We start from the raw sequence: 262580 nt of genomic DNA, 5'->3' as shown, positions 1-262580 counted from the left end.
TAGCAACATTTCAGAACTGAAGGGTTAAGTACACTGTGTTCCTGTGACTGCAGTTCTTCCTGCTGATACCCACGCCACAATTAAGGAGTAACATTTCGTGGGGGTCCCTAACTTTAATACTTTCCTAGGTTTGTTTGGAAAGTGCTTTTAACTGCACCAGAAATAATGTAAATGTGTCTAAGTTCAAAACAAAAGAAGTAAACCTTTTGGTTAATTCGATGTTGCGCATCAGAGATTTTCATTTATGAAACAGTGGGGTGGTGAGCCACAGATGTGGAACAAAATCATTCCTTACCCAACAGCTTTTTTTTTTTTTTTTTAACTTGAGACTGAGTCTCGCTCTGTCTCCAGGCTGGAGTGCAGTGTGGGACGATCTCGGCTCACTGCAATCTCCGCCTACCGGGTTCAAGCAATTCTTCTGCCTCAGCCTCCCAAGTAGCTGGGACTACAGGTGCGCACCACCATGCCCAGCTAATTGTTGTGTTTTTAGTAGAGACGGGATTTCACCATGTTGGCCAGGATAGTCTCCATCTCTTGACTTCGTGAGCAGCCTGCCTCGGCCTCCCAAAGTGCTGGGATTACAGGCGTGAGCCACCGCACCCAGCCCAACAGCTCTTTTTATTAGCTTCTAAGAATCTCAGCTGGCCACCTTTGGCTAACAAGGATATCTTGTTGCCTAATGTAACAGGCTGTAACAACAAACAAAAAGGCAGAGGGTGGGTGGGGGGCGGTATTTTGTGTTCTCTCCAATATACTCCCTGACTGCTTCCTGCCAAAACCCCAAAGAGCCCAAGCCTTACTAAATCTAGTTCAAACCTCTAGTGGTCCTGGCCCAAATCATCAAAAAGGAACTACGGTAGCAAGTCCAGTAACTGTTTATTTACTATGTCACCTCTCCTTCCTGTCTCTTAGGATCAGTGTTAACAGACAAAGCAACTCTGTCACAAAAGGAAGCCTTCATCTTTTTAAAGTGGGGGTGAAAGCAGCAGGAGTGCATAAAATGGCATATTTCCTTTCTGAAGACAAAGGAGACAAAAAGGTATGCCCCAGCTATAGAGTCAGACCACATAGCTGTAGCTCAGAGACTGCAAAATGTTTTCAAATGAACAAGCAAGTAGATGGCTGCTGTAGTCAGAAGGATTTTGGGGTCAGTTGACTGCCACGAAGCCTAACAGCTCAAAGGAGCAGATTTTGTTTTATATGTGGGCAGCTGGCCTGGAAAAAATAAATCACTCATACATTTAAAATACTCTATAATAACCACAAAACACTCAAACCCATGCTCTTTACATTTAGCAGGCACAGGAAGAAACCAGAGCATCCGATGATCAAATGATTTGCCTGAAGGTAGCAGAGCAAATTCAATAGCTGACCTTTCCGTAGAACTTGGTATCCCAGCTCGTGGTCTTTCGATCCATCTAAGAAGCTTTGCTGTCTCTTCTCAGAGAGCCTCCTGAATTACAAATGATGAGGAAGGAAAACAGCAAGAGTAAATATACGAAGCAGAAGTTCAGATTGCCCATTGGGGACTGCCCCCTTCCTTCATCTGCTAGAATGTCACTACCATATATTAAAACCTCAATTATCCATAATAGAGACGGGAAGAGGCAAGATAACACAAAAAACCAAATAGGAGCCAATACTTGTTCTAACATGATCTTGAGATGCAGTCAGTGATATTCAAAAGACACACAAATGACCCTCTGCACCAGACTCTGCTGATTGACCCTAGGTGTCTAGCTTGGGTCACAGCCCTGCACACAGGCTCAAAATTTTGGCAGGATCACTTTCCTATCTAGATCTCTAGGCAAAGGCTTTTTGTTATTGTTCTTTGAAGCTACAAAGTTTGGCATTTTCATATTCTCTTTTCAATTACAAAGTATCATGTTAAGAGAATCCATAAGCAGAGGATTTGGATCTATACAAAACCTATTGATGATTGTTATCTCCCTGAAGAGATAATGATTTAAAAAGAAATCATATAGACCAGGCGGGGTGGCTCATGCCTGTAATCCCAGCACTTTGGGAAGCCAAGGCAGGTGGATGACTTGAGCCCAGGAGTTCAAGGCCAACCTGGGCAACATAGAGAAACCCCATGTCTACAAAAAATACAAAAATTAGACAGGCGTGGTGACGTGTACCTATAGACCCATCTACTCAGGAGGCTGAGGTGGGAGGATCACCTGAGCCTGGGAGGCTGAGGTTGCAGTGAACTGAGATTGTGCCACTGCACGCCAGCTTGGGTGACCCTGTATAAAAATAAAAATAGGGCTGGGCGCGGTGGCTCAAGCCTGTAATCCCAGCACTTTGGGAGGCCGAGACGGGTGGATCACGAGGTCAGGAGATCGAGACCATCCTGGCTAATACGGCGAAACCCTGACTCTACTAAAAATACAAAAACTAGCCGGGTGAGTTGGCAGGCGCCTGTAATCCCAGCTACTCGGGAGGCTGAGGCAGGAGAATGGCGTAAACCTGGGAGGCGGAGCTTGCAGTGAGCTGAGATCCGGCCACTGCACTCCAGCCTGGGCGACAGAGCGAGACTCCGTCTCAAAAAAAAAAAATAATAATAATAACTCATATAATCACTCTTTTTTTTCCCCAGAGATGGAGTCTTGCTGTGTTGCCCTGGCTGGAGTGCAGTGCCATGATCTCGGCTCACTACAACCTCTGCCTCCCAGGTTCAAGCAATTCTCATGCCTCAGCCTCCCGAGTAGCTGGAATTACAGGTGCCTGCCACCATGCTCGGCTATTTTTTGTATTTTTAGTAGAGACGGGGTTTCACCATGTTGGCCAGGCTGGTCTCGAACTCCTGACCTTGTGATCCGCCTGCCGTGGCCTCCCAAAATGCTAGGATTACATGCGTGAGCCACTGCACCTGGCCATAATCATGTTTTTATGGACAGATATTTTTTATGCTTCTTAATATTCTTTTGTATATCTTCAGAGAAAGATACAGGTTTTTCCCAGTATATTCAATAGAATGTGTCCTGTAGTTATTAAGCAATGAGCACCTCTAACAAAATTAGCAAATGTACTCAACAATTTCTTTAATTAATTAATGTAGGAGATTTTTATCTGAATTTAGTTGATATAACTTCAGTCCTATGCAATGATATCACTGTGGGCCCCAGCTGATGAATTCTAAGTCAAGGCAAAACTGCAGACAGGGTAAACCAAAAAAAAAAAAAATGAGCAGCCTAGGGCGGGCACTGTGGCTCATGCCTGTAATCCCAGCTACTCAGGAGGCTGATGCAGGAGAATCACTTGAACCCAGCAGGTGGAGGCCACAGTGAGCCGAGATCATGCCACTGTACTCCAGCCTGGGCAACACAGTGAGACTCCATCTCAAAAAAAAAAAAAAAAAAAAAAGGAGCCTCAAGTAGCAGAATTGAACCAGGATGTTAGTAGTTGGCCAGGCGCAGTGGTTCACGCCTGTAATCCCAGCACTTTGAGAGGTTGAGGTGGGTGGATCACGAGGTCAGGAGTTTGAGACCAGCCTGGTCAACATGGTGAAACGCCGTCTCTACTAAAAATACAAAAAAATTAGCCAGGGGTAATGGCATACACCTGCAATCCCAGCTACCCATGAGGCTGAGTAAGAAGAATTGCTTGAACCCGGGAGGCGGAGGTTGCAGTGAGCCGAGATCGTGCCACTGCACTCCAGCCTGGGTGACAGAGTGAGACTCCATCTCAAAAAAAAAAAAAAAAAAAAGACATTAGTAGCAAATACAAGTAACACCATGTGCTTCATTGGAGAACTCCCAATGCTACTCATTAGCATAGTAGTTTATCATCTGCACTTTGAGCCAGACTATCTGGGTTTTAAGCTGGGCTCTATGCTTCTTGATTATGCAATTTGAGGCAAATTACTTGACCTTTGCATATCTGTTTCCTCATCTGTAAAATGGAAATAATAATAATGGTTACCTATTTCATAAGGATGCAGTGAATATCATGTTATATACTCTAAATATAAAGGGCTTATCAAGTGCCTCAACATTTAGTGAACACTCAAAAAATGTTAATTTGTTTTCACTTTAACTTGGGTAAATCAGCCTCATCTGAGCCTCTCTTTCTTCATCTGTAAACTAAGAGCCATGGTTCTGAGCTATCTGCTTCACAAGACATTTGTGAGAATTAGATGATCTGAGAGTTTTTTTAACTGTAAAACATCAACCAAAGTTATCATAATAAAGATGCTCAGTGCTAATGTAAAATGCCCATGTGAGGGATCCAGGTTGCCAACCTATGAGAATCTAATGCCTGATGATCTGTCAGAGACTTTAGTCTTTGCAAAGCTACTCTCCATAAAACATTTTCTTAGAACCCATGATGATAACATCTCGTAATAATGTGTCTATCTTCACACATGTGTCTATCCTCATGACATTTTAAACTAACTGAGTGGGGAAAAGAATATAAAACACAAAACTAGGCTGAGGTGGGAGGATCATTTGAGGCCAGGAATCCAAGACCAGCCTGGACAACATGTTGAAACCCTGTCTCTACTAAAAATACAAAAATTGGCTGGGTGAGGTTGTGCAGGTACTTGGGAGGCTAAAGCATGAGAATCACTTGCACCCAGGAGGCAGAGGTTGCAACGAGCTGAGATCGCACCACTGCACTCCAGCTTGGGCAACAGAGCAAAAGTCTGGCTCCAAAATCAAAGTAAAACAAATAAACACAGAACTATAAAAAAAAATTCAAACCTAAAAACAAAATCGGCTGGGCACAGTGGCTCACGTGTATAATCCCAGCACTTTGGGAGGCCGAGGCAGACAGATGGCTTGAGCCACCAGCCTGGGCAACATGACAAAACCGTGTGTCTACCCAAAAAAGAAAAAAAAAAACCTACAAAAATTAGTCAGGTGAGGTGGTATGTGCCTGTACACCCAGCTACTCAGGAGGCTAAGGCAGGAGCATCAACTGAGCCTGGGAGGTTGAGGCTGCAGTGAGCCATGACCACAGCGCTGCACTCCAGCCTGGGTAACAGTACAAGACCATGTCTCAAAAAATAAAATAAAAATCAAACAGTAAACTCAAATTACCTACTTGTCAAAGATGCCTGTCTTTTTAGTAGGAAAGTCTTTTCCCCTCTGATATATAAAATTATTTGCAGCTGGCTCACCTATTGACCCAGTCTATACCGGCCAGGGCATTTCACCTGCTTACAGAACCTTGTGAACTCCCACAATTTCCTCCCTCATCAGTCTCACATTTGTTTGAGTTTATGTCAGGAATATCAACAGAAAGACAAAGAAATGCCACTTTCACATATGCAATAAATATTTATTGTGTATACGGAATATAGCAGGCCCTGGATTTACTGGAATATAAAGCAAAATAAACACAATGTCTCACCTTCATAGAGCTTACTGTCTAGTAAGGAGGCAGACCCGAATACATAATTATGAACTGCTGAGAGCAGAGAAAGGATTTGTATACTGTTACGAGAACTTAGAGAGATCTGACTTAATTGGGGGTGGAGGGCATGAGGGAAGGAGAGTGTGTAGGGAAAGCTGCCCTGAGGAAATGTGCTTTGTGTTCATTTTGATATCCCATTGCTAAACTTGAAAGCTTCCAGATTTCCCAAGTTGCTCCTGGACTACAGGTATCCCCAATAATTGTGACAACAGAAATGGAGATAATGCCAGACAGGCAAGCCCCCAAGTGGCGCTTAGCCCTCTGGGTTCTTGGCTTTGTCAGGAAGGAATTCAAAGGCAAGCCAGAGGTAGAAGAAAACAGTTATACTGAAGAGGCTATGTTACAGCTCCATGACTGCTCCTGCAGAGCAGGGCTACCCCATAGGGAGAGAGTAGCACCTCAGGGTAGTTTTGCAGCCATATTCATATCCTGCCCCCCTCCCTTTTTTTTTTTTTTTTTTTGAGACGGGATCTCTCTCTGTTGCCAGGCTGGAGTGCAGTGGCGCAATCTCAGCTCACTGCAACCTTTGCCTCCTGGGTTCAAGCAACTCTCGTGCCTCAACCTCCCCAGTAGCTGGGACTACAGGCATGCGCCACTATGCCCAACTAATTTTTCTATTTTGAGTAGAGACGGGGTTTCACCATGTTGGCCAGGCTGGTCTCAAATTCGTGACCTCATGATCTGCTCGCCAGGCATGGTGGCTGGCACCTGTAATCCCAGCTACTCGGGAGGCTGAGGCAGGAGAATGGCTTGAACCCAGGAGGCAGAGGTTGCAGTGAGGTGAGATCGCGTGTCACTGCACTCCAGCCTGGGCAATAGAGCAAGACTCTGTCTCAAAAAATAAATAAATAAATAAATAATTGCATGTAGATTAAGGAGCTGTTTATGCAGAAATTTCTAGGGAAGGGGCAGTAACTCTTGGGTCATTGGATCACTGCCACGGAAAGGGACAGTAACTGTCGAGTGTTGCCATGGCAGTGGTAAATCGACATGGCACACTGGTGAGCATGTCTGATTAAAGCTACTTTTGCCCAAGCCCTGTTTTGGCTAGTTCTTAATCTGGTCCAGTGTCCACTCCAGTGTCCGAGCTCCACATCTGGAGTAGAGTCCTACTTCCTACCTCAGACTGCTCATCAGAGCCTTCTAGAATGTGAAGAATCCCAGTGTCCCTCACATACACTCACAGAGTTCTAGAGAAAATGAAATGAGTTGTCTGGACCGCTGACAACACAATCCCCTATACATATAGTCAGCTCTCAAATAGTAGCTCTGGTGGTTATTATGGAATCATAAGGCAGATGTGAACCTAGCTCTCCTTGCACAAGTTACTTAAGCAGTCCAAGAGATGAACAGCCATCTACTTCAAACTTAATCTACTATGAGACACATTCATTAGAGAGAGTCCTTCAACCTAAATCCTGGGCTCCACCAAACAAATCAGTTTCTCAAACAGAATTGTGTGAATTAGGCATTTTATTTTATTTTATTTTATTATTATTTTTTGAGACATGGTCTCTGTTGCCCAGGCTGGAGTGCAGTTGTGCAATCTCAGTTCACTGCAACCTCCACCTCCTAGTTCAAGCGATCCTCCCACCTCAGCCTCCCAAGTAGCTGGGGCTACAGGCACACACCACCATGCCCGGCAAGTGTTTTGTGTTATCTTATAGAGACATGGTTCGCCATGTTGCCCAGGCTGGTCTTGAACTCCTGAACTCAAGTGATCTGCCTGCCTCGACCTCCCAAAGTGCCAGGAATACAGGCATGAGCCTCCATGCCTGGCCTCTAAATTAGGCATTTTAATACACATGTTTTGTACCACCTACGTTGTGCTTTTTTTTTTCCAAGATGGACTTTCACTCTTGTCACCCAGGCTGGAGTGCAATGGTGCCATCTTGGCTCACTGCGACCTCCACTTCCTGGGTCCAAGCAATTCTCCTGCCTCAGCCTCCTGAGTAGCTGGGATTACAGGCGTGTGCCACCACGCCTGGCTAATTTTTTTTTTTTTTGTATTTTTAGTAGAGACGAGGTTTCTCCATGTACGTCAGGCTGGTCTCAAACTCCCGACCTCAGGTGATCCGCCCCCTCGGCCCCCCACAGTGCTGGGATTACAGGCGTGAGCCACTGTGCCCAGCCCACTTCTGTATTTATACAGATCCTTCTGCCTGTGCTTCTGAATCCTTAAAAGACATCTTCACATACAGTATAAGCTACTTAAAGGAACGTAAGTATTTTTAAATATATATTTCAACTAAATAATGTCCTTCCAATAACAGGTCTATGAGTCAGTGCTCTGATAAGAGACAGAAGGCTGTTGCTTTCATTCGGTTTCTAGGGCATTTTTGAAGGTCCAAATATCTTTCATCTAGTTTTAAATACCCTTTCAAAACAACCCTGTCCTTGGCCTCTTAATTGCTGTCTTTTGTATGTATGTGGACTTGGTCTTCTGAATGACTGCTTCCGCTCTACCAAATTCACCATGGGTATTTATTTTGAAACTAAGTGATCTTAAAGAGTTTGTAAAACATACCACAAAATAACCACATCTCTCCTGGCATGAAATAAAACCACTGTTTTCTTTTTGCACAACCAAAACTGATCAGAAAATGAGGAAGAATACATTTATGAAAGAGGATACTTGAGCAATCAACCAATCTGAAAATCAGACAGAACTATCTCCCTTCTCTGGTGAAAACTATGATTGATTTTTTAATAGCCACAGCTAATCTGAGCTTGTTTTACAAGTTAGCCCAGGATCTTCCTCAAATTTATTGTGTGCGCAACTCATTCAATCAGAGGAGAGGCATTTGGCTATCAGATCACCAAAACTGTGGCATTGGAAGACTCCCACTACAGTTTTCATCTCCCTTTATGGTCTCCTCTTACCAAGAATTCTTTGTGCTATAGTTTCCTGAAATTGACAGTCATTACTGATCACAGCTATTAAGTTTTTCTACAATAGAAACTTTATTTCTAAGTTCATTAGCTTTTCTTTTCTTTTTAGACCAGCGTAATGTTCTGCCTCCCAGGCTGGAGTGCAGTGGCAGGATCATAGCTCACTGCAGCCCCCTGGGCTGAATCTATCCTCCTGGTTCAGCCTCCTGAGTAGCTGGGACTACAGGTACACGCCACCACACTTAGCTAATTTTTGTATTTCTTTGAGAGAGAGGGTATCGTCATGTTGCCCAGGCTGGTCTCAAACTCCTGAGCTCAAGTGATCTGCCCACCTCAGCCTCCCAAAGTGCTGGGATTATAGGTATGAGCCACTATGCTCGGCCTAAGTTCATTAGCTTTCTATGCTTAAGTCTTCTGGAGAAGTTTGAGATGTGGCAGCAGCAGGCATCAGAGACTAGCAGCTTTCCCCCACCATGAAGAATTTTTCCCATTCAGATTCCACCTTCCCCCTCTCACACCACCCCAGAGGGCATGGAGAAGCTGACTTTGCTCAGGAACCACAATAAAATGTCATTTGTTATATGTGAATATAGAACATGCTGTTCTCCCTCCAACGTAAATCCATTTTTATAACCAAAACTATAAATGACAGTGGAGCCAAATTGGCTACTTTTTGGACAGGCATCTTACAAGTTAAACAAATTGCTTTAGGTTCATTATATCCAGTTTTTGCTTTTATAAGAAGACATATTTACAGATAATTTTTACCACATCTACAATGCTCACTATAATTATTCAATGAAAGAAGCCTTCAGGAAAAAAAAAAAATCTAAGTTATCCTTGTACAGTTTTGACAGTACATTGGATTCATGTTTAGAATCTGCAACATCCTGTTTGATTCATGTGCTGGAATTTCTCCATTATTATACTTTTCTTTTTTTTTTTCTCACAGAGATGGGATCTTGCTGTGTGGACTAGTGCTTCCTCTTCAACTTCCTCTCCTTCAATTCCCTCCAAGCCTACCTTTTCAGGACAGCGTTAACTCCTGTCCTCAAGTGATACTCCTACCACAGCCTCCCAAAGTGCTGGGATTACAGGCATGAGCCACCATTCCCAGCCCATTATGATACTTTATTTATTTTTCCTTTTTGAGATGGAGTCTTGCTCTGTCACCCAGACTGCAGTGCAGTGCACAATCTTGGCTCACTACAACCTCCGCTTCCTGGTTCAAGCAATTCTCCTGCCTCAGCCTCCCGAGTAGCTGGGATTACAGGCGCCCACCACCACATCAGGCTAATTTTTGTATTTTTAGTAGAGACAGAGTTTCACCATGTTGGCCAGGCTGGTCTCCAACTCCTGACCTCAAGTGATCCACCCACCACGGCCTCCCAAAGTGCTGGGAGGCACTCCCCCCTCCCCTCCCCTTTCCCCCTCCCCTCCCCTCCCCTCCCTTCCCCTCCCTTCCCCTTCCCTTCCCTTCCCTTCCTTTCTTGCTCTGTCTCCCAGGCCGGATTGCAGTGGTGCAATCTCAGCTCACTGCAACCTCTGCCTCCTGGGTTAAAGCAATTCTCCTGCCTCTGCCTCCTGGGTTAAAGCAATTCTCCTGCCTCAGCCTCCTGAGTAGCTGGGATTACAGGCATGGGCCACCACACCCAGCTAATTTTTGTATTTTTAGTGGAGATAGGGTTTTGCCATGTTTGCCAGGCTGGTCTCAAACTCCTGACCTCAAGTGATCCACCCGCCTCAGCCTTCCAAAGTACTGGGATTACAGGTGTGAGCCACCGCACCCAGCCTATGATACTTTAAATAGCGGCATATACATGGGTGTATTTTCATCTTGACAGATGGCAAATCATAGCACATTTGAGGACATCAAGCATTCGTTAGATCCTTTGCCCTATTTAGAACTTATATCTGCTTGGACACAAGGATCAGGAATATATCATATTTTTGACATACGTTAAAGGCTGTTTCAAGAAAAAAATTTAAGTCAGGTCTTTTTGACATATTAAGCTGTACATGGAGTTAATCATAAAATCGCCCTGAAAAATCTCTGGAAATAGAGAAATAAAATTGCTGTCTGAGAACCACACTTTAAAACATACATTTAGGCTGGGCATGGTGGCTCATGCCTGTAATCCTAGCACTTTGGGAGGCCGACATAGGTGGATTGTTTAGGCCCAGGAGTTTGAGACCAGCCTGAGCAATATGGTAAAATCCTGTCTCTACAAAAAATTACAAAAATTATGTTTTTATGACTGACCAAACTCCTCCTCACCCTCCAACCACAATGAGCTGTTATTTCTATACATATACTTCAGTCAATTTGAAGTCAAGTCTTGGCTTGAGGCCTGCCTTTTTTTTTTTTTTTTCCTTTTTTCCTTAGGAGGTCTCAGATTGAAAACTTGAGATCATGCACTGTCACGCCATGACAGCCACTCCTCAATCTCCTGTGTAACTGGTTCTGTTGGATGCTTGTCAGCTGTGAACTATTCACTCTCAGAAACACACACAAAATCCCAAATTATCACCTGCTTCATGATCCCATACACATAACTTAAATGTGATAGGAGGAAAAAAAAAATGGGCTGCTGGGGGACCTGCCTTTTTTAAAGGTGACTTTGTATGTCTTTTCTCAAATCTTTTTTTTTTCTTTTTTTCGTTTTTGAGATGGTGTGTTGCTCTTGTTGCCCAGGCTGGAGTGCAATGGTGCGATCTCGGCTCACCGCAACCTCTGCCTCCCAGGTTCAAGCGATTCTCTTGCCTCAGCCTCCCAAGTAGCTGGGATTACAGGCATGCGCCACCACGCCCAGCTAATTTTGTATTTTTAGTAGAGATGGAGTTTCTCCACGTTGGTCAGGCTGGTCTCAAACTCCCGACCTCAGGTGATCCCCCCACTTCGGCCTCCCAAAGTGCTGGGATTACAGGCGTGAGCCACTGCGCCCAGCCCTTCAAATCTGTTATACACACACATATGTGTATGCATACATATATGGCTCCATAATATATATATGTGGCGTGTGTATATATATATGTATGGGGATATATATATATATATATATAGTGTTTTGTTTTTTTTTTTTGAGACTGGGTCTCACTCTGTCACCCAAGTTGGAGTGCAATAGTGTAATCTTGGCCCACTGCAGCCTCTACCTCCCCAGGCTCAGGTGATCCTCCCACCTCAGCCTCCCAAGTAATTGGGACCACAGGCACATGACACCATGCCTGGGTAATTTTTGTATTTTTTCATAGAGATGGAGTCTTGCCATGTTGCCCAGGCTGGTCTCACACTCCTGATTTCAAGCAATTGGCCTGCTTTGGCTTCCCAGTGCTGAGATTACAGGTGTGAGCCACTGTGCCTGGCCGCCAGCTCTATCTTTACCATCAAAATTGGAGTAAACGTATACATCAGGGGTCAGGGATATCCAATCTTTTGGTTTCCCTGGGCCACATTGGAAGAAGAAGAATTGTCTTGGGCCACACAGAATACACTAACACTTGCTGGGCATGGTGGCTCATGCCTGTAATTCCATGCTTGATTGACATCCTTTACACTTTCCATGTGATTTTCATAACCCCAACTACCTTGTCTTTAAAAATGGTAATCAGTTGGCTGGAAGTGGTGGCTCATACCTATAATCCCAGCACTTTGGGAGGCCGAGGTGGGTGGATCACTTGAGGTCAGGAGTTGGAGACCAGCCTGGCCAACATGGCGAAACCCTGTCTCTACTTAAAATACAAATATTAGCCGGATGTGGTGGTGCGCACCTGTAGTCCCAGCTACTCGGGAGGCCGAGGCAGGAGAATCGCTTGAACCTGGGAGGCAGAGTTTGCAGTGAGCTGAGGTCGCGCCACTGCACTCCACTCTGGGTGAGACAGCAAAACTCTGTCTCAAAAAATAAAATAAGAAATAAATAAATACTAATCAATCAAGACCACCCATGCATAAAGGTATGGACCATCACCTGCTTACGTCCTTTGGTGAATTATGAATTATGTGAATTTTTTCCAAATTCTAATATAAATACATCTGTACTTACACAGTAATGCAAGAGAAGTGGTATAATTTTCTTTGTTTTCTTTAAAAAACCAAGTCTCATAAATTCAGAGTTCCATAATGCTCCATAAAACAATAATTTACTATAAACAGTACCATACCTGTGACAATGTTTATAAATGGAGATGATCTTTTCTTTTGAGAACTATGTGCTTGACAAATTATCACCTTCTTATGACCTGAAATCAAAATCCTTGCCTTTCTTACTCCTGTATGTTCATACACACACACACACACACACACACACACACACACACACACACCCCACCTGCTCTGTTTCATAGTGTGAGGCTTGCCCAGTCTACTGTGAAGTACCTGGGAGGGGAAAAAAAAAACTCTAGAAATGAAATGGAAATAGATATATTTTTACTGCATGACATTCTAGATCTGGGCCACAGCCTACTCTCCATGAAAGAAAGCCTCCTACAACAGCACTGCAAGGGTACCGCATGTCACTTAGAACAGTGACAGCACCACTAAGTGCCAGACGTTGTGCTAGTGCTTTCCATATGCCATCTACTTTTTTTTTTTTTTTTTTTTGAGACAGAGTCTCACTCTGTTGCCCAGGCTGCAGTGCAGTGGCTCAATCTCAGCTCATTGCAACCTCCAAGTGATTCTCCTGCCTCAGCCTCCAGGGTAGCTGGGATTACAGGCGTGCACCACCACGCTTGGCTAATTTATGCATTTTTAGCAGAGACGGGGGTTCACCATGTTGGCCAGGCTGGTCTCAAACTCCTGACCTCAAGTGATCCACCTGCCTTGGCCTCACAAAGTGCTTGGATTACAGGCATGAGTCACCATGCCCGGCCTGCCATCTCTTTTAATTCTAACAATCAAATTAGGTGGATACTATTATTACCACCTTTTTATAGAAAAGAATCCAAGGCAGAGAAAGCTTCCATTGCTTTTACAGTGAATAAATAAATAAGTCGTTGAGGCAAGAATTTTTTTTTTTTTTTTTTTTTTTTTTTTTTTTTTTTTTGTTTGAGACAGGGTCTTTCTGTCACCCAGGCTGGAGTGCAGTGGCATGATCTCTGCTCCCTGCAACCACCACCTCCTGGGCTCAAGTGATCTTCCCACCTCAGCCTCCTGAGCAGCTGGGACATTAGGCATGCACCCATACCCAGGCATGCCCAGTTAATTTTTGTATTTTTTGTAGAGACGGGGTTTTGCTATGTTGCATAGACTGGTCTCGAACTCCTGGGCTCAAGTGATCTTTCCACCTCAGACTCCCAAAGAGCTGGGATTACAGCACCGAGCCTGGACGAGGCAGGATTTTAAACTAGGCAGTCGGGTTGCAGAACCCACATTCTTCACCACAATGCTCTACCGCCTCCTAGTGTTTATTTACTTTTGTAAAAGATTTTTTGCAGGCGGGGCACAGTGGCTCAACCCTGTAATCCTAGCAGTTTGGGAGACCACCTGCCTCAGCCCATAACCTGAGGTCAGGAGTTTGAGACTGGCCAACATGGTGAAACCCCGTCTCTACTAAAAATATAAAAAATTAGGCATAGTGGCGCGTGCCTGTAATCCCAGCTACTCAGGAGGCTGAGGCAGGAGAATTGTTTGAACCCAGGAGGTGGAGGTTGCAGTGAGTTGAGATTGGTTGCCATTGCACTCCACCCTGAGCAACAAGAGTGAAACTCCCTCTCAAAAAAAAAAAAAAAAAACATTTTTTTGCAGAGATGGTCTTGCCTTGTTGCCCAGGCTGGTCTCAAACTCCTGGCCTCAAGGGATCCTCTTGCCTCAGCCTCCCAAAGTATCGGGATTACAGGCATGAGCCATTGCACCTGGCCTTAGAGGTTTTTGTTTTGTTTTGTTTGGAGATGGAGTTTCGCTCTTGTTGCCCAGGCTGGAGTGCAATGGCACAATCTCAGTTCACCACAACCTCCGCCTCCTGGGTTCAAGCAATTCTTCTGCCTCAGCCTCCTGAGTAGCTGGGACTACAGGGATGCTCCACCATGCCTGGCTAATTTTGTATTTTTAGTACAGACGGGGTTTCTCCATGTTGGTCAGGCTGGTCTCGAACTCCTGACCTTGGGTGATCTGCCCACCTCAGCCTCCCAAAGTGCTGGGATTACAGGCGTGAGCCACCATGCCTGCAAGTGTTAGTGTATTCTTTGTATGACCCAAGACAGTTATTGCACCCGGCGGCCTTAGTGGTTTTTGTTTGCTTTTTTTAGGGTTTTTTGGTTTGGTTTGGTTTGAAACGGAGTTTAGCTCTTTTCACCCAGGTTGGAGTATAGTGGCACAATCTTGGCTCACTGCAACCTCTGCCTCCTGGGTTCAAGTGATTCTCCTGCCTCAGCCTCCCGAGTAGCTGGGACTACAGGGATGCGCCACCACGCCTGGCTAATTGGGTATTTTTAGTACAGACGGAGTTTCTCTGTGTTGGTCAGGCTGGTCTCGAACTCCCGACCTCGGGTGATCCGCCCACCTCGGCCTCCCAAAGTGCTGGGATTACAGGCGTGAGCCACCATGCCCAGCAAGTGTTAGTGTATTCTATGTGTGGCCTGTGGGGAAAAGAAAGATCAGCCTGTTACTGTGTCTATATAGAAAGAAGTAGACATAAGAGACTCCATTTTGTTCTGTATTTGAGATGCTGTTAATCTGTGACCCTACCCCCAACCTTGTCCTTGCAAGAGACATGTGCTGTGGTGACTCAAGGTTTAATGGATTTTGGGCTGTGCAGGATGTGTCTTTGTTAAACAAGTGCCCGAAGGCAGCTTGTTCGTTAAAAGTCATCACCATTCTCTTAATTTCAACTACCCAGGGACACGTACATGGCCAAAGGTCGCAGGGACCTCTGCCTAGGAAAGCTAGGTATTGTCCAAGGTTTCTGCCCATGTGATAGGCTGAAACAATGCTGCTAAAAGGTTTGTGGAGATGTTTGCATATGCATCTCAAGGCACAGCATTTTCCTTTAAACTTATTCATGTCACAGAGGTTTTTGTTCATATGTCTTACTGCCGATTTCCTCCCTACAATGATCCTATTGTCCTGCCACTCCCTTATCTTTAAGATGGTAAAGATAATTATCAATAAATACTAAGGGAACTCAGAGACCGGCCGGCGTGGGTCCTCTGTAAGCTAAGCGCCGGTACCCTGGGCCCACTTTTTCTTTCTCTATACTTTGTCTCTGTGTCTCATTTCTTTTCTCTAGTCTCTGGTTCCACCTAACGAAAAACACCCACAGGTGTGGAGGGGCAGGCCACCCCTGCAGTGGCCCAAGACAGTTCTTGCACCTGGTCGCCTTAGTGGGGTTTTTTTTTTTTGGTTTGGTTTCGTTTGGTTTGAAATGGAGTTTAGCTCTTTTCACCCAGGCTGGAATACAGTAGCACAATCTTGGCTCACTGCAACCTCTGCCTCCTGTGTTCAAGTGATTCTCCTGCCTCAGCCTCCCAAGTAGCTGGGATTACAGGCACTCGTGACCACGCCCAGCTAATTTTTGTATTTTTAGTAGAGACGGGGTTTCACCATGTTGGCCAGCCTCTTAGTGTTTTGTTTTGTTTTGTTTTTTTTGAGACGGAGTCTCGCTCTGTCTCCCAGGCTGGAGTACAGTGGCGCCATCTCGGCTCACTGCAAGCTCCACCTCCTGGGTTCACGCCATTCTCCTGCCTCAGCCTCCTGAGTAGCTGGGACTACAGGTGCCCGCCATAACACCCGGCTAATTTTTTGTATTTTTAGTAGAGACGCGGTTTCACTGTGTTAACCAGGATGGTCTCAATCTCCTGACTTCGTGATCCACCTGCCTCGGCCTCCCAAAGTGCTGGGATTACAGGCGTGAGCCACCGTGCCCGGCCATTAGTGTTTTTTAAAACAGGCCTCAGATCACTAGTGTCAGGATCACCTGTGGTGCTGGTTAAAACGCAGCTTCCTTGGCTATCCCAGGAAGCCAATTCAGAAACTGATTCAGAATCTTGCTGTAAATAAGTAGTTTTCAACATGGCTCACAAGGGAGAAGACAGAGAAAATGTCTTCAGCAAAAGTAATATGTACTTCATATAATGAAAAAGTACTTAAACGTCTTTTTTTTTTTTTTTTTTTTTTTTGAGATAGAGTCTCGCTGTGTCGCCCAGGCTGGAGTGCAGTGGCGCGATCTCAGCTCACTGCAAGCTCCCACTCCTGGGTTCACGACATTCTCCTGCCTCAGCCTCCCGAGTAGCTGGGACTACAGGCGCCCGCCACCTCGCCCGGCTAATTTTTTTGTATTTTTAGTAGAGATAGGGTTTCACCGTGTTAGCCAGGATGGTCTTGATCTCCTGACTTCGTGATCCGCCCACCTTGGCCTCCCAAAGTGCTGGGATTACAGGTATGAGCCACTGTGCCCGGCCTTAAACGTCTTAAAATTATTTTTAATGAGGTATGTATGTATGTATGTATGTATGCATGCATGTGTGTATGTATTTTGAGATAGAGTCTCGCTCTGTTGCCAGGCTGGAATGCAGTGGCGCAATCTCAGCTCGCTGCAACCTCCACCTCCCGGGTTCAAGCGATTCTCCTGTGTCAGCCTCCAGAGTAGCTGGGTGTGCGCCACCACACCCAGCTAATTTTTGTATTTTTTAGTAAAGACAGGGTTTCACCATGTTGGCCAGGATGATCTTGATCTCTTGACCTCGTGGTCTGCCCACCTCAGCCTCCCAAAGGTAATTATTTTTAAATAGTATGTTGAGATAACCTAAAAGAAAGTGACATTTCATATTAATTTTTTATATATGTCTGGACTCTCTATTCTGCTCCATTTGTTTTTATTTGTTTGTTTGTTTTTGAGATGGAGTCTTGTTCTGTCGCTCAGGCTGGTGTGCAGTGGCACGACCTCAGCTTACTGCAACCTCTGCCTTGCAGGTTCAAGCTGTTCGCCTGCCTCAGCCTCCCTAGTAGCTGGGACTACAGGCATGCACCACCAGGCCTGGCGAATTTTTGTATTTTGAGTAGAGATGGGGTTTCACTGTGGTGGCCAGGCTGGTCTCGAACTCCTGACCACAAGTGATCTGCCCACCTCGGCCTCCCAACGTGCTGGGATTACAGGCATGAGCCACTGCGCCCGGCCTGCTCCATTTCTTAAATGGAATTTGTGAATTATTTGAGGACAACCTTCTAAAAATGAAACAGTATTTACAATCTGTAAATTTTTTGTTGTTGAGACAGGGTCTCACTCTGTCAGCCAGGCTGGAGTGCAGTGGCGTGATCATGGTTCACCGCAGCCTTGACCTCCCCAAGCTCGGGTAATCTTCTCACTTCAGTTTTTGTATTTTTAGTATAGATGGGTTTTTGCCATGTTGCCCAGGCTGGTCTCGAACTCCTGGGCTCAAGCGATTCGCCCGCCTCAGCCTCCCAAAGTGATAGGATTACAGGTCTGGGCCACCACGCCTGGCCAATGATCTATAAATTTTTTTAAGTCAAGTAACTCACCCTCTGTAGTGTACAATTTATGAGTTTTGACAAATATATATAACTGTGTAATCACCACTGAAATCAAGATACAGAATATTCCCATTACCTAAAAAAATTCCCTTTGCCCCTTTGTAATCAATCCGTCCCCCACTTCTAGGCTGTGGCAACCACTGGTATGTTTTCTACACTGATAGTTTTTCCTTTTTCAGAACATCATATAAATGGAATCATACAGTAGATAGTCTTTTGAGTCTAACTTCTTTTACTTAGCACAATGCCCTTGACATTTATCCATACTGTTGTATCAGTAAAGAGTCTTTTTATTGCTATGTAGTATTCTATGGTTTAGATTTACCACAATTTGTTTACCCATTAACCAGTTGAAAGACATTTGGATTGTTTCTCATTTTTTGGTGATTATGAATAAAGCTGCCATAAACATTTGTGCACATGTTTTGTGTGAACCTAAGTTTTTCTTTCTCTTTTTTTTTTTTTTTTTTTGAGATGGAGTCTTGCTCCAGGCCCAGGCTGGAGTGCAGTGGCGCGATCTCAGCTCACTGCAACCTCCGCCTCCCGAGTTCAAGCAGTTTTCTGCCTCAGCCTCCCAAGTAGCTGGGATTACAGGCACCTGCCACCACGCCCAGCTAATTTTTGTATTTTTAGTAGAAGTGAGCCTTCACCATATTGGCCAGGCTGGTCTCAAATGGGATTACAGGCGTGAGCCACCAGGCCCGATCATAAGTTTTTGTTTCTCTTAGGAAAAAAGCTAGCAGTGGGATTTCTGGATCATATGTCAGCTATACATTTAACTTTATAAGAAACTGCCAAACTGTTTTTCAAAGTAAATGTATCATTTTAATTCTTACCAGGAATGTATGAGAGTTCTGGATGCTCCACATCCTTGTCAGCACTTGGTATTCAGTTTTTATTTTAGCTATTCTAATTGTTATGTAGGGATGTCTCATTATGGCTTTAATTTGCATTTTCCTAGTGACCAATAATGTTGAGCATCTTTTCATGGACTTACCTTCCATTTGTATATCTTCTTTGGTGAAGTGTCTGTTCAAATCTTTGCCCATTTTTATTTTGTTTTTTCAAGCAATACATGGAATACAAACTGTATTAGTCAGGTCTCACACTGCTATGAAGAAATACCCAAGACTGGGTCACTTATAAAGGAAAAAGTTTAATTGACTCACAGTTCCTCATTGCTGGAGGAGCCTCAGGAAACTTACAATCATGGCAGAAGGCAAAGGAGAAGTAGGCACCTTCTTCACAGGGCAGCAGGACAGAGTGAGTGCAAGCACGGGGAATGCCAGATGCTTATAAAACCAGCAGATCTCCTGAGACTCATTCACTATCATGAGAACAGTACAGGAGAAACTGTCCTTATGATCCAAACACTTCCACCTGGTCTGCCCTTGACACATGGGGATTACAGGGATTACAATTCAAGATGCGATTTGGGTAGGGAAACAAAGCCTAACCACCATATTACAAACTTTGCTTTTATTATTATTATTTATTTTTCTTTTTTTTTGACTGGGTCTTCCTCTGTCACCCAGGCTGGAGTGCTGTGACATGATCATCATAGCTCACTGCAACCTTGAACTCCTGAGCTCAGGTGATCCTCCCACCTCAGCGTCCTGAGTCATTGGGATTACAGGTGTATGCCACAATACCTAGCTAATTTTTAATTTTGTGTAGAGATGATGTCTCCCTACATTGCCCAGGCTGGTCTTGAACTCTGAGCCTCAAATGATCCTCCCACCTCAGCCTCCCAAAGTACTGGGACTACAGGCAAGAGCCACTGTGCCCAGCCCACCATTTTTGTTTGTTTGTTTGCTTTTTTTTTGAGATGGAGTCTAGCTCTTTCGTCCAAGCTGGAGTGCAGTGGCATTATCTCGGCTCACTGCGAGCTCTGCCTCCCAGGTTCACACCATTCTCCTGCCTCAGCCTCCCAAGTAGCTGGGACTACCGTAGGCGCCCACCACCGCGCTTGGCTAATTTTTTGTATTTTTAGTAGAGATGGGGTTTCACCATGTTAGCCAGGATGGTCTCGATCTCCCAACCTTGTGATCCACCTGCCTCAGCCTCCCAAAGTGCTGGGATTACAGGTGTGAGCCACCACGCCTGGCCCAGCCCACCATTTTTAAAGTTAGGTTGATTGTTATTTTATAATTGAATTGTGACAGTTCTTCACATATTCTACATAGAAGTTTTTATCAAATAGGCATTTTGTTTTTAAAATATTTTCTTCCAGTCTGTTGTTCACATTTTTCATTTTCTTAACCATGTCTTTCAAAGATGAGAAGTTTTAAATTTTGAAATCAAACTTACTAATTTTTTTCAAATATGGTTTGCAATTGGATATCATATTTAAGAAAATTTTCTCATTCCAGAGTCACAAAGATTTTTTCTTATGTTTTATTCTAAAAGATGTATGGTTTTAAGTAATTACATTTACGTCTAAAATCCATTGGTGCAAGGTATTGGTTGAGATTCATTTTTGTTCTTTTCTTGGGGGAGCGGGGACTCAGTCTCTCTCTGTCGCCCAGGCTGGACTGCAGTGGTGTGATCTCGGCTCACTGCAACCTCTGTCTCCCAGGTTCAAGCAATTCTCCTGCCTCATCCTCCTGAGTAGCTGGGACTACAGGCATGCACCACCACGCCCTGCTAATTTTTTTGTATTTGTAATAGAGACAGGGTTTCACCATGTTGGCCAGGCTGGCCTTGAACTCCTGATCTCAGGTGATCCGCCCGCCTCAGCCACCCAAAGTGCTGGGATTACGGGTATGAGTCACAGCACCTGGCCAGAGGCCAGAAGGTTGAGACCAGCCTGGGCAACATAGTGAGACTTCATTTCTACCAAAAAAAAAAAAAAAAAAATTTAATTAGCTGAGCATGGTGGCATGCACCTGTAATCCCAGCTACTCACGAGGCTGAGGTGGGACGATTACTTGAGCCCAGGAGATTAAGGCTGCAGTGAGCTATGATTGCACCACTGCATTCCAGCCTGAGTGGCAGAGCAAGATACTGTCTCTTTAAAAATAATAATAATATTTGGGAGACCAAGGCAGGCAGATCACCTAAGGTCGGGAGTTCGAGACCAGCCTGATCAATATAGAGAAACCCCATCTCTACTAAAAATACAAATTTAGCCGGGTGTGGTGGCACATGCCTATAATCCCAGCTACTTGGGAGGCTGAGGCAGGAGAATCGCTCGAACCCGGGAGGCAGAGGTTGCGGAGGCAGAGATTGCACCATTGCACAACAATTGCCCAGACATTGCCTGGGCAACAAGAGCAAAGCTCCGTCTCAAATAAATAAATAAATAAAAATTTTCCAGTTGTTCATTCCCAGTATATAGACCTTTTTTTAATTTTTTTATATTGACCTTTTTTTTAAAAAAATATATTGACCTTGTATCTTGTGACTTTGCTAAACATTTCCTAATAGAGTTTTATTTCTTCCTTTCGATTTGTATGCCTTTACTCTATTTTTCTTGCCTTATTTTACTGGCTAGGATCTCCAGTATAATTTGGAATAGAAGTAGAAAAAACAAACATCCTTGCCTTGTTCCCAATCTTAGAGCAAAAGGATTCAGTAATATCACCTTTGCAGGGTATCAGCCACACATTTTTTTCGTAGAGGACTTTGTCAGGTTGAGGAATTTCACTCCTACTCCTAGTCGACTGACAGTTTTTAGCGTGAGTGGATATTGCATTTCATTAAATGCTTTTCCTACATCACGTAAGATGGTCATGGGGCTTTTATTCTTTTTCTGTTGATATGGTAAATTACACTGATTGATTTCAACATTGAGTGTTGAATCAACACTGCATTCCACAATTAGCCCCATTTAGTTGTATTTATTTTCCTTTTCGTATTAGCTAGATTAGATTTGCTGATACTCTGTTGAAGACTTTTGTATCTATATTCATGAAGAATACTGGTCTATGGTTTTCTTATGTCTTTGATTGAAGTATCAGGGTAATACTGGTAAGATGAACTAGGAAGTGTTCTCTTCAATCTTCTGAAAGAGTTTGTGTTACATTGGTATTATTTCTTTCTTAAATATTGGTAGAATTTGCCAGTAAAACCATCTGGGTCTGGAGTTTTCTTGGAAAAGATCTAAGTTGTCAGATTTATTGATATAAAGATTTCATAATATTTTCTGATTATCCTTTATGTATCTGCAGAATCTGGACTTATGCCTCTTTTTTCATTTCTGATACTGGAAATTCATGTCTCCTTTTTTTCTTGACTAGTCTAGCAAGATGTTTATCGCTTTTATTGGTGTTTTCAAAGAAACAGTTTTGGCATAATTGATTTTGTTTTTTGAATTTTTTGGTTTCTGATCTTTATTATATCCTCCTTCTGTTTAAATTGGGTTTAATTTGCTCTTCTTTTTCTAGTTTTTCTAACTTCTTAATAAAAGCATAGATCATCATCATAGATTTGAGCCCCTTCCTTCCTTCCTTCCCTCCCTCCCTCCCTCCCTCTCTCTCTCTCTCTCTCTCTCTCTCTCTCTCTCTCTCTCTCTCTCTTTCTTTCTCAGGGTCTTGTCTGTGTTCGGCTGCAATGCAGTGGCGTGATCACAGCTCACTGCAGCCTTGACCTTCCCGGACTCAGGTGGTCCTCCCACATCAGTCTCCCAAGTACCTGAGTCTACCGGCACACACCACTATGTCCGGCTAATTTTTGTGTTTTTTGTAGAGATGTGGTTTCGCCGTGTTTCCCAAGCTGGTGTCAAACTCCTGCGCTCAAGTGATCCTCCTGCCTCAGCCTCACAAAGTGCTAGGATTACAGGCATGAGTCACTTCACCTGACTGAGACCCTTTTCTAATATAAGCATTTTATGCCAAACATTTCCCTCTGTGCACTGTTTTTGTTACATTAGAAAAACATTTTCTAATTTCCTTTGTGAGTTTCTCTTGGATTTATGAGTTATTTCTAAGTGTATTTTAAAACTTCTAGATATTTGGGGATTTCCCAAGTATATTTCTTATTGGTTTCTAATTCAATTCCATCGTGATCAAAGGAGATACTTTATATGGTTACAATTCTTTTACATTGGTTGTGGTTTGCTTTATTTCCCAGAAGATGGTCTATCTTGGTAAATATTCCATTTGCACTGAAAAATAATACGTATTCTCTTGTGGTTGGGCAGCATGTTCTATAAATGTCAATTGGGTCAAGTTTCGTTAGAGTATTGCTTACATCTTCTATATACTTGTTGGTTTTCTGTCTACTTGTTCCATTGATTTTTTTGTTTGTTTGATTTTGGTGTTTTCTGTGGGTTTTTTTTTTGTTTTGTTTTGTTTTGTTTTTGAGACAGAGTCTCGCTCTGTTGCCCAGGCTGGAGTGCAGTGATGTGATCACTGCTTACTGCAGCGAGGTGATCACTGCTTACTGCAGCCTCAACCTCCTGGGCTCAAATGATCCTCTTGCCTCAGCCTCCCAAGTAGCTGGGATTATAGACACATACCACCATATCTGACTAATTTGTTGTTGCTGTTGTTGTTTTTAGTAGAGACAGTATCTCACTATGTTGCCCTAGCTGGTCTCTTAACTCTTGAGCTCACACTATCATCCCACCTCAGCCTCCCAAAGTGCTGGGATTACAGATGTGCGCCACCCTGCCCAGTGTTTTCTGTTAATTTCTAAAAGAGAGGTATTGAAGTCTCCACCTGTAATTGTGGATTTGTCTATTTCTCCATTCTCTTCTATCAGTTTTTGCTTCATGCATTTTGAAGCTCTGTTGTTATGCACATACATGTTTAGGATTATTTTATCTTCTTGATTAATTGACCCATTTATCATAATATGATCTTCCTCTTTATCATTGATAACATTCCTTCTTCTGAAGTCCACTTTGTCTACTGTGAATACAGTCACTGCAACTTTGCTTAGTGTGTTTGCCTGTTTTTTGTTTTTGTTTTAGAGGGAGTCTCGTTCTGTCGCTAGGCTGGAGTGCAATGGCGTGATCTTGGCTCACTGCAATCTCCGCCTCCTGGGTCCAAGCGATTCTCCCGCCTCAGCCTCCCGAGGAGCTGGGACTATAGGCGCCTGCCACCATGGCCAGCTAATTTTTGTATTTTTATTAGAGATGGGGTTTCACCAATTGTCCAGGCTGGTCTTGAACTCCTGACCTTGTGACAGACCCACCTTAGCCTCCCAAAGTGCTGGGATTACAGGCGTGAGCCACCGCGCTCGGCCTTGCCTGTTATTTTTTTAAAGTCTTTTCACCTTTTTTTTTTTTTTTTAAACTGAGTCTCACTCTATCGCCCAGGCTGGAGTGCAGTGGCACGATCTCGGCTCACTGCAACCTCTGCCTCCCGGGTTCAAGCAGTTCTTCTGCCTCAGTCTCTCGAATAACTGGGATTACAGGGGACTGCCGTCATACCTGGCTAGTTTTTGTATTTTTAGTAGAGATGGGGTTTTACCATGTTGGCCAGGCTGGTCTCAAACTCCTGACCTCAAGTGATCTGCCCACCTCAGCCTCCCAAAGTGTTGGGATTACATGCATGAGCCACTGGGCCCGACCTAAGTCTTTTTACTTTTAACATGTCTGTATCTTTATTTCTTTTTTGCTTTTGGGAGAACAGGGTCCTGCTATGTTGCTCAGGCAGGTCTCCAACCTCTGGGCTCAAGTAATCATCTCACCTCCGCCTCCCTAAGTGCTGGGATTACAGGTGTGAGCCACTGTGCCTGATAACATGTCTATATCTTTCTTTCTTTTTCTTTTCTTTCTTTTTTTTTTTTTTTGTTTGAGACGGAGTCTTGCTCTGTCACCCAGGCTAGAGTGCAGTGGCATGCTCTTGGCTCACTGCAACCTCTGCCTCCTGGGTTGAAGCAACTCTCCTGCCTCAGCCTCCCGAGTAGCTGGGACTACAGGTGCCCACCACCACGCCCAGCTAATTTTTGTATTTTTAGTAGAGATAGGGGTTTCACTATGTTGGCCAGGCTGGTCTGGAACTCCTGACTTCAGGTGACCTGCCCATCTCGGCCTCCCAAAGTGCCGGGATTACAGGCGTGAGCCACCACGCCCGGCCAACATGTCTATATCTTTTTTTTTTTTTGAGACGGAGTTTTGCTCTGTCGCCCCAGCTGGAGTGCAGTGGCATGATCTCAGCTTACTGCAAGCTCCACCTCCTGGGTTCATGCCATTCTCATGCCTCAGCCTCCTAAGTAACTGGGACTACAGGTGCCCACCACTACACCCGGCTAATTTTTTGTATTTTTAGTAGAGACGGGGTTTCACCGTGTTAGCCAGGATGGTCTTGATCTCCTGACCTCGTGATCTACCCACCTCGGCCTCCCAAAGTGTTGGGATGACAGACACGAGCCACTGCACCCTGCCCATGTCTATATCTTTAAAGTGGGTTTTTGTATATAGCATGTAGTTTGATTTTAATTTTCTTATCCAATATAACAATTTTTAATTGGTATGTTTAGATCATTTGTATTTAATGACATATCACTATGGTTGAATTTAAATTTACCACCTGTCTTGCACAAATCTAAACTTCTTCACACTCTTATGCTTCCCTCTTAGGATTAAGTGTGAATTTCTGATGAGACCTCTCTGGAAGGTAATGCAATCACTCTCTCCATGCCTAGCTTGCTCAAACTCTAGGCCCTGACAGGAGAATTTTGCTGATTTCAGGGAAAGCAAAACGCAGACAAATTTAGGAAATATACCATTCTGTACTCTGTGTGTGTGTGTGTGTGTGTGTGTGTGTGTGTTGGATGGGGGAAGGGGCCAGGTACAGTGGCTCACACCCATAATCCCAACACTTTGGGAGGCTGAGGTGGGTGAATCATTCGAGGTCAGGAGTTCAAGACCAGCCTGGCCAGCATGATGAAACCTCATCTCTACTAAAGATACAAAAGAATTAGCTGGGTGTGGTGAATTGCACACATGTATCCCAGCTACTTGGGAGGCTAAGGTGGGAGAATGGCTCGAACCCAGGAGGCAGAGGTTGCAGCAAGCCTAGATTATGCCACTGCATCCAGCCTAGGCAATATAGTGAGACACTATCTAAAAAAAAAAAAAAAAAAAGGGAGAGAGAGAAAAATGAAGCAGAGATGTCAGAAGCAGCAAAAGTCACCTCAGTCCCTGCCTTTCCCACTCCAGGCTTTGTATAGCTTAACTGTGATTTCCTGTTCCTGGATGTCTATGAGTTTGCCTACTGTATACTTTCAAAAAACCTCTCTTTAAAATCAATGAAATTGAATTCCCTTTTCTTGACCTTAAGAGTGTGCCATATAAATCTGGGTTATTCTGTAATTCTGGTCTTGAATTTCCCAAATCTGATCTTTTGCTTTTTTTTCTTTCTTTCTTTTGAGACAAAGTTTCACTTGCCCAGGCTGGGGTGCAGTGGCGTGATCCCCACTCACTGCAACCTCGGTCTCCTGGGTTCAAGCAATCTTCCTGCCTCAGCCTCCAGAGTATCTGGGACTACAGGTGCGCACTACCATGCCTGGCTAATTTTTTTGTTTTGTTTTGTTTTTGAGATGGAGTTTCACCCTTGTTGCCCAGGCTGGAGTGCAATGGCGCGATCTTGGCTCACCACAACCTCCGCCTCCCAGGTTCAAGCGATTCTCCTGCCTCAGCCTCCTGAGTAGCTGGGATTACAGGTGCCCACCACCATGCCCAGCTAATTTTTTGTATTTTTAGTAGAGATGGGGTTTCACTCTGTTGCCCAGGCTGGTTTTGAACTCCTGAGCTCAGGCAATCCACCTACCTTGGCCTCCCAAAGTGCTAGGATTGCAGGCGTGAGCCACCGTGCCCAGCCAATTTTTGTATTTTTTGTATAGATGGAGTTTCACCATGTTGCCCAGGCTGAGATCTTGAACTCGTGAGTTCAAGTGATCCTCCCACCTTGGCCTCCGAAAATGCTGGGACTACAGGTGTGAGCCACCGAGCCTGGCCTGCACTATTTTTAAAAATTAATTTCTTTTTTTTTTTTTTTTTTTGAGACGGAGTCTTCCTTTGTCACCAAGGCTGGAGTGCATTGGTGTGATCTCAGCTCACTGCAACTTTCTTTTTTTCTTTTTTGAGGTGGAGTCTCACTCTTGTTACCCAGGCTGGAGTGCAATGGCATGTTCTCGGCTCACTGCAACTTCCGCTTCCTGGGTTCGAGTGATTCTTCTGCCTCAGCCTCCTGAGTAGCTGGGATTACAGGCGCCCACCACCACATCCAGCTGTTTTTTTATTTTTAGTATAGACAGCATTTCACCATGTTGGCCAGGCTGGTCTTGAACTCCCAACCTCAGGTGATCCACCTTCCTTGGCCTCCCAAAGTGCTGGGATTACAGGTGTGAGCCACAGAGCCTGGCCAATCTCTTTAATTGACAATAATTATATGTATTTATTGGGTACGATGTGATGTTTTGATATATATACACACACACACATTGTAGAAAGATTAAATCAAGCTGATTAACATATCTATCACCTCACCTCCTTCTCATTTTTTCTGGTGAGGATGTTTAAAATCTATTCTTTTAGCAATTTTGAAATACACATTGTTATTAACTATGGTGGCCATGCTGTGCAATGGATCACTCAAAGTTTTTCCTGCTATCTAACTGAAACTTTGTACCCTTTAACCAATAACTCCCCTTTCTCCATCTTTCCTGCTCCCCCAGCCTCGTAACTGCCTGCTTCTGTGGCCTCTCTGCTTCTATGAGATTGACTTTTTAAGATTACACATATGGGCTGGGTGCAGTGGCTCACGCCTGTAATTCTAACACTTTGGGAGCCCAAGGCGAGTGAATCACTTGAGGTCAGGAGTTCGAGACCAGCCTGGCCAACATGGTGAGACCCCTGTCTCTACTAAAAATACAAAAAATTAGCCGGGCATGGTGGTGTGCGCCTGTCATCCCAGCTACTCAGGAGGCTGAGGCAGAGGACTGCTTGAACCCAGGAGGCAGAGATTGCAGTGAGTTGAGATAGTGCCACTACACTCCAGCCTGGGTGACGGAATGAGACTCTATCTAAAAAAAAAAATTACAAAACAAAAAAAGATTCCACATATGAGTGAGATCATGTGATATTTGCCTTTCTGTGCCTGGCTTATTTCACTTAACATAATGTCCTCCAAGTTCATCCATACTGTGCTAAATGACAGAATTTTCTTTTTTAAAGCTGTATAATATTTTACTGTGTATATGTACCACATTTTCTTTACCCATTTACCTACTGATGGACACTTAGGTCACTTCCATGTCTTGGCGACTGTGAATAGTGTTGCAGTGAACATGGGAGTGCAGATAGCTCTTCACATACTGACTTCAGATAATTTGGGTAAATACCCAGAAGTGGAATTGCTAGATCGTACGGTAATTCTATTTTTAATTTCTTGAGGAACTTCTGTACTATTTTCCAAAACAATGGCTGTACTAGTTTACATTCCCACCAAAAATGTAGCGGAGTTTCCATTTCATCACATCCTCACCATCCTTTGTTATCTTTTGTCTTTTTCTTTCTTTTCTTTTTCTTTTTTTTTTTTTTTTTTTTTTTTTTTTGAGACGGAGTCTCACTCTGTCGCCTAGGCTGGAATGCAGGGGCACAATCTCAGTTCACTGAAACCTCCGCCTCCTGGGTTCAAGTGATTCTCCAGCCTCAACTTCCCAAGTAGCTGGGATTACAGGCACATGCCACCACGCCTGGCTAATTTTTTGTATTTTAGTAGAGATGGGGTTTCACCATGTTGGCAAGGCTGGTCTTGAACTCCTGACCTCAAGTGATCTGCCCACGTCGGCCTCCCAAAACGCTAGGATTATAGACGCAGGCCACCACACCCGCCCTGTCATTTTTTTTTTTTTTTTTTTTTTTTTTTTAAGACGGAGTCTCGCTCTGTTGCCCAGGCTGGAGTGCAGTGGCGCGATCTCGGCTCACTGAAAGCTCTGCCTCCCGGTTTCACGCCATTCTCCTGCCTCGGCCTCCCCAGTAGCTGGGACTACAGGTGCCCGCCACCGTGCCTGGCTAATTTTTTTTTGTATTTTTAGTAGAGACGGGGTTTCACCGTGGTCTCGATCTCCTGACCTCATGATCCGCCTGCCTCGGCCTCCCAAAGTGCTGGGATTACAGGTGTGAGCCACTGATCCTGGCCTTTTGTTTTTCTTTTGAGACAGCCTGGTGGAAATACTTTATAATGGTATGTGACTACTCATCAATTTCCAAATTTGGGTTCAGTGATATCACATTGATATCTTGAAACTGCCCATGGTAGAAGTCTCACTCTGTAACCCAGGCTAGAGTGCAGTGGCTTGATCACAGCTCACTGCAGCCTCGAACTCGTGGGTTCAGGTGATCCTCCCACCTCACCCTCCTGAATAGCTGGGACTACAGGCATGGACCCCCATGCCTGGCCAATTTTTTGTATTATTATTTCTTTTTGTAAAGATTGGGTTCCGTAATTTTGCCCAGGCGGGTCTTAAACTCCTGGACTCAAGCGGATTTGCCCGCCTCAGCCTCCTAGTGCTGGGCACTACGCTGACCTCTTATTTTTTTGATAATAGCTTTTCTTTTTTTTTAAGATGGAGTCTTGCTCTGTCGCCTAGGCTGGAGTGCAGTGGCATGAGCTCGGCTCACTGCAATCTCTGCCTCCCGGGTTCAAGCTATTCCTCTGCCCCAGCTTCCCGAGTAGCTGGGATCACAGGCGCATGCCACCATGCCCAGTTAATTTTTTGTATTTTAGTAGAGACAGGGTTTCACCATGTTGGCCAGGATGGTCTCGATCCGCTGAACTCATGATCTGCCCACCTCGGCCTCCCAGAGTGCTGGGATTACAGGCATGAGCCACTGTGCCCAGCTGAAATAGCCATTCTAATAGGTGTGAGGTGATACCTCATTGTAGACTTATTTATTTATTTATTTTTGAGATGGAGTCTTGCTCTGTCACCCAGGCTGGAGTACCGTGGTGCAATCTTGGCTCAATGCAACCTCTACCTCCTGGGTTCAAGTGATTCTTCTCCTGCCTCAGCCTCCTGAGTAGCTGGGATTACAGGTGCCCACCACCATGCCTGGCTAAAATTTTTGTATTTTTAGTAGACATGGGGGTTTCTCCACATTGGCCAGACTGGTCTCGAACTCCTGACCTCAGTTGATCCGCCTGCCCTTGGCCTCCCAAAGTGCTGGGATTATAGGCATGAGCCACCACACCTGGCCTTCATTGTGGTTTTAATTTGCATTTCCTTGATAATTAGAGATGTGGAACATTTTTTTCATATATCTGTTGGCCATTCACATGTCTTCTGTTGAGAAATAGAAAATCTGTTCACATCCTTTGCTCATTTTTTAGTCACATCTTCTCGCTATTGAGTTGTTTTGAGTTCCATATATATTGTTGGTATTAGCCCCTTGTCAGATAGTTTGCAAATATTTTCTCCTACTCTGTGCACTATCTCTTCACTTTGTTAATTATTTCCTTTGCTGTGCAGAAGCTTTTTAGTTTGATCTAATCCCTTTTGTCTATTTTTGCTTTAGCTGCTTATGCTTTTGGAGTCCTACCCAAGAAATCATTGACCAGACCAATGTCCTGCAGCTTTCTCCTTTGTTTTTTCTAGTAGTTTTACAGTTTCAGGTCTTATGTTTAAGTTGTTACTTCATTTTGAGTTGATTTTTATATACGGTGAGAGGTACGGGTCTAATTTCTCGTTTTTGTTTTGTTTTGTTTTGTTTTTTGTTTTTTGTTTTTTGTTTTTGAGATGGAGTCTCCCTCTGTCACCAGGCTGGAGTGCAGTAGCATGATCTTGGCTCACTGCAACCTCTGTCTCCTGGCTTCAATTTTATTTTATTAGTGAGACAACAGTTTTGTTTTGTTTTTTCATTAATACTGCATCATCATCATCTATAGATTCACCTGTGATTTTGTAGCAGAGAAGGTCACTACATAAGGTGGTTTCAAAATAATTATAAACTATTATAATCAAAACAGCATGGTGCTGACATAAAAACAGACCAGTGGGCTGGGCGCTGTGGTTCACACCCATAATCTCAACACTTTGGGAGGCTGAGGCAGGTGGATCACCTGAGGTCAGCAGTTTGAGACTAGCCTGGCCAACGTGGTGAAACCTCGTCTCTACTAAAAATACAAAAAATTAGCCAGGCGTGGTGGCTGATGCCTATAATCCCAGCTACTCGGGAGGCTGAGACAGGAGAATTGCTTGAACCTGCGAGGCGGAGGTTGAAGTGAGATGATATCATGCCACTGTACTCCAGCCAGGGCTACAAGAGTGAAACTCCGTCTCAAAATAAATAAATAATAAAAAAAATAAAATAAAAGGAAGTGGCATGCACAGCCCATGTAGTTGGTTTTCCCAGTGGGCTCTGGGAAACCCAAACCAATCCACATATGAAAATTCATTGATGAAGAGTTACAGCTGTGTCCAAGCTGCAAGACCGCTTGGAAACAGCCAACAGACAGGCCTTACAAAGATCTTAAAATTCGCTAATTAGAGAGTCAAAAAGCCCTAAAACTTGTTGAATTTCTTTTTTGTTCTATTTGCTTTGCTTTCCAAACAAATTAGAGATGAAAAGGAAGAGTTTTGCCTTCTGGCACGATGTAAACGCTATAAGAACAAACACTTGAAGTTTTGTTTGAATCCCGTAACAGCCGGCGTTGGCCTTAAAGAGTCCCCATGTAGTCTGTCTTGTTTCTGACTGAAAATGGGCTCCATGCCAGAATCTGAATTATTGCAGTGCCCAGTGGGACCAGGCAAATCAAAGTAAACATAGCATCATGAAGATCTAAAAGTGTACTGGGGGGAAGAAAGAGAACATAGTTTCTCCAGTGGCTTCTTATTAATTCAAATTTGTTTAACAAAAGGATTTGGAAAAATTTCATCTATGAAACCATTTAAAAAGTAAGAGATTTTGGCCAGGCACAGTGGCTCAGGCCTGTAATTCCAGCACTTTGGGAGACCAAGGCAGATGGATCACTTGAGGTCAGGAGTTCGAGACCAGCCTGGCCAACATGGTGAAACCCTGTCTCTACTGAAAATACAAAAATTAGCTGGGTGTGGTGGCAGCCACCTATAATCCTGGCTACTCTGGAGGCTGACGCAGGAGAATTGCTTGAACCCAGGAGGTGGAGGTTGCAGTGAGCCGAGATTGTGCCACTGCACTCTAGCCTGGGCGACAGAGTAAGACTCAGTCTCAAAAAAAAAAAAAAAAAAAAAAGAGATTTTATCAAACAATTTTGATTCTTTCAAATTATGGATAGCTGAGTCATCCCTACCTTCCAGTTGCTCATACCGGAGGAAGCTGACATGTCAATCTGTGATCACAAAGCCTGGTGAAAAGTGCAACAGCTACAACAGAGGACCAAGGATGGGGACAAGGGCACAAAGGACAGGCACATACATGTGTGTACTTGTAATACTTTAGTCTTGAAATTACCATCCAACAGATTTTTATTTATTTATTTTTTAGAGTCTGAGTCTTTCTCTGTCATCCAGGCTGGAATGCAGTGGCACAATCCTGGCTTACTGCAGCCTTGAACTCCTGGGCTCCAGTGATCCTCCCACCTCAGCCTCCGAAATAGCTAGGACTACAGGCATATGCCACCACACACAGCTAATTTTTTATTTTTTGTAGAGACAGGGTCTCACTATGTTGCCCAGGCTGGTCTCAAACTCGTGGCCTCAAGCAATTCCCCCACCTTGGCCTCTCAAAGTGCTGGGATGACAGGAGTGAGTAACTGCACCTGGCCCATCCAACAGGTTTTAAACAAAGTGGTAGGATTTGTGCATTCCTTTCTAGTACTAAACTTCCATTCAACACACTTAGAGGTTACAAGAGGAAACCAGGGTTTTTTTTTTTTTAAGACGGAGTCTCGCTCTGTCGCCCAGGTTGGAGTGCAGTGGCGCAATCTCGGCTCACTGCAAGCTCCGCCTCCCGGGTTCACGCCATTCTCCTGCCTCAGCCTCCCGAGGAGCTGGGACTACAGGCGCCCGCCACTGCGCCCGGCTAATTTTTTTCTATTTTTAGTAGAGACGGGGTTTCACCATGGTCTCGATCTCCTAAACTTGTGATCCGCCCGCCTCGGCCTCCCAAAGTGCTGGGATTACAGGCGTGAGCCACCGCGCCCGGCCCGGAAACCAGGGTTAATGATATTATTCAGAAGTGACATGGCCTGATTTTCTGCTGAGAAGTTTCATGAAGTCCAAAGATTCCTATGGTTTTCAGTTACATTCCAGATAGATTGTATTTTTCATTTAAACCATGCACAGTAAAAGGGGGCCCTGGATTACTTAGAGGCTGATTATCCAGTCTGCATCTTGTTTTTGGTGACATGGGCTATCTACAATAGCACCTTATTAATTCTACCAATTGAGGAAAGATGTGAAAAAGTCAAACTATATGATAGAAGAATAGGAGACCGTTTGTTACATTTTCATACTTCAACCAATGGCTATTACCAGAACCTCTGTATATAACTCATTCGTCTAAAACAAAAAGTAGGTCCCATGCGATGATTAATGTGCTAGGCACTGGACTAAATACTGGGTATTCAATGGTAGGTGAAACTGCTAAAGTCTCTGTCTTCATGGAGCCTACCTCCTAGTGTGGGAGGTACATCTCATTTAAATAGTCATAAGTAAGTTCGATTTACACATGATTATATAAGATGACTGAAGAAAGTGCTATGATAGAAAATCAAGGTATTAAATGAGAGCTCGTTGTTAGAGGGTCTGGCTCATGCTAGGCAAGTGGAGGCCAGAGAACGCTTCCCAGAGGAAGTATTTGAGCTGAGTTCTAAAGGACAAGTAGGCATTAACTAGGAGGGTTCTCCCTAGAATCATGTGCAAAACCTCCAGCCACCACTACCTCCTCCTCTAAAAGCCATAGCTGGAACCAGGCACGGTGGTTCATGCCACATAATCCCAACATTGTGGGAGGCCAAGGCAGGCAGATTGCTTGAGCCTAGGACTTCAAGACCAGCATGATCAACATGGTGAAACCCCATCTCTACAAAATATAGACAAATTAGCTGGGTGTAGTGGTGCTCAGCTGCAGTCCCAGCTACTCGGGGGGCCGAGGTGGGAGTATTGCTTGAACCTGGGAGGCAGAGGTTGCAGCGAGCTGAGATCATGCCACTACATTCCAGCCTGGGCGACAGAGCAAAACCAGTCTCTGCTTTTTTTTTGGAAAAAAAAAAAGAGAAGGAGGAGGAGGAGGAGGAGATAAAAGCCATAGCTGGGAATGTCCTTGGTGCTCTGAACTGGATGACATTTGTTAGGCATGGCCATCCCTCCCACCCCCTGCTCCTCAAGATCAGCCTTCACTTATCCAAGAACTCATGGTTACCTACCCACGCTCTGCTCTTCTGCTGCTACTTTCTGGGCTCTGAGATGACCACAGAGTCCAGAGTCAAATGCTGGGCCACTCCCAACATTACTGATGATGCTGTCAAAATGTGGTTACACTTCTGCTGCACCTCAATTATCTATGGAAAACCTAATTTAAGAGGTATATGGTGTTTTGTCTGCCTGCATTTCTTCCTGTAAGAAACACCCTTTCCCCTCTTCGCTAGTAAACCTGTCTCAGTCCTTATGAGTTGGTGGAGCTGGACTGCCTCACTTCCATCCCCAAGGTCAGGTACATACCCAGATCTGGTCAGAGGACTCCATGTGTCAAGGTACAACTACTGCCTCAGCAATGAGCACTTACTCATACAGTGCCCATTAGCGTCCACCTGGGGACTTTTCCTGTGCTACTGGAACAAAAGTGCATGTTTCCTCACCATCTTGGGCTGTTAGCCCCATGTGAACATGGATGTATCTTGCTGCCATGCGATGAAAAGCTTATACCCAACACAGAGGGTAAGTCAGAGAAACCAGTTCATGACATATTTTGAGATCCAAATCTGCCTGACTTTTCAGCTACAGGAGCCAATAAATTCCCTTTTTTTTTTTTTTTTTTTTTTTGAGAGAGATTCTCACTCTGTCGCTCAGGCTGGAGTACAGTGGCGTGATCTTGGCTCACTGCAACCTCCATCTTCCGGGTTCAAGTGATTCTCCTGCCTCAGCCTCCCGAGTAGCTGGGACTACAAGTGCGCACCGCCATGCCCAGGTAATTTTTTGTATTTATAGTAGAAGCAGGGTTTCACCATGTTGGCCAGGCTGGTTTAGAACTCCAGACCTTAGGTGATCCACCCGCCTCGGCCTCCCAAAATGCTAGGATTACAGGCATAAGCCACTGTCCCTGACCCAAATTCCTTTTTTATTTAAGCTAACCCGCATTGAATTTCTGTCACTTGTAGCCAAAGTAGTTGAATAATGCACCTTTCCAATTGGCACTTGTGCCCAAATTACCATAAACTGGCTGCCTCTGACCGCTCTAGGGAAAGGATTCAGTGATTTCTAATTGACCACTACGAGTGAAGACACAGGAGTTCTGAAACAGCTGAGCCCAGATTCCGAGAACGACAGGACACGATCACGACTGTACTTTTGAACTTGATTTTGGAGGTGTTCACAAGCATGACGCCTCTCCTGGACTTTGTTTACTGATTGGAACCGCAAGACAGACGAGACAGCAGAACTAGGCCAACAATGGGTGCAAGGTGCCAGAAAGGTAATAGAAACCCAAGTTCCACTTTGAAGCAGCATAAATCAGACATGTCTCAAACATTAAAAAAGGAAGTGGCCTGATCAAGACCTTTAAACGGGGTAAAAAGTCACGAAGTCATGGCCATGAGCGGCTAATCACAGAATGACTACAATATGTGCTCAGAGACACAGGGTTTCATGAAAAGCCCCATCTCTGCCTGGCTGAAGCACTTCTGTGCTTTTTGTCCCAGCATTTGGTTAGCAGCAGGACCCCATTATCCTTCAGTGTTCTGTAGTTATAACAGATTCCAGCTTCAGGAAAAAAAAAAAAAAAAATGGATTCCAGCTGCCAGGGGTTCTCTCTGGGAGATTTTCTATCTCTGAGACGGAATTGTCTTTTTCTCCCTTTTTTCATGGTGAGAGGGGCATGGAGTACACCTCTGATAATCTGCAGAGGCAAAGCCTTGCATGAGCATGCTGACAACCCTGCAGAGAGAAAGCCTTAGGCTGGAAGTTCAAGGGCAACGAGGGGAATGAACATTTTGATGAATAAAGCAATTTGATAACTACCATGTTGTGGTCTAAGACCCAACACTTACAGGCTTACATGGTGATTACTGAAGGTGCAACTATTTTAATGGCTTCATCTACTTTAAAGTACTGGTGATTTTTCTACTACTTCATTGAATCACTTGATGCTTCCTGGAAGAGTTCTTTGGTCTTTCTGCTAAAATGTTATTCTAAGCTAGGAGAGATGCCATGATTTCAGAGAATTTCTTTTCCTTTATAATATTATATATTTTCCTCTGGGGTATCAATTACCCTACTGACTACTTTGAATATTATGCCTTTGGGGTGTCTTCACCTCTCATTTCCTTAACATTTTTTAATGAATCTCTGATAGAAAAATGAATCTGAAGCCTTGCTTATGCTTTGATTCATTCAACAAATATTTATTGCACACTTACTGTTTTAGATGCCTGGGATGCAGAGTAGATAAATCAATAATGATCCTTGCCTTCAACAAAGCTTACGTTCTGGTGGAGGCAAAGAGATAATAAATAAATATATTTAATATCATCTTTTGTAATAATAACAATTATACCTCTGCTTATGAAAAAAATTGCATTCAATTTTTGCTCACAGTCTTCTTTTTTTTTTTTTGAGACAGGGTCTCACTCTGTCACCTCGGCTGGAGTGCAGTGGCACAATCATACTTCACTGCAACGTCTGCCTCCTGGGCTCAAGTGACCCTCCTGCATCAACCCCACAAGTAGCTCTGACTACAGGTGCATGCCACAACGCCCAGCTAATCTTTGTATTTTTTGTAGAGATGGAATTTTGCCATGTTGCCCAGGCTGGTCTTGAACTCCTAGACTCAAGTAATCTGCCTACCTCGGCCTCCCAAAGTGCTGGAATTACAGGCATGAGCCACTATGCCCAACTAATCTTCTATTTATTTATTTCCTTCCTTCCTCCCTTCCTTCCTTCGTTCCATCCTTCCTTCCTTTTCCCTCCCTCCCTCCCTTCCTTCCTTTTTCCTCCCTCCTTCCCTCCCTTCTTTCCTTCCTTCCTTCCTTCCTTCCTTCCTTCCTTCCTTCCTTCCTTTCTTTCCTTCCCTTCCCTTCTTCTCTTCCTTTCTCTCTCTTTTCTTTCTTTTTTCTGACAGAGTCTTGCTCTGTTACCCAGGCTGGAGTGCAGTGGCACGATCTTGGCTCACTATAACCTCCACCCCCTAGGTTCAAGTGATTCTCTTACCTCAGCCTCCTGAGTAGTTGGTATTATAGGCACACACCACCACAACCAGCTACTTTTTTTTTTTTTTTGTAGTTTTAGTAGAGACAGGGTCTTGCTATGTTGTCCAGGCTGGTCTCAAACTCCTAGACTCAAGTGATCTGCCTGCCTCAGCCTTCCAAGGTGCTGGGATTACAGGCATGAGCCACTGCACCCAGCCTAATCTTCTATTCTCAAAAGAAAAACAAAATCCACCCGCAGGTAACAGAATTCTAAAATATTACTGTCTGGAGCCCTCTACTTCATTTTCCTAGTTTATACCTGCCAAATTATTGGTAAATTCAGCTCTGTGAGGTGAATGGGACCATATAAATGATCATACTCTCACCTTGAATCCTATCTTTAGGATCTTCTACATCACGAGACTAAAGCAAAATCTGGCTCCTTTCCACTATTCTACTATCAACATCAGCTCAAAAATACATAAAATTACTAAGGTTGCTTCCTGATGGTATCAGTAAAATAATTTTACGGTCATTCATACAAAAACAGACAGCCCTGGCCCAGCACAGTGGCTCATACCTATAATCTCAGCACTTTGGGAGGCTGAGGCGGGAGGATCACTTGAGGCCAAGAGTTTCAGACCAGCCTGGTAAACATGGCAAGACCGACCCTATCTCTATTAAAAAAAAAAAAAAGAGAGAGAGAGAGAGAGAGAATCCTTTCAAAGGCACCAAATCAGTATCAATGAGCACCTCTGCAGAAAAAAACAGGAGCTCAGAATGGAGAAGGCCAGAGAAACCTCAGTAAGGTGAATGTGTCCGTATAGTTTCTTTTGAATTTGTGTCAAGAAAACTTGAGTTCCCTATACACTGTTGCTACTTCAAGAATAGAGAGGGAATTTCTCTTTTCTGGGGTCAGCCTGACACGTCCGTTTTAACAATAATGCTGTGAGATGCATTGAAGGCTTACTACTTGCCTGGCCCTGTCTTAGCTTGGGTTGCCACAACAAAATATCATAGCGCAGGTTGGGTAGCTATTTATTTATTTATTTATTTATTTATTTATTAAGAGGGCCTTGCTCTGTCACCCAGGCTGGAGTGCAGTAGAGCCATCATAGCTTACTGTAGCCTCAATCTCCCAGGCTCAAGTGATCCTTCCATCTCAGCCTCCCAAACAGCTGGGACTACAAGCACACATCACCAAGCCCAGCTAATTTTTTGAAACAGTTTTTGCAGAAACAAGGTCTCACCATTGCCCAGGCTGGTCTTGAACTCTGGGCTTCAGCCTTCTCCCACCTTGGCCTTCCAAACTGCCAGGATTGGAGTGTGAGCCCCAAGACCCAGCCTAGGTGGCTTAAACAACAGACATTTATTTCTCACAGTTGTGAAGGCCAGGAAGTCTGAGATCTGGGTGCCAGCATGGTTGGGTTCTAGTGAGGGCTGTCTTCCTGGCTTATAGACAGGAAACTATGTTCCTGTATGAGAGAGAGAAAAGGAGGGAAGAGGATGGGGGAGAAAGAGGGAGAAGGAGGGAGAGGGAGAAGGGAGAAGGAGGGAGAGGGAGAAGGAGGGGCAATGGGGAGAGAGAGAGAGAATGAGAGCTCTCTCACGTCTCTTTTTTTTTTTTTTTGAGATGGAGTCTCACTCTGTCACCCGGGCTGGAGTGCAGTGGCACTATCTCAGCTCACTGCAACCTCCACCTCCCAGGTTCAAGCTATTCTGCCTCAGCCTGCTGAGTAGCTGAGACACCATGGCCAGCTAATTTTTGTACTTTTAGTAGAGACAGGGTTTCGCCATGTTGGCCAGGATGGTCTCCATCTCCTGACCTTTGACCCACCCGCCTCAGCATTCCAAAGCCCTGGGATTACAGGCATGAGCCACTGCACCTGGCCTCATGTCTCTTCTTATCAGGACACTAATCCTATCATGCAGGCCCACCCTCATCACCTCAACTAAACCTAATCACCTCCAAAGGCCTCATCTCAAAATAGCATCTCTTTAGGGTTTAGGGCTTCAAAATATGAATTTTAGGGAGACAAAATTTAATCCATAGCACCCTACTGGAACGTTTCCCTCATTGCTACTAATTCCACAATACCCCCGAAGAAGACACTGAGGCTTAGACAGGTTAATTAAATTGTCCAAAGTTACACAGCTAGTGAGTTTGGAGCTGAGGTTTTTTACTTAGATATGAACTAAAAACCTCTTCAAGATAAAATGATAGCAGGGCACAGTGGCTGATGCCTGTAATCCTAGCACTTTGGGAGGCCAAGGTAGGCATATCACTTGAGGTCAGAAGTTTGAGACCAGCCTGGCCAACATGGTAAAACCCTGTCTCTACTAAAAGTACAAAAAAAAAAAAAAAAAATTAGCTGGGCATTGAGGCTCACTCATGCAGTTCCAGCTACTTGGGAGGCTGAGGCAGGAGAATCACTTGAACCCAGAAGGCAGAGGCTGCAGTGAGCTGAGATCACACCACTGCACTCCAGCCTGGGTGAAACAGCGAGACTCTGTTTCAAAAATAAAATAAAACAAAATAAAAATAAATAAAATGGTGCCTCTAATACAAACTTATCAGAAGGAAAAAACCCAGTTTCTAAGAAGATGGTCATATGCTTTTAGTGGAAATGAGTTAAGACACTCTCAACTGGAAGGGATCGCCTTTGACAAATCCCATCAAGTACCTAATAGTTCAAGACCTACGCCTGGGCAACTGTGAGACCTTGTTTCTACAAAAAATGTTTCGACTGGTCTTGAACCCCTGGGCTCAAGCGACCCTCCTGCGTCAGCCTCCCAAAGTGCTGGGATTACAGGCATGAGCCATAATCTTTTGGGCCAAATATTCTTAATAATTTAGAATGCCACAAGTACTCATGTTCATTACAGTTAGCAACTGGACTTAATTTAAAGAACCTTGTCAAAGACACAGTGATTATCCCAATGTTCATTTCAGGAACCCCAACAAATGTATATGATTATATGTACACAATTTTTTGGAGTTGTAATTTGTGCATATTTTTTAATACTGTCTTCTCATACTTCTCATGCCTTTAATACTGTCTTAGTAGGTCGAGTGGCAGGAATAGCCCTTTTCCTTTCATATCCTAGAACTTCATCAAGCCCCAAGTATAATAATGACTTCGCCAGCCCCAAGTATAATACATAAGATTAACTCATTTCTTCCTAAGTAACCTAATCTTTAACATTACATAAAACCACCAATTTAGTCCTAATACGAACAGAGGTCATTAAACAAGCAGGAGCCAGTTCTTGCCTGAGAATTTCCAGGTTGTTTCTTTAGTAAATATGGAAAGTACTTGTTTTCAAAAAGCAGTTTTAAAATTAGTTTTAAGAGCTGGGCGTGGTGGCTCATGCCTGTAATCCCAGCACTTTGGGAGGCTGAGGCTGGTGGATGACTTGAGCCCAGGAGTTCAAGACCAGTCTGGGCAACATGGTGAGACCCTGTCTCTACAAAAAATACAAAAATTAGCTGGGTGTCGTGGCACACACCTGTAATCCCAGCTACTCAGGAGGCTGAGGCAGAAGAATTGCTTGAACCCGGGAGATGGAGGTTGCAGTGAGCCAAGGTCATGCCACTGCACTCCAGCCTGAATGACAGAGTGAGACTCCGTCTCAAAAAAAAAAAAAAAAAAAAAAAAAAAATTAGCCAGGCGTGGTGTTATGCACCTGTGTCCCAGCTACTCGGGAGACTGAAGTGGGAGGATCGCTTGAGCCCAAGAGTTCAAGACCGCAGTGAGGTATGATCATGCCACTGCATTCCAGCCTGGGTGATACAGCAAATCTCTTTAAAAAAAAAAAAGTATTAGAACTCTGTACCCCAGTTCCCAGCTCAGTGCTAATACTAGCAGGCATTCAAAAGTGTTCGCTGAAAAAAGAATGCAAGCATGCTTAGTAGGTCGAGTAGAAGGAATAGCCCTTTTCCTTTCATATACTAGAACTTCATTGTCATTGTTTCTTCTTTGTGCAAAACGTGGATTTGTGTTGCAAGTTTGTTGTTGTTGTTGTTGTTGTTGTTTTTGAGACAGGGTCTCACTGTCACCCAGGCTGGGGTGCAGTGGCATGATCTTGACTCACTGCAACCTCTGCTTCCTGGGTTTAAGTGATTTTCCAGCCTCAGCCTCCTGAGTAGCTGGGTCTATAGGTGTGCACCACTGCACCTGGCTAATTTTTGTATTTTTGTAGAGATGGGGTCTCACCATGATGCCCAGGCTGGTCTCGAACTCCTGGGCTCAAGTCATTCGCCGGCTTAGGCCTCCCAAAGTGCTGGAATTACAGGCATGAGCCACCGCACCCAGCCATAAATTTTTTTTGTTTGTTTTTGAGACAGAGTCTCGCTCTGTCACCCAGGCTGGAGTGCAGTGGTGCGATCTCTGCTCACTGCAAGCTCTGCCTCCCGGGTTTACGCCATTCTCCTGCCTCAGCCTCCCGAGTAGTTGGGACTACAGGCGCCCGCCACCTCACCTGGCTAGGTTTTTTTTTTTTTGTATTTTTTAGTAGAGACAGGGTTTCACCGTGTTAGCAAGGATGGTCTCGATCTCCTGACCTCATGATCCACCTGTCTCGGCCTCCCAAAGTGCTGGGATTACAGGCTTGAGCCACCGCGCCCAGCCCCAGCCACAAATTTTTAATAGGAGTTGGATGTATAAAACAATTAAGACAACCCATTCCTAACTTTACTATATGAAATACCTTATCCCAGATAATTAGAAGAGATTATATGTTGGTTTTCTTGCCCAATTAATTACCCCAGTTATAGATCTCCATTAACAACAAACTTAACCATTACATTCACTGGCTGCTGGATAGTATATCTTTGGGTCACTATTAAGTAAATAGATCTACAAAATGTAGGAAAATAATCTTCCCTGCAGAACCAACATTTCTGTAATTGTATCAAGGAATCATAGACCACATTTTGAAAATGTCAGTGGGAAGAATCATACCCCTGGGCTATACAGTTCTGAGTATGTTAAGAGTAAAATAATAATTGGATATCAGAAAACTTATAGGTATGACATTTATTTCAAATATATATTTTTGCTGAATACTTTTTTTTTTTTTTTTAGAGACAAGATTTCACTGTGTCACCCAGGCTGGAGTGCAATGGTGCGGTCACAGCTCACTGCAGCATTGACCTCCCAGGCTCAAGCAATTCTCTGGCCTCAGCCTCCTGAGTAGCTGGGGCAACAGGTATGTACCACCACATGTGGCTAATTTGTGTATTTTTTGTAGAGACAGGGTCTTACCATGTTGCCCCGTCTGGCCTTGAACTCTTGGACTCAAGGGATCCAATGACAGGCGAGAGCCACCATGCCCAGCCACATTTTTGCTAAATTCTTTACACTGGCGAATCTCAAAGAATTCTCTCATCATCACATCATATCCTGCTAAGTGTGCAATTAACTTGTGGACTTCAGTCGGACATTTTCAGATTAGCATTAGCTATGTGAGGCCACCAAATGCCAACTGTTAAATTATCACTCAAAGATAAATGACACTTGAGTGTGCTGTTTGAGTTCATACCTCTAAAAATGCTTATAGTACCATGAGATTAGTGTGCCAACGTGTCTGGCTGCCAACGTGTCTATAGCTGAGCCAACAAGAATTAGTCTCTAGAGCCTCTGTTTCCAAGGAAGTCAATCTCTAGATTCCCACATTGGGTGCATGATGGAATAAGCCAGGGGCTATGAAAAATTCTGATGCCTGTTGAAGCTTGGAGGAGCTAGGGGTGGGGTGTAGGGCAGTGATGATCAGAATTGAATAGAACTGGGAGTCCTTAGTGTTGCTGGTGGCAATGTTGAAATGCATGAGGGTTGTTTATTGTATAATGAAGTATTTTTCATATGAAGTCATATGAAGTATTCCATTCCACTGTATTTGTTCTTATTTTAACCATACAACTAGGTAATAAAGGAAATCAAGTATTGTTTTATATTTAAAAAAAAATACTTATGCCTAGATCTCACCCCCCAGACATTCTGATTTAACTGGTCTAGGGTATGGTCTGGGCATCACGACTTTCTTGAGCTCCAAATGATTCTAATGTGCAACAAGGTTGAGAACTATTGCTATAGGGCCTTTGTGTTCTTTGAGAATACAAAGAAAATTCAGAAAGATAGGTTAAAAACATACTCTCCATTCCTCCAGCGCTGTCACATCTATCAGCAAATAAGCTATCACAGGAAATACAGGGCTTTGGCTCTTTTCCATTCCAGATTCTGTTCTTCTGTTCCTGTCCTCTTTTAGCCACCAGGGTTTTACTTTTATTTATTTATTTATTTATTTATTTATTTATTTATTTGAGACAGAGTCTCACTCTATTGCCCAGGCTTGAGTGCAGTGGCGTGATCTTGGCTCACTGCAACTTCTGCCTCCTGGGTTCAAGTGATTCTCTTGCCTCAGCTTGCTGAGTAGCTGGGATTATAGGCACACACCACCTCGCCCGGCTAATTTTTGTATTTTTAGTAGAGACGGGGTTCCACCATGTTGGCCAGGGTGGTCTCAAACTCCTGACCTCAGGTGATCCGCCTGCTTCAGCCTCCCAAAGTTCTGGGATTACAGACGTGAGCCACGGAGCCCAGCCTAATGATTGATTGACTGATTGTGAGACAGGGTCTCACTCTGTTGCCCAGGCTGGAGTACAGTAGTGAGATCATAGCTCACTGCATTCTCGAACACCTGGGCTCAAGTGATACTCCTATCTCAGCCTCCTGAGTAGCTGGGATTACAGGCATGTGCCACCACTCCTGGCTAATTTTTTTTTCTTTTTTTTTGAGACGGAGTCTCGCTCTGTCGCTCAGGTTGGAGTGCAGTGGCACAATCTCGGCTCACTGCAACCTCCGCCTCCTGGGTTCAAGCTATTCTGCCTCAGCCTGCTGAGTAGCTGGGACTACAGGCACACGCCACCATGCCCAGCTAATTTTTATACTTTTAGTAGAGACAGGATTTCACTGTGTTAGCAAGGATGGTCTCGATCTCCTGACCTCGTGATCTGCCCACCTTGGCCTCCCAAAGTGCTGGGATTACAGGCGTGAGCCGCCATGCCCAGTCACTCCTGGCTAATTTTTAAAAACATTTTTTGTAGGGATGGGGTCTTGCTATGTTGCCCAGGCTGGTCTCAAACTCCTGACCTCAAGTGATCCTCCTGCTCTGGCCTTCCAAGGTGCTGGAAGATGAGAGCTACAGATGAGAGCCACCACACTTGACCGTCACCAGAGTTTTCTACTACAATATTGCTTGAGGCTTTTTTTTTTTTTTTTTCTGAGGCGGAGTCTAGCTCTGTCGCCCAGCCTGGAGTGCAGTGGCGCGATCTCAGCTTACTGCAAGCTCTGCCTCCTGGGTTCATGCCATTCTCCTGCCTCAGCCTCCCAGTAGCTGGGAATACATGTGCTTGCCACCACGCCCGGCTAATTTTTTGTATTTTTAGTAGAGACAGGGTTTCACCATGTTAGCCAGGATGGTCTCGATCTCCTAACCTCGTGATCCCTCTGCCTCAGCCTCCCAAAGTGCTGGGATTACAGGCATGAACCACCGCACCTGGCCTGCTTGAGGCTTTTACTGTTACTTGGATTTCAAGCAATGTCCCCAGTTCAGGTGGAAAACAGTCACCTCGAAGATGGAGAAACTGAGTCTGAGGAAGAATTCTTCACATTCTACAGAAGAAATGTGGTCCAAGACAGTCCACATTCACTTCCTTCATTCAGATACTCATTTCTTAGCCACAATTAACCAATTTTGAGCCATGCCTCTATAATGAAATATCACTGAGTTCTACGGTTCTAACTCCTTAATCTCTCATTTCAGTCTCCTCTTGCCTTCTGTCTTCCACTGCTTTAGGGCTGGAATTACATGCATGAGCCACCACACTGGCCCCATGCATAATATTAACCAGTGGAACTAGCATTCCTCATATAAAATCACTTTGTTAGCCTTCCAGCTGTTCTTTGCAATCCAGCTAACATCCCTTCAAAACACACTTCAGGGTAATCTTTTATTTTTACTTATTTATTTTTTGAGACAGGGTCTGACTCTGTCATCCCAGCTGGAGTGCAGTGGCATGATCTCGGCTCACTACAACCTCCACCTCCCGGGTTCAAGCAATTATCCTGCCTCAGCCTCCCAAGTGGCTGGGACTTCAGGTGTGTGCCACCATGCCTGGCTAGTGTTTGCATTTTTTGTGGAGATAGGTTTTTGCCATGTTGCCCAGGCTAGTCTCGAACTCCTGAGCTCAAGAGATCTACCCACCTTGGCCTCCCAAAGTGCTGAGATTATAGGCATGAACCATCATGCCCAGTCTGGGGTTATCTTTTAAAAGGCAAATCTGATATTATTACCTCTTGGTTTAATAATTACAATGCTCCATTCCTTTTAGGATCAAGTCTACACTTCTCAAGCTCTACTACTAAACCATCAGCCATTCCTCCAAGCACGTCCTACAACCTCATGCCTCTCTGTGCTTCCACAGACTCCCTGCTACTATGAATTTTCAAAATTTATTAGAGAGATCATTTATTTCCTCCTCAGTCTGAATTGTACTCTAAGCCAGTGGGTACTCTCTCAACAGCCCACACTTACATCTGTAATAGCACCTAGCACCCAGGATTAGGATTCTCACTATAATTGACTGAGTTTATTCAGAGTGGGGGGCTGCATCTTTTGCCTCTTTTTCCTTTGGGTTTAGCACAGGACCTGGTACACAGTAGGTGTTAATATTTGTTGAATGAATGCTGTATCATTTTACACGTCTATGCGTTGTACATATATCTATGCTGTTTCTCTTCACTGGGTACGTGCAATCTCCATGCACATTATTATTATTATTATTATTTTTGAGACAGGATCCTGCTCTGTCACACAGGCTGGAGTGCAGTGGTATAATCATAGCTCACTACAGCCTCCAACTCCTGGGCCCAAACAATCCTCCCACCTCAGCCTGCCAAGTAGCTAGGATTACAGCTAGGTACCACCACACTTGGCAAATTTTTCAATTTTTTGTAGAGGTGGGATCTTGCTGTGTTCCCCAGGCTGGTCTCAAACTCCTGGCCTCAAGGGACCCCTGCCTCAGCCTCCCAAAGCACTGGGATTACAGGCATCAGCAATGGCACCCGGCCCCATGCACAGTATTTATGCCTCCACTGAAACCTGGCTGAAGCATTTTTTTCTCTGTGAAGCCTTCCTGGACTTGGTTCCAGAGATAGTGATGATCATGCCCACCGTTTAGCCACCATTATATCTTATATATACTTCTAATCATAGTATCTACCTTTTTGTCCTGCAAAAATCTCTCCTCATGTCTGTCTCCTTTACCAGATTGTAGACAGCTAGTGGAAACAACCTATTTTATTTATTTTCATATTCTGAGCACTTATAATACGCAACGAGTATTTAAGCCTTCATTTTTCCATTTAGTAATTAAGCCTTCAGTGCTTCTTTTACACCAAAACAGATTGTTCTAAAGCAAAATTCAGATCATGTTTTTCTTTTCTTTTTTTTTCTTTTTTGATTTTTGAGACAGAGTCTTGCTTTGTTGTCCAGGCTGGATTGCAGTGGCACCATCTCAGCTCACTGCAACCTCTGCCTCTCTGGTTCAATTGATTCTTGTGCCTCAGCCTCCCGAGTACCTGGGATTACAGGTGCGTGCCACCACGCCCAACTAATTTTTGTATTTTTAGTAGAGATGGAGTTTTGCCATGTTGGCTAGGCTGGTCTTAAACTCCTGGCCTCAAGCAATCCACCTGCCTCAGCCTCTCAAAGTACTGGGTTACAGGTGTGAGCCACTATACCTGACCCAGATGATATGTGTCTCATGCATTAAAATCTTCAGTGATTTCCCTTTACCTAGAGTGGTCTTTCCCAAAATACAGCATCTGGACCCCTGCTGGCATGCATGATAATTTTTACACGTTACATAATAGTTCTTTTTATTTATTTATTTATTTTTTGATGGAGTTTCCTTCTTCTCACCTAGGCTGGAGTGCAGTGGCGTGATCTTGGCTCACTGCAACCTCCACCTCCCAGGTTCAAGCAATTCTCGTGCCTCAGCCTCCCGAGTAGCTGGGACTACAGGTGCCCGCCACCACACCCAGCTAACTTTTGTGTTTTTAGTAGAGATGGGGGTTCACCATGTTGGTGAGGCTGGTCTCGAACTCCTGACCTCAGGTGATCATGCCTTGGCCTCCCAAAGTGCTAGAATTAAAGGAGTGAGCCACCGGCCAGTTCTTTTTATTTTAATGGCATTAGAAAAATTGAAATCTACCAAATGAATGATTTTATGGATGCTTTTTCTTATGGCGGCTGAGATTTGTTTTAAGTTAGTGATTTAAAATAAATTTAAAGAAAAATATTGAATAACTATTAGTACATAGAGTACTCATATAACAAATGTCAAAAATCCATATTCGTGAAACCGTAATGTATAGGATTAAAATCCTATACATCTTCTAAATCCAGTGTACAGATCCTACACATCATCAGCCCTGATTGCCTTTTCAACCTCACCCCCTCTAGCTGCCATCAATTGTGCTGTACCTCATGCCACTAATCAACAGTTTCCATGTGACTTCTCCTGACTCCTTTCAGTCTATTCGCTACACAGCACCCGGAGGGATACTGTTAAAAAGTAAGTCAAGGCTGGGCACAGTGGCTCACGCCTTAATCTCAGCACTTTGGGAGGCCAAGGCAGGCGATCACATGAGGTCAGGAGTTCGAGACCAGCCTTGCCAACATGGCGAACCCTCATCTCTACTAAAAATACAAAAATTAGCTGGGTGTGGTGGCACACACCTGTAATCCCAGCTTCTTGGGAGGCTGAGGCAGGAGAATCACTTGAAGCCAGGAGGCAGAGGTTGTAGTTAACCGAGATTGCGCCACTGTACTCCAGCCTGGGTGACAGAATGAGACTCTGTCTCAAAAAAAAAAAAAAAGAAAGAAAAAGTAAGTCAAATCAGGTCACTACCCTGCTCAAAACTGTCCAATCACCGTTTTTTTTTTGGTTTTGTTTGTTTGTTTGTTTTGGGTTTTTTTCTTCTTCTTCTAGAAGATGCATGGTTAACTATCGGGGCGACATGCCACTAGATCTGCAATTTAACTTAAAATGGTTCAGAGAAGGCTGGGTGCAGTGGTTCACACCCGTAATCCCAGCACTTTGGGAGGCTAAGAAGGAAGGATCACTTGAGCCCAGGAGTTTCAAACTAGCCTGGGCAATCTAGTGAGACCGTCTCTACAAAAAAATTAAAAAATTAGCCAGTGCACCTGCAGTCCCAGTTACTAGGGAGGCTGAGTCAGAAGGATCCCTTGAGCACAAGAGTTCAAAGCTGCAATGAGCCATTATTGTGCCACCGTACTCAACCTGGGAGACAGAGCAAGACCCTGTCTCCAGAAAAACAAAAAACAAAAAACAAAAAAACAAGAGATATATAGGCTAAGTGCGATGGCTCACACCTGTAGTCCCAGCACTTTGTGAGGCCAAGGGAAGCAGATCACTGGAGGTCAGGAGTTCGAGACAAGCCTGGCCAACATGGTGAAACCCTGTCTTTACTAAAAACATAAAAATTAGCTACTCAGGAGGCTGAGACATGAGAATCGCTTGAACCCAGGAAGCGGAGTTTGCAGTGAGATGAGATCACGCCACTGCACTCCAGCCTGGGCGACAAAGCAAGACTGTCTTTTAAAAAAAAAAAAAAAAAAGGGAAGAATGAGAAAGCACCTTATGTCATGACATAACACAAACTTCAACATATAAAGTGGTCAGGCACAGTGGCTCACACCTATAATCCCAGCAACTAGTGAGAGTGAGGTGGGAGGATCACTGAGGCCAGGAGTTGAAGATCAGCCTGAACAACACAGTAAGACCCCATCTCTAAAAAAAATAAATAAATAAATTTGAGGCTGCAATGAGCTATGATTGCACCACTTCACTCTCAGCCTGGGCGACAAAGCAGAATCCCATCTCTAAAAATAAAAATAGAAAATAAAAATAAATAGTCCAGAGAACAGAATACACATACACACAGAGATACAGATAAACCAAATATGGCAAAATATCAGCAATTGATGAATCTAAGAAGTGGGTGTGGCCGGGCGCGGTGGCTCAAGCCTGTAATCCCAGCACTTTGGGAGGCCGAGACGGGCGGATCACGAGGTCAGGAGATCGAGACCATCCTGGCTAACACAGTGAAACCCCGTCTCTACTAAAAATACAAGAAAATTAGCCGGGCGTGGTGGCAGGCGCCTGTAGTCCCAGCTACTCGGGAGGCTGAGGCAGGAGAATGGCGTAAACCCGGGAGGCGGAGCTTGCAGTGAGCCGAGATCGCGCCACTGCACTCCAGCCTGGGGCACAGAGCAAGACTCCGTCTCAAAAAAAAAAAAAAAAAAAAAAAGAGGTGGGTGTATGCATTTATTTTCTCTGTAATTTTCTTTAAACTTTTTTTTTTTTTTTTTTTTTTTTTTTTTTTTTTTTTGAGACGGAGTCTCGCTCTGTCACCCAGGCTGGAGTGCAGTGGCCCCATCTCAGCTCACTGCAAGCTCCGCCTCCCGGGTTCGCGCAATTCTCCTGCCTCAGCCTCCCGAGCAGCTGGGACTACAGGCGCCCGCCACCTCGCCCGGCTTATTTTTTTGTATTTTTAGTAGAGACGGGGTTTCACCATGTTAGCCAGGATGGTCTCGATCTCCTGACCTCGTGATCCGCCCGTCTCGGCCTCCCAAAGTGCTGGGATTACAGGCTTGAGCCACCGCGCCCGGCCCCCCAACTGCAAGGCTTATTATAAAGCTACAGTAATAAAAAAGTGTGGTGTTGATGAAATAGAACAATAGAACTATTCAGTTCTATTGTTCAAAATAAACCCACAAGAATATAGTCAACTGATCTTTGACAAAGGAGCAAAGGCAATACAATGAAGAAAAGATAGTCTCCAACAAAGAGTGCAGGAATAATGAATATCCACATGCCAAAAAAAAATGAATCTAGACCCAAACCATATACCCTTCATAAAAATTAAGTCAAAATGGATTACAGACCTAAACATAAAATACAAAACTAGAAAACTCCTAGAAAATAACACAGGAGAAAATCTAGGTGACTTTGGATATGGTGATGGCTTTTCAGATACGGCACAAAGGCATGGTCTATGAAAGAAAGAACTGATAAGCTAAACTGTGAAAGACACTGTTAAGAGAATGAGATGACAAGCCACAGACTGGGAAAAAGTATTTGCAAAAGAAGGATCTGATAAAGGACTATTATCCAAAATATACTAGGAATTTTTAAATTTCAACAATAAGAAAACAAACAACTTGGTTTAAAAATGGGCAAAAGGCCGGGCGCGGTGGCTCAAGCCTGTAATCACAGCACTTTGGGAGGCCGAGACGGGCGGATCACGAGGTCAGGAGATGGAGACCATCCTGGATAACACAGTGAAATCCCATCTCTACTAAAAAAATACAAAAAAATAGCCGGGCGAGGTGGCGGGCGCCTGTAGTCCCAGCTATAGGGAGGCTGAGGCAGGAGAATGGCGCAAACCCAGGAGGCGGAGATTGCAGTGAGCTGCGATCCGGCCACTGCACTCCAGCCTGGGCGACGGCGCGAGACTCCCTCTCAAAAAAAAAAAAAAAAAAAAAAAAATGGGCAAAAGACCCGAATAGACACCTTACCAAAGAAGAAGATATACAGATAGCAAATAAGTATATGAAAAGATGCTCATATGTCATCAGGGAATTACAAATTTAAAACAATGACATACCACTACACACCTATTAGATGGGCCCAAACCCAAAAGATTGACAAAATCAAATACTGGCATAAATATGGAGCAACAGGAACTCTCATTCATTGATGGTGGGAATGCAAAATGGTATAGCCACTTTGGAAGACAGTTTGGCAGTTTCCTACGAAAGTAAACATACTTTTACCATGTGATCCAGCCATCATGCTCCTTGGCATTTACCTAAATGAAACGAAAACTTATGTCTACACAAAAACCTGTACATAGATGTTTACAGCAGCTTTGTTCATAATTGCCAAAATTTGGAAGCAACCAAGATGCCCTTCAGTAGGTGAATGGATAAACTATGGGTCATTCAGACGATGGACTATTATTCATTACTAAAAAGAAATGAGCTATCAAGGCATAAAAAGACATACAAAAAACTTAAATTGAACATTATTAAGTGCAAGAAGCCTGTCTGAAAAGATAACATAGTATATGATTCCAACTAGATAACATTCTAGAAAAGGCAAAACTATGGAGTTTTACTTTTTTACTTTTTTTTTTTTTTTTTTTACAACCAGTAAAAAGATCACTGGTTGTCAGGGGTCAGTGGGGAGGGAAGGATGAATAGGTAGAGCACAGGGGACATTTTGGGCAGTCAAACTATTCCTTATGATACTACGATCATAGATGCATGTCATTATACATTTGCCCAAACCCACAGAATGCACAACACAGAGAGTGAACCCTAATGGGAACTATGGAATTTGGGTTCTAATAATGTGTGGACTTTGGGTTCTAATAATGTGTCAATGTAGGTTCATCAATTGTAACAAAGGTACCACTCTGGTGGGGGATGCTGATGATGGGGAGGCTGTGCATGTGTGGGGACAGGGGGTATATGGAAACTGTATATTTTCTGCTCAGTTTCGTTGTGAATCTAAAACTGCTTTGAAAAACAAAGTCTACTAAATCAGTCAATTAATCCTTCACTATTTCAGCATCTCCTTCACCTTACAGTGAAATCAAAATAACAAACAGGGCTGCAAGGCCCTGTGCAATCTGGCCTCCCTCCCCATTCCTGCCTCCCTCCCTCTTGCTTAGTCTGATCCAGCCATGCTGGCCTCCTTGCCAGCTAGAATGCCAGGCACACTGCACCTCAGGGCCTTTGCACCTGCTGTGCTCTCTCCCAGGAACACTCTTCCCCAGGAGAGCCTCCCTGGTTCCCTGCCATCTTCCTTCAGGTCTTTATTCAAATGTCACCTTCTTTGTGAGGCCTTCCCCATCACTCTAATTAAAAATGCAGCTTTGGCTGGGCACAGTGGCTCACACCTGTAATCCTAGTGCTTTGGGAGGCCAAGATAGGAGGATCGCTTGAGTCCAGGAGTTCAAGACAAGCCTGGGCAACACAACAAGACCCCACCTCTCCTAAAAATTTTAAAGAATTAGCAGGGCATGGAGGCACGTGCCTGTAGTCCCAGCTACTTAGGAGGCTGAGGCAGGAGATCACTTCAGCCTGGGAGTTCGAGGCTGCAGTGAGCTATGATCCTACCACTATACTCCAGCCTGGGTGACAGAGTGAGACCCTGTCTCTAAATTTAAAAAAAAAAAAAAGGCAGCTTCCCCCAACCCTTCCTATTTTCTTTCTTGCTTTATTTCTTACCAGAGAGTTCATAACCATCTAACATACTATGTATTTCACTTATTTCATTTCTTGGTCTGCCTCCCTCCCACTAGAATGTAAGCTCTGTGAGGGCAGAGATTGTTGCTGTTTTGTTTTCTGCTACACCTCACTGCCTTATCATAGAGCTCAGCACTTGGTAGGCTCTCAATATTTATTGGATGAATACATGAATAGCTTATGGCAAGTTCACTCATGCTTCCAAATATTTGCTGTGCTGTTTTCTTTACTTGGAATGACATTCGTCCATGTTCAGGAGAAAAATCCCACTCAGCTTCCAAAATTCAGCTGAAGAAACCCTCTTCTGTGAAGTACACTCTGACCCTAGGCAGACCAGGTAGGAATCTCTTCTCTGAATTACCACAGTCCCATTGTACTTCTAGTGGTCCCTTATCACAGTTCTCTGTAATCTGTATGGCCCCTTAGAAGGTTTGTATTCATCCTGTATTCAAAGGACCTTTGTACCTGGACTATAATCGCAGGCACTCAGAAGCATTTGTGAAATGAAATAGTAAATGAATGAGTAACTTAGATAAAGCAATTAATATGTAGCTTAGTGTGAAGGCATTTAGTATGTACATAATTTAAAGAAGACACTTAAAGATGCTCCTATGAAAGTCTTTGATATTAATACTTTTTATTACACCTTACTCAAGATACAAGTTAGTGACTAATAATACACAAAGGTCAAGATAATTGCTTAGAAATTAACGTAAAAGGCTATGTTTGCTTTCATGTTTCTTTTACAATATTTCAAGAACCTTTTTTTTTTAACTTTACCTGCTATTTGTGTTTCCATATTCATACTGGTTTAGCCTAGAGAGTATCACCATGGGTGCTAAAGAGTGGGCAGATTTGGTAAACAAAGCATTAATGGCAAAAACCACTGAGGGAAGGGGTGACCTGGAACAGACAAAAATAGCATGGGTCTATATCACATACGAATTATGTGTGATATATATATATATATATATATATATATATATATCTCCATATATACAATTTGAATCTTTGAATCAAGAATCTCTTTGTGTATGAAGTCTTCATTGATCCTAAGTAGACAATAATAAAAATAGTATAGTATTATAAAATATTAACCTTTTAGTTATAAAGGATTATAAAACTAGAAAAACCTAACTCTTTTTGTAAATTTTTTTTTACTTTAAGTTCCGGGATACATGTGCTGAACATACAGGTTTGTTACATAGGTATAAATGTGCCATGGTGGGAAAAACTTAACTCTTTTTCTTTTTTTAGAGACAGGGTCTAGCCATGTTGCCCAGGTTGGTCTTGAACTCTTGGCCTCAAGCCATCCTCCCAACTTGGCCTCCCAAAAGTACTGGGATTATAATCATGAGCCACTGTGCCCGGCCAGAACGTAAGTTTTTTTTTTTTTTTTTTAGACAGGGTCTTACTCTGTCTCCCAGGCTGGAGTGCTGTAGCACAATCTCAGCTTTCTGCAGCCTTGAACTCCTGAGCCCTAGCGATCCTCCCACCTCAGCCTTAGCTGGGACTGCGGGCACGCGCCACCACACCCGGATATTTTTGGATTTTGCAGGGGAGATGGGGTCTCTCCATGTTTCCCAGGCTGGTCTCCATCTCCTGGACTCAAATGATCCTCCCACCCTGGCCTCCCAAAGTGTTGGGATTATAGGTGTGAGACACCATACCTAGCAGAACCTAACTGAGAAGACACAGCTAATCTCTTCAGGCCTATTAAGTGAGCACTATTTGTGCCCTGTACTCTGTTATGGGCTCTTATTATTTCATCTAAATCCCACGACAATCCCACGAGTGAGATATTCCCAGCTCTGTTTTAGAGACGGGAAAGCAGATTAACTCATCCACAGTCACACAGCTAGTACATGGTAAAACTGGGATTCATGCCTAAGTTTTTCTGACCAAGTTTTATTATGCACTACTTTAATGTATTCCTGATAAGAATCCTCCATATAATTTTTTTTTTGGGGGGGGGGGACAAAATCTGGTTCTGTCGCCCAGGCTGGAGTGCAGTGGCGCGATCTCGGCTCACTGCAACCTCCGCCTCCCGGGTTCACACCATTCTCCTGCCTCAGCCTCTCGAATAGCTGCGACCCTGTAGTCCGCCACCACGCTCGGCTAATTTTTTGTATTTTTAGTAGAAACGGGGTTTCACCGTATTCACCAGGATGGTCTCGATCTCCTGACCTTGTGATCCACCCGCCTCGGCCTCCCAAAGTGCTGGGATTAGAGGCGTGAGCCACTGCGCTCGGCCTCTCCATATAAATTTTTAAATAATCAGGTCATATAAAACAAATCAAGTGCATTGACTGCATAAACTGAAATCTTGTCACATTTCAACTAATGGTGGAAACCTTGCAACTCAGGAGGAGAAAAAAGACAATGGGAAGGAGAGAAAAGAAGAAAGAGAGGGGAAAAAATAAAAGACAAGGTCTGAGAATTAGAGGAAGTTTAGTTTAATGGTAAGAGCTTGGGTTTGATTATCTGTTCTTTAGTCTGCTGGTTACATTAACCAGAACATTGGGAATATTAATTTCTGCAAGGTCTTAGTATCATGAAAATGGGGATAACTTTGATTGTCTGACAGTATAATTGCTGTCTATCTCCCCAACTAGACTATAAGGACCACGAGGGCAGAGGCTAAGTCCAGTTTTGCTCACTAGTTTTTGTCTTCTCTGACATGATGAGTGAGACAGTTGGATCAAGCAAAAAATAATTTTTAAAAGAAGAGACAGTAACCATTCCATTTTAACTTAACTATACTCATTCATAAATCTTTTCTTTGGGTTTTTCGTTGAGTATAGGTCCACTAATGAAAGTGCTGGTTCATCTTTCTTGTATAAACAGTATCCATATTACGTGATAGACAGTTTCTACTTGTCAGTTATAAAGAGAACCTAAAGTCACTTATGAAGCAAACTGAGTACAAAATATCTTTAGACTTCTATGACTTTTCCCAAAAAACGTTTGGATTCCACTGCACCAGACGTGATAGTAATTGTTTACAACTCAATTTTTTCTTTCTTTCTTTCTTCTTCTTTTTTTTTTTTTTTTGTATGTTTTCTAGGCTGGTCTCAAACTTCTGGCCTTGAGCAGTGCTCCTGCCTCAGCCTCCCAAAGTATTGGAATTACAGGCATGAGCCACCATGCTTGGCCCTACAACTCAATGTTGAGTCTTTCTAAAGCATTCAACTTAATTTTCACAAAAGTAACTTTTATTTCACATATATATTTCCTAAGTTTATAAAATATAAGTGCAATTAAATTTTGCAATTACAGTAACAAGTACATCTGACATTAATAGATTTAAATTAAAAAACACTACGCTTGGTAATGATACACTGAATCATGGGAGTAGAAAAGTACAGGTGTCCTCAAGAGTAGCCATTTGGTCACAAACCTACTGCACACATGTGAATAAGTACATTTTAGAGCAATGGTCTCCAACCATTTTGGCACCAGGGACCGGTTTCATGGAAGACAATTTTTCCACGAACCAGGGGGGTTGGTCTTGAGATGATTCAAATGCATTACATTTATTATGCACTTTATTTCTAATATTATTACAGACCAGTACTGGTCTGTGGCCTAGGGGTTGGAGACCCCTGTTTTAGAGAGAAGGAAGAGCATCAGATAACTTGGACAGTTCATTACAAGACCTACTGTATTGAATCCTCAGCATTTACCACATTGCCTAACACAAAGGAAGAAATCAATAAATATTTGTCAAGTCAATAATATCTACCACTCAAGGCTGCTGCAAGACATGAATGAGCAAACAGCCATACAACTCATTTGGACACTGGCATTTGGTAAATGTTAATGCCTTTCCCTTTCTCACTGTTCAAGACATTTTATTTATTTGTAACCTATCTAATTCAAAAGAATTTGAAAGGTGAAAAATGTTTACTAAAGTTGTTGCTTGTTTATGTATTCATTCAAAAGAAGGAGTTCTGAGCTAGTTGGTTTTCCAGGTACAAAGGAGACAAAAGTGAAGACAGGGCCCTGGACTACACCCTGCCTATCACCCGAATAAGAACTTAGCAACAAAATCCTGCAACAGGAAAGGAATTATATGAAGAGAAGTCCGGGTAGCTGGCAAATCTTTCCTCAATTTAATTTGCATTAAAAATAAAAGAGGGGGCTGGGCGCAGTGGTTGACATCCATAATCCCGGCACTTTTGGGAGGCCAAGCAGGAGGATCGATTGAGACCAGGAGTTCAAGACCAGCCTCGGCAACATAGCGAGATCCTCATCTCTACAGCACATATATATTTAAAAATTAACTGGGCGTGGTAGTATGCACCTATATAGTCCTAGCTATTCAGGAGACTGAGGCTGGAGGATCCCCTGAGCCCAGGAGTTTGAGGCTGAAATGAGCTATGATCACACCACCATACTTCAGCCTGAGCAACAGAGCAAGAGCCTGTCTCGAAAACAAACAAACAAACAGAGACTTTGCAGTATAAATGTTTTGACAGAACTAATAAAGAATGTGCCTCTGTCTGGCCGGGCGTGGTAGCTTATGTCTGTAATCCCAGCACTTTAGGAGGCTGAGGTGGGTGGATCATCAGGTCAGGAGTTTGGGACGAGCCTGCCCAATATCATGAAACCCCATCTCTACTAAAAATACAAAAAAATTAGCCAGGCATGGTGGTGTGTGCCTGTAATTCCAGCTATTCAGGAGGCTGAGGCAGGAGAATCGCCTGAACCTGAGAGGCAGAGGTGGCAGTGAGCCGAGATTACACCACTGTACTCCAGCCTGGGCGACAGAGCAAGACTCCGTCTAAAAAAAAAAAAAAAAAAAGAATGTGCCTCTGTCTTAAAATAACACATTCCTCTCTAATATGCAAAATAGGACACGTATGAGAAAATATTTGCCAATCAAGTACATTTTATAGCTGATCTAAAGTGCTTACAATCATACCAAAGAATAGAACCTCTCATCGTTGGCGTAGGCTTTTTCAAGTAAGAAAGGATAAGATGGACTTTGATTTTTAATTGTAATTCTTGCAATGTCACAGAGTAAAGGTCATTTTGCCCAATCGTCCCATGTAATAAGGCATATTGCCATATGTAGAACATACAGCTAACTGAGATTCCACTTTGGTTTCTGAGATTTAACCCTGTTGTAATATTGGCTATGTGAACCTGAGAAATGAAAAACTGTGATGTCCTTTTGGAAATGGGGAAAAGTTGCCTAGGGCAAACAAGCACGAATATCTGATTATATTTTGCCCCCTGGTTCCTAGCGATGCCTCTTATGATTGTCTTTCAGATATATGATTTGTAGTGGCAATATAATTGAGGTATGGAGACTGATAGGTCCTGCCTACATGTGATATTTTGTAGCTAACATTTGAATAAATATACTTACTGCTGATTAAACTTCATTACTGAAGTTTAATCTGCATCAACTATGTCAACTAGTGGCAGGGTAAACAAGGAAACCGAAGCTTGCACAATAACCCTAGAAAAAATGTTAAAACACATATGAGAATTTTACAACTAGGAGGCACAGCTTTTGTTAAAAAAGAATAAAATGAAAGTTGACATTTGATTTGCAAGAAGATAAGAAGAAATGATATACTATAAAAGTAAAGCTATATTAGACATACACTTCTATCCTCCCAAATATTATATATCTGTGAATATATAATTCTCTTTTAAAAATGTAATAACTGCTTTCACTTGGGAATTTTAAAAATGATTTTTATGCTTCTTCCTCATTCCAAATGACTAAACTCATTTAATCTGCTTAAATTATTAATAGATTCTAAAGGACAGGACATGCCGGGGAAATTAATCACACAGACATCTTTCTCTTGATATCAGAAATAGGATACATTACGAACTGAGAAAGGGCATATAGCATTTTAATTATGATAGAAGAATAAAAATGAGGGGGATGGTTTAAATGAAAAAAAGCAAACAAAAATTTTCATTCTAAAAATTATTATAAAATATCATTTTACATACTATACAGCCAGGGCCACCCTTACAGACTTACAGAATAGTTATCTATGTAGGGTTCTAATGTCTTGAAGTTTCACAGGGATTCAGTCATTGGAGTCAATTAAAACAGTCTCCACTACCAGTTTGTTCAAAATGCAAATACGCCTTCATGAAAATTTTCTCAAGTTGTTCCAGCAGGGACCTGAATAGAATTTACAATTCATTCAACCAAAATGAGTGGCTCACGCCTGTAATCCTACACTTTGGGAGGCTGAGGTGGGTGGATCACTTGAGGTCAGGAGTTCAAGACCAGACTGGCCAACATGGTGAAACCCTGTCTCTACTAAAAATACAAAAATTAGCCAGGCATGGTGGCTGGCGCCTGTAGTCCCAGCTACTCGGGAGGCTGAGGCAAAACAAAAAACAAAACAAAAACAAAAACAAAAACCTTTTCTTTTTTTTTCTTTTTTGAGACAGAAACTCACTCTGTTGCCCAGGCTGGAGTGCAGTAGCATGATTTCAGCTCACTGCAGCATCCACCTCTTGGGCTAAAGTGATCCTGCCACCTCAGCTTCCTGAATATCTGAGACTACAGGCGTGCACCACCACACCTGACTAAATTTTTATTTTGTGTAGAGACAGGGTTTTGCCACGTTGCCCAGGCTGGTCTTGAACTCCTGGGTTCAAGTGATCCTCCCACCTCAGCCTCTCAAAGTGCTGGGAGTATAGGCATAAGCCATTGTGCCTGGCCCAAAACACATTTTCTAAGGACCAACTATTTGCTGGAACCGCAGTAGGTAATGGGCCACAGTGATAAGAGACTAGACCCTATTCACAATAAACTCAATCCAGTGGGGACCATAGATAGTCGCAGGTAGAGGGAAAAGCACCACAGCAGAAGTAAGCATAGGGCACTGGAGTCATATAGGAGGGCCACCTAATCCAGATGAGGAAATCAGGGAAGGCTTCCCAGAAAAGCACATACCTGAGCTGTGGCCTAAGACACAACAGGACAGAGCAAAGCAAGAAATGGGGAACAACCCCGTCTCTACTAAAAAAATACAAAAAACTAGCTGGGCGAGGTGGCGGGCGCCTGTAGTCCCAGCTATTCCGGAGGCTGAGGCAGGAGAATGGCGTAAACCCGGGAGGCGGAGCTTGCAGTGAGCTGAGATCCGGCCACTGCACTCCAACCTGGGCGACAGAGCGAGACTCCGTCTCAAAAAATATATATATATATATTAAAAAAAAAAAAAAAAAAAGAAATGGGGAACAGTTTTCCAGGCACAGGGAACAGCATCTTCTAGACACAGAGGTGTCTGAACCAGGAACTGCAAAGTATTTCTGTGTGGCAGAGAGTACAGTGTAAGCTGAGGAGTAACAAGAAATGAAGACGAAGGCGGGGCACAGTGGCTCACACCTGTAATCCCAGCACTTTGGGATGCCACGGTGAGCAGATCGCTTGAGCTCAGGAGTTCAACACCAGCCTGGGCAACATGGCAAAAACCCATCTCCACAAAAAATAAAAATTAAGCTGGGCATGGTAGTGCACACCTGTATTCCCAGCTACTTAGGAGGCTGATCACCTGAGCCTGGGAGGTGGAGGCTGTAGTGGGCCATGATCGTGCCACTGTACTCTAGCCTAGGCAACAGAGCAAGACCCTGTCTCAGAAAAAAAAAAAAAAAAAAAAAAAAGAAATGAAGATGAAAAGATAAAGAGGGACTATATAACCAGACATCATACGTCATCATTTTGAAATACCCTGAAAGCAGTAAGAAGCCACTTAAGATTATTAAGCAAAGGTACTTGGGAGGCTGAGGCAGGAGAATGGCATGAACCCAGGAGGCGGAGCTTGCAGTGAGCCGAGATCGCGCCACTGCACTCCAGCCTGGGTGACAGAGTGAGATTCCGTCTCAAAAAAGAAAAAGAAAACAAAAAAAAAGATTATTAAGCGGAGGAAGAGCATGTTATTCTAGAAGCAATATGAGAGAGGGAGTTGGAGAGACTGGAGACTATAAACTAGGGGTTCATATGGGAAGACTGTATCCTATTCCATGTAAGAAATGAGCTATAGGAATGTCAGTGGAACTGAGAAGAGATGGATTCAGGGCACATTAGGGAGATAAAACTGCTGACAATTAACAGTGTGTTGGACCTAGGTGTCAAAGAAGAGAGAAAAGGCAAAGACAACGTCTCAGTCTCTGACTTGAGAAACCAGATAGATGGCAGAGCCATTTCCGGAGACGGCAAATAATGGCAAAAGAGCAGATTTGGCAGCAAGATCCTTGATTTGGACCTGCGGAATTTGAGATGCCTGTGATGGAGGCAAAGTGGGTGCTTGCGGGAGGAGGAGAGGTTGAAGAAATAGGAGGAAGAGTTGAAGGAGGAATAGAAGGTCAGCCTCTTTTATACGTGGCAGCAGTATTTACTAAATGCTGTATCTTTTTGAGACAGGGTCTCACTCTGTCACCTAGGCTGGATGGAGTGCAGTGGTGCAGTCATAGCTCACTACGACTTGAATTCATGGGCTCAAGTATGATCCTCCTGCCTCAGCCACTGGAGTAGCTGGGACTACAGGCATGTGCCACCAGAAAATTGTAAAACTTTTTGTAGAGATGGGGTCTTACTCTGTTGCCCAGGCTAGTCTCAAACTTTTGGCCTTAAGCAATCCTCCCACCTTAGCCTTCCAAGTAAATTTTTTAATAGGTTGAAAAAAGTAAGTTTACTACAAAATTTAACGTATAAAATTCCTTCAAAAAACAAGCCGTTAACATTCAGACAATTTATCAGAAAGGTACAATGACCTTGCCTAGAAATGAATATTAAACTCAGTCCAGATCAAAAATATTTCACTGCTTGAAAGGGCAAATGGTAAAATTTAGTGTAATTTTGAGACTGGAACCAGCATTTACTTACATGATAATAGTGAGATAAAGAACTAAACAGTAATAGTATTGCTTCCCCAGGAGTAACATTACAGTGGAGGCTGTTCCTTCTAGATAGAAAGAAATTAAGATGATCTTATAGTAACCAAACTTTTTCAGCCAGGACTGACTGATAAGTACAAGGCACTGAAATGGAAACAGAAAGGCATTGTGTTAAGATGGAACTCCATGGAGTTCCTTAATAAGATGGAACTTATTAAGCTTACTCACTCTTGCTGATGACAAAATAAACGTTCTTATTGCAAAATAAATTGCTGGCTAGGTGCGGTGACTCATGCCTATAATCCCAGTAGTTTGGGAGGCCAAGGTAGGAGGATTGCTTTAGCCCAGGAGTTCATGACCAGCCTGGGCAACATGGTGAAACTCTATTTCTACAAATAATATAAAAATTAGCTGAGTGTGGTGATGTACAGCTGTAGTCCCAGCTACTAGGGAGGCTGAGGTGGGAGGATTGCTTCAGTCCAGGAGGTTGAGGCTATAATGAGCTATGATCATACCCACTGCACCCCAACCTGAGTGACAGAGCAAGACCCTATCTCAAAAAATACGTAATAAATAAATAAATTTGCTTCTGAATTACAGTATCAATTGAAACACACAACTAAAACTATCTTGCTTAGAAATGCCATTATCATCAATATATATCAAAAATTGATTATGAATAATAACTTTTTTTTTGAGACAAAGTCTCAAATCTGTCGTCCAGGCTGAAGTGCAGTGGCATGATCTTGGCTTAGTGCAATCTTTGCCTCCCAGGTTCAAGCAATTCTCATGCCTCAGCATCCTGAATAACTGGGATTACAGGCAAGCACCACTGTGCCTGGCTAACTTCTGTATTTTTAGCGTTTCACCATGTTGGCCAGGCTAGTCTCAAACTCCTAGGTTCAAGTGATCTGCCTGCCTGGGCCTCCCAAAATGTTAGGATTACAGGTGTGAGCCACCACATCTTGCCTGAAATGTACTTTTTACCCCAAAATCAAGCATCAGAGGAAAACAAGAGTTAGCATTCTGGGTTACTGTGTCCTGCCTAACTTTATATATTTTTATCATTATAACAGATTCATTTTAAGAGCTCAGACTTAGATTTTTTGCATTTCTTGCTATTAATGAAAAAGTTCATTGTTCTAGACTGAAAAGTTTATGCTAAATATACGTATGTACATTAACAAAGATCAGAAGATACTCTTTGTTTTCAATAAAAAAGCACACATTGTTTATCCCTGAAAAGTTTTCACTAACCAAATGTATGTGCATTATAATTAGAAGAGAATTTTGAATGATGTAAGTAGAATACAGATATTCTTTAGTAAACAGGTTTTTTTCCCCTGACTGATTTTTTTACTTACTTTTCTACTCGTAAAGAACAAGAGTTCATTTTCTGGATACTAAAAAACAATGGATCAGTGACTGATGTGGTCCAAGGCATTTCTTAGAGTTCTGTAAGAGGAAGTATGTAAAACACCCCAACAAGTCCAATTATATTCTTAAATATTATTAGAATATTATAGAGTAACACATTTCCACATATTGAAATGCAGCTGCTGTTTCTCTATCTCTAGTACATAAACATACAAAATACAAGAAGTTAATAATGTAAGAAATATGTGGTAGAGTGGAATGTGCAAGATTTTTTTAAAGACAAGGTCTTACTACATTGCCCAGCCTGGTCTCAAATTCCTGGGCTCAAGCGGTCATCCCAAGTAGTTGACTACAGGCATGCACCACCATGTCTGGCTAAAAAATGAAAGATTTTGAAATCAGATGTCCCTAGATTTAAATTCCAGCTTTGCCACTTTTACCGGCTATTTCTTCATAGAGAAGTTACCTTACCTAAGAGGCATTTCCCCCACCAAGACAAACTTTCTCTCTCTCTCTCTCTCTCTCGCTCGCTTGCTCACTCTCGCTCTCGCTCTCCTCCGTTTCTCTTCTCTTACCTAGCACCATACTCAAATATAGGGTACTTAATAATTGGTAGCTGTTTTTCTTGTGTCCAATATATAAAAAGATATAAGCCAATGATGAGTAGTATTACAAAAATCATGAAAGAAAAGAGAAAGACTGCCTTTTTTTAAAAAAAACTAAAATAAAGCCTTCTACAAATGAAATATTTTGGCTCTCCATTCAACAGTGTGTTCCAACATAAGTGTTGGCAAACCTATGCCGACATCAAAACAGAGGGATAAAGGCAGTGCCGTGCTCACAGTGAAAGTCTAATAGATATCTGCTGCGTTGAGATGGCTGTACATAATAAGAGCTAACATTTCTAGAGGGTTTATTGTGCCAGGAACCGTTTTAAGTACTTTGGATGTTTTAATTCATTTAACCCTCATAATACTTTCCTTAGGTGGGCACTATGTTTTTTTTTGTTGTTGTTGTTTGTTTGTTTGTTTGTTTGTTTTTGAGACAGGGTCTTGCTCTCTCATCCAGGCTAGAGTGCAGTGGCACAGTCATAGTTCCCTGCAGCTTTGACCTCCTGGGCTCAAGTGATTTTCCCACCTCAGCCTCCCAAGTAGCTGGGACTCCAGATGTGTGCCACTATGCCTGGCTAATTTTTAAATCTTTTATAGGGACAGCATCTCACTATGTTGCCCAGGGTGGTCTTAAACTCCTAGGATCAAGTGACCCTCCCACCTTAGCTTCCCAAGATACTGGGAGCCATTGTGCCCAGTCCTGTAGGTACTATTTTGATCCTCATTTTACAGATGAGGAAACTGAGGCCCAGAGAAGTAGAGTAACTTACCCAGGATTGCACAGCTAGTAAGTGGAGAGCCAGACTCCTCCTGGGCAGAGTACAGATCCATGCTTTTAACCCAGTTACTCCTCTGCCTCTCTGGGGAGTGTAATGTGGAAGAGTGACGGACCTATACCAACAGTTATTAGGGAGACAGAACATTTGTTCATCCTTTTCTCCTTTCTTTATTCAACTCCTCAAAAACAAAGCCAGCCTGAGACTGGGTGCAGTGGCTCATGCCTACAATCCCAGCACTTTGGAAGGCCAAGGCAGGCGAATCACTTGAGGTCAGGAGTTGGGAGACAAGCCTGGCCAACATGGTGAAACCCCATTTCTACTAAAACTGCAAAAATTAGCCAGGCGTGGTGGCACATGCCTGTATTCCCAGCTACTTGGGAGGCTGAGGCAGGAGAATTGCTTGAATCTGGGAGGTGGAGATTGCAGTGAGCTGAGACCACGCCACTGCACTCCAGCCTGAGTGACAGAGTGAGAGTGTCTCAAAAAAAAAAAAGAAAGAAGAAAGAAAGAAAGGCAGGGGAGGGAGGGAGGGAGGGAAGGAGGAAGGAAGGAAGGAAAGAGAAAAAGAAAATGAAAACATAGTGCTCACCTTCATTATTTTACCCAATAAAGTGTTAAAGAGACTTAGCCAAATAAATAACAATAAAAACAGATTCCAATGAGCCGTCATTTTTTTTTTTTTTTTTTTTTTGAGGCAGTCTCGCTCTGTCGCCCAGGCTGGAGTGCAGTGGCACCATCTCGGCTCACTGCAACCTCCACCTCTCAGGTTCAAGCAGTTCTCTGCCTTAGCCTCCTGAGTAGCTGGGATTACTGGCACCTACCACCATGCCCGGCTAATTTTTTGTATTTTTAGTAGAGACGGGGTTTCACCATCTTGGCCAGGCTGGTCTTGAACTCCTGACCTCATGATCCACCCACCTCAGCCTCCCAAAGTGCTGGGATTACAGGCAGGAGCCACTGCACCCGCCAAGCTGTCATTTTTTACCACAATAATTTACACGTGTTAATTCTCTAGAAATTAAGAATAAATTTAAAGCAACTTTGGATTTTCTTTTATGTTTTGTAGAGACAGGGTTTCGCCATGTTGCCCAGGCTAGTCTTGAACTCCTGGGCTTAAGCAATCTGCCTGCCTCGTCCTCCCAAAGAGCCAGGATTACAGACGTGAGCCACCATGCCCAGGCTTACATAAGAATTTAACAATTCTGGTGAAGAGGAGAAACTATAGGCAAGTACTATACATGATTTAAAGTAAGAAAGTATATATAGCCTAGAATCTGGTAGCAAATAACAAGCAGAGACAGGAAATCAAACAGCTTCCCATTCTCGGTGGTTAAACAGAGGAGCAAACAGCCTGACAAACTTCAAATTGCTTTGAAAGGAGAGCATCATTTTATTATGCACACACAGTACCTGGACTATATTGATAAGCCAGATATGAAATTCCATTTGGTATGCTCTGCTAAATAAATGATGTAAGCACAGTACATTTTAGAGACAGAATCTTAAAGTATACAGCTCTAAAGGTACCACCTCCCTTTTCTCATCTGTAAGAATAAGAATCTCTTCCTCCAAGATTGTTATGAGGATCACGTCATGTAATATACACAATGCACTTGGCAATAGTCCATGGCACATGGTAAACACTCAAAACTGTGGGTTACCATTATTATGGCACGTATAGTAATTATAAAGACCTTGGGATAATAGCAGACAGGCAAATTCTATTCTATATACTTTACTTAAGAAATTGTGGTGGGCCGAACACTGTGGCTCATGCTTGCAATCCCAACACTTTGGGAAGAAAGGAGGACTGCTTGACTCCAGGAGTTCAAGACCAACGTGGGGAACATGGCTGGTCTTGAAAAACACTGTCTCTACAAAAAATAAAAAAACTTAGCTGGGCATGGTGGTACATGCCTGTGGTTCCAGCTACTCAGGAGACTGAGGTAGGAGGAAAGCTTGAGCCCAGGAGATCAAGGCTGCAGTGAGCCATGATTGTGCCACTGCACTCCAGCCTGGGTGACAGAGCACGACACTGTCTCTAAAAAAATAAAGAAATAAAAATAAATAAATTGTGGCAACACTTAAAACATTTTAGAACTATTTCTGTCCCAAATGGCTTAACAATTTTTGAAAGCTGGTAAACAGTAAAAACTAGTCTATCTAGAATAACCTGTTTCCTGAAGAGTATTGCTAAGATGTTTTGCTTATCATTTGTGAAAATAGGAAAAACCTGTATCACAGGCGAGGTAAAGCCATATTTTAGAGGACATATTTAGGTTAAGGGGAACAACATATCAGCTTTCCAAATGGTATAATAAGCAGCAGACCAGTATATTTTTTGAAGAGGACGTGACCTCTACAATAATGGTCATGACCATGGAATTTTAATAGTGCTCTGAAATTCCAGGACTCAGGCTTTTAGCCAAGTGTTTTGAAACTTGACCAACTAACTCTTCTTCCACGTGATAGTCACAGAAATCTTAAACACCCAAATAAAGCAAAATGACACGCTTAAAAAGAAAAGCTGTTTTCTTCCATAGTTCTGCTGGGTTTAAAGGAGAAAGCTGAGAGGAACAAAACTCCACAGCAAAAATGTTTAAAATATCACATTGTTCAGTTCTCACTGGGGTCTCTTTCCTTTTTCCCTGTTGTCTTTTTTTTTTTTTTTTTTTTTTTTTTTGAGACGGAGTCTTGCTCTGTCACCCAGGCTGGAGTATGGTGCGATCTCAGTTCACTGCAACCTCCGCCTCCTGGGTTCAAGTGATTCTCCTGCCTCAGCCTCCTGAGTAGCTGAGATCCGCCACCAAGCCTGGCTAGTATTTGTATTTTTAGTAGAGACAGGGTTTCACCATGTTGGCCAGGCTGGTCTCGAACTCCTGACCTCTAGTGATCCACTCGGCTCGGCCTCCCAAAGTGCCGGGATTACAGGCATGGACCACTGTGCTCGATCTTGTCTTTTTTCCATTATGTTTCTACTGAATCTTGTATGCTATCTGGAGCTCTGAATCTTTGGGTCTTTTAATAACTGTGTGTTGGCTGGGTGCGGTGGCTAACGTCTGTAATCCCAGCACTTTGGGAGGCCGAGGCAGGCTGATCACAAGGTCAGAAGCTCGAGACCAGCCCGAACAACATGTTGAAACCCCATCTCTACCAAAAATACAAAAATTAGCCAGGTGTGGTGGCGCACACCTATAATTCCAGCTACTCAGGAGGCTGAGGCAGGACCGAGAGGGCAAGTGTTGCAGTGAGCTGAGATCACACCACTGCATTCCATCTTGGGTGACAGAACAAGACTCCGTCTCAAACAAATAAACAAAAAACTGCGTGTCACTTTTTAAAACTACTGATGAAATCAGGTTTCTAATATCACCCAGCTAAGAGTTAAATCTCTAATCCCTGCAGGAAAAATTATCACAAATTATAAATCGTAGAGAACATAATTATAACAATTATAATAATCATAAAGAACATAAAGAACTATTACATACCTGTGGGCAAATAAAGCCTGCCCCCTACATAATGCTCCTTATGGAAGAAGATAGTACATCTCTGAGAATGAGAATATCTGCAAAGATCATCATGAAGTTGCTGAAGAAGGTTAAAGACTCGAAAGAAATTCATGATCAGAAAAAGGTAGAAGTATTTCTGGGACAAGATCTGTCTCACGGATAAAATGATAGGAGTCCAGGTGAGATCCTGTTCAGATTCCAAGAGGAGCTTCTCTTTGGGGCTTCTTTTAGGTTCAAAACACCTCACATGATACATCCCAGCTTAAAGGCTGGCAGTAGCAAGGAAAGCAATGACAATGGCAACAGCCTGGAAATGGGGCAAAGTTTCCATGTTATTAGAGATCAGGCCACAGAAGAGGATACCAGTAGAGCCCAGAAGTGATGCCACTTGGTTAATTTTAATAAGCTGAAGCCAACTTTCATCATCTAGTGAAAATCTCTGCAAACAGTTTACATTGGGCTTGTTGGACACAGGTGAGCGTGCTATCAAAAGCACCTAACGATACCACCAGGTGAAGTCCACTAAGCCAGTCACCTTCTTAATAGTATTTCCAAGGAAACCACAGGAACAGGAAGGCTACTGCATAGAAAGGGACACAGTACAAGACAGAAATATGACGACTTGAACAGCATTCGGCCTTAGAGTTCTTGGGAAAATATCCAGTCAGGTCATTAAGAACATTCCATATCATTAAAATTATCTAGGAAGAAAACAAACACACAGGATTATTTCAGTGTAGTAGAATAAACTACTGCACTCAGTATAGGACAAAAATGACCCCTGATTTTTTTTTTTTTTTTTTTACTTACGTGAAATAACCAAAGGTGATCAGTAGAAAAGCTAATTGTTTTCAGAACCAGCTAAAAAATTTAATAACAGCAAATACTACTCAAAAGCCAATGTGCATTCACTTTGTGTTTTTTTGTTTTTGTTTTTGTTTTTGTTTTTTTAGACAGAGTCTCGTTCTGTCACCAAACTGGAGTGCAGTGGCACAATCTCAGCTCACTGCAACCTCTGCCTCCCGGGTCCAAGTGATTTTCCTGCCTTAGCCTCCCAAGTAACTGGGATTACAGGCATGCACCACCATACCCAGATAATTTTTGTATTTTTAGTAGAGATGGGGTCTCACCATGTTGGCCAAGATGATCTTGATCTCTTGGCCTTGTGATCTGCCCACTTCAGCCTCCCAAAGTGCGGGGATTACAGGCGTGAGCCACTGTGCCCAGCTTGCATTCACTTTGTATTCAGGCACTGTATAAGTGTTTACATGCATTATTTTATCAAATCCTTAAAAACCCTAGCCAAGCACAGTGGCTTATGTCTGTAATCCCAGCACTTTGGGAGGCCAAGCTAGGAGAATTGCTTGAGCCCAGGGGTTCAACACCAGGCTGGGCAACATTGTGAGACCCTATCTCAAAAAAAAAAAAAAAAGAAAGAAAGAAAGAAAAAAGAAAAATTCTTTTTTTTTTTTTTTTTTTTTTAGGCGGAGTCTTGCTCTGTCGCCCAGGCTGGAGTGCAGTGGCACTATCTCGGCTCACTGCAAGCTCCGCCTCCTGGGTTCACGCCATTCTCCTGCCTCAGCCTCCCGAGTAGCAGGGACTACAGGCGCCTGCCACCACGCCCGGCTAATTTTTTTGTATTTTTAGTAGAGATGGGGTTTCACCGTGTTAGCCAGGATGGTCTCGATCTCCTGACCTCGTGATCCACCCATCTCAGCCTCCCAAAGTGCTGGGATTACAGGCTTGAGCCACCGCGCCCGGCCAAAATTCTCTTTTTTTTGAGACAGAGTCTTGCTCTGTTGCCCAGGCTGGAGTGCAGTGGTGCAATCTCGGCTCACTGCAGCCTCTGCCTCCCAGGTTCCATTATTCTCCTGCCTCAGCCTACTGGGTAGCTGGGATTACAAGCACATGCCACCATGCCTGGCTAATTTTTGTATTTTTAGTAGAGATGGGGTTTCGCCATGTTGGCCAGGCTGGTCTCGAACTCCTGACCTCAGATGATCCATCCGCTTCAGCCTCCCAAAGTGCTGGGATTATAGGCATGAGTCACCATGGCCGGGCAAAAAAATTTTTTTAATTTAATTAGCCTGGCATGGTGGCATGCACCTATAGTCCCAGTTACTTGGAGACTGAGGTAAGAGGACTGCTTGAGCCTAGAAGGTCAAGGTGCAGTGAACCGTGAACCGCACTGCAGTCTGGGTGACAGAGAAAGACTCCCATTACAAACAAACACACAAACAAAAAACAATCCTTTGAGGCAAGTACTGTTATTACTCTGACTTTACAAATGAGAAAACTGAGAGCCAGAGAAGTTAAGCAACTTGCCTAGCTAATAAACAACAGAGCCAGGTCTAACCCACGGTAGATGACCCCACAGCATGTGCTTTCAATCTTGTGCTAGACTGCCTTCCAACAACAGCACACAGGGCCATGCCTCTGCAAAGATTGATGGCCTGTTTACACCAAGGCATAGTTTTACATAATTTCATTAGGAAAGGTTAAAATATCAATGTTTGGCATTTCAAATTAAATCTAATTAGTATGTTATTACTGGTAATAAATGAGTAACATTACAAAATATAAGGGTTTTAAAACTATGAACTCTTCCAGCCTGACCACCTAATTGGTAATGACTTACAATACAATTTGTGAATACTGTGGGCCTTTTCAAAACAGAATATTTTAGGACTGGGCATGGTGGCTCATGCCTGTAATCCCAACACTCTGGGAGGCTGAGGCAGGAGGATTGCTTGAGCCCAGGAGTTCAAGACCAACCTGGACAACATAGTGAGACCCCTATTTCTACAAAAAAAAAAAAAAAAAAATAGCCAGGTATGGTGGCTCACACCTGTCATCCTACTCAGGAAGCTGAGCCAGGAGGATTGCTTGATCCTAGGGAGGTCAAAGTTGCAGTGAGCTATGATTGCACCACTGCATACCAGCCTGGGCAACAGAGTAGTCTCAGAAGAAAAAAAAAAAAAAAAAAAAGAAGAGAGGGACAGAGACTGGATATCTTAGTAATAATACTGATTTTTCCACATAAATTAATTTTCCAGACAACCTAAGCTTACTCTTTAAATTCTAATGCCTTTACATTTTGAATAGCAATCTTTTAAAAATCTCTCTTTCCAGCTAGGCGCAGTGGCTCACACCTGTAATTCCAGCACTTTGGGAGGCCGAAGTGGGTAGATCACCTGAAGTCAGGGGTTCGAGACCAGCCTGGCCAACATGGCAAAACTCTGTCTCTACTGAAAATACAACAATTCACCGGGAGTGGTGGTGTGGGCCTGTAATCCCAGCTATTTGGGAGGCCGAGGCAGGAGAATCACTTGAACTGGGGAGGTGGAGGTTGCAGTGAGCCGAGATCGTGCATTGCACTCCAGCCTGGGTGACAGAGCAAAACTCTGTCTCAAAAAATAAAATAAAAAATAAAAATTTCTCTTTCCCTCAAAGGAAGGAGATCTGTCCTATGTGAAAGGATAGTAAAGATTCCATCTCACCTGGGTTTGAGAAAAAGGCCACTTCTGAAATCGTGTACAGATGTAGAAAAAGTTTCACATAGTAGAAACCAAAAACAGAATTCGGCATTTCAGTCCCTAATGTCATCATAGAGTATGCCCAAGCAATGGGTTTGATATTTGAAAGTGCCATTTTCCATGCAGAGGAACTCTTCTTCCCTTTGTTTAAAAAAAAAAGTTAAAATTCACTGTTTGCACACAGTAGTGGATGGGGGGCAAAACATTGCTGGCCAGTACTTAATTTTAGTTAAATAAGAGTCCAAACCTATGAGCTGTATGTCCCCAGATTTAACACCTGACTTCCTTATCTATTCACTCAACATTTTTTGAGATGCTCGCCAGGAAACCTAGTTTGCATAGAGTGTGACTCCACTTATATTTTTATCTATCTCTTCGAACTTATAAAGCGGGATTTCAACCTGGCCAACAGGGCAAAACCTCATCTCCACAAAAATACACAAAGTAGCTGGGCATGGTGGCACACACCTGTAGTCCCAGCTACTCAGGAGGCTGAGGCAGGAGAATTGCTTGAACGCTGGAAGCAGAGGTTGCAGTGAACTGAGATGGTACCACTACAATCCAGCCTGGGCGACAGAGCAAGACTCCACCTCAAAAAAATATATAAAATAAAGTGGGATTCATCCAAGAGCTTGGACATGATTAACTAGTGTCAAGGAGATGTGTTTATGCCATTATTATCCTCCCTACTTGGTAGGGTGCAACAGAAACAGAACAACAAGGTGACAGCCTTTTGTTCAAGTCAAAAAGAAAGTAAGCCCCTCATCTTAGTATAAAGTTGTTCATTCAGTAGTACAGACTTGCATTTGAAGACTTATTCTTGATCTTCTGTAGCTTTGACCACAAGGACATAACTACAATGGATACAGAAATAACACTTTCTGATCCTTGTACGGGCCTCTCTTAAATCTAGCCTATCGTCTTACCCTTTGATTTTTATAAGTAGAAAACAGGAAAAGGCTAACCCAGCAAGAGGAAGGCATAGATTCATCTTCCTTTCAATCTTGACTATAGTTTAAAGAGAATACCATGATCTTTCTGTTCTATTCCTGGCTTACTTGAATCTTTGGCCAGGTCTCTGCATCTTACTGAGTCAGAAAACAGAAACAAATTCTGATAAGTCAAAGGATGTTACTTGCTTGAGTAATCCTTGGGCCTCTGTTTTAACTTTGTAGATCCAGGAACAGAATTAAGCAGGCAGTTCAGTCTACATTGCCAAATTTCTTAGGGAAAAAGAGGGCAAGTCAGAAGGAAGAAGTGGGCATTTGGCTCAAATGACCAAATTATTTACGGTCTCTACACTTCACTTTGCACCAAGTAGACTCAAGAATGATTATAATTCCGCTGGGTGTGGTGGTGCAGACCTGTAGTCCTAGCTATTCAGGAGGCTGAGGTGGGTGGATTGGTTGAGCCCAGGAGTTTGAGGCTTCAATGAGCTATGATCTTGCCACTGCACTTTAGCCTGGGCAACAGAACAATACCATGTCTCAAATTTAAAAAAAAAAAGACTCTAGTTCTATGAGTGGCAGGGTCCTAGAATTGTCAAAAATGGGTTATCAAACCCATATGCATACCAAGCATTGTCTACAGAATAAAGAATGTTTTGTCCACATGTGTACTTGTATTCTTAAAATGTTTGTAGCTTCTGCTGTAATGATTAAAAGTACAAATCTGATTGTTTTCATCATGTTGCAGTTCCCAAACACTTCAAAACTACTATTGTGTGGAGACCAGCCAACATTTTTGACTTTAAAAGTAATTCTCAGATTTCAAAATGCTGGGAACTACCAGTGAAAACTTCACTTTAAGTTCATCCCTGAGAATGAAGACTGAGGCTAGAGGTTGCTTGGTTACTAAAAGAGTCAAAAACAAGGGAGACAGTAGAACCAAAAGCCAAGACACAAATTTAGCCTACCAAAACCTAGGGACTCTTATTTTTCTTAGTTTTATTTCAGGTATGCTAAAACAAGAAGCATGCTGCACCTTTCTAATCTGATCTATCATTATGTCACATGGCAGGTATTTGTAAACTTATAATTCTGTAAAAGGCCATAAGCTTTCTGAGAGTTGAATTCTATTTTTTTCCAAAGATTTAAGTTAAGCACCCAGCCTGTCTGAAACATAAGAATATAAGGTTTCAATGGCACTGTGAAAAACTCTACAGTCTGAACTTCTTGGCCAGGCACGGTGGCTCATGCCTGTAATCCCAGCACTTTGGGAGGCCGAGGTGGGCAGATCACTTGAGGTCAAGAGTTTGAGACCAGCCTGGCCAACACAGTGGAATCCTGTCTCTACTAAAAATACAAAAATTAGCCAGGTGTGGTGGCAGGTGCCTGTAATCCCAGCTACGTGGGAGGCTGAGGCAGGAGAATGTTTGAACCTGAGAGGTGGAGGTTCCAATGAGCCAAGATCGTGCCACTGCACTCTAGCCTGGGCAACAGAGAAACTGTTTCAAAAACAAAACAAAAACAACAAAACAACAAAACAAACAAACAAAAAAGTCTACAGTCTGAACTTTTCTTTGTTTTTACATATTGTGTGAAGTAAAAATCTTTCTTATTTCCTTCTGCAAAAGGAGCCATTAATATTTTGCTTTAGATTACTGTCATCATAGTAAATGCTTATTTCTGTAAGTATCAAACTGAAAATCACCACTTACAATTTTTTTAAAGCCCCCATTGCTACCTAAAAACTCTTCTTACATGACTTTACTATGGCAATAAAACACAAGAAAAGAGCATTTTATCTTTACAACCAAAGACAAAGGATTTCTGAATCTGATCTTATTTATCACAAAATATTTCATATAGAAAACTTAAAAAGTTGGCCAGGCATGGTGAGTCAGGCCTGTAATCCCAGCATTTTGGGAGGCTGAGACAGGCAGATTGTTTGAGCCCAGGAGTTCAAGACCAACCTGGGCAACATGGTGAAAACCTGTCTCAACAGAGACTACAAAAATTAGCCAGGTGTGATAGCACATGCCTGTAGTCCCAGGTACTAGGGAGGCTGAGGTAGGAGGATCACCTGAGCCCTGGAAGGTTGAAGCTTCAGCGAGCTGTGATAGCGCCACCGTACTCCAGCCTGCGTGACAGAGTGAGATCTTGTCTCAAAAACAAACAAACAAACAAAAAGACTTAAATAGCAAAATGGTGCAATGGTTAGTTAGGCTGGGCAAGTTCATTAAATAATGGTGAATTATTATGAACACCATAAATTCTCCTTTTGGAATCAACTTGGGTAGTTATTTACTAACCTATTAAACCAAATAATATTAATGTTGCTGAAGAGGTTACTTATGATTGCTTCTAAACTATGACTAAGGAGACTCTAAAAGAACAATGGAAACTCCTCCAAATTTAGCACTGAAAACTGACACCAGTTTTTCAATGCAATTTTCGTTCAAGATTTTCCAGGGGAAAAGAAGTTTTCTTAAATAGTATCCTTAAAAAGAACCCAATAACATACCAAAAGACATAAAGTTTGTGGGTTTTTTTTGCTTTTTTAAACTATCGATAACTTTATTTATTTACTTATTTATTTTTTTCGAGAGGAAGTCTCACTCTGTTGCCCAGGCTGCAATGTAGTGGCATGGTATCAGCTCACTGCAACCTCTGCCTCCCAGGTTCAAGTGATACTCCTGCCTCGGCCTCCCGAGTAGCTGGGATTCCAGGCGTGTGCCACCACATCCAGCTAATTTTTTTTATTTTTACTAGAGATGGGGTTTCACCATGTTGGCCAGGCTGGTCTCGAACTCCTGACCTCGTGATCTGCCCACCTAGGCCTCTCAAAGTGCTGAGATGACAGGTGTGAGCCACCTCGCCTGGCCCTCAATAACTTTAATTCTCCGTATCTTTCTTTTCTTTTCATTTTTAAAGGAGAATTGTTCATTGGGCGCAGTGACTCACGCCTGTAATCCCAGCACTTTGGAAGGCTGAGGCAGGCGGATCACTTGAGGCCAGAAATTTGAGACCAGCCTGACCAACATGGCTAAACCCTGACTCTACTAAAAACACAAAAATTAGCTGAATGCGGTGGCACATGCCTGTAATTCCAGCTACTCAGGAGGCTGAGGCACGAGAATCACTTGAACCCGGGAGGCGGAGGTGACAGTGAGCAGAGATGGTGCCACTGTACTCCAGCCTGGGCCACATGGTGAGACTCTGAAAAAGAAAAAAAATGGAGAATTGTTAAAGAACATTTCAATATGCATTTGAAGTTAAAATCAGCTTGTTTTCCATGGAGTAAACAGCCAGAAGTTTCAACCTTGCAGCTGAGTGATAAGAATCAAGCAGGGGGCCGGGACACGGTGGCTCACACCTATAATCCCAGCACTTTGGGAGGCCAAGGTAGGTGGATCGCCTTAGGTCAGGGGTTCAAATCCAGCCTGACCAACGTGGTAAAACCCTGTCTCTACTAAAAACGCAAAATCAGCAGGGTGTGGTGGTGGGCGCCTGTAATCCCAGCTACTTGGGAGGCTGAGGCAGGAGAACTGCTTGAATCCGGGAGGCGGAGGTTGCAGCAAGCCAAGATCACGCAATTGCACTCCAGCCTGGGAGACAAGCGCGAGACTTTAAAAAATAATAATAATAATAATCATGCAGGGGCAGGATTCTAGCCCTAGCCCTTTAGCTTCCACAAATCACATTGGCAATTCCTAAAGCCAACTTGCTCTTTTTCCAAAGGACTCTATCTGTAGTGATTAAGATAGTTTGTTTTAAGTGATCTTATTTGAACTCTGAATATCTCGATCTGAATATGGACAACTAGGGCAGTAGAAGAGGCTTTACAGGGGACCTCACTTTCTTTTTTCTTTTTCTTTCTTTTCTTTTCTTTTTTTTTTTTTTTTGTTTGAGACAGAGTCTCACTCTATTGCCCAGGCTGGAGTATAGTGTCACAGGCTCTGATCACTGCAACCTCTGCCTCTGAGGTTCCAGGGATTCTTGTGCCTTGGCCTCCTGTGTAGCTGGGATTACAGGCTTGCACCACCACTCCTGGCTAATTTTTGTATTTTTAGTAGAGACTGGCCACCTTATTGGCCAGGCTAGTCTTAAACTCCCAACCTCAGGTGATTCGCCCGCCTTGGCCTCCCAAAGAGCTGGGATTACAGGCAGGAGCCACTGCACCTGGCCTTTTTTTTTTTTTTTTTTGAGACAGGGTCTTGCTCTGGTGTCACCTATCATAGCTCATCGTAACTTCGAACTCCTGGGCTCAAGCAATTCTCCCACCTCAGCCTCCCAAGTAGCTGGGACTACAGGTACGCCAGTAACATTTTGCCTTTTTGAAGAAAGGGATTTGTGAGTTTACCATTCCTCTTTTATTATTATTATTACTCCCTAACAGTGTTATTCCTTCTACATTTTTTGCTTGGCATCCTACTGTAAGAAAGAGCTTTCTTTTCTCTCCCATTTATTTATATCAGTATGGACTCATGGATTCTTTCTTCTTTTATTCAATGGGTTATAATCCATGCCTATGATTATTTATTGTGGTGCTCATAATTGGTCCTCAAGGGTACCTGCACTTTTACAGTATAGGTTACAAGCACACAGTCTTACATTTAAAATGAGCACAAAATACTTGCTTTCGGGGTCTCTCTTTGATTCAGACAGCTCTGTGAGCAAGGCAAACAATCATCTTTCCTGTAAACTCTTTGCCAAAAGGCTTCTCTGCTGGTACTGAGTATGGCGAGAACTCTAGGTTTTCTCACTCTAGGTCCCTTGTGCTTTCCACTCTATTCAGCAGTCTCGTTTAACGACTGAAGGGTAAAACTTCAGGCAACAACTCCACAGTGGGAGGTCTCGTCCTTGGCAAGATTTCTCCAGAGTAGCTTACAGCCTATGCTATAAGGTAACCCTGGAGTCAACAGCTGTTTGATACAGCATCAGCATGAGGTTAGGGTACGCTGATTTCAGCAAAGATGGGAGGTAGAGAGACACCCTGAATTTTATTACCCACAACAATTATTTAGGATGAGTTTTTCCCCTCTTCAAATTACCCAAGTTCTTTTTGTTTTATACAGAAAGACAAAAGTAGCTTGAGTCTATAATTCCTTCCCTACAATTTCCCTTATTTTTAATGTGCAAGTGCTTAAAAAGCAAGATCACAGAAGGGTTTATAACAAAAAGCCAAAGTCCCCAGCCTCAACTCACACCTCCTCTTACGAAAACTTTTTTTTTTTTTTTTTTTCAGACGGAGTTTCGCTCCTGTTGCCCAGGCTGGAGTGCAATCTTGGAGTGCGATCTTGGCTCACTGCAACCTCCGCCTCCTGGGTTTCAAGCAATTCTCCTGCCTCAGCCTTCCAAGTAGTTGGGATTACAGGCATGCGCCACCATGCCCGGCTAATTTTGTATTTTTAGTAGAGATTGGGGGTGTCTCCAAGTTGGTCAGGCTGGTCTCGAACTCCCGACCTCAGGTGATCCGCCCGCCTCGGTCCTCCAAAATGCTAGATTACAGGCGTGAGCCACCGCGTCCGGCCTCGGAAAACTCCTAACTGCTTCCCATTTTTAGTTCTGGCAGCTCTCTCCATATTTGTGGAAACGATTTATTGGATTATCAATGTAAGGTATTATCTGTCGACTCACTGCTAAAATAGATCAGGATTTAACTAACACTCCTCTCCACCTCTTCCCTCTTTCCGAATTTCTTTTTTTTTTTTTTTTTTTTTTTGAGACGGAGTCTCGCTCTGTCGCCCAGGCTGGAGTGCAGTGGCCAGATCTCAGCTCACTGCAAGCTCCGCCTCCCGGGTTCACGCCATTCTCCTGCCTCAGCCTCCCGAGTAGCTGGGACTACAGGCGCCCGCCACCGTGCCCGGCTAGTTTTTTGTATTTTTAGTAGAGACGGGGTTTCACCGTGTTAGCCAGGATGGTCTCGATCTCCTGACCTCGTGATCCGCCCATCTCGGCCTCCCAAAGTGCTGGGATTACAGGCTTGAGCCACCGCGCCCGGCCCCCTCTTTCCGAATTTCTAACAGTTTATTACCTTATGTTCTAGAGATAATCTTTCAATTATATACTTAAACCTCGACTTTTTTGTTTCGTTGCTCAAAGTTAGCTAGATTTTGGCCCTGCTGTCTTCCATCAGCTGCAATTTTACCTTTACGTCAAGGTTGAGAACCTTGACCTTCAGGTCTGTCATCCTGCTTAAGAGTTTCCGTGCTTTGTCTGTAAGATGGTGCTAAAAGCTTTACTCATGAGCAGTATTTGCTGGGTTATGTCGGTGGAGGACAGCGTGCTCTGCCTTGCTGGCTACTAAGTGCTGGGGCTGCAGCCTGACCCCTCCAGGTGCAATGCCACGTCCCCAGATGCTTAACTTGTGGTCTAGGGGTACCTTTTAAAAATCGTTGCAACACTGCTTACAATTTTCCCCCTCCAAGTGGACAGCTTCGGGCATCCCTCACCGCCCCAGATTCTCAACGGGGTCTGGCGCCCACCGTTTTAGGGAGCGTAATTCCCAGAGCTCAGATGTCAACGAGACAAGAGCTACCGCTCAGTGGGCGTTTTCTCAGCCCTAAACTCCCGATCGACTCCGAGTCTCCCTGCCGGACCCGGAGCAAATCTCAGAGTCAACATGCGAGAAGCGGCAGCCCGGCGGCGGATCTCCGGCTCCCGACACCCTCGCGCTTCCCGCGGGCACGAAGGACTCCCCTCGACAACCGCCCGCCTCTCAGAGGCCGAAGTCCTAGGCCCTCCGGCCTGCGCTGCCTGTCCACGGACGCGCTGGCCTCGGGACACCCACCAAAGCGGTAGGACTCGCCTCCGCCAGCTCCACAGCCCGGAACCCAGAACGCGCTCCTAGGAGCCGCACAGCGCAGATCAGGGGGCGGGCTTTCGGCCGCACCCCTTCACTGTTTCCCCGCCTTCTTTGTTTATTCGGGACCCGTCATTGGCTGCTTGGCCTCGAGACCGGGCGAGCCGCGGGTCTTTGGAGAGACGCGATTGGATGAAGTCCCTGTCGCTCGGCCAGCGGCCCGCTCGCAATTGGTTGAGAAGCCACCGGGGGTTTGAATCGCATACCCGGCCGGGGAGGGTTCTGCCAAAGTGCCACGTTGGGCCCGGCGGCGGCGTGAAGATCGGCGGCAGCGTGAGAACCTGGCTCCCGGCGTTCGCGCCGTAACGCCCGGCCGTTGGGGCCGTTGGGAGGCGCTAGACGAGTCGAAGCAGCCGGCCGGTCGGCGGCGGTCGCCGGCGGGAACAGGGCTGAGGCGGCGCGGCGGAGCCTGGGCGGCGGCGCGTCCCGCCCGAGGGCGGCTCTGGCTGAGGGCGGAGGGGCCGGGGAAGAGCCCGGGGCAGCGGCTGAGGCGGGACGGCGGCGGCGGGGACCGCTGCCCCTAGAGGACCCAGCCGAGATGCTGGCGGAAAACCTGGTGGAGGAGTTTGAGATGAAGGAGGACGAGCCGTGGTACGACCACCAGGACCTCCAGCAAGGTGAGGGCGGGGGCGCCCCGCGGGCGGGCGGCGGCCTGGCCCGGGAGGCCCCCGCTGCGAAACTGTTAAAAAGTTGCTTTCTCTGGCGGCTGAGGATGCAGGTGCCGGGAAGGGCTCGGGCTCACCTGGCGGCGGGGCCGGCCGTGCCCGTGGATCCCGCCCGCAGGAAGCCTCGGCGCGGGGCCCACGGCCCTGCTAATGCGCAGTTGAATATCAGCCCCGAGGCGCATGGGGGCCAGGGTCGCGCCAGGCACCGTTTTAAGCGCTTTCCGTGGATTAGCTAGTTTAATCCTCACTGCATTCCTCCGAGGCAGACCGGGTGAGCCAGTGTGTCCCGCAGTAAGTGACAGAGCCCGAGAAGCCGCCCCCTCGCAGGCTCTCTAGCCCAGCGCCTTTCATGGCCAGCACCGAGGGCCGGCTGCTGCAGGTGGTGGTGGTTTTGCGATGTAGCGGGAGTTGTGTGCTCTGCACCGTAACTCTAGGAGACAGTAACTTTAAAAATGTATTAATGTTTGAGGGTACATAGTAGGTGTACATATATATGGGGTACGTGAGATGTTTGGATACAGGCACGCAGTGTGAAATAAGCACGTGATGAAGAACGGGGCGTCCATCCCTTCCAGCATTTATCCATTGAGGTACAAACAATCCAGTTACACTGAGAGAGAGTAACTTTTGTTATCCCATTTTCCAGATGAGGAAAGCCCAGGTTGAAACGGTTAAGTGGCTTGCCTAAAGCTAAGTGGGGGAGGGAGTGTTTTTTAAACCTACACACTCAAAAGGAGGAGTTGTAGTCACTCCTCAAACCCCCCTCCCTTCCTTACCATCCTAGTTAACAGTTTTTTTTTCAGTTGGGCATTAAGCTATTAGGCATAGTTCACCAGATGCCAGTTGAAATGACAGAAGAGCGCTTCTACCTCTGCCACTTTTCTTCAGTTTGCATGCCAGCTTTCACTTAGAAATAGGCCTGCCGATGGTGTCTCCAGAGAACAATCGTAGAGCAGCTAACACTTTGGGGCCAGTGGGGCCCCACCTTTTTTTATACTAATAGCAGGAGCTAGCAATTGGGGAACACTTTTGATGTGCCTAACACTGATAGGCCCATAACACAGTTGCTCATTTATCTCCCAGTAACACAATAGAGGTGGTAATGTTGGGGAGTGCTAGGGTTCCCCTTAAGACTCCAGAGCAAACATTCTTAACCCCTACACTGAACACTGAATAATCCTCAGGAATTTTTCCCGGCATCTTTGGTTTCTGCAATTCTATGTAAATGCTTTCAGCTCTAATCTTGCAGTGAAAATTAACATCTCATTTAGTTAAATATTAAATGATGATGATGCTTGTTCATGCTAACCACTGAACATGGCAGAAGGAAACAGTGTAGACTTGAATAACTCAGAAAAGGAAAATAAAATGAGCACCTCTTTTGGAGGAAGATAATTTCTTAAATTAACATGCAATCACTTTAACCAAAGTAATTCACCTTTATTATGCTTATAGAGTCCAAGCTGCTTAGTGGTTGCAGTGCAGTGTTTGGTGGCATCATCTTTATGTCCAAAGGACAAATTTCTCATACATTTTAACAAACCTGTTTTCAGATTTCCCCATTGGGATTGATGGCCTAGTTTGATAGTTTCTCCAGGATTTGTGAGGCAACCACTGTGCCATTGCAATATTTCCCTATAATTTAATTTGTATCATCACAACTAAATATTTTTCTTTCCTGTATTTAAGAAGCAGAGGCCGGGTGCGGTGGCTCACGCCTGTAATCCCAACACTTTGGGAGGCTGCCGCGGGTGGATCACAAGATCAGGAGTTTGAGCCCAGCCTGACCAACAAGGTGAAACCCCGTCTCTACTAAAAATACAAAAATTAGCCAGGCGTGCCTATAATTAGCATGTGCCTGTAATCCCAGCTACTCAGGAGACTGAGGCAGGAGAATTGCTTGAATACAGAAGGTGGAGGTTGCAGTGAGCCAAGATGGCACCGCGGCACTCCAGCCTGGGCGACACGAGACTCTTGTCTTTAAAAAAAAAAAAAAAAAAAAATTTAAGAAGCATAAATCCTTAAGGGTATAGAGGGGGCAGGTTCTTTTTTCTGGTATTTCCAGCATCTAGCATAATACTTGGCACATACTGGAAGCTCGATTTTAGTATTTGTTGAACTGCACTGAAGCACTAGCACAGAAGTGTTTTCGTGGCTCTCTTCCATCAGGTGCCTTAGTCCACGCTGCATTCTCCCACTGTTGGAGGTTGTTTGGAACAACCAGCTGTAACACTTCGGTCTATCAAGCAGCAAGTGCAGCGTGTCAGGGTTACACGTGGAATTCTCTTTAACCTCTGATCAAAATAAAGTCATCAGCTCTTCAAATTTAACGTTAAAAACACAGGTCTGGCCAGACGCGGTGGCTCACGCCTGTAATCCCAGCACTTTGGGAGGCCGAGGCAGGTGGATCACGAGGTCAGGAGATCGAGACCATCCTGGCTAACACGGTGAAACCCTGTCTCTACTAAAAATACAAAAAAAAAAAAATTAGCCGGGCATGGTGGTGGGCGCCTGTAGTCCCAGCTACTTGGGAGGCTAAGGCAGGAGAATGGCGTGAATCCGGGAGGTGGAGCTTGCAGTAAGCCGAGATCGCACCACTGGCACTCCAGGCTGGGCGACAGAGCGAGACTCCGTCTCAAAAAAAAAAAAAAAATTTAAAAAACCACACAGGTCTGGGCTGGGTGCAGTGGCTCATGCCTGTAATCCCAGCACTTTGGGAGGCCGAGGTGGGCGTATCACCTGAGGCCAGGAGTTCGAGACCAACCTGGCCAACATGGTGAAACTCCATCTCTACTAAAAATACAAAATTAGCTGGGCGTGGTGGCAGCCCCCTGTAATCCTAGCTACTCGGGAGGCTGAGGCAGGAGAATTGCTTGAAACTGGGAGGCGGAGTTGCAGTGAGCTGAGATCATGCCAATTGCACTCCAGCCTGGATGGTAAGAACGAAACTCTGTCTGAAAACACACACATACACACACACAGAGGTCTGAACCTCTTTACTGCCAGTTGCATTTCTGTGTTTTCCAAAGGGCTGCTACCTTATCACAGTGGACTTTGACATACCCCTCTATGTCATAACCAACTATATGGAGTACGAATAGAAGATGTGAAATTCCAACAATTATAACTTGTGAATATGGCCTGTCAAAGAATAAAGGCTACAGTGTGAATAAAAGGGTATTCTTTCCCCAGTTTTGCTAAATTCTATGTTAACTCCTAAACTTTTAACAGATTTTAAAACTTGTTCATTTCTCAAAAATGTATTATCTGCTCTTTGCCAGGTATTCGCCTAGGCACTGGGGCCACAGCGCCTCCCCACATGTTTGGATAGGCAGGATTCCTACTCCCATAGAGTGAATGTTCCAGGAATCTGTTCACTAGAGAAGCCTGGAGGTGCTGCCTCATGGGATGTGCCCACTACAGCGCCTCGTACGTTGTAGGCCCTCAGTAGACCCTTGCTGCTGAATCAAGTTTGGGAGCAGGTCTGTCCTGTTAAACAGATTATTCAGCAGGTCTAGTGGGATTTTATGTGCAGGCATCTGCCCATTTTTTAACATCCTCATTATTACTGAGTGAGGTTTATTTGGAGAGAACTGCTGAAATTTTTTTTGAGGTGGAGTCTCGCTCTGTCCCCAGGCTGGAGTGCAGTGGTACACTCTCGGCTCACTGCAGTCTCCGCCTCCCAGGTTCAAGCCATTCTCCTGCCTTAGCCTCCCAAGTAGCTGGGATTACAGGCACGCGCCACCACACCCATTTAATTTATGTATTTTTAGTAGAGATGGGGTTTCACCATGTTGGCCAGGATGGTCTCGATCTCCTGACCTTGTGATCCACCCGCCTCAGCCTCCCAAAGTGCTGAGATTACAGGCGTGAACCACCGCACCTGGCCGGAAAACAACTTTTAATGATCCTGTTCTCAAACTCTTACAACTACAAAATGTTTTCCTTTAGTAGTAGAAGCCATGAGCTAAATAGATTGAATCTTTGTATCAAAGTTTCCTAGGGTATCCTTTTTTAAATTGAAATTGCTGGAAAATTCTAACCTCAGTAAACTCTGGTCTGCTATTCATACCTTGTTAGAAACATGTAAAGCTTTTTTGTGTAGGCAGGAGGAGAAAACCCTTTGCTGTTACCAAACACTTTGATGAAGAGACTGTCTTTTGTCAGAGGGCTGAGTTGGCTCAATAGGAATACTGACAATAATCTCTGTGGGTAAGATATTTTCTGGGACAGCAGGAGCCTTCAGTTTAGGTAATGATGGTGCTTGCTTTGAAACATGCCCCTGAGAACAAGGTGGAAAGACTTCAGAGACTGGATTTTCTTTTAAACCAGCTGCTATTGTCATTTGGTGAGCTGTGCAAACTTAGAATAAGGATTCAGGTTTCTGTTATGTGGATCAGTAAATGAACTCTTAGTTTAAAGGAATCCTAAAATTTCAGGATGAGTACATCCTCCTTGTGTACAACTATTTTGCTGAATCACTGTTTGGAGGGTTATTAAAAGTGACACCATCATTTTTCTTCATATTTATATTCAGGTTTTCTGCTTTCCCAATTATAGTAACGTTGGCAACAGGAGTTAAACAGAAGCATCACTAAATGACGCATTTGACTTTGTAATAGGAAAAACTTTCAGCCTTAATATTAGTGAATTACTTCTACAGACTACCAGCCAACATTGGAATATGTTGTCATTTTTTTAAAAAAATAAACTAAAGTAAAATGGGAAAAATATCACGGTGGGTTTTAAAGTTTTCAAAATTCTGGAAGAAAGGTTCTTTAAAAAAAATTACTTGGCTGCCAGTACTAATTTTTTGCCGAAAGTATAGAGCTGAGTATCTGTTTAAAGCTAACAGTTTACACCATTAAAAATATATTATTACCTGCAAAGACTCATTAGTGAAAGAATATTCAACATATGAAGGTATTGATATGTTGCAATTCTCAAGCCTGCAATAAATCTATGATGTTTTTAGTAGTTGCCTAAGCCAGGCCAGTTCAATAGGATTTAGAAAAGACCCTCTTAATGAAAATTCTTTTTGTAATCCTGTAGAGATGAACAGGTGTACAAAGCTTCGAAACTATATTATTTCCTTTTCTTTTGTGCCTTAATTAAAACTGTAAGGGACATTAAATATTCTATTCCCTCCACTAATTATTTAGAAAACCTTGGGCTTACTGCCAGCTTTTGGCTTCTTTCGGTTATGGAAGCCAGCTGCTACTCAACAGGAAATGAACTTTTTTTAAAGACAAAAAAAGTCCGGTGTCTTTAAGCTAACAGATGAAGTAATATCCTATTATACAGTGTGATTTCACAGGAGCTTTCTTGTAGTTGAGACTTGTTAAAATTCTGTCCTTAACAGCCTATGAAATATTTAGGAGATTGAGACTTCAGATTTCTGAGCCAGGTTGGTGCTTTGTTTTACTGGAAATAAGAATTGAGATAACGACAAGCCTCAAATTCTTTTTTGTTTGCTATCTACTAAAGAGTGCTGTCCTTGGCATCTCTTTCTGCAGGAGCAGGGACGAGGTTCCTGGCTGCTCTTAAGTAGCACAGGTAGTTCCATAATTGAATGAAAGTGGTTGGTGATAGTCTCAAGTCAGTCTTGATTCTTGGAGAAGTTTTGGCCCAGTTGGGTTTTTTTTTCCTGCTAAGAGACAAGGGCCTGCTATGTTGCCCATGCTGGTCTCGATCTCTTGGGCTCAAACAGTCCTCCCGCCTCGGCATCCCAAAATGTTGAGATTGTGTCTGGAATTGATGGATTCTTGGTCTCACTGACTTCAAGAATGAAGCCACAGACCCTCACGGTGAGTGTTATACAGTTCTTAAAGATGGTGTGTCCAGAGTTTTTCCCTTCAGACGTTCAGATGTGTCTGGAGCTTCTTCCTTCTGGTGGGTTTGTGGTCTCGCCGTCAGGAGTGAAGCTGCAGACCTTCATGGTGAGTGTTACAGCTCACAAAGGCAGCTGAGACCCAAAGAGTGAGCAGCAGCAAGATTTATTGCAAAGAGTGAAAGAACAAAGCTTCCACACTATGGAAGGTGACCTGAGCGGGTTGCCACTGCTGGCTCCGGCAGCCTGCTTTTATTCCCTTATCTGGCCCCACCCACAATCTGCTGATTGGTCTACTTTACAGAGAGCTGATTGGTCTGTTTTGACAGTAATGATTGGTGCGTTTACAATCCTTCAGCTAGACAGAGTCACAGAGTGCTAGTTAGCTAGATACAGAGTTAGGTAGATACAGAGTACCAATTGGTGTATTTACAAACCCTGAGCTAGACACAGAGTGTTGATTGGTGCATTTACAATCCTTGAGCTAGACGGGGTCACAGAGTGCTAGTCCTCCAAGTCTCCACTAGGTTAGCTAGATAGAGAGTACCAATTGGTGTATTCACAAACCCTGACCTAGATACAGTGCTGATTGGTGTATTCACAAATCCTGAGCTAGACACAGAGTGCTGATTGGTGCACATACAGTCCTCCCCCCCCTATATATAAAAGTTCTCCAAGTCTCCATCCGGTTGAGGAGCCCAGGTGGCTTCACCCAGTGGATCCTGCACCTGGGCTGGAAGCAGAGCTGCCCGCCAGTCCTGAGCCGGGCCTGCACTCCTCAGCCTTTGGACTGTCCATGGGACCAGGCGCCACGGAGCAGGGGGCGGCGCCTGTAGGGTAGGCTCAGGCCGCGCGGGAGCCCACTGCATGGGGAGGAGCTCAGACATGGCTGGCTGCAGGTCCCGGGCCCTGCTGGGCGGGGAGGCAGCTAAGGCCCAGCGAGAATTTGAGCGCCGGGCCTGCGGACCGGCACTGCTGGGGGACCCGGCGCAACCCCCGCAGCTGCTGGCCCGGGTGCTAAACCCCTCACTGCCCTGGGCCGGCCGCTCCGTGTGCGGGGCCAGCGGGTCCCGCCGGAACTCACACGGCCCGTGAGCACAGCCCCGGTTCCCTTCCGCGCCTCTCCCTCCACACTTTCCGGCAAGCAGAGGGAGGAGGCTCCGGCCTCAGCCCAGAGGGGGGCTCCCACGGTGCCGTGGCGGGCTGAAGGGCTCTTCAAGCACCGCCGGAATGGAAGCGGAGGCCGAGGGGGCGCTGAGAGTGAGGGCTGCTAGCGCATTGTCACCTCTCAAGATTACAGGTATGAGCCACCACACCCAGCCCTTGGCTCAGGCTTTGATTGCTAGTTAAGAGCATCTTTGGTGAATCTGATCCTTCCCAGTGAGGAGTTACTCACCACTTTACACATTTAAGAAGGAAAGACTTAAGTAATACCTAGGTAATGTTTTTATACTTTGTCTTTAATACAGTGTGGTAGCTTCCATGTGGGCCTATGTATACACATTACATACTCTGTGAGTACAAAATCATTTTTTCTGGAACATGTTCAATCATAGTTCCTTTTTCGTTTGACGAAAACAAGGTATTAACCTGCCTGGGGTTGTATGTGCTTTCACTAGCAGAGCAGGCAACAAAAACCCAAATAGTTGAACTCTTAATTTCTCATTGCAATCTGTGAAAACAAGAAGAAATTAAGTACCTCAACACGGGGGAAATTTGTATTCTCTACCTTAAAGAAGCCTGTGGACTTTCAATTGCCTTAAAACTCTGCAGATGAAGATAACAAAGAATCATGATGAGAGTGAGAGTGAAAACCTGTTGGCCTAAGAGTTTCTGTCTGATCTGTGACTCACCTTGGAGCTTGATTAGGTCAGTTAACAGCTTTGTGCTTCAGGCTGTCTCAGCTGAGAAACTGGGCTAAATACCTTTAAAGATAATAAAGACTAATGTCTCTGGAAAACAAAAAGTAGGCTGGGCGCAGTGGCTTATGCCTGTAATCCCCAGCACTTGGGGAGGCCACAGTGGGCGTATCACTTGAGGTCAGGATTTCAAGACCAGCCTGGCCAACATGGTGAAACCCCATCTCTACTAAAAATACAAAAATTAGCCGGGCGTGGTTGTGGGCGTCTGTAATCCCAGCTACTCAGGAGGCTGAGGCAGGAGAATCGCTTGACTCCAGGAGGCAGAGGTTGCAGTGAGCTGCGATTGCACCACTGCACTCCAGCCTGGGTGACAAGAGTGAGACTCCAATAAATAATGACAAGAAAAAGACTAATGTCTCTTAAATGCTTTGAGCTATTTATAAAAGTTCTGTGTTTTGTAAATACAAGTTATTTCATAGACCTATTAATGGAAGTCTTTTTGTTTGTTTGTTTTTTTGAGACAGGGCCTCACTGTATTTTTGGTAGAGATGACATTTCACCATGTTGCCCTGACTGGTCTCGAACTTCTGAGCTCAAGCAGTCCACCTGGCTCACCCTTCCAAAGTGCTGGGATTATAGGCATGACCCACTGCACCTGCTTTCTAGTCTTAATGTAATGACTGTAATAGACATTGTTAGTTTTGAAATCACAAGAGAATGTATTTTAGCACTTATTTACAAACAGTATACTGTTTTATTTTAAATGGGTGTAAAATATTTTTAAATGATCTGGATTTGGGTGTGGTGGGTTTTGCTGCTTTTTCTAGAGTGAAAACTAACCAAGTAGAATACTAATTATGCACTTGAGTAGACATTAAAACAACTAATGCTGTTGTTACCGTTTACCCAAGGCTAAGTTTTACTATCAGTGGTGAATAGCCAGTAAGCGTTGTCAACCTCTAAAAATTAAGTTTAAAAATAATTATGTAAGGCCGGGCGCGGTGGCTCAAGCCTGTAATCCCAGCACTTTGGGAGGCCGAGACGGGCGGATCACGAGGTCAGGAGATCGAGACCATCCTGGCGAACACGGTGAAACCCCGTCTCTACTAAAAATACAAAAAATTAGCCGGGCGAGGTGGCGGGTGCCTGTAGTCCCAGCTACTCGGGAGGCTGAGGCAGGAGAATGGCGTAAACCCGGGAGGCGGAGCTTGCAGTGAGCTGAGATCCGGCCACTGCACTCCAGCCTGGGAGACAGCGAGACTCCGTCTCAAAAAAAAAAAAAAAAATAATAATAATAATTATGTAGTGAGTTTCCTTGTTTTTATGATAAATATTTTTTTCATAATACTTTTATGACATTAACTGAGGCTGCTTTCCATCATACCTAGAATAAAACTTAAACTTTACCTACCATGGGCTGTAAAATCCTATATGATCTGCTCTCTCATGCCTCTATCATACTGGCTGCTTGTCAGGTTGTAGAATATGCCAAATTCATGGCAAGTTCTTCATCCTTCAAGCTTCAGCTAAAAGGTCTTCTCAGACCTTCCTTATGACCTCTCTTTCTAAATTGGTCCCTAGGCTGGGCACTGTGGCTCATGCCTGTAATCCCAACATTTTGGGAGGCTGAGGTGGGAGGATGTGTTGAGGCCAGAAGTTTGAGATCATCCTGGGCAGCATTGTAAGACCCTGTCTCTACAATAAATCAGTAAGTAAGCTGTGTTTGGTAGCGCATGCCTATATTCCCAGCTACTTGGCAGGCTGAGGCAGGAAGATCACTTGAGCCCAGGAATCCAAGGCTAAAGTGAGCCATGAGTGCACCACTGCACTCCAGCATGACAACAGAGCGAGACTGTGCCTAATAAAGAGAAAGAAAAAGAAAGCCCTTTATTCATTGTCACCAAATCCAGGTTCCCCCTCTACCCCCTTTATCTTTTAGACTTTATATTGGTCAACAAATCCTTTAGCTTTACTTTCAAAACATGTCAGAATTCTGCCTCTTCTCTCCATCTTCATCTCTGCCACCCTTTTCCAAGCCACCATCATCTCTCACCCAGATGATTGCAGTATCTTTCTGTCACTCTGCTCCCACTTTTGTCCCATTCACTCTGTATAATAGCAGCAGGGTGATCCTGTCAAGCCTCCATTGGAGTCCTTTTCATTTGGGGTAAAAGCCAAACTCTTGACCTCTTTAGTTAGGCCCTCCCCATACTGGCCATCTTGGAGCCCCTCTGATTTGACTCGCCGCCCCCCACCCCGCCCAATACATTCTGCTCCACTCTCCTCAGCCTCCTTAATGGCTCAGTCATGCTTCCTCCCAGGGGCTTTGCACTTGCCTTGCCTCTGCCTGGAGTGCTGTTTCCCTACATGGATCTACATGGGTCACTTATTCCGTTCCTTCATATATCAATTCTAATGTGGCCCTAGTCACATGCTCTTAAATTTCAGCCTCCCACATCCACACTCCTCCTGTACTTCTTTCTTGCTTTATTTTTTCTCTTTAGCATTTATCACTGTCATGTTTTATTCTGCTGTTTCTCCCAGTAGAATATAAGCTCCATGAGGGCAGGGATTTTTTTTTTAATGTGAGTTCCTTATGGCTCCTGGGCACTATCCCAGTGCCTAGAATAGTGTCTAATATTATTGAGTATATGCATGCATGCATGAATACTGTTTATCACCGTACATGAGTTTAGTTATTTATCTGGCTTCCTCCACTAATCTGGGAATATCAGCAAAGCAGGACTTCATTTTATTCACTCTTCTGTAGCTAATGCTTAGCATAGTGCCTGGCGACAAAAACATTCATTTGTGAATCAGTGAATATTAGTAGTACTTTGTATGCATATTGCAACTTAGTTTGTAAAGTACTCCTTTATGTATTATTATTTCATTTGATTTTCACAATCTTATATTGATAAGATAGGCATCTCTCTAAACAAGAATACTAATTATAGGGGCCTCTAAAGACACCATATTGAAAGTATTCTGGTAAGTGATAGAACTGGGCCTGAGACTTACCTGCCCAGAGTGCAGTGCATTTCCCACTGTATCAAAGGCCTGCTCCATAAGATTTACTATGCAGAGAAGTATTTCAATGACCTATGTTACAACTAGTGTCCTTTATTATATTGTTAACTAAATTTTCATTTCTGGGAGTTGAGTATAATATAAACAAATCCTGTTTTATGGACATTATGCCTAAGAATAGAGAGAGTTGAAAAATGAGATTTAAAATAAAATATAATTCTGTGCTAAATGGAAGTATGAGCTACTGACATGTAATTACCTCGAAAACCACATTGCTGTTTTGCTTTTCTAGTTGCTCATCTTGCAGAAGGATACGAAGAAAAGTAGAGTGACCTGGGGCTGTGTTCTTAATGCTGATGTATTTTTCCTTTTCTTGACTGAATAATTTTTAGTCCCCTTAGGAGCCCAGGATATATGACAATAAACTTTAACAGTTGTATTCACAGCAGCCAAATTCATGGGAACCTTAAAGATTTTTGAAAGCTCCACCTATACTTTGGCTCAAGGGTCCATTCAAAAAAGTAGACTTGTCAGGATATGAATACATTGATTCTACTAGCAAATAGGATTTTAGAAGTGACACTGCGGAATGATCATTCCTGAACAAATAACTGCATCTCCATAAAGTAGATGACTATTTTTCACTTCTTACAAGTATGGGTACATAAGAGAATACTTTACCTGCTGGAGGCATCAGTTTAACTGAATTTTAAGTAGAACTCAGGTTTCCTTCTGTGCCACTCAACCTTCCATTGGGATGTGACCTAAACTACATGTTCTTTTTTGAAGGACTCGGTTATATAAATTGTTGATGTGAGATCATTTGTATTCTAAGATTCGTTTGTTGTGCTAGATCTCCAGCTTGCTGCTGAGCTTGGGAAGACATTACTGGATCGGAACACAGAGTTGGAGGACTCTCTTCAGCAGATGTATACAACCAATCAGGAGCAGTTACAGGAAATTGAGGTAATTCACTCGGCAGGAGAGTTACACTTTTGATACTTTGATGTGTTGTTGTTATGTCAATCACATACTGGTAAAATAACACTTGCAATTAGACACAGCATTTTATTTTTTAACACAGACTGTTTTGAGAATAAGAACCGCCTCCCGAGTAGCTGGGATTACAGGCGCCTGCCACCACGCCCAGCTAATTTTTGTATTTTTAGTAGAGATAGGGTTTCACCATGTTGGCCAGGCTGGTCTCGAACTCCTGACCTCAGGTGATCCACCTGCCTCAGCTTCCGAAAGTGCTGGTATTACAGGCATGAGCCACCACACCCAGCTTAAAAAATGCAGTATTTAAGATAAACAGAATGGTGTTTAAGAGAACAATACTATGAATACTCATATATCCACCACCTAGCTTAAGAAAGAAGACTACCCACACTGTTGAACTTCCCACCAGAGAGGGAACTTACACCTCCTCCTTGGTCGCATATCCCTCCCACCTACTACCAAACCATATCCTAAATTTGGGGGGAAAAAAAAAAAATCATAGCTCCTTATTTCACAATGTGTTCAGATGTTTTGCTCCATTCAAATAATCATAAAATACAGGTTGCTTTCTCTCTGCTGTGATCTTGATTTGTTGACATTTTTGCTGGATATTTTATCATTAAAATACTACATTTTTGACTGAATGTGGTGCCATATGCCTGTAATCTCAGCACTTTAGGATGCTGAGGGAGACAGATTGCTCAAGCTCAGGAATTCGAGACCAGCCTGGGCAACCTGATGAAGCCCCATCTCTACAAAAAAATACAAAAATTAGTCTGGTGTGGTGGCGTGTGCCTGTAGTCCCAGCTACTTGGGAGACAAAGGTGGGAGAATCACCTGAACCTGGGAAGTCAAGGCTACAGTGAGCCGTGATCGTGCCACTACACTCCAGGTTAGGAGATGGGAGCGAGACCTTGTCTCAATAAAAAAAATATAATAATATGATACCTTTTGCCTAGCTTAACAAAACTAAAATGAAAGATGCTAGACTAGGGCGTTAAAATGGCCCTCCATGCTGCTAATCTTATAAACGGTCCCATTCAAGTAGTTCAGTTATGTGTAGGCCACTTGACTGCAAAGATAATAATGGATATTAACCAGACAGTGTCCCATCAGAACACCTTTCTCCATGTCCCAACCCATGCTCCCCCCCAAAAGGGGACTGTACTTAAATTATATAAATGCTTCCCCCTCAAACTGGTACAGTAGACCCAGGACTCTTGTGTCTGTGCACAGAAAAATGTACAAGACTAGAATGGTGAAGCAGTTCATTATAATGAGTACTTACTAAAACTTTGATTATTTCCTGAACCAGGTGCTGGGAATTCAAACAAGTAAAGAATTACATAGTCCTTCATTAGAAGTGATCACATTATACAATTTTAATCTTTTGAATAGAAATAAACTTATGAAAACAAATGTACCCTCTCAATATCCATTAATTTTACCTAGTAACATAAAAGATATATACAGTAGACCCTCCCCTTGAGCAGGATTTCTGAAATACACTTTTATAATTCTAGGACGATATGGCTTGCAATGATATTGAAGTCACCAGGTACCATTTTAGCATATTCTACATCAAAAGAGCATAGAATATGTTTACATTGAATTTAATGACCAGTTACTGTAGGCCGGGTGAGGTGGCTCAAGCCTGTAATCCCAGCACTTTGGGAGGCAGAGGCGGGCACATCCCTTGAGGTCAGGAGTTCGAGACCGGTCTGGCCAACATGGTGAAACCTCGTCTCTACTAAAAATACAAAAATTAGCTGGGGATGGTGGCAAGCACCCATAATCTCAGCTACTTGGGAAGCTGAGGCAGGAGGATCACTTGAACTCGGGAGGTGAAGGTTGCAGTGAGCTGAGATTATGCAGCTGCACTCCAGCCTAGGCAACAGAGCAAGACTCCATCTCAAATAAAAAAACCTACTGTAGAGTTTTTCAGAAACCTAAAATGCAGAAAAACTAGGCTAGGCATGGTGTCTTGTGTCTGTAATCCCAGCACTTTGGGAGGCTGAAGTGGAACAATTGCTTAAGGCTAGGGTTTGAGACCAGCCTGGGCAACAAAGTGAGACCCTGTCTCTAGTCTAAAAACAAAACTAGTAAACTAGCCAAATGTTTTATGTGGTCAAAGAACTCTTTCCTCCTTTGTTTCTTAGACTTTTTTTACTCAGTGGGAGATTTCAGAATAGTCCTAAACGATCATCACTGTTTGTATTTATGTAGAGACATAGTCTTAATTGTATTATCGTAGTCTGTGAGGTTTATTCGATGCCTGATTATTGCTAATAGTTAATAAATTGTATTGATGTTTCCTGTTAGAGCATTTATAAAACACTATAACTGATTCTTGTTTTAGCACATCTTTTTTTTTTTTTTTTTTTTTGACGGAGTCTCGCTCTGTCGCCCAGGCTGGAATGCAGTGGCCGGATCTCAGCTCACTGCAAGCTCTGCCTCCCGGGTTTACGCCATTCTCCTGCCTCAGCCTCTTGAGTAGCTGGGACTACAGGTGCCCACCACCTCGCCCGGCTAGTTTTTTGTATTTTTTAGTAGAGACGGGGTTTCACCGTATTAGCCAGGATGGTCTCGATCTCCTGACCTCGTGATCTGCCCGTCTCGGCCTCCCAAAGTGCTGGGATTACAGGCTTGAGCCACCGCGCCCGGCCGTTTTAGCACATCTTTCAAGTGTAGCTGAAAGAAGTATAAATATTTGTAAGTTGGGAGAATGATGCCTATTGATTAGTGTAGGAGATTACAAACAATTGGTTTATGATCTAAGTTGTCTCCTTTGTTTTCATCGAGGATGATTAAACATTTAAGCTAGATCATTGGTATTCTGAAAGTATCCAGAGATATCTGAGGTTCTCCAAATCTACAAATAACACTTTATTATCTAATATTATCCATAAGATATTGTAAAGCATCATGGAACTGAATCCAGTTCAGACCTTCATAATTAAATAAGTACAAAATTCATGTATGAAACTATTCAGTAGATTTAGCTTGGAATATTTCGGGAAACATATTCATGAGTCTCTTATTTCTGTAATATGTAGCCCACTGGTTCCTAGATCTGAGCATTGCAAAATGCAGTATTTTCCTCTTTATCCAAAGCTGTTTTTTGGCTAAGAATAATTACTATCTTAGATTTCTTCACCACCATTACAGTTGACTTTATTTTTTCTTTCCTTTTATAAGTTGCTTCATGAAAGTAAGTTTATAGTCTCAGTAGGGGAGAGGAGATGGCAGTACTGGCTAAGCCCACTTACCAGCCGGGGGATTCCCACAGACTGTCCTTGCTGCCTGCTCCATCACAACTGTGCCTGGGCAGACGTAGGGATCACCATGTATATTTCCGAGGTCTCTCTAATATCTAAAAGAATGCCTGATGCTCTTGTAAAAGTAACCAGGCAGCCAAAGAGCCTACTTCCTTGCTAAACGATGACCCTTACGTATGTTCCTCTTATTGCAACCTTCAGGAGGCCCCCAAAACTTTATAAGGGCTCTCTCCTTAATTTGAACCTTTTCAGCATGTTTCTCCTTACCTTAAACTTTTTATTGGAATGTACATTACAGAAAAGGGCACAAATCCTAAGTGTATAGTTTGATGAATTTTCATAAAGTAAACATGCCAATGCAACCTATACTTAGATAAGGAGTTGAGAGCATTATCAGCCCATCTGGTCACCACCTGGTGAACTAGCATCCTAACTCCAACACCCTAGATAAGTTTAGCTTGTTTTTGACCTTTTCATGAATGGAATCACTTGTACAAGTTTTAAAGTAACTGTAGAATATTTATTGGGAATTAGATTAGAAAAGTAATACACAGCTGGGCGCAGTGGCTCACGCCTGTAATTCTAGCACTTTGGGAGGCTGAGGCAGATGGATCACCTGAAGTCGGGAGTTTGAGACCAGCCTGGCCAACATGGCGAAACCCTGTCTATGCTAAAAATACAAAAAGTAACTGAGCGTGGTGGTGCATCCCTGTAATCCCGGCTACTTGTGAGGCTGAGGCAGGAGAATCCCTGGAACCCGGGGGACGGAGGTTGCAGTGAGCCAAGATCCCACCACGTCACTCCAGTCTGGGTGAAAGAGTGAAACTCCGTCTCAAAAAAAAAAGATTTTTTTAATTCAGAAAAATATATAGTTGAAAAACAAAAAATCAGCTCCTATCCTACCACCAGTGAAATTTAAAATGAGACAGTTCAGAAGAATGGTCTGGGAACGAACTCTTCTGTGTGAATGAAAAATAGTATAGAGAACTGGTGAAAATACTAAGACAAGATCCCTAAGATTCTGACTTATTATGGAAATAGACAACTTGGACACTGCCAAAGGGTATTTTGTAAGTAGAACCACAGATATTCTTTCAAAGACTCTTGGAGGGTTTCAAACAATCCTCCTAAAAATTGATCAGTATTTTTGGTAGGCATTGTTTTTAATGTTGAAAAAAAATGTAATGTGAAAACGAAAAAAGATTAAATAAACTATTCAAAATAATGGTTAAACTGGCTTCAGAGAAGCCTGTAGCCTGTCTTACTTTTATTCCCTGCTAATTTGAAAAACATAATTTTTTAAGAATCCAGAGCAAGATTTTTCTGTTCTGAGTGGAAGGCAGGGAGGAGAGAACTCTTTGGAGAGTAACGAGATCAGACACCATTGTATTCATTTACACTTTCCTACAACTGTGTAAGCAGCCTACAACCTTGTGTTTTGGTTACTTCTCTGCTTACACACCTGCATTATGCCCTACAGGAGTTGTGCCTAGCACTCAAAAGTAGTCTGGCCTTCAAGGCATCCCTTCTTTCAAGAGTTCATGCCCTCTTTGGAAATGAAAAAGTATTTTGTGCTGCTTTTACTGCATGTATCAATATTCTACTGTATATGATACTTAATTGATTTGCTTTATTTTCGTTTCCCCTTATTTCCCATTGCAACAGTGAGCACTGTTGTGTTTATTCATGGTCTTTCACACATACTAGGTAATCGATACTTTGTTGAAATCAGTATTTTAACAGAGGAGAAACAGCTTACAAAGCTCTTCTAATAATTCCTAAACTGGGTTTCCACCTCGGGAGATTTTTAAGGGAGGCAGAAGGGGCTCTGGCCTCTGTTTTAGGAGATTCAGGTTTAAACCCTCAATTTTAATTGCAAATAGCTAGAGAATTTAGACATATGAATTACCCCTCAGATGCTGTTTGCTCCGTTATGGAATGGTGATAATGTTTACACTACTTTGGTATAGGATTTTTTTGAGGTGATAAGATTATGGAAATATATATATTTTGAACAGTATAAATTGTTGTGTAGTTTACCAATGTTTTCAGAATTTTAGTAGTGGGCCAGTTGGGTGGCTTACACCTGTAATCCCAGCACTTTGGGAGGCCGAGGTGGGTAGATCACGAGGTCAGGAATTCAAGACAAGCCTGGCCAAGATGGCAAAACCCCGTATCTACTAAAAATACAAAAATTAGCCAGGGCGTGGTGGCGGGCACCTGTAATCCCAGCTACTCAGGAGGCTGAGGTTGCAGTGAGCTGAGATTGCGCCACTGCACTCTAGCCTGAACGAAAGAGCGAGACTCCGTCTCAAAAAAAAAGAATTTTAGTGGTGAAAAAAGTCTTTAAAAATGTGTATGGGTATATAATAGCTTTACATATGTATGGGGTGCATGTGAAATTTTGATACAAGCATACAGTGTGTAATGATGAAATCTAAATTGAGATACCCATGACCTCCGACATTTATCATTTCTTTATGTTGGGAATATTCCATATCTTTTCTAGCTATTTTGAAGTATACAATAAAATATTGTTAACTATAGTCATGAAGGAACCTTAATTCTGAAAAAATAAATCCTCCAGAATTACTGGAAATAGACTTTAAAAACAATCTAATCCCATAATTTTAATAATGGGATTATAGGTGGTTTCTGTTTTCATATTCATGCCTCTCCCCACCAAATTTCTACAGGGGAAATATATTACTTTCATCAGGGGAAAGAGATTTTTCCAAAGTCATAGGAAACTATTGTGGAAGTTCATTTTGATACTAAATTCAGAGGATTTAGGCTGTAATCCTTAATTTCAGGATAATCCCAACACTGCTTACAAGCCAGATTTCCACTCTATTTCTATGCGTTTTTACTTGGGGTTGTTTCTGTCTTTCCCTGCGTTCCGGGTTAGGATTCCACAATTGCAAATAGGTATTTATGTAATTCTGCTGGCCTGTGTTTTTTAAAGGTTTACCTTATTTGTAAAGGTGGCCTGTTTGTAGCTTTTGTGCATAACTGGAACGTTATACTTGTAGTTGAGGTGACAGTCTGTGCAAATTCCTAGACAGATAAACCCAAGGCATTTTGCTATAAATTGACATTTTACCTACATTTCTGCTACCCCATGACCCCCCTCCCCCACTGTTTTGTTTCAAATGTCTCCCTTTCCTGTTTACTATGGCAGTCAGATTCATTGGAGGCTGTGTATCAGAGAGAAAACCAGCATGTCAGCAGCATGTCTGTACCTCGAGATGAGAGGTAGGAAATAAGCTAACCCATTTCCTTCTAGATTCAGAAAAAAATGAAGCACTGACTCCATAGACCTAGATGTCTGGCCTTACATCAGTACTTGCTTGGAGATCTCACTATTTTTCTTTAAGTTGTTGACTGGTTTTGTCAGACTCTTTTGTATGTCCCCTGTAACTGAATCTTGGAGAAGTGAAGGGCTTTTCTGATTAATTTTGGTTTCATATAATAAGATTAAGGTCCTACCATGTGAAAACAAGCTCCTTGCCATTCTTTAGATTGTTGTTAAAGCCAAGTCCTCTAAGACCAAAATATCACAAGTTCTTAAATGGTTTCATTGTGTTGTTACCACAGGTATCACAGGTTTTTATGTATCAAACAAGAGGAACTTTCTATAGTTTCTTAAATGGTCTCTTTGTACTTATTTGCATATTGACTTGTTTCCTGTATGTTGGCCACAACTGTAACTTGAGCATTCTGTCTTTAAGAGAGCAACAACTTGTGACCCATCTAGTATCTGGCAGGAACTGTAAAAGTCTCCCCTTCAGATTCCCAGGGGCGATTGGTGCCATGGGAATAAATACAGAGAAATAATACATAAATGGAGAAGAGGGGAGAGAATTCGTGGCTAATAGGCTGTTTTCCCAAGAGGGCTAAAGCCAAAGCCCTTCTCAAAATCTTTCACTTAAATCCCCCTTGACATCTCACAGTCTGAGTCATGCCAAGCACAATAAGCAGTTGTGAAGAAAAGTCTAGAAACTGCCAGTTCACCAGTATTTTTTTGGCCCCTACTGTGTGTGAGGAATGGACTAGATACACAAGAGCCTTCCATTCTTAGAAGACTACAGTGCTGGCCTGGCACAGTGGCTCACGCCTGTAATCCCACCACTTTGGGAGGCTGAGTCAGGTGAATCTCCTGAGGTCAGGAGTTCAAGACCAGCCTGGCCAACATAGTGAAACCCAGTCTCTACTAAAAATACAAAAATTAGCGTGGGGTGGTGGTGCAAGCCTATAATCCCAGCTACTCAGGAGGCTGAGGCAGGAGAATCACTTGAACCTAGGAGGCCAAGGTTGCAGGGAGCTGAGATCCCACCTTCAGCCTGGGCAACAGAGTGAGACTCCATCTCAAAAATAACAGCAAAAAAAAATTGAATATTATTGTATTGTTTTGAGAGAAATTTTAGGGTTCTTTGGGAGTGCTGCCACTTTAGTCCTGCTTTAAGGTAGCCCTTCTCCTCTCCTCTCCTTCCTTCTTTCTTTCTCTCTTTCTTTTTCTTTCTTTCTTTGATGGAGTCCTGTTTTGTTGCCGAGGTTGGAGTGCGGTAGCATAATCTTGGTTCACTGCAACTTCTGCCTCCCAGGTTGAAACAATTCTCTTGCCTCAGTCTCCCAAGTAGAGTAGCTGGTATTACAAGTGTGCACTACCTTGCCTGGATAATTTTTGTATTTCTATTTATTTTATTTTATTTATTTATTTATTTATTTATTTATTTATTTATTTTTTAGATGAAGTCTTGCTTTTGTCCCCCAGGCTGGAGTACAGTGGCGCGATCTCGGCCCACTGCAGCCTCTACCTCCCAGATTCAAGTGATTCTCCTGCTTCAGCCTCCCGAATAGCTGGGATTACAGGCACCTGCCATCACACCCGGCTAATTTTTATATTTTTAGTAGAGACAGGGTTTCACCATGTTGCTCAGGCTGGTCTCGAACTCCTGACCTCAGGTGATCTGCCTACCTCGGCCTCCCAAAGTGCTGGGATTACAGGCATGAGCCACCATGCCCAGCCAATTTTTGTATTTTTAATAGAGATGGGGTTTTGCCATGTTGGCCAGGCTGGTCTCAAACTCCTGACCTCAGGTGATCCGCCCACCTTGGCCTCCCAGAGCGCTGGGATTACAACCATGAGCCACAGCACCTGGCCAAAGTGGTCTTAAAAGACTTCTGAAGAGGTTATATTTGAAATGAGGCCAGAAGGATAACTGGAGTTTGTAATCTTTCTTTGGTGCCATGGATCCCTTTGATTATCTAATGAGATCTATGATAATCCTCTTAAAATTCATTGAATTACAAAGGAAATCTGTTATAATGAAATACCTGTCAAATATTGAAAAATAAATTTGTGATATAATAAGATAGATACGTATTAACATATTTAATAACAAGATCTAGAAACTACCATGATTTCAAATAGTGATGAAGGCAGGCAGTAAATCAAGATTTCTGCAACTATAGTGCAGTGTGAAAATATCTGTGATTTCTGTTGATGATGAAGTCACGGATAAACCTAATACCACTGGTGGTTTATTGCCTCTGTAAAAAGAAAAAATTTCAACAAATATAAAGATTGGCTTTTATTTGAGATTCTAAAGTTCAGCAACACCTCATTCTTAGAGAATGAGGGTTTCAATGAGCTTAGCAGAGGAAGTTGGTTTTATAGACAGGGGCTGAGGAAAGCAGAAACAAAAAAAAATGGGTGATTTCAAAGTTAATTTATTTGTAAAGGTTAAAGCAGAGGGAAGTCCCTTATGCTGGCTAAAACTGGCATGTTTAGGGGTTTGGCTATTTTCTCTTCTAATTTCTCAGAAGTCAGATGAATAACTGTCTTGCTGACATGGAACTTTAGCACAAGTGACTCCATTTTGGTTTGGTTTGTTGGGGCTGGGGCAGGGACTCAGTCCAAACCAGTGGTCTCCTATAAATTTTAACACCTCTATTAATACTTGAAAGAAATGTCAAATTTCATTTTGAAGTTAGCAAAAATGAAGATGTAGCTGTTCAGACCCTTTAAATTCATCCATGTTCACAGACTCTCTAAAGTCTATCCATGTACCCCAGGCTAAGAACTGCTGCCTTAGGTGGAGCCAACCAGGGGAAGTGCATCCCCCCAGATAGGGGATGGTAGAGTAAAGGCATTAGAGGAGGGAGGCGCTTGCCTTGCCGTGGGGCAACTCCAAAAAAGGCAAAGATATCTCCCCTAAGTGTGAAATTTTAAAATCAATAGCTAACAAATGAAGCTGGAAAAACCACTTGAGACAATTGGGAAAATATTAATGCTGAAACATAATAGATGTTAAGGAATTATTATTGAGTTTTTTTTTCCCTTAGGAATTATGGTTAAAATGAAAAGTCCTAGAAATGTATGAAGATGTATACTTGAGATGCCTTGGATTAACTTTAAAATGATTGGAGGATGAGGAAAATAGGAGAGTAGAGATGAAATAAGATTGACTGTATGTTGGTAATTGCTGAAACTGGTTGATGGGTACATGGGAGTTCATTAAACCATTTATCTGCATGTTTGAGATTATCCATAGTAGAAAGTTTTATTTATTTATTTTCAAACAGAGTCTTACTCTGTCACCCAGGCTGGAGTGCAATGATGTGATCTTATCTCACTGCAACCTTTGCCTCCTGGGTTCAAGCGATTCTCATGCCTCAGCCTCCCAAGTAGCTGGGACTACAGGCGTGTGCCACCACGCCTAGCTAATTTTTTTTTTTTTTTTTTTTTAAGTAGAGATGGAGTTTCACCATGTTGGCCAGGCTGGTCTCGAACTCCTGACCTCAAGTGATCCACCCGCCTTGGCCTCCCAAAGTGCTGGGATTACAGGCATGAGCCACCACACCTGGTCCACAATAGAAAGTTTTAAAATGCAGTGGATAAAATTAGCCATCTGTAGAAATTCAGTAGTTGTGTGGACTGAGAAGTCAGGAAGGATCACTCAAGCAAGGTTAAGGTGACTAATTTGTAATTTCAGGGAATTAATGATTGTAAGAACATAACAAAATGAAACGATGAAGAATGCTACTGTGGTACAGTTAAAATATAACCTAATCTTAGTGGATAACTGCATCTAAGCTGAGCCCTATGCAGGGAGATGGTGAGCATTAAGCCAAAGAGTCATCATTGATCCAGTGAATGCCTGTGTCTCCTAGACCCAAGAGAAAAGGACATTGGTCAGGGCAGGGACTTCCAGGATTTTCCATGCCCAAGATCAACATTTCTCTAAGTGTGATCTGTGGATTGCCTGTACTAATATCAGCTGGGTTTGTTGCTAAAAATGCAGAATCCTGGCTCTACTCCAGTCTCTGCCTTTTGAGGGAAAGAGACCCAGGTTCTTACACTTTAATAAATCTTCCAGGTGAATCTTAGCACATGTGAAGTTTGAAAACTGTAGCTTTAAATAAAGATGACAGTAGCTCCTCCTTATTGAGCAATTTTACCATCTGCCAGATCTCATGCTGAACTCTCTACATATATTAACCTTTATGTAAATTATATATTTGTATATGTCAGGGAGGAAAAAATTTTTTTTCGTCAACCTTCATGAGCGCTTAAGTTGGAAAGGACCCCTGTAACAAAAGACATATTAACAAGAGAAAAACTTATTAACATAGCTATTTCATATATATGTGTGGGAGATACCCAGGGAATGAGTAATTCTCAAAGGTGGCTTTGAATTCCAGCTTATTTAGTATCTTCAATTTTTAGAGAAGTAACAAGACAAAGGAGAAGGACTTTGTCTAAGGGCAGAACTTGTGGGAAGGCAAATAAGTGGTGATAAAGGCCCCTTAGCAAAGCTTGTTAGTGTGGATTCCTCTGATGCTGTCTTCTGGCCCATAAAGTTCTAAAGATGTTAGTGGTTAACCTTTGTTCTCCCTGGTAGAGAGGGAGGAGGCAGGAACCTTTTTATGCCAAAGACGCATGCTTTAGGGTGACATAGTCCAGTCTCTGCCACACACATATTTATCTTCACAGCCTTATGGGGTTGATGAGGAGAACTCACCTAAGAAAAATGTGCTTGCTGTAGGCCACCCAGTTCTAAACAGCAAAGCAAAACCTCAGACCAGGTTCTGACCCCAAAGCTTGTGCTCTTAGTTAGGATATCACTGCCTCCCATCAGACTCCTCTGATCCTATGTCTACCAGAGACTCCGATTCATGAATCGGCCTTTCACATGCCCTTTGTGGGGCAGCTGTGTCCTATATAGAGGATGTGAATATTATTGTCACTGGGCAGGAACAGCTCCTGTTGTATATTAGTAAATTAATGTCTGGTTTATACATTAGCATTTTTAAAGGTAGTTCTGAGTCCTAAAGAATACTTGATAATTTATACTTGATACAAAGAAGCTTGAAAAATTTCTGCAGCTATTATGTATGTATTCTTGTGATTCTAAGCCTTTTTTCCACTTCTGTGGAATCTCATCAATTCCTAAGAGATTGAACATGTTCCCATCAATGACAAGAACCTACTATGGCCTTACTAGCCAGAGGGCAGGATTAAGGATTTAGTTCTGAAAAAGCTTCACTCATGAGAATTAGTGGTTGATTTCCAAAGGACCAGAAGAAGCTGGTGGAAGTTGAGGCAGTGAAGATTACACACAGGCTTTTATAGACCGTGCTGTGTGCTCACCTCTCATTTAATTCTTCCAGTTCTACATGGTAGGTACTAACAGATCCATAACCACTTACCCATTCCGAACCCAAAAAGCTCTATAAAGTAAGATTTTCTTTTCCCCTTAAATTTACAACAGATTCATTTGGTAGTAGATCTTTACCTGAACTGGTGTAAGGCTGTTTATAGTCTTAGTTCATACTTTTTGATGCAGAAATTTGATGGCTCGATACAGGGTGCTGCCCAGACCTCACAGGTGGTATTATAAAGTGTCAGGTGCGTGTCAGGTATGAGCGCCATGTTGTCTTTCTAAAATTTAAAGAATTTTCCAAAACACTTTTGACCCCACGAGTTTCAGATGAAAAAGTTGAAGTTAGGTTAAGTGTTTGTTCAACCCTTTGCTGCTGAGTTATGTATAAGTGGATTTGAAAAAAAAAAGCCATATATGCTTTTTTCAACACTTTAAGGGCCCGTTGAGTGTCATTTAGCCCATTGTTTCAGTTTGTTAGCCTTGCAGATACTTGTAGAGTTGTAGAAAAAGCCTCAAGAAGAGTGTGTTGTGTTGTATTTGAGACAGAGCCTCTGTCGCCCCAGCTGTAGTGCAGTGGCACGATCTTGGTTCACTGCAACCTCCACCTCCCACGTTCAAAAGATTCTTATGCCTCAGCCTCCTGAGTACCTGGGATTACAGGCACGTGCCACCACGCCAGCCTAATTTTTGTATTTTTACTAGAGATCGGTTTTTGCCATGTTGGCCAGGCTGGTCTTGAACTTCTGGCCTTAAGCAGTCTGCCTGTTTTGGTCTCCCAGAATGCTGGGATTACAGGTGTGAGCCACATGCCTGGCCAAGAAGAGTGTTTTTAAAGTCAAGTTCTGAGTCTTTTACAGTTTAATCATCAGTAAGCTTCAAACCATTTCTCCCCCCTTTCTGGTTCTGTCCAGGGAAATACTGTGATTATTTCCTTTGGAGTATATACTGTGTTTTAGTGTCTTCAGCTAGAGCTGAGCAGGGGAGGGAGTCAAGGTGACTTACACTGCGGCGTTAAGGTTGGAATTATTCCCCTTTATCCTTGGCCATTTAGGAGGCAGTCTTAGCAGGACCAGAATAAATCATCTGATAAATTTCTCGTGAATAAGGAGGATAATGGTGATAAAAATCTCATAAAATTAAAAATAACAGGAGTCTTTGAAGCATATTAAGCTGACATATCTTTCTCTTCAAAGCAACATACTTTTCATTTTTTTTGGTCCAGGATGCCTCACTCAGAGAAAGAAAGTGATCTTTTTTCCAAGTTAAAATCCTCCATGTAGAAATAAAAACGCTTTTTACACTGTTGGTGGGAGTGTCAGTTAATTCAACCATTGTGGAAGACAGTGTGGCGATTGATTCCTCAAGGATCTAGAACTAGAAATACCATTTGACCCAGCCATCCTATTACTGGGTATATACCCAAAGGATTATAAATCATGCTGCTCTAAAGACACATGCACACGTATGTTTATTGTGGCACTATTCACAATAGCAAAGACTTGGAACCAACCCAAACGTCCATCAGTGATAGACTGGATTAAGAAAATGTGGCACATAGACACCATGGAATACTGTGTAGCCATAAAAAAGGATGAGTTCATGTCCTTTGTGGGACATGGATGAAGCTGGAAACCATCATTCTCAGCAAACTATCACAAGGACAGAAAACCAAACACCACATGTTCTTACTCATAGGTGGGAATTGAACAATGAGATCACTTGGACACAGGGCAGGGAACATCACACACTGGGGCCTGTTGGGGGCTGGGGAGCTGGGGGAGGGACAGCATTAGGAGAAATACCTAATGTAAATGATGAGTTGATGGGTGCAGCAAACCAACATGGCACATGTATACCTATGTATTAAACCTGCACATTGTGCACATGTACCCTAGAACTTAGAGTATAATTAAAAAAACAAAAATCCTCCGCATTAGGCTTTATTTCTGTTAAACATGATGTTTTTGCTTAAACTTTGATCACATGTTCCATGCTTTTTGTCTTAAGGGATTATTATGTCTCACTTTAGATTTTTTGGTTGAATATTAATTTTATGCATGGTATATGCTTTGGCAAATTAGCCTCACAATGCAGTGGGGTATTGGTGAGCATTAAGGGAGCTAAGCATATAAAGGATAGCCTGTGCTCGTTTCTTAGGAAGACAGGGAGTTTAATTTCTTCTTTTCTTAAAATAAACATATGGTATAATAAAAATTATATATTTGGTCTTTGTCCCTGGTTCCTGGCATAGAGCTCCTAAAACCCTTGGAGTTTCCTGATAGGATGAGTTCCGGTCACCAGAGAAAGCAACCACATAATTAGAGGGTTAGATCTATCAGTCCCAGCCCCACAACTTCTGGATAGAAGGAAGGGTTGGAGATTGAGTTTAGTCACCAGTGGCCAATAATTGAATCAATCACGCTGATGTGAGAAGGCCTGGAGAAAATTGAAATGGGTCTAAGGGAGCTTCTGGGCAGTGCTGGGAGGACAGTGAGCCCAGAGATGGAGACTGTATGCCAGCCCCACCCCAACAAGAGTTGGTGTTGAGAATCAGAGAATTGGTGTTGGAACAGAAGGTATCTTTGTTTGTTTGTTTGTTTGTTTGAGATGGAGTTTCACTCTTGTTGCCCAGGCTGGAGTGCAATGGCGCCATCTCGGCTCATTGCAACCTCTGTCTCCCGGGTTCAAGTGATTTTCCTGCTTCAGCCTCCCAAGTAGCTGGGATTACAGGCATGTGTCACCACACCTGCCTAATTTTTATATTTTTAGTAGAGACGGGATTTCACCATGTTTTGTCAGGCTGGTCTCGAATTCCTGACCTCAGGTGAGCCATATGTCTCGGCCTCCCAAAGTGCTGAGATTACAGGCATGAGCCACCATGGCCAGCCAAGGAACAGCAGGTATCTTATCTGTTTGTGTCACCTGGTCCTGATCTTCTCTTACAGTATCTGACCAAGCAAGTGGAGCTTCTACGGCAGATGAACGAACAACATGCAAAGGTTTATGAACAATTAGACGTCACAGCAAGGGAACTGGAAGAAACAAATCAAAAACTAGTTGCTGACAGCAAGGCCTCACAGCAAAAGATTCTGAGGTAAGTTTTCTAGAATCTGACAAGGAAGGCCTAGCGGGAAGTTCTTTAGTATAAACTAGAATAGAACATGGCTGCAGTGGGTTTAGGTCAATATGGGATAAGGTTTAATTTAATTCTTTCTGGAGAATGGAGATTAAATAGATGTCCTTTCCAATTAAGAAAGCCCAATGTGAGTGGCTCGCATCTAATCTCTCCTCACCGCTTTTGCCCTTGATTCAGTATGACAAGCAGCAGTGGCTTCTGTCTGTTCCTTACAGCCTGACTGAAACGATTGAATGCCTGCAAACCAACATTGATCACCTGCAGAGCCAAGTGGAGGAGCTGAAGTCATCTGGCCGAGGGAGAAGGAGCCAGGGGAAGTGTGACCAGGAGAAACCGGCACCCAGCTTTGCATGTCTGAAGGAGCTGTATGATCTCCGCCAGTAAGAGCCTACCTGTCTGTGGAGTTACAGCAGGGACTGTCTCATGTCATTGGCACATTCTGAATTCCAGTAGATTGAAAGTACCATTTTAAGAAATGTCACTTAGCTATTAAGCTACCATTGGTTTTGAACAAAATCACTTAAACATATAAATTACACAGTTCTTATATATTAGTAATTCTTATTTTGAAAGTCTTAGAGCACTTATTTCAGGGCTTTTAATGTGTTAAATCATAGTTTAAGATGAATGACTTCTGATAGACTATAGAAATATTGGTAAAACAAAAATGCAAGCAAACAGAAGATTTTTTGCTTAAAGAAGTACCTTTATAATTTAGAGTTACAAGTCTGAATCTTTAAGAAGTATTTATGGAACACTTGTTGTATGGCAAGCTCTATGCCAGACCTGAGGGCTGGTGAGCAGAATAGAGTTCCTACCCCTGTGAGCTTTCAGTCTAACGGAACGGCAGATAAGCAAATAAAAACACAAATAAATAGTCAAGCAAGGTGCCTTGGACTGAGCAGGAGAAACCAGGTGGTTCATTTGGTGGGTCTCAACCTTTGCTGCACATCAGATCACCTGTGGAGTTTTTCAAAATGCAGATACCAACACATTCCCTCAGGCCTAAATCAGAATTTCTGGGTGTGGGTAAAAAGCTGCCCAGGCAATTCTGATGAACATTCCTGGTTAAACACCACAGCAACAGTAATTTGCTGTAGTGATTCAATCGTAATTATGTATTATGAATCATCTGGAGAGCCTTTAGAAACCCTCAGGCTGGGCAGCAGACCAACTAGGTTGGAATCTGTGGGTTGGGACCCAGGCACCAGTACTTTTTAAGGTTTCCCTTGTGAGGTCATTGGCATACTGCCAGTCTTTGGGAATAGATGTTCTTTAGTACTTTCAACATTAAAAAAAGATTCATCGCAAAAACTGAGTTTGCTTTCATGTGTTTATTTACCAGCCTCACACAATTCCATTTTAGCCACTGCTCCAGTGTGGCTAAAAATCAGTCATTGTCGGCTTGGGTGCAGTGGCTCACACCTGTAAATCCCAGCACTTTGGGAGGCCGAGGCAGGAGGATCACCTGAGGTTGGGAGACCAACCAGCCTAACCAACATGGAGAAATCCCGTCTCTACTAAAAATACAAAATTAGCCAGGCATGGTGGCGCATGCCTAAAATCCCACCTACTTGGGAGGCTGAGGCAGGAGAATTGCTTAAACCCGGGAGGCTGAGGTTGCAATGAGCTGAGATCGCTCCACTGTACTCCAGCCTGGCAACAGAGTGAGACTCCATCTCAAAAAAAAAGAAAAAAATCAGTCACTGTCACAGCTCCTCAAATTTACTTAGTTGAAAAAAAATCACCAGTCTTCCTCACTTCATTCTCAGTGGACCTGTGTAATACATTCTTTCAATATTTTTTCCCCTAGACATTTCGTGTATGATCATGTGTTCGCTGAGAAGATCACTTCCTTGCAAAGTCAGCCAAGCCCTGATGAAGAGGAAAATGAGCACTTGAAAAAAACGGTGACAATGTTGCAGGCCCAGCTGAGCCTGGAGCGGCAGAAGCGGGTGACTATGGAGGAGGAATATGGGCTGGTGTTAAAGGAGAACAGTGAACTGGAGCAGCAGCTGGGGGCCACAGGTGCCTACCGAGCACGGGCACTGGAACTAGAGGCTGAGGTGGCAGAGATGCGACAGATGTTGCAGTCAGAGCATCCATTTGTGAATGGGGTTGAGAAGCTGGTGCCAGACTCTCTGTTTGTTCCTTTCAAAGAACCCAGCCAGAGCCTGCTGGAAGAGATGTTCCTGACTGTGCCGGAACCACATAGAAAGCCTCTCAAGCGCAGCAGCAGTGAGACGATCCTCAGCAGCTTGGCAGGGAGTGACATCGTGAAGGGCCATGAGGAGACCTGCATCAGGAGGGCCAAGGCTGTGAAACAGAGGGGCATCTCCCTTCTGCACGAAGTGGACACACAGTACAGTGCCCTGAAGGTGAAGTATGAAGAGCTGCTGAAGAAGTGCCAACAGGAACAGGACTCCCTGTCACACAAGGCTGTACAGACCTCCAGGGCTCCGGCCAAGGACCTGACTGGAGTGAACGCCCAGTCTGAGCCTGTTGCCAGCGGCTGGGAACTGGCCTCTGTCAACCCAGAGCCCGTCAGTTCCCCTACAACACCTCCAGAATACAAAGCGTTGTTTAAGGAGATCTTTAGTTGCATCAAGAAAACTAAGCAGGAAATAGATGAACAGAGAACAAAATACCGATCACTCTCCTCTCATTCTTAATTGAACCTCTAGCTCTACTACTAATTTGCCTATTGCCTATCACCTCTCTCTCATTCAGACAAGTGTTTGTAGACTTGGAAGCCTGACGTTGCTCGTGACATTTGCCTCATTGCTTTGCTTATTTAGCAAATGCATACAACGAGGAAAGGAGGTGGCTACTGGTATCAGTTCTCTGATCCACTTCCATTTAAGCTCCCCAGGAAATCCCATGACAAACTGGCCTCTGGCTGGCGCACTGATTAGACTTCAATCCCTGAAAAGGACCAGTGGAGGGAAGAGCTATACTACTGGAGAAGTAGGCCTGGAGTTACTACAGTATGGGGGAAAAGGGCCGAGTTGGCACAAAGCTAAGGCAATTCCTATTGCTTCCTTGCGCAACTTCTCAAAACGATGTAAAGTCAGAGGGCTGTCAAACTCAAGTATCTTTTGCAAACACTGAATACTGTGAATTCATTAAGAAGAATGTTCAAGAGAAAGCAGGAGTCTGATCCAAAAGAAATGTCATTAACAAATACTCCAAATCCTTGAGTTTTGTTGTATCTGAACTAGTTGAACTGTGACTGACAGGTAATCCTAATATATCCAAATCCAACTGAATACCAAATTGAGATGGCAAATTTTTGTTTGATCTAAGTTAGCTTGTTAGCATATGCCCTAGAGGGCCTCCGCCCCTACATTCTAATGTTTTTATTGAAAGCTCTAGCCTTTAGGATGCGTGAACATGTAAATCTTTCATCACTTTCTCAAATTCACACTAAAGGGGAAAGATCAAACCTCTTCCCCTCCTACCTGTTTTCTGAGCTGGCTGACTTGCCAGCCACAAGCTGCTCTTCCTGAGTTCTGTAAATGTTTTGACTTGTTGCAGAAATTCCTATCTACATTATTAAGCAGTATTGATGTTCTGACTGTGGAAACATATCCTCTTACTTGTATACTTTTAATTTAAAACTATTTAAGAACTGAGGTTCCGATTATTGTATATATTTTTCTAAAAACCAAATAAAGCTACCTATGAAAATGAACAAATAGGATCTACTGTGTGTCTTACTTTCAGTATAAGCCATTTCACTCTTATAACCAACTGTTGACTTTTTTTTCTTCCAACAAATATCGCTAGAAAGATTTACAGTGATTTTTTTCCTATTTTAAATAGGGAAGCCTTGGATTTGTATAACTTAATAGCACAGATTCTGCTCATATTGCTAAATGTTCATTAAAATTACTTGACATTTTCAAATTTATATACTCTAATTTTCACTATTTCAGAAATGTCAGACTTGATTCTGAATTAATAGCATTTGACTGATTCTCAAAACATTTGATCATAGCAAAGAAACTATGCTATTCAAACATTAAAACGGGCATTGAATCTAAATTACTTTTGCTTTTGGATTAAGTTTTTAAAAACAGGTAAAACGTCTTTTTAAAATTTCACTTTGTAAAGCAGCGGTACCCAATTTTTTGGTACCAGGGACTGATTTTATGGAAAACAGTTTTTTCCACAGACCCAGGGTTGCAGGGGATGGTTTCAGGATGAAACTTCCACCTCAGATCATGAGGAATTAGTTTTCATAAGGAATGTACGACCTAGATCCCTCACATGCGCAGTTCACAATAGGGTTTGCACTCCCTATGAGAATCTAATGCCACTGCTGATCTGACCGGAGGGGGAGCTCAGGTGGTAATGTGAGCGATGAGGAGCAGCTGTGAAGACAGATGAAGCTTCACTCTCTGACCTACTGCTTACCTCCTGCTGCGCGGCCCGGTTCCTAATAGGTCATGGACCGTACTAGACCACGGCCTGGGGGTTAGGGATCCCTTCTCAGTCCATCTCCTCCCTGGAATCAGCTATTTGCCAGTTTTATGTGTATTCTCCTAAAATATGTGCATAAATTAGCACAACTGCTATGTTTGTCACCCTGCATTTTTAAGCAAATGAGCATAGGCACTCTTCATCTTACATTTTTATTGAACCATGTGTCTTTATCTGATGACGTACTTTTCTAATAGTAGCTACATAGTATTCCAGTTTATGGATATGTAATAATTTGTTTAAATAGTACCTAGTGAGCAGATTGTTCTAGTCTTTTGCTACTACCAAAGAAAAAGCCTGTAATGAACAGTCTTATATTCATCTATGGACATTTGTGATTCTAGAAGATATATTATTAGAAGTTGAGTAAAAAGGTATTCTGTAATTACTGTCATCCGGAGTTTATTGATACTCCCATTAGCAATGGATGAAGATGTCTATTTTTTCATACTTGTGCCAAGAAACTTCTTGACCTTTGCCAAACTAATAGAAAAATGGTGTTTTCCTTGTAGCTTATATTTGCATTTCTATTAAGACTATTTTTTAATCTGTTAGCCATTTGTAGTCTCCTTTGCCTATTTAAAGAGCTCTAGTACTTTATACATGCAGTTTTACAGTTAGAAGTTTGAAAGTGTTTTGTCCCAGATTATCTTAATTTCTATCTGATTTTTTTGCTGTGTTTTGTTCTGAGAAGGTCTTGCTCTGTTGCCTAGGCTGGAGTGTGGTGGCATGAACACAGCTCACTGCAGCCCTTGACTTATGGGCCCAAGCAATCCTCCCACCTCAGCCTTCCTACCAGAGGTGCGTGCCACCATGCCTAGCTAATTTTTTAACTTTTGGTAGGATGGGGTTTTGCCGTGTTGCCCAGGCTGGTCTCCAACTCCTGGGCTCAAGCAATCTGCCCTGTCTTGGCCTCCCAAAGGTAACTCCAAAGGCAACTCCTGGGATTACAGGCATGAGCCACCACGTCCAGCAGTTTTTACCTTGTTAATGGAATTTTTTTTTTTATCAAGCACAATTTTATGTATATGAATGTTTTTGTTTTTGTTTTTGTTTGTTTTTTGAGTAGGGGAGACAGCGTCTTACTCTGTTGCCCAGGCTGGAGTGCAATGCCACGATCTCGACTCACTGCAACCTCCACCTCCCAGGTTCATGCAATTTGCATGCCTCAACCTTCCCAAGTTGAATAGCTGGGACTGTAGGCATGTGCCACCATACCTGGCTAACTTTTTGCATTTTTAGTAGAGATGGGGTTTTGCCATGTTGGCCAGGCTGATCTCGAACTCTTGGCCTCAAATGATCTGCCTGCCTTGGCCTCCCAAAGTGCTGGGAATAACAGATGTGAGCCACCACACCTGGCCACTTTTATGTATTTATGTATATGAATCTTTAACACGTCTCTTTGTGTTTGAGAGTTCTTTGATCCATCTGAAGTCTATGCACCAACGCTTGAAATGCCACCCATATTAGTACTAAATGTCTATATGAATTTTAACCTATTTCTGTTCTAGGATCTGATTTTCATGTACCTAATGCAGTTCTAAATTTTTATTTTTTATTGTCTTATTTATTTTGTAGTTTTAAGTTGCAGTACTTGGATATTTATATTTTTCATAACTGCTAAGGGGAAGTTAAACTTTTCTCATTCTTTCAGAATTTTCCTGGATTTTTTTTTTTTTTTTGCATTTTTTTCCCCAATATGAACTTTAAAATTAGCTTGTCTGGTTCTTGAGGGGAAATTGGTACTTCTATTGAGATCAAGTTAAATAAATAGATTAATAAGAACAGGCTTAATCATACAGAGGCTTCTATCTAAAAACACGACTGTATGTCTTTTTTTTGAGATGGGGTCTCACTCTGTCACCCAGGCTGAAGTGCAGTGGTGTGTTCTCGGCTCACTGCAACCTCTGCCTCCCGAATAGCTAGGATTACAGGCATCCACCACCACGCCCAGCTAATTTTTGTATTTTTAGTAGAGACAGGGTTTTACCATGTTGGTCACAAACGGCTATATGTTTTTCCATTTGTTCAAATGGTCTGTGTGTGTCTCAGTTTTCAAATTTTTACTAATTAGGTCTTGCATATTTTTAAAGGTTTGTCTTTTGGATGTTGGAAATGGGATTTTTCTTCTGCTATACTTTGTAACTAGTTGTGTATAGAAAAGCTATTGATTTCAGCTATCTTGTTGAATTATGGCAAATATCTTTTATTCAACTCCTTCAATATACCTGGAAAAATACTGTTTGGCTACTTAATTTTTACACTTGTTTAAATGCTCTGAAATATCCAAAATATTAAATATGGTGAGAGTAAAATTGCTTGTCTGAATCCTAAACAATATGTCCATTGTTTGATTTAGCATAATGCTGGATTTTTTTTATTAATCAGGAATCCATGTATTCCTGTTTTAAGAATTTATATCAAAAATGAGACAGGCACAGTGGTGTGCACCTATAGTCCCAGCTATTTGGCAGGCTGAGGCAGGAGGATCACTTGAGCCCAGGAGTTCAAGGCTATAATGCACTATTACCGCACCTGTGAATAGCCACTGTACTTCAGCCTGGGCAATATAGTGGGATCCTGTCTCTAAAAAAAGAAAAAGAACTCTACATATTTTTGTTGTTTCATCAAATAAAACTTTATTTTCATTTTTCCCCTTCCTTTGTTATATACATATCTATATCCTATGTTCTTTTTATTGTATATATTTAATATGTTCAATGTTTTGATAAACTTGATATATATAGTATATCAAGGTCAAGCAAATTAACATACTCATACCCATGTGTCAAGCAAATTAACATACCCATCATAACATACTCGTGTGTGTGATAAGAGTACCTAAAATCAACTCTCTTGGCAAATTACCAGTATATGATACAATTTTATTAACTATAAGCCCTCATGTTGTCTCTTAGGCTCGTCCATCCTACATAACTGCAATGTTGACTTACCTTTTCCCATTTCCCCCACCCCGGTAACCACTATTTTACTGTTTTTGTTGTTGTTGATGTTTGTTTGTTTGTTTTAAAGATTCTACATATAAGTGGGATCATGCAGTATTTTTCTTCCTGTGTTTAGCTTACTTCTTTTAACATGATGTCCTCCTCCAGCTTCATCCCTGTTGTTGCAAATGGCAGGACTTCCCTTTTTAATGCTGAAGTTCCATGGTATGTATGTAAATTATTATGGCATCATTTCTTTATCCATTCGTCTGTTGATGGACACCTTGGTTGTTTCCATATGTTGGCTCCTGTGAATAATGCTTCAATGAACATGGGAACACAGTTATCTTTACAAGGTGGTGATTTTGTTTCCTTTAGGCACATGCCCAGGAGCGGGATTGCTGTATCATATGGTAGTTCTATCTTTAAGAGCATCCATAGTGTTTTCCACAGTGCAGCACCAATCTGCATTCTGATTAACAGTGTACAAATGTTCAGTTTTCTCTACAACTTCACCACTTGCTATTTCTTGTCTTTTTGATAAAAGCTATCCTAACCTGTGAGATAACTCATTGTGCTTTTTATTTACATTTTCTTGATGATTAGTGATGTTGAGCCACCTATATCCCTGCTGGCCATTTTTATGTCTTTGAAGAAATGACTCTTCAGATGCTTTGCCCATTTTAAAATCAGGTTATTCATTTGAATGCTATTGAGTTCCATATGTATTTTGCTTATTAACCCCTTATTAGATATATAGTTTGCAAGTATTTTCTCCCAGTGCATAGGCTGCCTTTTCATGTTGTTGTTTCCTTTGCTGTACAGCAGCTTTTGTTTTGTTTTTGCTTTTGTTGTCTGTACTTTTGGTGTCCCAGTCAAAACATCATTGCCAAGATTAATGTCAAAGACCTTTTTCTCTGTTTTTTTTTTTTTTCTTAAGGTTTTATAGTTTCAGTTCTTAAAATAGGTTTTTTTGTTTGTTTTTGTTTTTGAGATAGTGTCTCGCTTTGTCCCCCAGACTGGAGTTCAGTGGCACGATCTTGGCTCACTGCAACCTCCATCTCTCAGGTTCTAGTGATTCTCCTGTGTCAGCCTCCCGAGCAGCTGGGATTATAGGCACGCTTCACCACGCCTTGCTAATTTTTGTATTTTTGGTAGAGTCGGGGTTTTGCCACGTTGGCCAGCCTGGTCTCAAACTCCTGACCTAAAGTGATCTGCTTGCCTCAGCCTCCCGAAGTACTGGGATTACAGGTGTGAGCCACTGTGCCCAGCCTAAAAATAGGTTTTTAATCCATTTTGAGTTGATTTTTGTGTAAGGTGTAAGATAAGAGTTCAACTTCATTCTTTTGCATGTAGATATACACATTTTCCATATATAAAATCATGTCATCTGCAAACAGGAACAATTTGACTTATTTCTGATTTGGATGCTTTTTTTTTTTTTTTTTTTTTTTTTTTGACAGAGTCTCACTCTGTCACCCAGGCTGGAGTGCAGTGGCACAATCTCAGCTCGTTGCAACCTCCACCTTCCAGGTTCAAGCGATTCTCCTGCCTTAGCCTCCCAAGTAACTGGGATTACAGGCTTACACCACCATGCCTGGCCAATTTTTGTATTTTTAGTAGAGTAGGGGTTTCACCATATTTGCCAGGCTAATCTCGAACTCCTGACCTCAGGTGATCTGCCCGCCTCGGCCTCCCAAAGTGCTGGGAGGACAGGTGTGAGCCACCAGCCTTTCATTTTTCCTGTGCAATTGCTATAATTAGAACTTCCAGTGTTTTGTTGAATGGAAGTGGTAAGAGTGGGCATTCCTTCTATACTTAATTTGTTGATTTTTTAATCATGAATGGTGGTTCATTTTCAGATGCTTTTTCTGCATCTATTGAGAAAATTATATGGTTTTTGTCCTTCATTCTGTTAATGTGGTGTATCACATTTATTGATACACCACATATGTTGAACCATTGAACCATCCTTGCATCCCATGGATAAATCCAACTTTATTTGTTTTGGAGACAAGGTCTCACTCTGTCATTCAGGCTGGAGTGCAGTGGTGGTCATAGCTCACTGCAGTCTCAAACTCCTGGGCTCAAGCAATCCTCCTGCCTCAGCTTTCCAAGTAGCTGAGACTATAGGCACACAGCACAACACCTGGCTAATTAAAAAAAAAAAATTTATTTTTTTGCAGAGATGGGGTTTTGCTATATTGCCCAGGCTGGGATAAATCCCACTTGATCATGGTGAATGAGCCTTTTAATGTAATGAATTTGGTTTGCTAGTTCTGGTGAGGTTTTTGCAGCTGTGTTCATCAAGGATATTGATCTAATTTTTTTTCCTTTACTTTCTTTCTTTTTTTTTTCTTTTTTTAAAGATGGAGTCTCTCTCTGTTGCCCAGGCTGGAGTGCAGTGACACCATCTCAGCTCACTGCAACCTCCGCCTCCCAGGTTCTAGTGATTCTCTGGCCTCAGCTTCCCGAGTAGCTGGTATTACAGGCATGCGCCACCACTCTCGGTTAATTTTTGTAATTTTTAGTAGAGACGGGGTTTCATCATTTTGGCCAGGATGTTCTGGAACTCCTGTCCTCAGGTGATCTGCCCATCTTGGCCTCGCAGTGTTGGGATTACAGGCATGAGCCACTGTCCCCGGCCTAATTTTCTTTTCTTATAGTGTCCTTGTCTGGATTTGATATCAGGGTAGTTCTGGCCTTGTAAACATAGTTTGAAAGTATTCCTCTTCATCAAATTTTTGGAAGTTTCAGAAAGATTGGTATTAGTTTTCCATAAATGTTTAGTTGAATTTGGCAATGATGCCACCAGGTCCTAGGCTTTTCTTTGATGGCAGACTTTTTTAAATTATTGATTCAACCTTCTTACTCATTGGTCAGATTTTCTGTGTCTTTGTGATTCAGTCTTGGTAGGCTGTATGTGTCTAGGAACTCATCCATTTCTTGTAGGTTATCCAGTTTGCTGGTAATTTTTTATGGTAGTTTCTTAGGTTCCTTTGTATTTTTTTTTTTTTTTGAGACAGAGTCTTGCTCTGTCTCCCAGGCTGGAGCGCAGTGGTGTGATCTTGGCTCACTGCAACCTCCATCTCACGGGTTCCAGCAATTCTCCCGCCTAAGCCTCCCCAGTAGCTGAGATTACAGGCGTGTGCCACCACACCCATCTAATTTTTTTTTTTTCCGCAATGGAGTTTTGCTCATGTTGCCCAGGCTGGAGTGCAATGGCATGGTCTTGGCTTACTGCAATGTCTGCCTCCCAGGTTCAAGCGATTCTCCTGCCTCAGCCTCCCAAGTAGCTGGGATTACAGGAACCCGCTACCATGCCTGGCTCATTTTCTGTATTTTTAGTAGAGAGAGGGTTTCACCATTTTGACCAGGGTGGTCACTCCTGACCTCAAGTGATCCACCTGCCTTGGCCTCCCAAAGTGCTGGGATTACAGGCATGAGCCACCGCGCCTGGCTTGATCCTTTGTATTTCTACGGAATCAGTTGTAATATCTTCCCCTCTCCCTTCTTTCTTTCTTTCCTTTCTTTCTTACAAGGTCTCATTCTGTCGCCCAAGCTGGAGTGCAGTGGCAGGATCTCAGCTCACTACAACCTTCCCTTCCCAGGCTCAAGTGATTGTCCTACCTCAGCCTCCGAAGTAGCTGGGATTACAGGCACCTGCCACCATGCCTGGCTAATTTCTGTATTTTTTAGTAGAGACGGGGTTCACCATATTGGCCAGGCTGATCTCAAACTCCTGACCTCAAGTGATCCACCTGCCTTGGCCTCCCAAAGTGCTGGGATTATCTTTTTCCATTTCTAATTATATGAGTCTTTCTCTATTTTTTGTTAGCTAGAAGTTTGTCAATTTTATCTTTTCAAGAAACCAACTGAATTTTGTTGATCTTTTCATTTTTTTCAGCTCTGGTCTTTATTATTTCCTTTCTTTTATTATTTTTGAGATATAGTCTTGCTCTGGTCTTTATTATTTCCATTTATGTATGTATGTATGTATGTATTTTTGAGATGGAGTCTTGCTCTGTTACCCAGGCTGGAGTGCAGTAGTGTAATCTCACTGCAACCTCCGCCTCCCAGGTTCAAGCGATTCTCCTGCCTCAGCCTTCTGAGTAGCTGGTACTACAGGAGCGTGTCACCATACATGGCTGTGTTTTTTGCATTTTTAGTAAAGACGGGGTTTTGCCATGTTGGTCAGACTGGTCTCAAACCCCTGACCTCAGGTGATCTGCCCACCTCGGCCTCCCAAAGTGCTGGGATTACAGGCGTTGAGCCACCTCACCTCGCCTATTTCCTTTTATTAACTGGGCCTAGTTCTTTTCATTTTCCTAGTTCCTTAAGGTGTAACATTGGGTTGTTTATGTGAGGTCTTTTCTTTTTGATGTAGGTGGTGATTGCTGTAAACTTCTGTCTCAGAGCTGCTTTTGTTGTATTTCATGTTTTGTGTCCATTTTTGTCTCAAGATATTTAAAAAATTTTTCCTTTTAGTTTTTTTCATTGGCCTATTTGTTGTTCAGGAGCATGTTTAATTTTCACATATTTGTAAATTTTCTGAAATTCCTCCTGTTACTGATTTCTAGTTTCATACCATTGTGGTTAGAAAAGATACTTAAAGATTGTGCCCTAATATATGATCTGTCCTGGAGAATATTCCATGTATGCTCGAGAAGAATGTATGTTCTGCTGTTGGATGGAATCTCCTGTATATGTCTAGTAGGTCCATTTTGCATAATGTGTAGTTAAAGTCTGATGCTTTCTTACTGATTTTTTTTTGGGGGAGGGGCCTTGACCTTTACTGAAAGTAGGATATTGAAATCCCCTACTACTGTTGTATTACAGTCTATCTATCCATTCAGATCTATTCATATTTGCTTTCTATATTTAGGTGCTCAGATGTTGGGTGAATATTTACAATTGTTAAGTGACCCCTTTATCATTACACAGTGACCTTGTCTCATTTTACAGTTTTGACTTAAAGTTTATTTTATCTGATGTAAGTATAGCTCTCGTGTTCTTTTTTGGTTTCTATTTGCATGAAATACCATTTTCCATTCCTTCACTTTCAGTCTCTATGTGTCCCTTACAGGTTCAATGAGACTTTTTGGCAGCATATAGTTAGATCTTTTTTTTTTTTTTTTTTTTAAATCCAGCCACTCCCTGTCTTTGGATTATGAAGAGTTAAACCATTTACATTCACAGTAAATGGATTAGAGAATTTAATCCATTTACATTCGCAGTAGTAACTCCTTACCTACCAGTAGGGATAGGTATTTTGTTGCTTTCTGGTTGTTTTGTAGATCCTTTGTTTGTCTCTGTCTTCCTTTGTGATTTATTTTCTCTAGAGTTATGCTTTGATTCGTTTTTATCTTTTCCGTGTCTGCTATAGGTTTTTGCTTTGTGATTATCATGAAGCTTATGTAAAACACAGTGATAGCAGACTATTTTAAGCAGATAACTTTGATTGCATTAAAAACTATACTTTTATTCTACTTCCTCCCACATTTTGTTTTTGAGGTCACAATTTACAAATTTTATATTGTGTATCCCTTAACAAATTAGCTATTAATAGTTTTGTCTTTTAACCTTTATACTAAAGATAAGCAATATACACACCACCATTACAGTATTAGAGTATTCCTGAGTTTGACAGTATACTTTTACCAGTTTTATACTATCATGTGTTTTCATGTTACTAATTAACATCCTTTTCTACCAGCTTGAATTCCCTTTCACATTTTTTTATAAACACAGAGCTGGTGGTGATGAAATGCTTCAGCTTTTGTCTGCCTGGGAAAGTCTTTTTCTCCATTTCTGAAGTTTTGCTGGATAAAGTATTCATGGTTGGCAATTTGTTCTCCTTTAGCACTCTGAATGTATCATCCCACTCTCTCCTGGCCTGGAAGTTTCTGCTGAGAAGTGCTAGCCTTATTGGAACTCCCTTATATGTGATCTGCTTCTTTTCTCTAGCTGCTTTTAGGATCTTCCCTTTGTCTTTTGATTTTTGACAATTTGATTATAATATGTCATGGTATAGTTTTGTTCATATTGAATCTGATTGGAGACTTTTGATATTCTTGCACCTGGATATTTATATCTTTCTCCAGATCTGGAAAACAGTAGTAGAAAACTACTGTTTTGTGACTTCTTTCTTTCTTCTCATTAGTAACTCAAATATTTGCTCTTTTGATGCTGTCCCATAAATCCCGTAAGCTTTCTTCATTCCTTTTCATTCTTTTTGTTCCTCTGGCTATATTTTCAAATAATCTGTCTTTGAGTCCATAGATTCTCTCTGCTTTATCAATTCTGTTGATGCTCACTATTCTATTTTTTCATTTCATTCATTGTATTTTTCAACTTCAGAATGGTTTGTAAAAAATAAATAACTTCGATCTATTAGGTTTCTTGATTTGGTTGTTTTCTTCATTTTGTTGAGTTATGTATGTGTATTTTCTTGAAGTTTGCTGAACATCCTTAAAACTATTTTGAGTTGTCAGGCAGCTCATAAATCCATTTCTTTAGGGTAGATTTCTGGTGCTTTGTTACTTTGGTGATAGCATGTCTCCCTGATTGTTCTTGATCCTTGTGGTCATATGTTGATGTCTGTACATTGGATGAGGTGTAAGGACTGATTCTAATCTTTGCAGTCTGACTTTGCGTGGAACAGCCCTTCACCAGTGAGCCCATTCAGAGATTCTGGGCAAGTGGTCTGGTGTGGTCTGTGGGCAGGCTTGCTGCTGGAGTCCTTGAGCAGGCTGACCTAGTACCTAGGTCAGCAGACGGATGAGCCTGGTGCTTGCATGCATAGGATTAATCCTGGAACGTAGGTCCAGTGGAGTGGGCCAGTTGATTGGGTCTGCAGGGGTACAACCAGAGCCTAAATCTACAAGGGCAGGCCTGGATCCTGCATCCAGGGAACTGACCTGAAGCCTAGCTCCATAGCCTGGAGCCTGAACCTGCAGGAGTGGGCCTAGGTCCTGGGTCCATAGGGACGGTTCTGGAGCCCCAGTCTGCTAGGGCATGCCTAGCATTGAGGCATACTGAGGTGTATGCCTGGAACCTGAGTCCACTGGCGCTTGGTGCTGAGGCACACATGGAGCTTGGGTCCACGGGTATTGTACTGGAGCCTGGGATTGTGGGTGCTGGCTGTGGGCATATAGCTCAGCCTGGAGCCAGGGTATATAGATACTGGCCTGGAGGCTAGGTCTCTGAGGGATGGATCCTGGGGTCCTGGGGGCTGGCCTAGAATCTGGTTCTGCAGGGGATATTGGAGCCTAGATCTATGAGGGCCAGCCCGGTGCTGGGGTTTACTCAGATGGGGCTGGACCAGGGTGGGGAGGGGGTGTCTGCTAGAGTGTGAGCTCATGGATACAGGCCTGGCAGTGGGTATGCTTAGAACCTGTGTTCCTGGGGCAGGCCTAGAGTCTGGGGCTGGCATGATTTTGGGGTCCAATGTTTACTTCCCTCTCCTTCCTCCAAGTGGAGGGTCTCTCTATCTCCACCCTGTGCTGCCTGGGGTTGGGGAGAGGGTAAGCTAGGTAATGTAAAATTGTCCCTCCTGTCCTCTTCAATACATCTTATTTCTGTGGTATACCAAGGTGCTGTAATCTCTCGTGGTTCCTTAGCTCTTGTGAAGGTATTTCTGTTTGTGGATAGTTGTTTAAATTCATGTTTCTGCAGGGGGACAAGTGCTGGAAAGTCCTATTCTGACATCCCAAGTTCCCTCAATTTTTTTTTAAAAGCAATAGTTCCCTCCTGTATTCCTTAAGTTTCTTTCTCTTGCTATTTGAGTTTTGTGTTTTAACTAATTATTTTTATCAATGTAAGTATTTAAGGCTCTGACTTCTCCACTGAGTTAGTTAAGTTCTGCAAGGTGATGGGACTAACATTCTGTGCCATCCCACCTGAGCATTTCCCCTTTCAAAGTGAGAAGGAAGGTTAGGATGGAAGAGCTGAGACATATTCCAAATCGCTTTTGGTAACTTTACTTTTCAGGTTCACGTATGTTAATAGTTAGAATCAATATATGATCAACCTGTTAAGCAATGTTACCAAATACTTATTTGGCAAAGTACATCCTTGATCAATGCCTTAGTGATTCTATAGCTAAAATATTAGATGTTTTATTTTGGGGGGGTGCGGAAATAGCATAGACCGTCATTTAAACCTTCAGACAATTAGTGGCTGTGTTGTACAAAAAAGATGGCAAAAGCCTTAACTATATACCAAAATTCACATCTCACCCAACCTAGCTTACTCTTATTTTTTCCATCCATTTCTAGGGCTGTGCTGTCCAATACTGTCGCAAATAGCCCCATGTGGCATCTGAGCACTTACGACGTGGCTAGTCCAAATTGAGAGTGTTGAGGAAAGTGTAAAATGCCAGATTTTGAAGACTTGGTTAAAAAAAGGTAAAATATTAATATTTTTATTATATGTTAATGTTTTAGATATTTTGGGCTAAATGCTAAAATGACCTTTTTAAACTATTTTAATGTGGCTGCTATAAACTTTCAAAATTACATACACGACTCACCTCTTTCTAGTGGACAGTGCTGCTCTGTTTCCCTCCATTAGCTCTGTTCCCTCTAGATACATGTAACGCTGAGCCCAACAAGATCGCCTTTCTGTAATCATTTGAAGATAGCACCATGATGCTAGTTTAGTGTTAGCGTTTATTTTAAAAATACACAAAATAGAAATTTTTACATCAAAGTGTGATAACCTCACTTATACATTGTTCCATACTTACCTGGTTTTGTTTGCATCTTTGTGCAAACATTAAAAGGAGATGGATTTGATTCTGATTTTTTTGCTATGGTTCATGTAAACAGTTGAGACTGCTACATAAAGTAGGTTGTTGTCAAAGGTAAAGTGGCCACAGAATCCCAAGAGTAGAATAATTCAATTTGGTTTAATGAAATTGGTGGAGGTCTTAGCAGATAGATAATTCAAGACTAAATATTGTCTTCTAGGCATTTTAAAAATTAAAAACTTTGAGGTTTTCTTCATGTTGTAAACATAACTTAGACCTTGTTGGCATTAAGTTTACAAAAGAAAATATTAAACCATGATTTTTATCATCCTGCCCATGTCAGTATACACTCTCTTTATTATGAGAATGAAACCAAATAATAAGCAAAATACATCAGGAATTTCAAATAGTACTGCAAAGAAGGTCCCAGCTGGTCTCTTCTGGGAGTGATCTAACTTAAGCTGACCCTGCCACTGGCTGAGGATAATCCCTTCTGTCCACTGCACCATGCAATGCCACAGGCCATGAGACGGTCAGTTTCTCTTGCTCTGTGTCGTCTGAAGCAAGTCGAGGCTCTACTTCTGGTTCCGCCCTTCTTCCTTGGGCTTAGATTTGCTGGGTTAGTGGTTTGCTACTATTGTCAAGACTGTACTGTCCCTTTAAGGTACCACATGCCACCATAGCTTACACAGCAGTCCTATGAGAGAGAAACAGGGTAAGTGCAGATTTTTGCAGGTAAGGGAGCTAACTACATTCTGTCCACAATATCAACACTTGATTTATGATCAGTGAATAGAATACAAATAGGAAATCAAAAACTGCCTAAGCATACCACCATGGTTACTACCAGCCACCCTCTCCTCAGGGGTAGTTTTTTTTTTTGAGACAGAGTTTTGCTCTTATTGCCCAGGCTGGAGTGCAATGGCACAATCTCGGCTCACCGCAACTGCCGCCTCCCAGGTTCAAGCGATTCTCCTGCCTCAGCCTCCCAAGTAGCTGGGATTACAGGCATGCACCACTACACCCGGCCAATTTTGTATTTTTAGTAGAGATGGGGTTTCTCCATGTTGGTCAGGCTGGCTTCGAACTGCTGACCTCAGGTGATCCTCCTGCCTCGGCCTCCCAAAGTGCTGGGATTACAGGCGCGAGCCACTGTGCCCAGCCATTCCTCAGGGGTATTTTAAAAGTGAGGGTGAGCCGGGCATGGTGGCTGTCACGCCTGTAATCCCAGCTACTTGGGAGGCTGAGGCAGGAGAATTGCTTGAAACTGGGAGGTGGTAGTTGCAGTGGGCTGAGAGTGTGCTATTGCACGCCAGCCTGGGCAACAAGAGCGAAACTCTATCTCAAAAAAAAAAAAGTGAGGATCTATGAAATACAAATACTGACATGCCCAGAACAAGGGTGCTTAAAAAATAGTATTACTTATATGGCTCTGGATGTTTAATCAAAACAAGACACTGTCATCAGTTTTCTGTGTCTCAGTGTTGCTGCAAATATGGTTGGTATTTGTACTACAGTCACTTCAGAAAAGCATTATAGCTTGAACATTAGGTGCTTTCATATATAGTAAACAGATACTCCTTTTTAAACCAAATTTAAGAATGGATTCTACTGAAAGTCATGTATGTGGCTATGGCAACAATCAGAAGAGTAGTTCAAAATTCAAGGGGGAGTGGAGTGAGGATTCTCAACTAGGCCCTATCATTTTAGAAGATGCCTACCCACTGCCAAGCTCACCCAACCCACTGTATTTTGTTGTTCTATTTCGTTTTAGGCTTTTAGCGGCCTGAAGCCATGGTTTTTAGTTTCTGTCTCTAGTGATAAGCAGAGAAGAGGGATGAGAAAGGGGCATTACTGGCCCAATCAGAAACAGAAATTAAGCACCCATGGCTGTATTCTTTCCCTTGGACACCCCTGTGACTATATTATTTGAAGGGGTCAGTCCTCTTGCACATACCCCCTTCCCTAACCAATGCCAATCATTAAGAGTTGCTGAAGACAAGACTGTCTGGGGAGGGGGTCCCAAGGAAGCCTGATTTCATATACACAAAGACACTAGAGTCCCTTCTCCATGCTGTCAGCCCCTTCCAGAGTCTTTGATATTGTTATGCACAAAATGGAGGTACCTTTAGTACTTTATCCACCTCCTGTTTACTGAGATCTTCTCCACACTCTTGAGTCAACCGAGACTGGATCATGTTTCGGCGTACCCGGTAATTTTTGGAAAAAATTTCAAGCAAAACCTGTCGATGCTTTAGTAGCAAAAACACGTTATTCTGGGAAACAGTGATCTAAAATGAGAAACATCCCTGAACAAGACACCCAAGCCACGCACCTAACTTTGTGTTGCAGTCTCTGATTAAAAACCTTCACCCAGTACCTCTGGTTAAAGATGAGCCAAGTCATCTCTAGAGACCCAGCAAGACAGTGTACAGAAATAGAAACATAAATAAAAGTAAAGGCATTAACGCTTTGTGTGGAAACTTGAATATAAATAAAAATAAAGGTATATGCCAGCATAACAAAAGAACTGGTGAAGAGACATGAGAGGACGAGTGGCTTGAACATATTTCTGCATGGTAAAATGCAGGAGTGCATCGGAGTTAGCAGGCAGGCGAAGCCACAATCTAAGCTGCACAGAGATAAGAGGGTGTCAAAATTGGTGTGAAGTCTTAACACACAAACATGCCACTGCAGCCATGAAACAGGATGCCGTAAAATACGTTACACCCCAAAATAAAAATTGAATAGAAAATACTGAATTCAGTATGTCTAATATCTGTCATAAGAATTCTGAAAGAACACAAAAAAGTCTAACAACTCAACAGGATTTTGTAAGAACTCAATTGTCTAGTACAATAATGACCCGTACCAGGGCACGGCTGAAATTGCACTGACTGATATACAGAATAATGAAACATTCTGCAGTTTGGTATAAAGGAAAGAATATAGGCCAAATTTAAAAGACCAAGAAGGGGAATGTTACGGAATTTCAACAACTCTGAAAACGTAAACAATGGAAACTCTAATCTTAAAGATGCTTCATGCCAGGCACAGCAGCTCACGCCTGAAATCCCAGCACTTTGGGAGGCCAAGGCGGGCGGATTACCTGAGGTCAGGAGTTCAAGACCAGCCTGTCCAACATGGTGAAACCCCGTCTCTACTAAAAATACAAAAATTACCCAGGCGTGGTGGCACATGCCTATAATCCCAGCTACGCAGGAGGCTGAGGCAAGAGAATTGCTTGAGCCCGGGAGGCGGAGGTTGCAGTGAGCCGAGATCGTGCCACTGTACTCCAGCCTGGATGAAAAAAAGACAAAAGATGCTTTATGTATTACTATTTGTCTGGGACTAGAATTTTGAGAGGCAAATCATTTGATCACGTAAAAATAGAAACTTTTACATCAAAGTGTGATAACCTTACTTACACATTGTTCCATACTTTGCAGAAGCAAACAAAACCAGCTAACATTAAGAGGAGGTGGATTTGATTCTTTTTTTTTTTTTTGCTATGGTTCATGTAAACAGTTGAGACTGCTACATAAAGTAGCATTTGCCTCCTAAAGGTCTAGTCCCAAACAGTAATACTGTATTGTAATACTGAAGGTTAAAAGAAAGCCATTTTAAGACATGAAAGAATGCAGACAACGCCTGTCTCTTTAGAAGCTAAAGCAAGGAAGAAGCAGAGATTCCACAATTCAGCAACAGACATGGCGAAGAGCCAGTCTTACTGGAGAAGCAGAGGGAGAGGCTTCCAGAGAACCAGGCTTAATTAAGCAAAGTATCACCCTTGGTACACATGTGTTCAGAAAATTACACAAGTGAAAACAGGAAGTAGTGAACAAGGAAATGTAATCATAGTATATATTACTGATGTTTGGCTCTACAATGAAAGGATTTTCAGTTCATTCAGTGACAGGGCTATAAACAATGATAGCCAATCAAAAAGAAGTAAAAGCCGGTCATGGTGGCTCATGCCTGTAATCCCAGCACTTTGGAAGGCCAAGGTGGGCGGATCACTTGAGGCCAGGAGTTCGAGACCAGCCTGGCTAACGTGGTGAAACCCCCCCCATCTCTACTAAAAATACAAAAATTAGCTGGGTGTGACAGCACAAGCCTGTAATCCCAGCTACTTGGGTGGCTGAGGCACAAGAATTGCTTGAACGCGGGAGGCATGAGCTGAGATGGCACCACTACACTCCAGGCCTAGGTGACAGAGGTTACCTCAGATGCTATCTCAAAAAAAAAAAAAAAAAATTGGCATAACCTATCTATCTCTACAGTCTCCTAAAATAGTTGAGAGCTACATCTCATCCACCACAATGGGAAGCCCATTGCTAATGACAAGCTGATTTTTTTTTTTTAATGGGGGCAGTTGTTTTAGTGGTATCTTTTGGTGATTTAAATGCCTGTGATCCTAGCACTTTGGGAAGCTGTGGCAGGAGAACTACTTGAGGCCAGGAGTTCAAGACTAGCCTGGCCAACATAGACCCTGTTTCTATTAAAAAAAGTAGTAATAAAAGTGGTCACCTCTGAGGGGTGGCAGTCAGGTCAGCAGTGCAAGAGCTTTCCTATTAAAACTTTTAGTCTGATTTGATGTTTACAAATCTGCATTTATGACTTTTTTTTTCCCTTTTTCTTATCAAAGTATTTCAGATACCCTCTATTCCAGCCAAAAGCACTCAAGCTAGGTCAGGAAGAGGCCCCAGCCCCTTAGATCCTCAGTCTGCCAGTTGGCTTCCCTAAGCGGCAGCTGGGGACCGAGAGCTCAGTGGGACTTCTGCTGACTCCCTGCTCCCCACACCTTAGGAGCAGGACCTAGACACAGTCAGACTGACTGGCATTTTGACCATCAAGTTAGGTACGTTCACGGCCTAAGAAAAGCTTCTGGGATGCAGGGTCCGTGACTGCACCACACATGCACAAGGCGCTGCTGCTTCCACTCATTTCTGGGCACTGGACACCTGTGACCCTCCCTGCCACGGTGTGACTAGAGGCAAAACGACCAATTTCTTTAACCTAAAAGTCCAGAACCTGAGACCTGACAAGGAATCCTTTTGATTCCTGCTGCCAGAGGCCACCTGAGAAATGTGCGCCACCAGTGCTCTGTAAGCCTGGCTGGCATCAGAGTCGCTCAGGAAGCTTTACAGAAATTCAGATACCCAGGACAGTACCCCACACCTACTGAACGGAACTGAATCTATGTATTTTTTTTTTCTGAGACACAGTCTTGCTCTGTCGCCCAGTCTGGAGTGCAGTGGTGTGATCTCGGTTCTCACTGCAACCTCCACCTCTCAGGTTCAAGCAGTTCTCCTATCTCAGCCTCCCGCCACCAGAGGTATTTTTAGTAGAGATGGGGTTTCACCATATTGGTTAGGCTGGTGTCGAACTCCTGACCTCAGGTAATCCACCCGCCTTGACCTCCCAAAATGCTGGGATTATAGGCATGAGCCACCGTGCCCAGCCTGCATTTTTAAAAAGATGATTCTGATGGAGCTGGCTCACAGACTGGCATCTGGGAACCACTGGTTTAGGTTCAAACTATTAGCAGATACAGCTTATTTTGTCAGCGTACAGACTTGCAGCAGAATATTTAAAACCGAGTGTGCCAGAAAATCTGCATTGTGTGGCTGCACCTCGGGTGCACACGTCCTGTAAGGCCTCCAACCCTGCAGGAAACCCCCCTACTCTTGGGGAAGATGGCAGCAAAGTTCACCTCACCTGATCACTCATGTCTCCAGACTCCCAGAGGGCAAACACCTTCTGCTCATCCGGGGAAGCAGCAGTCTGTGGGGGAAACTGACCAAGGCCCAGGTGTGAGTTGCTTCTCCATCTCTACCCCATGGATCCACTTGCTTGCCTCACCACTCCCTGTGTGCCCCAGCCCAGATGCAGGAACGTGAGTTCCAATCCCAGCCTTGGGCAGCCACAAACCTGCGCCTGTCACCTCACCATGGGGAGGAGGCCAGCACCCCCGCCAGGGCCTGACAGGGCTCCAGCAAGAGAAAGGGGGAGTGGGATGAGCCCAGTGAAATGCCCAGCTTCGAGTCTGCACATATCCTCCATACAGTGGGGAAGCTGCGTCTGGTTCCCCATCAGCCTGGCACCAACTCAACTCTGCTTTAACACCCAGAGTCCTCCCTCCTGAAGACGCCAACCCTGATGGAGGGGTGCCCCCTTCCCCATAACTCCTTTGGGGTACCCTGGGGATTCTTTTCAACTGCTTCCCACACGCACCGTGTCAGTGTGGGTTACAGGCACTGCCTGACTCCCAAGCAATCCAGGCCACTTTGTCCAAAGGTGGACCAGGACGAGTGTGACACAGGCCTGGGTCCTGGAGAGAAGGGGACAGGAAGGGGGCGTCTGGGATGGTAGTTTCCAGTCCTGGTTCCATCACACAAGTAGCAATAATGGTTACTACCAGTAAAAGCCCTGTGAGGCCTCCAGTACACACTTGCATTTAAGCATTAGAAACGGGAGGTAGTACGTGGGGAAAAGTAAGCTCAGAGAGATTTAGTTCACTGTCCATGGTCACACAGCTAGTAAGCAGCAGAACCAGGAGTTCAAGTCAAGTCCTCGATCTGTTCGCTCGCCCTGGACCTCAGCTCCCTCACGTAGAACACAGAGGTGGCTGGGGTCTGAGGTCTCTTACATCTTGGATGTGATTACGATACAGTCTCCTTGTCAGGATGGCAAGGAGAGCATTACAGCTAGGGCCATGGTGCCTCCTGAAGACGCCAGCCCCACCCCAAAGCAACATGGACAGAGGGGGTCCAGAAGGAGGGGTGGGGGTGTCTGAGGGTGGCCATGTCCCACCCCTCACCTCTGTCCACTCCAGCGGCCCAAAACAACCTTGCTAATGTCAGGCAGGTGTCCTCCCTGGCCTGGCCCAGCTCATGAAGAAAGGTGAGCTTGTGGAAATCCAGACCCATGTGCTGGGTGGGTAGGAGCCCAAACCCCGCCAGTACCTCCCCGCCAGTACCTCCCACAGGGGGCTGCCTGCCAGCAGGGCCAATCCCCTGAGACAGCCTAGGTGCCACAGGGCCTCCTGTCCTAGTTTCTATTCCTCATATACAGGGATGGGCTTTGGCCTCAGATCATCACCCAAGGCTGCAGGCGCTCCTGACCTTGGCAATGAAAAACATCAGTGCTTTCTTAGAGACCACCACAGCCCCACCTCACCCCATTTTGCTGCCAGGTCTGGGCAGAGCCTTGTGGAAAAGGAGCATGGGAAAGGTATGCCTCAGGCAGCACCTGGCACTCTCCATCCTCAGCGCAGGGAAACAGTCCCCAGCACACACTTTGCTCCTCCCTGTAAGGGCCCCTCCCAGTTATGGAAAAGCAGCCCATGGGGAAGGGGGCAGGAGGCTTGCAATACCACACTCAAGGCCTGGCACTGCAAGTGCTGGGAGCACAGCGCTGAGCTGGTCAGCTTGCTTCTGATGCACAGGGAGGCCGCCAGGACCCAGCCCAAGCTCCAAGCTGGGGTGCTGGCACAGCTGTGGGGAAGCAGCTCATCTTAGCTGAGCACAAAGGATTCAAAACTCCAGGCCACTACACTGAGGTCCAAATTCCAGCTCTACTACCTCCTAGGTAGCGACCTTTTAATGTACATTTCATTCCTTGGAGCCTCAGTTTCTTCATCTGCAGATTGCAAAGAAGATCAAACGATCTTAGAAGTTAAATCATTCCAAACAATGGCAAAGCTAGTAGGAAACCGTCAGGCGTTCTTGGTGGAGGACAGGGTGAGAAACCAGGCAGAGGCTCTGTTTCACTAGGCCCTGCGGCAGGCTAGACAATAGGCCAGGCCTTCAGACACCGTGTGTAGCCCCTACCACAATCCTGTGACATAAAACCCGACATGATCCCACTTCATGAGGACAGAGCCTCGGAGAAGCTGACTTGCCCATGTCACACCTAGGCCCACATGAGAGCAAATGCTCACCAAGCATGGCCTCCCGTGTCCCCACGTGGCCTCCCAACAGCTGGTTCTCCCCACCCCCATGCCCCATCCCCCAGGCAGGCAGGGCTCAGGCCCTTCACCAGGTGAGCCGACTTCTCCCCACAGCTCCTTTCTGCGCAGGTGCCCTCCCGAGAGGCCGCGGGCAGCCCCTTTATCCGCCTATCCCAGCAGCGTGGGCTCTACTTACAGGCACCAGTATCTGCTTGCAACCAGCGGCCAGCACCGTGTCCTGCAGCATGCGGTCCGAGATGCCGCTGAAGAGCGTGTGGCCGGGGGGCAGGCTGGCCAAGTGCAGGTTGAAGAGGCGCTTGAGTTCGCTCAGCGTGAGCACAAACTGTCTCTGAAAGGTGGCCTCCACGAAGGCCCTCAGTTCCCGAGCCACAGGGGTGCTGGCGCAGCCCGGGGGCGGGTGCCCATTGAAGCTGTCCGTGCCTGCAGCCCGCCCGGGAGGCAGCCCGTTGGCCAGCTTGCTGTGGAGGCCGCTGGGGGAAGTGTCCATGGGCTCCTCCTCCTCCGCCTCCTGCTCGTCGTCCTCCTCGCCCTCCTCGCTCACCGGCTCCTCCTTGATCCGCACACCGGGCGGGACCGCAGGCGCCCGCAGCTGCTCCTTCCGCCGCTGCAGCTCCCGCTCCAGCAACGCGTGGTTCTGCTGGGCCTTGGTTTTGGCTACTTGGATCCGCTGGTCCCCAGAGACCAGCCCAGCAGGCCCTGCGGGGAGGGAGGCAGCACTGCTCAGGAGTGCACAGGGATCGGAAGCCAAAGGCCCAGCAGGGGACCCTGGGGCTGAAGCGAGTGGCCCGTCCCGGTCTCATCCCCAACCTTTCTCGGCAATCAGCCGCCCCATCAGTCAAGAGTGAAAACTGTCCAAATGAGCCGAGAGTCATGCGGGAATGCGTGCTGCTGAGTTCCTCCCCCGAGCACCTCTTCCTGGCCCGCTTGTTGACCCAAGGGGGTGAGTGGGCCTCAGAGGCCTGGAACCCAGACCCAGCCCTGGAATCCGCAAGCCTCCATCCCTGAGGCTTGCTGCTGGGCAAGCGACCAGCTGCGGTCTGTGGGTGGCGGGAAAGGAAGGAGGGAGGAGGGTGGAGGGTGGACGGTGGACGGTGAGAGCCCTCCACCCTCTCCAGGCCTGGGCCTGGCAAGCTCTAGCACAGCAGCCCTTCCGGAGCCGCAGTGAGGAGCCGGGGCTGCCCAGCCCAAAGCCCCTCACACACCTGACTGTGCATCCGGCTTCTTTGGCATGGTTTCCTTTACAAGATTATAGACTTTTTCCAGTCTGAAAAGAAGAGTAACCCCATTAACTTTAAACCACGTCCCCTACCATCTGCTTCACAGGAGAAACCACCACCCCTTAGGCCCCAGGACGTGCTGGTTACTGACAACAGCGCGGGCTTGGAGCTCGGTCAGCCCTACTGGGTCCCTCTTCCGGCAGTGCACTGCCCCACGACCACCCCGACCCCATCAGTCTCCTGCCAATACCCCTCTGGCCCCCAGGCCCGGGCTCTTGCTCCTGACTGCTCCCTCTCTCCATCACATCCCTCTTCCCTGAGCCCTCAGAGCACAACCGCCCTGATGAGCAGGTACTGACTGTGTGTCCCGTGCTGAAAGGACGGTGGGATCAGCCAGCAATGCCTATCAGCCTGGGGCAGGAGCATGGGGGAGGAGTGTGGTGCCGCGGACCCCCACTTGCCCTTCACACACAGATCCAGCCCAACTGTGCTCTCCCCAGATGTGGGGTTTCAAGAGGCTGCTCGGATCCGCCCTGATAGTGCTCTCCGGGATGCGGGGTTGCTGGGATCACCGGGCTGCCCCTCCCCAGCTCCAGGTGCTTACTTGGCCTGGATACCCGTCCACAGCATGTGCTGCCGCTGGACCACATCTGGGTGTTTCTTGATGAACTCCCCGTCGTAAGGCAGAATGAACTCCCAGCCTTTGTTGATCCTCACCACAGCCATGTGCTCCAGGAAGTCCTTCACGTCCTCGGCGCAGAGCTGGAGGGAAGGGGGCCCAGGGTGAGAGGCACAGCCAGCCCCTCCCCTCCAGCAGCAGCCTGGGCCTCAGACCACAAAAACACCACTTACTTTGGTCACCGTTGCCACCTCTTTCCTAACCACCCAGCGGCTCTGCGTGAACTTCCACATCTGAGGGAGAAGAAGCAGCACGTTCCGGGGGCAGCCACAGACTGCTCCCAGGACTGTCTCGGGGACTCACCTGGCAGGCCTGGGAGCCAGAGCTTGGGACAGACCTGGGCTCCTGGCCTTGACTCTTCCCAGCAGTGTGGCCTCAGGCAGTCCCTTCAGCTCTGCACCTCCCTCCTTTTCTCTTCCATAAAGGAGCTCCAGGCCCATCTCTTCCAGGGGGACCATGAGACCACCTACCCCACCTAGACCACAGCGCTCCCTGGGGCGGGAGATGCCCTGCCCGGCTCCGAGGATACAGTGAGGACTCGGGCTGGGAGGGGCTGCCACAGACACTCGCTCTCTGCATAGGCGGCACTTCACAGTGGTGGCTGCTAATGGCTGGTGGGAGGCCGCCTATCCTTCCAGAAGCTCTCGGCCCCCTGCAGCCTCCACTCCGCCTCAACAGGTCTCCTGCACTCTGATTAAATTTGTGGGGTGACTGGGAGAGATCAGGGTGGCTGGCTGAGAGACACAGGGAATGGATGACTATCACCTATGCTAACGTGGACTGGACCACACCCCTCCCAAGCCCCCAGTTCTGCCAGTGTGTGGGGCGGGCAGGGGCAGCTGGGGGCAAACGGCACTTTATCTGGGAAGGCAAGCCTGGGAGTGGTGATCGTGCATGCTGACCCCTAGGAGCAAAGACGCTGCTCAGACACCAGGACACCGACTGCCCAGAGGAGTTGGGGAGGCTCCTTCGGGAAGAAAAGAGGCAGATGCTTCCTTTAGCTTAAGGGCTGCCTTGTGACTGGGACGGCATACCAGCATGCCAAGGGGTGCGGGACAGCTCCTGGAGGACATGTTTCAGCCAGCACCAAGCCTAGGAAGACTGTGGCTCCCAGCTGCATGGAGTTCCAGGCCTTGAGAGGGAGGCCATGGGTGGGGTGATGGGAAGAAGGGAGACACCAGCTCAGGAGTCCCAAACTCCAGGGACAGGCACAAGGGAGGTAAAGGCACCCTGGGACTGTGGTGAACTGCGGACCACTAGCGCCCTGTGGGGAAGTGGCCCCAGGGGTGTCAGGCAGTCCAATTACCCCTGACAGCTAGACATCTGGTTTGCATCAAAATTTCAATTTATAAAATCTGACAACCAAGGCAGTATTTCTAAACCACCACTCAGGCCGAGTGAAATGTGCTTCCTGACCCACCCCGACTGTGCTAGAGAACCGGAAAGTTCTTTCGAGCCTGAGACTCCAGGCTTCTGAGGGGAAGGAGGAGAAAAGCAGAGGCCAGGGCCTCCTCACACACCCGCCTCCAACTGGAGCTTCTGCCAGGCCCAGGTCTTCAGAAGCTCTGCACCGCTGGCCCGCTCTTCCCACGCCCCCACCGTGGGTCCAGAGAACCCAGGGTACTTACAACGAAGTCTCGGCCCCGGCAGAGCACCTCGGCAGGCACGCCGCTGTGAGGGCTGGACGAGTCCTTGGGGTATAGGATGTCACTGCCAATGCAGGTGAGGGTGGCAGGTCAGTCCCTGTCCTGAGTCCCCTCTACTGCTGCCCCTCCCGGCCGAGTCCCAGCCCACGCCTCTTTCCAACGTGGGCTGGGTACAGGCCTGAGCCCCGAGAGCTCCCCTCAGGAACCACATCTGTGAACACACACCTGGGAAAGAAGCACCCCCCTACCTCACACACACCCCCAAGAGTTCTTCCTCTTATTACCCCTCAACCCACCACGCACACCAGCCTCATCCTAAGCCCCCTGCACGTTCAGGGAGAGGTCACGGGCTCAGAGACAGACAAGGTGAGGAACAGCCTGGGACCTCAAGGAGCCCAGGACTCTGGAAGACAACTGATCCCTGCACGCGACACCAAGAGAACCAGGGATGACGCCATCCGCAAGCCCTTGGCCACCTGCTGAAAGGGGCAGGTGGGCATGAACCGAGGTCAGAGGCAGGGGAGGCGTGTTAGCCCTTGGAGAGAACAGGCCCAGCACTCAAGTCTCAGGGAACTTCAAGGGAAAGGCCGGGGCCTTGGACAGCAGGACACGAGAATCTCGAGCATAGCCCTGACCCAGCTCCAGCCGCAGGCCCTGCAACCCGGCTCAACCCCCGCCATGGCGCCTGTGCTCTGACTGCCGCTCCCTCACTGCCAGGCCCTCCTTTTCCCTCTGCCTCAGGTCCACGTGGCAACCAACTGTCACTCATCCTGCAAGGCCACACTCTGGGGACACAGACTCTGCCGATGTGGCTCATCACTGCCACCATAGCGAAGGTACCTACTAAGTGTGTGCTGACCGAACAAGCCTGGTCCGTGCCGTGATCTCTGCATTCAGGGAGCACAACTGTAACAGCCCCCATTCCCAGGGGCAGTGTCTGAATGAGAGCCCGGTCCACGGCACAGGACGAGCAGTCTAGCCATAGTGACTGAATGAAGGCATGGATTTTGCGTTGTCTCCTCACAGGGACACACAGGACCCTCACCCAGGGTCCCCTGACGTGGCAGCATGGGCAGCAGCAGAGTAGGGCTTACAGAGGTGCCGGGGCAGGTAGAATGCCCACAGTCCCCAAGTCCCTACCTTCCAGTCCCCAGGACAGGGCGAAACTAAAAGGGGCAGCACCTCCAGGGGACACATGCAGTGCTAGGTGCAGAGCCCAGGGCTGAACCATGAGGCTTGGGTTCTAACGGGGCTCTGCGACTGCCTTGCTGCTAGACTTTTGGCAAGTCCCATGCCTCCCTGGGCCAGTGTCCTCAGGTGTGTGACGGGAGGACCCCTCTTGGCTTTCATTCATCCGTGGTGTAAATATACACAGGTGGTCCCATGTAACATGCAATGCCCCATGGCAAAGGCCTTGCACAATGAAAACGTGTAACAAAGGACAACAGCCGCAAGGTGCTGACAGACTGCGCTGGGCATCTGTGGAGCAGTGCAAGGGCGCCACCACGTGGCAGTAACACGAATATACTCTACGACTATGAGATGAGCTTTTGGCACTGTATTTTCTTAAAATGTGCAACATTTCACATTTTGTCACATTGCTCACCTTAAACTACACTACTTAAAAAGTGAGTTATTAATGCAATTTATACTACATCATTTAGAATCAATATAATTCAAGTAAAACGTAGCCACATTATTTACCAAGAGTCTGCATTGGTAATAACCAGGCAGGTACTGGGGACATAAAGCAGAAGTCAAAACAGACATCCCTACCCTAATCCCTTGAAACTGATGGTCTCGTGGAGGCCGCACATGGTCTAGGGGAGGATTCGCAGGAGAAGAGAAACTACTGAAAGGCATCAAGCCACACGCTCCAGACCTGTGATCCCCAGCAGAGTATGTAAAAAATTCACACTGAGACACATCTAAATGAATCCGTAGAAAGCCAAAAACAAAGAGAAATTCCTAAAAGCAGCCAGAGGAAAACAAAGGCAGACTGCCTTCAAAGGAATAAGAATGAAACTGCCAACAAAAACGATGAAGTCAGAACACAACAAAATCATACCAACGCGTGGAAAGGAAAATTACCACCAATCTAGAATTCTAGAACAAAGGTGAAACAGACGTTTCCACACACACAAAAACCAAGGAAATGCATCACCAACAGACCCACATTAAAGGAAATACTATAGCATTCTTTAGGCACAAGGAAATGATCCCAGATAGAAACTCAGAGATGCAGAAAGGAACGATGACTAAATTATAAACATGTGAGTAAAGAAGGCTGAAAATAGAGAGAGAATTAAAATACCCCAGGCTGGGCGCGGTAGCTCACGCCTGTAATCCCAGCACTTTGGGAGGCCGAGGCGGGTGCATCACCTGAGGTCAAGAGTTCAAGACCAGCCTGGCCAACATAGCAAAACCCCGCCTCTACTAAAAATACAAAAATTAGCCGGGCATGGTGCCACTTGCCTATAATCGCAGCTACTTGGGAGGCTGAGGCAGGAGAATTGCTTGAACCCAAGAGGCAGTGAGCTGAGACTGCACCACTGCACTCCAGCCTGGGCAACAGAGCGAGACTATCTCAAAAAATAAAATAAAAAATATACCAATCCTGTGCTCTCTTCAGCAGCACATATACTAAAATTGGAACAATAGAAAAGATTGGCAAATTAAAAAGGTAAAAAATTAAAAAAAAAAAATACACACACACACCAATCCAGCAGTGTATACGTAGGAAGGAGGATAGATATAAAATATTCTAAGATCTCTGAATAGTCTGGAATGGGGTAAAAAGCAGCAATTAACATTAAAATGTGTTAAGTCATGAATGCAAGCTGAAAACTGTAGGGTAATCAATATATGAGCCCAAACAGCATAACTTCCAAGTTAGCAGGAAAAAAAAAGAAACAGAAATGAATCCAGCAGATGGTAAGAATGATATAAAAATCTAATGTAGGCAGGACAAAGGGTACTATAGGGTGACTATAATCAAGAACAATTTATTATAAATTTCAAATAGCTAGAAAAGTGAGGTTTGAATGTGCCCAATATAAAAATGAGAAATGTTTGAGGGGGCAGATATGTTAATTGCCCTGATTTGATCATTACATTGTATACATAGTATTTAGATTTCACACTGTCCCCATAAATATGTACATTATGTGTTAATTTAAAAAATGTTTAAATGCAGCCGGGCGCAGTGGCTCACGCCTGTAATCCCAGCACTTTGGGAAGCCGAGGTGGGCAGATCATGAGGTCAGGAGATTGAGACCATCCTGGCTAACACGGTGAAACCTCATCTTTACTAAAAATATAACGGTGACTCACACCTATAATCCTAACACATTGGGAAGTCAAGGTGGGTGGATCACTTGAGGTCAGGATTCGAGACCAGCCTGGCCAACATGGTGAAACCCGTGTCTACTAAAAATGCAAAAATTAGCCAGGCATGGTGGCATGCACCTGTAAACCCAGCTACTCAGGAGGCTGAGGCAGGAGAATCGCTTGGACCTGGGAGACAGAGGTTACAGTGAGCCAAGATTGCACCACTGCATACCAGCCTGGGCAAGAGTGAAACTCTACCTCAAGGAAAAAAATAGAATAAAATAATAAAAAATAGAAAACACAACTTACCTCTTCACCACCCAGTTCCCTTGGACCAACATCGCCACCTTCTGGATGCCCCGCAGAACAGCCACGGAATCAATGGAGGGGCCCAGGAGGCTCATCAAGTTGGCAAAAGGCATGACCTTCACTGAGGAGGACGCAGGAGACATCAGACAAGGAAGAGGGGCCGGGCCCTTCCCTCCCCTCCAAGAGTCTGCACAGCTTCAAGTTCATGTAATACCCTCAGAACGTGATAACTAACAGTAATGACACCCATCATAGCCAACAGCTGACACTCTCAGGCTGCTCACTGCATGCCAGGCACTGGGCATCTCATGGAATCCAAGGATTCAATGAAGTGCCCCTTGAGGAAGACTGAGGGGTGCCTCAGGAGGAAGGGCATATTACTACTCAGACCTAGAAAGGCTTCAAAACTCACCCATGCTCTCTTGGCTAGGAAGTGGCAGAGCCAGGAAGTGAACCCAAGCCACCTGGCTCCAGGTGGTGCCCTCAATCACTGTGGTCTGCTGGCTCAGCTCCTGCCCAAGTGAGCCCTGGGCAGGGCCTAGGGAAAGTTCAAAATTTGGCTGGGCGTGGTGGCTCACGCCTGTAATCACAGTACTTTGGGAGGCCGAGGCAGGTGGATCACTTGAGGCCAGGAGTTTGAGACTAGCCTGGCCAACAAGGCGAAACCCCATTTCTACTAAAAATACAAAAATTAGGTGGGTGTTGTGGGCACCTGTAGTCCCAGCTACTCCGGAGGTTGAGGCATGAGAATTGCTTGAACCCAGGAGGCGGAGGTTGCAGTGAGTCGAGATTGTGCCGCTACACTCCAGACTGGGCAACAGAGCAAGACTGTCTCAAAAAAAAAAAGTTCCAAGTCCTCTGCAGGAAGGCAGCCTGCAAACCCGGGCATATCACGGAGCTCCCCTCTCTCCTTAGACTCCCAAGAGCTCATGGTGGCATCTCAAAGGACGAGCCCAGGATCTGGGGCTCCATTCTGAGCTCAAGGATCAGGTCTGTTGTTCACCAGCCACAGGTGCCCTAAAGGTACTGGCTCTCAAGAGTCCTTTGAGAAAAGGAGACCAGTCCTTATGGTGCCAGGTCTGGCACCCAGAAGCAGTGCCAGTGAAGACACTGTCATGAAAATGACTCTGAGCCAGCACAGTGAGTGGTGTCTGCTTGTAGGCCCAGCCACCCGGGAGGCTGAGGCAGGAGGATCACTTGCGCCCAGGAGTTACACAGCAAAACCCCACGTCTCTTTAAAAAAAAAAAAAACAACAAAAGCCCCTAGTCCATGTTCACCTGCAACGCCCTGTACTTTAGAAGCCTCCTCTCTGATTCCTCACATTGGTCCCCAGGAACTATCATTAGTCTCTTTTCACAGAAAAACAAACGAAGCCTCCGAAAGGTTAGTGACCTGCCCAAGAGCACAACAGGCAAGTGGCGAGCATGGCACGGGAACCCAAGCCCGCCTGCGGGGGCCAGACGCATTACTGTCCCGCATTCACGGGAACCCTGAGCCTGTCTGCGGGGACCGGCCGCACTGCCGTCCGCATTCACGGGAACCCCGAGCCTGCCTGCGGGGGCCGGCCGAACTGCCGTCCTGCATTATCTTTCCAGACATGGATGCAGCTGCAAAGCTGAGCAGGCTGTGGGCAGCAGGGGCCTCTGGCCTTGCCCCCTGGTCCTCGCTGTCCCACAGAGTCCATTCCTCAGGAGCCACTGGGACTGGGGCCCCTGGGAGGGTAGGGGATGGGCACCCACCATTCTTCATCAGGATCTTGATCTGATCAGCCAGGGGCAGCGTGCGCAGCTGGGCCATGGACAGGACGTTGCTGGGGGCCACAGGCTTGTCTCTGGGGAAAGCAGAGCAGGCGGGTTAGAGGCGGCCCGCCCAGAAAGGGAGAGGGTGTCCAGCTGCTTCTACTCACTTCTCCTCCTCCTGGCTGGGCGGCATCAGCATCATCAGGTACTCACTGCAGGGACACGACAGGGGCACAGGCTCAGGGCTGAGCCAGGCTGGACCCTCCTCACCAGCCGCCTAGGTGAGGGTCTGGGGAGGGGGTGCCGACAGCCCACCCCTGCCCTCCCCTAGCAGCCCTGAGCCCCTGCAGAAAAGGGGACCATCTCTTTCCAGGTCCACCCTCCTGGCCTTCTCCAGGGGACCATGGGCTCCATCCTCATGCTAGAGGAGGGGCCACAGTCCTTGGGGAGGATCCATACCAAGGACCCTCGGGGACCCTGGGTGGGCATCCAGCTTGCATGCTGGCCCAGCCCATCCCACCTGGGTGACTTGACGAGCTCTGTGTTCTCCACTCCGCTCGAGCCGGGGCACAGCAGGTATTGGCGCTCATGCTCAGAGCGACTGTCCTGTTGGAGGAGGGCAGGGTGTGAGAGGAGCCTCAGCTGATGGACCCGGTCTGGCCCTCTCCCCCAAGGCCTCCCCTGTCTTCCACTCCATGGCCAGCCACAGGACCACATCCAACCTCCTGAGCACAGTCCCCAAGGCCTCTGATATGGCCTCAGCCACTCATCTTCCTGGCCTTATGACCAGCCCAGCCCCAGCCCCGAAGCCTCGATGCCTTGTCTATAACATAGGCACACCACCAGCAATGACGAAATGATGGCTAACGTTCACTGAGCACCTAGGATGAGGTGGACCCTGTTCCACTGACTGTAAATATACTAACCTATCTCATCTTCAAAACAACTTGGCAAGGTAGGTACTATTATTACTACTCTCATTTTATAAATAAGAAAACTGAGGCTCAGAGAGGTTAGGTAACATGCCCAAGGTCACACAGGAAGAAACAGCAGCGTCCAGAAGTTTGACCCTGAGTCTAAGGGTCTGTCAACACAAATCTCTTCCAAGAAGGTCCCAGAGAAATCAGGAATTGTTCCCCACCCCAGAAAATATTGGGAGCCCTGGCCCATGGTGTCTTTGGAAGCTTCCCTCACTCAGTACATAGTTTCAAGGGTTAGGTTCTAAAGTCAGTGCACCAGGGCCAGGTGGTCGTGGCTCACGCCTGCAATCCCAACACTTAGGGAGCCTCAGGCGGGCAGATCACTTGAAGTCAGGAGTTCAAGACCAGCCTGGCCAACATGGCAAAATCCTGTCTCTACTAAAAAAACAAAAACAAAAAAAATTAGCACGTGCCTGTAGTCCCAGCTACCTGGGAGGTTGAGGCAAAAGAATCACTTGAACCCGGGAGGTGGAAGTTGCAGTGAGTCGAGATTGAGCCACTGCACTCCAGCCTGGGTGACAGAATGAGACTGTCTCAATAAATAAATAAATAAATAAAAATAAAAGCAAACAAAGTCAACGTACCAGATGAAAACCGAGTATAGTAAAACAAATGCCCCTGGGCAGGTGTGCTGGGAACTCTGGGGCAACAACACACGACCGATTCTCTAGGGCAGAACCGGAGACCGCGTCTGGCCTGCGGTTAGGGCCTGGGCTGCAGCAAAAATATGTCACCAGGCACCAGCCCCACTGCAAGCCCAGCAAGATGCCCAGGCCCAGGGGCCAAACCCCACCTAGGGAACCAAGGACTCACATCTTTTTCTCTGGCTCCCCTGGGGCCCACGCTAAGTGTCTTGGCTACAGTGAAGTGTCAACTGTCCACAGGACTCGATTCTGTCTCTGTGGCTATGACTCATGAATCTGACTTAAGTTCAAGGTGAGACGTGGAGGCCATACCATGACCCTTCCGGGCACCAGGGTATTTCCCCCCGGGCCCCACGAAGCCCGGCTCACCCTCACTCACCCTCAGGCCATAGTAATGCAGATGGACCCAGGGCTCCTCCGCATGCTTCTTCTGCAGGAACTCGTAGGACTGCACACGGCGCTGGCGGGCCTGCTCTGACTCGGGCCGGGAGAACCGCACCTGCGGTGGGAAGTGGAAGAGGTCATACCCTCGGGCCTGTGACCCTTGCTGGGCTGCCATCTCAGCCCCTGCCAGGAGACCAGAGAACTCCGTATCGGGGTCTTCCACTCTCCCTTCCTTTCCTAGCACGGGTCATTTAAATTCCATTCCCACCGTGTCACTCCCAGAGCTGCCTGCACACGCCAGGGAGCAGCTTACACTTGCTCGTGCCTGCCCAGCCCAGAGGCTTGAGGGGGATACAGAGTCCCAGGTACCAGAGCGGGCAGAGTCCTTAAAGCACACAGGCCCAGGACGTCTTTTCTAAGTCCCCCAGAGTGGAAGGGAGTTTCTAAGGTCCTAATAAGCTACAGAGAGAGAAGGATGAGCTCCCTGCGCCACCTCCATGTCCGGTATGCCGGTGTTCCCCAGTCCTCAAGGACATCCGAACACTCACCACTCTGTAGCCATACCTGTGTATCATCATTCTACATGCAGCATTTTTCTTTTGGTACTACTCATTTTAACCTAAATACGCTTACATAGGGAAAACTTTATAAACCATAAATGGAAGGTTAAGATTCTTTGAAAAATCTTTCAAATTCAGGAGTAACTATTAAAACAGAAATTATTCATCTGTGCCCCAGAAAGAGGATAGAATCACAGTTAATTGACTTTGGCTCTGTTAAGATACGGGTTTCATGGCAGAGCTGGTCTGCGGGTTCTCGGGGCTCCTGGCCCCAGCTTCCTGCTCCCAGGTGATTCCAGCCAAGCCCCAGGCACACATCTCCTGGATCCAGCCAGGCCTTCCGTCTTGTGTACAGTTGGGACAAGTCAGGTTGTTCCCTCCAGGTAGCCCAGCAAGAAGGCTCAAAAGCATGGACCCTGTTTGCTCCACCTGCTTTCTGCGAAGACCCACTACCCCTTGGTCTGTGGTCCTGCTGCCGCCCAGGCAGAACCCTCCTCCAGGGGCCAGGGCTCACCGTGATCTGCTTAACATCGTCTTCCGCCTCATCCTGTGAAGAGTCCCCTGCTGCAAGAGAGACAAGCCACTGACTGCAGTCCTGGGGAGCCTCCACCACCCTTCTCTCAACCCCACCCACCAGGGAAGCCTCAGGCCAGGGTGCCGGGAATTCTCCTCGCAGAGGGAGCTGCCTAAGCTGGTGGTTCTCAACTGGGGATAGTTTTGCCCCTTTACCCCGGGGATACTGGGCAATGTGACATTTTGGATTATCATGACTGTGGGGTGGGTGCTTCTGGCATCTAGTAGGTAGAGGCCAAGGATCCTGCTAAACATCCTATCATCCCATCCCTCTTTCCAGGACCAAGCCATCCCACTAGGATGAAGGCAGACAGGCAGCAGGGCTGGGGATCCCGGGCTCACCCTCATTGGCTGCCTCCCTCTCCCGGTGCTTGGCGTCAGCCTTATCCAGGTAGGAGAAGCTGGGCCGCAGCTGCAGGATGCCATGTAAAGGTGTCAGGTGGAGCTCACCTGGCGGAGGAAGAAGGGCTTGGACCCAACTCTAGAAACCTGCCCAGTTTGGCTCAAGGGAGTCACCAAGTCCCCTGAAGACCTAGGCCCACCATCAAACCGCCTCCCATTCCCACTGCAGCCCCCAATCCTAGAGTCTTGGGACCACCAGGCCAGGGACCATCCCCAACTCCACCTGACCCTGCTGGACACAGCAAGCACACAGCCCAGACTAGGAACCTGGACTCTTCTGTTCCAACTCACTTCCTTCAGTCCCACCTCCTAGCCCGGTTCCACACCCTTCTCCCCAGCTGCTTGCTTTGCCACACTAGGCAAATTCACCCTGCCGTTTACCCTCCAGGCCTCAGCCAGATCACCCTTACTGTCCCACCCCACACACCTGATTTCCTCTCCTTATCCTCTACCTCTTCCTGCCAAAATCCCACCGGTTCCACTAGGAAGTCCACTAGTGCCACTGTGGCTGGGGAAGACGCCCTGCTGGAACTAGGTGGAGTGTCCACATGGCCTCTGATAAAGACGATGACTTTCCCTCCCACTGCAAGGGATGTGGCTTTCAAGAATCACACGCTTGAGACATGGGTTCTAAATAGAACACGAGAGTTATATGACACTACTTTTGATCCTATCCCATTTTGTTTCCTAAGTGTTCAGATTAGTTTGGTTCATTGCTTTTGAGACTAAATACTTAAGCACTTTGAGGCCGGGCGCGGTGGCTCAAGCCTGTAATCCCAGCACTTTGGGAGGCCGAGACGGGCGGATCACGAGGTCAGGAGATCGAGACCATCCTGGCGAACACGGTGAAACCCCGTCTCTACTAAAAATACAAAAAATTAGCCGGGCGTGGTGGCGGGCGCCTATAGTCCCAGCTACTCAGGAGGCTGAGGCAGGAGAATGGCGTAAACCCGGGAGGCGGAGCTTGCAGTGAGCTGAGATCCGGCCACTGCACTCCAGCCTGGGCGACAGAGCCAGACTCTGTCTCAAAAAAAAAAAAAAAAAAAAAAAATACTTAAGCACTTTGTACTTTTTTTGTTGGAGACGGAGTCTTGCTCTGTCACCCAGGCCAGGAGTGAGCCATGATCTTGGCTCACTGCAACCTCCACCTCCCCGGTTCAAGTGATTCCCCCGCCTCAGCCTCCCAAGTAGCTGGGACTACAGGTGTGTGCCACCATGCCCGGCTAAATTTTTTTGTATTTTAGTAGAGACGGTGTTTCACCATGTTGGCCAGGATGGTCTCGATCTCCTGACCTCGTGATCTGTCCATCTTGGCCTCCCAAAGTCCTGGAATTACAGGTGTGAGCCACTGCACCCGGCCGTACCTTGTACTTTTTACCAGCTTTGGGACAAGACTCATGTACCATACAGTCTCCTCATTTAAAGCATACAAATCAATGTATTTTTTTTTTGAGATGGAGTCTCACTCTGTTGCCCAGGATGTTCAGTGGTGCGATCTCAGCTCACTGCAACCTCCGCTTCCTGAGTTCAAGCTATTCTCCTGCCTAAGTCTCCTGCGTAACTGGGATTACAGGCAGGTACCACCACGCCTGGCTAGTTTTTTGTATTTTTAGTAGAGATGAGATTTTACCATGTTGGCCAGGCTCGAACAGATGGTCTCGAACTCCTGACCTCAGGTGATCTGCCCACTTCAGCCTCCCAAAGTGCTGGGATTACAGGCATGAGCCACCACTCCCGGCCATAATTCAATGTATTTTAACGTATTCACAAAGCTGTGCAGCCAGCACAATCAATTTTAGAACATTCTCATCACCACAAAAAGAACCGGGCAATCCCCACTCCACTCTCCCACTAGTCCCTGGTAGCCACTAATCTACTTTCTGCCTCTGTGGATTTGCCTGTTCTGGACATTTCACATACAGCCACACATCACTTAACAACGGGGATACGTTCTGAGAACTTATCGTTAGATGATTTCATTATTGTGCAAACATTGCAGAGTGCACTTATACAAACCCAGACAGCAGAGCCTACTACATGCCTCGGCTCTATGGTATGGCCTGTTGCTCCCAGGTTACACACTGTACAGCATACTACTCCCCTGAATACTGTAGGCAGTTGTAATAGAATGGTAAGTATTTGTGATCTAAATATATCTAGGCTGGGTGCAGTGGCTCATATCTGTAATCCCAGCACTTTGGGAGGTAGAGGCTGGAGGATCACTTGAGCCCAGGAGTTTGAGACCAGCCTGGGCAATATAGCCAGACCCCATCTCAACAAAAATTTTTTTTAAAAATTAGCCAGATGTGGTGGCATGGCCTGTAGTCCTAGCTGCTCAGGAGACTGAGGGAAGGCGATTGCTTGAGCCCAGGAGATAGAGGCTGCAGTGAGCTATGATCACCACTGTAGTCCAGCCTGGGTGACAGAGTGAGACCCGGTCTCCAAAAAAATTAAAAAATTAAAACAAACAAACAAACAAAAAACCACACAAACAAAAAGACCCAAAAAACCCTAAATATAAAAAAGGTACAGTAAAAGTATAGTATAAAAGACTAAAAACAGCTTATAGGACTGAAGTTGCTCTGGGTGAGAGTGAGTGGCAAGTGAATGTGAAGGCCTATGACATTACTACATGCTACTGTAGACTTCATCAAGACTGCACACTTAGGCTACACTAAACTTATAAAAAAACAGGCTGGGCACAGTGGCTCATGCCTATAATCCCAGCACTTTGGGAGGCCGAGGTGGGTGGATCATGTGAGGTCAGGAGTTCGAGACCAGCCTGGCCAACATGGCAAAACCCTGTCTCTACTAAAAATACAACCATTAGCTGGGAGTGGTGGCGTGCACCTGTAGTCCCAGCTACTCGGGAGTCTGACACAGGAGAATTGCTTGAAACCGGCAGGCAGAGGTTTCAGTGAGCCAAGATTGAGCCACTGCATTCCAACCTGGGCAACAGAGTGAGACTCCCTCTAAAAAAAAATACATAAATAAATTTATGAAAAATATATCTTTATTGTATATGCTTTTTTCAAGACAGAGTTTTGCTCTATTGCCCAGGCTGGAATGCAGTGGTGGAATCTCAGCTTACTGCAACCTCCACCTCCCAGGGTCAAGCAATCCTCCCACCTCAGCTTCCTCAGTAGCTAGTAGCTAGGAGGTTGCAGTGAGCTGAGATTGTACCACTGCACTCTAGCCTAGGCGACAGAGCGAGACACTGTCTCAAAACAAAAGAAACAAACAAAAAACTAAGACACAAACATACGAGTTAGCCTAGGCCTACACAGGGTCAGGCTCGTTAAGACATCACTAGGTGAGCCAGTTCTTCAGCTCCATTATAACCTTTCGGGACCACCGTTAAATATGTGGTCAGTCGCTGACTGAGACATAAGCACACAGCGCGTAGCTGCGAGTGAGGAAGCCCGTGGTTTCTTTCACTTAGCACCATGTTCTCAAGGTTCATCTGCGTGGTAGCATCGGTGCTTCATTCTTTTCCGTGGTCAAATAACATCCACTGCGTGAATGGACCACGTTCTGTTTCTCCATGAATCCAGCGGATGGGCATCTGGGTTGTTTCACATTTTGGCTATCATGAGGATGCTACTGTGAACACCTGTGTATGGTTTTGTGTGGACACGTTTTCATTTCTTTTGGATAGATGCTGCCTAGGAATGGAATTGCTTTGTCATAAGCTTTGTATTTAAAGACAAAATTCTGTCCCCAAACTTATGTTATGCTACTTGTATGTATCTGTGTCCTGGGAGGACAAATGAACTTGGGGGCCCACCCCATCTAGTCAGGCAGTGTCCAACCAGCAGGCCCCAAAGGTGGCCACTTCCAATCCCCTGACAATGTGTCATTTCTATTACTTCCACACCTGCCCGGCTCCTGCAGGTGTCTAGCTTTCAGGGCAGGTGGGAGATGGACACCAGGCTGGGGAGGTTCTCTCCCTGCCCAGCCCCCACAACGCCATGTCCCCACCATGGGACGCCCAGCCCCAGGTACCTTGCCTGTAGAGTGCAGCGGCATAACGGGATGTGTTACTGGTGGTCTGGGAAGAGCAGAAGGTCTGTTTGTCCATCAGCTTCCTGGAGCACAGGGAGAAGCAACATCACAGGGGAAGGCAGCTCTGAGCCAGGGCCTGTGGCCACAGCGCACTCCACCCCCCAGACACCTTCTGAAGTGCCACAGTCAGGGACCAAGGCCGCAGGGCAGCCTACGCGGGTCTCAGGAGCGGAGCCTGGGGATGAGAAAACCCATGGCCTTGTTTGTAGACCAAGAGACGAGGAGTGGGTGGGAGCTCTGGGACCAGCTAGCTCAGGAAGGGTCGGGTCTGAGACAGGCCCAGCCCTCCAAAGGCTGGGACGCTGGTGGGGAGCCCAGTGACAGGGCAAAGGGGGTCAATGTCTTTAAGGTCTTTGGGAGGCTCCTGTGTGAACACAGGGAAACCGGACAGGCTTGGGGCCGGGAACTCACGAGGAATACGTGCTGGTCTCGTCGGCGCAGGCCCCGTCCACGTTCAGCGCGATCTGCTCTCCTTTGCTGCGGCAGTAGTTGGGGTTCAGGGTGTCGATGGCCATCTCAAGCTCTACCTGGAAGCACCAAGCATCCCCGCCAGCTATGAGGACCCCAAGGCACGGCTCCCCAAGGGACACCCCAACCCCACCATGGCTACCTCCTGACCAGGTCCCTGCCCAGAAGCGGGACTGACACATGTCCACAAGGGCCCCTGGACTTCAGTCCACACCAAGGGCCACAAACCCAAATTCCAACAAAAATGTCACAATTTTTTTTTTTTTTTTTTTTTTTGCGGGAGGAAGTGGACAGTCCTGTAATCTTGTTCGTCCTCTACTTCACTCCCCAAGGTCTAAATTAGGTGCCAACACTTAAAAATCAAGAGATTTCTCACAAAAATCCTTATTTCCCACTTCTCTTGAAAAGCCAGCAGAACTGGCAATACCAGGATGGCACTTCCATGTGGCTGCAGGAGCTAGAGTTGCAGACCCTCCATGGACAGACACTAGATTCTCTTCCTATCAGACCTACTCCATGTTCACCCGCCTGCCCCCATCATACCTGGGAACCTAAGCTCACATCTGATCCCATCCTCTAATTCCTCAGCCTGTGCCTCCCTGACCTCTCTGGAGCTGCCCTGTCTTTCTGGACACTTTCCTTCTTCAGCTTTCAAGGCCCTGGGAGCTGCTGGTTCTCCTAATTCTCCAATGGCCCCTTCTCTGAGCTTCTCGCCTCCACCGGCTCCCACCTTCAGCACCCTTTCTTCCCGCCCCCACTGCCCTCAGCGGGCGGCCCCACCTTCTGCTGCTTGGGCTTGATCTTGGCTGAGAGGTGCGGAATGTCATCGTAGGTCATCGAGGCTGGACGCACAGGGTACTGGGGAGGGGAAGGGAGCCATTAACTCCACCCCGCCCAGCCCTGCCCAGAGCTGGGCCCCACCCAAGAATCAACAGCTATCTCCAAACCCACCCCAAGCAGAGACCGGCCTTACCCTACCACAAGGGTACCAGCTACCCAGCTCCACCATGAGGCACCCCTGCCAGTCTCCACCTGTAGCCCTATTCTCATCAGCTCCGCCCGGCCTCCCTCCAAAGGGCCACTGCAGGACGTCTCTGACTTCCAAGGGACAAGCCTACACACAGGAACCCAAACCGGCACGCTGCTGCTCCAGGAACCCGCAGAGCACGGCCATGGGAGGTGAGGATGGGGGTCCAGGGCCTAACTACCAGTGGACAGGCCATCTGGGGAGAGAAGGATGAACAAAAGAAGTCCACGAGGAAGCAAAGAGTGAAAGCAACACTGGCACTTGCTGCTCACTGCTGAGGCCAGACGACGGGCAGGTGGAAATTCGTGATCCCATTCTCTCTCCTTATCTGGTTATGTGAGCTTACTCGCAAGATACTGAAGAAGGGAGCCAGGCAGCCATGGCCCGCTCTTATCTTTACATGAATGGCTCACACTGCAATGCACCCAACACTCAGGGGCTCCTGTCCACATCTGTCCTCACAGTGCACTGTCTCTCTTTCTCTCTCTCAGGTAGAGGAGTCAAAGTGTGGACCCCTCCTCAAACGCTCTGCCTGGTCTCACGACAGCCTGTGGAAGGAGCCTGGTGGAGGCATGGCAGTGTGGAAAACAGGCCCTTTCAGATCAGCTATATTCTAGCACAAGGAGACGGTCATTTCCTAAAAGCTCACTCGCACAGCAAAGTCATGACTCTTCCCTGCTTCCTGGGCTGGGACTGGGGGCAGTTCTGAGATCACCTGACCAGGGGTGGGAAGGCTGAAGGGCGCAGGTTCTGGAATCACAGGCCTGGCTTCCAGTCCTCATCCTATTCCTTATTAACTGTGGACTCAGGCACCTCGCCTCCCTGAGGCTAAGCATCCTCACCTCCCAGGGCTGCTGTGAGCACGGAGGAGGAAATAGAGCCGATGGCGGCACAGGGCTTGGCACTCTGGACACACAGGGGTCACTGGCACCTCCACCATCACTTTGCAGCCAGTTAAGGAAGCAGGGTGAGCAGGCACACAGCATAGGCTCCGTTCCCACGGCCCATAAGGGTGACACCCCGGGAGTGGAGGCCAGGCCCTCCCAGCACAGGCTTGCAGCATTGCTGCCATGGTGCGCCCCAGGCCTCCGTGCCCAAGAGGGCCTCCCTGTGCCTCGCATTCTCATGTGCATCATGGGATATGAACACTGACTCTAACTGAATGTAACATGGGGGGGGAATGAAACATGGGGCAGAGAAGCCCAGCAGTTTAACCTCAAAAAGCTAAACGCAGACCCAGCAATTCTGCTACCAGGCATATACCTGGAAGAAATGAGAATTCACGTTCACATAAAAACTTCTATGTGAATGTCCACAGTAGCATTATTTATAATAGCCAAAACGTAGAAATAACCCAAACACCCATCAGCTGACGAATGGATAAACAAATGTGGTCTACCCATACAATGGAACATTATTCATCAATAAACGATCAAATATTGGCTGGGAACGGTGGCTGACACCTGTAATCCCAGCACTATGGGAGGCCGAGGCAGGCGGATCAGGAGGTCAGGAGTTCGAGACCAGGCTGGTCAACATAGTGAAACACCATCTCTACTAAAAATACAAAAATTAGCTGGGCTTGTGGCACATGCCTGTAGTCCCAGTTACTCAGGAGGCTGAGGCAGGAGAATTGCTTGAACCTGGGAGGCGGAGGCTGTGGTAAGCCGCAATCAAGCCACTGCACTCCAGCCTGGGCAACAGAGCAAGACTCTGTCTCAAAAAAAAAAAAAAAAAAGATCCAATATTGATGCAGGCTATAGCTACCATGTGGATGAGCCCTGAAAACATCATGCAAACTGAGAGCAGTCAATCACAGGAGGCCACATATTGCATGATTCCAGCTATGTGAACAGAACAGGCAAATCCACAGACAGAAAATAAGGGGAATGGATACCTGGGGTTGGAGGTGGGAATGGGGGGCACATGGGGACTGATTGCTAACAGGTGTGGGATTCCTTTAAAGGGGGACAAAACTGTGCCAAAATAGACTGTGGCGCTGGTTGCACAGCCCCATGAATAGACTAAAATCCATTGCATTACACACTGAAATGGGGAAATTGTATGGTGTGTAAATTCTATCTCAATATATCGGTTATAAAATATAATAATCACCACCATAGGGTTATTGTGGGGTTAAAGAGGTAACTTAGGTAAATGCTTTAAACAGTCTGCATACGGTCAATGCTCAATACATGTTGGCTACCAGGACAAGCTGCTGGCCCAGCAGCAAGGGGAGGGGGCAGAGGTAGCAACCCGGGGCCCTCACAGCTGGCAGGACTGAGGGTTCACAGACACTGCCATGGAGCTGCCCCTTGGAGCCTCCACAACAGCGGCCATCATCACTGGCACTCTCTGCCAGGTGGCATCCTAAACACTTCACTGTGGACCCAGTCCGTCCTCCCAGGGACCCTATGAGGCAGGCATTATTACCATCACCACTTTGCAAGTGAGGAAACTGAGGCACAGGAGGATTAAGAAATGTGCCCACGGTCTCGCAGCTACGGTGTGATGGAGTTGGATCTCAATCCGGTCTGACCCCAGAGCCCCAGCTTTAACTGCTGCACCCTTCTGCCTCTCCTGTGTCCCTTCGGTTTTCCCGTCTTTGAAATGAGACCAATATTAACCCACCCATGAAAGCAAAGAGACCCCATGACACTCTCCACACCGAGAACCCTAGCTGAGGTTTCTCATCGTTTCCTGCCCATGTTCCTGAGTCCACACTGCCCATCCACACCTGCTTTTCCCCTCTTTACCTTCAAGTCCCACAATTACCTGAAATAGATACAGCTTTTCCGCCAGACTCTTGGCCAAGTACACGTCGATCTGGGAAGAAGGGAAGATGACTTAACCGGGAGACTGGACACAGTGCGGACCTCCCGGGGCTGTGCCGGCGCTTCCAGCTTCAGTGAGGGGTAGTGGCTCAGGGAGGCAGTTTGGGGAAGGAGGAAATAGCTCAGCTCATGCTAAAAGCAAGGGGATCCAAGGCTGCACACTGGGTATATTCAGGAATCCCCCCAGAAAGCTCCCAGGGGAACCAGGGCAAGAGTTCACCTGGCACCCCCACCCAAGTTCATAATCCCCCAGTAAGCACACAACTTCCCTGGGGCTGCGCTGATTGGGAAACATCCTGGAGCCTGGGCAAATGCTCTTCTGAGAGGCAGGCAGGCGAGGGCTCACCTATGCCTGTGCCTCCTGGCTGGGCCCTCCACCTGCCCCTCCTGGACAGGCCTATCACCCTGTCTTAGGGGGTCTGCCCTTCATGACTGATGGCTTCACTTCCTGTCTTCCCAATACTAACCACCCCCACCCCGCCATGTAACAGTTTACCTTCCTGCTTCCTAGCTCCTCCTATGAACCACATTCTCTCCTGCCCCTGGGCCTTTGTACACGCTTTTCCCTGCATCTACAGAGCCCTTCACACATGCCTCCCCTGAGCCTTGATTGCTTGCTCCTCCAAGGAGTTGGTTGAGGCATGACTTGGGCAGGAAGTATTCCAGGGTCCCTGGCTGCAGAGGGCGCTGCCTCTGTCCTCAGAGTCCCTTGGACTCTTCTATCCCATCACCACCCCCGTATTGTAACTCCTGCTACTGCAGTGTAGATGCAGCTTAAATGCATCTAAATAACCCAAATCTAATAACTTAGCAACATCTCCCAAGCAAGGAAAAACCACCTCTATTCATCTCTGAGGACCTTCTCCTTGCCCCTGCCCTTCCCACTGGAGGTCAGGCTCTGCATATAGGGAGGCTGAAGGCAGATGCAGTTACTTTTTGGCTTTTGCCTTCCAAAGGTCTAAGTCCTGGGTTAAAAGGATTCTGAAAGGTCAGTTTGACTATAAACAGCTTTCTCTAAGAAGGGAAACCTGGGCCAGGCATGGTGGCTCATGCCTGTAATGCCTGTACTTTGGGAGGCCAAGGTGGGTGATCACTTGAGGTCAGGAGATCGAGACCAGCCTGGTTATCATGGTGAAATCCTGTCTCTACTAAAAATACAAAAATTAGCCAGGCATGGTGGCAGGTGCCTGTAATCCCAGCTACTCAGGAGGCTGAGGCACAAGAACCATTTGAACCCGGAGGCAGAGGCTGCGGTGAGCCACGATCACACTACTGCACTCCAACCTGGGCAACAGAGTAAGACTCCATCCCAAAAAAAAAAAAAATCAGTCGGGTGTGGTGATGGGCACCTGTAATCCCAGCTACTCAGGAGGCTGAGGCAGGAGAATCACTTGAACCTGGGAGGCGAAAGTTGCAGTGAGCCGAGATGGCGCCACTGAACTCCAGCCTGGGCAATAGAGCAAGACTCTGTCTCCAAAAAAAAAAAAAAAAAAAGGGGGGGGGGGCGGGAAATCTGCCTCCCACTGCCTGCACCCTACACCCGGAGACTCCTGCCTCATCAGTCCTGTCCACAGCCCATTAGCTTCCCAGGGAAGGGGACCCTCCCTGCCCTGCTCACTGATGTGTCACAGCCCCCAGCACACAGTGGTCCAGTGAACAGTTGCTGAATGACTGCATCTGCATAAGCCTGGGAAGGAAGGACTGCTGAGCCTATTTATTCATTCATTCACCATAGTCGCCGGGTACCTGGGTGCCAGGCACTGTACTCGGGCTTTGTGGCACAGCAGTGGACAGGAAAGAAAGCAATGAACTGATACCTAGGGGATGACAGGGGCTAGGCCAAGTATGAGTTATCGCCAAGGTAAGGGCAGAGAGAGGCATGGGAGGGTCCAGAAGGGGAGCTGGGTGTGGAAGGGCAGTCAGGGAAGGCCTCTCTGATGAGGTGATGCCGGATCAGAGACCTGAAGGAAGGGAGAGGTCAGCCACGCAGGGGTCTGGGGGACAGCAGAGGGGACAAGGCAGAGGAAACAGCAAGGGTTGGGGTCCCAGAACATCAACAGGTCCCAGACTGGCCTGAGGACACATGGCAAGGACCCAGTTCCACTGCCTGTAGCCCCAGCGGCAGGGAACAGAGAGCAGCAGTTACCTCCTGTACGACTGGGTCATCCTCTTCATTGGCCATACTAGAGGAGAGCCAGCCGCGCAGTCCTTGAGCTCGATCTGCAAAGGAGGGCGAAAGAGACTGGGACCATCGGTCAGTCGTTCAACCAACATTTCCCTGTGCCTATTCTGCAACAGGCCCTAACTGGGAGGCGGAGCCCACAACCAACCAACCAGCCTTCTTTCTACATCTACCGTGAAGTCAACAATGGACGACCAACCCTATACCCCATCAGCCAAAAGAAATAAAGAAAAAAAGAAACATTCAGGTGCAAGCGGGTAGACCAAGCCAACACGTGTGGGCTGCACCTGCGGGGAAAAGCAAATGACTGGCTTTAAGGGTTTCTTCTCTGCTCACAGAGAATTCACTGCCAGACAGGAGGATAGAGGTTGGCTGGTCCCAGCCATGATGAAAACACTGGAGAACTGAGGGCCCTGGGGAGGCTTGAAAGAGCAGCCAGACGTCAAACAGGAAGACAGACAGTCCAAAGCTCTCTCTGATACTTGATTTTCAAGCTGACTTTAACTCGAATCCTGAGTGAGATGACTCTTCTGTGTTTCTGGTCTAAAAATGACCTCTTCACACACTCTTCTGTCCTGTATTCAGCACAATGACCCTGTGAGGTGTGGTGATTGTCACTGTTTTATAATGAACAGACTGGAACTCAGAGATACTGTGTGCGTTTTTACCCAAAGTCACATAGTAAGCAGGATGATGAACTGGACTTCACATCCAGGCTGTCTGACCTCAGGTGACAGGTACAGGGAGGGGAGGTGAGAGACAGGCAGGGCCTTTCTACTGGGGAGGAGGCACGTGGGGTGTGCCTGGAAGGAGAGAGGGCGTTGGGCAAGCCACGACAGCAGAGGGGAAGAGGAATTCCAGGAAGAGGGAAGGCTGCAGGTCTCCACAGGGCAGGTTGAGGATTTCAGCTGGTCTGCCCCTTCACATACCCAAAGAGAAGAGACATGGTCATAGGAGGATGGTACTCAGGTACCCCCAGGCCTCAGCAATCCCCAAACCCCTGCTCTTGGGTGAGACCAGCATTTTTTTTTTTTTTTTTTCCTTGAGACGGAGTCTTGCTCTGTCGCCCAGGCTGGAGGGCAGTGGTACGATCAGCTCACTGCAACCTCTGCCTCCCGGGTTCAAGTGATTGTCCTGCCTCAGCCTTCCAAGTAGCTGGTATTACAGGTGCCTGCCACAGTACCCAGCTAATTTTTATATTTTATTTTATTTTATTTAATTTATTTATTTATTTATTTATTTATTTGAGACGGAGTCTCGCTCTGTCGCCCAGGCTGGAGTGCAGTGGCCAGATCTCAGCTCACTGCAAGCTCCACCTCCCGGGTTCAGGCCATTCTCCTGACTCAGCCTCCCGAGTAGCTGGGACTACAGGCGCCCGCCGCCTCGCCCGGCTAGTTTTTTGTATTTTTTAGTAGAGACGGGGTTTCACCGTTTTAGCCAGGAGGGTCTCGATCTCCTGACCTCGTGATCCGCCCGTCTCCGCCTCCCAAAGTGCTGGGATTACAGGCTTGAGCCACCGCGCCCGGCAATTTTTATATTTTAAATAGAGATAGGATTTCACCATGTTGGCCAGGCATGATTTTTGTCTGATCTACTTAACATTTGAACTATCTAATATTTATTTATTTATTTAAGACATGTCTCGCTCTGTCGCCCAGGCCGAAGTGCACTGGCATGATTTTGACTCACTGCTTCCTAGGTTCAAGTGATTACCGTGCCTTAGCCTCCCAAGTAGCTGGGATTACAGGCATGCACCATCCGCCCAGCTAATTTTTGTATTTTTAGTAGAGACGGGGCTTTGCCACATTGGCCAGGCTGGTCCTGAACTCCTGGCCTCAAGTGATTCGCCTGCCTCGGCCTCTCAAAGTGCTGGGATTGCAGGTGTGAGCCACCGCACCTGGATAAAAGCCAAAGTCTTTATCATCCCATGTAAACCCTAAACAATCTCCTGCCCCTTGACCTGCCAGACCTCATCTCCCACGAGCCTCCTACCCTCCTCTCCTCTCTAAACCCACCTCTGGGGATGTGTAGCTGCTCTACCCGCCTGATAACCTCATGGCCCCCCCTTCACCTCTTTCAGGTTTTTGCTCAAATGTCACCTTATGGCTAAGACCTTCCCTCTCCAAATCAAATTGCAAACTGCCTTCCCCACCCCTCAATTCCCTTCTCTGCTCTGGTTTTCTCCATAGCAGATGTCTATCACCATGTGACAGTTTACAGCTCTGCATCTATGCCCACCTCTATTGCCACTAAGCTGTAAGCTATGTGAAGGCAGAGATTTTGGTCTGTTTTGTCCCTTGTGGAACCCCAAGTGCCTAGTACATAGCAGGCACTCAATACATGTTTGTTGTCTAAATAAATGAACCATGGGAATGCTATTTAATAGGAGGCTACAGAAGAATTTCGGGCAGAGGAAGATATGGAGGGGGTAGAAAGAGAAACTTCAGGGAAACAGGCTATCGTAACAGTCCCAGAGATGGAGGATGGAATGAAAATCAGAAGTCGCATCTCGACAGTTTCAGATGCATCTTGACTGTCTGCTGTGCAGACAGAGGGCAGCGTGGAGGGGAGAGCCCAAGGCCTGACCCCATCTGCACTGGCTGCCAAGCACCACAGACATGTCAAGCTCCTGCCTTCTCTGCAGCTCGGCAGTGGACAACTGAGAGGCTGGAGCCTGCCAGGTGAGCAAGGGGACAGATCATAAGCGTTGAGGGTGTGGCCTGGGAGCTTCCAAAGACACAATCATTCTTTCTCTGCTATTGCTATGCCCTGTTGGCCTCTGCGTTGCCAGGGATCAGGGAGGCTAAGGTGCCCTGTCAGCTAGAGAGCTAGAGCTCCTCCCTCTGGATAGTACATCTGGGTTGATACAAAGAGTGTCACCTCCCTTCATCCTCCAGGTTGAGGTGATCCAACTCAGTGGCTTTCAAATTTTTCAGCCTAAGATCCACCACAGTAAGAAATTCATCTCAGCCGGGCGCAGTGTTTCACACCTGTAATCCCAGCACTTTGGGAGGCCGAGGCGAGCAGATCACAAGGTCAGGAGATCAAGACCATCCTGGCTAACACGGTGAAACCCCATCTCTACTAAAAATACAAAACATTAGCTGGGCGTGGCAGCGGGCGCCTGTAGTCCCAGCTACTCGGGAGGCTGAGGCAGGAGAATGGCGTGAACCTAGGAGGCAGAGCTTGCAGTGAGCCAAGATTGGGCCACTGCACTCCAGCCTGGGTGACAGAGCAAGGCTCCGTCTCCGGGGGGGGGGGGGGCGGGGGGGGGAACAACAACACGAAATTCATCTCATATAAATAACCCAGAACATACATACAGTTGTGTAACTGAAACAAGGTTTCACATAACTGTAACTGTCTCTACTATATGTCAGGAAGTGATGTTTTCTACTTCATTCACTCAAAACAAAAAATGCTAGCTTCAATTCCACTAAATCGATTTTACTTCCCACTAATAAATCTCAATCTGCAATGTGAAAAGAACTCATCCATGTCTCCCTATGGCTACCTGCCTCCAAAGTCTCCCAGCAACAGTGAGTCCTTGGAAAGGCTGGCGTGGTGGCTCATGCCGGTAATCCCAACACTTTGGGAGGGTTAGGTGGAAGGACTGCCTGAGACCAGGAGTTCAAGACCAGCCTGAGCAACATAGTGAGATTTCCCCCCGCCACACCCAGCGTGGTGTTTTTTTTTAAAAAAAAAAAAATTAGCCCAGCGTGGCCTGCGGTCCCAATGACTTGGGAAGTTGAGGCAGCAGGACTGGTTGAACCCAGGAGTTTGAGGCTGCAGTGAGCTATGATCACACCACTGTGTTCCATCCTGAGTCACAGGGTGAGACTCTATCTCTATTCGGGGGGGGGGGGGGTCCAGGCACGCTGGCTCATGCCTGTAATCCCAGCACTTTAGGAAGCTGAGGCAGGCAGATCACCTGAGGTCAGGAGTTCCAGAACAGCCTGGCCAATAAGGTAAAACCCCGTCTCCACTAAAAATACAAAAATCAGCCAGGTGTGGTGATGCACACCTGTAATCCCAGCTACTTGGGAGGCTGAGGCAGAAGAATCGTTTGAACCCAGGAGGCAGAGGTTGCAGTGAGCTGAGATCTTGCCACTGCACTCCAGCCTGGGTAACACAGCAAGACTTCATCTTAAAAAAAAAAAAAATGTAAATCATTATTTCCCTGCCTAAAACCTGTCAACTGTCACTGTCACATAAAACAAAACCCAAACTCCTTTCCATGAGCCGCCTAAGGCCCTACATAATCTTGTCTCTGACTTCCCCTCACCATCCAGGCTGGTAGCCACTTGCTGGGCCTCCACCAAGCCAAGCCCCAGTCCACCCAAGGTCCTTTGCACATCATCTATTCCCCCACAGGGATTTCCAAGGTTGCTCCTTTTTATTAAATATCATCACCGCCTGCAGGAGAGGATAGGTTCCCTGGCCACCCTATTTTAAAAGCCTCCCCCAACTTCCTCCCAGGCACTATCACATCTCTATTTTCTTTCCTTAATGGGTCTCACCTTAATCTGGAACTACCTGGTCTATTTGCTCGGGTGTTGTCTTCTGCAATAGAATGTAAGCTCCATGAAGGCTTCTCAGTGCTTCAGTTTCCTCAACTATGAAATGAAGATTAAAAAAAATATATATCCACTGCTAGTTCTCTCAATACCTAGAACAGTGCCTGGCACGAAGTTGACACTCAATATAGTACAAAGAATACTTTATATTTAATCTTCTCATTAGCCCTATTAATAGAGATTTATCATCTTCAATTTGGAAATGAGGAGACTGAGGTTCAGAGAGAAGTAACTTATCCGAGGTGGAATCAGGACAGAAACTAGGGTCTCGTTGATGTCAAAGATCCTTATCCTTATTCTTAACCATTATACTGCACAGGTTTTCGATAAAAGGCAGTATGGTTAAGTGGGTAAGAGCCTGGACTCGGGAGCAAAACTATGCGGGTTCAAATCCCACCGCAGCTGCTTCGCATCTGTGACCTACTTGAGTTGTCTACGTTTGGTATTCTTCCCTATTTTCATCCCTAAAGTAGGGAAACTAAGTACCGACCTGCAGACAGCTGCGGGGAGGAGTAAGGACGGTAATAAACGTAACCTATGGGAAGGTTCGTTATTACTTGACAACATGTTTTCTGCCAATGTAAGCGGGTAAAAACGCTGCAAGCAGGAGCGTCACCTGGTTTCTAATGAGCCATCACCACAACCCTATGAGGTAGGAATTTCTATTATCCCCATTTCACAGATGAGGAACTGTTGAGATCGCTAAGATCTCTTCTTTCCGCCTCCAAGCCCAAGGAATTCTAAAGCTAACCCAAAGGAACGACCTTGTTTATTTACTGACACCTCCTCGGACCGAATGGTCAGGGCCGTATCCGGAGCACAGAGTTGGCTCAGTAAACACTGAATGGTTGCCTGAATAAATGAATGAGGAATCCCAGGCCTCGCCAGACAGAAGCTAATCCGGTTCAGCTGCGAAGAGGGGGCTCCGGCAGGCGCAGGTGCCCTCCCTGCCCATCGGGGCGGGCCGCCGACCCCGAGCCTCGCTGTCCAATGGGTTTCTGCTCCCTCGCGGGTGGTCAGGACCCCTTCTCACGCCCACTACGCAGTCCCTGCCGCGAGCCGCCACCACACCCGACGCCGAGGACAGGTGTTCCTTCCGTAGGATGCCCCCCAGGCCCGGGTGGGGCAGGTCGGCAGGACCCTGAGTCACCGCCGGCAGCGTCGGCCGCGGCCTCCCCAACTCCCAGGTGTCGGGTCGGGAGAGTCGGAGTCCGGGGTCGGCCTGGAGCCGGCTGCCCCTCCTCCGGCCCGAGTCCCGAGAGGCCCCCAGCCCCTCAGCACGGCGCGGCGCGGGCCTCCTTGGCCTACTCGGGAATCTAGCCCAGACCCACGTAGTGAGTGCGGTCCGGCTCAAGCCCCAGCTCGGGCGCTGCCAAGATGGGACTCACCTCTCCGCGGGGGCCGAGCGCGGACGGCGGCAACCGCCCAGTTACCCGCGGGCTGCAGAGGCGACGGCGGCCCGGCTCTCCTCTCAGGCGGCGGCCATGTTGCTGGTGGAGAAACTCCGGCGGACACGTGGGGGGAGCGGGCCGGCCCCAGCGCTTCCTCTTACCCACAATGCCCCGCCCCGGCGCACACGGCTCTGCCCCCTCCGCCGCGCCATTCATGCAGGCCGTGAGCCCCGCCCTGCAGCAGGTGGCGCTGATGGCACGCGCAAAACAGCCGGGCGTGTATGCAGCGGGGAACAAAATGAGACCAACCCTGGCAGCGGTGGGATTCGAACCCACGCCCCCGAAGAGACTGGAGCCTTAATCCAGCGCCTTAGACCGCTCGGCCACGCTACCCAGCTGTAATGAGTGCGTGCCAGAAAGTTACTTAATGCTTTTGCATTCGCATTTAATCTGGAAATCGCGAGGCATTTTCGCTGAGGTTTTTTTGCTTAACGTGTGTTCAAGCTGATCCCTATAGAATTATTTTAAAAAGCCGTGTGTTGGAAAATAAACACTTGTTCCAGTTTTTAGACCCAGGTTTGTTCCGAATAGGTATTAGAGCAAAATCCATTTTTAGAAACTGTACTCTGAGATGGATGGTTACCCTGGAGACCCCTGGTTAACCCACAAGTAATCCATACGACCCGGATTGGGTGTCTCCGGGAGAAGAAATCGATCTGATCAGAAACACGCACTAGGGGATCTGACGGCCAAACCTGGGGGCTGGTCTGGGCAGTTGTCTCTGAGAAATTATGTGTTTAAATTTTTACTTACACAAATAACACACGAATTATTGTAAAATATTTAAACTTTGCACATAAGGTACAAATGCTCTTTGACTCTTGACTCGCATCCTAGGCCCCTTCGCAGAGGTAAGTAACCATTATTATCAGTTTAATATGTACTATGGTTTGAATGTGTCCCCCAAATTTCATGTGTTGGAAATTTAATCCCCAATGTGGCAGTATTGTGTGGTGGGCCCTTTAAGAGGTGATTAGATCATGAGGGTGGAGCCCTCATGAATGGATTAATCTATTCATGGATTCATGGATTCATGGGTTAATGGATTAATAGGTTATCTTGGGAGGGGGACTGATGGCTTTGTAAATGGGAGCTTTATAAGTGCTAGACCTGAGCCAGCAAGTGAACAGCTCAGCACCCCCTCCATATGATGGCTTGTACTGCCTGAGGACTCTGCAGGGGTCCCCCACCAGCAAGAAGGCTCTCGTCAGATGCACACTCTTGCCCTTGGACTTATCAGCCTCCATAACTGTAATAAGTAACTTTCTTTTCTTTACAGATTACCCAGTTTCAGGTATTCTGTTATAAGCAACAGAAAATGGACTAAAACACTATATATCTTTCTAGATCTTTTGCCGTGAATTTATATGTTTATATCTATATGGATATATAGAGATATATCCATAGAAGATAGCTTTGTTTTTATTGTGTATGGATTTTAACACAAATATTGTCACATTATTCATATAGATCTGCAATTGGCTGTTATTTTTCACCAGGCTGTATTTTAAAATACCTATCCATGTGGATATGCACAGATATTAAAAACGAAAATGTACAAAAATTACAAAGAAAAAAAAATCATCATCCATAGTGCCACCACCTGGCATTAAATTAATGACTATTATTATTGCGGCTTTTTCTTTTCTTTTCTTTTTTCTTTTCTCTCTCTCTTTTTTTTTTTTTTTTTTTTTTTTTGAGATGGAGTCTCGCTCTTGTCCAGGCTGGGGTGCAGTGCTGTGGTCTCCGCTCACTGCATCCTTCGCCTCCTGGGTTCAAGCGTCTCTACTAAAAATATAAATTTAGCCTGGCGTGGTGGCACGCGCCCGTAATCCCAGCTACCCAGGAGGCTGAGGCAGGAGAATCGCTTGAACCTGGGAAGCGGAGGTTGCGGTGAGCCGAGATTCCGCCACTGCACTCTAGCCTGGGCGATAGTGTGAAACTCTGTCTCAAAAATAAATAAAGAAAAACAGATCACAGTATTACAAATAGAAATTATTAGACCGTTACAAATAAAAATAAAGTCCCCTCCCAAACATTCTCCCCTGTCTATAACTGTCATGAATTTGATGTGTATCTTTCCAATAATTTCTTACATTTTTACATATAAAACTTATGAATAACACATAAAATGATTATCTGTTTGTTTTTCATTTATATAAATGTTAGCACATTGTACTGATATCTAAAACTTGCTTTTCTCATTTCAACAGTATTATTATTATTATTTTAAGAGAGTCTTGCTCTGTCACCCAGGTTAGAGTACAGTGGCACAATAGTAGCCTAGATCTCCTGGGCTCAAGTCATTCTCCTACTTCAGTTTCCCAAGTAGCTGAGATTACAGGCATGAGCCACTGTGCCAGGCCCAACATTGTGTTTTTGAGGTCTGTTACGATGCCTATAGATCTAATTCATTCATTCCATGCCATGAACAACTTTTAAGTTGTTACTAAATTTTTGTCATTACGCACGATATGGCAGGAAGTACCCTTGCACATGGCTCCTTGTCTTGTGTATGGACATTTCTCTAGGGTATACACTAGAAATGAAATTGCTAGACTATATTTATACTTTACCTAGTATTATATTATAATAATATTAATAATAGGCTGGTCTTGGTGGCTCACTCCTGTAATCCTAGCACTTTGGGAGACTGAGGTGGCAGGATCGCTCGACACCAGAAGTTCAAGACCAGCCTAAGCAACATTGAGAAACCTTGTCTCTACCAAAAAGCAAAAGAAGAGAAATTAGCCGGGCACGGTGGCGTATGCCTGTAGTCTCAGCTACTTGGGAGGCCAAGGTCAAAAGCTCCCTTGAGCCAGGGAAGTCAAGGCTGCAGTGAGCCGAGATTCAGGCACTGCACTCTAGCCTGGGTGAGAGACGAGACCCTCTCTATATAGATATAGATATGCATATATTTTTCCATTTTGCCAAAGTATATGATTTTTGATGACTTTTTTTTTTTTTTCTATTTCTTCTCATGTTTTCTATTTCTTCCTAAGTCAATTTTGGCAAGTTGTCATTTTCTGGGAAAACAAAGCCCATTACTTGATTTTTCACATTTATTGGTGTAAGAACTCTCAAATCTCCCTCATATCTGAAGTTTTCTCCTCTATCATTCTCTATCATTTCTCTTTCCCTCTGTCATTTACATGGGTTACTTTCTCCATTATGCTGTTCAACACAGGGAGTGGAGTCAATGCTTAAGGAGACTGAATGGGGGAATTAGGCAGGAACTCTGCTAATGCTGGTGATGCTTTAGACACGTCAAAAACTATATAAATCACACTTTTTAAGTAGAATTCTCATTTTGCATTGACTGGTATTAGATTTTTCAGGGCCACGATTCAAGTTTCTGGCTAATATTCAGTTGGTACACACCCCTAACATTTGGACATTTTATATCTTTCCTTTTCAATCCCTCCTTAGCCTGGCTTTTCCCCCTCTCCATCCACCTTTTTTTTTTTTTTTTTTTTTTTTTTTAGAGAGATGGGGTCTTGCTCTGTTGCCCAGGTTGGAGTGCAGTGGTATGATCACAGCTCACTGCGGCCTTGACATCCTGGGCTCAAGTGATCCTCCCATCTCAGCCTCACAAGTAGCTGGGACTAGAGGCATGCACCACCACACTGGGCTAACTTTTGTATTTTTTGTAAGGACCGGGTCTTGCTATGCTGCTTAGGCTGGTCTCAAGCTATCCTCCTGCCTCAGCCTCCCAAAGTGCTAGAATTACAGGAGTGAGCCACCACACCTGGCCATTTGTCTACCTTTAACATATATAATGATATGCAAAGATTTTCTTGTGCTAGTAGAGTTTGTTGCTCTTCAAGACATTAAAAAAAAAAACACAGAAGCAGCCATGATTGAAGACACAGGCTAGGCATTGTGGGGAGTTCAAAGCTGATTGAGGAATAACCCCTTGAAGTCAATAGGAGTGTTTGTCATGGTATTTTAGTACCAGGAAGGACTTTGTGAGTTGGGTACTGGATTTTCCAAAAGGAAATATCCTCACAGTCAAGGATAATTGCTAGCATCTTTGCCCAGTCTGATTTTTCTAGGAACTGCCTGACCAGTCAGAGAGTGGGTCCCTGGCAGCCACCTTTGTGCTGCACGCCCCACCCCCACAGCCATGGTTAGTGGGTTCTACCTTCTTTGGTGGACGTAGGATTCAGGTTGGACCAATCAAATTCTCTCTTGAAAATGTGAACTGAGACTCAGTGAGTTACTGATTTGTTTTTCTTGTTTGTTTTTTTGTTTTGTTTTTTGAAACAGAGTCTGGATCTATTGCCTAGGCTGGAGTGCAGTGGCGTGATCTCGGCTCACTGCAAGCTCCGCCTCCCGGGTTCACGCCATTCTTCTGCCTCAGCCTCCCCAGTAGCTGGGACTACAGGCGCCCGCCACCATGCCTGGCTAATTTTTTGTATATTTAGTAGAGACGGGTTTTCACCGTGTTAGCCAGGATGGTCTCGATCTCCTGGCCTTGTGATCGGCCCGCCTCGGCCTCCCAAAGTACTGGGATTACAGGCGTAAGCCACTGCGCCCAGCCAGTAAATTTTTTTTTTTTTTTTTTTTTTTTTTTTTTTGGCAAGTTCTTGCTCTGTTGCCCAGGCTGGAGTGCAGTGGCACAATCATTGCTCACTGCAGCCTTGACCTCCTGTGCTAAAGCGATCCTCCCATCTTAGCCTCCTTAGTAGCTGGAACTGCAGGAACGTGACACCATGCCTGGCTACTTAAAAACTTTTTTTTTTTCACAGAGACAGGGGTCTCGCTATATCACCAGGGCCGATCTTGAACTCCTAAGGCTGAGATATTTCTGCTAGAACATTCTGGAGCAATTCAAGTCTCTTCCTACGAACACATACTGAGTAGGATGCTTAGTTAACAGGGAGCCTGCAGGGAAACAGCTGATCCTGGAAGGCACAGCACCCTTTTGAGAGTTTCTTACAGTCCAGCAGCCCCTTACACAGTTTTCTCATGACAATCAGACATGAAATCATCAGCAAGAGATGCAGAATGTTGCATCAGAACCCCTGGACCTACAGGGTCTCAGCGGCAGGATGCAGGACAAGGGAGGGATAGGCTGAAGCTCCGACTATTCTTTGTGTGCCTGTCCCTATATCATAAACACTAGGCTGTGGACAGCTGAAGTGGGTGTGGGGTCTCAGTCCTGGATCCCCTCCATTCTTTTCTCCCTTGCTCCCCTAAAAGGAAAATGCTCCCAAATCTGGCCTGAGACCAAATCTTTCTGTAAGAACCTCCTTCTGGAGAGAAACTAGCATTCCTGATAAATGCTCAAGCATTGAGCATTTTTCTTTTGAAATGTAAGAGCATTGAGATTTGCACTGGGAAACTAGCATTCTACTCACTCAGTTGCTGGTCATTTGTCAGGCAAAAATGCAATGACCTTTAACGGAACATTCTTTTCCATTTTGTCTAACAATGATTAATCATTCTCTCTCCTATAAAATGTCTCTATCAAGATAGAGGTCAGAAGAGTGGCCAATATTTTTCGGGGTGGGGAGAGGGTGTATTGCCTGGGAGGGAGTCCAGGAGGGCTTCTGTAGTCCTGCAAAGGTTCTAATATCTTGAACTGGGTTGTTAAGACACAGATGTGTATAAATGTAAAAATTCATCGACCTGTATACTTAAGAGTATGCAGTTTAATCTACTTAGGTATACTATAATAAAAAATAAATTTTTAGAAAATGTCCCTACCAAGTATGAATCTTTGAATTCCCAGTGGGTTTACACTTGCAGCCAGACTGCAATTTTTTTTTTTTTTTTTTTTTTTTTAAGAGATAGGCTTTCACTATGTTGACCAGGCTGGTCTTGAACTCCTGGCCTCAAGCAATCCTCCCATCTTGGCCTCCCAAAGTGCCAAGGTTACAGGTGTGAGCCACCATGCTTGGCCAAGACTGTAATAACATTTTGACGTATGCTGTAACAAAACCATCAGAAAAGTTTTCTTTATTAACTTCTTTTTTTTTTTTTGAAATGGAGTCTCGTTCTGTCACCCAGGCTGGGGTCAGTGGTGATCTCGGCTCACTGCAACCTGTGCCTCCTGGGCTCAAGTGATTCTCCCGCCTCAGCCTGGCTAATTTTTATATTTTTAGTAGAGATGGTGTTTCACCATGTTGGTCAGGCTGGGCTCGAACTCCTGACCTCAAGTGATCTGCCCACCTCAGCCTCCCAAAGTGCTGGGATTATAGGCGTGAGCCACTGTGCGGGCCTCCTCATGCCAATTTCTCAGCTTTGCAGGGCTTGTTCAGCAATGAAAATTGGGTCGTTTCTCAGATTTCCCTACTGCTGATCTAGGATCCAGACTTCTTGGGTCTGTTAATTCAATTACAGTTTACCTACTTTCCAGCACCCAAAACTTGCTGTTGAATCCTCTTTCTCTTCATCCTCACAGGCTTATACTATTTAAAAAAAAAAAAAAAAAAAAAGGTCCACTTCCTGTCATTGCACTGGAGATTTAGGAACAAGTGGACCTAAATATGTACGTTCAACCTACCATGCATAGTTACGCTAATATTTAAAATTAAAAAAAAAAAATTAGCTTAAAACCAAAAGATCAACTGGTAACCAAGATTTTCTTAAACTTGGGATTAAAAAAGCACTTTAGGCTGGGCATGGTGGCTCACGCCTATAATCCCAGCACTTTGGGAGGCCGAGGTGAGTGGATTACCCGAGGCCAGGAGTTGGAGACCAGCCTGGCCAACATGGCAAAACCCTGTCTCTACTAAAAATACAGAAATTAGCCAGGCATGGTGGAGCAAGCCTGTACTGTCATGCCAGCTACTATAGTCTGAGGTGGGAGGATCACTTGAACCTGGGAAGCAGAGGTTGTAGTGAGCGGAGATCTTGCCACTGCACTCTAGCCTGAGCAACAGAGCGAGACTTTGTCTGAAAAATAAACAGAAAAACTCTATGTTTTATAGATGAGCAAATGAAGAAATGAGAGGTTCTAATACTTTCTCTAAAGCAAACTGACAGCAGACGAGCCAAATCTGGAAGGCTTTTAAAAGTTATTAGAATTTATTACAAACGTTAAAGAACAGAAGGCCTTGCATTTAAAAAAAAAAAAAAAAAAAAAAGTTTTCATCAGCTCTTGAAACATTGGAAAATGGGACAACGTTGAGCCCACACTTCCCAGTGGCAATCATTTGAAGTTGAATCATGGCTGCCCCTTTCAGATGGGGTATGAGCCTTCCGGTCGACCCCTGCCCGCAGCAGCTACTTTTTTTGTTTTTTGTTTTTTTGAGACGTAGTCTGCTCAGTCGCCCAGGCTGGAGTGCAGTGGTGCGATCTCAGCTCACTGCAAGCTCTGCCTCCCGGGTTCACGCCATTCTCCTGCCTCAGCCTCCCGAGTAGCTGGGACCACAGGCGCCTGCCACTTCGCCCGGCTAGTTTTTTGTATTTTTTAGTAGAGACGGGGTTTCACCGTGTTAGTCAGGATGGTCTCAATCTCCTGACCTCGTGATCCGCCCGCCTCGGCCTCCCGCCTCGGGCTCCCAAAGTGCTGGGATTACAGGAGTGAGCCACCAAGCCCGACCTTTTTTTTTTTTTTTTTTTTTTTGAGATGGAGTTTCGCTCTTGTTGCCCAGGCTAGAGTGCAATGGCATGATCTCAGCTTAGTGCAACCTCCATCTCCCAGATTTAAGAGATTCTCCTGTCTCAGCATCCTGAGCAGATGGGACTACGGGTGTGCGCCACCTTGCCCGGCCAATTTTTGTATTTTTAGTAGAGAAAGGGTTTCATCATGTTGGCCCGGCTGGTCTCGAACTCTCGACCTCAGGTGATCCCGCCCGCCTCGGCCTCCTAAACCGCTGGGATTACAGGCGTGAGCCGCCGCGCCCAGCCATTATTTATTTATTTATTTATTTAAATTATTATTATTTTTAATCAGGAGACATTTGAATCTGAGACAGGAAAGAAAACACTTTATTTGTAAAGCGAAAATGGAACTTATTACATATGCCAAAATAAATCTGTAACACGGGCCACTTCTCTGGGCCCCATCTTGAGTAGGTTAAAGGGTTACCTTAGAGACTAGAAACACAATTAAGAGGCACAAATCCACACGGAGAATATGCATATTTTGTCTCCTTTCCCCCCAAAACAAGTTGCATATATTTGTGTAAACACTGGTTGATTTGTAAAACATGTCTAGTACTGCAGACAAAATGTGCTGAGATGAAAGGAAATAAAGCCACGAAAACAGGGCCAGGTACAATGGCTCACGCCTGTAATTCCAACGCTTTGGGAGGCTGAGGTGGGAGGATCACTTGAGGCCAAGGAGTTCAAGACCAGCCTGGGCAACATAGTGAGACCCCATCTCTGCAAAAAATAATTTAAAAAAATAGCCGGGTGTGGCTTGGCCCAGTGGCTCACGCCTGTAATCCCAGCACTTCGGGAGGCTGAGGCAGGTGGATCACCTAAGGTCAGGAGTTCGAGACCAGCCTGGCCAACATGGTGAAACCCCATCTCTACTAAAACTACAAACATTAGCTGGGCGTGGTGACGGGTGCCTATAGTCCCAGCTATTCGGGAGGCTGAAGACTGGGAGAATTGCTTGAACCTGGGAGGCAGCGGTTGCAGTGAGCCGAGACCTGCCATTGCACTCCAACATGGGTGACAGAGCGAGACTCCAATTCAAAAAGAAAAAAATTAGCCAGGTGTGATGGTGCACACCTGTAGTTTTAGCTGCTTGAGAGGCTGAGGCAGGAGGATCACTGAAGCCCAGGAGGTTGAGCCTACGAGTTATGAACATGCCACTGCACTCCAGCCTGAGTAACAAAGTGAGACCTTGTGTCTTAAAAAAACAAGCCACTAAAATAGCAACAAGAGCAGTTTACTTGGCTTGGAGGTCAAAGTTGCATTTGATGATAAATTCCCAGAGTGCCTTTGGTCAGCGGGAGAAGAGATATTCAGGAACACTGGGGTTTGGGAGTTTTATTCTCTTCTTTCTTACACCCATAAAGCCATCTGTCCATTCATTCATTTTTTTTTTTCTCTTGCCTATAGCAAAACTGAAAGGGCCTTTAAACTCCAGTTTAACTTTAAATTTTATTCCCAAGATCCTCTAAATAGCAGCAGCTCTCAAATCCCAGCTCCAGCTTAGTGCCTTGCTAGCAGTGATACTGTGAAAAAAAAATCTAGCTGGCAGAACCTTGGTTTCTCCATTTGTGAAATGAAAGTACTGGATGATTATCCTGGCTCTGCCAATTTCCTGGACTTTCACCTGCTTCTTGCAGTTGAAGATGGTCTCTGATATCATCCCAGTTGGGGTGGAATGTCCTGGGTTTTGGGTTTGTTTTTTGGCATGTCCAGCATTTGTGGAAAAAGAAGATGCCCTAACTATCTTTAGAAGGCACAAAACTAGGTTTTTGTTTTTGTTTTTGACGGAGTCTCACTCTGTCGCCCAGTCTGGTGCAGTGGCACAATCTCAGCTCACTGCAAACTCTGCCTCCTGGGTTCAAGCGATTCTCCTGCCTCAGCCTCCCGAGTAGCTGGGACCACAGGTGTGTACCACCACACCCGGCTTTTTTTTTTTTAATTTTTAGTAGAGATGAGGTTTCACCATGTTGGCCAGGATGGTCTCAAACTCCTGAACTCAGGTGATCCACCTGCCTCAGCCTCCAGGCTCAGCCTGGAATTACAGGCATGAGCCACTGCACCCGGCCCAAACTAGGTTTTGAAGGTGGAATAAGTTCTTCTAGCTGAGAAGGATCTCAACCTCTTGCAAGTTACTTTTTCACTCTTAAGGGCCCTTAAAGAAGCATTTGCTTAGCTCTACATCCAGGCCATCTCCGCCTTCCGGAAGAGCAACAGACCAGCAACTGGCATTAAGGTCACGTGGGTGGGTGGGGCATAGAATTGCGGGGGTGACCCGGAAGAGCAACAGACCAGCAACTGGCATTAAGGTCACCTGGGTGGGTGAGGCATAGAATTGCGGGGGTGACCCGGAAGAGCAACAGACCAGCAACTGGCATTAAGGTCACGTGGGTGGGGCATAGAATTGCGGGGGTGACGGTTCCAGCCAATCCAGACAATGAATCATTGTTTGGAGAAACCAGAGCCTCAAAGGGTGAGTGCACTGACTAGCGCTGGCTCTCCATCTGTTGACACATTTGTTGAGTGCCTACTCTATGCCAAAGCACTGTGTTTTGGCGCCCTCGGGAGCACAAAATTGAGATAGATCCTGCCCTCAGGGCTTAATAAAGTAGCTCTCAGTCAAGGGTTAGAGCAAGGGTTGACAAACTACAGCCCCAGAGGGCCACCTGTTCGCGTAAATAAAGTTTTATTGGAACACCAGCCACACTCATTCGTGTTCACACAGTGTCTGTGGCAGCTTTTACATTACAACAGGAGGGTTGAGCATTTGCAGCAGAGGTCATATGGCCTGCAAAGCCTAAAATCTTCACTTTCTACCCTTTTACAAAAAAGTTTGCCAATTCCTGCTAGAGAAGAGATGACATACGACAAAGAACTTAAACGAGTGATCAGGGAACACAAATTATTTACATAATAAAATTTCAGAGAGATGGGGGGGGCTGGCTGAATTTAAAAAGCATGAATTATATGAGGCTTGATTACTGTGAAGAGATAAGTCATCTTAAAGTTACTTACATTTAACATACAATTTATATGCACTGGTTTAAAACACGCGCACACACACAAAATGTAACACAAGCCAACTACTGATCTGGTACAGATGACAAAAGGGTGATCAGTTCCAACTTCAAAAGGAAAACTGGCTATGATGAGTCCATACTGAAAAAGTCACTGTCATTTATGGGTGGTCTAAGGGATTTTTTTCAAGGGTAATTTTACCTGCTTGATTGTTCATTTGAGGGTACACACTGAACTTTGGAACTACCACTTGCATGGGTTCATGCAACACTAAAGTGTTGGCTGGGCACAGTGGCTCCTGCCTGTAACCCCAGCACTTTGGAAGGCTGAGGCGGGAGGCTCACTTAAGCCCAGGAGTTCGAAACCAGCCTGGGCAACACAGTAAGACCCCATCTCTATTTCAAAAATTATAATAATAAAAAGAAAATAGTCTCTGTCCATAAGCACAACAACAAACCCCGCTAAGGTGTTGAAGGACCCATTTTAATGAACAGTTAAGAATGGTTTGTATGTTATACTCTGCTTTTTTGTTTTGACTTTTAAACACTGAAAAAGAGGCTGCTTTTGAATTTAGGGTTGATCAAAGCAGTTTGTCTTTTTTTTTTTGGTAGAGACAGGGTCTCGCCATGTTTACCCAGGCTGCTCTTGAAGTCCTGAGCTCAAGCAGTCCTCCCACCTTGGCCCCCCAAAGTGCTGAGATTATAGGCAGAAGCCACCGCGCCCAGCATCTTTGCTATTGAAACATCAAATGAAATCATACTAATGTGAGAACCCAATTCCATTTAAAGGAAAAGCTCATTAAATAACCATCACCATTGTCTGGCCCTGGGGAGACTACGGGAATTAATGAGCGTTTATAGTTCTTGCCCTCTCATCCTGAAACAGCTTAGATAAAATCCCAAGGGACTGCTGCTGAAAGCGTCCTGCTGCAAATTACAAGAAAATCAGCCCAGCTTCAAGCAGAAAATGCCAACGACCAGGGCTGGGGAGCGGATTTCACGTAAGAACATCCAGACGCTAAGGAAACACCGAGGAATACTGTACAAGAGACACTGCAGTCACATTGTGGAAGCTGCCACTGAGATGCACAGGGCGTGTTTGCTTGGAGAAAAGGCTCCGACATTCCAAGGAAAGGTTCCAACATTACAAGCCGCTGTCCTTACGTGTAAAAGCTTTGAGGTGCACCCCTCTTCCACACTAGCTGACGTAGGAGTTAGAGGTAGTAAATGTGTGCATACAAAATTCAAACCTGTTTTGAAAAGTCCACCGTAGAAAGCATGCTTAAAAAAACGGAATTCGGCTGTACGCCAGAAAATCAGTAGCATTATGGAAGGAAATTAAACTAGAAGTTTAAAAACCAGCCAATATGCAGGTCCTTCCCCATGGTAGAAGGGAGCCTGGGTATTGTGCAATCTCACACCCACTGAAAAAATGCCATGCATGCCTCTAAATGCTCTGAGAAAGAACGCTTTGCACTAAGCCACAGCAACACACACCCTGTGACTTTGGAAAGCCAACGTGCAGCGCTTCATTTCTTATCCTGATGCACAAAACACAGGGCTCCATGGGCCTGAAATTTCAGTCCAGCCTGAAAAGACTAGTGAGCAGAGCCCTAAAATTGTCCATTCAAGGCAAAAAGCACTTTCTTATATCTCGTGACAAAAAAAAAAAAAGAAATAAAAATGAAAATAGAACCACAAAATGGGCAGACATGGTGGCTCACATCTGTAATCCCAGCACTTTGGGAGGCTGAAGTGGGTGGATCACCTGAGGTTAGGAGTTCGAGACCAGCCTGGCCAACATGGTGAAACCCCCATCTCTACTAAAAATGCAAAAATTAGCTGAGTGTGGTGGTGTGCGCCTGTAATCCCAGCTACTTGGGAGGCTGAGGCAGTAGAATCGCTTGAACCCAGGAGGCGGAGGTGGAGGTTGCAGTGAGCTGAGATCACATCATTGCACTCCAGCCTGGGTGACACAGCAAGACTCTGTCTCAAAAAAAAAAAAAAAAAAAAAGAACCGCAAAACAGTATGTTGGTTCATTAGGCTGCTTTTTTCAAGCCCCGCTTCCCCAGAATACTGCCCTAAGAGACAGCTATAGAGTCTCTGCTGGTAGCTGCCAAGTAGCAAAGATATTTTCAAGAGTCAAAAAATGAAATACAAAATTTGATTTACAACACACTAAAAATGCTTTCCCTCCCCAAACTAAATAAGTTTTTTTTTTTTTTTTTTTTTTTAAATTAAATATTTCCTCCTAGCCCTTTTGCTTGGGACTAGCCGGCAGTGATTTTCCCTGGTTACTCCTCCATCTGGGCCCAGGCCTCTTCAGCCTTTTGGTAGTACTGGTTGGCCAGCCGACCCTTCATGGCTTCCATCGCTGCCTCTGCTGCCTGGGTATACAAGTCCCCTGAAAGACAGCAAAGAGGGGCACAAAGAGGTGAACCACCTGTTGTTTTTGCCGGCCCAGTGTCCCCCATCACCCTTCCCAGAAGAACACCCTGAGATTTCCTTAAGAACTCAAACTACTCCGTGGGCCCTCTCCCTCCAGGTGTTCTTGGCAGGGCTCTAAAGGTGGGCCTGTGATCAACTCCAGCCAATCATAGCACTCTTCCCATACCCCACCAAGCCACAGCGATTGGTCCACATTTAGTCATGGCCAATCAGAATAAGCCATCTACACAATAACTACTGTTGGTTTGGGGTATGTAGATGATTCAATCTGAGCCAATGAGAATCAGGGTGAGAACTTTTGCAGAACTAATTGGGGATATGCAAAAGCAGAAGAAATGAAGACTATAAACAGCTTCATGTCAGCTAGGTCAGGTTTTATCAAGTGAATTTGTGCAAAACATACAAATATACTTCGGGTTTTTGGAGCTTTTTGGATTTAGAAATTTCAAATAAAAGATTATAGATTTGCATCATTCTTCTTTTTTTGAGATGGAGTCTCACTCTGTCACCCAGGCTGGAGTCCAGTGGCAGGATCTCAGCTCACTGTCACCACTGTCTCTGGGGTTCAAGCGATTCTCCTGTATCAGCCTCCTGAGTAGCTGGGATTACAGGCACCTGCCACCATGCCTGGCTAATTTTTGTATTTTTAGTAACGACAGGGTTTCACCATGTTGGCCAGGCTGGTCTCGAACTCCTGACCTCAGGTGATCCGCCCACCTCGGCCTCCCAAAGTGCTGGGATTACTGGCATGAGCCACTGTGCCCAGCAATTTTTGTAGTTTAAACCTATAAGTCTTTAGCATTTAGTTTTGGCAGCCCAAGAAGATTAATACATTATGTAACAGAAAAAAAAATATACAACTTATCTATCAACTGATGAGTGGATAAACAAAGGCTGTATACCCACCAAATGGAATATTATGTAGTAATAAGAAGGAATGAAGTACTGATACATGCTTCAACACAGATAAATCTTGAAAAAGTTATGCTAAATGAAAGAAGCAGATACAAAAACCCACAAATTGTATACTCCCAGTTATATAAAATCTCCAGAATAGGCAAATCTATAGGGACAAAAAGTATAGTGGTTGCTAGGATGGGGGAGGACTGCTAACTGGTACGGGATTTCTTTTTGGGGTGATGGAAATGTTCTGGAATTACACAGCGGTGATAAGTGCACAACATTATGACTACTATAGTAAAACCCATTAGGGCCAGGTGTAGTGGCTCATGTCTGTAATCAAAAGACTTTGGGAAGCCAAGGCAGGAGGATAGCTTGAGGCTAGGAGTTCAAAACCAGCCTGGGCAACATAGCAAGACTCAGTCAATACAAAAAACTTTTAAAAACTGGCTGGGTGTGGAGGCAAGTATGTGTAGTCCCAGCTGCTTGGGAGGCTGAGGCAAGAGGATTGCTAGAGCATAGGAGTTCCAGGCTGCAGTGAGCTATGACTGTGCCACTGCACGTCAGCCTGAGTGACACAGTGAGATTTTATCTCAAAGAGAAAAAAGGGCCGGGCGCAGTGACTCACGCCTGTAGTCCCAGCACTTTGGGACGCTGAGGCGGGTGGATCACGAGGTTAGGAGATCGAGACCATCCTGGCTAACACAGTGAAACCATGTCTCCACTAAATATATAAAAAATTAGCCAGGCGTGGTGGTGGGCCCCTGCAGTCCCAGCTACTCGGAAGGCTGAGGCAGGAGAATGGCGTGAATCCAGGGGCGGAGCTTGCAGTGAGCCGAGATGACACAGCTGCACTCCAGCCTGGGTGACAGAGTGACACTCCGTCAAAAAAGAAAGAAAGAAAGAAAGAAAGAAAGAAAGAAGGAAAGGAAGGAAAGGAAGGAAAGGAAGGAAAGGAAGGAAGGAAGGAAAGGAAAGGGGGCCAGGCATGATGGCTCACACCTATAATCCCAGCACTTTGGGAGGCCGAGGCGGGCAGATCACCTGAGATCAAGAGTTCAAGACCAGCCTGGCCAACATGGGGAAACCCCATCTCTACTAAAAATAGAAAAATTAGCTGGGCGTGTGCCTGTAGTCCCAGCTATGCAGGAGGTTGAGGCATGAGAATCACCTGAACGTGGGAGGCGAAGGTTGCAGTGAGCACAGATGGCCCACTGCACTCCAGCCTGGGCTACAAGAGTGAAACTCTGGGGCAGGCATAGTGGCTCACGCCTGTAATCCAGCACTTGAGAGGCTGAGGTGGGTGGATCACTTGAGGCCAGGAGTTGCAGACCAGCCTGGCCAACATGGCGAAACCCCGTCTCTACTAAAAATACAAAAATTTGCTGTGTATGGTGGCACACCTGTAATCCCAGCTACTCAGGAGGCTGAGGCAGGAGAATCACTGGAACTCGGGAGGTGGAGGCTGCAGCGAGCCGAGATCATGCCATTGTACTCCAGCCTGGGCAATAGAGCCAGACTCCATCTCAAAAAAAAAAAAAAAAAAAGGAAAGGAAAGGAAAAATCCCCCTATAAACTATAAACTTTAAGATGGCAAATTTTGTTATGAAAATCTCAATTTTTAAAATTGCAACCCCCCCCAACAAAGCCCTAATATATAACCATTAAAACAACAATGTTCATCTTCACACTAGCTCCATAAATTCCCCTCCCTGGAGGAAGAGATTCAGCCTGTCATCTTGTCATAACCCCAGTGGAATGGAAATTATGTCCCTCCCAGCCTGGCCCTGTCACCGCCCAGGGGCAGGTCTGCCAGGCCCCACCTGATCTCTGCGGGTCCTTCTCCAGCCCATAGCCTCCTGTGAACAGCATCTCGGCCTCCCTGGCCAGCATCGTGTACCGGGGCTCGTCCTGCATTCCGTCGTACTCACCACCCTCATCACAGTCCGTCATCTCCAGGGCAGTTTTGTACCAGTGCAGGGCCTCCAGCCAGTCTTGGCACCTTGCCAGGAGATACAGAGGGAAAGGGGCAGGTTACCAAGGCAACAGGGCAGAGGGAGGAGGGCCTTCCAGCAGGAGGGGTGAGTCAGGGATCCCAGCAGGGCCATGACCTATGGTTCAAGACCTATCTTGCCCAAGCCCAATACATCTATGAAGCACCTTCATATTGTGATATTCATTCATCCATTCATTCACTCATTCATTCATTCATTTTTGAGACAGAGTCTCGTTCTGTCACCCAGCTGGAATGCAGTGGTGCAATCTCGGCCCACCGCAGCCTCTGCCTCTCAAGTTCAAGCGATTCTCCTGTCTCAGCCTCCTGAGTAGTTGGGAGTACAGGTGCATGCTACCATGCTCAGCTAATTTTTTGTATTTTTAGTAAAGACGGCATTTCACCATGTTGGCCAGGCTGGTCTCGAACTCCTACCCTTGAGTGATCCACCCGCCTCAGCCTCCCAAAGTGCTGGGATTACAGACATGAGCCACTGTGCTCGGCCAATATTTATTAAGTGGGTAGTTGACCAGCCCAGGAAACAAAGAGAGAGACCCTGTCTCTACAAAAAACAAAACAAAACAAAACACAGTGACTATAGTAAAAAATAATGTAATCGTATATTTTAAAATAACTAAGAGTATAAATAGTTTATACCACAATGAATAAATGCTTGAGGTGATGGATATCCCATTTACCCTGATGTGATTGTTACACATTCCACGCCCATATCAAAAGAGTTCATGTAACCCATATACACACTTACCATGTACCCACAAAAATTAAAAAATACAATAAACACACAAAAAATTAGCTGGGGGTGGTGATGGACACCTGTAGCCCTAGCTATTCCAGAGGCTGAGGTGGGAGGATTGCTTGAGCCCAGGAGTTAGAGGCTGCAGTGAGCTATGATCATGCCACTGCACTCCAGCCTGGGCAATCGAGTATGACCCTGTGTTTTTAAAAAAAAAAAAAAAAAAAAAGCAGTCAAGTTACTTTCCTTAATTAAATCAGTATATTACAACAATTTTCCAACAGATGAAAGTAAAGGGAAGCTTAGCTAGGACACCCCTTGAGGAAGGGGCCCATTTTTATAGTTCGCACGGAGGCAGCCATGAGCTAGCATTAGCAACGGCTAAGTACCCTAGCTAAGCTGTCCTCTGACTTGTAGAGAAGTGGATTGGGAGCGGGGTCCTCTGCAGAGGCAGCTAGAGCCATCTGCACTAATGGCAATCACTGTATGCTCTGCTGTGCCGGCCAGCTGTGATTTGCCTCCAGCACAATGCAGAACTCACCCCAGAATAGCTGAGTCTCCTCTTCCAGCTCTGCCCCTCAACCCTCAACTCCTCCTACTGCAGCCCATGTATGGCCAAACCGGCCAGGGCACACATAGGTTCCAGCCAAACCCACACACCACAGAATACACAGCAGACAGGGCAGAGGGTTCTTTTCCTTTGGGTGTAATCCGTTGGAGTAATTATTTATAGTACATCAGGAAAGAGCAAATACAGTGACACAGATAAGGCCTGTGGGTCTCGTGAAACATTCCAGAAGCAATAGGTCTGATGACTCGCTGTCCCTGCCTTGCTGCCATGGTGCCCTCTGAGGCCCTGTCTGACAGGCGCTGCCCTCCAGGACGGGCTCCTGTTCGTCTGCCTTTGCACCAGGCTCACCGGCTGCCATCCATTCCCCAAACATACCCGCTCCTGCCTGCTGTGTGGCCTTTGCACCCACTGTGCCCTCACCTTGGAAGATTTCTCCTCCAACTCTTTCTGCATCTGACTCCTTGCTCTGGTTGGAACGTGTGTCCCCTCCAAAACCCATGTTGAGATTTGCTTGCCATTGTGAGGTATTAGGAGGTAGGATCTTTGAGAGGTGATTGGGCTTTGACGGTTCCACCCTCATGAGTGGATTTCTGCCATTATGAGGAAAGTGGATTTATTCTAAAAGGGCAGGTTTAGCCCCCTTTCGCTCTCTCTTTTGTCTTTTCTTGAAATAGGGTTTCACTGCATTGCCCAGGCAGGAGTGCAGTGACACAATCATAGCTCACTGCAGCCTCAAAGTCCTGGGCTCCAGCAATCCTCCCATTTTAACCTCCTGAGTAGCTGGGATGACAGTGGCATGTCACCATGCCTGGCTAATTTTTAAAATTTTTTGTAGAGACACACTCTTATCAGGTTGCCCAAGCTGGTCCTGAACTCCTGGACTCAAATGATTCTCCTGCCTCAGCCTCCCAAAATGCTGGGATTACAGGCATAAGCCACTGTGCTTGGCTTGCTCTCCCTCCCTTTCCTTTCCTTCTGCCATGTGATGACACAGCAAGAAGGCCCTTGCAAGATGCCAGCATATTGATATTAGACTTCCCAGGCCCCAGAACTAAGAGCCAGCAAATTTCTGTTCATGGGAAATTCCCCAGCCTCAGGTATTCTGTTACCAGCACAGAACAGACTAAGACACTCAGCATCCCTCCAGTCTCAGCTCACATATCACCTCTTTAGAGATTCTGTCCCCAAACACTTTCTTACTACAACCACCAAAATCTTTAATTCTCCTTATTCACTTGTTTATCATGGTGTCCCCTGACTAGAATGTAAGCCCCATGAAAGCAGGAGACCCTTGTCTGTTTTGCTGTATTTGTCTGCTGCATTCCCAAGGTCTGGCAAACAGCATAGGCTCAATGAATGTCTGGTAAATGAAAAAATGCAAACAAGTGGCTGGCTGGCATGGTTCTCAGGAAACAACCTGGACTTTATTTTATCTTATTAAAAAATGGCCAGATATGGTGGCTCATGCCTGTGATCCCAGCACTTTGGGAGGCCTAGGTTGGAGGATCTCTTGAGCCCATGAGTTTGAGACCAGCCTGGGCAACATGGCAAAACCCCAGCTCTACAAAAAATACAAGTTAGTTGGGTATGGTGGTGCATGCCTGTGGTCCTAGCTACTCGAGAGGCTAAGGCGGGAGGATAGCCTGAGCCTGAGAGGTTGAGACTGCAGTGACCTATGATTACACCATTGCACTCTAGCCTGGGTGACAGAGCAAGACTGTGTCTCAAATAAATAAATAGATAAATAAATAAAAGTTAAATTTAAAAAATGAACCATTCGAAAATTATTGGTGACATGCTCAACAAACTTTTTTTTTTTTTTTTTTTTTAAGACAGAATTTCATGCTTGTTGCCCAGGCTGGAGTGGAATGATGTGATCTTGGCTCACTGCACCCTCCGCCTCCTGTGTTAAAGTGGTTCTCCTCCTTCAACCTCCCAAGTAGCTGAAGTAGCTGGGATTACAGGCGCCTGCCACCACCCCAGCTAATTTTGTATTTTTAGTAGAGACAGGGTTTCAGAATGTTGTTCAGGCTGGTCTCAATCTCTTGACCTCGTGATCCACCCGCCTCAGCCTCCCAGAGCGTTAGGATTACAGGTGTGAGCCACCATGCTGGGCCGGATTTTAACACTGACTAGGAGACACTAGACTAGATTATTTCTCTCCTTTCTGCTCTGACCTTCCCTGGTCTTAAAGGGCAAAGCAAAATTGGCCTGAAAACATTAAATGGGAAAGGCCTAATTGCTGAGCCCCGCCCACCCCAACCCGATGCTATCCCATTGGTGAGGGCGCCCATCCTTCCTTGGCGTTTCCAGCATCTTCTCCTTCCCCTACTGGATGGTAACTTCTGGGGCCTGAATCCCTTAAACACAAATTTGGGCCGCACAGAGCCCTGCCTTACCCATAGCTGGCCCTTAATTAATGTTCTTTGCATGGGAGGGGTTGGAACTTCTTTGAATAAGGAAGAAGAATAAGGAAATGACTAGAGCAGAAGCAATAAAGAAATATTTTTGATATATTTAACTAAATAAATATTAAAAACCAGTGTGGCCCCAAACCCAGTAAACAATGGTCATTATGTGGCATCTGTGCCCTCCCTCTATCTATGGAAGACATATTTGGGGAAAAAAAAAAAAAAAAGTCTTTTAAAGTGAAATGTGGCCAGGTACAGCGGCTCACACTTGTAATACCAGCACTTTGGGAGGCTGAGGTAGGAGGATTGCTTGAGGCCAGGAGTTTGAGACCAGCCTGGGCATCATAGCAAGCCCTTGTCTCTACAAAAAATTACAAAAATTAGCCAGGTATGGTGGCACATGCCTATGGTCCCAGCTACTCAGGAGGCTTAAGCAGGAGGATCACTTGAGCCCAGAAGGTCAAAGCTGCAGTTAGCTATGATCACACCACTGCACTCCAGCCTGGGTAACAGAGAGACCCTGTCACAAAAATAGATAAATACATAGATAAAAAATAGTCCAGGCATGGTGGCTCACATCTGTAATCCCAGCACTTTGGGAGGTCGAGGCAGGTGGGATTACCTGAGTTCAGGAGTTTGAGACCAGCCTAGCCAACACGGTGAAACCCTGTCTCTATTAAAAATACAAAAATTAGCTGGGTATCATGGTACACATCTGTAGTCCCAGCTACTGGGGAGGCTGAGGCAGGAGAATCGCTTGAACCTGGGAAGTGGAGGTTGCAGTGAGCTGAGATCACGCCATTGCACTCCAGCCTGGGAGACAGAGAAAGACTGTCTCAAAAATAAAATAAAAAGGCTGGGAGCGGTGGCTCAGGTCTGTAATCCTAGCACTATGGGAGGCAGAGGCAGGTAGACTGCCTGAGGTCAGGAGTTCAAGACCAGCCTGGCCAATATGGTGAAATCCTGTCTCTTTTTAAAATATAAAAATTAGCCGGGTATGGTGGCAGGCACCTATAATATCAGCTACTTGGGAGGCTGAGACAGGAGAATCACTTGAACCCGGGAGGTGGAGGTTGCAGTGAGGTGAGATTGCACCAGTGCATTCAAGCCTGTTCGACAGAGTGAGAGTCTGTCTCAGAAATAATAATAATACTAAAATAAAAATAAAAAATAAAGAGAAAAGTATACCAAAGGGTTAATAGCCTTAATATGTAAATAATTTTTACAAATCAATAAAAACCTATCACCTCAAATAGAAATAAAAGGTAGACAAAGGCCAGGAAGAGAAAGCACAGATGCAAATACTCAGTGCCCAGTTCCAGGCTCCGCCTCATGCATGATGCACTTCCCCAGTGCACTCAATGGGCACCATATGTATACACTGACATTTGACTTAATACAATCATGTCAGTCTTTTTTGTTTATCTCCCTTCCATGCCAGTAGACAGTACATCGGAGGAGGGGTGAGAAGATGTAAGTTGGCTCTGCCACTTGTTAAATATTTGACCATGGGCAAGCCCCTTTACATCTCAGAACTAGTTTAGTCACCCATAAAATAGAGCCAAAATACCTGCCCTAGTCAGGCGTGGTGGCTCACACCTGTAATCCCACTAGGAGGCTGAGGACGGAAGTTTGCTTGAGTCCACGAGTTTGAGACCAGTCTGAACAACATAATGAGGCCCCATCTCCACAAAAAATTTAAAAATGTAGGTGGGTGTGGTGGTACATGCCTGTAGTCCCAGCTACTCAGGAGGCTGAGGTGGGAGGACTGCATGAGCCCAGGAGGTAGAGGTGGCAGTGAGTTATGATGGCACCACTGTCCTCCAGCCTGGGTGACAGAGTGAGATCCTATTTCTAAAATATAATAATAAGTAGGAAAAATCAATTAAAATCACCCATAATCCTAACTAGGGATACCCACTCTGACCTGGATGCTACATATTCTTTCAGATTTTTTTCTCAGGCAAATCATTACCTATACTGGCTACAGTGGCTGCCCCATATCACATGACTTTTATCTTTTTTTTGAGAGGGAGTCTTGCTCTGTCGCCCAGGCTGGAGTGCAATGACGCGATCTTGGCTCACTGCAACCTTTGCCTCCTGGGTTCAAGCGATTCTCCTGCCTCGGCCTCCTGAGTAGCTGGGATTACAGGTGTGTGCCACCACACCGGCTAATTTTTTTTTTTTTTTGTATTTTTAGTAGATATGGGGTTTCACCATATTGGTCAGGCTGGTCTTGAACTCCTGACCTCGTGATCCACCCACCTTGGCCTCCCAAAGTGCTAGGATTACAGGCATGAGCCACCACGCCCGGCCCTAATTTTTGTATTTTCAGTAGAGACAGGGTTTCGCCATGTTGGCAAGGCTGGTCTTGAACTCCTGACCTGAAGTGATCTGCCCGCCTTGGCCTCCCAAAGTACTGGGATTACAGGCATGAGCCACCGTGCCCGGCCATACCAAGTGCTTTATGTGCCAAGCACTGCGAGGGTTACAGTCATCATCTCATTTACCCTTCATGGGACAACCCCAGGATACAGGTGCTATAATTACTCCCAGTTTGCAATATGAAGAAACTGAGGCCAGGGAGGTAAAATAAGTTGCCCATGGTTGCTGGACTGGTCATGGAGCTGCCAAGACTGGAACCCAGGCCTGTGCTGATACCTAGGGCAAGCGCCCAGCTGCAGCCCACATTCCCACCAACTCCTCCTGGGTGACAGCTGCAGTACCTGTCTGGGCTGAGGTTCTGGCCAGTGTCAAAAGCTCGCGCCATCAGGATCATGGACTGCCTGTCACCAGCTTCTGCGGCCTTCAGTAAATAATCAAATCCTTTGGTTTTGTTCTCTTCTGTCTCCTATTGATACAAACCAAAGAGGGAGAAAGAAGAGTGAATGAGCTTCACACTCGAGGGCTGCCAAGATCTCACTACTCAATCTTCACCCTGTTTTTTGAGAGCTCTGGGCTGGGAGGCTATAGAAGTGAGGTAGGAGGGGGCACTTGACTCCAGAGGCTTGGCTCAGACACCGAAACAAATCAAGGACAAGCTAAAACAGGGATGGGGGTGGGGAAAGAGCTTTTCATAAGACATGCCCACCAGTGCGCCATGTCAGTTTACCGATGTCAAGGCAACACTTCAGAGTTACTGCCCGTTTCCATGGCCATGGCCCCACAACCTAGAAGTTACTACCCTTTCCCTAGACATTTCTTCATAAACCGCCTCTTAATATGCATGCAATTAAAAGTAGGTATAAATCTGATGGCAGAACTGCCCTAAGATGCTAATCTCAGCACACGGCCTGTGGGGCAGCCCCGCTCCGCAGAAGCAGTCATAGAGCTGTACCACTGCCTAAGCTATAACACTGCCACTTTGATAAAGCTGTTTTCTTCTACATTTGGCTCATCCTTGAATTCTTTTCTGGGTGAGGCAAAAAACCCTCCTGGGCCAAGCTCCAATTTGGGGCCTGCCTGCCCTGCATCAGAAGTACACATCAGAGCCGGACTGCGTGGCTCACGCCTGTAATCCCAGCACTTTGAGAGGTTGAGGTGGGTAGATCACCCGAGGTCAGCAGTTCGAGACCAGCCTGGCCAACATGGTGAAACCCTGTCTCTACTAAAAATACAAAAATTAGCCAGGCGTGCTGACGCATGCCTGTAATTTCAGCTACTCAGGAGGCTGAGGCACGAGAATTGCTTGAATCTGGGAGGCAGAGGTTGCAGTGAACTGAGATCGAGCCACTGCACTGCACTGCACTGCACTGCAGACTGGGTGACAGAGACTCCATCTTAAAAAAAAAGAAGTACACATCCGTAGTTTTTAGTATATTTACAGAACTGTATGACCATCAGTCAATTTCAGAATACTTTCATCAATCCAAAAAGAAATCTCATACTGCTTAACTGTCAATCTCCCTCTACCCCTACCCTCCTCATCCTGCTCAGCACTAGGCATCTATTAGTCTACTTTCTGTCTCTATGGATTGCCTATTCTGGATCTGGACATTTCATAATAATAGAATCATACAATATGCGGTCCTTTGCGACTCTTTTCACTTAGCACAGTGCTTTCACGGTCCATCTGTGTTGTAGCGCGTATCAATATTTCATTCCTTTTTATGATCAAATAATAGTCCATTGTATGGATGTATCACATTTCGTTTATCCATTCATCTACTGACAGACAGTTGAGTTGTTTTCCATTTTTTGGCAATTATGAATAATGCTGCTATGAAGATTTGTGTACAAGTTTTTGTGTGAAAGTGTGTTTTTATTCTTTTGGGTTTATAGCTATGAGTGAAACTGCTGGATCACATATAACTTACCCAGTAAAAAGTAGATAATGCTCCAAATCAGGGTTTGATTTATTGTTTTTTTGATTGTAAGAAAGGCGTAGATAACATGAACACTACAGATGAAACTAACAAGTGGGTCATGCCTGTAGCTATTCTATTGTGATGAGTGCAAACTAACAAGTGGGTCATGCCTGTAGCTATTCTATTGTGATGAGTGCAGGAAATTGAAGAAATATCCTTCCAGTATTTAAAACTACCGTCTGTTTCAGGAAGGAGGTTGCTCACATCAGAGGCAAATGAAGTTCCAGTTCTAACATAGGTCTTTGTTAATTTCACTTTCATCTCATTTATGTCAGAACTACACTTCTCCATCAATTGCAACCATAGGTTGGCTATGGGTACAAGAGTTTGCAAAAATCAGTGCAAGTATTGGGTGAGAGTTGATGATATGAAATTTACTTTTCATTGTTATTTGTAAGCCGTATACCACATATTATTTTTTCTTGTTTTTTTCTGTTTTGTTTTGTTTTTGTTTTTTTGAGACAGGGTCTTGATTTTTGCCCAGGCTGGAGTGCAGTGGCTCCATCATGGCTCATGGAAGCCTCAAACTCTTGTGGTGTATGGTTTTTATCCTCCCGCCTCACTCTCCTGAGTAGCTGGGACTACAGGCAGGTGCCACCACACCAGGCTAATTTGTTTTTTGGGGGTGGCCTGAGATGCCACCAACCTCGGTTTGTAGGGATGGAGTTTTGCTACCTTGCCCAGACTGGTCTGAAATTCCTGGACTCAAGCAATCCTCCTGCCTTAGCCTCCCAAAGTGCTGGGGTTACAGGTGTGAACCACCATGCCCAGCTTACCTATTCTTTAAATTAGCAAAATTTAATATATTTACATATATATGTGCACACATTTCCTTCCCACCCCCAGGAGCCAATTGTTAAATGTTCCCCAGCACACCACTGGCTGAATGAGCACAGAGATTAGAGAGAAAGGCTGGGAGTGGTAGCTCACATCTGTAATTCCAGCACTTTGAGAGGCTGAGGTGGGCAGATCACCTGAGGTCAGTAGTTTGAGACCAGCTTGGCCACATGGTGAAATCCCATCTCTACTAAAAATACAAAAATTAGCCAGGCGTGGTGGCGCATATCTGTAATCCCAGCTACTTGGGTGGCTAAGGCAGGAGAATTGCTTGAACCTGGGAGGCGGAGGCTGCAGTGAGCCAAGATCGTGTCACTGCACTCCAGCCTGGGTGACAGAGCGAGACTCTGTCTCAAAAAAAATAAATAAATAAATGAGAGAGAGAGAGAGATTATAGAGAGAGACAAAAAAGTGAAAACTCCTCTCTTCCAACCAAACCTCCTCCTCACCATCTAAAACATGAAACAAAAACTGCTGTAGGCGACCCCCTGCCCACATGTCAAATGATGTAATCTGACTGAACCATAAGAAACTGCCAATATTCTACCATTTATGACCTTCCAAATAGCAGTTTCATGAGGTTCCACTCATTATGCACAAGGTCAGTCACTACAGCAATTTTTGTGATATCAAAAGAATACAGCCGACTCAAGTGTCTATCAATAGCACACAGGTATGCCTCACACATATAATAGAACATTACACAGCTGTCAAAAGAATCGGGGAGCTGGCTGGGTGTGGTGGCTTACACCTGTAATCCCAGCACTTTGGGAGGCTGAGGAAGGCAGATCACTTGAGGTCAAAAATTCGAGACCAGCCTGGCCAACATGGTGAAACCCCTTGTCCACTAAAAATACAAAAATTAGGCCAGGCGTGGTGGCTCCTGCCTGTAATCCCAGCACTTTGCGAGGCAGAGGTGGGTGGATCACATGAGGTCAGGAGTTCGAAACCAGCCTAGCCAACATGGTAAAACCCCACCTCAACTAAAAAAAAATACAAAATTCAGCCAGGCGTGGTGGCAGGCACCTGTAATCCCAGCTACTCAGGGAGCCAAGGCAGGAGAATTGCTTGAACCCAGGAAGCAGAGGTTGCAGTGAGCCGAGATCATGTTATCACACTCCAGCCTGGGGGACAAGAGCGAGACTTCACGTCAAAAAAAAAAAAAAAAATACCCGGATGTGGTGGCGGGCACCTATAATCCCAGCTACTTGGGAGGTTTAGGCAGGAGAATTGCTTGAACCTGGGTGGTGGAGGTTGCAGTTAGCTGAGATTGTACCACTGCACTCCAGCCTGGGTGACAGAGCCAGATTCTGTCTCAAATTTAAAAAACAAACAAACAAAAAGGATCAGAAAGCTATCTCTATGCCACTGAGGTAAAATGTCCACAGGACACTGTCAAGTGAAAAACACTAGGTTCAGGAACGTGTGTGTAGGATGCTAACTTTGGAGGAAAAAGCAGGGTGAAAATAGGAGCCCATTTCATATTTGCATATGGAAACTGTGTACTGGGCTGAACAATATCCTTCCAATACTCATGTCCACGCAGAATGTGATCTGATTTGGAAATAGGGTCCTTGAAGATATAATTAGTTACACTGGCTGGGCACTGTGGCTCATGCCTGTAATTCCAGCACTTTGGGAGGCTGAGGCAGGTGAATCACCTGAGGCCAAGAGTTCGAGGCCAACCTGGCCAACATGGTGAAACCCCATTTCCACTAAAAATACAAAAATTAGCCAGGTGTGGTGGCAGGTGCCTGTATTCCCAGCTACTCGGGAGACTGAGGCAGGAGAATTGCTTGAACCTGAGAAGTGGAGGTTGCAGTGAGCAGAGATCCCACCAGTGCACTCCAGCCTGGGTGACAGAGCGAGTCTCCATCTCAAAAAAGAAAAAAAAAATTAGTTATATTAAGATGAGGTCACGCAGGATGTTAGGTAGCCCCTAAATCCTATATACTGTTGTCTTTATAAGAGCAGAAGAAACAGGGAGACAAGAACACAACAGGAAGATGGAGACAGAGATTTCAGTGATGCAAGCCAAGGAACGCTGAAGATTGCCAGCAACGCCCAGAACCCAGAAGAAACAAGGAAGGATTCTCCGCTCCAGCCGTCAGAGGAAGGCATGGCTCTACTGACACCTCGATTTCTGGACTTCTAGCTTCCAAAACTGTGAGAGAACAAATTTCTGTTGTTATAAGCCACCTGGTTTGTGGAATTTCTTAAGGAAATCCTAGGAAGTGAATACACTCTGGAATTATATATAAGTAACAATGATGGCTACCTGTTATTCAGAGGATGAGAGGATGTGGGGAAGGTGGGAGGAAGAGTTTTCACTGTAAAGCTTTTTTTTTTTTTTTTTTTTGAGATGGAGTCTTGCTCTGTTGCCCAGGCTGGAGTGCAGTGGTGTGATCTCTGTTCACTGCAACCTCTGTCTCCCGGATTCAAGTGAGTCTCCTGCCTCAGCCTCCGGAGTAGCTGGGATTACAGGCACATGCTGCCACACCTGGCTAATCTGTTATATTTTTGGTAGAGACAGGGTTTCACCATGTTGGGTAGGCTAGTCTTGAACTCCTGACCTGAGGTGGTCCACCCGCCTCCACCTCCCGAAGTACTGGGATTACAGGTTTACAGATGTGAGCCATTGCACCCAGTCTAAGCTTTTTATATACATTAAAAAAAAAAAAAAAAACTGTTTTGGTTGGGCATGGTGGCTCAGGCCTATAGTCCGAGCTACTCTGGAGGCTGAGGCAGGAGGATCACTTGAACCCAGGAGGTCAAGGCTGCAGTGAGCTATAGTCATGCCACTGCACTCCAACTTGGGTGACAGAGTGAGAATCTGTCTCTAAAATAAATAAATAGTCTGGTGTGGTGGCTCATGCCTGTAATCCTAGCATTTTGGGAGGCCAAGGTGGGCAGACCACCTGACATCAGGAGTTCGAGACCAGTCTGGCCAACATGGTAAAACTTTGTCTCTACTAAAAATACAAAAATTAGCTGGGTGCGGTGGCAGGCACCTATGATCCCAGCTACTCGGGAGGCTGAGGCAGGAGAATTGCTTGAACCTGGGAAATGGAGGTTGCATTGAGCCGAGATTGTGCCACTGCACTCCAGCCTGGGCAACAAAGCAAGACACTGTCTCAAAAAACAAAAATAAAACAATAAATAAATAAGTTTCTAATCACATGAATGTAATTACCAATTCAAAAAGCTAAATTAATAAAGGACTTTGGAGTATCTTTCCACCCTTGAGTCTGAGATCCATCCACCTGCTGGGCCACAGCCAAACCCGTCGAGGAGAGCTGATGCCCTGCACCCCCGTTGAGCCTAGGCCACCCGTCCACGCGCAGCTTTGGTCCACATGATGGGGAGGATGGGAACAGATATACTGGGAGGATGTGCCCACCAAGGGCCTCTCAACTTCTCCTGGAAAAAGATCACATTCCCTGGGCCTTGCCAGATCTCATTCATTCAGTCCTTTCCTCCTTCTGCTCACAGACCAGGGACAGAAGAAGGAGCAGACCCCTAACACAATTTCCCTGCACGTCCACACCCTGCTGCTTCAGCTCCAGCTCTGCCTCAGCTCCTGCACCTCTAGCTACACGGGTACACCTTGTCCTTCACCTCTGGGCCTAAGCACATGCTGTTCCTTCTATCTGAGCTGCTCACCTCCCCCACTTGGCCTGGCTCACTCCCTTTGGACCTTCAGGTCTAAAGCAGATATCTCCCCAACTTTTTTGTTTTTTGGAGACAGGATCTCACTCTGTTGCCCAGGCTGGAGTGCAGTAGTGCGATTTCTGCTCACTACAACCTCCGACTCCCAGGTTCAAGAGATTCTCCCACCTTAGCCTCCCGAGTAGGTGGGATTACAGGTGCGTGCCACCCCATCCAGCTAATTTTTGTATTTTTTGGTAGAGGCGGGGTTTCACCGTGTTGGCCAGGCTGGTCTCGATCTCCTGGCCTCATGTGATCCACCCACCTCGGCCTCCCAAAGTGCTGAGATTACAGATGTAAGCCACCGCTCTGGCCTAAGGTAGGTATCCCTTTATCTGTTCATTCCACGAATCTGTACCGAGCATCTACTCAGTGCCAGGCCCCAGTCACTAGAGATACATGCAGAATTGATGAGCAGGAAGCCTGCACCAACCCCTCCAGGCCCCAGTTACAGCCCTTCCTCACGTGTTTCCACTGGTGTCTTCTGCTTCCCCCATCACACTATGTTGTTATTGCCTGGAAACGTGACTCACCTTCCCCTCCTGCTCCAAAGACAGAGATCGATTCTGCCAGTTTCAACTAACTTGGAGGGGCCTGCCCCCAAACCAGTGCCTGGGACATTTTTGTGGCATGTATAAACCTCAGGATAGAAGGCAGGTGAATGCATGGCTTCCAGGATGGGAGGCAGGTGAACAACAGGGTGACCAAGTCCCACCCCCACCTGCAGCTGGGTCCCCGCCACCTGCTCACCTTCAGAGAGACGTCAGCTAGGATGTGATGGGGCAGCTGCGAGTACATGAGTCCCAGGCCCACGATGGCCTCCAGCTCGCCCAGGTCGGCCGCGTGCTCCAGGTGGAAGACAGCCGACTCCCGGTCCCACTCCTCGCCCTTCTCGCAGAAGCGCCCACCCTCGTGGTAGCGCACCATGGCCAGATGGACCTGCCACACAGACTACAGTGTCGGCCTGGCTGTTTGGCAGGCCGAAGCCGCACCCAAGACCGCCCAGCCAGCCTGCAGGAGGAAGTGATTAGCGGAGGAGAGGCTGGAGCCAGGGGGCTCCAGGTTAGTGCAGACAGGGCTCCAAAATGGGCATCGCCGATACCTTCCCCAAAATGGACTTCCCGATTTTCTTTTCGAGGTCCAGAGCATTAAGCCTTTGCACTTCCAGGGCCACGGCCGAAGCCCTCGGCAGGTGGAGGCGGGAGGAGTTGAGGAGATTCCACTTCTCTACACAGACCTGAAGGGAAAGAACCGGCCAGAGAAGCGAGGGGCTGGGGGTGGACGCAGCATGACAGCTGTCAGCAGCCCCTACTACACAGGAGCCTGGCTAGAGGGAGAGCGAACCCTCGTGATGTCAAAGTTTATTGGCCATATATGGCTCCAATTTTTTTTTGTTTGTTTGTTTGAGACAGAGTCTGACTCTGTCGCCCAGGCTGGAGTGCAATGGCACAATCTTGGCTCACTGCAACCTCCACCTCCCAGGTTCGAGCGATTCTTCTGCCTCAGCTTCCTGAGTAGCTGGGACGACAGGTGCACGCCACCATGCCTGGCTAATACGGTTTCATTTTTAATCATCCAAATTCCATCAGCTCATGCATTCAAGAGCTAGTGGAACAGATTTCAGCAGCTCAAGGAAGCGTTTCCCCGTCATTTACCAATCTGGATTTGGTTGAGGGGGGGTTTGACCCTAAACCACCCCTCTTTGCCAGCTCCTCATGCAAGGCACCAGAAGACTCCCACTTCAGACCTTCCAGCAAATCCCCTTGCTTTCCTCTGCAAGTCACCACAACGACATGAGCAACATCAGCAGGGTGCTTTAGGAAACGGGTTTAAAAAACACATCATTTCTCCTGGCCAAAGATGCCCCATCCAAAGGCCCTTGCAGGATACAGCCAGGCAGCTATGTGTGTGCACGTGTGCATGCTAAACATCTTGCAATGCACAGGGCAGCCCCCTCAACAAGGAACGATTCAGCCCAGAATGCCAATACTGCCTCACTTGAGCAACCCTGTTCCAACATACCTGAGAAGATTCTAATCTGGCTACAAAATACCACAGGGTAAATAATCAGTGTTCTTGGAGATGCCAGAGTCATGCCTGTGGTGGAGGTCAGGGAAGACTCCCAGACGAAGGGCCCCTGGGGTCCAGGCTTGGACAGCAGGTAGGATTTGAAGAGAGATGACAGAGGGGGAAAAAGGACCTTGCAGTTGGAGAGACTTGTCTTAGCAAAGGCTCCAAAGGTGGGCGGTTCAAAGCGTGTGAGGGAATCACTTAGAGGGGTGGGTGGGGCACAGGGCTGGTCTTTCCCAGCTGTGCTGATGCTTGTTAGACATACAAGCAAGGGTAACCTAGGGAAAGTTGCTTAAGAGCCTGGTTTTCTCATACATAAAACGGGGATGAGAGTAACATTAGCCTGTCTCTCTGGGTGATTGCAAGAAGGAAATTGATTACCACAAAGCGCCTTCATGGCAGGCACTTAAGACAGGAGCCGTAGCTGTTGCGATTTCCCCTCCAGGATGGGGCTGTCCTGTTCTTCTCTAATCCTCCCCACAAATCCCCCAGCATCCTGTCCTGCAGAGGTTCAAAGAGCCTTTGCCCAGGAGATTTGCTGCTTTGCAAAATCTTCCTTTAGCACATGTGCCAGACAGATGCGCAGGCAGCAGAGATATGAGACAGAAGAAACAGCAACAGAGACTGGAGGAGGCAGGGAAGCGGTGGTGACAAGGGTGCCTTGGGGCGCATTACCCGTCCGCAGCTGCCCAGGCTGTCTTCGTCAGACTCGTACTTCCGGTTACCGTTTGAGTGGCCCTGAACGGAGGAAGAAATTACAGTGATCCAAAGCGCAAGGCTTCTTCCCAGGAACCTCTCCTGAGAGCTGGTCCAGCCCTCCTCCCTGGAATCAGCCTGGCCCTCGCAGGTGACCCTTATCTCAGAAAACTGGCCCTATGTTCCCAGGTGACACTGGAACCCTTCTCTGCCAAGCAGAAGGAATGCTGGGTCACAGGCAGGGATGACACGCTGGTGCAGCCACAGCCTCACTGTCCCCCTCCCTGTGTGAGCAGGTAGAACTGACTCGATGGCGCAGGATCCCAGCACAAAGCCACTGGGGTAACGGGCTCCCGTCCTACTGTGTGTTTAGTTTATATTTTAATTTAGATATGGGCCTTGCTCTGTTGCCCAGGCAGGAGTGCAGTGGTGCAATCAAAGCTCACTGCTGCCTCAAACTCCCCAGGTTCAAGCAGTCCTCTCACAGTGCCTTCCCAAAGTGCTAGAATTGCAGGTGTGAGTCACCAGGCCCAGCCGTTTTGTGTTTTCACGATTTTTTTTTGTTTTGTTTTTGTTTTTGCTTTTTCGAGACAAAGTCTCACTCTGTGGTTCAGGCTGGAGTGCAGTGGCATGACCTCGGCTCCCTGCAACCTCCACCTCCCAGGCTCAAGTGATTCTCATGCCTCAGCCTCCCGAGTAGCTGGGACTACGGGAGTACACCACTGCACCCAGCTAATTTTTGAGTTCAGACGAGGTTTAACCATGTTGGCCAGGCTGATCTCGAACTTCTGGTCTCAAGTGATCTGCCTGCCTCGGCCTCCCAAAGTGCTGGGATTACAGGCATGAGCCACTACGCCTGGCCAGCATGTTCTTTATTCACAATCATAAAGCTGAGATTAGAGGTGTCCCAGCAAGACAGGCCTTGATGTGTATGCTCCATTTCAGCACAGGGTAACACCTCTAAATGGCAGATACTGTCTGAGGCCGCCTTCACCAGGCTGCTGCTGGGAGGCTGCCCAAGGAAACTGACCTCCAAGGCCCTCCTCCCCGGGGCCTCACAGGATCCTGCCAATAAGTGGGTCTAGCTATTACCCAGGATCCTCTCTGCTCAGCAGCCTCCCACTTCACCATAAGATTTGTCAGCCATCATTAGCTTTATATCTAAGCCTCCACACTCACCCCATTACTGGTCCACATGATCCTGTTTTATCTTCTCCTTTGTATTTATCTTTATCTGACATACTCTTTTATTTTATTTTATTTTTATTTTATTTTTGAGACAGAGTCTCACTGTGTCACCCAGGCTGGAGTGCAGTGGCACGATCTTGGCTCACTGCAACCTCCGTCTTCTGGGTTAAAGCAATTCTCCTGCCTCAGCTTCCTGAGTAACTGGGATTACAGGCATGCACCACCATGCCAGGCTAATTTTTGTATTGTTAGTACAGATGGGGTTTTGCCATGTTGGCCAGGCTGGTTGGTCTCGAACTCCTGATGTCAAGTGATCCACCCACCTTGGCCTCCCAAAGTGTTGGGATTACAGCCATGAGCCACCGTGCCCAGCCTGAAATACTCTTTATTAATTTACTTGTTATCTTCTCAGAACCGACTCATACTCCCCCTTCAGGAAGGGAAGTTTTCGTTTTCCTGGAGGATAAATGAGGCAACAGGTGACACCGGTCTCATTTCCTGGGGGTTCCTTACATGTTCTCGGGGCTCAGGGTCATCCAGCTCACCCCGCTTCTCACTGGGGTATCCGCTGTCCCCACTATTCTCAGAGTCCTGTGGAGAGAAGATGGCTTTAGGGTCCTAGTGGTTCCCTGAGTGCCTGGCAATGGTTACAACATCTGGACACCCCAACCGTTGGCTTTCTCCCCTCCGTCCCATTACCTAACACCCTGCTCCTGCTGTCCCTTGCCGACTGGGTGACAAGCGAGCAGTATAAGGTAACAGTAAGGACCTTGGGCTCTACAGTCAGATGACCTGGGCTCGAATCCTGGCTTTCTTTCTTGCCAGCTGAGACCTTGGGTCGTTGTTTTAACTTCTCTGAGCATCAATGTCTTTAGTTATGGGATTCATTATAGTCCCTACATCAAAGGGCTGTGTGGGTGAAACGCATTGTTATATTCTGAGAGTGTGGATCACAGGAAGTGCTTTACTGAGTGACTCACCCATTTCATAGGCAGAAAAACAAAGGCTATGACCCACGGACAAAAATATAGCATTGGGAACAATATTTACCACAAATAAGCCCTCAACCAAAACCACACAGGTCACCTGTGCATTTTTTTTTTTTTTTTTTTTTGAGATGGAGTCTCACTCCGTCACCTAGCCTGGAGTGCAGTGGCACGATCTCAGCTCACTGCAACTTCCACTTCTTGGGTTCAAGTGATTGTCCTGTCTTAACCACCCGAGTAGCTGGGACTACAGGCGTCTGCCACCACACCCGGCTAATTTTCATAGTTTTAGTACAGACGGGGTTTCACCATATTGGCCAGGCTGGTCTCGAACTCCTGAACTTGTGATCCACCTGCCTCGGCCTCCCAAAGTACTGGGATTACAGGCGTGAGCCACCACGCCTGACCCACCTGGGCAATTTTTTTTTTTATTTTTTTGAGACGGAGTCTCGCTCTGTCGCCCAGGCTGGAGTGCAGTGGAGTGATCTTGGCTCACTGCAACCTCCGCCTCCCGGGTTCACGCCATTCTTCTGCCTCAGCCTCCGGAGTAGCTGGGACTACAGGTGCCCGCCACCACACCCGGCTAACTTTTTATATTTTTAGTAGAGACGGGGTTTCAGGGTTTCATTGTGTTAGCCAGGATGGTCTCCATCTCCTGACCTCATGATCCGCCCGCCTCGGCCTCCCAAAGTGCTGGGCATATTTTTTATTCTCCCAGGTCTGAGTTCTGTTCTGAAAGGGAATCTGGTATACTTTAGAATCTCTAAAACTTCAGCCATGTACCTACCAACACTGAATTATAGCCCTCTCTGCATGTCACCTGCACGATTAGTAACAGAATATTTTTATTTCCTTCTTTATTCTTATAAGAAGTTTTTCTTTGGTGTGTGTTGGGGAGTGGGGAGTGGGGCAGGGTCTCACTCTGTTGCCCAGGCTGGAGTGCAGTGGCGGGATCTCGGCTCACTGCAACCTCCACCTCCCAGGTTCAAGCAATTCTCTTGCCTCAGCCTCCCAAGTAGCTGGGATTACAGGCACATGCCACCATGCCTGGCTAATTTTTATATTTTTTTGTAGAGATGAGGTTTCATCATGTTGGCCAGGCTGGTCTCAAACTCCTAGCCTCAAGTGATCTGCCCGCCTCAGCCTCCCATAGTGCTGGGATTACAGGTGTGAGCCACCGCACCCAGCTTCTACTAAGAAGTATTTCTTTTTTTTTTGAGACTGAGTCTCGCTCTGTTGCCCAGGTTGGAGTGCAGTGGTGCGATCTCTGCTCACGGCAACCTCCGCCTCCTGGGTTCAAGAAATTCTCCTGACTCAGCCTCCTGAGTAGCTGGGATTACAGGCGCCTGCCTGTAGTACCCGGTTAATTTTTGTATTTTTAGTAGAGACGGGGTTTTGCCATATTGGTCAGGTTGGTCTTCAAATTCCTGTCTCAAGTGATCCACCCGCCTCGGCCTCCCAAAGTGCTGGGATTACAGGCGTGAGCCACTGTGCCCAGCCTCTACTAAAAAGTTTTTTTTTTTTAAGACAAGATCTCACTCTGTCACCCAGGCTGGAGTGCAGTGGTGTGATGATGGCTTACTGCAGCCTCTGCCTCCCAGGTTCAAGAGATCCTCCTACCTCAGCCTCCTGAGTAGCTGGGACTACAGGTAAGTGCCACCATGCCTGGCTAATTTTTGTATTTTTTTGTAGAGACGGAGGTCTTGTCATATTGCCCAGGCTAGTTTCAAACTCTTGGGCTCAAGTGATCTGCCCACCTTGGTCTCCCAATCTGCTGGGATTATAGGCATGAGCTACTGTGCCTGGCCAATTTTACTAAGAAATATTTCAAACACATACACAAGCATAGAGAGTATTATAATTTGCCATAATATACATTTGTGAGAATGCAAATAAGATGCCTTCAGTTTCTTACCACCAAGTCAACCCAAAGCTGCAGGAAATGTTCTGTTTATCTAATGGGAGAGCTAGGTGTAAAGAGCTAGAACACGTGGCTTACTGTGCTATGTTTTACACAGCTAAGACCCAGTATGGGGGCTCTATAAGACAACCAACACATGTGGGGTCAAACCAAACCTGGGGCTGAGCCTGGCATTTACTACAAGACTGCATTGTTGCTGACTGGGAGTCCCTCTTCCCTAACCATCTCTGGGAACTGCAAGGGACCCACCTTTTCTCAGAGGAAAGCTCAGCCTTGGGCCGGAGGCTGACATTCATCTGCATCCTCCCTAATTCCCCCATCCTATGCCTTCCTGGCAGTGCCTGGGCTGGGCTGCTCACCTCCAAAGCTGAAGATTCACTCTGGGAGTGAATCCACTTCTCCTACCCCTGCTGGGGTCTGAAGCCTACAGCCTCCCTCCCTTCACACTCACCCGGTGGTTGTCTAGATGATCATGGTCTCTGGATGCCATGTTATCGAGGTCACTGAACACTGGCCAATCTGGGCAGGGAGAAACAGACATCATGTCCTGGTTCCACTACTGGAACATGCATTAAGACCAACCCATGGCCTAGGGCAGCCCATACCTGCCACCAAGCCATTTTTTATTTTAAGCTTTAAAGAAAGGCACAAAAAAGGAGAATGTTATCAGCACCTGGAGGTTAAAGTTCTTCCTTGAGAACTTATTCTAAGTCTACTGTTTGCCAGCTGCGTGATTCTGGCCAAGTGGTGCCACCTATGTGTGTCCTCAGGGTTGTCACAATGCAATTATCCTTGTAATGTGTTTTTCAGCATATGTGCCTGGCCACCGCTTGGTCCTCAATAAGATGCAGTTGTGAAGGAAGAAAAGACATTTGAATATTTGGGGCTCAAGAAGTGGGCCTCGGACAGCTTCAGAACCAACCATCTCCAGCTGGGGGTGGTGCCTTACGCCTGTAATCCCAGAACTTTGGGAGGCCGAGGCAGGTGGATCACCTGAGGTCAGGAGTTTGAGACCAATCTGGCCAACATAGTGAAACCCCATCTCTACTAAAAATACAAAAATTAGCTGGGTGTGGTGGCATGCACCTGTAGTCCCAGCTACTCGGAAGGCTGAGGCAGGAGAATCGTTCGAACTCGGGAGGTGGAGGTTGCAGTGAGCCAAGATCATGCCACCACATTCCTGCCTGGGTGACAGAACGACACTCTGTCTCAAAAACAAAAAACAAAAACAAAAAAACACCAACCATCTCCTGGGGGTTCCCTATCTCTGTCTCCTGTCCTCTACAGCCAAAACTGTCTGCCTGTTTTTATAACAGGCACTGTTTGTAAGAACAGTGTTTACATTTTTAAATGGATGACAAAAATTAAATTTCACCATCTATAGAGTTTTATTGCAACACAGCCACGTCCACTCATTTAAGTATTTTTTATGGTAGCTTTCATGCTCCAAATACAGAGACGGAATGAGCTGCAAAGCTTAAAATATTTACTCTCTGGCCTTTCACAAAAGTCTGTTGACTCCTGTTCCAGACTATTCTGAAGACCTTCCAGTGGAAACATGTAAAGGGCTTCTTTAATGTTTGATACTAAAATCTTTCTCTCTTCCAAAGGTATCAAAATGAGAAAAATTAAAAAACTAAATAATAAAATCTTGCTCTCCTGCTCTGAGCCTGCTTCCGCTTACACTTTCCCTGAATACATGACTTCCATCTCTTCAGGCCAACACCCTGGGGTCAGTCTTGCCTCTATCCTTTCCTACAAACTCTCGTCTGAATCATCAGCAAACTCCATTCTTTCAGCGTCAGAAATAACAATCCTGTTTTTCTCCTTTGACCCATTAGTATCACGTTCACAGCTTTTCTAACATTGAACAATCCTCAGATTCCTGTGAAATCCCTATTTAACTGTGACAGGTGAACCTTTTAACATAGTACTATTTTTATTTGTTAATATCTATTTAGATTTTTTTTTAAATCTATTTAGATTTTTTTGTTGTTGTTCTCTCTATATACACAAAAATTTTAAATAAGGTTGGGATATAATTTTCTTTTTTGGTATGTCAAATTTACTATATGAGTTTTGCTGGTTTCATAAAACACACTGATAAAAGTTACTTTGTTTCCTACAATAGGGGTTGTTTTTATAGCATTTGGATGATCTGTTTTGGAAGTTCACTGAATGAAACTCACCTATAAAATCACTGGGGCCATGAACGTTTTTGGTTAGCATGTCTGATTTTTCTAACATAAATGAAAGCCGGTTTAGTTCTGCTCTACCTGTCCCCTCCAATCACAGTGACTAAGGACCGAACCGTCACTCACGGAGGTGGTCTAGCTTCTGGCTGTGTGGTGTGGCCGAAGATGGGGAAGAAGGGAGAGAGTCGAAGGTCACATCACTCATGTTCTCATCTCCAGAGTTCTCTGAAAGGGGACGGAGCAGGGGTGGCCGGCTCCCAGAGAGGGTCCTTACTCGGGGGCTCCCACATTTTTCCTCTGTTCCTCTCAAGATGGTCTTGGCTGATTGCTGGGGACATTAACAGGGATACTCATGTCACGCACGCACCCTCTGGGAAATAAAGGGCTCTTCCTGTTGTTCCCTCTAGCCCTGAAACCCCTTCACCCACAGCTCCTAAACATGCCTGTTTAGTAGCTGATACATTGTCTTAAAAAATAAAAAAGCAGTAGGGGATTAAACCTAAGGCCAAGAAAGGGCATCTGGAACAGAGGCTCAGAGGACCTGCCAGCATCCCCTAAAGCCCTGACCACATTCCACAGCCCGGAGCTGGAGAAAGCATCCCACTCTGTGTCCAGCATCCCAAGCTGGTCTTTGCAGCATTCTCTTGTCTCTGGTCCAAGGAGCAATGGGAGGGATGGGAGTTATCTTGGTGAGGTGCCTGGAGAGCCAGGTCCAAGACTCGTTCAGTCATTTGTCAATACATCACACAAACACACACACACCACACACCTTCTATCTCCACGTGCCTGTTCCCCTCACTCTGGTGAAATAAAATGGGCCCAACCTAGGCAGATACCAGCTGCTCGACTGTAAGGACACTCGGGAGGGCTTTGTGCACCGAGCTGGAGAGGACAGGCTGAAGCATGGGTGGGACAGATGCTTCCAGCCCAGTATTCGTCAGTTAAGCACTGCTTGACCTGGCTGTCACCACACAGGGGAGCAGGGCTTGCTTTGCGGGTAGCAGAAGGGCCTGCCAGGCCAAGCAGGGTCATACTGGGCACCCACCAGCAGCTTGGTGTTCTGATTCACCGCGTCCCTCTCCCGGGGCGAGAGGTCAAAGGGAGCAAGGCCCATGCTCTCGCAAATCCGGTTGCAGGCATGAGAGTAGAAGAAGAGCGCCATCCCACGGACACCTGTGGACAGAGCAGGGGTGTCTGGAGTGTTGCTTTGCTCTGTGACAGGGGACAGGCAGTGTGGGCCTCATACACATGGCCAGGGCAGGTATAAAATGTGCCAAGCTGGGAGGCATCAGACATCCAGGTTCCCATCTCCATGATCTTGAAAAAGCGCATACAATGTCTCAGCCTGTTTCCTGGGCTGTACAAAGAGCTCAGAGGTTTTAGCAGGGAGTGTGGTTTCTGCGGAAACAGCCCGGCTTTCCCCACCTACCTAGGTTGCCGTCTCCAAAGTCAGTGCCCGTCTCTGTGTGGATCTGTGGGTCAGTGTAGAGATCCCCAACTCCCTGGATATCCACCACTATCAGCTGATGGCCGGAACGCTCAAACGTGAAGTGACTGAAGGCCTACGGGGCACAGGAAGGAAAATGAGATGTCAAGAGACAGGCTGAGGGCTGTGCAGGCACTGGCCACGCCTCTGCCCATGCTGAGGGGCTTTCTCTGCAAGGAGTTATATAGAGGAAAAGACAAGGAAAAAGGCCTCTCCAGTTGGGCAGGCACCTTGAGCTACAGGTCCTGTGGCCATCTTAGGTGACAGAAGCTATCATGGGGTGACAGGTGTCTCGTTACAGAGTCTCCTTCTGAATGCTCCAAGAGGCTTCTCTGGGAGTGAGACTCCAAGCCCACAGGGACCTTCCTCTTTAGGGGCTGAGCCTGGCCAGGATCTCACCCCAAGGGCTGTGGTGGGCAGAGGGTGGTGGTGAGCCCGGGCCTCACCTGCGGTGTCAGGCGGATGTTGTCATCACGGACAAAGCCAGAGTTGGAATTGTACTTGATGTACTTGCCCTCGATGTAGTGCTCCAGGTGGAAGAGGGGCTTGCCTGGTCTGTCCCTCAGCTCGATGATGCACATCTGCATGATGTCCACCTGGTGGGATGGGGAGTGGGCTCAGGCGGGAGGGCCCAGGCACACCTCCTCTGAGAAACGGCAAGGGGAGGGCTGAGAGGAACTCGCCTGCCTGGGCTCAGATCTTGGCTCCATCACTTACTAGCTCTCTATTGCCGGAGCTCCTGGTGATGCCCAGAATCTAATCTCCTCTTTTCCTTTCATTTTTTTTTAAATTAAAAAATATATATTTTTAGGCTGGGTATGGTGGCTTACGTCTGTAATCCCAGCACTTTGGGAAGTCGAGGCAGGTGAATCACTTGAGGTTAGGAGTTCGAGAACAGCCTGGTCAACATGGTGAAATCCTGCCTCTACTAAAAATACAAAAATTAAGGTTGGGTGTGGTGGCTCACACCTGTAATCCCAGCACTTTGGGAGGCTGAGGTGGGTGGATCACCTGAGGCCAGGAGTTCGAGACCAACCGTGACCAACATGGTGAAACCCTGTCTCTACCAAAAATACAAAATTAGCCAGGCATGGTGGCACATGCCTGTAATCCCAGCTTCTCGGGAGGCTGAGGCAGGATTGCTTGAACCTGGGAGGTGGAGGTTGCAGTGAGTCAAGATTGCACCACTGTACTCCAGTCCTGGGCAACAAGAGCAAAACTCCGTCTCAAAAATAAATAAATAAATACATAAAATAAAAATTAAAAAACTAGCTGGGCGTGCTTGCATGTGCCTGTAATCCCAGCTACTCAGGGTGTTGAGGCAGGAGAATCACTTTAACCCAGGAGGCGGAAGTTACAGTGAGCCAAGATCACGTCACTGCACTCCAGCCTGGGTGACAGAGTGAGACTCTGCCTGGAAAAAAAAATTTTTTATTTTAGAGACAGGGTCTCACTCTGTCGACCAGGCTGGAGTGCAGTGTCATAATCATGGCTCATTACAGCCTCGAACTTCTGGGCTCAAGTGATCCTCCCACCTCAGCCTCCCAGGAAGCTAGGACTACAGGCGTGTGTCACTACACGTGGCTCATATCTACATTTTTTTTTATAGAGATGAGGTCTCCAGCCTGCCCTGTAAGGTGGACTCTGCTTGGGAGCCAGAACTGATTATGTGGTCCATGGCAAACCCCTGAGGGGATGGCAGAGAAAAAAGACCAAAGGAACCAGGTCTCTAGATGGCTTCAAGGAGATGAGGCACCAGCCTACCCCAAGCCACCCACCAAAGCAAGACCTCCACACAAGTGAAAACGAAACCATTTCGTGTCTGCACATATTTTGGGTCTGTTTGCTAAGCAACTTAGACTATGCCTTACTGTAATACTGCGAATTTGGGCACATTTCTGAATTTCACCTTTATGTGCCTCAGTTTCCTTACCTGCATAAACAGGGTCTCAGACTCAGTCTGTAAATTAAAGTTATTGATGCAAAAAGGAGCCAGGCAATGTTTTCTTTTATTTTTTATTTTATTGAGACAGAGTCTCACTCTGTTGCCCAGGCTAGAGTGCAGTAGCACAATCTTGGCTCACTGCAACTTCTGCCTCCTGGGTTCAAGCAATTCCTCTGTCTCAGCCTCTCGAGTAGCTGGGACTATAGGCACCCGCCACCATGCCTGGCTAATTTTTGTATTTTTAGTAGAGACGAGTTTTACCACGTTGGCCAGGCTGGTCTTGAACTCCTGACCTCAAGTGATCCACCCCCCTGGGCCTCCCAAAGTACTGAGATTACAGGTGTGAGCCACTGCGCCTGGCCACTCATTTTATTTTTATCAGGAGCTACAATTCTAGAGAAATATAAACCAACCTCTAAACAGTATTCTCCCTGCAATGGGAAATTATAGGGAACTTTGACATTCCTCGCTGATTTTTTTTTTTTTTTTAACAAAGTCTATGTTTAATTTTGTAAACAGAAGAAAATGTATAAATAGTGCATATGGTTTGTAAAGTGGAGTAGGGACTCTAGCTTGCACCTCTTGCCCTGTTACACAAGGACTCATCCTTGGTCTCCATGTCCCCCTCAATGCCACTTCCTGGGAGGATTAGGTCCAGGTTTCCCAAGAAAAAGACCATCCACGGAGAGTGGGTCACCAGACATGCAGACAACAGCTGCAGAGACCGAAGGGGTCCTGATCTGAGAGGTGAGAACTTGCCCCAAATGAGGACTCAGTTGGTTCTGAGAACTGGCCTGAGGGGAAGGCAGGGAGAGGCAGTTCTCACAGGGTTCTGTCCCAAAGGCTGGTTCCATCCCTACGAGGAAACTTACAGCAGGGCCACCTGCTCAGCCAGAGGGCTCCCTGGGCGAGGGGCAGTGGCACAGCCATGGTGTACAGCCAGGACCTCCTCAAACAAACACGTTCTTCTCCCTCCCTTAAGTCAACCACATTATTACTACTACTACTACTACTACTACTACTACTACTACTACTACTACTACTACTACTACTATTTGGGGATGGAGTCTTGCTCTGTCACCCAGGCTGGAGTGCAGTGGCCCAATCTCGGCTCACTGCAGCCTCTGCCTCTCATGTTCAAGTGATTCTCCTGCCTCAGCCTGCCAAGTAGCTGGGATTACAGGCATGCACCACCACGCCCGGCTAATTTTGTATTTTTAATAGAGATGGGGGTTTCACCATGTTGGCCAGGCTAGTCTCAAACTCCTGACCTCAGGTAAGCCGCCCATCTCAGCCTCCCAAAGTGCTGGGATTACAGGCATGAGCCACTGCGCCCAGCCTACCACATTATTATTTACTGGACACCTAGGCGCTAGGAGACAGCGGTGAACAAGATAAAATAAAATCTCTGCCTTTAGGGGAGAGAAGAACCTAAAATATTAACTAAATGAATGGCACACTAACTGCTCCAAAGAACAGAAAAAAAAAAAAACCCAGAATGATGTGGCAGAGGTGACTGGGGTAGAGGGACCGCTTCTCAGGGTGGTCTGAGATGGGCTGGCTGAGGTGACACAGGATCTGAGACCTGAACTACAAGGAGCTAGACATGCAAGCATCATGGTGACATGAGATGCCAGCCAAGCCCACAGCCAGGGCCAAGGTTTTGGGGCAGGAACAAGCTTGTGGAGGAAGAGAAAGGAGGCCAGGCTGGAGGGCCGCAAATTGCAGAGGAAGCTAGAGCCCCCCAAGGTGGGGACTGTGGCTTCTTGCGCCTGTCCCAAGTATGCTTCATCAAGGGCCCTGCAAACAGCAGGTGCTCAATAAATCCTGCACACCCAGGAGACTGTGCCTTGTATGTAGGAGATGCTCAAGCTGTGGGAGATCTGAACTATGGGCTCATGCAGGGCAGAGGCATGGATCCTTCCTCAAATGCCCAAAGGCAACAGGGAATTCTGCTTGGCCTCAGTCACTCATCACCCTAGGGACTCAAATGAAGGTGCCAACCTAGCAGGGGGTTGAAAAGCCTGCATTTGAGCCCTGGCTCCAGCTCTGCCTGCTTGGGCAAGTCATTTAGCCTCTTTGAGCCCGGGGTCCCCAAAGAGCGGACATAGTATCCAATCTGACACGGTTTGGCTGTGTCCCCACCCAAAGCTTATCTTGAATTGTAGCTCCCATAATTCCCTGGTGTTGTGGGAGGGACCTGGTAGGAGATAATTGAATCATGGGGTGGTTCCTCCATACTGTTCTCACAATAGTGAACAAGTCTCACAAGACTGATGGTTTTATAAGGGGAAACCCCTTTCGCTTGGTCCTCAGTCTCTCTTGTCTGCCACCAGGTAAGATGTGCCTTTTGCCTTCCACCATGATTGTGAGTCCTCCCCAGTCATGTGGAACTGTGAGTCCATTAAACCTCTTTTTCTTTTATAAATTACCCAGTCTTGGATATGTCTTTCTCAGCAGTGTGAAAACGGACTAATATACATTACCAGCACTTTCTTCTGCTTTTTCTTGGGAATCTCACCTTTTCCAGTCTCAGTCCCTGTGATCTGGGTGGAACACCTACATTCCTAGCTCTAAGGGCAGGCACATGGCTAGGGTGTGCCCAGTCTGCATATTCCCACCCGTTGGCCACTGTGATTGGTTCGGCAATAGGAATCTGACCTAATCAGAGCCAATGAAACCCAGCTCCGGGACTTTTATTGGAACTTCTGGGAAAATAAGTTTTGTCATTCTAACAAGAACTTGGGCCTGCTGGGGGCCAGAGTGCTACCACAAGTGCAGAAGCTGCCTGAGAATGACGCCAACCCAGAAGGACACCCAGGTCAGAGATGGAGGAAGATTCTGACAACCTCACTTTAATCCTGAATCCAGCCATGCCTGTGGCCAGCATTATTTTTCAGTTACATAAGGCAATGAATTCTCTTTTTCGATTAAGCAGTTTGAGTGGGTTTCTGTCATTTGCAAACACAAATCCTGACTAATAGATCCCATCTGTAATTGAGGATAAAACGTTCCAACCTCAGAGCTGTTTTTAGGAATAAATGACTTTGGAACAGGAGCAATGGCTCATGCCTGTAATCCCAGCCCTTTGGGAGGCCAAGGTGGGTGGATTGCTTGAGGCCAGGAGTTTGAGACCAGCCTGGGCAACATGGCAAAACCCTTTCTCTACAGAAAATACAAAAATTAGCTAGGCATGGTTGCATGCCCCTGTAGTCGCAGCTACTCAGGAGGTGGAGCTGGGAGGATTGTTTGAGTCCAGGAGGTTGAGGCTGCAGTGAGCTGTAATCACGCCACTGCACTCTGGCCTGGGCAATAAAGAAAGATCCTGTCTCAAAATAAAATAAAATAAAATAAATGACTTGGTTCATCACGCTCAGTAAACAGTGGTTGTTATTAGCTACTATGAAGAAGGTGAAAGAGGTCGGGTATGGTGGCTTACACCTGTAATCCCAGCACTTTGGGAGGCTGAGGCAGGCAGATCGCTTGAGGTCAGGAGTTTGAGACCAGCCTGGCCAACATGGTGAAACCCCATCTCTACTAAAAATACAAAAATTAGCCAGGCATGGTGGCAGGCACCTGTAATCCCAGCTGCTCAGGAGGCTGAGGCAGGAGAATCACTTGAACCCAGGAGATGGAGGTTGCAGTGAGCCAAGATCACACCACTGCACTCCAGCCTTGGTGGTGGTGGTGGGTGACAGAGCAAGACTTCATCTCAAAAAAAAAAAAAAAAAAAAAAAAAAAAAACAGAAGATGAAAGAGGGACCCACCATGGCTCTCTTTCCCAGACACTGTGCACAGCTGCCCTGGCACGGAAAGGGGGGGCAGGTAGCGGGGCCACGCACCTGCTTGGGGGGCTTATGCCGATTATACTCCTCCCCCCAGAGCTTGGCCTCCATCTGTAGACGCACGTCCTCAAAGTATACATCCCGGTCTACGGGCTCTATGTAGCGCTTCGCCACGTAGTTGGAGGCTCCCTTCCACTGCTGGGCGTGCAGGAAGTTGGAGAGCTTCTTCCTGTGGGGAGAGGCAGCAGGGGGCCTACCTGGGTACTCTGGGGTTCACCAGGGACACAACGCTGGTCCTCAGGACAGCAAGACCTTGTCTGACCTGGATGGGTGGCTGGCGGCAGGAACAAAATACAGGAACTAGGAAGGACTTCCCCACCCCTCTGCATCTTCAAAGAGTTGGGATGGGGGGATTAAAGGTCACTGTTAAATGTCTCCAATCCCATTTCCCTTGACCTCCCAACACCAGGGCAGAGGTGAGTGGGGTGCTCCCTATTCCTCCTGAGCCCATCTTCACAGCCAGGCCCAACGTGTGGCCCGAGGGAGACCAGATGGAGAGGAACCTTGGCTACAAGAAGGCAGAGGGGACCGTGGCTCCATTCCTTGGCTGCAAATGTCCCAATGCCTCAGCTCTGAGGAGCCTGGGGGGACTCTGGGCAGGGCCCCAAGAGTCAGGCTGAGTCACTTACGTCCGGAAGCACTCCCTCATTGCTCCTCGGCCGAAGGGCTGAAAGACACCATATAGAGTGTTATCAGTCCCCATGCCCCACCCAAAAGGGACCCTAAGACAGGAGGTGCTCCCCTTGCATGCCACCCATCAAATGGGTGCCCTGGGCCTCTTCTCAATCCTGAAATTCCCGGGGATCTCCCTCCTATGTCTCAGCACCAAAGCCATAGAGGCCTTCCAACCCAGAGACTGCCGAGATGACAAGGACCCCCCATTCCTCCATCCCAGCTGAGGGGAAGAACCCACGGGGGCAGGATGTTGGGGGAGGGACAGTGCATCTCAGAGGACATTTTCACAGCCCGGACTTTAGAAGAAAAAAAGTGGAGACAACCTACGTGTCCAGCAACGATATACTGGAAAAATCAACCAGGTCGATTCCTTCAATGAAATACCATGCAGCAATGAAAACCAACGCAAACTGTTGACCAAAAGAACACCTGCAGCACCAGGAGCAGTGGCTTATGCCTGTAATCCCAGAATTTTGGGAGACTGAGGCAGGAGGATCGCTTGAGGACAGGAGTTCAAGACCAGCCTGGGCAACATAGCAAGACCTCCCTCTCTACAAAAATTTTAAGGCTGGGCACAGTGGCTCATGCCTGTAATCCCAGCACTTTGGGAGGTCGAGGTGGGTGGATCACCTGAGGTTGGGAGTTCGAGGCCAGCCTGACCAATATGGAGAAACCCAGTCTCTACTAAAAATACAAAAATTAGCCAGGTGTGGTGGTGCATGCCTGTAATCCTAGCTACTAGGGAGGCTGAGGCAGGAGAATTGCTTGAACCCAGGAGGCAGAGGTTGCAGTGAGCCAAGATCACACCATTGCACTCCAGCCTGGGTAACAAGAGCAAAACTTTGTCTCAAAAAAAAATTTTTTTTTAATTGACTGAGTGTGACGGTGCACACCTGTAGTCCCAGCTACTCAGGAGGCTGAGGTGGGAGAATTGCTTGAGCCCTGGAGTTCAAGGCTGCAGTGAGCCAAGATCATGCACCACTACACCCCAGCCTGGGCAGCAGAGCAAGACCCCGTCTCCAAAAAAGAATACTTGTTTTACACTCCCACTTATTTGAAATAAAAAAAAAATAGGCAAAAGTAATCTAGGGTGATAGGATTCAGAGTGGTGCTTACCCTGTGGGTATGGGGGGAGTGACTGAGAGGGGCTTGGGCAGGCTGGTTGCCTTCCGTTTGTTGATATGGGCTGCTGGTAAGGCAGTGTGCTCATTTTGTGACAACTCAGTGAGCTGTACACTTTTCTGTGTTTCTGTGTATATTGTATATTACACTAAAACAAAGCTTCACAAAGCAATCCTAACCTCAATATGCAGGAAATACTCTATTTTCTAGTCTTTTATCTTTTTTGTTTCTTCAAAAGGTTGGCTGTGGCCTGGTGTGGTGGCTCACGCCTATAATCCCAGCATTTAGGGAGGCCAAGGCAGGAGGATCATTTGAGCCCAGGAGTTTGAGACCAGCCTGGGCAGCATAGTGAAATCCATGTCTCTATAAAAAATAAAAAAATTAGCCAGGCATGGTGGTGTGTACTTGTGGTCCCAGCTACTTGGGAGGCTAAAGTTGGAGGATGGCTTGAGCCCAGGAGGTCAAGGCTGCAGTGACCTGTGATCGTGCCACTGCACTCCTGGGTGATAAAGACCCGGCCTCAAAAAAAAAAAAAAAAAAAAATGCTGCTTGCAACCAATAAATAAATAATAACATAGAATCCCCCGAAGTTACAAAAATTAAACAAAGTGGGAGTGGGAGAGAAGGGCACACAGACCAAAGTCAGCTGCAGAAAGTCTTTGCTCAGCCCTGTGCCCATGGGATTCAAGGCCCTGCTCACCTGAGACGCCATCTTGATCAGAACTTCATCATCCAGCCATTCCCCGGTGACAGCGTTGTACCTGCAGAGACCCACCCACCCCAGGGCACGGTGTCCATCACATGGTCCTGTTCCTCACTGGCTAAAGCCCAAAGACCCTTCTGGGCTCCCCATGGGCCTCGGAACCAACCCACTCTCCACCTTGGCTCACAGCCCACCCAACCTTCTGGGTTGGGTTGGAAACACTGTCCCTCCCTCCCAAGTCCCAACACACCAGTCTCCGATCCTTTCCTCAAACCCACTGCTCCCTCTCTACCATGTCCCCCATTTCCATATCCCCAGCTCTCACTGCTGTGCTGCTTACTGGCTTGTTCTGCATCTGGGGCCCCCAATGGACTGTAACCCCACAAAAGCAGACCCATATCTGTCTTGGTCATCCAGGACCTGGTGTGTATGGAAGCTTAATAAATACACATAGCCGGGCCCGGTGGCTCACGCCTGTATTCCCAGCACTTTGGGAGACTGGGGCAAGTGGATCACAAGGTTAGGAGTTTGAGACCAGCCTGACCAACATGGTGAAACTGCATCTCTACTAAAAATACAGTTAGCCAAGCGTGGTGGCGCATGCCTGTAATCCCAGCTACTCAGGAGGCTGAGGCAGGAGAATCGCTTGAACCCAGGAGGCGGAGGTTGCAGTGAGCTGAGATCGTGCCATTGCACTCCAGCCTGGGTGACAGAGCGAGATTCTGTCTCAATAAATAAAAAATAAAAATAAAAATAAATACACAAGGTGGATGAATGACTGAATAAATAATATCCTGATCATAACTGGTCTCTGTAACGCACGGCATGGCCCAGAGCGGGGAAGGTGGTGGTGGTGCCCTCAATCTTTCCAGGCAGCTGGGCACATCTCCTGAGAAGTAACAGCCACACACAGTGGCGGTAAGGGTTCCTTCCGTCTCTGAGTCCAGACAGGAGAAGGGCTGCAGGTGTAGGGGTAGAAAGGAGTGATCTCTTTCCTCCCCATTATAAGGGTCATGGACAACAGCCCAGTTTTATGTGACATGGAAGCCTTCAGACTGAAGACTCAAAGATACAGAGGAACTGATCCGATTTTATGCTGAGGTTCAGTGAAGCAGGGATGGTGTGGAGCAATGTGATTGGGCAAAAAGGAGATGAGCTAATGGTAACAGACTGAGTGGGCCAGCAAGGCTTGTTCCGATTCTTCTTGGCCGCTCTGTTACAGCATTTGCTTCTCTTGGGTATGGGGTAGGACTCCTTTGGAATGAGGATCTCATTCCATAATCTATTTATGGTCAGCTATTGCACAGAAAGTTTGTGTAAGGTTAGAGAATTTTTTTTTTTTTTTGACACAGAATCTCCCCGTCACCCAGGCTGGAGTACAGTGGAGCAATCTTGGCTCACTGCAAACTCCGCTTCTTGGGTTCAAGCAATTCTCCTGCTTCAAGCCTTCTGAGTAGCTGGGATTACAGATGCCACCATACCCGGCTAATTTTTTTTTTTTTTTGTATTTTTGTAGAGAAGGGGTTTCACCATGTGGGCCAGGCTGATCTTGAACTCCTGGCCTCAAGTGATCCACCAGCCTTGGTCTCCCAAAGTGCTGGGATTATAGGCATGAGCCACTGCACCTGGCCTAGAGTAATATTTTTAAGTTTTATGGCTGGCTTTGGGGAAAAGGGGTTCTAGTTTCTACGACCGGTAGTGGGGAAAGGCAATTCTTGTTTTGTTTTTTTTTTTTTTTTTTTTTGAGATGGAGTCTCACTCTGTTGCCCAGGCTGCAGTTCGGTGGGGCAAACTCAGCTCACTGCAACCTCTGTCTCCTGGGTTCAAGCGATTCTTCTGCCTCAGCCTCCCGAGTAGCTGGGATTACAGGCGCGTGCCACCATGCCCAACTAATTTTTGTATTTTTAGTAGAGACAGGGTTTCACCATATTAGCCAGGCTGGTCTCGAACTCCTGATCTCGTGATCCGCCCATCTCAGCCTCCCAAAGTGCTGAGATTACAGGCATAAGCCATCGCGCCCGGTCAATTCTAGTTTTTATGGCTTCTTAAGCGGACAATGAGGGGTGAGAGACAGGAGGGCAGGAGAAGGTCAAAGAAAGGCTGTTTCTGAAGCCTTCACTTTGGGGGTATCATTTTCTGAGCCCCAATACCAGGTTGTATGATGGTAAATATATATTTTGTTTTAGACTCCATTTCCTGGCATGCAACTCTGAAAGTCCTTGGAATCTCCAAAGTGATGTCTTTTTTTTTTTTTTTTTTTTGAGACTGAGTCTCACTCTGTCACCCAGGCTGGAGTATAGTGATGCAATCTCAGCTCACTGCAACCTCTGTCTCCCAGGGTTCAAGCAAGTCTCCCGCCTCAGCCTCCTGAGTAGCTGGGATAACAGGCGCCCACCACCACACCTGGCTAAATTTTTGTATTTTTAGAAGAGACGGGGTTTCACCATGTTGGTCAGGCTGGTCTCGAACTCCTGACCTTAAGTGATCCACTCACCTCGGCCTCCCAAAGTGCTGAGATTACAGGCATGAGCCACCATGCCCAGTCTTCTGTACCCTTTGTAACATCCTTTATAATAAACCAGTAAATATTAGCGTTTCCCTGAGTTCTGTGAGCTGCTCCAGCAAGTTAATCAAACTCAAGGAGGGGGGTCATGGGAACCCTGATTTACAGCTGTCAGAAGCACAGGTGAAACCACTTGGGGCTTGCGATCAGCAGTGAAAGTCAGGGACAGTCTTGGAGGACTGAGCCTTCAACCTGTGGGATCTGATGCTATCTCCAGGTAGATGGTGTCAGAGTTGAATTGCATCATAGGATACCCAATTCAAAACTCCTCTAATTCCTTCCATTAGAGGAAGAGAATTAGAGGCACATCTGCTGGTATCCACTGCAGATTGATTGCTTGCTTGTGGGCAGGGAGAAACCCCCACACATTTTGAGCTCACAGAAGCATTCTGTGTTGTAAGGATACAGTAGGTGAAATTAAGTGGGTTTTTGCCAAAGATAGGTGCATACCTAAGGCAGACAGAGCTTGGAGAGGGTTCCGGGAACATTTTCATCTCTCCTTTCCCAGTGTAAATCAGCCCCTGGGCCTGGCCAGGCCTCACACAAGTTTGCCTGGTGGAAATCTCCTTGGCTTAATGGATTCCTAAAGTTTGAAACCTCCCTCGGGCTGAGGTGTTCTTAGCTCTAGGTGGAGGCTTCCCTTGGCGCACCTCTCAGCCAGGGCAGACTCCAGAACACCCCACCCTCCGTGAGAACAGGTTTCCCACAGTCCGACGCCTCCACCAGGAAAAACAAGCAGAGGCCTGGCAGGTTAACCTCCCCTAGGCTCAGAGGGAGGGAGGCTCTCCAGAACTGCATAGTTGGCACCAGCCCAGGGCAAGTACAGTTGACGCTTGAATGACATGGGTTTGAAGTGCGTGGGTCTACTTATAAGTGGACTTTCTTCAATCAATGTATTGGAAAATGTTTTAGAGATTTGCAACAATTTTACTTTATTTTTGAGATGGAGTGTTACTCTGATGCCCAGACTGGAGTGCAGCAGTGCTATATCAGCTCACTGCAACCTCCACTTCCCAGGTTCAAGTGATTCTCCTGCCTCAGCCTCCTGAGCAGCTGGGATTACAGGCGCCAGCCACCACGCTTGGCTATGGCTAATTTTTGTATTTTTAGTAGAGATGGGGTTTCACCATGTTGGCCAGGCTGATCTTGAACTCCTGACCTCAAGTGATCTGCCCATCTCAGCCCCCCAAAGTGCTGGGGTTACAGGTAAGAGCCACCGCACCCGGCCAGAGATCTCCAACAATTTAAAAAAACTAGTTCAGTCTAGCCTGTCTAATAGGTACCTTGTGAGAACCACGGGAAGGATTCAGTGAGGCAATGCACCGGGCCTTAAGCATGCATTAACACTCCAATATTAGCTGCTGTTATGATTACTCCCTTCCCCTGACCCCCAAGAGTACTTAGGCCTCACTGATTGGGAGCAGAAACTGGACATGTAGCCCACAGGACTCTTTCAGACCCAGCACCAGCTGCTGACCTGTGTCGAGTAGCACGTTCGGTGGCAATGTCTTCTAGGTGGAACTCAGCCCAGGGGTCGGGCATGTGCTTTGCCTTCTCGATTGCGTGCTTCCAGGCTTCCTATGGAAGGCAAAGGGGAAGGTAGGAACATCAGGCCCAGGTCAGGGACTTTGGGGACAGTGCAGACTCCTCCCACCCTGTTAATTCCTCTGGAGAGGCAGACAGTATCAGGACAGAGAGAGACTCCTGTCTAGTAGCCTTTCGGGCTTCTCTGCACTCACAGGCATAGCCTCCCTGTGGGCAGACATGGCACATCTTAACTACACAACACTTGGAATCAATGAGTTGAAAATGAAAATAGGGTACCATTCCCCCATTCAGGTTGGCAGACATTTCATTTTATATATATATTATATATATACACACACACACTATATATATTATATAGAATATATATATACACACACACTATATATATATAGAGAGAGAGAGAGAGAAAAAAAATAACATCTATATATAGAAACAGAGTCTCACTCTGTCACCCAGGCTGGAGTGCAGTGGCGTGATCTTGGCTCACTGCAAGTCCACCTCCCGGGTTCAAGTGGTTCTCATGCCTCAGCCTCCCAAGTAGCTGGGCTTATAGGCACATACCACCATGCCTGGCTACCTTTTGCATTTTTGGATAGAGACAAGGTTTCACCACGTTGGCCAGGCTGGTCTCAAACTCCTGACCTCAAGTGATCCCCGCACCCTGGCCTCCCAAAGTGATGAAATTACAGGCATGAGCCACTGTGCCTGGCCCCTTTTTTTTTTTTTTTTTTTTTTTTGAGATAGGGTCTTACTCTGTTGCCCAGGCTGGAGTGCAGTGGTGCAATCTCGGCTCGCTGCAACCTCTGCCTCCCGGATTCAAGCAATTCTCCCACCTCAGCCTCCTGAGTAGCTGGACTTACAGGTGCACACCACTACACCTGGCTAATTTTTGTACTTTTTGGTAGAGACGGGGCTTTGTCATGTTGGCCAGGCTGGTGTCAAACTCCTGACCTCAAGTGATCCACCCACCTCGGCCTCCCAAAGTGCTGGGATTACAGCAGGTTGGCAATTATTTTAATAGGATGAAACATTTTAGCTTGTGCAGGCCTGGGTATCAGGGAATGGGTATCCTCACATACCATCAGGGGGTATAAAACTTTTCTAGGCTGGGTGCGGTGGGTGATCTCCGCTCACTGCAACCTCCGCCTCCCAGTTCAAGCGAGTCTCCTGCCTCAGCCTCCGGAGTAGCTGGGATTACAGGCATGCACCCACCTTTTTTTTTTTTTTTTTTTAAAGTAGAGATGGGATTTCACCATGTTGGCCAGGCTGGTCTCAAACTCCTGACTTCGGATGATTCATCTGCTTTGGCCTCCCAAAGTATTGGGATTACAGGCGTGAGCCACCATGCCCGGCCACTCTCAATAGGTTTTGATAGATTTGGGAGTTCTTTTGGGTCCTCACAATGATGGGGTGGTGGGCACTGCTGGCATAGAGTTAGGGAAGGCCGGGAATGCCAGCAACCCTGAAACAGGGCTGTTCAGGGTTGAATTTTCCTGCATCCCACAAGACCTTGGCACAGCTCATAGGAATCGTTTCATAATTATCTGAGGCCAGAGTTAAGCCCTATGTTATGTGTAAAGGCAGCATATCCTTTGGGAGGCTGAGGTGGGAGGATCGCTTGTGGCCAGAAGTTCAAGACCAGCCTGGGCAATATGGTGAGACCCCATCTCTACAGATAATTAAAACATTAACAGGGTATGGTGGCTCAACCTGGGGTCCCAGCTATTCAGGAGGCTGAGGTGAGAGGATCACCTGAGCCATGATCATGCCACTTCACTCTGGCCTGGGTACGAGGTGAGACCCTGTCTCTTTAAAAAAAAAAAAAAAAAAAAAAAAAATTTAAAGGCAACATATCTTTGGCATGGTTCTAACATGCTCTGAGCTTAGAAATGTATGTTATCTGCAAATTACATATAGGCCAGTAAAATGGGGTGTTATACAATATTTATTATAAAAGGAAATCATTGGGTCTATTAGGGTCAAGAATTTCCACCAGAGATGCAGCCTTTTTTTTTTTTTTTTTTCTCTGAGACAGGGTTTCCCTCTGTCACCCAAGCTGGAGTGCAATGGTGCAATCTTGGCTCATTACACCCTCTGCCTCCTGGGTTCAAGCAATTCTCCTCCCTCAGCCTCCTAAGTAGCTGGGATTACAAGCATGCGCCACCATGCCTAGCTAATTTTTGTGTTTTTAGTAGAGACAGGGTTTCACCATGTTGGCCAGGCTGGTCTCAAACTCCTGACCTCAGGTGATCCACCCGCCTTGGCCTCCCAAAATGTTGGGATTACAGGCTTGAGCCACCACGTCTGGCCCTTGTTTTGTTTTTTAAATAGGGATAAGGTCTCTCTCTGTTGTCCAGGCTACGTGGCAGTTGTGTAATCATAGCTCTCTGCAACCTAAATTCCTGGGCTCAAGCGATCCTATTCAGCCTCTTGAGTAGCTGGGACTACACTTACGTGCCACCATGCCCAGTTAATTTTTTAATTTTGATTTTTCTTTTGCAGAGATGGGTTGCACTATGTTTGTTGCCCAGGCTGGTCTCGAACTCCTGGCCTCAAGTGATCCTCCTGCCTCAACCTCCCAAGGCACTAGGATTACAGACATGAGCTGCCGCGCCTAGGCTGCTGGGGCTTTTTCACTGCTGCAAAGTTCAAAAAATAGTCTGTAATTCTTTTCTTCTATTTTGGTAGCTAATTTAGGCTTAATTTAAAAACTGGAAAATACAGAAGACAAAGAAAAGTCAAATCCACCACATATCATCCACTGGAGCAATAGTCAATGCTGTGGACTAATTCTTTTCCGGATCTTCTATATGCTGTTTTGTTTTGTTTTTTGTTTTGTTCCCCCTCGCCCCAGACAGAGTCTCCCTCTGTCACCCAGGCTGGAATGCAGTGGTGTGATCTTGGCTCACTGCAACCTCCTGGGTTCAGGCAATTCTCCTGCCTCAGCCTTCTGAGTAGCTGGGATTACAAGCGTGAGCCACCATGCTTGGCTAATTTTTGTATTTTTAGTAGAGACGGGGTTTCACCATGTTGGCCAGGCTAGTTTTGAATTTCTAACCTCAGGTGATCCACCCGCCTTGGCCTTCCAAAGTGCTGGGATTACAGACATGAGCCACCATGCCCAGCCTACATGCATTTTTTAATAAGATTGGTATCATACTGTAAAATATAATTTACCTCCTTTCAGGAGAGTGGGTTAATGGGACTTTGTGCTTTATTTAGTGATCTTTTTTTTTTTTTTTTCTGATTCCAAAGTATGATCTACATCACATAAAAACTGCAAGCACTATAGAACTCTGAATTAGAAAGCGGAAGTCCACCCTAATCCACTTCCTCTGAAAACCACAGTTGACAGTTGATGTAGACATTCTGCAAAATTTTTTCCTATGTCTCTGTGAACACAAACACGTACTTAAGAGCAATTTAGGCCGGGTGTCGTGGCTCACACCTGTAATCCCAGCGCTTTGGGAGGCTGAGGCGGGCGGATCACAAGATCAGGAGTTTGATACCAGCCTGGCCAACATGGTAAAACCCTGTCACTACTAAAAATACAAAAATTAGCTGGGCATGGTGGCACGAGCCTGTAATCCTAGCTGCTTGGGAGGCTGAGGCAGGAGAATCGCTTGAACCCAGGAGGTGGAGGTTGCAGTGAGCCAAGGTTGCATACCTGCACTCCAGCCTGGGCAACACAGTGAGATTCCATCTCAATAAATAAATAAATAAATATAAAAATAAAAAGAAAGAGCAATTGGACCACACCACATGTTCTGTTGTGCATCTGACCTTTCTTAATGCAAGATCTTGGACATCTTTCCATGTCATATGTGCAGACTGGCTGAGTGACCTCCTTTCATTCCAGAACTGCCAGATACATAGTTATATAAATGTACCTTAAGGTATTTGTCTAACCTCCAGTTGAATAATGTTTGGATTCTCTCCAACATTTCCTAGTACAAACAGTGCTGAAGTGAGTATCTTCCTATCCAAATCTTTGTGCGCACGTGCAAGATCTCAGAAGGACATATTTTTTGGGAAATGTAACTGCTGGATCTCATTTAAAATCTATAAATGACTGAGTTCTCTGCCAAAAAATTTATCCTAAGTTATACTCCAAGAAGCAGTATACAAATCACTAAAATTTTTTCGGCACAGGCAGTACATCGGATAAGTATAAAATTTACAAGTTATTTGCATCCTGCTTTAATAGTTGCATAATAATTTACTGTAGAACTTTATTCTTATTGACTTAATTATTCACTTGTTGCTCTCCACTGTTAGGCTTCAAGCTTATCACTGATTGTACCCTGTTGTAAATAACTCCACAGCAGACATGTGTACGTCTAAAACATTTTTCTGAACTTCGGTTCCCGTTCTTTTTTTTTTTTTTAGATGGAGTCCGGCTCTGTCACCAGGCTGGAGTGAAGTGGCGTGATCTCGGCTCACTGCAACCTCTGCCTCCTGGGTTCAAGTGATTCTCCTGCCTCAGCCTCCTGAGTAGCTGGGACTACAGGCGCGCATCACCACACCCAGCTACTACTAAAAATACTTATTGTATTTTTAGTAGAGACAGGGTTTCATCATGTTGGCCAGATGGTCTCAATCTCTTGACCTTGTGATCCGTCTGCCTTGGCCTCCCAAAGTGCTGGGATTACAGGCATGAGCCACCGCACTGAGCCCCTGTACTTTTTTCTTAAAGAGACAGGGTCTTACTCTGTCACTCAGGCTGGAGTGCAGTGGCGTGATCATAGCTCACTGCAGCCTCAAACTCCTGGGTTCAAGTGATCCTCCTGCTTCAGCTTCCCGAATAGCTGGGATGACAGGTGTGTGCCACCATGCCTAATTTTTTAAATTTCTGTACAGACGGGACCTTGGTATGTTGCCCAGGCTGTTCTCAAACGTCTGGGCTCAAGTGATCCTCCTGCCTTGGCTTTCCAAAGTGCTGGGATTACAGGCATGAGCCACCACGCCCAGTCCAATCCCTGTATCTTAAAGCACCACAGTCTCATATTCCAGCTGCTACAAATGGCAGGGACAGCCTTCGACCGCCACCTGTCAGGAGAGCCTGCAGTGTTGAGAACTCAGCAGGCCACCCTTCCAAGCGTGTCTGTACAGGTGCCCTGTTCTCTGTCTGCAACACAGTTCTCTGACACCGCTTCTCTCAAACGACTCTGCCACTCCCTAAGCCACTGACAGGGGCCGTCCCCATTCAGTGAAGATTAGCAACAGAAATTATCTCCTGGCTGGATGCCGTGGCACCAACCATAAAACAGGGAGGAAAGTACTGCAGAATTAGAGGGTGTGGTATTTCATAGGATCAAAATTACCTTCTTTTTCCAAACCCAGAACAGAGTCATGCCAAACCTTACTGGCAACAGGTGGGATTAATGCAACTGGTTTTTGTTTGTTTGTTTGTTTTTAATAAGGACAGTATAAAGAGTCCTGTACTAACATTCATGTCCCTGACTCTGGTTCCAGCTCACCACTGACTGGCTATGGGAACCTCCATTTCCTTGTTTACAAACAAGGATGAAAGTTTTGGCTGCTGGTGGTCCACTTTTTTGTGGCCCCTGCAACCAGGGTAGACACACGCCCACCAGAAACAGTGGCTCACTGGGGTAGCAGTGCTCATTATGGGTGACCCCTGCCCGAGCTGGAAATCACCAGTAATACATTACCATCAGGAGGGGAATGGAGGCAGGTACTGCCACCTTTGAGAGCCACCTGGCAGTGGCTATGAACCTTCTCCTGCACCGACTTCTGACCCAGCCATTCCTATCACCTACCCAGGTGTGCCCAGGTAAGCTGGTCCAAGGATGATCAGTGCTTTTTTTTTTTTTTCCCCCAAGACCGGGTATTACTCTGTTACCCAGGCTGAAGTGCAGTGGTGGGATCATAGCTCACTGAAGCCTCCAACTCCTGAGCTCAAGGAATCCTCTCAATTCAGCCTCCCGGGTAGCTGGGACTATGGGTGCTCACCATCATGTCCAGCTAATTAAAAAAATTGTGTGTGTAGAGATGAAGGTCTATGTTGTCCAGGGTGATCTTGAACTCCGGCCTCAAGGTCAGCACTTTACAATGCTATAATGATCAGGCAGTACGAACAAACTGTCTTTCTGTAGGGGCATGATTACATACACTTGGTCTACTGAAAATGAGATGCTAACATGGGTGATTTCTTTTTTCTTTCTTTCTTTTTTTTTTTTGAGACATGGTCTCGCTCTGTCGCCCAGGCTGGAGTATAGTGGTACGATCTCGGCTCACTGCAACCTCCGTCTCCCAGGTTCAAACAATTCTGTCTCAGCCTCCCAAGTAGCTGGGATTACAGGTGCATGCCACCACACCCGACTATTTTTTGCATTTTTAGTAGAGATCGGGTTTCACCACATTGGTCAGGCTGGTCTTGAACTCCTGGCCTCAGGTGATCCACTCACCTTGGCCTCCCAAAGTGCTGAGATTACAGGCGTGAGCCACCACACCCAGTCGGGGCAATTTCTAAGACGTATTGTTTAGGGGGAAAAAAAGCCAGTTGCAGAACAATACAAACACTGTGATACCACTTACTGGTGGAGGAAACCCACAAATCAATACCATGGATTTTCTAAGGATGTGTGTGTCTGTAGACATATACACAAATGTATACTTGCATGCAAATGCATAAAAAGAGGTCTGAAAAGTAATTTATATGAAACTAATATAATGCTTATCTCTGGGAATAGAAAGGGATAAGAAGTTGCTCAAGGAGACCTCAGTTTATCTATGTTGTTTGCATTCTTTTTACAATGAGAATGTATTTAGGTATTGTATGTGTAAATCAAAGTTAAGAAGCTAAATTACTGGGTTAGATGATTTTTCTTTTTTTCTTTTTTTTTTTTTTGAGACAGGGTTTCACTCTGTCGCCCAGCCTGCAGTGCTGTAGTGCAATCGTGGCTCACTGAAACCTCAACCTCCACCTCAGCCTCTCGGGTATCTGGGCCTACAGGCACACGCCACCACACCTGGCTAATTTTTTGTATTTTTGTAGAGACAGGGTTTCACCATGTTGCCCACACTGGTCTCAAACTCCTGGGCTCAAGTGATCCATCTGTCTTGGCCTCCCAAAATGCTAGGATTACAGACATGAGCTACTGCACCTGGCCAGGTTAGATGATTCTTAAGGCCATGCCAGCTCTAATATCCTCTAGTTCTAAGGATTCCGGAACTCAGTTGTTGAGTAGGTTAATTAATCTTACATAGAACAGCCATGGGCTGGGCGTGGTGGCTCATGCCTGTAATCCTAGCACTTTGGGAGGCCGACGCAGGCAGAGCACTTGAGGCCAGGAGTTTGAGACCAGTCTGGTGAACATGGTGAAACCCCCTCTCTACAAAAAATACAAAATTTAGGTGGGCGTGGTGGCGCATGCCTGTGCTCCCAGCTACTCAGGAGGCTGAGGCAGGAGAATCGCTTGAACTCAGGTGGTGGAGGTTGCAGTGAGCTGAGGTTGCAGTGAGCTGAGATTGCACCGCTGCACTACAGCCTGGGTGACAGAGCAAGACTCTGTCTCAAAAAAAAAAAAAAAAAAAAAAAAACAGAAGTCTGTGGATATTTCATAAAAAAGGAAAATATTATCCTGGCTACAGAATAGAAAGGCTGTGGTATTTCAAAGTCTGAGAGTACAAAATAAAAATAAATAATAGTGAAATAATAATAATTATATACCAGGGAGATGGAAATAATAATAATGATTATTATAGTAATAATAATTTACTTCATCGAGTATGCCAGGAGTGAGGGTGGAGCGCCGGCAACGTGTTGACAAACGTTTTGGCACGTGGGATCTTATCACTGTTGCTGCCGATTTTATGTTACTGTTATTATTGCCATTATCACAGTAATCAAGGCCTCTGGATCTTACTTGAGGACACATCCAGTGACTCACCCAGACCTCCTTCTTGAAATATCACCTGTTATACAGTCACTTCATGAATGTTATAAAATCATTTTTTCCCGATCATCACTTCTGCAGATTTTATGAAATACAGCTCAGAAGTCTAGGCAATATGGCGAAACCCTCTACTACAAATACAAAAAATTAGCCAGGCATGGTGCCATGTGCCTGTAGTCACAGCTACTCAGAAGGCTGAGGTGGAAGGATCACCTGAACCTGGGAAGTCGAGGAAGAAAAAAAAAAAAAGAAATACAACTCAGAGATGGCCCAACTCCTCTCCCCTCCTGGAGAGCAGTAATGGGTTTAACCAAACTCAAGGGCTCAAATAAAAAGCAGGAAGAAGTGGGGGAACACAGCGAGGCTCTGGGATGGGAAGAGCCCAACAGTGGTGTGTGGAGGCCACAATCTACGCCACACGCACTTAGAGGTTTGGTACAATTATCAGTGGAACCCAGCATGGAATACAGCTGCAAAAAACTGGAAACCAGCCACAGTGGTCATGCCTGTGATCCCAGCAATTTCGGAGGCCAAGGCAGGAGGATCACTTGACACTTGGAGTTCCAGAGCAGACTGGGCAGCATAGCAAGACCCCATTTCTAAAAAAAAAAATACAAAAATTAGCCAGGCGTGATAGTGCATGCCTTTAGTTCCAACTACTTGGGGAGATGGGGTGGGAGGATCACTTGAGCTCAGGAGGTTGAGGCTACAGTGACCCATGGTTGTGCCACTGCACTCCAGCCTGGGCAACAGCGTGAGACCCTATCTCTTAAAAAACAAACAAACTGGCCAGATGCAGTGGCTCACGCCTGTAATCCCAACACTTTGGGAGGCTGAGGCAGGCGGATTACCTGAGGTCGGGAGTTTGAGACTAGCCTGACCAACATGGAGAAACCTCGCCTCTACCAAAAAATGCAAAATTAGCCGGGCGTGGTTGGGCATGCCTGTAATCCCAGCTACTGGGGAGGCTGAAGCAGGAGGATCGCTTGAACCCCAGAGGCAGAGGTCGCGGTGAGCTGAGATAGTGCCATTGCACTGCAGCCTGAGCAACAAGAGCGAAACTCCATCTCAAAAACAAACAAACAAACCTGGAAATTGATTAAGTATCCCACAAGAGGCAATGCTTAAAGAAACTGTGGTGTAGCCATACAATGGGCTGACAGAGTCATCAGGATGCTATATCCATATTTACTGATTTGAAAAGACATGATGATTTATTACTTGCTGGAAAAAAACTGGTTACTGAAGACATATATAGCATGATCCCACAGTAGCAACAAAAAGTCCATATTTGTGTACATTTAAAGTGAAATACAGTAAAGTCTGAAATATACACAAACTATCCGCACTTTTTTTTTTTTTTTTTGAGAGAGTCTCGCTCTGTCTCCCAGGCTGGAGTGCAGTGGCACAATCTCAGCTCACCGCAATCTCTGCCTCCCAGATTTAAGCAATTCTTGCGCCTCAGCCTCCCCAGTAACTGGGACTACAGGCGTGCGCCACCATGCCCGGCTAATGTTTTGTATTTTTAGCAGAGGTGGGGTTTTACCATGTTGCTTGTAATCCCAGCTACTTGGGAGGCTGAAGCAGGGGAACCACTTGAACCTAGGAGGCAGAGGTTGCACTGAACCAAGATCGTGCCCTTGCACTCCAGCAGGGGCAACAGAGTGAAACTGTCCCAAACTAAACAGAACAAAAAAACAACAAAAAAAAATTATGCTTAGTGAAAGAAGCCAGACATAAAAGGCTACATGTTGTATGATTCTATTTACGTAAAGTGTCCAGAAAAGGCAAGTCCAGAGGCAGAAAGCGGACTGGTGGTTGCCTGGGGCTGGGTGGGATGTGGGTATTAGAGCGTGATGGCTCAGGGCTATAGAATTTAGTTTTTGGGTAAAACGTTCTAAAAGTGGTTGTGGTGATGGATGCATAATTTTATGAACATACTCAAAGGCTTTGAATAGCACATTTTAAATGGGTAAATTGTATGGCATGTGAATTATATTTCCAAAAACTGCTCATCTTTTTTTTGGAGACAGAGTCTTGCTCTGTTGCCCAGGCTGGAGTACAATGGCACGATCTCGGTTCACTGCAACCTCCGCCTCCTGGGTTCAAGTGATTCTCTGCCTCAGCCTCCCAAGTAACTGGGACTACAGTTGCACACCACCAAGCCCAGATAATTTTTGTATTTTTAGTAGAGATGGAGTTTCACCATATTGGTCAGGCTGGTCTTGAACTCCTGACCTCAGGTGATCCGCCAGCCTCGGCCTCCCAAGGCAATCATTATTCTTTGATTATGCTGTCAGAGCCGCCCTCAGTGGGTTACAAGTATGAGTGTAATCACCAAAGTTGGCCAAATAAGGGCATGGAAAGCAGGTGTACCCACCCATCATGGGGGGCGCACACGATGGTGTAACCTCTTTGAGGAGAAACTGACAACACCTATCCCAGTTTAAACACACAAATGTTTTGCCCAGCCAGTTCACCTCTGGGGGGTCCTCTGGTGGGCACACCCATGCATGGGTGCAAAGATGCATGCACAAGGAAGTGCTGTTTGTGGCAGGACAAGACTGGAAATAACCTACATATCCTACAAGGAGGGGCTGGCTACATTTATTATGGCGCTTCCAACAGTGAAATGATATTCAGCTGTTAAATAACCAACAACAGGCTGGGCATGGTGGCGCATGCCTGTGGTCCCAGCTACTCGGGAGGCTGAGGTGGGAGGACCACTTGAGCCCAGGATTTCAACACAATGAGCTATGATCACACCACTGCACTTCTGCCCAGGCAACCCTATCTCAAAAGAAATTCTTTTAAAAAGGTCATCTACGTGTATTGATGTGGAATGATCTCTAAGATGTTCTCAGATCAGGCAAATTTTTTTTTGCGTGGGCAGGGGGGAGGGTCTCGCTCTGTTGCCCAGGCTGGAGGGCAGTGGTGCAATCTCTCACTGCAGCCTCCACCTCCCGGGTTCAAGTGACTCTCCTGCCTCAACCTCTGGAGTAGCTGGCATTACAGGCACCCGCCACCACGCTCGGCTAATTTTTTTTTTTTGTATTTTTAGTAGAAATGGGGTTTCACCATCTTGGCCAGGGTGGTCCCGAACTGCTGACCTCAAGTGATCTACCTGCCTTGGCCTCCCAAAGTGCTGGGATTACAGACATGAGCCAGTGCACCTGGCTGAAAATAATATTTAAAAATAAAATTTCCCACCTTAATAAGAAATTAAAAACATGTATTTGCTCCCTATGCTTATTCTAGAAAATGTAGAAATGACAGAGAAGGAGAAAAGGAACACAGTCCCTCCTAATCTGATCCAAAGACCATCCCTGCTTCCCTGGTGATGTGCTTCCCCTCAGGCCTTGGCTGTGTGTGTACGTGCGAGTTTCACAGAGCTATAATCGTGCTGTATTCTTTTTAGATTTAACTCTGGAGCAGAGGCACTTTCCCACGTTATCATAAACTCTATAAACATCTTTGGATGACTGCCTGATATTCTATGGAGACGGCGGCCCCCCTGAATGGTTCTGCCACGTCTCCAGGGGAGCTTAGGCAGAAGGCTGGGCTTGACAGTGATAGAATCTGACTTTTCACAATCCACACCCAGTACCTGCCGGGTGTGTTCCTTGGAGGGAGGCCAGCGGGCCATTTTGATTAAACAATCCAGGTTGCCAGGTCACAGTAAGTTAAAAAAAGACAAAAAAAAACACTTAGGTTTATGGCATGCTGAGGGAACAAGGGTTGGAAAACTGAGCTGTTCTCTCCCTCTGAAGCCACCCCTGGCAACACTAACGCAACAGAACCTGCTTTCGATAACCTAGAAAGTAGGCAATGAAGTGTCAACTCCTGTCCACACATAGTCAAACATTTTACCAAGTCCTATTATGCAAGACCAAGGGAATGGAGGTCGCATCACACACAGCCCTAGTCTTGCAGTCAGGTGCTGACTTAAACAAAGAATGACACTGGAGAATGACTCACACACAAAAAGGTCTGCCAAGAGCCCTACGGAAGGCAGAGGAGAAAGCCTGGAAAGGTTGTTTTCAATCTGGGCTCTGGGCTGGGCTCAATTGCTTATGCCTGTAATCCCAATACTTTGGGAAGCTGAGGCAGGAGGATCGCTTGAGGCCAGGAGTTCAAGACCAGCCTGGGCAATGTAATGAGACTCCATCATTCCAAAAAAAAATTTAAAAGTTGGCCAGGTGTGGTGGTGCACGCCTGTGGTCTCAGCTCCTCAGGGGGCTGAGGTGGGAGGATCACTCAAGCCCAGGAGTTAGAGGCTGCAGTGAGCTATGATCGTGCCACTGTACTCCAGCCTGGGCAATACAGCAAGACCTTGTCTCTAAAATTAAAAAAATAAAAATAAAAACTGGGTTCTGAAGGAGACAGAACTGTAATTTTGATAGACCAGGACATCAGTTGAAAGAGGTTTTGTTAGGCAGAGGTGTGAAAAAGGGAAGCCCATTCCAGGAGCTTCCAGATGTGTGTGAGTGGAGGGGATGAACAGAGCCTAGAAAGGTCCTGGAGCGGAGGGACCTAGAAGATACTCCCATCGTAGGTGATGAGGATTTTTTTTTTTTTAGACAGAGTTTTGCTCTTGTTGCGCAGGCTAGAGTGCAGTGGCGCGATCTTGGCTCACTGCAACCTCAGCCTCCCAGGTTCAAGTGATTCTCCTGGCTCAGCCTCCCGAGTAGCTGGGATTACAGGTGCCAGTCACCACGCCTGGCTAATTTTTGTATTTTTAGCAGAGATGGGTTTCACCATGTTGGGCAGGCTGGTCTCAAACTCCTGACCTCGTGATCCCCCTGCCCCAGACTCTCAAAGTGCTGGGATTACAGGTGTGAGCCACCGTGCATGGTCAGAAGTGATGAGTTTTGAGGAGGGGGTATTTACCAATGTATTTGAGGGAGAGGAAGTTACCTGGTTATTTTACTTTATTTTTTTTATCTTAACAACATCTTTTTCTCCACATAAGTAATACATAAGTGTAGCTTTAAAAGTTTAAAATATTTAAAAAAAACATATAAAGCTCCCTCTTAACAGTACCTTTCCCCTAGAGAGAACTGCCATTAACTGTTGGGTGCAAACTTCCCCTTCAAACGGTTTTTGCTATGCCGATACCGATGCATGTGTACATACATTTTTAATAAAAATAGGATCAGGTCGGGTGTGGTGGCTGACACCTGAATCCCAGAACTTTGGGAGGTCAAGATGGGTGGATCACGAGGTCAGGAGTTCAAGACCAGCCTGGCCAACATGGTGAAACCCCTGTCTCTACTATATATACAAATAAATAAATACATAAACAGATACATAAATAAATAAAAAATTAGCCAGGCATGGTGGCAGGCAGCTGTAATCCCAGCTATTTGGGATGCTGAGGCAGGAGAATTGCTTCAACCTGGGAGGCGGAGGTTGCAGAGAGCCGAGACTGCACCACTGCACTCCAGCCTGGGCAACGGAGCAAGACTCTGTCTCAGAAAAAAAAAAAAAAAAAAAAAAAAAGGATCATACTATATTTCAACTTGCTGTTTAACTACATATATAAAAATGCTAACATTTTTTGACATTATGGACCAGGCCTGTGCCAAAGGCTTTTTATGGATTTGCACACACATATACTACATGTAATAGTAGGCACAGTTTTAGAGTCAAATCATGGCCAGGCGCAGTGGCTCACTCCTGTAATCCCCCTTGGGAAGCTGAAGTGGGATGATCGTTTGAGCCCAGGAGTTCAAGACCAGCCTGAAAAACGTAGTATGAGACCCTGTCTCTACAAAAAAAGTAAAACAATAACAACAACAAAAAAGGTCAAATCACATAGAATCATCTTTGGACCAGCCTGGGTAACGTAGTGAGACCTCATCTCTACAAAAAAATTTTAAAAATCAGCTGGGCATGGTGGTATGCACCGTGGTCCTAGCTACTCGGGAGGCTGAGGTGTGAGGATTGCTTGAGCTCAGGAGTTTAAGGCAGCAATGAGCTATGATCAAGTCACTGCACTCCAGCCTGGGTGACAGAGGAAGACCGTGTCTCTAAGAAAAAAGAAAAAGAAGAAGAAGAAAAGGCTGGGTATGTGGGCTCATGCCTGTAATCCCAGTACTTTGGGAGGCTGAGGTGCGCGGATCACTTGAGGCCAGGAGTTCAAGACCAGCCTGGGCAAGATGGCGAGACCTTATCTCTACTAAAAATACAAAAATTAGCAGGGCATAGTGGCGTGCACCTGTGGTTCCAGCTACTCAGGAGGCTGAGGCACAAGAATCACTTGAACCTGGGAAGTGGAGGTTGCAGTGAGCCAAGAGCGTGCCACTGCCCTCCAGCCTGGGCGACAGAGTGAGACCCTGTCTCAAAAAAAAAGAAAAAGGAAGAAAGAAAGGAAGAAAGAAAGGAAGAAAGAAAGGAAGGAAGAAAAGAAAAGAAAAGAAAAGAAAAGAAAAGAAAAGAAAAGAAAAGAAAGAAAAAAAGAAACATCAATTTTGTTCTAATATAAACACAACATTCTGTGAGAACCACCGCTTGTAATTTAAATCAGTCCCTCTTGTGGACACTTGAGCTGCCCTCCTGGGGGTGGGTGTTCATTTCAAAGCTGCCTTAGGACAGGAAACAGGATCAGTGGAAACCTGCCCCTTCAGGGGTCCCGACCCCAGAGGAGACCCACGGGGCTATTTCTGGAGCTGCCTGCCCCAGAGTAACTCCAGCTAGAACTCTAGGCTTAAAGGGAAAACATTACCCAACCATCTCCAAGAACTAAAATTATTAATTTTCTAAAAACATTAATTTAGAAGTTATGGAAGAATCTTTTTTTTTTGAGATGGAGTCTCGCTCTGTCGCCAGGCTAGAGTACTATGGTGTGATCTCAGCTCACTGCAACCTCCAGCTCCCTGGTTCAGGGGATTCTCCTGCCTCCCCCTCCAGAGTAGCTGGGATCGCAGGCATGCGCCACCACGCCTGGCTAATTTTTGTATTTTTAATAGAGATGGGGTTTCACTGTGTTGGCCAGGATGGTCTCGATCTCCTGACCTCATGATCCACCCGCCTCGGCCTCCCAAAGTGCTGGGAATATAGGCATGAGCCACCATGACTGGCCAGAATATTTTTAATTTCAAATCCCAAAGTGGTAATAGGAATTTTGTTTACAGTACTGATACTTAACTGTTTGTGAGGATTTGATTAAGTAAGGATAATGATATTGCACTTTTGATGTTTTACCCCCACCAGTTATTATACAAAGTCCAATAATGTTCGCCTTTCTCCCTCTTCTTTTTTTGAGACGGTGTCTCGCTCTGTCACCCAGGCTGGAGTGCAGTGGCACGATCTTGGCTCACTGCAACCTCCGCTACCCGGGTTCAAGTTTTTCTCATGCCCCAGCCTCCCAAGTAGCTGGGACCACAGGCGGCACCACCACGCCTGGCTAATTTTTGTGGTTTTGTAGAGACAGGGTTTCGCCATGTTGGCCAGGCTGGTCTCAAACTCCTGACCTCAGGTGATCTGCCTGCCTTGGCCTCCCAAAGTGCTGGGATTACAGGCGTGAGCCACCACACCCAGCCTCTCCCCCTCTTCTTTATACCAGCTTTGCTATGGTATGAACAGAAATCCCTATCAAAATAAGTATGCTTTTCCTCAGTCCAGAGAAGGATGTCCAACCCTAAAAAGTATTTGTTTTTGTTTTTTTAAGATAACCAATATGAAGAATCACATTGCACATATGTCTTTATACCCACATACACACATATGCAGGGGTGCTTTCAAAATATTCAACACACAATTGGACAAATGTAGAAGACACTTGAGATGGAAATCTTCCACAGTATGAGGGTTTTTTTCTTCTTTTTTTTTGTTGTTGTTGTTTTGTTTTGTTTTTGTTTTTGTTTTTGAGACGGAATCTCCTCGGTCGCCCAGGCTGGAGTGCAGTGGCGCCATCTCGGCTCACCACAACCTCTGCCTCCTGGGTTCAAGGGATTCTCCTGCCTCGGCCTCCCGAGTAGCTGGGACTACACACATGCACCACCATTGTGGAAGAAGGAAAATAAAATAAGAATAAAGTTAAAACTAATAAAAACATAAGTAATAGTTAACATTAAGTATAGGTTATTTAGAAGTGATACATAGGCTAAGAAATTTAAGCAACCTCTCCCAGCATTGCTAACACTTTACAGCTGTGAGCTTATCTCACCCTTCCAAGCTTATGACCTGCCTCCAGACCCCCACATGTTTCTGTAATTCCTGTTTTCCCTTACCCCAGCTTGAGCTGTCCAGCTTCAAGGTTGACTGGTCAAGATAACTAAATTGTAAGTTTTCTCGGAATTGTCACGGGTTAAATAATTTACTGTCTTTGTCTGAAACCTGTATCCTGCCTTGTTTTCCCGCCTCAAACGACATATAAGCCAGCCTGCTTTCTATGTTGGGGTTGGCAGCCGTTTTAGGCGTGAGCCTGCTGCCAGCCCGGGTACCTGAATTAAATAAAGTTCTCTTTGGTTTCCAAAGGTCTCTTTGTCTTTTCCTTGGCTGGAGTTTTACTGCAACACCATGCCCGGCTAATTTTTGTATTTTTAGTAGAGATAGGGTTTCACTATGTTGGCCAGGCTGGTCTCGAAATCCTGACCTCGTAATCTGCCCGCCTCAGCCTCCCAAAGTGCTGGGATTACAGGCGTGAGCCACCATGCCCGGCCCACAGCATGAGATTTTAATCAGTAAACAAATTTGGAAAAAGGTAGCTAATTTGTAGAAAGATTTTAAAAAACCATTAATTCTCATAATCAATGACAAATTATGAGGGCCACACTCCTGGAATGTGGCAACAGAGAGGGAAATAACATTTATTAAGCACCTATAATATGTGACACACAATACTAGGTATTGTTTCAAAAGTAATGATTAATAAGAATTTAGTCTTGCTTGAACCTGGGAGGTGGAGGTTGCAGTGAGCCGAGATCGTGCCACTGCGCTCCAGCCTGGGTGACAGAGCGAGACACTGTCTCAAAAAAAAAAAAAAAAAAAAAAAGAAAATAATTTAGTTTATCTTTCATAGTTGTAACTACATAGGGCGGCTGTAAGCATTTTTTCTTTCTTTTTTTTCTTTAATAAGGATAGTGTCTTCCTATGTTGACCAGGCTGGTCTCAAACTCTTGGCCTCCCAAAGTGCTGGGATTACAGGCTTGAGCCACTGTGCCCAGCCAAGATAGCTGTAAGTGTTAAATGAGATCTTTTTTTTCAGTGTCCCTAAAACAAGTTTCTATCAAAGTAACTAACAGTTATTGTGTTTGTTTCTCCACTTGAATGTCTCTGCTGATAAATGGGGAGATTGTTAAGTCTGTAAACAATTGCTATTTGCCTCTCTGTACTCAATGCATAGCCTGGTGACAGATAGATAATATGCAATAAAGAAATGCAAATTTCATGTGATCAAGTCCCCATGCTGGCACCTACCAAATGGTTTTCAATAAAATTATGTTTTTAAATTTATTTTAGGCTGGGTACAGTGGTTCACACCTGTAATCCCAGCACTTTGGGAACCTGAGGCAGGTGGATCACTTGAGGCCAGGAGTTTGAGACCAGCCTGGCCAACACAGTGAAACTCTGTCTCTACTGAAAATACAAAACATTTGCTGGATGTGGTGGCTCATGCCTGTTATATCAGCTACTCAGGAGGCTGAGGCACGAGAATCACTTGAACCCAGGAGGCAGACGTTTCAGTGAGCCAAGATCCCACCACTGTATTCCAGCCTGGGCAATAGAGCAAGACTCTGTCTCAAAAAAATAAAATGAATAATAAATGTACTTATTTTATTTTAATTTTTTGAGAAAGAGTTTCACTCTTGTTGTCCAGGCTGGAGTGCAGTGGTGCTATCTTGGTTCAATGCAACTTCTGCCTCCTGGGTTCAAGTGATTGCCTCAGCCTCCCAAGTAGCAGGGATTACAGGTGTGCGCCACCACATCTGGCTAATTTTTTTGCATTTTTAGTAGAGACGGAGTTTCACCATGTTGGCCAGGCTGGTCTAGAACTCCTGACCTCAGGTGATCCACTTGCCTTGGACTCCCAAAGTGCTGGGATTACAGGCGTGAGCCACCGCAGCCAGCCTATTTTATTTTTTGAGAGACAGGGTCTCACCGTGTTGCTGAGGCTGGTCTCCTAGGCTGAAGTGATCCTCCCTTTTGTCCTCTCAAAGTGCTGACATTACAGGTGTGAGACACCATGCCTAAACTAAAAATATGTTGTTAAATAAATTCTTCCAAAAATTAACAACAAGTGGCCGGGCGTGGTAGTTCAAGACCAGCCTGGGAAACCCCATTTCTACAAAAAAAATTTTTTTAATGAGCCAGGTATAGTGGTGCAAGCCTATAATCCTACCTACTCAGGAGGCTGAGGTAGGAGGCTTGCTTGAGCCTAGGAATTCAAGGCTGCAGTAAGCCATGATTGTGCCATTGCACGCCAGCCTGGGAAACAAAGCAAGACCACGTTTATTTAAAAAAAAAAAAAAAAAAAAAAGATGCAGAAAGAGAGAGAAAGAGAGAGAGAGAGAATGATAAAGAAAGAGAGAGAGAGAAAGGAAGGAAGGAAGGGAGAGAAAGAGAAAGAAGGAAGGAAGGAAGGAAGGAAGGAAGGAAGGAAGGAAGGAAGGAAGGAAGGAAGGAAAAGAAAGAAAGAGAAATAAGGTCCTTAGTTTGGGAATTTTCTGTTGCCATAAATAAATAAAAGTTTTTAAAAAGAAATAAGATCTTTACAGTTTGCAATGTTCCCCAGTAGTTGCTATTTTATTCTGTTCTGTTCCATTTCTTTAAAAAACAAAAACAAACCCAGCACCTCTGCACTCCAGCCTAGGTGACAGAGCAAAACTCTGTCTCTAAAGAAAACTAAAATAAATAAATAAACAAAACAAAACATTGGACAAAACTCAGCAAAAGGTTTTCACAACTCCGTAGTGTGCCCTGGGCTACTATTTGAAAAACACCCAGCTCCAAGGTAATGAAATTTATTTTAAATCAACAATACCCCTCCCTGCTTAACAAGTATATCCTCAGATCAGAGTTTAGAGCACTGGCCAGGGTTTGGAAATACGAAGAAGACCCCAACCAGCGACCCCAACCCTCCATCCCTTACACAGCAGCTGACCTGGATGGGGAAGGTGGCGTAGGTGGCTCACTCACCTTGAAGTGGAAAGAGTTTGCCGGGGACCCGCTGGATCCATACCGCTCACTTTTTGTTAGGTTGCTGTAGTACTTATTAACCTTGGAATTGATATTCTGGTTCGACCTTGGGTCATCGGTGATGGGGCAGATGAAGTAACCTTCCTCATCGTCGCTGTCCCCATCAGAATCACCATCATGGCCAGCTCGGGGGGACTGACCGCCATCAACGCCTTCCAGGCGGAAGATGAGATCTTCGTCTGCCATGTTCCTGGGGTACTCGTTTTACCCAAGCAGTATCCGGCACAGCCAGAGTTACTGGGCAAATGCAGAGGCGAAGGTCCTACAAGGAAAGCAAGCGCCAGAGAGTGGGTGCTGGGGCCCAGGGGGTGCGAATTCACCCGACCCTCACCCCAAATGCTGCAGGCTATCGCAGGCGCTGGCACCCTTAGGGTAAAACCTAGAGCTATTTTTGGGGGGAGGCAGTTGGCAGCACCCAGGAACATTTTAAATGTCTAAACCCGCTGACCCAGTCCTCCACTTTTAAGAATTCAGTGTTTGCAAATGTTGGAACCAGGTTGGGAAAGGAACTGCTTCTTAAGCAGAGTGTTCTTTTTAGCACATCAATTAGATCGAGGCACTCCTCTGCTTAACGCCCACCCCCAGCAGCTTCCTTTCACATTCATAATAAAATCCAAATGCCTTGGTAAGGCTGCAAGAGCTGTGTTCCTCTAGCGTGCTGCTGCCCGCTTCTCCTCCGGCCCTGGCTGCTCTCCAGGCACACCGGGTTTCTTTCTGTTCTGTGAGCACATTAAGTTCATTCCGACCTCCGGGCCTTTGTACTTGCTGTTCCTTGTCCCTGAAACAACCTTCGTAACAGTGGGCTCTGTCTCATCGAGCTCACAGCTCACAGGATGCCTCTTCAGTGAAATACTCCGTGAATCCCCAAATCAAAAAACCTTTAACCCAACATGTATATCCAATCACTCCCTTGCATATCACCCTGTTCCATTTCTTTTTTTTTTCAGACAGAGTCTCGCTCTGTCGCCCAGGCTGGAGTGCAGTGGCCAGATCTCAGCTCACTGCAAGCTCCGCCTCCCGGGTTTACGCCATTCTCCTGCCTCAGCCTCCCGAGTAGCTGAGACTACAGGCGCCCGCCACCTCGCCCGGCTAGTTTTTTGTATTTTTTAGTAGAGACGGGGTTTCACCGTGTTAGCCAGGATGGTCTCGATCTCCTGACCTCATGATCCGCCCGTCTCGGCCTCCCAAAGTGCTGGGATTACAAGCTTGAGCCACTGCGCCCAGCCTTCCCTGTTCCATTTCTTCTTCTTTTTTTTTTTTTTCTGAGACAGAGTTTCACTCTTGTCACCCAGGCTGGAATGCAATGGTGCGATCTTGGCTCACTGCAACCTCCACCTCCCAGGTTCAAGCGATTCTGCTGTCTCAGCCTCCCGTGTAGCTGGGATTCCAGGTGCCCGCCACCACAACTAGCTAATTTTTGCATTTTTAGTAGAGAGGGCTTTCACCATGTTGGCTAAGCTGGTCTCGAACTTCTGACCCCAGGTGATCCACCTGCCTGGGCCTCCCAAAGCACTGGGATTACAGGTGTGAGCCACCACGTCCAGACTTTTTTCTTTTTTTGAGACAGCTCTGTCGTCCAGGTAGGAGTGCAGTGGTGCAATCCTAGCTCACCTAGGTGACTGCTTGACCTCACAGGCCCAAGTGATCCTCCTGCTCAACCTCCCAAGTAGCTGGGATCACAGGTGTATACCACCAAGCCTGGCCAATTTTGTTTGTTTTTTTTGTAGAGACAGGGTCTCCCTATGTTGCCCAGACTCGTCTCAATCTCCTGGGCTCAAGTGATCCTCCTGCCTTGGCCTCCCAAAATGCTGGGATTACAGTCGTGTTTCATTTCTTCACTGTGCTTTTCTCAAAGTGAAATCATCCCGTTTACTTTGTTATTGCCTGTATGCCCAATACCTCCCAAAGTGTGTGGCACAGAGAAGGCACTCAACGCACTTTCCTGGAATGAAGGAGTACCCCAAAAGCGTTTTTTTTTTTTTTTAAATGTTTGTTTGTTTGTTTGTTTTTCTTTGAGATGGAGTCTCACTCTGTCACCCAGGCTGGAGTGCAGTGGCATGATCTCGGCTCACTGCAACTTCCACCTCCTGGGTTCAAGCAATTCTGCCTCAGTCTTCCGAGCAGCTGGGATTACAGGCATCCACCACCAAAAGTGTGTGGCACAGATAAGGCACTCAATGCACTTTCCCAGAATGAAGGAGTACCCCAAAAGCTTTTTTTTTTTTTTTTTTTTTTTTTAATGTTTGTTTGTTTGTTTTTCTTTGAGATGGAGTCTCACTCTGTCACCCAGGCTGGAGTGCAGTGGCATGATCTCGGCTCACTGCAACTTTCACCTCCTGGGTTCAAGCAATTCTCCTGCCTCAGTCTTCTGAGCAGCTGGGATTACAGGCATCCACCACCATGCCCGGCTAATTTTTGTATTTTTAGTAGAGACAGGGTTTCACCATGTTGGCCAGGCTAGTCTCAAACTCCTGTCCTCAGGTGATCCGCCTGCCTCGGCCTCCCAAAGTGCTGGAATTACAGGCGTGAGCCACCATGTCTGGCCTGAAAGCATTTTCTGTAGCACAATCAGTAACAGCAACAAAACAGAACAAAACAAAACCCAACAGCCCCAAATGTCCAATAGAAGCTCATTACACAGATTACAGTATTTCTCTCTACACCATGGAATACTCCGTGACTGTTAGAAAGGGGAAGGTCCCATACCCACAGACACGCAAAAATAATCAAGAAAGAGTTCAGGAAGATTGTAGGATAGAACTGTCACATTTACAGCCACCTGATTTTCAATAAGGGTGCCAAGATAATTCACCCTTAGTTTTACAGCCACTTGATTTTCAACAAGCGTGCCAAGATGATTCAACAGGGAAGGAAGAATCCTTTTTTTTTTTTTTTTTTTTGAGACAGTGTCTTGCTCTGTTGCCCAGGCTGGAGTGCAGTGGTGCAATCTTGACTCACTGCAAGCTCTGCCTCCCAGGTTCACGCCATTCTCCTGCATCAACCTCCCGAGTACCTGGGACTACAGGCGCCCGCCACCACGCCCGGCTAATTTTTGTATTTTTAGTAAGGACAGGATTTCACCTTGTTAGCCAGGATGGTCTCAAACTCCTGACCTTGTGATCCACCCACCTTGGCCTCCCAAAGTGCTGGGATTACAGGTGTGAGCCACCACGCCCGGCCGGAAGAATCTTTTCAACAAATGGTGTTGGGATAAATGAATATACACGTGCAAAAAAATGAAGTTTATCCCCTTCCTTATGCCATACCCAAAAATTAACTCAAAATGGATCAAAAGTCTAAATTAGGAGCTAAAATTCTATTAGAAGAAAATATAGAATAAATTCTTCATGACCTTGAGTTAGGCAAAGCCTTCTTGGATAAGATGCCAAAAGCAACAGCAACAAAATAATAGATAAATTGGACATCACCTGGGCTGGAGGTGGTAGCTCACACTTGTAATCCTAGTACTTTGGAAGGGTGAAGCAGGTGGATCACATGAGGTCAGGGGTTCGAGACCAGCCTGGCCAAAGTGGCGAAACCCTGACTCTACCAAAAATACAAAAAATTAGCCAGGTGTGGTGGCACCCGCCTGTAATCCTAGCTACCTGGGAGGCCGAGGCATGAGAATTGCATGAACCTGGGAGGTAGAGGTTGCAGTGAGCTGAGATTGCACCACTGCACTCCAGCCTGGGTGGTGAAGTGAGACTCTATCTCGTAAATAAATAAATAAATTGAACATCACCAAAATCAAAAACTTTTTTGCTTCAAAGGATACCATCAAGAGAGTAAAGAGAGACTGGGCATGGTGGCTCATGCCTGTAATTCCAGTACTTTGGGAGGCTGAGCTGGGTAGATCACCTAAGGTCAGGAGTTCGAGACCATCCTGGCCAACATGGTGGAACCCCGTCTCTACTAAAAATACAAAAATAGCCAGGCACGGTGGCATGTGCCTGTAGTCCCAGCTACTTGGGAGACTGAGGCAGGAGAATTGCTTGAACCCGGGAGGTGGAGGTTGCAGTGAGCCGAGATCACACCACAGCACTCTAGCCTGGGCGACAGAGGGAGACTCCTTCTTTAAAAAAAAAAAAAAAGAGAGAGAGAGAGAAAGAGACAACCCCACAAATTTTGCAAATTATATATCTGATAAAGGACTACATTAAGAACTCTTACAATTCAACAATAAAAAGACAAATCAAATAAAAATGGGCAAAGGGTTTGAAAAGACATTTCTCTCAAAAAGATATACACGTGGCCAATAAGCGCATGGAAAGATACTCATGTTAACATCAGTGGCCATTAGGGAAATACAAATGAACGTCACACCCACTAAGACAGATACAAGTTAAAAAATGGAAAATAACAAGGGCTGGCAAGGATGTGGAAAAATTGAAACCCTTCTGCACTGCTGGTGGAATGTAAAATGGTGCCAACGGCCTTAGAAAACACTCTGGCACCAGCCTGGCCAACATGGCGAAACCCTGTCTCTACTAAAAATATAAAAAGTAGCCGGGCGTGGTGGTGCATGCATGCCTATGATCCCAACTACTTGGGAGGCTGAGGTGAGAGAATTGCCTGAGCCTGGGAGGCAGAGGTTGCAGTGAGCTGAGATTGTGCCATTGCACTCCAGCCTGGGCGAGAGTGAGACCTTGTCTAAAACAAAATAAAAAAACAAACAAAAACAGAAAAAAAACAACATCTCAAAAAGTTAAATACTGAGTTACTGTATGATAGCAATTCCACTCCTAGGTGCTGAGATACACCCCAATATGGATGAAATTTACAATCACTAGGGGAGGTGAAAGGCAGTCACAAAAGACTATACACATTGACTAATTCTCTGTATATGAAACTTCCAGAGAAGGCAAAGCTACAGCAACAGAAAGTAGATTAATGGTTGCCTGAGGATGGAGGTAGGGTGTGGTGTTGGGAATGGTTGGGGGGAAATGGGGAATGATTGCTAATGGGTATGGGTTTCTTTTGAGTTGATGAAAAGGTTCTAAAATTGATTGTGGCTATACGACTGAATATACTAAAAACCATTGAATTGTACTATCTATCTATCTATCTATCTATCTATGTAAGATGGAGTCTCACCCTGTCACCCAGGCTGGAGTGCAGTGGCGTGATCTCGGCTCACTGTAACCTCTGCCTCCCAGGTTCAAATAATTCTCCTGCCTCAGCCTCCCGAATAGCTGGGACTACAGACACGCACCACTGCAATCAGCTAATTTTTGTATTTTTTGTATTTTTTTATTTTTTAGGGACGAGGTTTCACAGCGTTGGCCAGGCTGTTCTCAAACTCCTGACCTCGTGATCTGCCCACCTCAGCCTCCCAAAGTGCTGGGATTACAGGCATGAGCCACTGTGCCCAGCCAGAATTGTACATTTTAAATGAGCAGATTGTAAGGTATGTGAATTATAGCTCAAGAAAGTCAAAGTTAAAGAAAAGAAAGTTGGATGTGGTGGTTCATGTCTGTAATCCCAGCACTTTGGGAGGGCAAAGTGGGAGGATCGCTTGAGCCCAGGAGTTTGAGACTAGACTGGGCAACATAATGAGACCCTGTCTTTACAAAAAAATACAAAAAATTAGCTGGGTGTGGTGGTGTGCGCCTATAGTCCCGGCTACTCAGGAGGTTGAGTTGGGAGGATCACTTGAGCCTAGGAGGTTCAAGTGAGCCCAGAGGTTGCAGTGAGCTGAAATTGCACCACAACACTCCAGCCTAGGCAACACAGCAAGACCTTGTCTCCAAGAAAAGAAAAAGGACATGTGTACATGCACGAAAACTTCCCTGAAAAATCCACAGGAACTGTACAGCACTTGAAATAAGCATTTGTAGAGCTGGGGGAAACTTTTTAATTTTTTTGAGATGGAGTCTTGCTCTGTTGTCCAGGCTGGAGTGGGGTGGCATGATCTTGGCTCACTGCAACCTCTGCCTCCCAGGTTCAAGGGATTCTCCTGCCTCAGCCTCCCGAGTAGCTGGGACTACAGAAGCCCACCACCATGCCCGGCTAATTTTTATATTTTTAGTAGAGGCGGGGTTTCACCATGTTGGCCAGGGTGATCTTGAACTCCTGACCTCAAGTGATCTGCCCGCCTTGGCCTCCCAAAGTGCTAGGATTACAGACAAAAGCCACTGAGCCTGGCCAGCTTTTTAAAACTTTGTACATTTCTATACTGCTTTAACTTTTTTACAAAGCTGGATTGCTTTAGACACAAAACAGTAAATTAGTTTAAAATGTTTTTTTCCAATTTTTTTGACAGTGCTGTCCGTCAGGTGCGCAGTCTTCCAGAGCCAAGGCTTTGGTCCTTTGGCTACTGAAGCAGGAAATATGTTTATATCTTAACCCAGTACATGCTTGTAAAATTTCAAGAAATTGTGCTTAGCCTTACTTTGTATAATGCACTCTTGCCTTTTTTTTTTTTAATTTTATTTTTAGAGACAGATCGCCCCAGCTGGAGTGCAGTGGTGTGATCACAGCTCACTGTAGCCTCCAACAGCTGGGTTCAGGCGATCCTCCTGCCTCAGCCTCCAGAGCAGTCCATGCCACCATGCCTGGCTAAAGATTTTTATTTTTGTACATACAGAGTCTCACTATGTTGGCCAGGCTGGTCTTGAACTTCCAGCCTCAAATGATCCTCCCACCTTGCCCTCCCAAAGCACTGGGATTACCGGCGTGAGCCACTGCACTTGGCCCACTCTTGCTATTTTCTATTCTACTTAAGTATTTTCTTTCTGTTTAATCTTTTTCCTTAACACACCACCCACACATTGATTTCTATATTCACAGTTTGAAAATCGACGTGAACTGCTGAGTTTATTTCTTATCCTCTGGGCAAGACACGTCACAGGCCTGGATCCAATGCCAGAGCCACCTGATCCTGCTTGTCACCAAAATCTTCCCTGAGCCCTGGGCTGGCTTCTCCACACTGTCAGCTGCTCCCAGGCCCAGCGCCTACTCTGCCCCGGTCAGCCCTTGGCCAGAATCCCTGCTGACCAACATGGTATGGTGCCAGGAGCTGCCAGCAGGCCCAGCCTAGTCAGCAGCCACTGGGGGCCAGGATGGTGCCAGGAGAAGTTCCAGAACCACAGCCCCAACCTGCAGACCTCCAGACAGTGTAGTTTGGTGGTTAAAAGCTCAGATCCAGGGCCAGGCGCAATGGCTCATGCCTGTAATCCCAGCACTTTGGAAGGCCAACGTGGGCGGATCGCTTGAGCTCAGGAGTTCGAGACCAGCCTGGGCAACATGGCAAAACTCTGTCTCTACGAAGAAATACAAAAATTAGCCGGGCATAGTGGCGTGTGCCTGTAGTTCCAGCTACTCAGGAGGCTGAGGTGGGAGGATCACTTGAACCTGGGGAGGCAGAGGCTGCAGTAACTGAGATTGTGCCACTGCCTGGGCGATAGAGCAAGACCTCATCTCGAATAAGCAAAAAAAGCATGCTCAGATTCAGGATCTGGGCTGCTAGCGAGTAAATCCTGGCTCCTTACCCAATTAATTCACCTAGCCGACTCCCTCATCTTACAGTGTGGGGAGCCTGGCCCTCGGCCATGTCCCACCACAGACCTGACGTTCTCCTCAGCCCTGGGAAACGAAGACAAGCAGCTGTGACCCTGCCTGGCACAGCGCCCTGTACACAGCAGGCACTTGATATGCACTCCAGAGCTAAGTGAGTGTCATCTGTTTTATGGCTTTTGAGTTGTCATAAATTTGCTCTTAAGGCAGCTGTGGCCAACTATCTCCCAATAGCTGTTCACTCTTTCTTTGTTAATAACAACCACCGGGTTTTGGCTAAGCATGTCACATGGCCACTCTGGATACATTTCCCAGACTCCTTTGCAGATAGATGTAACCGTGTGAACAAGTTTTAGCCAATGGGATATAAGAAGGACTGTGTGCAACTATAGGGAAGGGTTCTCAAAGGGAATGTGCCCCTTGGCTCGCCTTCCAACCTGCTGGCTGAAATGCATATGTGACTGCTGGAGCTCAAGCAGCTACCTTAGACCATGAGGTGGATGGCCATGTGCTGAGGCTGGAAGAGCTGTGAGACAAAGAGAATCTGGATCTCTTATACCATGGGACAGTATAACAATCCTGGACTCACAATCTTTATACTTTGATACCTAAACTTGTATAATCTACTGTAATTTTCTTTTTTCCTTTCTACTTGCTAATTTTATTTGGTAACAGTAGCTCCTTCTCTCCCATATCATAAAAAAATCACATCTTCTTTTTTGTAAAGTTTTATTTTTTGAGAAAGGGTCTTGTTCTGCTGCCCAGGCTGGAGTACAATGGTGCGATCATAGCTCATTGCAGCCTTGATCTCTGGGCTCAAGTGACTCTCTTACCTCAGCCTCCTGAGTAGTTGGGACTACCGGTGTGTGTCACTATGCCCACCTAATTTTTTTTTTTTTTTTTTTTTTTTTTTTGAGATGGAGTTTCATTCTGGTTGCCCAGGCTGGAGTGCAATGGCACTATCTTGGCTCACTGCAACCTCTGCCTCCCGGATTCAAGTGATTCTCCTGCCTCAGCCTCCTGAGTAGCTGGGATTACAAGCATGTGCCACCACGCCCAGCTAATTTTTTGTATTTTTAGTAGAGACACGGTTTCACCATGTTGGTCAGGCTGGTCTCGAACTCCTGGCTTCAGGTGATCCACTCGCCTCAGCCTCCCAAAGTGCTGGGATTACAGGCGTGAGCCACTGCACCCGGGTTTGCCCACCCAATTTTTTATCTTTGTAGAGACACAGTTTCACTACGTTGCCCAGACTAGTCTCGAACTCCTGGCCTCAAGCAATCCTCCTGCCTTGGCCTCCTAAAGTGTTGGGATGACAGGCGTGAGCCACTGCACCTGACCTAAAGGTCACATCCTTTATGACAAATGGGTGCCTGGGCAGGGTCAACCTGAGAAAACTGTGGCCTCAATCCAGAGGCCTAACTTGGCAGACACTCTTACATTTGCACATGAGGACTGGGTACCTGGAGGATGTTGGATTTCCCCAGACACGCAAGAAACCTTCCTTAGCCCCTAAGTCAGTTCCAAGAGGCCCGTTCTAACACCAGACAAGGTACCCAGCCTCCTGGGGATCTCTATCTAACCTGGGGTTCCCTTGGCCCAAAGAAAGGATCTGCGCCTGTGATGAGAACAGGACTCCAGCTGAAAGACATCAGGATTCTCCTCAAAGTTTTCTCTACCTCACTCAGGCATCCACATCTTCTCCTCCCAGTCCTCATTTCTTTTCTTTTTTTTCTTTTCTTTTTAAATTTTTTTGTTTGAACTCCTGCCCTCAAGTGATCCACCCTCCTCGGCCTCCCAAAGTGCTGGGGATTAAAGGCATGAGCCACTGCGTCCGGCCTCCAGTTCCTATTTCTATGGAAAGGTAGCTGAGTCAGGAAGACCAAGTTCAAGCCCCATCTCTGCCACTAACTGGCTATGTGACTTCACCTCTTGAGCCTCGGTGGGGATGCATAATTGTACTCACCCCATGAACTCAACAGCTATTATTATCATCATTTTTATTATCATAAATAAAGGGGACTGAGCCTTGGGTCCCAGCCAGACTTGTGACCCGGACGTCTGGCTCGTAGCAAAGCCAAGCTTCTTCAGGGATCCTCCGGGAATAGACTATTTCAGGCTCTGGCCACGGAAACCACTGTCTCACTGAGTCTCGATCTGGCAGTTATAGGGGCAGGAAACTACGCCTGCAATGCTCAGGTCAAGGCCTGTGGGTCAAGCCACAGTGGCCACTGGTCCCCCCGGGGCTCACCCTCACTCCAGGACCTGCCTTCCTACTGTAGAAAGCGGGTGGAATCTTCCCACCGTCACTCCTGGGAACCAGCATCCCAAAGCCAATGCAGGGCCCCCCAAGCTGGCCAATGCACACGCTAGTATATGCCCAGCACAACCCACACGCCCTTGACTACAACCACAATGGACACAGGTGACTGATCAGCCACCTGGAATCATGCACCAGCTTCTGTATGAGGATCTGCCTCTGCCCTACCCTCAAGTCATGTGTTTAAGAGTATATCACAAGATCCAGGCCTAAACCAACCACTGGGATGCCTGGCCACAGAGATTGGCTCAGAGATGGTCATGTGATGAGAGTCAAACTATTCTAGCCCATTGCGGCAAACCTAGGGCTTTTTGCTTGAGTGACTGGAAGAGGTGATCAGCCTTTTCATGCTGAATGTGAACTCGAGACTGGGGCTGAGACCAACACAGAACAAAGCTGATGTGTGGTGGAGGGCAGAACCAGAGAAAGAGGAAAATGAAGTGATGATGTCATTTGAGACCTGGAATCCAGATGTTCCCAAAACGAAACTACCAAGCCCCGTGTAGATTTCTGAATCACATGATACAATAAACCCCGCCTTTTGGGGGGCAGTAGGGGAAAGGGCTATTTAGCTAGTTACAGATAGGTTTTCTGTCACATGCAATATGAAAAGCCCCAAACCAGCCAGGCATGGTGGCTCACTCCTGTAATCTCAACACTTTGGAAGGCCAAGGCAGGCGGATCACCTGAGGTCGGGAGTTCGAGACCAGCCTGGCCAACATGGTGAAACCCCGTCTCTACTAAAAATACAAAAATTAGCAGGGCATGGTGGCGCATGCCTGTAATCCCAGCTCCTCGGGAAGCTGAGGTGGGAGAATTGTTTGAACCCAGGAGGCAGAATCTGCAGTGAGCCAAGATCGTTCCACTGTACTCTAGTCTGGGTGACAGAGTGAGACTCTGTCCAAACCCAGCCAGGTTTTGGGCCACTGTATATTATTTATATATAATTTTAAAAATACTTTAAACACCTTTTTCTTACTAGGGCCACTGTATATGATCATATAGGTGGGGTACTGCTCAACTCTAGTGAACAACCTTTGCAACTGTGCATGGGCGGCCTTACTTCCTACCCCTACTTCCCACCCCTAGAGGCAACCACTTCCAACTATTCTCAGTGTTACCTTTATCTCTCTCTCTCTCTCTCTCTAATATATATGTGTGCGTGTGTGTGTGTGTGTGTATATATATATATATAACTAAAATAATACGCTTCTCCAATTTTTTTTTTTTTTTTTTTTGGAAACAGGGCCTCGCTCTGTCACCCAGGCTGGAGTCCAGTGGTGCAATCTTGGCTCACTGCAACCTCTGTTTCCCAGGCTCAAGTGATCCTCCCACATAAGCCGCCACAGTAGCTAGGACCACAGGCACGTGTCACCATACCCAGCTAATTTTTGTATATTTTTGTTGAGATGGGATTTCACCATGTTGCCCAGCTGGTCTCAAACTCCTGGACTCAAGGGATCCACTCATCTTGGCCTCCCAAACTGCGGGGATTACAGGCATGAGCCACCGCATCCGGCCCTGATTATTTCTTAATTTATCTATTTTGATTCTATCTTCTGATTTCCAGGTATGATAAATGAGACTTTAGCTCTACTTCCCCTTACTACTTCCCTTTCCCACCCTATCCCTACACTGGTAGGTCTTCTTCTGGTTCCTTTATTTATTTATTACAGACGGGGTCTTGCTCTGTTGCCTAGGCTGGTCTCGAGCCCCTGGTCTCAAGTGATCCTCCCGCCTCAACCTCCCAAAGTGTTGAGATTACAGGCTGAGTCACAGTGCCCAGCCGTCTGCTTCCTTTACATACCATGCCAAGAACACTCTTATTCCACAAACTAGAAGAAGCTGAGTTTCTCACAGTTTAGCACGAATTCAGAGAAGGGACGGTGTGGCTTGTGTGTTGTGAATGCGTGATAAGAAAGCAGAAGAGTGGCCGGGCGCGGTGGCTCACGCCTGTAATCCCAGCACTTTGGGAGGCCGAGGCGGGCGGATCACAAGGTCAGGAGATCGAGACCATGGTGAAACCCAGTCTCTACTAAAAATACAAAAAATTAGCCGGGCGCAGTGGCGGGCGCCTGTAGTCCCAGCTACTCGGGAGGCTGAGGCAGGAGAATGGCGTGAACCCGGGAGGCGGAGCTTGCAGTGAGCTGAGATTGCACCACTGCACTCCAGCCTGGGCGACAGAGCGAGACTCCGTCTCAAAAAAAAAAAAAAAAAAAAAAAAAAAAAAAAAAAAAGAAAGCAGAAGAGTGGCCGGGCGCGGAGACTCACGCCTGTAATCCCAACATTTTGGGAGGCCGAGGCGGGCGGATCACGAAGTCAGCAGATCGAGACCATCCTGGCTAACATGGTGAAACCCTGTCTCTACTAAAAATACAAAAAATTAGCCAGGCATGGTGGCGGGCGCCTGTAGTCCCAGCTACTTGAGAGGCTGAGGCAGGAGAATGGCGTGAACCTGGGAGGCGGAGCTTGCGGTGAGCCAAGATGGCGCCACTGCACTCTAGCCTGGGTGACAGAGCAAGACTCTGTCTCAAAAAAAAAAAAAAAAAGCAGATAAGAAGTTCTTCTGCTTATCAACCTCAAAAGCTTATCAACCTCAAAAAGGCATAATTTCTATGGAAATAAGAAAGACAATGCATGTGAAAGACTGACTGCACACCAGGTGCTACACTGGACTCTCCTTTGATAATGACAGGAGCTGCTAGGTCCAGAAGTGACAGTCTATCCCTGAAAAGGCAGCCTTAAGGGAGCGGAACTGCACAGCACTAGGCTGTTGAGGGCTGCACCTGGCTGGTTCTGAAGATATTTTAAACCTTAGTTAGAGTCCCCGGTTTCCTTCAAACAAGAAACAAAAACCAAAGCCCAATACAGTGGCTAACAGCTAATTGCTCTACAGCTGCATGACCAGGATTTGAATCCTGGGTCCCACCATCAGGAGCTGTGACCCTGTTCTAGACAATAGACTTGTCAGGCAGGCTGTGACATCCTAAGGTCTGCACTGCTGTCTCCATCCCTCACCCCATACCTTGCATTGCCTTCAGTGCACAGGTGCTCAACATGAATTCAAATACCTTTCTGTTTAGTGTTTCTTTTGTTTTGAGACAGAGTCTCGCTCTGTTACCCAGGCTGGAGTGCAGTGGTGCGATCTCGGCTCACTGCAACCTCTGCCTCCCGGGTTCAAGTGATTCTCCTGCCTCAGCCTCCTGAGTAGCTGGGATTACAGTCACCCGCCACCATGCCTGGCTAATTTTTGTATTTTTAGGAGAGATGGGGTTTCACCATGTTGGTCAGGCTGGTCTTGAACTCCTGACCTCAAGTGATCCGCCTCAGCATCCCAAAGTGTTGGGATTACAGGCATGAGCCACTGCACCTGGCTGCTCAGTGTTTATTTACTGGGGTGCAGCATTAGGAGTGATTAAGTCAAGTATCATGCTAAGAGTTCACATCACTGTCTTATTAATGTCTGTACCCCTAGCATATAGTGGGTGCTCATAAACATTTATTTAAACTATTGAGAGAAATAGTACACCTTACATCAGAATGAAAGAACCAATTTACAGAATCAAGCCCATCCATCCCTTCCTCCCTGCCATCTCAGCTTCCCAAGTTTCCAAGTCCAAGAATCAATCTCCATGCACCACCAAATTCTCCTCACCTCCTTGCCCTTGTATCTATCTGCAGGTGCCCCTGAGGCAGGAGAATAGGGTCTGGAGGCAGGGAACTGAGGCCGATTCAGGCTGACCTCCTAAAACTAAATCAAAAGGAAAATCCCAATTTTCCACGCCCAAGTAACAAAAGGAACAGAAGCTACTCCCTTTGCAACCCCCAACTTTTCTGCATGGCAGATGAAAAACTGAAATTATCTCTGATTGGTCCCTTCCCACAACCAATCAGGCTGGTGCTGGCCAAGTCTTCATTTGTATAGGAGACTTCATTTGTAACTTCACTTCAGCCTCTGATTGGTGGCTTTCCACAACCTATCAGACTGATCCCAGGCCACTACTTCATTTACATAGGGCATACATCAAGTAACCAACGGGAAACCTCTAGAGGGTGTTTAAACCCCAGGCAGTTCTGTAAGCCACCTGCTTGAGCCCACTCCCACCCTGTGGAGTGTACTTTTGTTTTCCGTAAATATTTGCTTTCATTGCTTTATTCTTTCCTTCCTTTGTTCGTGTGTTTTGTCCAATTGTTTGCTTAAAACGCCAAGAACATGGACACCCTCCCACCAGTAACACCTCTGCCTGGAATCCCTTTCCCACTCACTAGCAAAACCCTTTAATCTCTTCAAGACGCAGCTCAAATTTTGACCTCCTCCGGAGAGCCTTTCTTGTTTGTCTCTTTTGGGTTTGTTGTATTATTGTTGTTGTTGTTGTTGTAGTTGTTGTCGTCGTTGAGAGAGAGTCTGGCTCTGTTGGCCAGGCTGCAGTGCAGTGGTGCAATCATAGCTCACTGCAGCCTCCAACTCCTGGGCTCAAGTGATCCTCCCACCTCAGCCTCCAGAGTACCTGGGACGACAGGTGCATACCACCCACATCTGGCTAATTACGTTATTTTAGTTTTGTAGAGATGAGCATCTCCCTACATTGCCCAGGCTGGTCTCTGGTCTCTTTTTTTTTTTTTTTTTTTGAGACAGGGTCTCACTCTGTCACCCAGGCTGGAGTGCAGTGGTGCAATCATGGCTGACTGCAGCCTCAGTCTCCCAAGCTCAATTAATCCTCTTGCCTCTGAACTCCTGGCCCCAAGCGATCCTCCTGCCTCGACCTCCCAAAGTTGATACACGCATGAGCTACTGCACCTGGCCTCCAGAAAGCCTTCCTTGGATAGTTGCCTCCTCTGTAAACAGGGGTCAGCTAAACAGTACCCCTGCAGGGGTTGCTCTGAGGATACGATGAGATTAGGCACATGGTGTCTGGGATAGACTTGACTCTCAAAAGTACTAGCTGCTATTATGCCCCAATAATCCCCCAGTCTCCGGCTCCCTAAATCACTTCGCTCCCTACAAGCCCTCCATAAGCAAATTTCATTATACCCTGAGGCCAAACTGTCTATGTGGCAGGCAGAAAAACGGTCCCCCTAAGATGTCTATATCCTAATCCCTGGAACCTGTGAATATGTTACCTTATATGGCCAAAGGGACTTCGAAGATGTGATTAAGGATCTTAAGATGGGAGACAGTCGTGGATTATCCCGTGAGCCCAGTGTAATCACAAGGATCCTTATAAAAAGGAGGTAGAGAAGGCCAGGCGCGGTGGCTCACACCTGTAATGCCAGCACTGTGAGAGGGCGAGGCGAGCGGATCACCAGGTCAGGAGATCGAAACCATCCTGGTTAACATGGTGAAACCCCGTCTCTACTAAGAATACAAAAAAATTAGCCAGGCGTGGCAGCGTGCGCCTGTGGTCCCAGAACTCAGGAGGCTGAGGCAGGAGAAGGGCATGAACCTGGGAGGCAGAGCTTGCAGTGAGCCGAGATCACTCCACTGTACTCCAGTCTGGGTGACAGAGCAAGACTCTGTCTCCAAAAAAGAAAAAGGAGGTAGAAGGGTCAGAGTTAGAGGAAGAGATGTGACCAAAGACAGAAAGGTGTGAAGTTGCCACACTGCTGGCTTCAAAGATGGAGAGAGGGGCCAGGAGCCCAAGGAATGAGGACAGCTCCTAGAATCTGGACAAGACAAAGAAACCGATTTTCTCCTGGGGCCTCCAGAAGGAACACAACAATGCTGACTCCTAGATTTTAGAACTTCTGATCTCCAGGAACTATAAGATAATAAATTTGTTGTTTCAAAGCCGCTAAGTAATTGCAGCAATTTGTTACAGCAGCAATCGGAAACAAAGTCCTGAACAGCGGCTCTCAACCTTGGGCAATTTTGCTCCCTCAAGGGACATTTGGCAACGTCTAGAGACGTTTCTGGTTGTTGCAACTCTAGGGGTGCAATTAGCATCTAGTGGATAGAGGTCAGGGATGCTGCTAAACATCCTAAAATAAATAGAACAGTACCCTACAATGAAGAAGATCTGGCCCAATGTCAGTGCTGAGGCTGAGAAACCCAGCTCTAGAATGAATCTGGTGGAATTTCTTTCTTTTGTTTTTTGAGATGGAGTCTCACTCTATTGCCTAGGTTGGAGTGCAGTGGCTAAATCTTGGCTCACTGCAACCTCCACCTCCCGCGTTCAAGTGATTCTTGTGCCTCAGCCTCCTGAGTAGCTGGGATGACAGGTGTGTGCCACCATGCCCAGCTCATTTTTGCATTTTAGTAGAGATGGGGTTTCACCATGTCGCCCAGGCTGATCTTGAACTCCTGACCTCAGGTGATCCGCCCATCTCAGCCTCCCAAAGTGCTGGGATTACAGGCATAAGCCACCGTGCCTGGGCTCTTTTTTTTTCTTTTTTAAGAGACTGGGTGGGTGTCTTGCTCTTTCGTCCAGGCTGGAGTCCATTGGCATAATCACAGCTCACTGCATCCTCGAATTCCTGGGCTCAAGGGATCCTCCCGCCTCAGCCTCCCGAGTAGCTGGGACTACAGGCATGTGCCACCATGCCTGACTTATTTAAAAAAATTTTTTATAGAGATGGTGTCTTACCGCTCCCGGGCTCAAGTGATCCTCTAGCCTCAGCCTCCCCAAATGTTGGAATTACAGGTGTGAGCAGCTGTGTCCAGCCTCTGGTATAATTTTAAGGAGCCCTCCCCAACCCTCTCTTCCCCTTTTCCCTTTAAAAACAAATCTCCCCACATACCATAAAGAGACAGACAAGGTCAGGTGCGGTAGCTCACACCTGTAATCCCAGCACTTCAGGAGGCCGGGGCGGGTGGATCACGAGGTCAGGAGTTTGAGACCTGATCAACATGGTGAAAACCCCACCTCTACTAAAAATACAAAAACTAGCTGGGTGTGGTGGTGTGCACCTGTAATCCCAGCTACTTAGGAGGCCAAGGCAGAAGAATCGCTTGAACCTAGGAGGCGGAGGTTGCAGTGAGCCGAGATTGTGCCACTGTACTCTAGCCTGGGTGACAGAGCAAGACTCTGTCTCAAAAAAAAAAAAAAAAAAAGAGACAGAGAAATCAACTAACTTAACCAATGTAAACAGCAACCTGCTGCAGAAGCCAGAGATATGTCATCATTTGCTCTGCTAAAGGCTCGTAAAAATATCATTGCAGTACACTGTGTTTTCTGCATATAAAATTGTCATCATGCAAGGGCTATTTTATTGTTTCATGAATCTGAAAACTGCATTTCGGAATATGAAACACAAAATATCATAATTATAGCTTTGATTAGCAAAATGCACAAGGGAGCTTGAATTGTAATGTTTAACCACTTGCTGGGCACCCTCTGCGTGTCTACGGTACATTCTGTACTCCTGGTGGGTGAGCTCAGGGACACAGCACGTCTCACTTCTCACATGAACTCTGTGTGCCCAGCCCTCTCGGTGGCCAGACCACGTGAGTGTCTTGAACAAAAGGGACCGTGTCTTGTTCCTCTGCAGCTCCCAGCCCAAAGCACAATGCCTGGCACACACCATAAATGCACAAGTGCGTGCTGCATGAATGAACGAGTAAGTGAAGAAAAGCTGGCAGTTTCTTGCTGATATAATGGAGAAACAGAAGGACTTTTGTGTTGTGGCTAGGCACGGTGGTTGACCCCTGTAATCCCAGCACTTTGGGAGGCCGAGGCAGGTAGATCGCTTGAGGCGAGGAGTTCGAGACCAGCCTGAGCAACATGGCGAAACCCCATCTCTACCAAAAGTTAAAAAATTAGCCAGGCGTGGTGGCGCACGACCTATATAGTCCCAGCTACTTGGGAGGCTGAAGCTCGAGAATCACTTGAACCAAGGAGGCAGAGGTTGCAGTGAGCCAAGACTGTGTCACTGCACTCCAGCCTGGGCGGCAGGGCAAGACTCTATCCCCCTGCCCCCAGACCTCCGCAAAAACAAAAACAAAAACAAAAAAACTACTGTGTTGTAACCACATAGGGGTTACTTAGTCCAATGACATGGCTGAGGCTGTAGTGGGAAAGACTGGCTCATGGAGGATCTGAAAAGCACCAAAACCAGATCTAGCCAAACAAGGCCTTTGGGATGAATTCAATTCCTGGCCCTGTCACAATCAGCTGAGGAATGCTGGGGAAATTACTTAACCTCTCTGAACCTCAGCTTCTTCATCTGTAAAATTCATTAACCCAACAGAGCAGAGCAAAGTGAGCAAGGTGGAGAAGAAGTGAGAGAGGGGACCTGAAAACCACAGTGGCACAGAGAGTTGGCTTTCCTCCAGGAATCCTTTCTCCCCTGCCAGGCCAGGGACTACGTTTCCCAGCATCCCTTGCAGCTAGGTAAGGTCATGTGACTGCATTCTGGCCAATGAAAGAAGAGCACAAATAACTTGTACTATGTCTCAGTCCATCCAGCAACCCATTTTCCATACCCTGGTTGGCTTCCTCTCCACTGCAATCCTGCCCAGAACAGATTGGTAGCATTTCAGTATCACTTACAAAGCACTTGCTACATAACTCCTCTCAGCTCCCTAGAAGGCATGTGCTCCTTCCTCCTTGGGCTCTGAACATGCTATGCCTTCTGTCTGGTACACACCCCAGCCTGTCCTATCCATCCCCTGGCCAACTTGTCTGCTCATCCCTCAGGTCTCAGCTTAGATGCCATCTTCTCCAGGAAGCCTCCCCTGAACCCCAGGAGGTAGTCGCTCTTAGCTTCACTCTACAGATGAGAAAACTAAGGAACAGAAAGGTTATGTGACTTGCCGCAAATCACATGACTAGAGTTGGGTTCGAAGCTGGTGCGGGCTGAATCCAGGGCTTTCAAAGCAGTCATCGCTTCCTTAACCAGCGCTTTTAAAAGTATGGGACCAGCTGCCGCAGCAGCCACTGCAGCCACTGCAGCAGCCTCACCTGGCAACTTGCTGGAAATGCAAATTCTCAAGCCTCACTACAGACCTACTAAATTAAACGCTGGGGATGGGTCCAGCAATCAAAGTGTAAGCAAGTCCTCCTGGGGATGCTGGTATGCACTGAAGTTAGAGGAACACTGGCCTAGGGCAATTTTCTTCAGTTTAGCCACCTACTTCCAGGTGCTTCCTCTGGCTTGCTAGTCCTTGCTAGATCTCGAAAGCTTCACAGCTGGAGAACAGAACGCCATCCACCCTCTGACTCTGCAGCCATTTGAAACGCTTCTCTAGGAGTTCCACAGCCCTGGGACTTTGGGGGTTGTGGGGGGGACTGTTATCTTCTGCTTTATCATCAGCGTGTTAGTGACTCATTCCTTCCTTTGTGTGAAGCCTTCTTACGGTTGGGCACGGCTCATGCCTGTGATCCTAACACTTTGGGAGGCCGAGGCAGAAGAACTGCTTGAGCCCAGAGTTCAAGCCCAGCTTGGGCAACAGAGTGAAACCCCATCTCTACACTAAAATTAAAAGTTAGCCAGGCGTGGTGGTAGCTCATGTCTGTAGTCCCAGCTACTTGGGAGGCTGAGGCAGGAGGATCACTTGAGCCGAGGAATTCCAGGCTGCAGTGAGCTGTGACCGTGCCACTGCACCCCAGCCTGTGTGCAGAGCAAGACCCTGTCTCAAAACAACAATAAAAAAGAAGCCTCCTTGCTTGTGCTCATCAGCCTCAGCTGCAAGCATTTGATCTAGCAACACTTTAAGGCCCAGGCCGCCTTCATCCCAGGTGTAGACAAGGTCATCACTCTAACCACCTTCTAGGAGCCTTCTCAGTTCATTGGGGTAATGACCCGCAGCTTTTACGTCAGCAGAACCAATCTTCCTCAACAAAAAACACTTTGATTCTTTTACATTAGTTCAACCAGCTGCTATAACTTTGGCTATAGCCCTGATCATTCAGTTGTTCTGCTGCAGGTGTAAGAACTGGACCAGAAATAGTGAATCCTGGAGAATGAGCTTGAACAAGTCCAAGCTTCCGCTGTTCACCCTTGGCTTTCTTCTCATAGCTCCCAGAGTCCCAGCAACCAGACACCAACCCTGCCAAAGACGGAACGAGACTGCTTTGGGGACTCTCCCACACAAGATAACAACCCTAAAGACACCCTTCCCGGGCTTCCTGGGTGGGCGTGGTGGCTCACGCCTGTAATCCCAGCACTAGAAAGAGGTGGGTGGATCACGTGAGGTCAGGAGTTTGAGACCAGCCTGGCCAACACAGTGAAATCCCGTCTCTACTAAAAATACAAAAATTAGCTGAGCATGGTGGCATGCGCCTGTAGTCCCAGCTCAGACTCAGGAGGCTGAGGCAGGAGAATCACCTGAACCTGGGAGGCAGAGGTTGTAGTGAGCTGAGATCGCACTACTGCACTCCAGCCTGGGTGACAAAGCAAGATTCCATCTCAAAAACAAAAAACAAAAAATGCTCCTTCTGGCTTGAGGCTCTGCCCTCCTCTAGGCCTTCAAAGTCCCCTTGACTTGTCCAACAAATGAGGAAAGAATGAGAGGTTTTTAGGGTCGAGGCTTGAAATGGACACACGTTTCATCAGCGAAAACTCAGCTTTGTGGCCCTACTGAATGATAAGGGAGCCTGGGAAAATTCATCCAGGGAGCGCCCCAGGAGGATGAGAACATGGATACTGGTGACCCATAGCTTTCTCTGCCACATAATACAGTAAAATGTTTTAAAAGCAAATCAGCGATTTTTTAAAATTTTAAATAGACACCAGGTTTCACCCTGTCAGCCAGGCTGGTCTTGAACTTCTGGGCTCAAGCAATCCTCCCGCCTCGGCCTCCCAGAGTGGCTGGGATTACAGGCATGAGCCACCGCACCCAGCCAGTGATATATCCTTAATCAGCCAAAAAGTACTGTTCAGTTACAAAAAGCACAAGAAAAAAAATGGTGAATCTTTCTTATTTTATTTTTTTTTTTGAGACGGAGTCTCGCTCTGGCTCAGGCTGGAGTGCAGTCCCCAGATCTCAGCTCACTGCAAGCTCTGCCTCCCGGGTTTATGCCATTCTCCTGCCTCAGCCTCCCGAGTAGCTGGGACTACAGGTGCCCGCCACCTCGCCCGGCTAGTTTTTTTGTATTTTTTAGTAGAGATGGCGTTTCACCGGGTTAGCCAGGATGGTCTCGATCTCCTGACCTCGTGATCCGCCCATCTCGGCCTCCCAAAGTGCTGGGATTACAGGCTTGAGCCACCGCGCCCAGCCGGATCTTTCTTATTTTATTTTTTGAGACAGTCTCGCTTTGCTGCCCAGGCTGGAGTACAGTGGTGCCATCTCAGCTCACTGCAACCTATGCCTCCTGGGTTCAAATGATTCTCAATTCTCCTGCCTCAGCCTCCCGAGTAGCTGGGATTACAGGCTAATGCCTACATGCCCAGCTAATTTTTGTATTTTTAATAGAAATGGTGGCTCCCTATGTTGGCCAGGCTGGTCTCAAACTCCTGACCTCAGGTGATCCACCCGCCTCAGTCTCCCAAAGTATTGAGATTATAGGCCTGAGCCACTGCGCCCCTCGCCCAAAAAACCGGTAGCTCTTAAAATGTACACCAGTATGTGTAAACTGTGATCATCTCAGTTCTGACTTCTGGCCTCCCCATTCCCTGCAGAGGGTAAGAACTTCGGACCGCACCCACTTCTTTGAGAAATGGGGCTGAGAGGAGGGCGGACGCCAATCCCAGCCATGTTACACTGAAATTCATGTCGTTGAGAGGTTTTACTGTATTTGTTGAATTAATAGCTGAACAAAGGAATGAACATCGGGTGCTGTGGAGGCCACAGAGAAGGAAGACACCTGCATATGCCATCTCTGAACTCTACCTTCCTTCCACTTGCCTCTTCCCAGCTCAGCTTAAACATCACCCTCTCCCCTTTACACACACAGTGGGCATTCTCAGCTCCCACCTGTTTGCTCTGTATTCCCATTTACTCCATCTCGCTTTTTAGAATCTGTTTATGTGACTGGTTTCCTCTGAGGGAGGTTCTGTGGGCTTGGGGATCACTCTGACCCTCGGTTTCCTCCTCGGTAAAAACATTAGGATAGACTAGGTGACTCAATTCCCTGCGACTTCACAGCCTGTCCAGGGCCCCTGACCATAGGGCCCTCGGCCATCAGATGTCTCCCGGGGCCACAGACTATCACACTGTGTGCCAGGCACTGTTTCAAGCACCTGACATATACATATTCATCTACTTTTTCCAAGGACACCAAGTGGTAGATACTAATACTGTACCCATTTTACCGATGAGAAAACCGAGGGCCAGAGAGCACAAATGAGCTAGAATTCCAACCCAGGACTCCAGCCCTAGTGTTTCCTGCTTTCCTGGCTAAAGAAGCGCCCACCACCGAGGTCCCAGAGGTCGGGCTCCCTAGGACCGTCCCTCTGGGCAGATCTCACTTCCCCATGCGGCCCATCTGTCACACTCAGGGAGCAGCTGGGCTGTTTCCCCGAAATCCCCCAGGCCGGGGGATCTAGGATCTAGGCCGGGGCTTACCCAGGAGGTCCCCACCCCTGCGCGGCCACCAGCTTATTAATGCCCAGCCCCTTGGCGCACAAGTCAGCGGCGCCTGCCAACAAGCGAACTCCCGCAGCCAACAATGCTGCAAGGGCGCGTCTACACAGTCCTGGAGGTTCCGGGAATTCGGGCTGACGCAGGCCTCTAGGTCAGGGGAAAGGGTGGGGGATGTGGCTCTGAGCCCTGCAGGGGACAGGAAGGCAGCGATACGCCCACCCTCCTACGGGCCCCGAGGGCGTCTCGGGCAGAGGCCCCCAAACTATCTGTCACTTGCAGCCAGATCACCGCCCATTGCTTGCCAATTGCTTTCCATATCCACATCGCCGTTAATCCGCACAACTTCCCCATTTCACCAAAGCAAGCACTGAGCCCCAGAGAGTTTACCAACCAGAGGAGAAGCGCCCCCACACTCTCCTTCCATGCCTTCTCCGGCCCCATTCCCAAGCCCAGACCCAGCACGCTCCAGACGCCTGCAGCGCCCGCTCCCAGCCCCCCACAGCCTTGGCGGCCGCCGTCCACACCTACCTCCCTCGGGCAGACAGGCGCGGCAGCCGCTGTTCACGGCCGCAAGGATCCAGAGGAGTTGGCAGAGGCTCGCGGCCCGGAGCTCCAGGGTGCAGGGCGGGCGGGCCCCCCGAGAGTGCCGGGGAGCGGAGAGCGGGGCGCGCTGGCTGGCGCTCCGGGCACGCAGCTGGGGCCACGCGGGGCAGATGGACCGATCCCGGGGCTCGGGGCCGCCGGAGTGATCCCAGGAAGGGCGCGGGGGCCGCTAGGACGATCCCGGGATGCGAGAGGCGCGTGCCAGGGACTCGCGTGCAGGCTACAGCGAGCCGGACTCGGATGGCTGCAGGGCCGGGAGTGCGGGCGCTCGATCCGGGCAGGAGGGGAGCTGAGGCTGGAGCTAGGGCTGGGCTAGGTTGAGCAGAAGCAGGCGGGCAGGGGCGGGGCTGGCCTGGCGGGCTCACGGCGTGGCGCTCACGTGGCCGCCCCCAGGTGGCCGTCACAGCGTCTGCAGCCGCCGAGCGGGCCTCCTGGCTCCGGCGCTGGCTCCTAGCCCCAGGTGCAATGGTTAGCGCTAAGTCCTGACTCCCCCTGCTGAGTACACAGTGTCTGGTTCTCCCGCTCAAGGCTGGCCTAGCATCCGGCAGCGAGGGAGCAATTCAAGGGAGTGACCAACTTCCGTCCTCTCCCGCCTCTCTTGCCAGCTCCTCGCTTAGTTCCTGTATTCCTGTCCTTTCCAAAATCACTAGTGATCCAAGCCCATCGCTTGTTTGTATACATCTCTGTACATAACCTTAAAATATGTTTTATCGGAAATACTTTATTTTTCCTGATTTCTGCTTTGTAAAAACAGGCACGTATGACGATTGCAATTATTTGTGTAGTTTTAAAATTAGTATCTCCTCTAGTTATTCCTAACTCTTGACACAGGGCCTGGGTGGCACACAGATGCTTAATACCTGTGGCATGAGTGGTAGAGTGGATACGGTATAAAGAAGAAAACGAATTAAAACTAATAACTGCTGTGAACACTTTGATATTAGGTCCTTCTAGATACTTCGTTAGTGAAATTTTAGAAATTCCACACATTCTCGATATAAAAGTAGTAACAGTGAGTGACATTTATTGAGGGATTTCTCTCATTCCATCTTCCCAGCACTTTGGGAGGCCGGGGCCGACAGATCTCTTGAGGTCAGGAGCTCGAGACCAGCCTGGCCAACATGGTGAAACCCCGTCTTTACTAAAAATACAAAAAAGTAGCCGGGCGCGCCTGTAGTCCCAGCTACTCTGGAGGCTGAGGCACGAGAATGCTTGAACCCTGGAGGCAGAAGTTGCAGTGAGCCGAGATCGTGCCACTGTACTCCAGCCTGGGTGAAAGAGTGAGACTCCGTCGCAAACAAACAAACAAACAAACAAACAAAAATAATAAAAAAGAACAAAACTGAGACTTAAAGAGATAATAACATGCGCCAGGTGAGGCAGTTAGAAAAGGCGGAGCCAGCACTAAAATCCAGACTTCTCTGATTTCAAAGTTCAGGCTCTTCAAAGAACTTTTTTCCTTATTTATAAACGCCCAAGAGAGTAAACTCCAGCTTTTGGCAAAAGACAAAATTGCACCTAGAATTCTGACCCTGGGGCAGTCAGGCAGGAAGGGAAGATCAAAGATGCTGAACTAGTCTGTCCAAGCCCAAAGCAAGATTGAAAAAAAAAAAAAGATGCTACTGCTTAAAGCTCTATGGCCCTTGGGCAAGTTATTTTACTTCTCTGAGCCTCTATCATTTTTGCCTGCCCAGTAGGAGTGTCCTGCTTTGCATTAGCGTCTTGGTTAGTCTTCAGGGAACCAGTTCACCCTATTCTCAATTCAGGAAAATAGCCCTCCCCACTCCCCTGGCTCCAAAAATGGACACGTGACCAGAGCTGGCCAATTAGCATATTTCATCCCTTCAGCCCCATTTATTGGTTCAGGGATGAGCACGTGATCCAAGTTAGGCCAATGAAATACTAATCTGGGCCTTTTATAGTAACCATAAAAAAAAAATCTCTTTTCCAGGGAGTTGTTGAGCAGATAGGATGTAATAGTGGAGTTTCTGAGCATTCATTCTTATGGCAAATATTTATTAAGCTCCTATTGTGTGCCAAATACGGTGCTAAGAATTGGGGGAAACGCTTGCCTTCAAGGAGATGTCTACTGCGGTAAAATAAAATTACTCAAAGCCAGGCAAGGTGGCTCACACATGTAATATCAGAGCTTTGGGAGGCCAAGGCAGGAGGATCAATGGGGTCAGGAGTTCAAAACCAGCCTCAGCAACATAGCAAGACCCCTGTCTTTAAAATAAAACACTAAAAAAAAAAAAAAAAAAAAAAAACAGGTGTGGCGGTGTGTGCCTGTAGTCCCAGATACTCAGGAGGCTGAGGCAGGAGGATCCACTGGGCCCAGTAGTTTGAAACTGCAGTGAGCTATGATCATGCCACTGTACTTCAGTCTGGGCAACAGAGTGAGACCCTGTCTCTAAAAATTAAATAAATAAATGAAAAAGGCCAGGCGCAGTGGCTCACGCCACTTTGGGAGGCTGAGGCAGGCGGATTGCTGGAGCTCAGGAATTCGAGACCAGCCTGGGCAGAATAGTGAAGCCTCATCTTTATAAACAATACAAAAATTAGTCGGATGTGGTGGCTTGCCTCTATGGTCCCAGCTACTCAGGAGGCTGAGGTGGGAAGAACGCTTGGACCTGGGAGGCAGAGGTTGCAGTGAGCCAAGATCCCCCCTCTACACTCTAGCCTGAGGGACAGAGTAAGACCTTGTCTCAAAAAACAAAAACCAACCACAAACAAAAAAGAAAGTGAAAAGACAACCAGAGAATGGGGAAAAAAAAATTTGCAAATCATATCTGATAAGTGATTTGCAGCTAGAATATATAAAGAACTCTTACAACTCAATAATAAAAAGATAAATACCCCAATTTAAAAATGGGCCAAAGATTGGAATAGATATTTCTCCAAAGATATACAAATGGCCAATAAGGACATGAAAAGGTGCTCAACATCATTAGCCACTAAGAAAATGCAAGGCCAGGCACTGTGGCTCATGCCTGTGATCCTAGCACTTTGGGAGGCCGAGTTGGGATGATTGTTTGAGCCCAAGAGCTCCAGATCAGCAAAAGCAACATAACAAGACCCTCATCTCTACAAAAAAATAGAAAAATTAGCCAGGTTCAGTGGTGTGTGCCTGTAGTCCCAGCTACTCGACAGGCTGAGGTGGGAGGATTGCTTGAGCCCAGGAGCTGGAGGCTGCAGTGAGCTATGACTGCACCACTGCACTCCAGCGTGGGTGACCAAAGAAAGCAAATCAAAACACACCCACTATCCACTAGCATGACTATAATCAAAATCTCAGATAATAGCAAGTGTTGGCAAGGATGTACAGAAACTAGAACTCTCATACACTGCTGGTGGGAATGGCAAGCAGTTTGGCAATTCTTAAAAAAATTAAACATGAAGTTACCATATAACCCAGCAATTCAAATCCTAGCAGAAATGAAAACACATGCCCACACAAAAATTTACACACGAATGTTCATAGGAATATTATTCATAATAGGCCAAACGTGAAAACAATCTAAACGACTGAGGAATGCATAATTAAAATGCAGTAGGCCAGGTAGTGGTGGCTTATGCCTGTAATCCCAGCACTTTGAGGGGCCAAGGCAGGTGGATCACTTGAGGCCAGGCTGGTCTCAAACTCCTGGCGACAACATGGTGAAACTCTGTCTCTACTAAAAATACGAAAAATAGGCCGGGCGCGGTGGCTCAAGCCTGTAATCCCAGCACTTTGGGAGGCCGAGACGGGCGGATCACGAGGTCAGGAGATCGAGACTATCCTGGCTAACACGGTGAAACCCCGTCTCTATTAAGAAATACAAAAAACTAGCTGGGCGAGGTGGCGGGCGCCTGTAGTCCCAGCTACTCGGGAGGCTGAGGCAGGAGAATGGCGTGAACCCGGGAGGCGGAGCTTGCAGTGAGCTGAGATCCGGCCACTGCACTCCAGCCTGGGCGACAGAGCGAGACTCCGTCTCAAAAAAAAAAAAAAAAAAAAAAAAAAAACGAAAAATAGCCAGGTGTGGTGGTGTGTGCCTGAAATCCCAGCTACTCAGGAGGCTGAGGCAGGAGAATTGCTTGAACCCAGGAGGCAGAGGTTGCAGTGAGCCAAGGTCACACCACTGCACTCCAGCCTGGGTGACAGAGTGAGACTCCATCTCAAAAAGAAAAAAAAAAAAAAAGAGAGTGTGTGAATTATATCAGCAATTATAACAGCAATAAAGCTGTCACCAAAAAAAAAAAAAAAAAAAAAAAAAAAAAAAAAAACTCAAGGTGTTATGGTGTTGCTATCTCACCATGGTGATAGAGCCCCGGCTCTTACAGTCACAGTCACATGGCTGTTCCCAACTGCAACAAGACAAGTATAATCCTCCCATCAGCTCAGGGTGGGGCTGAAGAGCTGCACCATAGGAAGGGTCTGGTTTCCAAAGTGTTAACTGCCCAAATTCCCTGCTCACAGTGGGCTTGGGTTGTGTTTCACCTCCTTGGCTCAGAGGTCCTGGGCCTACTGGATATAAGAAATGCCCAACACAGAGCCATCTGGATGGCCCACCTGTAGCTACAGAAAGACTTGAGGAAGTGAGAAGACACCACTATTCTTGTATTTATTTAATTAAATTAATTTGTGTATTTGTTTTGAGACAGAGTCTTGCTCTGTCACCTAGGCTGGAGTGCAGTGGTGCGATCTCGGTTCACTGCAACCTCCGTCTCCCAGGTTCAAGCAATTCTCCTGCCTCAGCCTCCCAAGTAGCTGGGATTACAGACACCTGCCACCACACCCAGCTAATTTTTTGTATTTTTAGTAGAGACGGGGTTTCACCATGTTGGCCAGGCTGGTCTCGAACTCCTGCCTCAGGTAATCTACCTGGCTCGGCCTCCCAAAATGCTGGGGATTACAGGCATGAGCCACCACACTCAGCTCCCACTCTTCTTTTAGATAGCATGTTCCTCTCTTACCCTGTGCAAAGCCGACCCCAGGATGAGGGTGGGACACATCAGGCCTTCGAGTTTTCATTCACCTCTATATTTGCACAGGAAAAGATCTGAAAGGATACATTCAAACTGGCCCTTCCTTCCTTCCTTCCTTCCTTCCTTCCTTCCTTCCCTCCCTCCCTCCCTCCGTCCCCCCCCTCCTTCCCTCCCTCCCTCCCTCCGTCCCCCCTCCCCTCCCTCCCTCCCTCCCTCCCTTCCTCCCTTCCTCCCTTCCTCCCTTCCTCCCTTCCTTCCTTCCTTCCTTCCTTCCTTGACGGAGTTTCACTCTTGCTGCCCAGGCTGGAGTGCAGTGGCGCCATCTCAGCTCACTACAACCTCCGCCTCCGGGGTTCAAACAATTCTCCTGCCTCAGCCTCCCAAGTAGCTGAGATTACAGGCATCCGCCACTACGCCCAGCTAATTTTTGTACTGTAGTAGAGATGGGGTTTCACCATGTTGGTCAGGCTGGTCTCGAACTCCTGACCTCAACTGATCAACTGCCTCAGCCTCCCAAAGTGCTAGGATTACAGGTGTGAGCCACCGTGCCCGGCTTTTTTTCTTTTTCTTTTCTTTTCTTTTCTTTTTTTTTTTTTTGAGACAGTCTGGCTCTGTCATCCAGGCTGGAGGTCAGTGGCATGATCTCGGCGCACTGTACCCTCCGCCTCCTGGATTCAAGCGATTCTCCTGTCTCAGCCTCCTGAGAAGCCAGAACTACAGGCGGACGCCACCATGCCCAACTAATTTTTGTAGTTTCAATAGAGATGGGGTTTTGCCATGTTGGCCAGTCTGGTCTGGAACTCCTGACCTCAGTGGCCTCAGGTGATCTGCCGGCCTCAGCCTCCCAAAGTGTTGGGATCACAGGCGTGAGCCACTGCACCCAGCCCAAACTGGTACTCTTCACAGTGGTTACTTCTGAGCTGTGGGATTCGGTTGTGAAGAAGGGCTGTGGTGAGGGAAAGAATTTACCTTTTAACTTTATGCCTGTGATTTGACTTTTTTTCTTTTTCTTTTTTTTATCTTATTCTTTTGATTGAACATTTTAAAAAATGTACAACGAGCATGCCTTACATTACAATTTTTTTGTTGTTGTTGAGACAGCCTTGCTCTGTCGCCCAGGCTGGAGTGCAGTGGTGCAATTTCAGCTCACTGCAACCTCTGCCTCCCAGGTTCAAGCAATTCTTCTGCCTTAGCCTTCCGAGTAGCTGGGACTACAGGTACCTGCCACCACTCCTGGCTAATGTTTGTATTTTTAGTAGAGACAGGGTTTCACCTTGTTGGTCAGCCTGGTCTCAAACTCCTGACCTCAGGTGATCCACCTGCCGCGGCCTCCCAAAGTGCTGGGACTATACGCGTGAGCCACCGTGCCCGGCCTACATCACAAATTTTAAAAAGACAAAGCCCGGCTTCCCTTACCAAAGTATTGACAGAGTTTAACTGGGTGGAGAAATGAAGGGATTTTTTTTTTCTCTCATTTGTGCTTTTCCTTTCTTCGCTTGAGTTTCAACAAGGAAAATGGGTTACTTTTGCAAAAGTTATTTTTAAAAGTCACATAGAAAAATAAAAAACCAAACATAGCCCAGCTGCTCTGGTGCCTGTGGCCTCCCCACCCTTGCCTGGCTGTGGCTGGGCTTTGCATGGGCTTTGCATATGAGCTGCCCTGGCAGCGTCACCTTTGAAGGCATGAATCACCAGAGACGCCTTGTCAGCAGGACTGTGGGAGGCCAGCAGGGCGACGGGCCTGGAGAAATGCAGGGTGGAGCAGAGGAACTGGCGGCCTTGCCTTCAACACTGGATTTTATTTTATTTTATTTTTTAAAGACTTTGCGCCCAGGCTGGAGTGCAGTGGCGTGATCTCTGCTCACCGCAACCTCTGCCTTCTGGGTTCAAGCGATTCTCCTGCCTCAGGCTCCTGAGTAGCTGGGATCACAGGAGCGTGCCACCACGCCCGGCTAATTTGTGTATTTGTAGTGGAGACGGAGTTTCATCATGTTGACCAGGCTGGTCTCGAACTCCTGACCTCAGGTGATCCGCCCGCCTGGGCCTCCCAAAGTGCTGGGATTATAGGCATGAGCCACCGGGCGGCGCTCCGCTGGATTTTCATTCTGTTAGAGAAGCAACTCCAGCACAAGGGTTCTGAGCAGCTCCAGAAACCCCTCCCTGAGCCTGCAAGGCCTGTTTTTTGCCTAATAAGGTCTAGTAGGTGCAGGACAGGTGTTGACTTGCATAAAATGATCAGAAACAGAGTTAGGGGACGTGATGCTGTTGGCAGATGGTCCACTGCCCGAAGATGCTTTGAGCAATCATAGGGGAATTTACCTAAAGGGGACGCTGCTTCCTTCTTGTGGTCACAGAGGGCAAGTCACAAGTCACAAAACAACTTTTGCGAAAGTAATGAGTGTTCCTTGCTGAAACTCAAGTCCAGACAAAAGTTCTCTGAGACCTTATGCTGGGCAGCTCCGGCCGAAAGCATCTGTCTCTGACTCTTAAGTTCACGTGGCAAGATGGAGTGGACTTAACCAAGAATGCAAAACTATTTTTTTCAAGGAATATTCCTGCTGCCAACACTGTTCTAGGTCCTGAGGATACAGCAGTGGATGAACAAGACACCATCACTTGCCTTCCTGGAGTTGACCTCCTAGCAGGGCCCAGTATCATCCTGGGAGAGAACCCCTACTTGAAGCAGGGGGTTTGGAGAGATGTATGTGGAATACCACCAAGTGGCCAGTGCCTGGATAAGAACCCTTGTGGTGGCCAGGCCACAGTGGCTCACTCCTGTAATCCCAGCACTTTGGGACGCTGAGGCGGGGGGGCATCACCTGAGGTCAAGGAGTTTGAGACCAGCCTGGCCAATATGGCAAAAACCCATCTCTACTAAAAATACAAAAAACAAAAACAATTAGCTGGGCTTGATGATGGGTGCTTGGAATACCAGCTACTCGGGAGCCTGAGGCAGGAGAATCCCTTGAACCTGGGAGGCGGAGGTTGCAGTGAACCAAGATCGTGCCATCGCACTCCAGCCTGGGCCATAAGATCAAAACTCTGTCTTAAAACAAAACAAGACAAAACAAAAACCAAAAAGAACCCTTGTGGTGAGAACCCTCAAGATACTGGGAGAGAACAAAATCATCACTGTCACCCTTCTCACATGTGCCAGAGATTCATCTAAATGCTTGGCACGTGTTCAGACACAAGATCTCTCTCTGTCATCCAGGCTAGAGTGCAGTGGTATGATCAGAGCTCACCGTAGTCTCAAACTCCTGGCCTCAAGCGATCCTCCCACCTCAGCTTCCCAAAGGGATGGCATTACTGGCATGAGCCACCATGCCTGGCCGAATTACCACATTTAATCTGTATTGACTTTATTCTCTGATATGACCAGAGCAGTACCTGACACATTGTAGGTGCTCATGAAACATTTGCAGAATGAATGAGTTTAATCCTCACAGCAAATCCTGTGTGGTAGATACTATCAATATCACTCCATTACAGGGATGAGCAACTGAGGCCCAGAGAGAAGTGACTTTTCCAAGATCACACAGCTCATGGGAGTTCAGACTGTTTCATTCCCAAGCCCATGGGTTTACCCACTCGATTAGTTTCTTGTTGCTGCTGTAACAAAACACAAATTTAGTGGCTTAAAGCAACACAGATTTATAGTGGTACTATTCTGGAAGTCAGAAACGCTAAAATCAAGGTGTCAGACACCTTGTGTTCCCTTTTTGGTGCCTCTAGGGGAGAATTAATTTCCTTACCTTTTGCAGTCTCTAGAGACTGCCAACATTCCTTGGCTCCTGGCTACATCACTGGGACCTCTGGTTCATCCTCATACCTCCTCGAATTCCTGCCTCTTTCTTTTTCTTTTTTGAGATGGAATCTTGCTCTGTCGCCCAGGTTGGAGTGCGGTTGCGCGATCTCAGCTCACTGCAACCTCGGCCTCCCAGGTTCAGGCACTTCTCCTGCTTCAGCCTCCCGAATACTTGAGATTACAGGCACATGCCACCATGCCGGGCTAATTTTTTGTATTTTTAGTAGAGACGAGGTTTCACCATATTGGCCAGGCTGGTCTAGAACTCCTGACCTCCAGTGATTTGCCCGCCTCGACTTCCCAAAGTGCTGGGATTACAGGCATGAGACATCGCGCCCGGCCATCTGTCTCTTTCTTATAAGGACTCTTGTGATTACACTGGGACCACCTGGATAATCCAGGCTCCTCTCCCCATCAGAAGATCCTTAATTTAATCACAACTGCAAAAGTCCCTTTTGCCACAGAAGGTAACACATTTACAGGTTCAAGTGTGGGCATCTTTAGGGGGTCATTATACAGACTACCACACCCACTTACTAGACTG

At 46.1% G+C, this 262580-nt stretch overlaps 3 protein-coding genes, 1 long non-coding RNA gene and 2 other non-coding genes across 15 annotated transcripts; 1 reads left to right on the top strand and 5 right to left on the bottom strand.

Moving 5' to 3' along the window:
* Window positions 1-10704: 10704 nt before the first annotated feature.
* Window positions 10705-10977, bottom strand: LOC119621246 (small Cajal body-specific RNA 6). Its single transcript, XR_005237813.1, has one exon.
* Window positions 10978-53099: 42122 nt separating this feature from the next.
* On the bottom strand, window positions 53100-67910 carry LOC140711739 (uncharacterized). The gene is made up of 4 exons (XR_012093033.1): window positions 67618-67910; window positions 61349-61503; window positions 57857-57949; window positions 53100-53382 (listed from the first exon to the last, which is right to left on the bottom strand). It is a non-coding gene; the product is annotated as an uncharacterized lncRNA (long non-coding RNA).
* An 11275-nt stretch (window positions 67911-79185) lies between these two features.
* On the top strand, window positions 79186-110147 carry CDR2 (cerebellar degeneration related protein 2). Of its 2 annotated transcripts, none has more exons than XM_007987748.3 (5): window positions 79186-79597; window positions 91221-91333; window positions 106259-106407; window positions 106665-106829; window positions 108263-110147. In XM_007987748.3, the coding sequence occupies exons 1-5, from the start codon at window positions 79519-79521 to the stop codon at window positions 109119-109121; spliced, it is 1365 nt and encodes a 454-aa protein (XP_007985939.2). In that variant the 5' UTR covers window positions 79186-79518; the 3' UTR covers window positions 109122-110147. The 2 variants fall into 2 exon arrangements, with proteins under 2 accessions (XP_007985939.2, XP_072871334.1); XM_073015233.1 differs by lacking the exon at window positions 79186-79597 and adding an exon at window positions 79751-81440.
* A 12387-nt stretch (window positions 110148-122534) lies between these two features.
* POLR3E (RNA polymerase III subunit E) lies at window positions 122535-159757 on the bottom strand. Of its 8 annotated transcripts, none has more exons than XM_037989753.2 (22): window positions 159612-159720; window positions 158167-158262; window positions 153611-153706; window positions 151406-151456; window positions 148384-148461; window positions 147547-147662; window positions 147076-147158; window positions 143011-143118; window positions 142610-142659; window positions 141531-141650; window positions 140048-140133; window positions 139695-139739; window positions 139528-139619; window positions 137788-137908; window positions 134131-134212; window positions 132676-132735; window positions 132428-132585; window positions 131809-131870; window positions 130782-131302; window positions 128353-128430; window positions 124758-124883; window positions 122535-123328 (listed from the first exon to the last, which is right to left on the bottom strand). In XM_037989753.2, the coding sequence occupies exons 3-22, from the start codon at window positions 153644-153646 to the stop codon at window positions 123272-123274; spliced, it is 2130 nt and encodes a 709-aa protein (XP_037845681.2). In that variant the 5' UTR covers window positions 153647-153706; window positions 158167-158262; window positions 159612-159720; the 3' UTR covers window positions 122535-123271. The 8 variants fall into 8 exon arrangements, with proteins under 8 accessions (XP_037845681.2, XP_037845680.2, XP_037845682.2 ...); XM_037989752.2 differs by having other exon boundaries at window positions 153611-153684; XM_037989754.2 differs by having other exon boundaries at window positions 153611-153684; window positions 158183-158262.
* A 168-nt stretch (window positions 159758-159925) lies between these two features.
* TRNAL-AAG (transfer RNA leucine (anticodon AAG)) lies at window positions 159926-160007 on the bottom strand. Its single transcript has one exon. It is a non-coding gene; the product is annotated as a tRNA-Leu (tRNA).
* A 7585-nt stretch (window positions 160008-167592) lies between these two features.
* Window positions 167593-253762, bottom strand: EEF2K (eukaryotic elongation factor 2 kinase). 2 transcript variants are annotated; one of them, XM_073015228.1, is made up of 18 exons: window positions 253189-253760; window positions 230303-230624; window positions 211168-211268; window positions 207125-207185; window positions 205257-205294; window positions 204625-204796; window positions 199284-199433; window positions 198781-198913; window positions 198397-198524; window positions 197478-197679; window positions 195608-195675; window positions 192763-192840; window positions 191041-191103; window positions 189398-189532; window positions 189046-189234; window positions 182110-182234; window positions 175478-175656; window positions 167593-172710 (listed from the first exon to the last, which is right to left on the bottom strand). In XM_073015228.1, exons 2-18 carry the CDS (start codon window positions 230546-230548, stop codon window positions 172601-172603), a joined length of 2178 nt encoding a protein of 725 aa, XP_072871329.1. In that variant the 5' UTR covers window positions 230549-230624; window positions 253189-253760; the 3' UTR covers window positions 167593-172600. The 2 variants fall into 2 exon arrangements, with proteins under 2 accessions (XP_072871329.1, XP_072871330.1); XM_073015229.1 differs by lacking the exons at window positions 197478-197679; window positions 198397-198524 and having other exon boundaries at window positions 253189-253762.
* Between the last annotated feature and the right edge of the window lie 8818 nt (window positions 253763-262580).

This window comes from Chlorocebus sabaeus, chromosome 5 (genome assembly GCF_047675955.1).
Source record: "Chlorocebus sabaeus isolate Y175 chromosome 5, mChlSab1.0.hap1, whole genome shotgun sequence".
Lineage (NCBI taxonomy): Eukaryota > Metazoa > Chordata > Mammalia > Primates > Cercopithecidae > Chlorocebus > Chlorocebus sabaeus.
This window is presented reverse-complemented; position numbering and strand designations above follow the sequence as displayed.

Bases quoted from the DNA above. Each gene is read 5' to 3' on its own strand.
- POLR3E (XM_007987694.3), bottom strand. From the start codon at position 153,646: ATGGCCAATGAAGAGGATGACCCAGTCGTACAGGAG. The intron at 137,909-139,527 runs GTGGGTGCCCAT...CGTCCTCCTCAG, and splicing joins CAAGATCCTGATGAAGAATG to TGAAGGTCATGCCTTTTGCC. The intron at 131,303-131,808 runs GTGTGTGAGGGG...CCCTCCCCGCAG, and splicing joins GAAGCCGGATGCACAGTCAG to GGCCTGCTGGGCTGGTCTCT.
- CDR2 (XM_007987748.3), top strand. From the start codon at position 79,519: ATGCTGGCGGAAAACCTGGTGGAGGAGTTTGAGATGAAGGAGGACGAG. The intron at 79,598-91,220 runs GTGAGGGCGGGG...TTGTTGTGCTAG, and splicing joins CCACCAGGACCTCCAGCAAG to ATCTCCAGCTTGCTGCTGAG. The intron at 106,830-108,262 runs GTAAGAGCCTAC...TTTTTCCCCTAG, and splicing joins GAGCTGTATGATCTCCGCCA to ACATTTCGTGTATGATCATG.
- EEF2K (XM_073015228.1), bottom strand. From the start codon at position 230,548: ATGGCAGACGAAGATCTCATCTTCCGCCTGGAAGGCGTTGATGGCGGT. The intron at 198,525-198,780 runs GTAGGTGGGGAA...CTCTGTCCACAG, and splicing joins CTTTGGAGACGGCAACCTAG to GTGTCCGTGGGATGGCGCTC. The intron at 192,841-195,607 runs GTGAGTGTGAAG...TTCTCTCCACAG, and splicing joins ATCATCTAGACAACCACCGG to GACTCTGAGAATAGTGGGGA.